The sequence below is a fragment of the Stenella coeruleoalba genome (assembly GCF_951394435.1).
Source record: "Stenella coeruleoalba genome assembly, chromosome: 3".
Classification (NCBI taxonomy): Eukaryota; Metazoa; Chordata; class Mammalia; order Artiodactyla; family Delphinidae; genus Stenella; species Stenella coeruleoalba.
The window spans coordinates 98,767,254-99,055,611 of NC_137148.1; the positions used below are offsets into that span (position 1 = coordinate 98,767,254).

Sequence of the window (288,358 nt, forward strand, 5' to 3'; positions counted from 1 at the left end):
GACAGTCTCCCAGGGGATTTTTGATGTGAGGACTTCCAATTAATAAATCCTCTATTAGCTCTGTGGAATCAGCAGGATTAAACTACCTCTTTCAAGAACACTGGTTAAATATCATGATTCCAGGGGGTGAGGGGTCGATTTTATCCACACCTCTTTTTATTTCTGCACAAGTAAGAACACCTCTGTTTAGCTCTTGGGTGAGTAGGAGAGTGATTGGAGGCCTTCGGGACACACTTTGGCCCTGGATGAACATTTAGGGTCGCTTTACTAGCCCTAAATTAAACTCTGACCCTACTGTGGTTCTTAGTCAATCGATCAGAAAGTGTGGTGGGGATCCGGGTCTCTACTGGTGGGTGAAACAGAAGGAGTCTAAGCTGGATGTGACAAGACATCCAGCAGGATATGATGATGAGGGCATTTCAGTATCAAGACGAGAGGGTGGGCAGGACACGAACTTATCTCTCGGCTCCCTGACGCCCAGGTGTTCTGGGAGAGATCCCGGAGGCACGTGCCGCGGGGACTGCAGCTGACAGCCAGGGACCGGCGGCCAGGCGCCCCTCTCCGCGGGCGGGGAGCGAGCGCCTGTGTGCGCGCGAGCGGCGGGCGGCGGCGGGAGGAGGCGCAGGCGCGCTGTTCGCCCGTCTGCAGCCCCGCGCCGAGCGCCGCGTCTCGGAGAGTTGATGGCAGCACCACAGTGCGGCCACCCGGCCGACCGCCGAGCGCAGCCACCCGCCGCTGCCCGGGGAGCGTCCAAGATGTGGGGGGACTGGGGCGGCAGCGGCCGCCGCGGCGCCAGGGACCGGGGCGCGCAGCAGCCTCCGCTCGCCCGCCTGTGCTGACCTGCCTCGCTTGCCCCCAAAGAATGTCAGCCAAGTCCAAGGGGACCCCCTCCTCGTCCTCTCCAGCCGAGGGACCGCCGGCAGCCTCCAAAACCAAGGTGAAGGAACAGATCAAGATCATCGTGGAGGATCTGGAATTAGTCCTGGGCGACCTGAAGGACGTGGCCAAGGAACTTAAGGAGGTGAGAGGTGCGGGGTGTGGGGAAGGAGTTCGTCGCCTTTCACCCGCTGGGGTTCCCGGTCCCGTTTTCACTGGGGACCGCCAGATTTCTTAACTCAAGGGAAACTATAGAAAGACGCCTGCAGACGGACTTTCTTTCCTCCGGCGACTCCTGAGAAGAGTTGTTGCACTTTCTTTTTTTTCTAATCAGGAAGAAATCAACTAGTGTTTTAATCGATGCACCTGGGATGGTGAGAGGGGTGAACACGCGTGTCTCTGTTTGTGTGTGTGTGTGTGTGTGTGTGTGTGTGTGTGTGTGTGTGTGTTGGGGAAGGGGATTCACTGGGGGTGTGTCGACAGAGGAAGAAACCAGCAACCGGCCGCAGAGTGCAAGATGCTTCTCTCCTGCCCTCTCGCTCCCCCAGAGTCCGCTGGCAAGTCTCTCCTTGCCTGGCAGCCTCCTCAGGCCGGGGCTGAAAGGGGGCCGGGTTCCGTGCCCTGGGCCAGGCCCGAGAGGGCAGCCTGGGAGAAGCTCGGCTCCGGCCCCCCTCCCCGGTTCCCGAGCCCAGCTGGAAGGAAGGCGACCCGGGGCTGCTGGCAGGAGAACCCAGACTTGGGGATGTAAAGGGGGTCTGGGACTTGCTCACTTTCGCAGTTCCTGAGGCATCCCCTGCTCTCCTCGGAATGTCCCTCCCAGTAACTCCGGGCCTTCTCGCCACCCCACCTCCTTTCTTCCTCCTATCTTGTCGCCGTTGGCATAGAACCTGGGGCGCAGGGCGCGTCGGTGAGTGCGTGCGTGCGTGATTGTGTGTGTGTGTGTGTGTGTGTGTGTGTTTGGTGTGCGTGCACCAGCGTCTTGCCACTTGAGTCCTGGCTTTTGGGAACCAGGACTGTTGTGTTTCTTTGTCGCTCCCCCCAACCCCCATTTTACTTCTGCCCTCCCATCCCCACCAGCGTTGATGCGGATAGAAAGAAGCGGAGGCAGTGTCAAGGCTGAGGATGCGTAACTCAGGCTGCAGCTCTAGGCGGGGGCGAGGGCAGGGTTGGGAGGGGTGGGGTCTCCCGCGAGCCCGCGGGTGGCGTCTCGGAGCTGGTGGCAGAGTCCCAGCCCAGTGTTCCGCTACTGACTGGGTGCCTGGTGCTGTTCTCCGCCAGGGAGTCCGCACCCCCAGTTGCAGGAAGCTGACACTGTAACTTCGAAGGTGGTGACCGCAGTGGGAAGGGAAGGGGTGGGGCGTAGTCTAGGTCCAAAATTATAATCCTGAAGGCCAGGAGGGAAGAGATTGAGGGTCGTTTGGATGGCTGGCCTCTAGAGACCTACCTCCTCTGTCCAATTTCCAATCCAAATGTGAGGATAGAGCCCTCCTCCTTTCTCCCCCTCTCCCCGTTACCTCTGTGAACTGAACTCCGCGTTTGTTACCAAGTACAAGTCTGTTAAAATGACCCATTCATCGGCAGGGTTTGGTTTGTAAATGGCAAATGCCATTCTTGTAGGCTGCTCCACTGGCAGAACATAATTACTACTGAGGTCCTGAGAGCGGAGATTGATACATATGATAGATGCGAGGAGGAAACTTGTTCGTGTTTCAGGGCTTCTCTAGGATCATTGTTTCACAACTGGTTGACAGATGGTGAGGTTATGCATAGAGATTCAAGTCTAAAGATGCTGTTTGTTTCTTTGTTATCCTTTTATTTGACATCTTTGGCAGGCTGTATTTTCATCCGAAACATGATGGCGTTTTAAAAAACGAACAAATTTGGGCAAGTTCCTTTTGGCAGAATTGTGCTTTACGGTTGTTGAGGTTTCTAAGATGGGGGATGTGGGAAACCTACATCAGCACAGAAACGTATTTACAGCTTCAGCAAGGAGGCTGAGATTAAGAGAAAGGTAGTCAATCAAAACTCCGCATCTATGGGCACATACTTCTTATATTACAATGTGTCACCCCACTCCTTATTTTAGACAGAATAAATGACAAGAAACTGCACATGGTCCTAGTTCTGCTTTGCATCATTATTCTGTAGATGTTTGGAGACCAGGTAGATCTATAGTGAAACTTTTAACCTCACTGTAGCTCTTGGATAGAATCACAAAGAAGTGTTTCAGGGAGTCTGTGGATCTCTCTCCCTTTCACTCTTTCTGTTTTCATTTCCTTGAGGATTTTTATTAGGGAAAAAACAAACAAACAGTTTATGAAAGTAATAGAAAAGCATAGGTAATGTAAAACCAAGTAAATGAAAAGATCTGTCTTCTAGACAGATCTATAGACAAAATTTTATCTTGATGCTCTGTAAGCTTTGATTGGGTGCCAGGCCCTGTCTGGCTAAAAATTTCACCCCTGAGAGTGGAATTTATGAATGATAAATGATTTGATGTGATTATTAATTACTTTTGTGAGGATATCATCATCCTAGGTTTGCACATGGAGTTGTGGATACTATGTCTGAATCTCGAAACACTGGCCATTTATGTAATAGGAGAGATAGTTATTTCAAGAACAAAATATTTATAGGGCATGTTTAACCTATGACATCTTGCAGTTGTCCAGCGTTTATCTTTTTAAGATAATATTGCACACATGACTGAACCTGTTTTTGATGTAATTTTGAATGGAGGAGTAACTGAAAACTTTGTAAATCACCAACCTGTTGGTGCCTACACCTATGACTTGTAAATATAAATGTCACTATTCATTAATTGTTACATTCACTATTCTGGCAGCTTATCATTGGTATATACTAAATATAAACGGTTATATTTTGAATTCTAATTCCTTTATTGGCAATGGTATGTGTTTATGCCATAATATATTTTAATATAAGTTAGCATAGAGCTGTTATTAATTTGGAACAGAAATTAGAAATAAGAAAGTGATTATGACTGCATCACTATATCATTCACCATATGGTATTTGTTTTTTCCCTGCCTTTTTTTTTTTAAATCTTTATTGGAGTATAATTGCTTTACAATGGTGTGTTAGTTTCTGCTTTATAACAAAGTGAATCAGTTATACATATGTCCCCATATCTGCCTTTTTCATGCTAACTAAAATGTGGTATTCTGAATATTTTGTCCTTTATTTTTGCATAAACTCTGCACCAACAATATTAGACTTTTTTTTTTTTTTTTTTTTTGTAGTACGCGGGCCTCTCACTGCTGTGGCCCCTCCCGTTGCGGAGCACAGGCTCCGGACGCGCAGGCTCAGCGGCCATGGCTCACGGGCCCAGCCGCTCCTCATCATGTGGGATCTTCCCAGACCGGGGCACGAACCCGTGTCCCCTGCATCGGCAGGCGGACTCTCAACCACTGCGCCACCAGGGAAGCCCCAATATTAGACTTTTGTTTGAGGTTATTTTGAAATTTATTTTCTCTTTAGAAGTTTTCTGGATTTCAGTCATCTGAAAATTCAGGTAGTGCGATAGATTCCAACATAATAGTAGCTGCTTGGAACTCTTTAACAATTAGTAACAGGGACTTCCCTGGTGGCACAGTGGTTAAGAATCCACCTGCCAATGCAGGAGACATGGGTTCGAGCCCCGGTCCAGGAAGATGCTGCAGAGTAATTAAGCCCGTGTGCCACAACTACTGATCCTGCTCTCTAGAGCTTGCGAGCCACAACTACTGAGCCCACGTGCCACAACTACTGAGCCCGCGCATCTAGAGCCCGTGCTCCGCAACAAGAGAAGCCACCGCAATGAGAAGCCCATGCACCACAACAGAGTAGACCCTGCTCGCCGCAACTAGAGAAAGCCTGCGCGCAGCAATGAAGACACAACGCAGCCAAAAATAAATAAGTAAATAAATAAATAAATTACTGATGAACAAAAAAATAAAGAAAAAACAATGAGTACCAAAATTCTATTATTGGTATCTTTTATGATTAATTATTATTGCTTAATTATAATTAGATTGTATATTAGAAGAAGAAGAACAGGATTTCTAGAAAGTCTAGGGGCAGATTTATTCTGCCCTCAGAATTTAGTAAAACCTCAAATTACTTGACTTTTCAGAAATAATATGGGTTTCTGGGTCTTCTGTACTATAATGGAAAAGCCTTAAGTATAATTCAACGTATTTATTCAGCATCTATTATGTGCCAAATACTATATTACCTTTTTATTGCTACCAAGATGAATAATTTGGAGTTTCTGGTCTCAGTGAACTCAAAGAATAGGTTGGGATATATTTATCCTGTCTTTGAACATCAATAGTGTAAAAAGGCATTACTACTTTTAGTGACCACCACTCTCACTGTGATCTAAGAAAACAGAATTGAGAATAAGAATGAGTATATATAGATTTGTAAACTGATACTTGGTATGTACTTAGTAGTAAGACTTTGGTGAAAAGGGTAGTAGAAACTTAAAAAAGATGGTAAGATATGAATTTTAAGAAACTTATGATTTATTCAGATTGTCATGATTAACACAAATGGGTCAGTGCCATATACAGGAGATCACATATCCAAGTGTTACGATTAAACAGTGGAGATTTTCATGAAGGCCACGTCCTTAGGGAGAATGAAAAGCCAAAAAGGAAAATTTGGGGTCTTTGAGATGTGGATAAGATTTGAAAAGGTAGAAAGGAGAAGCAATTAAGAGGAAATAGCATTGGAGTACAAGATTAATCCATGTTGCTTTTTTCTACATGTTGAAAAAAAAGAAAAAAAATAGTGGTTCAACTCTAGAGTTTTAGGGATAAAATTAGCCATTTCTGGGGCAATCCTTTTTCTTTGAAGTAAGGCAGAAAAAAAGAGCTGTTGCTTTTTAAAGAGAGTTCTCAAATAAGCTGACCTCTCTTGGCATCAGTTTGCCTGTTCTTTTGTGGAGATCTCACTGGTAAACTTGTTGTGCATCAAATGTTGGTGTTAATATAGGGTCATAGATCTTGTTGCTTAGGGAGCGATTGGAATATATAATAAATAGCCTTCTACTTGGAAACAAAATTCATTGCTGCTTTAGCTGGATTCTTGTTTAGTTTAGACTGTTTCATTTTACGATTTTAAGTAACAAGACTATTATATGAGTTAACTATATGTGTGTGTGTGTATGTGTATATATCCATATGTATGTGTGTATATATATATATATGTATTGCTAAGCCCTGTGAGTAGACATGACCATTATGGGGAAACCAGTAAAGATGAGTTGTTCTGTCTGCTCTGGGATCACTGACTGATTGGACGCCATGAGTAGGAAGGTTTTGTCAGCGTTGTGACTATGGATTGGAAAGCACTCAATGTTTCTCTTATAATGTCATAAACAGAAATAAATTAAAATTAAGTTTAATTTTGAAAAGTTTGAAAACCCATAGGAAATGATCCATTTGGGGGCTGATGAAAACAGAATTAATAGAACTAACAATTATCTGCAAAATATTTTTGTTTTAAAATGTTTTTTCTCTTTTTTAATGGCTTATCCACTTGAAGTGCTTTAGTTTATTGATCTAGGAAAGCCTACCAAATATTTTTTGGTTAATGAATCCATGCATATAAAATTCATTACTTGAACAAATTAGAATAATGTCTGGAGTATTTTCTAAATTCTAAAGTCATGAATGAGTGAGATTTCACAGATGATTAATTTGTAGCAATAGCTGTAGTTTTACTACTCTCTACAACAGTCTACCCTCTCAAACTGAAGTATATTACCAAATGCTAAAATGGTCTTTAGTTTTTCTTTTCTTAAGCATGATGGCTTAGCATGTTATTAAAAGAGCAGCATGGTTCTGAGAAAATAAAAATAGCCAATAACCATCCTTTACTGTCTCTCTATTTCCAATGCATTAAACCATTCAAGACTCAGAGAATTAACTGGTAAGAAATTCAAGCAGAATTAAAGTAATAAATAGACAGTGTGCTTCAGGCAATAGTGAAGTAATAGATAATAAAACCAATGTAATAGTTTCATTGTTACTTGGATTATGTTTTTTCCACCCTTACTGCTCTGAGGATCTCAGGTAATTAAATCAAAATGTAGGAAAAGAGATAGAAATGTAAGTTTCAGTAAAACATATTTTCCCACACAAATTAAACTACAGAGCTTCTGTAGAACTAGTTCATAAAAAATATCATGGACAATTTTTGAAAATTAGAGGGGAAAAATTCCAATAATATGCCAACCCATTTCTGATTAAAATGTGCATAACTGACATTAAGTTGAAAATAAAAGATTGGTAAACAATGAAGGGTACTCTTTTTTCCTTTAAAATTTATTTGTGTATTTTATTAAGATTTTATTTGGGGGGGGCAGTTTTAGGTTCACAGCAAAATCGAGGGAGAGGTACAGAGATTCCCTTATACGCCCTGTCCCCATACATGTGTAGCATCCCCCATTATCAACATCCCCCACCATATTGGTACATTTGGTACAACTGATGGATCTACATTGACACATCATTATCATCCAATGTCCATAGTTTATGTTGGGGTTTACACTTGATGTTGGACATTTTGTGACTTTGGACAAATATGTAATGATATATATCTATCATTATGGTGTCCTACAGAGTATTTTCATGCCCTAAAATTCCTCTGTGCTCCACGTATTCATCCTTCCTTCAAATCCTAAGGATACTAGTTTGTTAAAGAAGATATTTCATAAGTAATACAGTATATGAATAATATAAAAAGTTTGGAAAAATAAAAAAATTAGAAAGGAGAACATAAAAATTATCTTTAATGCCACACGTAAATAGATATATTGAGAATTTTGCTATATTTTCTTTCCATCTTTTTGTATGCATGTTTTTAACATAGACAAAGTCATGTAAAATTATGAAGTTATATACAGTGATGTTTTCTGCTTTCTGGAATACTATTAGATCATAACCATTATATAGATCTGTTATACGTTACTTTATCATGCCCCTAATGTTTGACATTCTATTTATTAACAAATTTTTGTGGTTGTTAAGTATCACTAAAAGAACAGCTTTGACAATAAAAATAGCTAAGACAGATAGATTTTTACTATCTGCCTGATACTATTCTAAGTTTATTTCTTAATATTAGGTCTTCTAATTCTCAAAACAGACATATGAGGAAGGTACTATTGTTACTCTATTTTACAGATAAGAAAATAGAGGCCAGAGATGTAAAGTCACTTGCCAACGTCCCTTACTTGTGAGTGAGGCTTCAGTGCTAGGCATTTTAGTGCTACAGCCTAGGCATTTAACCACTAAGTTCTATGGATCTTCCTATTTTTTCCCCCAATTGCTTAGAAATCAAGGGTGCGAAAGTTTTAAAGTTTTCAATTCAACTTGCCAAACTATCTTCCAGGGAGTTTTTCACAAGTTTTTTACTCCCAGCCTCTGTATATGTGTGGACCCATCTTCTTAAATTTCTAGTGAAGCTCATAAAACTTTTAAGTCTTATTGTGAGTATATTATTTCTTTGTGGTAACAGTTATTGTTTTTGTGGGTTGTACTCAGTTTTGGGCACCAGTATTGAGGCAAAATTAATAGTGAGTTCACTAGACATTGCAGTTTTCATCTTCTGAATAAATAGGTACTGCAGTGAATTACTTTTGACCTATTTATTCTTCAACAAAAACTTTAAGAAAAATATGACATTTCTTTTTTTATATTATGACTTAGAAAATAAAGGAACAACTAATATGGGTGCTTGCTGATGTCTAGCATTGTATATAGCAGTTTCAAATGAATTTAAAAGAATTTGGGAAACTTTTATTCTCTTTTGTTATCAAATTGCCTTGGAAGGGAGGTACTGTCCTTAAGTTTTCTGATATGTTTGGGGTTTGACAGTTGTTTCGCTTTCTGCTGTGAAGATGAATAGAGAAGCTTGTTGAATATTTACCAGGCCCCAAATTATTGAGCTGGCTAGCAATGCCAAATGTATCTTTATAGTTAGATTTCGCATGTTAATTTTAGTGCTACCAATTTCAAGCCACCCCCTCTTCCTCTCACATAAAAGGGAAAAAAGAAATGACCTTACTCTAAAATTCTATTGTTTTTATATAGTATAATATGAATAGAAGTGTTTTTATTATATTAAAAGTTAGTTCATTAGGAAGAACTGCTCGAAATTAAGATTTCTTAGACCTGGGAAACCAAAGTCAAAGCTACTTCAGCTCTAAATAAGAGCCAGAAAATAATATCAACTGAAACGAGAAAATAGGCATGTCTAGGTAATGTCCACATCAAAGTAGGTTCACAAGGTGGCCTGTCAACTTGGAACAGATGTTGCCTTATGTGGCACAAGCTATTTGTATTTTTGAGAATGGACGGACGTGAGGATTCCAAAGGAATTGAATTTCAGGCCTCACTTTAGTTAAGAAACATTAACATTGTTAGGACAGAACTTACATTTATGATCATTGTTTTTCCTCCTTCTGCTTTGCAAATGTTACTTCAGGTTGATGTTTGAGATAAATGTTTACTTGTACAATAATTGAAGTCAGTCAAATTATATACCTATGCCCAATGAGTCAGTTATTATGTTGTTTGACTCATTATAAATAGAGTTTCAGCTACAGATAGCATGTACCATACTTGTCTGGAGAAAGCAAATTTGACAATTTCTAACAGGTTCTCTTTTGTAGTACTGTCCAAAAGCTAACAGATTTACTGTCGTTTGTTGGCTTCTTTCATAATATCATATCTTGTCCTAAGATTTTGAACTATGTTCATGTGACAAAAAAATGCCATGTTAAAAAATATGTATCGGTCAAATTAGCTGTCTTCTAGAGGCAGTAGTTCTTAATTTTTTCCCCCATGTCACAGAGCACTTCGAAAGTATGACAGAATTGTGGGTATTTCCCGTGGAACAAAAGCTCATAAAGACATAAGTTTTTGCAGATGTTTAGGGAATCTTGAGTGGGTGAGAATAATTCAGGTGAAGAGACAAAACAAGTGATTGATTTTTTAAAAAAATCAGCTAGTTGTTTGAGACCCATCTCCATAATTTTCAAGATCATAAGGTCCTGACCCTACAAAAAAGGAAAAAAGAAATACTGATGTCTATAAATTGATGGTTTTTATTCCAGGAGCAAATGGGCAGTTTATCAACAATTTACTTCTCTTAGAGAAGTATATATACATACACACACACATTTCACTAATCTGAAACTGTAGAATGCTCTTGTGTCTGAAGGTTAACTCTCACTTTTTTTTTAATGATATGTGCCAGAGAACATCACCACATGGAAAGATAGAATGTTTGTTTCCAGAGCTTATTGTAAATTAAGCGTGTTCTCTTATTAAAACTGGTCCCAGAACAGCATTTTTCTTTATTTTATTATTTTTTTGTGTGACACTAGTTCATGAATGAAGAAAGATTTATTGAATTCTTGATATGTGTAAGATACTGTGCAAAAGAACATAAAGGATGCCAACACGAATAAGCTTAAGGACCTGCCCTTGAAGAAAGTCACCTGTAGTAGGATGAACTTCACCTCTAGTAGAGTGCAAGAAGTAACTCTAAGGCAATGTAAAATGTGTAAGGAGACATGTCTAACAATTTTAACTCTTACTCAGAGTAAAATGAGGACTTTGCAATTTTGAGCTGTAAGAGTGACCAGATCTGAACTACTTCCATCGCTTCCTCTTTACCTTTAATTTCTGTCTAGTTCAGGGTTTCTCAAAAATGGCTCTATTGACATTTTGGGCAGATAATTCTTTGTTGTTGATGGCTGTCCTATACACTGTAGGATATTTAGAGCATCCCTGGCATGTACTAACTAGATGCCAACAGCAACTAAAAATGTCAGTGTGACAACTAAGAATGTTTCTAGACATTGACAAATGTGCCCTGGGGGTGGTGGTGAGGGGAATCACCCTAGTTGAGAATGACTGCTCTAGCTTTTCCCTCTTATTCCATGTCACTTACATATTTCTTAATATTGCTTTCTTCACCCACCTTTTTTATTTATTTAAGCTTTTATTGGTATTTATCCGTCAAGCACCGGGGCTTTATGTTCCTTTCATATCTTGTATTCTTTTCTTTTGTTTAAAATAAAACATTATTTGTGCCTTTTCTTACATTTACCTGATTCTTTTCTTTTTCCCTTCACTAAAACTACTTTTAAAATATATCTTCTCACTTTCACTCACCACTTACCTTATCTTATTTTCTATTTTTCACAATCAAATAAAGATTAAATTGAAAAATTTCAAGGAAATTGTATACATGTGTGTATTTTAAGATTTGGGGAAAAAAAGGGAAACTCAGAAGGGACGATGGGCTGAGGCTGAGCTCCTTGTCTTCTTGCCACCATTAGTTCCTGAGTGAGGTCAGTGGCAATCTTTACTGGAAAGAAGTCCTCTTCATCTCATCTATCAAACTGTCTTATGCTTCTCCTGCCTCTTCCATTTCTGTAGAGATAGGGGAGGTTTGAATGGTGTCACTGCTTTGTGGTGTGGCACAAGTTATAGAAGAAATACAGTGATGGTCATGATGATGATGATGATGATGGTGACAATGATGATGATGATGAACGTGAATGTGACTAAGATCTGTTCAGTACTCACGTGTACCATGAGCTGTTCTGTGTTAACTTGCTTAATCCTCTCAGTCACCCTTTGAGGTCGTTATAATTGTCCTACTTACGAGGGAGCTGAGACAGAGGGGGTAGCTAATATAGAGAGCAAATGGTGGAATTGGACTCCCGATATTTCTCCCTTTAAACTGTTGTCCAGAACCAGCTCCCCAGTTCCCAGCAGCAACATAGTTACTCTGCTGTTTTCATGCTTTTAACTTCAGTACAATCTCTTTTCCTCTCCTTCCTCCGCTATGTCATCTGTCATACTTCCTTTTCTTGTTCCTCCCTTCTCCTCTGTCTTCTTCATTGTTTGTTCTTTTCCTTCTTCTCTTTTCCTTCTTCTCCTTCCTCATAAGCTTCTTTGATAGACGTTAATATATTATACACTTATTCAAAACTTTAAAAAAATGTCTACTATATGCAAGGCAATGTGCTAGGGAATTAAAAAAAAATATTGAGCAACACACACATGGCCCATGACATCTAGAACTTACATGCTAGTGGGAGGACATTATTCAAATAATAACAGAAATAATATTTATTATGGAGCGTTAAAGGCTATGAAAGAAAAGTACATGGTACAACAAGAGCATAAAATCATTAAGTCTTCTTCTAAATAGGGCGTTTCAGATTGGCTGTCTTCCTTCCCACTGCCACCTCTCTAATCCCTATGCTATCAGTTTCATGAAGATGTTTTAGAGCTATCCAGTCTCTTGTTCTCCTCTGCCAATTCATTCTTTAAACACTACCAGATTAATCTTAATGCACTGCTTTCTTCAGGCCTCCCCTGCTTAAAAGATCACACACTATTCTCCTGATGCTTAAAATGTCAAATGAACAAACCCAGCCTTACAGCCCGATATCCAGCAGTCCCATTGTTTCAGTTTGGTCTTATCTCTTTCCTTCCTTCAGGGAGTAACACAGAGACCATCCCAGACAATCTTGACACCCTCACAATTTTTACCCAACTTGAATTCTGTATTCCTCATGTTTATGGTCACTATGCCACTCAGTTGTATTTACTTATGTTCCTTAACAATTGGTCCCTGTTTGTGCCTTAAAAAAAAAAAAAATAGTTGCCTTTCTCTTTTAGTTACCATGTAATCTTTAGTACAACATTTTTAAAGTCTTACTCTTGTTATCTGATGAGGAACTTAAACTTGAAGATCCAATTCTGAGTAATACTTATTAAAGCTGTTAAGGAATAAAAGCCAATAATTACACTTGTGTGTGAGAGCCTGTTCTTTCTCATCTACTCAAGAAAATCACTAACAATTCTCACCTGTCTCTGCTATACCATCTTTTGTTCATTCTCCCCCAGATGATTCCCATCAGCATAAAAGTGAAAATAAATAGTAAAATCTTTCCTTGATCTCACTTCTCCTGAAAATTACCATCCCACTTCTTAGCTCTCCTTTACCAAAAATCTTACGTTTTATACTTGACATCACCTATTTCCTCTTATTCTTTCCTAAACCCACTCCGATCAGACCTACACTCTAACCACAACACTGCCTCTGTCAAGATTGTCAGTGACTCTATATTATTTAATCAAATGGTCAATTTTTAGTCCTAACCTTATTTAATTTATCAGCATTTGACAGTCTCTTTAATAATCTTTCTTCACTTGGCTTGAAGAATACCATGTTTTCTCACCCCACTGATTTTTTTTTCTCAGTTACCTTTGCTTATTTCTCCTCTAAGATGTCTGAGCTCAAATTTGATCCTTTTTTTAAAAACAAATTATTTACACTCCCCTTATTGGTATTTGTATTCAGTCTGGAGGTTAAATTCCATTTATAGGTTCATGACTTCCAAATTTGTGTCTCCAGCCCAGACATTTCTTCTAAACTTATATGGTCAGTGGTCTTTTCTGTATCTCTACTTGGATGTCTAAGAGACATCTTCACCTTTCCATGTCCAAACTGGAATGTTGATTTTTTTCTTCCCTCAAAACTTAGCCTTTTCAGTCTTTGCCAAGTCAATGGATGGTGTTAGAGTCATTATCAACTCCTTTTCCTCATGCATGATACACAATTCACCGGACTGTCTGGTTGGCTCTACCTTCAAAATATTTGTAGAATTTAACCAATTCTTGTCTCCTCCACAGCTACCACACTGGTTCAAGCCAACATCCTCTCATTTTGGTTGCTACAGTAACCTCCTGACCGTTCTCTCTTGCTTCCTTAAGCCCCCTTTTTATAGCTCAGTGATCTGGGTAAATCTCGATCACATTATTGTTCTCAAATCTCTGTAATGACTTGCCATTTTACTTAACGTGCTCACAGTGGTTATGAGGTCCCAGATTTCCCTTTGCCCGTTTTCACGCTCACTTCCTTTCTCTTTGGCTGTCTTGGCTTCAGCCTCACTAATCTTGCTATTTCAAGAATGAATGTGCCATGCACATTTTTATGGCTAACTCCACTCTACTGCCCTGTTACCTCATTAAAGTTTCACTCACATGTTACCCCCCCACAGCTAATTCTGTCAACTCCACATGTTGTTATACACTCTGGCATTCTCCATCTTTCTTTTCCTATTTCACCTTTTGTCTTTTCCTTAATTCTTATTAGCTCCTGATATACTAGACAATTTATTCCTAGTATTCATTATTTATTTGTTTGTTTCCCACATTTAGAATGTCAACTCCCGGAGGTCAGTGACCTTTGTTTTATTCCCTTATGTATCTCAAGTGACTAGAGCAGTGCAGTGGCTGTCATGTGATAGTTACCCGTTAAATGAATTTGTGAATAACTGGATCTCTTCCAACTTCTGTTCCATTAAAATTCTCAAAGATCAAACTATTACCTTTCACTTTCCACTGCCCATCTACCAGTTACAGAGAAGGAACATGTAGTAGATGCTTTTTCAATACTTTTTGCATGGATTCCTTATCTTCCCGCCTTTACATATGGTAGTAGTTTGTAGGTTGGCTAGAGGGAGCTCTTTTTCCCCTGCTTTGATTTTTGAAATCTGCTAACCTCACTAAACCCATTCCACTAAACCCAATCCATATTCTTATTCTTTGAAATGGACAAAGGATCTCTCCATAACAGCTAACACATTGAATGCTTACTATGTGTCAGGCAGAGTTCTAAATGTTAAAAAAAAATTAACTCATCAAGTCCTGACCCTTCTTGACTCCCAACCAGTGGCTCCCATATTATCCCTCCCATATGGAAATTCTAGGGACATCCTGTTTATATAAAACCTAAATGTGGTGTAACTTCAGGCCTTAATCTTCAGACAAGTCTGGCTCTGATTTCAGAGTGCCCATTGTTCCCTAAGGTTCGGGGATGTCATTTTAAACTCTTTGAAGCACATCAGATATAATTCTACTTTCTTCCAATCAAGTGTGTAAACTACAGTGAGGAGAAAGTATGTCTTTTTTTTTTTTATAGCATTCACTCTATTTTTCTGCTTTTTGAACATTGTGTACCTTTCTTGTCATTAGTCATTATAAATTTTAAATTAACTGGAAAATGACATACAAAAGTGATAATTGGATACTGTTTAAATACATTTTAATCATCCTACTATGTCCATAAGAAACAAGCAAGCAGTTTGTTGCAAAGATCCAATATTATGGGAAACACTCAAAAACTAGGTAATATTTGTATTTGGCTTCTTTTTCTTCTTTTTCTTTTGTGTACTCCCTCTAGTGTTCAAAAATATGAGTACTTATAATTAACCTATTCAGTTACTAAAGAACACACATTAATATAAAAGTAAGCCCTTCTTAACCTGATATATATATATATATATATATATATATATATATATATACACATATATATATATATATATATGTTTTTCCCCCCTCTGGAGTTTATATTGTCCAGTTACTGAATTTTCAATGTATTGTATGGAAAACATTCTTTCTCCCCTTTCCTATGGGAATTTGATTATGTCTGTTTTTCATATGTATATTTTCAACCTGTCCACTTCAGTCAGGGGAAATATTGGACTTCTTGAACTTCTGTCTTTGAAGACCAAAATTTTCCCCAGTTTTTAAATCTGAGGTCTAGGCTTTAGTTGGGCATTTGGATATGAACAAGAATCTTCCCACATGCTAGAAATGAAAAAAAAAAAAAACTATATTAACCTGAGGAGTGTCTTTGAACATAGAAATTAAAATACTTAAATAATTGACATCATTTTATTTTAATATATTGAAACATTATCTAAATACATTGGTTTCAAGGTACCTTAAGAAATAACAAAGGTATCCCTAAGAATAACAAATAAGTAAAAATAAATAACATGTATAAACAATTGTCATTTAATATAGAATATTAATAATTGCTAGCATATATAGAAGAGAAAATAATTTTAAATTGTAAGGTTAAATAATTATTACTGTTTGGAAAGTTTTAAAAATCAGAGGCTAGTGTTTGAAGTCAATTTTTCTAAACTGACATGTAATAATGTTACTTATATTTCATTAATGCCCTTCAGTTTTTAAACTACTTTGATGCCTGCTATTTCAATTCCTCATAGTCAGATGAAATTAAAAAAGGAATAGAAAGAATAAATTATTTTGAGTGACTTTCAGAGACATTGTTTTTTAAGCTCCATCAACTCCCTGGAAGTATTTTGATATTATAATGATTCGTACATTTTAGATGGAATTTAATACTCAACATTCACCCTATATATTTTTTAGGGAGGTATATTCAATACTTTAACCTTTTTCGTAACAGACGGCATTGTATGCCCTTGGGGGAAGTTACATTTTTAAAACACACAGAATAACATGGTATGGAATGCCTATTTGGGGTTGTTTCATTACAGGCAGTATGCACCAAAATGCTCGAGAACCTAACATCTGCTTCCTGAATTTGTTAATACTAATAAATATAATGTCTAATGAATTCCATTACTCACCAACAAGCTTTTAGGTTACCTGGGTTCTGTTATACTGTGCATTGAATACTGAGTTGGCCAGTAACGCTTCTTGGATTTTTTTTTTTTTTTTTTTGCTGGCGGGGTGGGGATAGTTATTGAAACACTAACTAAATTCCTATTCATAATGCTTTTCTTTTTGTCACTCTACTGATTTAGTATTATTTAATAGAGTTAACTCCTATATTATAACTTAGCTCTTTCTTAGATATGAAATGTTTCTAACCATATTATATTCTTATTGGTTCCTGATCATGTGTCTTCTTTCCTCAGGAAAATTGATGAAGAAAAAGAGATTTAATAAAAAAGCACTGACACCTGAACAGAGTTTCAGAGAGAAAAAAAAAGCAAAAAACAAAAAACAGAGCAAGGGCTATCATTTAATAAAGAAATATAGTAATAAGCTTGCTTTATATAGAGTTAGGACACATAATATTTACTGAAGGTAGGACACTATTTACTAAGTTGATACAAGATGACGATTGTCTTAAATTGTGAGGAAATCTAAACCAATTAAGTACTTTTTAGTCAGAAAGTTTGATCTTCTATGAAATTATATAAAATTGTCTTATTTCACTCTACACCAATAGAAAATGTATGAGGACTGATTGAATTCATGTCTTCATAAGTCCTCCTCTAAGCCATCCTATATAGTACTTCTCAACTTGGCAATGAATAAAGTACTTTTTGACTATAAAGTACATGGCAGACAGCACTTTGGCTGATTTATTTATCTTTGATGTTTGTTAATTTTCAAAAATAACACAGATACTTAACCAGCATCTTAAGAGATATCACTACAGATATTGGTTCCATTTTTATTATAGGAGAAGTACATGTGTGTATTATAAAATTCTGAATCTCTGTAGGAGATCTGTGTTTTGGAAGTAGAGATCAAAATAAAATACATTATATTAATGTATTTCTTATAAATGATAGGAAGCATATTACTTTTCTCAGTACAGGTGGAAAATGATGCATCAACATGGCTAGGAGTACAGCTTTAAAAACATGTTTTTGTGAATTTAAGAAAATCTTAATACAAGTGTTGCATCAATACACAGAATTTGGTTAGTGATAAAGAAAATGTTAGATTGTAGTGTTTTTATAGAATTAGGTAAAATTTGTTTCTATTTGCCTTGAATATTTTTTTTTCCAAAATAAATTTTGAAATAGTTTAATGATTATATTCAGATAGGTTTCCATTACTAAAGAGAACCAAGAATTATCCAAATTTGACTTAGTATCTGATCTGTCATTCTAATAAAAAATGATGATTAATGGCTCATTTTTTGTTGTTTTAATTGCCATAATGTCAGTATTTTTTAAATGAAATTTAGCAGGGGAACAGAAATTACAAATATAATTAATAGGAAAAGTGCCATCTTTTTTTTTTTAATGAGCATTTTACCCACTGGACATTTTCTTCCTTTACAGTCAGGGTGTATGTTCCATGAGAGTAAGGACCCTATATGTTTTACATCACTACACTCTCTTAGTTTAGAGCAGTGCCTGTCACACCATACCCTAGCAAACTATATTTAATGAAGACCTATAAAAGAGTGAATAAGGAATTCTGAATATCTGAGTATCTATAATTTAAGTCTTATATATACTCCCTTTTTGTTTCTTTCATTATTTCCGAATTCAGCTGTTGTATTGTTTAAGGTAGATTAGATGATACTGCAGTAATAAATTAACCCTAATGCTAGTAAACATTAACAAATGATTCTTTGTCTAATACACTATACTCTCCAATGCAAGTTGGTGGGGAGCTCTGTTCCAAGGAGTTGCTTAGGGACCCAGTCTCTCGTGATAATGCTATCTAAACACAGCATTTCCAGGGAAAAAAGAATGCAGGAATTTATACCCACATTCCTCTCTTTTAGTCTGCAAAGCAACACAGTTTGCCTGTGTATACAGAACGGTAGCCCCAACCTAGATGCAAGGGAAATGAAGTCTTATAAACCCATGATGAACAAAATCACTTGGGATTTGGTGAACCCAGTATTGTGTTGACCACAACTTTACTGTTTCCAGATTCTTGTTTTTCAAAGTTAGGTTTATAGGATATTCACTTCATCAAATAGGTTTCACACACACACGTGCACACACATGTTTCTTACATGCACAGAGGATTTGTGAAACTCAATAAATTTGACATTATTTTCTAAACTTATTGGATTAAGGAGTCTGCTTTTTGGAGACCATCTGTCAGGACTAGTATTCTGTGGAACAATTTTAGAAAACACTCTTGATCAAATAGGTTAAATAAATGTCAGAATTTGTCATAAAAAGAAGAAACTCACATTTGGTGGAGCCTTTAGCCTATAATAAATCCGTGGATGTATCCCTTTTGATTGTGCTTGTCAATAAAACTTAAGTAGAATAACAGTATATTGTTTAGCTTATCATGAAGACAAATTTCTGACCACCTCAGATGTCAGAGCATAGCCAATGCCCTGAAATTAAGAGAAAAAAGAATTTCCTATAATTGACCTAAGTGATTCTTAACTAATTTTTTCAAAGATCATTCACTAAAGCAAGTTTACTTTATTTTAGTCAATTCCAACTTGGTCTTAGTTGGCAAAAATATTAACAATATTGGTTTTAAGTACATAGCAAGTTACAGATACCAAATTAGAATGGGTTGTGAGTTTTCTTTTCCCCCTAGACGCTTGTATACTGGCACTGGTGTGGAACAAAAGCATATAGCCCAACTGTAAGGGAAAACCCAGAATGACTATTAAAAAATAAGCAAATGCACAGTAACAACTAACCATATTTGTTAATAGAAGAAAATATCTCTATTCCTCAATTATTTACATTGTCTAAACAAAGTTAAATTACCAGTAATATACTCTGTTTTAAAAAGTCTGGCAGATACATAAAAATTTGAAATGATTGTCAATCCAAGTACTGAAAGTAAAAAAAAAAAAAAAATTATATTTCATTCCTTAAAACAATAAGTTCAGAAAAGAGTGATTTTCGGAATATATCCTCCTCTCTGTATAAATTAGAAGACAATGGTATAATGCTGTTTTGAATTTATAGGATATAATATGTCATATAGATTTTTATTTCTCATTTTCTCTATTAATAAGGTGGTGAAATAATTAGGAAGTCGGGGCTTAGTATTGTAAGTAGTTGCTCTAAATTGCATGATACATATATATTTCATATTATTATATAGTACAAATAATATGTCATATAATTTAAATTTAATTCTTTGATCTTAAAATTATATACATATATATTTCTTGGCAGAAATATGTTTGCTTCTAGGGGAGAAAGGAAGAAAGGATATATACATTTTTCCTTCCAGGGAAGGAAATTTCAGGGAAATAATTTTTATGTTGATTGAAATAACATAAATGATTGTCTGACTTGTATACAATCATAGATATATTTTTGTTAGCGTTTAAAATAAGCAATTATGCACTTACATTAAGTACTATTACAATGGAATCTTAACTTGCTAAATTGTTACAATTTAGGATAACTCTTATCCCATTTAGAAGAGCAGATTTAAAAGTATTACCCTATATCTTGTATAATAATTGAGCTTTTGTAACAATTTGTGTCACATTTTTCTTTATTTTTCATAGTTCCAGAAAAAGTATTAAGATAAATACTGGTTACCCTCAGTTTAAGGCATTTTATTAGTGAAAAATTATAAAAGGACAACACATGTAATTGGGTATACTTTTCATCCTATGTTTGTTTGGAGATGCATTTTGGATGATGGGAAATTCTAACCTTAAGCAGGTACTAACAGGAATATTTATGTGCTTATAACATCTGATGTTTGTACCTGCTGTGAATTTTCTGAAGTTCTCTTAAATGAAAGCAATGATGTATTGTACAAAGTATAGACCAACTGCAATGAAGTTGTTCATCATGAGTTACTAGTGAGCCTTTTGCAGATGTTGGTGTAAATTATGTCTAGATTTAGTTTTTAATGTTTACTGTCACATTGAGTATAGCATGAGAAGTCACTTGAAAAGAGTGGAAAATGACTAGGCCCCATGATTAATTTTCTTGGAAATCTGTTAGCCTGAAAATACATTAGAAATACTATGTCATAATCATTTTCTCTTCCTGTATATTCTGTATTCACTTAAATACAAGACGTAAGCATGCACACTGTCTCTTTATTTTTATTTATTTCCTTTTAAAAGCTATCTACCAGTTTAAGGGAATGAGGTAACTCCCAAGATCATAAAGCCTTGATAACAAAATCCATTAGAAACGTCTGATTAATCAGTGAATTGGAATGAAGCAATTACCAGTATACATATTACAGAAAATGGAAATGGGGTTTATAAATTATAGTGGTCAATCTCTTTGTTCACCTTGCTTTTTAATAGTGTTCAGTTTTCTGAGGTTAATTTTTGGAACTATTATTGGTTTTTGTTGCATTTTTAGTTAAAACAAAACAAAAAAGCATTATCGATTGTATTATAGACTGCTTTATACATAAACTGTTGTACTTTTTCTTATACCTTGTTTTACCAGTCTTCAGTAAGTTGGTACCACTTTTATTTATTTAAGCTTTCCATTTTGAGAGATTTACAGATTCATATACAACATATAATACATGGAGGTCCCTTGTACATTTTCCCAGTTTGCTCTAGTGATAATATCCTGCAAAACTATAGTACAGTATCACAACCAGGAGATTGACATAGATACAGTCAGGATACAGAATAGTTCCATCACCACGAGAATAGCTCATGTTGCCTTTTGTATAGCTCCACCCACATTCCTACTATCTTCACTCCCTCCCTAACTCCTGCCAATCACTAATGTGTTCTCCATTTCAACAATTGATCATTTCAAGATTGTTATATAAATGGACTCATATAATATGTAACCTTTTAAGATTACCTTTTTTTCACTCATCATAATTCCTGGAAATTCATCCAGGTTTTTTGTTTTGTAATAAATACTTTGTTTCTTTTTATTGCTGACTAGTATTCCATGGTATAGATTTACCATACCTTGTTTAACCACTCGCCCATTGAAGGAGGGTCATCTGGGTTGTTTCCAGTTTGGGGCTTTTATTTTAAAAGTTGCTATAAACATTTATGTGTAAATTTTTGTATGAACATAAATTTTTATTACTCTTAGATAAATGCCCAAGGATACAATTGCTGGATTATATGGCAGTTCTATGTTTAGTTTTGTAAGAACTGTCAAATGGTTTGCCAGAGTTGCTTTACCATTTTGGTCCCACCAGCAGTGTATGAGTGATTCCGTTTTTCAGTTTCTCTGCATTCTCAGCAGAATTTGATGTTGTCATTGTTTCTGTCTTAGCCTTCTCATAGGTGTTTAGTGATACTTTATCATGGTTTTAGTCTGCATTTCCCTGATGGCTAACGATGTTGAGCATCTTTTCATTTGCTTACTTGCTAGGTGTATATCATCTTTGGTGAAATGTATATCTCATTTTTCAATGAGATTGTTTATTTTTTAACTGTTGAGTTTTGAGAGTTGTTTATATATTTTAGATACTAGTCCTTTGTCAGATATATGGTTTTCTAATATATTCTCCCAGTCTGTAGCTTGTCTTTGCATCACAAAGCTTGTCTTAGCTTGTCTTTGCATCACAGGGTCTTTTTTTAGAACAAATGTTTTAAAATTTGATGAAGTTCAATTTATCAGTTTTTCACTTTATGCATTATACTATTTGTGTCAAGTAGAACTCTTTGCATAGCACTAAATCCTGAAGGTTTTCTCTTATTTTTTTCTAAAATTTTATGTTTTTCCATTTGAGTTTATGATCCATGTTGAGTTAACTTTTGTATAAGATTTGAGACTTAAGTTGAAGTTCATTGTTTTGCATATGAATAACCACTTGCTCCAAGTGGTTGAAACCGTTGTTTTTTAAACCATTTGTTGAAAAGGCTAACTTTCTTCCATTAAATTGCTTTTTCACCTTTGTGAACATCATTTGGGCTTATTTCTGTGGGACTGTTTCTAGGTTCTCCATTCTGTTACATTGGTCTGTGTGTCTATCCCTCCACACAGTGTTGATTATTGTAGCTATATAATGTCTTTACGTTGGGTAGACTGATTCTTCCCACTTTCTTCTTTTACAAAATTATTTTAGGTATTCTAATTTCTTGGATTTTCATGTAAATTTTAGAATACTCTTGTCAATCTTTATGAAAAAAACCTTGCTGTGATTAAACCTGAATATCAATTTGGGAAGGATTAACAACTTCACAATGTTGAGTTTTTCAATCAATGAACACAATATGTCTCTATTTATTTATACCTTACTTGATTTCTTTTATGAATATTTGATGTTTTTTTATGGTATGTACATGTTTTGTTAGATTTCTACCTATTTTTGTATGATTGTAAATGATTTTTGAGTTATTTATAAATTTCAGTGTCCATCTGCCCATTGATAGTAAATAAAATTATAATTTATTTTTGTTTGTATATCTTATATATGTGACCTTGCTGAACACATTTATTATTTTTAGGAGATTTTTTGTTTGTTTGTTTTCTTAGATTTCTTGGGATTTTCTATCGATAATCATGATATTTGCAAATAAAGACAGTTTTATTTCTGCCTTTTTTAGATGTATATTTTTATTTCCTTTTCTACACTTGATATGATCCTGTAATTTTTCTTCTTTAGCCTTTTAATATGGTAGATTAAACTAGCCTTGCATATCTGAAATAAACTCTATTTGGTCATGCTGTATAATTAACTTTATGTATAGCTGAATTCTGTTTGCTAATAAATTGTTAAGGATTTTTGTTTCTGAAGTCATGAGGGATATTTATATATAGTTTTGTTGTTGTTGTTCTGTGCTTGACAGATGTTGGCATTAGGGTGGTACTAGCTTTAAAAAATGAATTGTGAAGTGTTCATTCATCTTCTATTTTTTGGAAGCAATTGTGTTAAATTTTATTAATTCCCTTTTGAATGTTTGATAGAGTCTTCCATCTGGGCTTGGAGATTTTCCTTTTAATTTCCTTAATGGTTATAAAATTATTCAAATTATCTGTTTTGTATTGGCTAAGGGTGGTAGTTTGTGTTTTTCAAGGAATTAATCAATTTCATCTAACTTGACAAATTTATATGTGTAGAGCTTTGTATAGTGTTCCTTTATGATTGTTTTGAAGGACATGTGGTGATATCCCTAGTTTTATTCCTGACTTTGGTAATTTACGTTGTCTCTCTTGTTTTCCTTGTCACTAGTTAGTTTTGTGAATTTTATTGATCTTTTTGAAGAACCAGCTCATTATTCCATTGATTTCTTATATTGTTTTCTGTTTTTAATTTCATTGATATCTATCTGTTCTTATATTTATTGTTTTTATTCTTCCTGTTCTTATTTTTTTAGGTTCTTAAGATAGGGGCTTGAAGTATTGAACTTAGATTTTTCATCTTTTCTGTTGTAAGCATATATTGCTGTACATTGCATACTTCCCTCTCAGCTTCTGCTTTAGCTTTGTCCCACATATATTGATATTTTGTATTTTTATTTTCATTCAGTTCAGCTTATTTTTAAATTTCCCTTGAGACCTCCTTTTTGAACTATGGGCTGTTTAAAAGTATGTTGTTTAGTTTCTAAGTATTTGGAGATTTTCATGTTTTTTTTTTAAATTATTTATTTATTTTTGGTTTTGTTGGGTCTTCGTTGCTGTGCACGGGCTTTCTCTAATTGTGACGAGTGGGGGCTACTCTTTGTTGAGGTGCGTGGGCTTCTCACTGCAGTGGCTTCTCTTCCTTGCTGAGCATGGGCTCTAAGCATGTGGGCTCAGTAGTTGTGGCTCTTGGGCTCTAGAGTGCAGGCTCAGTAGTTGTGGCACATGGACTTAGTTGCTCTGCCACATGTGGAATCTTCCTGGACCAGGGCTCGAACCTGTGTCCCCTGCATTGGCAGATGGATTCTTAACCACTGCACCACCAGGGAAGTCCTCATGTTTTCTTTTTATTATTGATTTCTAGTTTGATTCCATTGAGGTCAGAGAACACACTCTGCATAATTTAAATTCTCCTAATTAGTTGAGACTTTTTTGTGGCCCAGAATGTGGTATATTTTGGTAAATGTTTCATAGACACTTGAAAAGAATGTGCATTCTGCTGTTGGGTGGAGTGTTCCATAAACATCGATTAGATCTTGTTGGTTAATGATATTGTTGACTTCTATATCCTTTCTGATTTTCCGTCTAGTTATTCTGTCAGTTTTAAGAGAAGGGCGTTAAAGTCTCCAACAATAACTACTGTATGGTTTTGTCTGTTTTTCCTTTCAGTTATATCAGTTTTTGTTTCGGTTGTAGAATAGTACTTGTATGTCTTCTTGGTTGATTGATCCATTTATTATTATATAATGTTCCTCTCTATCGCTGTGAGATATATATATATATGTCTAGTTGATCTACCATTAATACAGACACTTTGTTTTCTTTGATTAAGATCTGTATATCTTTTTCTATCATTATATTTGAAGAGTTTCTTATAGATAGTATATAGCTGAATCAGTCACATTATTAATCTCTTTCTTCTGTTGAACTGTTTAGACCATTTACATTTAATATGGTTACTGACATGTTAACTCTTTAGTCTGTCATTTTGTTTTTGTCTTCTCTTTGTTTTCTTTACTTTTTCTGTTTTCTTTTTCCTGACTTCTTGTGTGTTACTTGAACAACTTTAGAATTCCATTTTGATATGTCTACAGTGTTATGTTACTCTCATTTTTTTTTTTTTTTTTTTTGCGGTACACGGACCTCTCACTGTTGTGACCTCTCCCGTTGTGGAGCAAGAGGCTCCAGACGCGCAGGCTCAACGACCATGGCTCACAGGCGCAGCTGCTCCGCGGCACGTGGGATCTTCCCAGACTGGGGCACGAACCCGTGTCCCCTGCATCAGCAGGACTCTCAACCACTGCGCCACCAGGGAAGCCCATGTTACTCTCTTATATAGCTTTTTTTGGTGGTAGTTCTAGGTATTACATTATATATGCATAGCTTATGACAGTCTACTGTTGTCATTTTACCAGTTTGAGTGCAATGTAGAAACCTTACCTTCCTTTATGTCCCTTTGCACTCCCTTACTTATAGTATATTTACTGTAAATATTTTCTCTGTATGCATTGAAAACCACATCTGACAGTTAAACTTTTTTATTCCACTATCAAAACTAATTAAGAAAACTCAAGAGGAAAGGAATATCTATTGTATTTACCTATTTTATTGTTTACCTTGTTCTATCTTCTTTCTAGGTGTTTTAAGCTTCCTTTTTTTTATCATTTCCTTTTTGTTTAGAGAACTTCCTTGGTCATCTTTTTAGGGAGGGTCGTTTAGTGAATAATTCTCATAGCTTTCCTTCATTCTGAGAATATCTTGATTTTCCCTTCATTTTTCTTTTCTTTTCTTTTTCAACATCTTTATTGGAGTATAATTGCTTTACAATGGTGTGTTAGTTTCTGCTTTATAACAAAGTGAATCAACTATACATATATCCCCATATCTCCTCCCTCTTGTGTCTCCCTCCCACACTCTCTATCCCACCCCTCTAGCTGGTCACAAAGCAAAAAGCTGCTCTCCCAGTGCTATGCGGCTGCTTCCCACTTGTTATCTGTTTTACATTTTGTAGTGTATATATGTCCATGCCACTCTCTCACTTTGACCCAGCTTACCCTTCTCCCTCCCCATGTCCTCAAGTCCATTCTCTATGTTTGCGTCTTTATTCCTGTCCTGCCCCCAGGTTCTTCAGAACCATTTTTTTTTTCTTTTCAGATTCCATATATATATATATATATATATATATATATATATATATATATATATATATATATGTTAGCATAACGGTATTTGTTTTTCTCTTTCTGACTTACTTCACTGTGTATGACAGAGGCTAGGTCCATCCACCTCACTACAAATAACTCAGTTTCGTTTCTTTTTATGGCTGAGTAATATTCCATTGTATATATGTGCCACATCTTCTTTATCCATTCTTCCGTAGATGGACACTTAGGTTGCTTCCATGTCCTGGCTATTATAAATAGAGCTGCAATGAACATTTTGGTACATGACTCTTTTTGAGTTATGGTTTTCTCAGGGTATATGCCCAGTAGGGGGATTGCCAGGTTGTATGGCAATTTTATTTTTAGTTTTTTAAGGAACCTCCATACTGTTCTCCATAGTGGCTGTATCAATTTACATTCCTACCAACAGTGCAAGAGGGTTCCATTTTCTCCACACCCTCTCCAGCATTTATTGTTTGTAGATTTTTTAATGATGGTCATTCTGACTGGTGAAAGGTGATACCTCATTGTAGATTAGATTTGCATTTCTCTAATGATTAGTGATGTTGAACATCCTTTCATGTGTTTGTTGGGAATCTGTATATCTTCTTTGGAGAAATGTCTATTTAGGTCTTCTGCCCATTCTTGGATTGGGTTGTTTGTTTTTTTTGATACTGAGCTGCATGAGCTGCTTGTAAATTTTACAGATTAGTCCTTTGTCATTTGCAAATATTTTCTCCCATTCTGAGGGTTGTCTTTTGGTCTTCTTTATGTTTTCCTTTGGTGTGCAAAAGCATTTAAGTTTTATTAGGTCCCACTTGTTTATTTTTGTTTTTTTTTTCCATTTCTCTAGGAGGTGGGTCAAAAAGGATCTTGCTGTGATTTATGTCATAGAGTGTTCTGCCTATGTTTTCCTCTAAGAGTTTGATAGTGTCTGGCCTTACATTTAGGTCTTTAATCCATTTTGAGTTGATTTTTGTGTATGGTGTTAGAGAGTGTTCTAATTTCATTCTTTTGCATGTAGCTGTCCAGTTTTCCCAGCATCACTTATTGAAGAGGCTGTCTTTTCTCCACTGTATATTCTTTCCTCCTTTATCAAAGATAAGGTGACCTTATGTGAGTGGGTTTATCTCTGGGCTTTCTATTCTGTTCCATTGATCTATATTTCTGTTTTTGTTCCAGTACCACACTGTCTTGATTACTGTAACTTTGTAGTATAGTCTGAAATCCAGAAGCCTGATTCCTCCAGCTCCATTTTTCTTTCTCAAGATTGCTTAGGCTATTCGGGATCTTTTGTGTTTCCATACAAATTGTGAAATTTTTTGTTCTACTTCTGTTAAAAATGCCATTGGTAGTTTGATAGGGATTGCATTCAATCTGTAGATTGCTTTGGGTAGTAGTCATTTTCACAATCTTAATTCTTCCAATCCAAGAACATGGTATATCTCTCCAACTGTTTGTATCATCTTTAATTTCTTTCATGAGTGTCTTATCGTTTTCTGCATACAGGTCTTTGGTCTCCTTAGGTAGGTTTATTCCTAGGTATTTTATTCTTTTTGTTGGAATGGTAAATTGGACTGTTTCCTTAATTTCTCTTTCAGATTTTTCATCATTAGTGTATAAGAATGCAAGAGATTTCTGTGCATTAATTTTGTAGCCTGCTACTTTACCAAATTCATTGATTAGCTCTAGTAATTTTCTGGTAGCATCTTTAGGATTCTCTATGTATAGTATCATGTCATCTGCAAACAGTGAGAGCTTTACTTCTTCTTTTCTGATTTGGATTCATTTTATTTCTTTTTCTTCTCTGATTGCTGTGTCTTAAACTTCCCAAAATGTGTTGAATAATAGTGATGAAAGTGGACAACCTTGTCTTGATCATAGAGGAAATGGTTTCAGTTTTTTACTATTGAGAATGATGTTGGCTGTGGGTTTGTCATACATGGCCTTTATTATGTTGAGGTAAGTTCCCTCTATGCTTACTTTCTAGAGGGTTTTTATCATAAATGGGTGTTGAATTTTTTCAAAAGCTTATTGGGCATCTATGGAGATGATCATATGGTTTTTCTCCCTCAGTTTGTTAACATGGTGAGTAACATTGATTGATTTGCATGTATTGAAGAATCTTTGCATTCCTGGGAGGAACCTCACTTGATCAGGATGTATGATCCTTTTTATGTGCTGTTGGATTCCGTTTGCTAGTATTTTATTTAGGTTTTTTGCGTCTATGTGCATCAGTGATATTGACCTGTAGTTTTCTTTCTTTGTGACATTTTTGTCTGCTTTTGGTGTCAGGGTGATGGTGGCCTTGTAGAGTGAGTTTTGGAGTGTTCCTCCCTCTGCTATATTTTGGAAGAGCTTGAGAAAGATAGGTGTTAGCTCTTCTCTAAATGTTTGGTAGAATTTACCTGTGAAGGCATCTGGTCCTGGGCTTTCGTTTGTTGGAAGATTTTTACTCACAGTTTCAATTTCAGTGCTTGTGATTGGTCTGTTCATATTTTCTGTTTCTTCCTGGTTCAGTTTCGGAAGGTTGTGCTTTTCTAAGAATTTGTCCATTTCTTCCAGGTTGTCCATTTTATTGGCATATAATTGCTTGTAGGAATCTCTCATGATCCTTTGTATTTCTGCAGTGTCTGTTGTTACTTCTCCTTTTTCATTTCTAATTCTATTGATTTGAGTCTTCTCCCTTCTTTTCTTGATGAGTCTGGGTAATGGTTTATCAATTTTGTTTATCTTCTCAAAGAACCTGCTTTTAGTTTTATTGATCTTTGCCATTGTTTCCTCAATTTCTTTTTCATTTATTTCTGATCTGATCTTTATGATTTCTTTCCTTCTGCTTACTTTGGGGTTTTTTGTTCTTCTTTCTCTAATTGCTTTAGGTGTAATGTTAGGTTGTTTATTTGAGATGTTTCTTGTTTCTTGAGGTAGGATTATATTGCTCTAAACTTCCCTCTTACAGTTGCTTTTGCTGCATCCCATAGGTTTTGGGTCATCGTGTTTTCATTGTCATTTGTTTCTAGGTATTTTTTTATTTTCTTTTAGATTTCTTGAGTGATCTCTTGGTTATATAGTATTATATTGTTTAGCCTCCATGTGTTTGTATTTTTTACTGACTTTTTCCTGTAATTGATATCTAATCTCATAGTGTTGTGGTTGGAAAAGACACTTGATATGATTTCAATTTTCTTCAATATACTGAGGCATGATTTGTGACCCAAGATATGATCTATCCTGGAGAATGTTCCATGAACACTTGAGGAGAAAGTGTGTCCTGTTTTTTTTGGTTGAATGTCCTATAAATATCAATTAAGTCTATCTTCTTTAATGTATCATTTAAAGCTTGTGTTTCCTTCATTATTTTCATTTTTGATGGTCTGTCCATTGGTGAAAGTGGAGTGTTAAAGTCCCCTACTGTGATTGTGTTACTGTCGATTTTCCCTTTTATGGCTGTTAAAATTTGCCTTATGTATTAAGGTGCTCCTATGTTGGGTGCATAAATATTTACAATTGTTATATCTTTTTCTTGGATTGATCCCTTGATCATTATGTAGAGTCCCTCTTTGTCTCTTGTAATTGTCTTTCTTTTAAAGTCTATTTTGTCAGATATGAGAATTGCTACTGCAACTTTCTTTTGATTTCCATTTGCATGGAATATCTTTTTCCATCCCCTCACTTTCAGTCTGTATGTGTCCCTAGGTCTGAAGTGGGTCTATTGTAGACAGCATGTATACAGGTCTTGTTTTTGTATCCATTCAGCCAGTCTATGTATTTGGGTTGGAGCATTGAATCCATTTACATTTAAGGTAGTTATCAATATGTATTCTCCTATTACCATTTTCTTAATTGTTTTGTGTTTGTTATTGTAGGTCTTTTCCTTCTCTTGTGTTTCCTGCCTAGAGACGTTCCTTTAGCATTTGTTGTAGAGCTGGTTTGGTGGTGCTGAAATCTCTTAGCTTTTCCTTGTCTGTAAAGGTTTTAATTTCTCCTTCAAATCTGAATGAGATCCTTGCTGGGTAGAGTAATCTTGGTTGTAGGTTTTCACCTGTCATCACTTTAAATATATCCTGACACTCCCTTCTGGCTTGCAGAGTGTCTGCTGAAATATCAGCTGTTATCCTTATGGGGATTCCCTTGTATGTTACTTGTTGTTTTCCCTTGCTGCTTTTAATATTTTTTCTTTGTATTTAATTTTTAATAGTTTGATTAATATGTGTCTTGGCATCTTTCTCCTTGGATTTATCCTGTATGGGACTCTCTGTGCTTCCTGGACTTGATTGACTATTTCCTTTCCCATATTAGGGAAGTTTTCAACTATAATCTCTTCAAATATTTTCTCTGTCCCTCTCTTTTTCTCTTCTTCTGGGACCCCTATAATTCGAATGTTGATGCGTTTAATGTTGTCCCAGTGGTCTCTGAGACTGTCCTCAATGCTTTTCATTCTTTTTTCTTTATTCTGCTCTGTGGTAGTTATTTCCACTGGTTTATCTTCCAGGTCACTTATCCGTTCTTCTGCCTCAGTTATTCTGCTATTAATTCCTTCTAGATAATTTTTAATTTCATTTATTGTGTTGTTCATCATTGTTTGTTTGCTCTTACTTCTTCTATGTCCTTGTTAAGTGTTTCTTGTATTTTCTCTATTCTATTTCCAAGATTTTGGATCATGTTTACTATCATTATTTTGATTTCTTTTTCAGGTAGACTGCCTATTTCATCTTCATTTTTTAGGTCTGGTGTGTTTTTACCTTGCTCCTTCTTCTGCTCTTTTTTTCTCTGTCTTCTCATTTTGCTCAACTTACTGTGTTTGGGGTCTCCTTTTCTCAGGGTGCAATGTTGTAATTCCCGTTGTTTTTGGTGTCTGCCCTCAATGGGTAAGGTTGGTTCGGTACGTTGTGTAAGCTTTCTGGTGGAGCGGACTAGTGCCTGTGTTTTGGTGGATGAGACTGGTCTTGTCTTTGTACTGGGCAGGACTGTTTCTGGTGGTGTGTTTTGGGGTGCCTGTGACCTTACTATGATTTTAGGTAGCCTCTGTGCTAATGGGTGGGTTTGTGTTCCCGTCTTGTTCCCTGTTTGGCATAGGGTGTCCATCACTGGAGTTTGCTGGTCATTGAGTGGAGCTGGATGTTAGCTCTGAGATGGTGATCTCTGTGAGAACGTTTGCTGTTTCATATTACATGGAGCTGGGAGGTCTCTGGTGGACCAATGTCCTGAACTCGGCTCTCCCACGTCAGAGTCACAAGCCTGATGCCTGGCCAGAGCACCAAGACCCTGTCAGCCACATGGCTCAGAAGAAAAGGGAGGGAGAAAGAAAGAAAGAAAGAAAGAAGGAAAGAAGGAAGGAAGGAAGGAAGGAAGGAAGGAAGGAAAAATAAAATAAAGTTATTAAAATAAAAATAAAAAAGTTAAAAAGAAAAAAAAATTAAAAAGTTATTAAAGAAAGAATGGAAAAAAAAATGGACAGACAGAACACTAGAACAAATGGTAAAAGTAAAGCTATACAGACAAAATCACACAAAGAAGCATACACATACACACTCAAAAAAGGAAAAAGGAAAAAAATATATATATATCTATATATAAAAAGAAAAGAAAAGAGCAACCAAATCAATAAACAAATCTACCAATGATATTTAGCTCTAAATACTAAACTAAGATAAACATAAAACCAGAAACAAATTAGATGCAGAAACCAAACCCCAAGTCTACAGTTGCTCCCAAAGTTCACTGCCTCAATTTTGGGATGATTCATTGTCTATTCAGGTATTCCAGAGATGCAGCATACATCAAGTTGATTGTGGAGACTTAATATACTGCTCCTGAGGCTGCAGGCACAAATATCCCTTTCTCTTTGTTTGCACAGCTCCTGGGGTTCCACTTTGGATTTGGCCTCGCCTCTGCATGTAGGTCACCTGAGGGCATCTGTTGTTCGTTCAGACAGGACAGGGTTAAAGTAGCAGCTGATTAGGGAGCTCTGGCTCACTCAGACGCGGGGGGGGGGGGGGGGGGGGGGGGGCGGGGAGGGAGGGGTATGGAATGCGGGCTGAGCCTGCGGTGGCAGAGGCCAGCGTGACGTTGCAACAACCTGAGGCGTGCCGTGTGTTCTCCCGGGGAAGCTGTCACTGGACCACGGGACCCTGGCTGTGGCAGTCTGCACAGGGTCCCGGGAGGGGAGGTGTGGATAGTGACCTGTGCTTGAACACCGGCTTCTTAGTGGCTGTAGCAGCAGCCTTAGCGTTTCATGCCCGTCTCGGTGTCCGCGCTGATAACTGCGACTTGCGCCCGTCTCTGGAGCTTGTTTCAGCGGTGCTCTGAATCCCGTCTCCTCGCATACCCTAAAACAATGAATGGTCTCTTACCCCTTAGGCAGGTCCAGACTTTTTCCTGGACTCCCTCCCAGCTAGCTGTGGCGCACTAGCCCCCTTCAGGCTGTGATCACACAGCCAACCCCAGTCCTGTCCCTGGGATCTGACCTTCAAAGCCCGAGCCTCAGCTCCCAGCCCCCACCCGCCCTGGTGGGTGAGCAGACAAGCCTCTCGGGTTGGTGAGTGCTGGTCGGCACTGATCCTCTGCTGGAGGGAATCTCTCCGCTTTGCCCTCTGCACCCCTGTTGCTGGGCTCTCCTCCATGGCTCCAAAGCTTCACCCCTGCCCACCCCCCATCTTCCCCAGTGAAGGGGCTTCCTAGTTTGTGGAAACTTTTCCTCCTTCACAGCTCCCTCCCAGAGATGCAGGTCCTGTCCCTATTCCTTTGTCTCTGTTTTTTCTTTTGCCCTACCCAGCTACGTGGGGAGTTTCTTGACTTTTGGGAAGTCTGAGGTCTTCTGCCAGCATTCAGTAGGTATTCTGTAGGATTTGTTCCACATGTAGATGTATTTCTGATGTTATTGTTGGGAGGAAGGTGATCTCCACGTCTTAACTCCTCCACCATCTTGAAGGTTTCCCCTTCCCTTCATTCTTTAAGGATATTTTCACTGGTTATAGGATCCTGGGTAAATAGTTCTTTTCTTTAAGCACTTGAAAATTGTTTTTCTACTTCCTTCTTATCTCCATGGTTTCTGATTAGAAATTTGCTGTACTTCAAAATAATTTTCCCTTGTAGATAAGTTTTTATTTCTCTCTCACTACTTTCATTGTTTTTCTTTGTACTTAGTTTTCAGAAAGTTGACTATGATGTATCTTGGTTTGGATTTCTTTGGATTTATCCTGTTTGGAGTTTGCTCATTTTCTTGAATCTTTAGGTGTATGTCTTAAAATGTTTTTCTTCCAGTTTTATTGAGATATAACTGACATATAGCACTGTGTAAGTTTAGGGTGTATAGCATAATGATTTGACATACATACATCGTGAAATGATTGCCACAATAAGTTTAGTTTAGTGAACATCCATAATCTCATATAGATACAAAATTAAATAGAAAAAAATTTTTCCTTGTAATCATAGTTCTTAGGATTTACTCTCTTCACAGTTTTCATATATAACATACAGTAGTGTTATTATATTTATCATATTGTATATTACATCTCTAGTACTTATTTATCTTATACCTGGAAGTTTGTACCTTTTGACCACCTTCATCCAATTCTCCCTCCCTCCCCCACCTATGGTAACCACCTATCTGAATCTTTTCTATGAGTTGTTTGTTTATTTTTGAAGTATAGTTGACCTACAACAGTATATTAGTTCCTGGTTCACAACATAGTGATTCAGTATTTCTATACAATGCGAAATGATCAACATGATAAGTCTACTTACCATCGGTCACCATTCAAAGATATTTTATAATTATTAACTATATTCTCCACACTATATATTTAGTACCCATATGTATTTTGACAAATATGGGACATTTTCAGTCATAACTTTTTGAGAAATTTTTTGTAGTCTTGCCATCTTTCTCCTCTCCTGTGTGACTTCATTGAAATGAATGTTAGATCTCTGGTTATGGCCCCATGGATCCTTGAGGCTCTTTTGTTGTTGTTGTTGTTATTTTCAGTCTATTTTCTTTCTGTTGTTCAGATTGAATAATTTTGATTGTTATGTCCAATCTGTAGTGTCCAATTAAATTCAGTGATTTTTATGTCCCCTCCATTCTTTTGTTGAATCCATTCAGTGAGTTTGCAATTTTGATTAGATTTTTCACTACTGAAATTTACATTTGGCTCTTCTTTATGTCTTTGCTTTCTTTGCTGAGTCTTTCCATTTGTCTTACTTTTTCATTTGTTTCAAGCATGTTCATAATCTTTATCAGAGCTTTTTTTGTGATGGCTGCTTTAAAATCTTTGCTGTCATCACTGTGTTCACATCTATTGGTTGTCTCTTTTACCTTTTTTCATCCAGTTTGGAAACTTCTTGGTTTTTCGTATGATTAGTGATTCTAACTGAAACCTGGACATTTTGGGTATTATGTTATGAAAGTCTTGGAAATGAATACAACACACCATTACTGCTGGTACGTATAGAAATCTAGTTCCCTACTCTCCTCTATTGATGTCCAAGAAAGGGAAGGTAGGGTGCAGGAGGGAGGACTGTTCTTTCCTATTCTTTGAATATGAAAGTGCAGATTCCCCCCTTACTCAGCCTTTTCTGTTACTACCTCAGGAAGGTATTGGGGTGATTCTTTATAGCCTCTTAAGGGTGGAAGTCTAGGTTCCCACTTGGCCTTCATTGGTGCCAGTGAGATTGGGGACCACAGTTTTTCTGTGGTGTTTGATTGGAGAGCAACTATCTAAATTTTTCTGTCTTGCTAGGCTGTTCTTTTCCTGATGATTTGGCTGGAGAGAGGAGGCTTTTGTTGCATCTTTTTTTTCTACTCCCCTTAATATTGCCAGCTTGATGGCTTCTTCAGCAACAAGTCTGGGATATATAAAGCAAATGAAAATCCAGAAACTCACCACCTTCTTTCCCTTTAGATCTGGAGGTCCCTAGCTGTTCTTCCTTCATTTATTCCTCTGTTAGAGTCCTCTTATGTTCATTTTATATATAATGTCCAGGGGTTTTAGTTGTACGTAGTGGGAGTCATAGAGAAAAGTACATTAAATTCATCTTTTTTGGAAGTAAAATCCATTTGTTTTTAAACTGGAACATTAAACTAATTCTGTATTTGATAATTCAGATATGCTGTAAAATTAAACGTTTTTGGCCCAAATGTTAAATTTTATTTATTTATTTTTATTCTTTTCTTTTCTTTATTTTTTTAAACAATTTAAAAAGTTTATTTATTTATTTTTGGCTGTGTTGGGTCTTCGTTGCTGCGTGCAGGCTTTCTCTAGTTGCGGCGAGCGGGGACTACTCTTCATTGTGATGCCCGGGCTTCTCCTTGCGATGGCTTATCCTGTTGCAGAGTGCGGGCTCTAGGTCCAAGGGCTTCAGTAGTTGTGGCACACTGGTTTAATTGCTCTGTGGCATGTGGGATCTTCCCAGACCAGGGCTCAAACCCATGTCCCCTGCATTGGCAGGCAGATTCTTAACCGCTGTGCCACCAGAGAAGTCCGTATTTATTTTTACTTAAAAATAATTTTTGGCTGCGCCGTGAGGTTTGTGGGATCTTAGTTCCCTGACCAGGGATTGAACCTGCGCCCTTGCAGTGAAAGTGCAAAGTCCTAACCATTAGACTGCTGGGGAATTCCTTAAAATGTTAAATTTTAAATCATGAATTTCAAAAATATGGCAGTCACCAAAGAGAAGCATTTATTCTTGATTTCTTGCCTATTTTTAGTTAGATAATGGTACCACATGGAAAACTGATTCCCCCTTAAGAAATTGATATTTTCTGTCAATCTCATTAAATAAATTTGAATAGAGAAATTACACTGAAGGCCATACCTTATTGTTATTTTTTGTTATTAAAAGAAGGGATCTTGCAGCATGCCAATTAAAGTCAATCTGTGAGAAAAGAATCAGAATTATTTAAGTTCATGCTAAGCTGTATAATTTTATATACTTTTCTTTGTTTATCTTGTACATTAATAGAATTTAGTGCTTGGATAAAACTTTCTTGCTTTTATTTTATGATCTTATTCTTACATAATTTCTAAGAAGCCTTAAAAAACAAAGTGAGTGACTATGATATGAAATACATTAGAAATGCAAGATGAAAAGATTGAGGGGCTTCCCTGGTGGCGCAGTGGTTGAGAGTCCGCCTGCTGATGCAGGGGACACAGGTTCATGCCCCAGTCCGGGAAGATCCCACATTGCCACGGAGCGGCTGGGCCCGTGAGCCATGGCCACTGAGCCTGCGCGTCCAGAGCCTGTGCTCCACAACGGGAGAGGCCACAACAGTGAGAGGCCCGCGTGCCACAAAAAAAATAAATAAATAAATAAGTCTAGTTTATGATGGTATGGTGAAAAAATAGTTATTTGCCATTCTTTTAACCCTTTTTTAAGTGGACATCTTTAATAAACAATATCTTCTCTATAGTTCAAAGGGCATTTACTTTAAAATGATATTTCTATATGTTGGTTTAGGTCTCATTTATAGAAATGAATGGAACTATACAAATTAAAAGATGTCAAGAGAATGTGGTCCAATGGTTCATAAAGGAAGAAAAAGAAATGGCTGGTGTACATTTAAAAAATCACTGTGAAGCGGAGGAGGGAATCAAGCATTTTCAAAATAAAGCTAATGAAAGTGTAAATTGGAACAATATTTCTGAAGAACGTTTTGTCAGTGTTCATCAGAAGCCATGCAAACTCTTTGTCCCAGTAAACCACTTTATGGAATCTGTTAAAAGGAAATAGAGAAGCACAGAAAATTTTAAATAAAAGAGTATGCATCAAAATATCTATCAGTTTTCTGTTATGTGCTTTCTTTGTTTATTCTTAATTTTCTTTGTAGTTCTGCTCTTATTTATTCTTTACATTGAATAAATGAAAGTGTTCCATTCCTAATTAGTAAAGAAATCATATATATATATATATATATATATATATTATATATTATAGGAAACTGATAGAACTGGGAAATGACTTTGAGGACTAAACCACTGAAAAGATGTGTCCTATTCAAATATATATACACAAGATGTATATGGTTTTCCCAAGGAAGAACTGTTAGAAAACACCTTCAAAATGCTTTGAATAAAAGTCCCTGACCTAATACCTATTCATTACTTTTAATGCCCTATTGGTATTAAGGAGCTTTATAAAAAATTCTTGCCAAACCCCTGCATATCACAGATAAGAAAATTGAGACCTAAAGAGGTGAGGTGATCTGACACTCATTTATTAGTGCAAGAATTAGAACTAAGATGTCCTAATATCTCCAAATAGTATAAAATATGGAGGAGAAAAAGAAAGTGTGGCATCTTCCCTTTTTCTCCAGCTACATAGAGCTGGAAAATTTTTAAGTTAAATAATATTGGGTACAGGTTAAGATCAGTCTACCCTCTATGCATGACAAAAAGAATATATTAATGAAAGCTGGAAACCGTTCAATACAGAGTCAAATTGTCAAGAGAAGATGTTTGCAGAGCCAGATTTTAAAGAAAAAAAAAATAGAGAGAGACATTTATTTTCTAGTTTCTTCTAATTTTCTTGGAGTTACTTTAAAAAGGTGCATTAATGAAAGATAAGAGCACAAAGATGGGTTCCTTTGCATGCTAATCCAATAAATATTATTTTTAAAAGCATGTATTAAAATTGTAATATTTAACCCATTTAAACCCCATATAGTAGCCAGTCAAGTCTTAAATATTCTTCTTCTTATCTTTGTTACTTCCTCAGGCAGAAAATCTTTTTAATTCTTCCTTGTATCTGTGACAGGAGTGTTTTAAGTGGTAGAAAACAGAAACTGTAATAAAATGACAACTAATATGTGGAGTCTCTGTGTGCTTAAAATGCAAGGCCACCTGGTGTGGCAATCCAGAGGTCTTGGTTTAGATTCCAGCTCTGTTACTGACCTTGGGCAAGTCTGTTAATCCCTCTGGGAGGCAGTTATTTTTATTAGTTGAAGCATATGATGTTGCCATTTTTCTTGGTCAAAACACCTCCTTACTGGGAATTTCTGGTTCACCCTAATACAATGAATAATAATTTTTTTTTCCTAGCACCAATGATCTATGAGTTTATTGTAGAGTTAATGAAGACTTATCTAAAAAATAATAAGTGGTTTCTTCTTAGGCAAAAAATCTCCTTTTAAGAGGCAAAGGAGGCTTTCTGTCCATTTAAGAACCTTCTATTAACTAGTGAAATGTTTAGCTCAAGTAACCTATAATTTATCCTTTCATGTAAGAAATATTTTCCTGGTTCACATTCCCATGTTATGTTGAAGTACATAAATAAAACTCTGCGGGGCAAGTAGGTTAAAAAAAAATTAATTGTTACACATTCAATTAATCTTAAAGACAACAAAGTCCACCAACAAATCTAAGACAGTTTAAGAATAAATTAGAAAATTAAGTATTGAAGATTTTTGTAAATGTCATAAAAAATCTGAAAAAAAAAGTTCACACTCTAGGCACTAAAGTATTTCATGTTTAATGAAATGAAGAAAAAGAGAAAATGCTGATTTAGAAAAATATTTACTTAAAATGATGCAAATTATAAGGATTTAAAGTTTTTTTTTAAATAGTTCATTCATTACAATTTCTATGAAGTGACATAATTTTACATGATTTTGTTTTAGGGGTAGGCAAAATGAATTTATTGATACAGTGTGAATGCCCTAATAGAAATAATAATAGACACAGAGTCGTTGCAGGGAAAATGTGGAATCCAGTTGTGCTACACCTAAGGTATGGTGAGAGAACAGGGCAGAAACATTTATTGTCACTCAAGTAAGACTTCTACTTCCTTGGAAAAACTGTAAAATAGTCCAGCTGTTGGTGCCACAGTGGTTTATAGAAGAGACTGAGGCCCTTCACCCACACCCTCTGCCCTGGCCTTGGTGCTGATTCTGCCGGAAGTAAACAACCAGCCATGTTCCGTCATCTCAAGTTGGAAAAGTCATTGGCAATACATCAGAAGCAGCAGGAATTTGGAGTCTTAAGGCATATCCTATCCTAGTGGAGACAAATCAAGAGGGATGACAAGAATTTCTTTGAATTTCTACCAGGTGTTTCTTATACATGAAGCTAAGTTACTAAAAACATCGTGGGGATATTTCTAAAGTCTTTTTCTCCTACCACCTTGAGACTGCCTGCTGTGAAGTACTGGGTTGACATGTTGAAAAGAAACTCTTTTACTCCAGTCTTTGAGAAGTACTTCCAGTGAACAAAGAGAGCAGTGAGTCACCCTTCATAGGGCTGATGTGGGCAATGAATATTTGGTCCAAGAAGAGCAGAGTCTCCAGAAGAAAATGATGATGTGGTCAGTAGAGAGGAGCTCATGCAGGAACTCAGAAAAGGGCACGGAGCCAGTTCCGTGCTGCATAGCCATGCAGGGCCCTTGAGCCACAGAGAACCCCTCTGAAGCCAAAACTCTGAAGGTGAATGGCAACACCTTTTCATGCTGCTTCTTGGGCTTATTAAATGTGAGTTCCAGAGACTCATGCGCTCTGGGATTACCTGCACTGTCAATTCAATCCTACAGGGCCCACAGTCACAAATCTGTAGCAAAAAAATAATCTGCATTTTCAAGGATTTGATCCCACTGACTCATGGGTACAGAAGGAAGTAGTTGATTTTAGAAGGCAGGAGCACTTGTGCCTGATATTGGCATCTTTTACTGTAGCAACTCTCCAGGTTCCTAGGAATTCTCTCAATTTAGTATTTCTTTTTTCCTAAACATTTGGGATATAATCTGGAGAATCAAGCTGTGTTTCAATACTTTCAAGAATAATGTTAAAAAGAATTCCACCTGATTAATTTAATCCTCTCTACCTTCTCTTCTCCTGCTCTTTCTTCTCCCCTTCCAAACACTTTTCTGACTCCTGGAAATGAGTTTTAGGATAATATAAACTGAATGAGGCTTCTCATAAGTATTTGAATTGAAAACTCTAATGTCTAAAGAAATACTGATGGGGTTCTTAATAAAGAGACAATTTCCCATCCATTTTTAAGTGTTCCTGAGCAAATAAAACCAATCCAAGTCCTGGGCAAGAACTTTTAACAGGAAGTTGGTTACTTTAAACATGTGTGAATGTGGTTGTTGCCTCCTGCTTGGGCAGGTATCCAGTCATAAATGGATTTCCCAAATGGGCTCCTTTGCACCCCACTTACCAGATGGAGAGTGCTTGAGTAGCTGAAGCTGGAATTTCCAAAATTTGGTTCTCAAAATTTACTTTGAGATTGTTCGTCATAAGAATTATCAGACTATCCATCACTGGAGGACAAAGGTACATAGATTTGGCAGTTGTACAATTGCCAATTATTTTAATGGAAAAAGCGGCATGGAATTTTCCATTTTTCTGTTACGACAGATCGCTACAGAGTACAATTTTAAACAGGTTGAAACTTGTAGTCTTTTCTCTATGAGTAATCTCAAAAGCTGTATAACATAAAAATTGTTCATGAATTATTTGCCATTTCTGCTTTAAACTGATATAGTATCTACTTTTCAAACTTATTACTCCTCTTCTGAAAGTATGTGTATGTATTTATATAATATGTATATATATATATATATATATATATATATATCTCAATAGTACATATTTGCCCTTTTTGGCATAAAATGTGTCTTTTGTCACATTTACTTATAAACTCATATCATGTGACAAAGTTCATGAGAACTTAAAAATACTGATTTCTCAGCAATGATACTTTAAAAACAAATGAGGAAACAGACAGACAGACATGCACATTGTACAGAGGCTGTAGGGTATTTTCATATGAATTACTTTCCAGTCACTACCTGTGTGTCCTTGTTTTAACCTGGAATTTTGATGGTAATTAGCTTTCAGATTTTATTTATAACTCCTTCCATCTTTATTCCACCTTATAAGGAAAGGACAAAGTTAATCATATTTTAGAAGAAATTCCTGCAAACCAAAAATAAAACACATTAGACTATATTTGGATTAGCTATTTCTAAAAATAAGTTTAAAAATTTCATTAAGAGATATGGCCTAATGTTCAATGAATATAGGGTATGAGGGTAAATCCAGTGCTTTCATAATCTTTATTTCAGATTGGTGAGGTGAGGATAGGAGAAGGGAAAGGCACATTAGTTAACTATTAGTGTATCAAAGTCATTCTGAAGTGTTAAATATGGCAGTTTGAGCTTGGACATCTTTGGAGCAGCAATCACTGCCTGATAAAGGAATCAGTATAAACTGATTCTCTTTTTCTGAGACTTTCAGAACTATGTCCTACTGGGTTTGTACACAGAAATACCTGGACAACAAAGCAGTGCATTCATAACAGGGGCAGCTACTGCTTGTTGCCTACCCACTGCATGTGCCTCTTTCACCCTACATGTCAGAACCCCACTTTGGATTGAGGCACTAACATGCCCACTAAATAACTACACTCTTCCACTTCTCTTACTAAAAAGTGACACACTCAGGTCAGTCATTTCAAAATATAAGTCATTGGTAACACTTACAGGAAAGCTTTTAAAAGAGGGCAGACACAGCTGTACGTACCTTTTCTCCTTTTCCTTCCTTTCCTCCCCTTCCTGCTGCCTGGAATAGAGATGTAATGCCCAGAGACACAAGTTGCCCTTTTGAGACCATGAGGTTGAAAGCCACGCACTGAGATGGGTGATGTCTGGAGTATTCATTCCAGACTTCTTGTAGTTGTTGCCTAATCCTAGACTACTTAAATTTGGACTTTCTGTTATGTAAACCCCTATGTACTGAAAGCAGTGTTTTTTTTTGTTTGTTTTGTTTTCTTTTTAATGTGCAATTGAACACAATTTTCAATTGTTATAGTAACATAAAGGAGCATATGTGGAGACTAATGACACTTTGCCCTCGTCAGTAGCGGTCTGCTGCAATATGATAAAACCAGCTTCCTGTAGATAGATGATAATCCTGGACGCTTCAGCTGCTTTAGAAATTACAGTAAAAAGGAAAGGCTTTAGAACGATGGTATTATCCCTCTCTATATCATGAAATTCCTATATTTAGAGGCTTAGGCTTTTCCAATATATGAAGAATATGCTTATAAAATCTGTCTTTACTTAACAGTGCCTTACGTGGGTAATCTGCACACACTTTACTTTTGCATTTTGAATGTTTTTCCCATATACAGGGATCATCATGGGTTTTAAGTAAGACATTAGTTTGGGGAGAAAGCTATTTCATGACTATGGTTTGCTTTATCAAACAGTGAATATGTTAAATGTATAAAGGCTGCCCCTGGATAAGTTAAACCATGATGTCATGAGCCTTACTAGGGTTATCATCGTCTGAATTTAAATATTCATTACTATGTGCTTTTTTTCTGTATCACCTGTAACTTCATTGGGGTGGGCTTGGATGGTGATAATTTGTTTTGATTAGTCAAATAAAATTTGTAAAGTTGAAAGTATATACTGATGTAACTGGCTTTCTCAAAAATAGGTTGTCGTTGATTTAGATTACATAGCCCTATCTTATGTTCTAGACCCATGAATCTAGGTAACAAATTTCCAATTAGCTGGCAAAATGCAGCAGCGCAGTAAATCCTCGTCTTTTACGTTCACGTGTGCTCTGTGTTTCTTATATTCATCTTGTAAATACTTTAACTCACATGGTTTATGACCAGCACAGGCCCACTGGTGTAATCATACATCTGTAGGCCAGATTATCCCCTGGGCTTCTGTTGAGTTCTCTGTATCCATCTGCAGGACTGTTTACGACCATATGCTTTAGTATGATGTGAGAGCGGAAGGCCCGGCTGAGACCACCAGAAGAGAGATGGCAAGTCAGTCATCTTGGGCAACTGAAATCTTTCAGTTAGATGCAGTCACATGCTGGAGAGTATGCTAGGTTGATGAGGCTCTGTTTTCTTCTCAGGGTGGAGTATAGGAAATAATAGCTTGGAAGGGCTTCCCCACTGAGGATTTCTCTATGGTTTCTTTTGTCATTCTTCGTAGTTAAATGTACTAGCATCTAGATGTTCCTGGGAGTAGGGAATTTAAATTTGAGGAGAGGAGGTTATCAGTTTTATGCTACTGAAGGCTGTTGAGTTTGTTTTCTTTCAATGTTAAAGGCACCGGAGTTTTGCCTTATGGTATTTGAGCTAGAGCAGGAGGAAATTAACCTGTCAGGTGAATATCAAGACAGTGCAGTTTTAATTTTATCTGTATAATGAGAAACATTCACTAACAATGAGTGAATAACCTCCTAAGTTGGAATTTTGTGTCATCACTGAGTAATATGTAATCCTTAATGGCCTATCAGGGCTTCAAGTCCTTTTATCGGGGTTTTTTTTTCCAGCTTGACATGCTGGGCTTCTGGCATGACAGAGCTACTGATTCTCTATTCATTATACTGCCTTCCATGTACATATTTGGACTAGTGCATCAGTAAGGTTTCTACTAGCCCAAAAGAAAATTTCAAAAAGAGCTAGTCCATGAAGGGTTAAAAGATTCTCATGAGAGAATGGCCCAAACTGGGTAAATACATGTTTTATTCTAGCTGGGCTTATTATTTAAACTATTTTGTCATTAACTTGATCCAACTTAGTGTTAGTTTTTCAGCTGTTACAGAGAATAATTTATGCCTGCCTCCAAAGAGATGGTATTAGAAGCAAGGTATGCATGACTGGCAGAACACTTTAATTGACCTATAGCTGGTTTACAATGTTGTGTCAACTGCTGCTGTACAGAAAAATGATTCAGATATATATATATATATATATACATTTTTAATATTCTTTTCCATTATGGTTTATCATAGGATATTTTTTTAATAACTTTATTGGAGTATAATTGCTTTACAATAGTGTTTTAGTTTCTGCTTTATAACAAAGTGAATCAACTATACATATACATATATCCCCATATCTCCTCCCTCTTGCGTCTCCCTCCCACCCTCCCTATCCCACCCCTCTAGGTGGTCACAAAGCACCGACCTGATCTCCCTGTGCTATGCGGCTGCTTCTCACTAGCTATCTATTTTACATTTGGTAGTGTATATACGTCCATGCCACTCTCTCACTTTGTCACAGCTTACCCTTCCTCCTCCCCGTATCCTCAAGTCCATTCTCTAGTACATCTGTGTCTTTATTCCCATCTTACCCCTAGGTTCTTCATGACATTTTATTTTTTCTTAGATTCCATATATATGTGTTAGCATACGGTATTTGTCTTTCTCTTTCTGACTTACTTCACTCTGTATGACAGACTCTAGGTCCATCCACCTCACTACAAATAACTCAATTTTATTTCTTTTTATGGCTGAGTAATATTCCATTGTATATCTGTGCCACATCTTCTTTATCCATTCTTCTGTCGATGGACACTTAGGTTGCTTCCACGTCCTGGCTATTGTAAGTAGAGCTGCAATGAACATTGTGGTACATGACTCATTTTGAATTATGGTTTTCTCAGGGTATATGCCCAGTAGTAGTGGGATTGCTGGGTAGTTCTATTTTTAGTTTTTTAAGGAACCTCCATACTGTTTTCCATAGTGGCTGTATCAATTTACATTCCCACCAACAGTGCAGGAGGGTTCTCTTTTCTCCACACCCTCTTCAGCATTTATTGTTTATAGATTTTTTTATGATAGCCATTCAGAAATCTTCTTAAATACTAAACAGTAACATTCAGTGTTAGGAGCTTGTTAATGTATGTTAGAATATAGTTCATAATGGAAACATGAGAAGTAGATAGGTCTTGACAGTTGAAAGGGCTCCTCAGTTGAAATTGCTAAAATGAAAAATTACTCTCTGGCATGTTACCATTGTGCAACAGAGCCTGCCATCTTTGAGGGATTATTTTGCACTTCCTATCATTTGTAGAAAAGGATCATGCCACACGAAATGCCATCTGTACCCACATATTGGGTGTTAGACGTGGTATGATGCTACTATTTTTTTAAACTTTCAGAAGCAGCTTTATACATGGCAGATGAAGAAGGAGGTAGGATGCATTGGGTGATGGTGAGGGGGAGTTTGAAAATCACTTAATTAGATGAGTGAATTCAACTTAGCAGTGTCCCCAAATTGGAATGCCTAGAGGATTCTTGTTTATCCCACACTCTGGAATTTAGATAGAGAGTCAGTAGATAATTCCTGTGTCACATACATCCCTGATCCAAGATGGACAAGGAATCAGGAGAGCCAGCTTCCAGTCCTGGTTCTGCCGCATAGGAGCCATGTGCCTTTGGTTATCTCATCTGTGGAGTGTATGGGTTGTCTTTCTCTACTTGTTTGGAAACACTAATATCCTGTGGATCAGAGTGCAGGATGATGTTACTTGATATGATTTTCAGCTTTACAGTCTCAGAAACCTGACTTATTGGCATTCTGAATGTGAGTCTGTCTTTTAGCATCCCACATGCAAGCTTCCAGAAATTAATGAAAACAAGCAGAATGCTGGCATGTTAATGTATAATGAGAAAAAGCACTACCAAAGGGACCATCATCTTTTGGCTAGCTGATTTCTCCCTTAAGTCAAACTACTTGGGAGACCAGAATATAATTAAAAGCCTGTATAGGTAGCACAAAATCAGTTTAGGTTGAATAGCATCAATGTAAGGTAACTTAATTCATGCAAATGCGATTTTATTTGTCCCTGGGACCAGAGGGAACTCATCCTTGGGCAAAAACATTCCTTCCCTTGCACCAGGACTCTGAGAATGTTCGTCTTCTACATTTTTCTCAAATTCCACTGCTGACTCTCCTTTGACTGATATGTTATTATTGACTTTAGTTGCATTATAACCAGGTTTCCAAGTCAGGGAGCCACTTCTGACTCTTCAAAATGACTTCCCTTGTTTCTCTCTGACTTATTATGTGGTGTGAACCTTAAATTTTAATTTAATGTTCAGACGGAAACCTTCTCTCTCTTATTTCTAAGTTCTTGGTGGGATTTCTCACTGTAGCCCCTCCCCTACCATCTCTGCCTATGTTAGGTTAATTCAGTATTTAGAGAACTCAGACCTAGTGCAGCTTTCCACTCAATGTATTTATTTGGGTAGTTCTTGGCAATTTGACTTTTTCAGATTTTCCTCTCATCCTATAGAAAATAATTAAATTCCTTTGAAACACTAACTAGGCAACAGTGGAGAAATAGCATTACCTTTTTGACATAGTTTAGTGTCAGCAAGGCACAGACACACACACAGAAACCAAGGAAACTGCTCTAGGTTGTGTCATTCCCATCAATTTGGATTATCTTAGAAAAGTAAGGAAACTTGCCCCTTCTGGAGGTCTTCCAAGAAAATAAACAACTGATGTTTTTAAAAGCTTTGGTGAAAGAGACCTCTGTTTGAAGCCCTGCACCCCACAATTAAATTATTTAGTTTTAGTCATCACAGTTATTTGGTGATGCTCTATTATTGTGGTTAAGGAACTCTGAGAAGAAAGATTAACACTTTTGGAGTTTCAAAAACTTTCCCCACTACAGTTATGCTGAGTTTCAGCACTGCCCTAGATCCAGTTTTTTTTGATTTGACAAAACTTTCCATTTCTCTGCAGCTTTGTGAGCATCAGGGGTGTGAAAGTTCTAAGGGGTCAAATCCATAGAAGATCACAATTGTCTGGCTGGGGTTCTGCAATTAGCTAAAAAAGTTAGCAACCATGAGAATGAGGTGGAAAACTTCCCATCAGGCTGGGGTACCTCTGGTAGAACTTGGTATATGGAAATCCTTTCCTCTAGGACGCCTGCTTTTTGGCCATTCTTCCCAGGCATTTGGAAGGGATGGATGAATTTCAACTTGCAGGAGGTTGGTTTCTGGCAGCAGAGAAACATCTTAGGAAGATGCTGAGGTCATATTTCCTACAAGCATTCTCTAAACAGTCAGATCAAGTCATTCTGCTTGTATCCTTTCAGTGACTTCATGATGAACATAAAATACCTCTCATGATGATGATCTCTTGTTGCCTGCCTTTCAGCCTTTTCTCAGATCTTACTCTCCTTTGCTTCTTATGCTCTAGCCACACCGATCCATTCTAGTTCTCACATGCTTCAAACTCTTGAGGCTCAAGCCCTTCACGCACGTTTCCTTTGCCTGGAGTTCTGTCCGTCCTCCTCTTTACCTGATTCCTTCTCATCCTCAGACACTGATTGCTGCCCCTGCCCTCCTCATCCCAGTATTCTCTAAAATATCACTGTGTTCTCCTTTTTCATAGAACTTATCTCAGTTTGGACTTAACATATTTGTGTTTTTACCTAATTCACAGTGAGTCTTAAAAGGTTAGAGATAACATGTGTTTCATTCATCATTATGTGTCCAGCATTTAGCACCATGTCTGGCATATACTAGGTATTCAATAAGTATTTTATAAATGAATGATGAATGGATGAACCTAAGATTCCATTTTCAGCCTAATGATTTATTGATTCTCTGTGCCACTATGTCAAGTGGCATTTAGAATGCTTGGACAGTCAGTAAATTCAAGAGTTTAATTCAGTTTTGTATGAGATTGAAGACGTTTTTCAAATTTGTGATAAAAGAATATTAATGCATTTTCTTTAACTGTCAGAGGTGTATATATAGAGTGTATCTACTGTTCTAAAATATCCTCTAAGGACTCCTTGATATTCATATGTTAACCTTCTCCTTGTTTTAAGTAGAGAACATGCTAAATTGAGTGCATTTCTAAAATAAAGACACTCAATTGTCTTGTGTAAATCAATGAAAAAGTAATATGTGATTGTTAATGCTCATTATATAATACAGATGATGACATGGATGGCAAGAACTTTGTATAACATAGCTGAACATGGCACCTTTCTATGGAAATTTCTTGGGATAAACAGCATCAGGAATACCCTTCCCTACAGTTTTCTTTTTTTTTTTTTTAAATCTTTATCCACCTACTCCAAAAAACTAGGTTAATAGTATATTGTACCAGTCTTTGACACAACGTACACACATGTACATATTAATTTATACAATAAATACCATGTATTCTCACGATCAGTTTTAAACGATGTGTTATAGAAAGTTCACCCATGGAATGAGAAACTGTGCGATGTGTGGACTGTGTTTATGTAAAGATCCCACATCCGTTGCCTTTATCGCATTTATGTGTTCTGAGATTACTTCAGTTTTATTCAGTTGGAAGGTATTTCTATACAAATTATGTTGATATAATTTCTTTCTTCAAGGATCTCTTGTTCAAGAGAGCCTGACCTAAGACATTTTTTAAACTTCAATTGTTGTTTTTCTCCTTACTGTGGATTTTTCTGGTGGGTGATTTTCACTCTTCTGTTAAGTCCCTCTTATTAGTGTAGTTGCTTCCCTGTATTGACCCGCTACAGTTCAAGTCTGAGAAGTTTTATGTTAGAGAGAAGAGAAGATCCCTTGACATTATCTCTCAGGGGGGAAGTACATACACACATTGGCAGTTAAAGGGAATTTACATTGCACTTTAAAACCATCCTATCACAATATTAGTGTCTAAAGAATATTAATTCTGCTGAGCAAAGTATGGCCTGCATGGATGTTTTACCTTGTACATTTTCTTATTTCAAAATGTAGTTATTTCAGCACCAATCAAAGAGGTGAAAAGGTAATCAGCAGAATATATTGAAATACTATTTGGTATATCACCATGGATTGGTGATATTCCGTGCATATTGGACATTTCAAAGGCAGGAATGCTTTGCATCATAGACTGATGCTAATTCTGCCATGTCAAGGGAAGCTGGTGGCTTCAGAACCTGCTGCTTTATTTCCTATTTTAAAAATGTCCATATGGCTCATATGGTACCTACCAGCAGGCTTTGCCAGGCAGGACCACTGACTGGCCGGTGACATTTTGAACATCCTGGTGGGACTGGGCACTATCATAACCAAGAACGATTTCTATTGTTAGCAAATTCTGTGAGAAATCCTCCTGAGGTGAATACAACCCAAAGAGAAAACTTCCTTGGGATTTCCCTGAGTCAGAGTAAAATACTGGTAGAAAGTTATCTTTGGCAATGGTTACTTTTACACTACTGTGCTCGAAAAGTCTGGAGGAAAACCGTTACGGCAGAGAACATACCGAGGCTGGTTTTCTTGACTTGAATCCTTTTGGGTAGCCTACTTTTTCTCATTTTAAAACATTAATTTTGATGTTTATTTTATTAGAGTTACACAAGCAATAACATGAATTCATTTCATTGCCCTTTAAGAGAAATTAGGACATTACAATTGAAGCAGAAACCTGCTCTGACAGCTACCGGTGTGGTTCTCCCCCTTCCTGCTCTCTCTCTGCCCACTCCCCACTCCCGCAAACCCTCAAAAACTCAAGACTTAAGACTCTTAAGGGTTTCGGGTATATTCTTTCAGACACTTAAAAACACTTTTCACATGCATAAGTGGGTTCCCATGAAAATATATGATTTTCTTTTTTTATATTTAAAATATAAATGGAGAGAAAAAATCTTTTCTATGAAAAAAAGCATATCCTGGGAAATGTCCAGAATTTTAAAACAAGTAGCAACTTCGTATTTTGGCTTTCATTTCAAAAGTGGCTAAATTTTTGAGAGATTGTTCTCATTTTAGAGAAGTACTCCAGAATACTCATGGCTAATACTTTGTAGGTAATAGAAGAGTGTTCCTAGGTGGACTTGGCTTTGTATCTTTCTCAGTCATTCTTTACTCCATTTCCAAAGAGAAGGGGCAGCTTGAGGTCGTGGCTGAGCTCTCTTCTGAGAACCAGAAGACTGGATTCCAGTGTCTTATCTGCCACTGCTCTCTGTGTGACCTTCTAGGTATTACCTCTATGAGATCTACAAAGACTTACTTAACTCTAAAATTTTGAGATTCTCTGTGATACATCAGTTTACTTGCAAGTGGACTAGAGTAACCTAGCTGGAGAAAAAGTTGTGTGTCCATACAGTGAAGGATGGGTAGCCCTATTGAGCTACAGAATCTGGAGTCAAATTGCCTGAGTTTGAATCTTTCTTGTTTATTCTTGGGTGTGTATGACCCAGTATTATTAAAAAGCTTTGTTGTCTTTTCTGATATTAACTACAGTAAAAGTTAATTATGATTGTTTTATTTATGAACTTAAATCTCTTAGGAAACTATTTGTATCTCTCACCTAAACCATCTCTTGTACCAACAGTGAAATAACAGCTGTTTTTTTTTTGTTGTTGTTGTCTCATTATTTTAAAAACTGTGCCAGCTATTTCCTTTAAGGTAGGAAAAAAGCTGGATACAGTGAAATAAGAGGATATGCTGATTGAGAGAGGAATACCAGGGCAAATTTCTCAGAGGAACTGACATGGGAGCTGTTTTAGGGATGGGCTGGCTGAGGCAAGACTTTCTAAGAAGAGGACAGGATGCATGTAAAAACTTTGAGATAGGAAGAGCTCTACATAGTTGAAGACCTAGAAAAAAAGGCACCTGCAACAACATGGTGGTATTGGGAAAGAATTGTACACAGTGAAGCTGGAAAGGGTGTACAGGACCCTATGAGAGCAGGAGCTGCATCTGGTATTGCTCACTATTGTGTCTCCAGACTCCATTTTGCCAAATGAATGAATGAGTGAACAAACACATGTATGAGTGAGGTGACCAAAAACAAAAGGAGCTGCCAGCAGGTAAAAAAAAAAAAAACCAAAAAACTCACGAGAGCTTAATGTCACAGAAGACAAAAGCAGAACACTTTTAAAGAAGGAAGGGATGTTTGGTTGCTGGTGAGAAGCGAAGTAAGGCGAGAATGAAAGTACCCAGTGGTTTTAGTAGCATTGTGGTCCCTAATACCCATAGCAGGAACAATTCCATTGGGCAGTGGAGTTGGCAGTCAGATTGGAGTAGGTTGTTAGGAATAGTAGTGGAGAACATAGATACAGGATGTAATTACAACTCTTTTTTAGAGGTCGAAGGGAGTCTTTTAAGATTGAAGATATGGGATACACGAGGCTTTGAATATTATAGGGTATAATCCAATGAAAAAAGAGCACAGATGTAAGAGGGAGGTGACATGTTAGGGGATTTGGTATGCCGAGGAATTGCTGAAAATTAATAAATTTTACATTTTTATTCTTTTTTTTAACACTTTATTATCTCATTTTCAGCTTTCCTTGTCTATGCTGAAGGTACCTAATCTTTTTAGTTTGCTTTTCTATAGATAACTCCCTAAACTAATCCTTCCTGTTGTTCTTCTCTGAATCTTTTCTAGATACTGTCAATCCTGAACATTATTATTAAAAAGCATTACAGGTATGGAAACCCCATAAACTTATGAAAGAATGGAATCAAAATTTTGTACTTTCATATGATGATAGTTGAACTGTGCTGAATGGGCTCAGCCAATTCCAGCAGAAGCTCTGCAGTTAATATGGCCCTCCAGAGATGTCTGATTGGAGGCAAGAGTCTTTGTACCTCCATACCAACCAGACTTTGGGTAGGTGATACCCATGAGGGAGGTTAGCTTTGGGTGAGACAACTCCCTTGGGCTCAAGATGCCTCCTAGATAGGACTCAGCTGTAATCTGTCAGCAGGCAACACTCCTGGCATCTGAGGATATGAGGCCTCTGTTCTGAAGGGAGCATGCAGGCAGCATCCAAAAATAAATTTATAACATTTTTAATGAGGCAAAGGAGAAAAAAATGCAGTAAATAAAAAATGAGTTTAAGGACAGAGGAAACAGAAAAAATAGGTTCTCAAAATAAGTCTTCATTTTCTGTCTTCAAAGTATGTTAAGGCCTTATCTAAAATGTATCTTAACTGAGATTATTCACTGTTATTAGAATAATCATAAAGAACATACCTTTAGTACTATAGGTATCCTATAGATTTCTGGAATTATTATTGCTATTGTTATTGCCATCTACTGAAATATATGCACTTTGTTTCTAATATATATACACCAGCCCAGAATCACAGGCTGTCTGCCTATCTTTACGGGACTCATTTTTTGTGGTAAAACTTTGAACCTGTTATCTACCTTTGGACTTAATTCAGAGTCATAGAGTTTAAATCCCAGGCTATCTTATTCTAAATTACCTTCAAAAGGGTGACTAAAATGATTTTAAGTTTTTCATTGATTTGTTTCTATCTTATAAAGGTAGAATTCATAGTTTGAGCATTTCAAGAAAATAATACTTCATTACATTTATATATGGTTTCAATCTAATTATTAGTTCTAGGTCAGTGTCATAAAATTATATGAAATGTTTTTTAGGTTTAATTGCCTCTAGAAGTGGTAATTTCAATGGCATCAGTTACAGCATATAGTATTAAGTGTGTTATTTAATAGTCAATATTATTATTAATGTGCTTTTACTAATGGGGCAAATGCTATTTTGAATTGTATTTATGAACTTGACCATAGCACAAACAAGTACAATAAATCCATTTGTATTCGCAAATATTGTAGTTAAACACCATTTAGTATTGATGTCAGTGAACACAGATTTTTCCCTTTATACTGTTTAATTTCTTTTTAACTTTAACTTGTAGCAACATTTATTGAACACAAAACTCAATAATTAATGTTTTATGATTTAATATTTATTTTCAGTTGAAATCTGTTTTTTTTCTGAGGGCTTTATAATTTACTGCATTTATTACTCCCTACAGTCAGTGCTTTATCACTCTTCAATTTATAGGCATTCTTAATTTAACATGACATATATTTTCTAGCAGAAACCACCCTTAGTCAACATTTCAGAGTAAGTGTGCATTATTTATGTATTCAGTTATTGATTTTTTTAAACCCAACTTCTACCATAAAAGATTTGAGTTAATATCAAAAATACTTTATCTCATAAAAGTGAAATAAAGAAGAAATAGATAATTATAAGCAAAGGAAAATTTAAAGAAGTGATCACTGAAAACTAGGGGAAAGAATATTAATATGTAGACCATAAGGGTGAAAGTGATTCCTTGAAGCTAAGTTTCCAACTTGGCTCCAACTTGGCGAAGTTTTCCAGACACAGTAGAAAGAGATAACGGCTCAGTTATGTAGCATTCGTTGTTAGGGAAAGTGATAGCTTCATTTTCAACTTACAGATGATGAAACTGAGACACATATTAATGTAACCTGCCCAGGGTCACCGAACCAGTTTGAATGGGGATTTCAGCACAGTTAAGCTGACTTGTGTTCTGAACTCTCTCCTCTATGAAATAGTTTTCAATATACACACCATAAAAATCCTTACAGAAAGCACAGTACCAGAATCCATAGATTGTTGTTACTGAGTTACTGTTCTGAAAAAGGATCTTAGTGTATTTAAGGATAATTGTGTGTCTTTGTTTATACTTTTTGCTTAATAAAGATATAACATGTCTAACGTACAAGCTAGAAAATGAACAAATGTTGATGCTTCAGAAGATCCAGATCACATTTTGTTTTCTATATCTAAACCATCTCTATCTAAACATGATATCTAAACCATGAGGGTGAACATTTGAAATGGCTGATATTTAACCATTTTTGACCTGCAAGATGGCAATTCTGTATGGTTCAGCCTAGTATTTAAAGTGATATCTTAAAACTATAATAATACAGAAATGCCCCATTTGTTAGTAGGGTCATATGGAGATTTCCTATAACAGGTCCTCTAATTCTGCTTCTCAAGTCTATAAGTCTTCTTAAAAATATTTGGTGTTATAGTCTATAGAAAGCAACTTTTCATGATAAGTCACTCTTTCTGATGAGACTTAGTTTCCTTATCTCTAATGCAGAATTACTGAAATAAGGAAATACATATATTTGGCATTTTTATGTATACTGCAAAGTGATATGTAAATGTGAGCCCTCTTATTATATGTTTAAATATACTAAATCAGGTTGACTTCGAATTTACCAAGCTGTCCTCTCTTTGCAAGCTTAATCATTCAAGCTACCCTGCATGGCCCTATTATAGCTCCTTATTTCTGCCAGTTCTTCCATACCCAGACTTAGATGCAATAAATTAATGCAAATTGTACTTTTACCATTGTTTTCTTTTTTCTTCTCCCCTCCTTTAAATTTATGTTCTCTTGTTACATTTTAAGAATCTTTATTAGCCATCTTAAATTTTTTCTGAAACACGGTTCATTATAGATAAATACATTTACTAAGCGGATGTTCCACTTCAAACTGTTCAGTTCCATGGGCCACTGTGAATATGCAACCATGACCTAATTTAAGAACATATGATTTTCCTTTAGCACTGACATCAATATAGCATTTTTTTAGTAACCACTGGGTAAAAAATTCTGCTGTGTATCATGAGGGACTTGTCTTGCCAAATCTGTACCCATAAGCAACTATTGTAGACAAAATGGATGCAAACGAAGCAGTTACAAAACATGTCAGCATTTATGTCATTAGTGCCCTTTGAAAAATAAGCCTTGACAGGGACTCACTGTGCAGTTCAAATGGTCAAGTTGGTGCAATAGATGTTGAGCATAACATTTATTTTTTTAATGAGGCAATGGACGAAGTATTATGTAATGATAAGCTTTGCTCCCTGTTTGAAGAATTTCAAGTGTTTAAAAAGAAGCAATAGCATTTTTGGACAAGCGTTTCGCCATGCAATAGCAACAGATTAAGCTAGATCTGAAGAGCAATCTGATGTAATTCATTCTTGTCAGGAAAAGGGGCTGGGGGACAGTCAGGTCCACAATTCCAGATCTAGTCTTTCTTTCTGAGGGAGAAGGTCATTCATGGCATGAGCTGCGAAGAAAGTATAGTATAGCTCCCAGAGACTTTCTGTGCCTGGATAATAAAGGTCTCATCCTGTGATCACCTTCTTGTCATTAATGTGAGCCTGGCAAACTGTTCCCCTTTCATGCACCAGGTCCCACCCAGACCCACCCTTCCCAATGGGAACACAGATCAGGCCACCTCAATCCCTTGTTATTTCTAAATCCATTTATACACCTACTTTCAGATCTGTATATCTTCCAAAAGCATTTATGTTATTTAATTATAATTATGTACCACTTATTTCCCTTTTTGACTTTCAGAGTACATTTCTGTGCCTTATATATTTTCTCCTGAGGCAACAAATTCAGGAAGTATCATGAATTATTGCCCTACTTCACTTATTCATCTTACAGTGTACTTACTGAGCTCCAGTGTGTGTCAAGCCTTGGGTTGGGCCCATCTTTGGTAATAGAGCCACTGCAACCTGTACCACCTCTGCCATCTACCAGAGATCGGAAAATAATATAATCTGTAAGGTCAACAGTTGGTTTAATCACATTCTTAAAAATTTGGAACAATCTGATCATAGTAACATCAAAATCAAGTAACAGATGAAATAATATATAGTAACTATTTTCCAAGAAGTTTATAGACTATATCTCTAAGTTTTCAATGACATCATTATAGCAGAACCATCATAACTCTTCCAGATGAGCCTTTGAAGAGAATCAGTGATGTGTGATCTCATTAGACAGTATCAGAATAATTTCCTCATACTGAGCCACTACTCAGAGAGCATTCTTCTCTGGATTACGTTACTGTATAGGCAGACTTTAGAGCCCAAGGGTCATGGGAAATAGAGTTTGATGATATAGTAATCTTCAAAGTAAAAATAGTAAGTGAATCAAAAACTCCTGGTTATATGAAATGAAGCCAGGGTCACACAGTGAGTTAATGGTTGAAGTGGATTTACCTACTGCTAAAGCGTTGACTTCAGTGATCAATTTGTGTTTCCGTAACTCTGTATAGGTTTTCACCTTGATAGATGACGTCTCCCTATTTAAGTTAGTACCCAAGTGGAAGATACAATAAATCAGCTCCCTTGCCCAAAGCTCCTAATTTCAGGGTGGTGAGTCAAGCCTGTTGGATCTCACAGCCACAGCTCCTCCTCTTTGGGTCTTGGGTCTTGGCCTTTGTCCAAAATTCCATGCTGGACTTTGTGATTTAAACAAGGTCAGGCTACCAGAAGTTCAAATTAGCATTGAGACATAGCTGTTGCTACACTTCTAAATCTCCATGCCAGCGTGGCTGCTTCTGAGTGGAGGGTTGGAGGGCAGCGTGAACAGCAGTGAAGAATTGTTATCTTTAGGACAAATAGAAGCTGGAATTAGTTAATTAGCTTTTTTTATTAATTAATTAATTAGTTAATTAGCTGGAAAGTGCTAGAAGGACAGGGTAAACAACAGTGGAGATACTACCTTATTGTGATTAGGAATAGGAGCTCAGGAGTCAAAGTAAGCTGTGCCTCTTATAGCTCTGTGCCTTAGGTAAGCTGGTTAGCCTTTCTGAGCCTCCATTTCATCAATTATCTTTAAACAGAAACAGTGCCAACCTAAGGGGTTTGAAGTTCATAAAGCCCAATACTTAGTAAGCAGTCAATCAATGCTAGTAATGAATACCAATTTGAAAATAGTGATACCTGTTTGAGTAAGAAAATGAAGACAGAGTAGTTGTCACTTAGGACATTTAGTCAATATGCATTATAACCAGCAGAAAAACTATATGTAGATCTATCTATCTCTAGTTTAATCTGTAAAAAATACAAGATGAATCTCCTAGAAGTCTTAATAAAACTGCCTTAATTAAGCTGCTATGGAGGTTTTTCTTTGCATTTCATGGAATATCTCCAGCTGTGTTCCAATAGAGCAGGGGTCAGCAAACCTTTTCTGTCAAGGGCTTTGAGGGCTGAGAGTCAAAATCAAGGATCTAATGTAAATACTTATATAACCAATACTTTTCCACATAGTTTTATTCATGAAATTCAAAATATAATAATAATAATTGAGTACAAATATTTGTAATGCAAGTCTACTGGTAAGTCTAATTGAATTCTTTTTGAGGGAGAATAATATTTTCCTTAACTGTGGTTCAAAGTAATTGTTCCCTATCAACAAATTGATTGCTAGTGTTCATCTATAAAATCTGTTCTTAGCTTATGGGCTGTACACAGACAGCTGGCAGACTGGATTTGGCTCATGTGCTGTGCTTTGCTGACCTTGGTCTTAAAGGATTAAGGAAGCAAAGAGCCTTGAGAGACTCTGATCAAATTAACGTGTTAGCAAATGACAGTTGGAGTAGCCTCTGGCTAATTTTAAGTCATGAGGTGAGAAGTATAGCTAAAATAGTGTCTGAACATATTTAAATGTAGAGTGCAAATGGAAACAAAGCTTGGGACTATGCCATGGGTCCCTGGTCTCTGGAAGAAGGCTCTAGAATCTGAAATTGAGCTTCCTTTCTCCCTTCACATTTGCCTGAACTTTCTGCTCAGAGAGTAGACAGGGTTGACAGATACCTTATTATGTGCATGTTCCGAGATGTTGGGACCATTTTAGCAGAAGGGAGAAAGAGCACGTTAACTGCAGTGCTGAGGGATGCGCGTTTCACTTCCTCTCCTAGAAGAACAAGGTAGTCTGGAAATGGAAACAGAGAAGAATGGAAATTACCTTTCCCCTTTCTATGTGCCCAATGTGGAAACAACATGAAGAAGTGAAAGAAAATCAGCAGAACCCTTTTTTAAATGATAAAAAAAAATCCAGATTAAGTTACTTAGTATTATTTTAAATAAACGTCAGGCAGAAAAAATGGGTACAAACCATGATAGTGACGGGATGTCTGGCTCCTCCTGCCTGGCGATAATGAGCTTCTGGTAGAGAGAATGCTGCTGCTGTGGGAAATTCTAGAATGTAGGTATAATGGAGAGATGAGGTGAGAACAGGAAATCCAAGTGTGACACCAAAGGAACAAAAATATTTTGAGCTTTTGGCACTTCACACTATGGAGAACCAAAAGGATAAGAACAGAGAGCGGTGGTTGAGGAGACCCACTGGAGGGTGGTAGAGTTGATGTTGTCCTAAAACAGCTTTCGTCTGAGTGCAGTTGAATGGCGATTGCTATACTACACAGTATTTTGTAGGAATCAAGATACTGACCATCTGTGTCAACGTTGCCATATTCTGGGGGTAGGGTAGAGGAAGGAGCTTGGTGTGGCAGGGAACCCACGGAAAAGGAGAAAATGGGAAAACTGGTGCCTCAGAGGAAGTATGAAGAGTCCCTACATCAGTTGGAAATTCGGGCTCTGAAAGCATCTGAGTTTCCAGCTGAGTCTTAGGGACCCAGTACAGAATGGGGAGGACAAGGCCCTCGGTTTTAAGAATACAAAGAGGATATGGTAGAAACACCAGGTCCAGAGGTGACTTATATAGAGTTCATTCGGAGCAGGACGTGGGACCAAGTTCTTTCCTCAGAAGTGTGAGTGGCAAGAAAGTCTTGGAGGAGGGCTGAGGCAGCCGCCTGGAGCCTGTTGGCTGACAGGTCTTCTTCCCTCTGACCTCCCCCTGCTGGATGATGATAGGCTTACTCTTGAGGAGGATAGGAGTCTGAATAGTATGGAATTCCCAAATATCCTGAACGGTTTTGATGTTTTTCAGAGACCCCTGGGGCCTTGTGAAAAGAGATAAGGTTGACACTGATTTACCTGGATGATAATATAGCTTGAATAGAAAATCATATCGTTTACAATTTTACTAAACAAGCATTTTTTATTACATATCTAAATGTTCTCTCCTCCCTGATATAGAAACTTAATCTCAATCCAGCAGACATTACTTTTCTTTTTAAAATTTATTTTATTGAAGTATAGTTGATTTACAATGTTGTGTTAATATCTACTGTACAGCAAAGTGATTCAGTTATACACCTATAAACATTCTTTTTCATAATGGTTTATCATAGGATATGAATATAGTTCCCTGTGCTATATAGTAGGACTTTGTTGTTTATCCATTCTTTATATAATAGTTTGCATCTGCTAATCCCAAACTTCCGATCCATCTCTCCCCCACTCCCCCTCCCACTTGGCAACCACTTGTCTGTTCTCTATGTCTGTGAGTCTGTTTCTGTTTCATAGATAAGTTCATTTGTGTCACATTTTAGGTTCCACATATCAGTGATATCATATGATATTTGCAGCAGACATTGGTTCTTAATGTATATTAGAGTAGTATATTCCACTGATGAAGAACAAGCCAATCACTGTAACTGTTTTTCTCATTACAGCGTTTATTGAGAGCCTACTAAGTGCCAGGTACTGTGCAAGGATTATAAAGATGAATTTTGTATTATTTTTGGAGAAAATAGCTTTAATAATTATGTTAATGATGACATTATGGTCACTACTAATGAAAAGATAATAAAATTGCTACAAAAACACAGAGGAGGTGTTAACTTACTTTTAAAATTTCTGACACTGTTTGCTTTTAACGAGGACTTACTGACAACCCAAATCATCTCTGAGGTTATATATGCATTGAAATAATGTATAGTAAGGCTTTGTTAAATACTGTCTTATTTAAAAAAAAAATACCTGTCTCTAAGACAAAAATCTGATTTTTTCTCTGTAAAACAGCAAGCACAGTAAATAACCTTCTGGATTATATTTTAAAAACTGTGATATTTATCCATTTCAATTAAGTGCAAAAATTCCTGCTGGGAGTTCACTATCACCAGGTACATCAGTTTTCATGGTTTGAGAACTGCTCCTGTTCAAATCAGCTTGATGAAGGGTGAAATAAGAATGTTGAATTCTTAAACATCCCCTTGAAAATGGCAAGGGAGGAAAGGATAAACTTTAAGAGTGAAAAAGAATCTCAGGATTCAAGAACAGGGTATTTTTTAAACACTTTGTATTGGTTTGCACTAAAATAGAATAATTGTCAAAGGATCTAGTTACCATGGTGATACATCTTTTAAGAGCATATAAGTAGATAAAGTCACTCAATTATAATACCAGAAAATATTGAACACAATGTTACAGTCTTCCTTTCTTTTTAATATTAACCTCTTTAATGGAATAAAAATAATACAAAATTGAGTTTTGTATGCTGGAATAAAATGAGAAGAAAAGAATATATTATATATTATGACTATGAATATATTATACAATATTTGTTTCAATTTTTTCAGAAGCTTACATTTCTTATAATATGTATATATTTTTTCCTGTCATATATCAAGTTAACACAAACTGACCATTTGGGAACCAAGTACAGGCAATTTGCAACAGAGAATATTATCCCTGTAAATGTGCTACGTACACTTTTTTTTAACTTAAGCACTGCATTTAAAGCAGTTAACACAATACCTGCCCCAGAGTAAGCCCTCATTATTTGTAATGATAAATCTCTTTTTTTTTTAAACAGATCTTTATTGGAGTATAATTGCTTCACAATACTGTGTTAGTTTCTGTTGTACACCAAAGTGAATCAGCCATATGCATACATGTGTCCCCATATCCCCTCCCTCTTGAGCCTCCCTCCCATCCACCCTATCCCACCCGTCTAGGTCATTGCAGAGCACCTAGCTGATCTCCTTGTGCTATGCTGCTGCTTTGGACTTCTCCTGTCTTTTGTCCTTCTTTCATTGTGTCTCCCTGAACTTTCTGTTTTGTTGTTCCCTCTATTGTCTCTTAATTCTTTTCTCTTTTGCTCGCCTGTTTTCCTTTTCCTTCCATTTTTCTTAACTAATTAAAAAAAAAAGATTAAATAGGAGAGAAATAGCATAAAACTAGTGCTAGGATAACCCCAGGTTAGTGAAACAGCATATTATTGCAAGGTTGTGTAACATTTGATTTTAGATGAGGTGAGATGCAGGGCATCTGGGGGAAGTGAGTTCGATAAAGGGATGGCAGGGTGGAATTTGATAGGAGGAGAAAGAAACAACCTTAGTAGAAGAGGGATTTGAATAATGAGGATGTTTCCCTGACAGCTCTCAAGATGGAAGTTTCTGTTTTCCCATCTCGGCCAGGGAGCTTCATACAATCTTGATGACTAAAACAGTAAAAGGCTTTAGCAAACATTTTGCAGGAGGCTTTAGTAGAGCACATTGGAATCTTAGAATTTTACCTACATCACTGAATGCAGTGCATAGCTAGTGCAGAAGATAGAAACAGAAATAGAAATACAGTTGGTGAAAAATAATTGAAATATAAAAGAAATGCACTGACAGCCCCTCCTTCTACCAGATCAAACATTCTCTTTGCTCAGATCCATTTTCTGTGCTTTCCAATTACACTGGCTAGAATAAGTAAGAAGGTTAAAAACCCAGAGTTCAAGTTTTTTTTTTTCTTGTTTAAAGGAAGGAAAACTATCAAGTAAGAACCTTTCTTGAATATAAGAATCTTCTTTCCATCTTTAGTGATGGTAGTTTGATGGCAACTTATAGGTTGACATATTTGATCCTAGTTTTACCATGGAAATCATTGTTTGGTGGGAGTGGTTCAGATGTTTCAGAGACTATTGCTCCCTGGTTTCTTCCACTCTCTGGGAAGCCCTAGTTAGCTTGGGGTCTTTATGACCAGAATGCAGTGAGTGAGATAGAGTTATAAGATAGCTGGTAGAGGTCTAAAAGAACCCATCCATAACCAGTCACTCCCAAATACAGTAAAGGGATCAGTGGACATAGGCACCCTCTAGCAGGTCATTCTCATAAAAGCTTCATTTTGGGTGAAGTAATTTGGATCTTTTGATTTCTGTCCTCTTGTTTGTAGTTTCAGTTATTTAGGCTGCTTGTTTTGTGACGTGCTGCCACTGTCTAAATGATGCTTCAGCACTCTCTAAATTGGCACTCATTTCGGAGAGAAGAACCCAAGAGAAAACAGAAAAAAAAAGGAGTAGTATCTCCTATGCATAATGTTAAATTATAAATATTTAATTTATGCATATATCTTTAAATATGTAAATATGCTACAAAGCATAATTAATTTATTGATGTGACTCTGCTGAGCCATTATACAGTAAGTTGACAAGACAGTGATGAGTTGTTAATTGACATCTAATGAGTTGAAGACATCTACAGTCAACTTGTTATAGTGAATTAATTGGAAAGTTAATTATAAAAAAACTCCATTAGAAATTTCGTTTTTGAATATGCTTGGGGTTTCCTTTCTTGTATTTTGAAAACATAAGCGTGGATTGAGTTTTATATTAACAAAGAAGATGAGAATGGAATTTATATGATTATTATGTATTATGGTCTCAAAATCATAAGATCCTATTGGTTGGGACCCAGAGATGCCATCTTGCCAAATCCCCTCATTCTGGACAAACCTACACATCAATCTCATTATGATTATCCAGCCATGCCATTATTGGTGAGGATAATACACTGCAGTTTGGAAACATTTTCCATATTTCTTTCTTATATATAAGTTCTTCAAAAAAATCTATTTTAAGTTCCTTTGGAACACTTTTCTGGCTTCTTTATAGACAAACAATTAGGAAATTATTTGTCAAATTTCATATGACGTCAGACTTTATAGGAACGGTTGATAATTCCATTTTTTTCTTGTTTTGATGGTTTTTATAACTTCATTGGCCAAGTCGTGCCTCAGGAGAGAGTGCTTGAAACCTTACAGTGTCCAGTATTACATTCAAGGAAATTAGAAGAGATTTTAAATATTCAATTTTCTCTTTTAAGTGTATTAAGTCTTATCTTTTATAAGGAAATGTATATAGGCTTTTAGAAGAACTTTTATTTTCTATAAGAATTCACTTTCAATTTTATAGAATTATTTTGAAAAAAATCCACATACTAGAGAAATGACAAAAAAGCAAAACCCACTCCAAAGCACATTCTCCAGGAAAAAAGTCATTATTAACATTTGGCAAATGTCATTCCAGAAACTTTTCTGTATAAAAATAGAATGAGTGGGCTGGGGTAGTGTCTACCTTATGTTTTCAGTGTTCCCAGGTCATTCTGACTTAGAGCAGGGTCCCTTAAGCCACAGGTTGAATATTGTTTTCCCTGCTGTTTCTCTTCCCTTTCATCTCTGGCTGTCTACCTCAGGGGTCTGCTGCAACTGGAACTTAGGGGCTTGGAAAGCAGTCTCTTCTTGCCCTTTTGGAGTAAACTTCTAGATTTTTGTGCAGAAATCATTACATATATTCACCTCATCCACCTGAATACAACTTCAAGGCATCAAATTTAGTAGTTCCATAACTAACCTAATCATCCACACTTCTAAGGTTTTTTTTTTTTTAAATTTTGAATTTAACTCAACAAATATTTATTGAGTGCCTGTTATGTGCTAGGCGTTGTTGTTGGGATTTGGGTATGTATCAGTAAATGAAGCAGACCAAGATTCTTGCTCTGTTGGAGCTTAATTTTTGAAGAGGAGATGGACAGAAAACAATAGACATAATAAACTAGTAAGTTATATAGTATTTTAGAAAGTGCTAAGTTCTGTGGAAAAAGAAAATGTAGACTGGTGTAAGGGAGATCTGGAGTTCCAGGATGCACGTGGGGATAAGTTCCTATTTGGAGCAGGATGGTTATTGCAAAGGTGTCATTTGAGCAAAGAATTCAAGGGACTAAGGAGTTGGCCATGTGAGCATCTGTGGAAAAAAAAGATTTCAGCTGATATAGGCAGCCAGGGAAAACTTTCCAAGGCAGGGCTATGCCAAGTGTATTCAAGGAAGCATTTGTGACTGGAATAGAGGAAGGAGAGAAGGGCAGTAGGAGATGAAGTCAAAAAGACATTAGCGCCTAGCCATTGAGTACTGTAAGCCTCGTAACAACTTCAGCTTTTCTCTGAGTAAAATGAGGGACCAATGTGGACTGTTGAGCAGAGGAGTGAATGATCTAAATTATGTTTTTAAAGGATAATTCTATTTTTTGTGTTGATAATAGCCTGTAGGATGTCACAGTCAGAAAAGAGCAAATTAGGAGGCTATTACAATAGTCTGGGTGACAAATGATGATATGATGGCTTGGATCAGAAAGGTAGCAGTGGCTGGATGCTGGTATGTTTTTAAAGTAACTAACAAGGTTTCCTGACAGATTGGATGTATGTTATAACAGCAAGAGAGGAGTCAAGGTGAATTCATTCTTTTTTGCCCAATTATTTGGAGTTGTCTCCACTGAGCTGAGGGAGTCTTCAGTGGGACGGGTAGGAGAGAGATCGGGAGCTCCATTTTTTGACAGATGAAGCTCAAGGTGCTTATTAGAAATACAGACAGAGATGTTTAATAAGCAATTGTGTAAATCACCTAAAAGTTTGTGCGAGAGGTCTGGAGATTTAAATTTGGTTGCTGTTGGAAAACAGGTGGTATTTAAAGCCATGAAACTGATGAAATCACTAAGTGAGAGAGAGGAGAAGGGTAAGGGACTGAGTTTGGAGGCATTCAGCATCAGGAGAATGATGCCCCATTCTCCTGAGGTCTGTTGGTCTTGTGGTTTTGAATAGCTTTTAAAAAATATTGTAGGGCTTCCCTGGTGGCGCAGTGGTGGAGAGTCTGCCTGCCGATGCAGGGGACGTGGGTTCATGCCCCGGTCCGGGAGGATCCCACATGCCGCGGAGCGGCTGGGCCCGTGAGCCATGGCCGCTGAGCCTGCGCGTCCAGAGTCTGTGCTCCGCAACGGGAGAGGCCACAGCAGTGAGAGGCCCGCGTACTGAAAAAAAAAAAAAAAAAATATATATATATATATATATATATATATATAGTATTTTTACTCTTATCCATTAAACTCAAATATTCGCTCTCTGAGAATATATACAAATAAGACATATAAATGTGCTATCCATAACACCTAATAGAAATGGTTAAGGTAAACTCAAGTCCAACTGTCCTTGACTATAGTGCACTTAAAATATTCGATTTTATCTTTTTTGTATGTATCATTTTATAGATGGAGTTATGTATCTGACTCTCTGTACTTAAAAAATATATTATTTCTCACCTCTTCCAGTTTTTCACTTCTTCTCCTCTCCCTACACACTCAATACAAGTGGGTCTATCATTCTGTTTTCCGTGTATTTCCAAAGATTATCTCAAAATAGATATTTTTAAAGTGAAATCCTTGCATGTTTGTCACCTTTATGTATTTAGGTATGAGCCCTAACTGGTCAAATTAAAAAAAAAGACAAATGCAATTCCTTAAACAAGTCACATCAGTAGGTATAGTATGAAAAATTCTTGTGTGAAAAATTTTGATTTTGTTGGTAAATTAAACTTTTGTATAGTTTTAGAATAATTTTGTAAATGAACCAAAAATTTTATCAGAACTTTGTAGGGTAGGGCATAATTATTTTTAAAGATGTATATATATATATATATATATATATATATATATATATATATATATATATGGTGATGAGTAACAGATGTGTACCTAAATAATGTAATGAATCAGATTGTGATGAATTTTGAATTCAAAGTGATTTTGTTTTTTTTACTTGTTCATGTGTGTATATACATATATGTATAATGTACATACGTAAAAGCTCCATTAGGATACCATGTCTAGTGCTTTGTTCCTCTCCTCAAAATTAAAAATAGTGTTGCAGATCGCTGCAGTAAGTTACTGTTATTGAGTATCATCATGAAGAAAAAAACAAACTTTGTAAGATAATTTCTAAAACTTCTCATTTTGAAAGAATTTCCATCACAGAATTTGTACAGCTAGTACTCAGAATTCTTGATTACATACATTCTTGAATCCAGATTACATAGCTATCAGTATTTTACCATACTTACTTTATTATTCTTTTTCTCACTCTCTAATTGTTTTTCTGAAATCACTGAGAGTAATTTACATATATAGTGCCCCCTTATTTCTAAATATTTTGTATTTCCTATAAAACAAGGGCATTCACTTACATAACTGTAATACAGTTATCAAGATCAAGAAATTAATACTTAGTGCTGCTGTCTACAGATCTTTGTCAAATTTTATTAGTTGTCCCGTGTTTAGTTACTAACCATAGTTCATTTATTTTTATTAAGTGATATACTTTGTTGAAAACTATGACATCAACCACTGCTGGTGTTTAGTTATAGAGTTGTGATAGTTGAAGTAGTCAAATGACTGTGTCTGTGATCTTCCTGTGATCAGGAGAGAGTTCTAGCTGCTTAAATCTCCTTCGGAATCTATTGGTTTAAATGTCAGTGTTCACTGATTCCTACAATACTGGTTACCCTCACTCCTTTTCCCACCCCTTTTCCAGTGTTATAATACTGCACATATTTATATTATACAATATACTTTATAAAGTTACTTTGCTTTTTCAGTTAAATATCTAACATTATCCCATTTAAGGGGTTCTATAAATAAAATGTTCTCTCATTGTTTAAAAAAATGCCTAGAAATAAGTATACGTATACACTGTTTCGATTAAACAAAACAGACGTGAATGAATGGAAAGAAATATGTTTATGTGAAAAATGGCAATTTTTTATGTATGATAAGAGGCACTGTAATGTTTACATTTTAGTGGATCTACCTCTGCTTTATTGGTCACTGATGATTTAAGTCATAATACTAGAATTATCTGTTGTCTGCCTCCTATTAACCAAGATATTTTCCTTATCTTTTAAAGTTTTAGATTATTGGTTTTCAAACTGCATTCCTTAGCATCACAGTATGCTTCAGGGGGGAATCATTATTTGATTCAAGTTCAATTTTAAGAAGTAATCACTTAAAAGCCCTGAAAGGACACACATTTACTAATTGATGAATTTGAATACATTGAAGATCATTGATGTCTTTAATTTGTTTTACCAAATTGATTCTCAAAATAAAAATTTTTCCTACAATCTCTGGGCATATATTTGGCACTTCTGGAAAATGTGTTATTGACTAAACGGGGTATAGTGTTGTATTTGCTTCATTTGTAATCATATGTGATTTCTCAGTTCCTTAAGGATACTTGTTGGATACAAGGTAAAGCTCAGTGGATGCTCTAGCAAGTATTATACACATATTACTCATCCCATCATAAATGTATCATTTTATCCATGGTACTAGTGGTTATTGTTAAATCGGAAGGTCCTCCCACCCACCACTGTTATTAGAATGAGATGAATTTGGCCAAGCAAGATAACATTTCAGTTCCATTACTGGCTATATAACCACAGTTACCTGCAAGTAACTGCAGTTAAAGAGCCGGTAATGGAACTGAAATAAAATGTGGAGTCAGCCTGAAATAAGTTGTTTTGAACTTTTGAATGATTTTTAACCATAAATAATTACCCATATATCTTGGATTTTTTAAATGATATTTTTTTAGCATATATAATGTTAAAAGATACTTTGAAGCATACTTCCTGCTAAACAAAGGAGATTAACAGTTGTCTATTCATTGATTTCACCACCTTAAATATTTACTACTTAGAAAATGTAAGCTATTATTGATGTTACCATTTCTAATTTGAACAAGAAGATTTCTAGCACCCTTCTTTCAAGTTACTGAATTAGTTTAATTGCTGAATATTCTATGATTTGGGAAGGCACTCGAGGCAAATTCAGCTGTATTTCTCTGTGATTTAGGATTTTTGTCACTGTTCTGTAACCAAAATGAAATCCATGAGTAATTCATCTGTGAAAGCAGCAGTCATCTGTCAACCTCAGCTGCAAAATTTTATGTTGGTAAAGTACACATCAATTCAGTTTATTGGGTATACATGTTACAATTTTGAATTTGTAAACATTAATATATACTATTAAAATGCCACTTTGAGGGGAGATTTAGTAGATTAAATAAAGGCTTCCACCGCTAACAGTTTGGTCACCGCTTGGTGGTTTGAATTCCCGCAGAGGGGGAAGAAAAAGTACAGATCCGTAGGGTGCTTTTGCAAACTGGAAGGATCTTCAGCATTTATACTAATGTGTTGCAATTTTAGGTAAAAAGGAAAGTTGCCCTTGCTTTCCAGACTTTTCTAAGTGCTCCCAAATAATGTGGTTCCTTGGAGATATCAATCTTCTGAAATACCTCGTTGCTCCCTTTTTTCCAGTGATTCTAGCCGGGTTTGGAGCTGGTAGAGTTTAGGGCCACTCTCCTGGGAGAAAGTGTTGGCTGCTGACTAGTAGTTGTATTGTGAATTTGTTCCCTGGAAGAAGATTGTAGAAAAGTAGGAGAAGTGAAATAGAGAGAAAGAAAATTGGTATGAAGGAAAATGGCTAAATCAGGAGCAGATAACCCCAAGGGCAGGAAAGCCTTTTTTTTTTTTTAATACCTGGACTCCTGAGAAAACAGGAAAGAACAGCTCAGCATGGTTTTTAGCATTATGTGAAATTTCTGACAGGCAGCTTCAAGGCTATTTCTATAGCATGAAGTAAACAGATGCAGGCTCTCCTGCACATTTCCTGTTGAAGAACACAAGATTTCAAAAAATCATGATATTGATAACACACGGCAGCTATATTTGTTTTAACATGGTATTTTTCTTTAACATCTTTATTGGAGTATAATTGCTTTACAATTGTGTGTTAGTTTCTGCTTTATAACAAAGTGAATCAGTTATACATATACATATGTCCCCATATCTCTTCCCTCTTGCATCTCCCTCCCTCTCACCCTCCCTATCCCACCCCTCTAGGTGGTCACAAAGCATAACATGGTATTTTTTTTTCCTGGAAGTTTCAAACTATTTTAAATCAGGACCAGATACTTAAAATAACAATAACAAAGAAACTAAGGAATAAGAAACAATTACTATACATTATTCATAATGATTTTAAAATAGACTTTATTCCAAAATTTAGAAGATTGATACTCATTAACTTTGTGAATAACCATCTTAGACTCCTATTGATTTCAGTCTTCTTATCCAGCAAAAATTTAGCTATACTTGTTGGCAGAAAGCATGTAGAACAGCATTATGAGGCATGAGGTTCTTGTATTATTCATTGATTAATCTTTGTATTATCAGTTCGGTATAATATAATTGAATGCTTATCTTTTTTAACAATAATTATTATATCAGCCTGATGCAAATAAAGTGTGTAGAGTGTTTTATCTTTGCTATTTCTTGCAGGGATGATTGTGAAAAAATTGTAAGAGTATTAAGCTTTCTTTAATTTTTTGGTTTTTTGATGAGTGGTTTATGAGTAGTGGGAGAGATGACTGAGTCATTTTTAGATTTTATTGTATTTTAGATTTTGGAATCTTTGTCGTTTCAAAATGTCTGGTTGACATTCATGCACGTCGCTCCTAAAACTTAGAATATAGCTGCTTCTGCAGAGACCCCTGTCTGTGGAGAGCTGCCCTTGTTCTTATTTTACTTTGAAACCAATTTCTATTTTGGTGAACCTAAAAATGTTTCATATAGTGATGGATCATTAGACAAAGAAGACAGTAATGGAAGTGTTGTTTTCTTGAATGAGCCAAGCACGTTTGTACAGTGTATTTTTTTAACATCTTTATTGGAGTATAATTGCTTTACAATGGTGTGTTATTTTCTGCTTTATAACAAAGTGAATCAGTTTTACACATACATATGTTCCCATATCTCTTCTCTCTTGCATATCCCTCCCTCCCACCCTCCCAATGCCACCCCTCTAGGTGGTCACAAAGCACTGAGCAGATCTCCCTGTGCTATGCAGCTGCTTCCCACCAGCTATCTATTTTACGTTTGGTAGTGTATATATGTCCATGCTACTCTCACACTTTGCCACAGCTTACCATTCACCCTCCCCATATCCTCAAGTACATTCTCTAGTAGGTCTGTGTCTTTATTCCCATCTTACTCCTAGGTTCTTCATGACCTTATTTTTTTTTTTTCTTAGATTCCATATATATGTGTTAGCATACGGTATTTGTTTTTCTCTTTCTGACGTACTTCACTCTGTATGACAGATTCTAGGTCCATCCACCTCACCACAAAAAACTCAATTTCATGTCTTTTTATGGCTGAGTAATATTACATTGTATATATGTGCCACATCTTCTTTATGCATTAATCTGTTGATGGACACTTAGATTGCTTCCATGTCCTGGCTATTGTAAATAGAGCTGCAATGAACATTTTGGTACATGACTCTTTTTGAATTATGGTTTTCTCAGGGTATATACCCAGTAGTGGGATTGCTGAGTCATATGGTAATTCTATTTTTAGTTTTTTAAGGAACCTCCATACTGTTCTCCATAGTGGCTGTATCAATTGACACTCCCACCAACAGTGCAAGAGTGTTCCTTTTCTTCACACCCTCTCCAGCATTTATTGTTTCTAGATTTTTTGATCATGGCCATTCTGACAGGTGTGAGATGATATCTCATTGTAGTTTTGATTTGCATTTCTGTAATGATTAATGATGTTGAGCATTCTTTCATGTGTTTGTTGGCAATCGGTATATCTTCTTTGGAGAAATGTCTATTTAGGTCTTCTGCCCATTTTTGGATTGGGTTGTTTGTTTTTTTTGTTATTGAGCTGCATGAGCTGCTTGTAAATTTTGGAGATTAACCCTTTGTCAGTTGCTTCATTTGCAAATATTTTCTCCCATTCTGAGGGTTGTCTTTTGGTCTTGTTTATGGTTTCCTTTGCTGTGCAAAGGCTTTTAAGTTTTATTAGGTCCCATTTGTTTATTTTTGTTTATATTTCCATTTCTCTAGGAGGTGGGTCAAAAAGGATCTTGCTGTGATTTATGTCATAGAGTGTTCTGCCTATGTTTTCCTCTAAGAGTTGGATAGTGTCTGGCCTTACATTTAGGTCTTTAATCCATTTTGAGTTTATTTTTGTGTATGGTGTTAGGGAGTGTTCTAATTTCATACTTTTACATGTACCTGTCCAGTTTTCCCAGCACCACTTATTGAAGAGGCTGTCTTTTCTCCACTGTATATTCTTGCCTCCTTTATCAAAGATAAGGTGACCATATGTGCGTGGGTTTATCTCTGGGCTTTCTATCCTTTCCCATTGACCTATATTTCTGTTTTTGTGCCAGTACCATACTGTCTGGATTACTGTAGCTTTGTAGTATAGTCTGAAGTCAGGGAGCCTGATTCCTCCAGCTCCATTTTTCTTTCTCAAGATTGCTTTGGCTATTCGGGGTCTTTTGTGTTTCCATAAAAATTGTGAAATATTTTGTTCTAGTTCTGTGAAAAATGCCAGTGGTAGTTTGATATGGATTGCATTGAACCTGTAGATTGCTTTGGGTAGTAGAGTCATTTTCACAATGTTGATTATTCCAATCCAAGAACATGGCATATTCTCCATCTATTTGTATCATTAACTTCTTTCATCAGTGTCTTATAATTTTCTGCATACAGGTTGTTTGTCTCCTTAGGTAGGTTTATTCCTAGGTATCTTGTTCTTTTTGTTGCAATGGTAAATGAGAGTGTTTTGTTAATTTCACTTTCAGATTTTTCAACGAATACCAAAGATTTCTGTGCATTAATTTTGTATCCTGCTACTTTACCAAATTCATTGATTAGCTCTAGGAGTTTTCTGGTAGCATCTTTAGTATTCTCTATGTATAGTATCATGTCATCTGCAAACAGTGACAACTTTACTTCTTCTTTTCCAATTTGGATTCCTTTCATTTCTTTATCTTCTCTGATTGCTGTGGCTAAAACTTCCAAAACTATGTTGAATAAGAGTGGTGAGAGTGGGCAACCTTGTCTTGTTCCTGATCTTAGTGGAAATGCTTTCAGTTTTTCACCATTAAGGACGATGTTGGCTGTGGGTTTATCATATATGGCCTTTATTATGTTGAGGAAAGTTCCCTCTATGTCTACTTTCTGCACTATTTTTGTCATAAATGGGTGTTAAATTTTGTTGAAAGCTTTCTCTTTGTCTATTGAGATTATCTTATGGGTTTTCTCCTTCAATTTGTTAATATGGTATATCATGTTGATTGATTTGTGTATATTGAAGAATAGTTGCATTCCTGGAATAAACTCCACTTGATCATGGTGTATGATCCTTTAATGTGCTGTTGGATTCTGTTTCCTAGTATTTTGTTGAGGAGTTTTGCATCTATGTTCATCAGTGATATTGTACAGTGTATTTTCTTTTATTTGAGGGCCTCTCGTCAGGCCGGGACATGGATTTTCAGCAGGGCCACTACTGAGGCCCCACTGGAGCCTTTCTCACCTGCTTGCACACAGCAGCAAGTTGATCTTTCTTGAATACAAATATGAAAATGCCTCTTCCCTCTTTAACCTGTTTTACAGGCTTGGGCTTACTTTTACCAGAAAATTCAGGGCTCATAGGATATGGACAGGATTCTTTCTTAGTCCTCTAAGACCCCCTGTGAGTTGGCCTGGCCTCTCTCACCAGGTGCCCTGTGTACCATGTGTCCTTGGGCAGCCAGATTTCTGGTCACGTGGGCCTGTTTTCTGCCCCTTGAAAATGTCATACTCCTTCCTGCCTCAGATCTTAGACATCCTGCATCCCACGCCCCGCTCCTCTCTCCTTTGGTCTTCGCTAACCAACTCTTTTCCATCCTTCAGAACTCAGACTAAAGAGCTTAGCCTTCTACTGACCCCAGAATAAATTAATACCCCCTTTTTGCTATTGTCCAGTACCTTGTACTATTCCTTGGTAGCATATATCTTATTACAGCCATAATTAAGCTATTAATTTTGTTATTGGTACTTCAGTATCTGCCAGCCCTGATCCAATGTATGTTCTGTTTAGGCATGCAGAACAGTGCCATGAACATAGAGGATATGCAGTAAATATTATTCAAACAAATGTATTCAGATCTGTAAATATGGACAATATATAATATATAACATATCATATATATAATTTATAAAATGATTCTTTTGAGGTCTTATACGTGATTGCTTTAGATCTTGATGTAGGGCAGAAGTAGCACAGTCTAGACATATAGCAATAACAAACTTTTTTGAAAGCCTGAATGTTTTTCAGTACTTCCCAACTCTGCATCATTTCTAGTCACAAGCATAGGATTTTGATGAGCAGTGTAGACCAAAATGCCCATTAGACCATGCATTATACTCCTAAAAACTACTGATGATCAATTAAATAGCATCTTCTGCCCCAGCAGGTACGAGACTTTAAAAGAACTACTTAAGGACATTTTGAAGAATTGCCTGTTTCCTAGGATTCAGGTGCTGAGATACCCTCATATACAAAATCATTTTTTATAACAAACATTAGTGTTTGGTAATAATTTTGGATCTAGACATAGGAGTGTTCCCACTGGGATAATTGGGGTTGCACAACTTTCACGGCTGGCCCAGATGGACTGTTTTGGAAATAGACATGATCATCAACTGAAAAGGAGTTTCTGCCAGAATGTCTTGGCCTCTTCATATTCTCCTGATCTTTTTCTGAATCAATATGTAGGCTTCCCCCCACCTTTTGTTTTTTTTTTTATCATACTCTGAAGTATTCATTGAAACCACAGATTAAAAATAAGTAATATGTCTTCTTGGGACTAAAACCAAATCATTGGCATTTCTTCCATCTAGGATATTAAAAAGAACCTCTGAAAAGGTTAGAATTAATTTTTGTGTTATATGTCTTTGTTGGGGGGGGCACTGTATTTCAATATCGGAGCAACCTTTGGGCTTTGTTTTAGCCATGACCTTGTTATAAGCCTTGAACCATCTTGTTGCAAGTTTTTGAGTGGTGATAGTTACGCCGGTGTAGCTTTTTGATAAAGGAATATTTTCCTCAAGATACATTTATCCTTTTCTGTTTTTACTGATAACGAATATGGCATTCTCATAACATCTTTATCAGTGGTTTCTAATGATTTGTAATAAACCTTTTAATTTTAGGTTTTTACAAAACAGTTACAAAGATAGTACAGAAAGTTCCTATGTACTTTTCACCTAGTTTCCCCTAATGTTAGCATTTTTCATTACCAAGATATAATTGTCAAAATTAGGAAATTAATGTGGGTTCTTCATATTTAGAATGTACACTATATAGTAATTGATTTACACCAATCTACACTCATTCAACTTATATATACTTGGTTAATGGAGATAAGGAAGGAAACTAATGTGAACAAAAGATGAGGTTGGTGAGAACAGTGTAGTTATTGCTAATACTTTATTTCTATCAGCAGTATCCATATTACTCATAGATCATTTACACATAACACATCACATTGGCTTCAGTTTATACTGCCTTTCATTTGTACTGCCTTTCATTTCTGAAAATTATTTAACTAATGGCAGCCATGTGTAATTGAAAGGGCATCAGGATAGGAGTGAGAACTTATTTCTAATCATGGAATTATTAACTCTTTGACCTTCGACATTTTACTTGCTCTCTTTGTATCTCAGTCTCCTCATCTGTGAAATGAAAAGTTTAAACTGAGGACCTCTAAGGCATGTGTTGGCTTTACAGATGATTTGGTAATCATTTCTTTCATGATCATGTACAGTCACTATTCAGTGTCTGTCAGGCCGTGGAAAACTCCAGGCCAAATCATGAGTTTCTGTAACAATCCTTGGACCTCTGTGATCATTATGGAAGCAAAAGTCTAGACCAGAGGTAACAAATTCAAATGGCTGATGTTGTGTACCAGATACAGAACTGAGTGAAAAGCGGGGAGGTAGGGACCCTGATGACTTGGAGAGCCCATGCCCTTCCTAATGGTATAGCGTCTACTCAGCTTCCAAGGACTATGCCTCAGAGGAACGTCACATTTTCTGCCCTTTCAAAGGAAGCCACGTAAACAGCCTTTCATGTGAACTCTCAGGGTTCTTTATTAGCAACTAATTCATTTTAAAGAAACCAACTCTTAAATTAAATATTCAGTAGTCTGGAATTATCCATTGGATGCCAGTTTGTGATTTCTGTTCTTATTTCTGTGGCTTTCCAGCATTTTTGCCCATTTCAACGTAAAAAAAATGTCTGTTTCTTCACCATCTAGTACACACCTATGTGTGTGTGTATGTATTACATGCATGTTTGTGTGTATATGTGAAACTAAAATAAAAAATAGAATAATAATTGTAATATGATTGTTTTCTATTTTATTCTGTATATCATGTTTTCTATTCTACAGCTTTATATTTTATTTCTTAAAAAAAGTATTCACACTCACACTCATTGTCACTTCATGACCCACCAACTGGTTGATTTGCTAGTCATTGCTCCTTTCAGAAATCTAGAGGGCAGTACTCTTGATGCCTGTATGTGAATTTCCCACCCAGAGATCTGAGATATGAAATATCTCAGAGGTGTTTCCTCAGCTTGATATCTTAAGGACCATTCCATAACCAACATGAATGTATTGCTTGCTGGGAATTTGATGTCTCCACATGTACCAAGTAATCAGTCCACTGGGAAATAATAGTGTCCCCAGGAAGAAGGCAGTGCTGAGCAGAGAGGATAGGAGAGAAGGAACAGAGATAGGTTTATTTAGGAACCTTAAATTAAACATTGCATCTCTTTCTGGTAGAAGAGATAATTTTCTTCCTTTTAATTGCCTACAGGTGGCATGTCTTCATGTTTGTTCATATGCACATAGGTGTGTCTGTAAGAATCTTTGTCTCTTCCAAATGTTTTAGTTATTTTCTGGCAAATAAAAATTAATTTCATTAGATAATCAGCATATGTGACATTATATATTGGATTCTGTCCATGAGGTTCATATTTTGATTATACACTTTATTCGGAATGAATCAGTGTTCTCCACCTAACATGAAATTCATTGGTAGGGTTTCTTTCAACCGTAACATCTTATAATTTTATAGTTGACAACTCATATGTGGCATGGCTTTCATAATGTCATAAAGCAGGGTGAAAAATCTTACCTTACACTTTTTTATTTTTCAAGTCAATGAGGTTTCTTTTTTTAAATTTTTATTTATTTATTTATTTATTTTTGGCTGTGTTGGCTCTTTGTTGCTGTGTGCTGGCTTTCTCTAGTTGCGGCAAGTGGGGGCCACTCTTCGTTGTCGTGCGCAGGCTTCTCATCGTGGTGGCCTCTCTTGTTGCAGAGCACGGGCTCTAGGCGCACGGGTTTCAGTAGTTGTGGTGTGTGGGCTCAGTAGTTATGGCTCACGGGCTCTAAAGCGCAGGCTCAGTAGCTGTGGTGCATGGGCTTAGCTGCTCCATGGCATGTGGGATCCTCCCTGACCAGGGCTCGAACCCGTGCCCCTGCCTGGCAGGCAGATTCCCAACCACTGCACCACCAGGGAAGCCCCAATGAGGCTTATTTTCAGGAGAAAATATTGGCCAAAGAAAATCATTAAACATATATAAACATAAGATGTCATATAGTTCTTTCCAAATTACATTCTTTTAAAAATTGCTGCATGATATATTTATAGTAATTGATATCTGTGGAGAAATATCCTAAAAGCATACATTTTGTCAGTGAATTATTGAATATCAAGACTGTGTTACACTACTCATAATGAATAATTTGCCTCATTAAAAAGAAAATGAAAAGGCATTGGGGACTACAGATTTGATTGTTTTCTTTTAGATCTTACATATCCATTTGTTCCTCAATTTCCAAATGTAATGTGAAGGAATACATCATTCTTCAACAGTTTGAAAAGTGAGATGTGTTCTTGCCAGTTTCTTTTTCGGTAACTTAATATACACTGGAAGTTCTGTTTTCTGTTGATTTTGACATTGTAGTTCAATGAAGATATGGGTTTCTACTGCTGAGGCAGACAGGTACCAGCATCGCTCGGCTACTGCTTTTCATATACTACTCTCAGAACACTACAAGGAGGTTTTTTTTTTTTTTTTCTTTTAGATGTTGGGAGTAGGAGTTTTTATTAATTAATTTATTTTTATTTTTTGCTGTGTTGGGTCTTCGTTTCTGTGTGAGGGCTTTCTGTAGTTGTGGCAAGCAGGGGCCACTCTTCATCACGGTGCGCGGGCCTCTCACTATCGCGGCCTCTCTTGTTGCGGAGCACAGGCTCCAGACGCGCAGGCTCAGTAGTCATGGATCACGGGCCCAGTTGCTCCGCGGCATGTGGGATCCTCCCAGACCAGGGCTCGAACCCGTGTCCCCTGCATTAGCAGGCAGATTCTCAACCACTGCGCCACCAGGGAAGCCCACAAGGAGTAGTTTTATCATTTCCATTTTATGAGCGCAAAAGCTGAATGAATAACATTGTTACAGAGTTAGTTCTAGAGCCCATGTTCTTCACCACTTTGGTACACGTTCTTCATATTTAGCACAAAAAAAGGTTTATTTGCAAGGCTGCCAATAATTGTCATCTCGCTCCGTAGAATATAGAGATGCTTAATCATATAACCATGGCTAATATTCAGTCAGTACACAGTGAGAAAGATGTACCTGTTGGACTGTGAAAAATACTGAAATGTTTTAGTATAGGTTGAGAGATAATTATTGACCTGACCTAGCCTGCCTTCCCCTTCCCCCCTACACCTGGAGTTTCCCCAGTGTATGAACAGGTCCTCCATGATTCAGAAAACAAAGATTATTGCTTGACACAGCAGGGACCAGCAGAGGCCTGTCCCAGTACACAGGCTCAGGCTGTTTCTTATTGGTTGTTTTGGTCTACTGATTGTTAAATATTTTGGAATCATCCCTACATATCAGTATTTAACTTGTGGAAACAGATGCTATTTTTGGTCAACTATAATTTCCTGATTTGCTGAATTGAAAGCACACGGTGGGGAGGTGACCAAGGATTTGACCAGAGAGGTCTTCTCTGCTCTTGGGAGTCTTAAGAGTGAACATTGAAATCCAATCATCTCAATGAAGGGGTCTTAGAAGTTTCTAAAGAGCTTAAACCATTATCATTTTCCAAGGCTGGTAAAAAAAAAAAAAACAACTCCCAGATCACGGAATCCTTCATTCCTTCTTCTTTTTTTTTTTTTTTTTTTGTGGTGGGGAGCTAATATGGAAATTCATGGGATATAATCTTAGTTGCCAGGTGAGGCAGAAAACAGGACATCTCACCAAATCCCATCCATCATGACCTGCCTAAGCGGGGTGGCAGAGCCTCCCTCTAAACTCAGAGGGTCTATCAACCTGTCCTGAGAGGAAAAATGTAAGATCTGATGACTCTCCTCTCTGTGATCCTTCTCCTTCAAACCTTGACTGGTATTCTTAGACCTGTGCCTCTCTGGGAAGGCAGGTCATCCTCATTATGACGCAATTTTCATTTTTACAATATTAATAATCTTTTGGCATTATCTACAAGAACATAATTGATCAAAACAAAATTGGCCTCTTGCTTTCTGGCACAGGCTGTTTAAAGAGCAAACTGTCAATCACTGAAGTGAGCAAAGTACTCACTTATTTGAAATGATTAAAAATGTCTGCAATAAGTATTAATTTCCTTCATGCTGTGAGACTTGCAAACACTCAAAAAAAGGTAAAGATCTGAATGTCTATATAGATTTAATAATTTATTCAGTTTCTTCAAAAATTGATTAAAATGCACAAGAATTGAATCTACCAGTTTTTACAAAAGCAGACACCCACACAGGCAATGGGTGAGAAATCTTATTTCTTTTAATTTTCATAGGACCTTACTTCAGTAATATAGAAAAACAAAAAAGAAACCCTGAATAATGAAAGTAAAAACACCAAGGTATTTGATGAATGAATATGATAAATTGTAGATTTAGGATGAGTCTCCTCTGCTTCTATGTGCTGATAATGACAGGGCTAAGTCTAAAGAGATATTGAGGAAGATGAGGGTGTTTTTCAAGTTGAGAATCTTGTTTTCAGAAAGGAAACCAGGATGGTATGACCCTGTCTCCAAATATTGTAAATAGACATGCATGATTGATGTTATTATTATTCACTTTGTTTCCTAACCTGCACCTGCTTTGAAGTAACCAGCCATAAATATATTAACTTTCTTAATATTCAACAACTTACGTGAGCCACAAGTAGCCATTAGTTTTAGCTATAGACGCATCAGTGTTTTTTAGTCACTTGTTTACATTATGTTACTGTTCTTTCATAATCTTCTCCTTAAAGCTCAGCCAGCTGTCAATTACAGCTTTTTAAGCAAACCATCTCAATTAAGGGGCCTTGGATATTTAAACAGTTAATAAACAATATATATAGTTCTTTAAAATAGTCAATAATAAAGAGGAAATATTTAAAAGTATGGTATATTTTTCATTGCTGTTCAAAAGAAAATGCTTCACTTTAGTGGAATCAGAGATGTTTTAAAAGAAATGTTAGGAGGTTTATTTTAAAAAAATAACAGGTCAAACAAAAAGAAAAGAAACTAACAGCTCAGTCATTTCAGGCTATTCATGCTCTGGCTGGTTGACAGAGTAATTTCAATTTAAAGGGTCAAATGTTATCATTGACCCTCAAGTCTTATGCCTTTTCTCTTGTTGTTGTCCTGGAGTTATCTTTTATCAGTAGAGCTGGAAATAAGGTAGGCCTTGACGCATGTTATCTTTTCATGGATTGATTGCAACATTGTGATGGCATCTGACTTGCCATTGGCCAAGAGGTGACTAAAGACTTAAGGAACAAACAGTGATATAAACAGCTGTATGACTGCCATGCTGTTTGCTTTTGGGTAAATTATACAAATTAGCTTTTGATGCACTGAACCAAGTTTAAATGCACTGATATCTGAGTGCTGAAAAGGTTGAGACTTGGTGTTTAAAAAACAAAACAAAAACAACCAAAAAACTAGGTTCTCTTCTACCTCTCCACACACACACACACACACACACACACACACACACACACACGGATGTACACACTTCTATACATTTGTTTCTTTTTAATAATCAAAGCCAAGTTACCATTCTAGAGGAGTGTATCGACCTATTTTCCTCATATATCCACATTGCCTAAACTTGCATGTTTTTCTACTTTTATTCTTTAAAAGATAAACTTGTTGGAAGAATCCTCCTAAAACATAAATTTCAACATGTCCTTCCACTGTTGAGAATTGGAAGTGGCTCTCTGTGGTCTACCTCATAATGTGAAATCTCAGTCTGAGTTTTAAGACAATTCTTAATCTCTGATCTCCCTGCTTATAGAAACAGTCCCACTATTTCTTAATCTGCAAGCATCAAGAAGACTTCTTTCCCTTCCTTCACAGTAGCTAGTGTTTTCCCTGGTTCTGTGGTCTGAAACTACCTCCTTTTCTGTTTTAATCCACATCCATTGCATTTCTTGCTGAGCACTGGGTCCTATACCCCTAGTCCACCCTGAGACCTTGTCTATGTCACCTTCAGTGAGCTCTCTTCCTATTACCCTTGTGTTAGTGCTGCCTCTTTTCACTTCCTCAAATTGCTCTGAGTTTATTAGTCAATCAACTAGATTGTGAACTTTTTGAGAGGAGTGACCACAATCTGTATGTCTTTGTACTTCTGTAGCATCTCGTGTATGAAGATTCTAAATACACACTTAGTGATTCTTCAAAATATATCTTTGTATATTTATAAAGGGCATTTATTGGTAATGGATTAGGGGCCAAGGCAGTTCATGGCTAAGGTAGCTAGGGTGGAACATTGTCCCAATTAATTGTTTCAAATCCGGTAAACTTTATTCTGTTCCATGGCTACACATTTGTCTAGTCCTAACTCTAGGTGGTTCATTTGCAAATTAATTAAACAAATGTTTATGGAGCACCTACTATGCATAGGAATGTTGTTAGGCACTTAGGGATACAATGTTGAATAAAAAGAGACAAGTCCCTGCCCTCCTTGAGTTTATAGTCTCCCCTGAGTGACTAGAATTATATAACTTCTCACAGGCAAGGACAGTTGCAACACTCTTCAGCCCTGGAAAGGATACATAAGGGGATTTGGCAAAAATGAGAGCAAGCTTTCCTAGGAGAAGAAAGTGAAGAATGAATGCACATTACCTAAGTGATGAGAGGAGATATGCCTGTGCTGGGCAGAGGGCATGCCATTCATAAAAACGTTCTCAGGAACATGAGGTATTACATGGCATGTTCCATGGTATCTATTTGTCCTCATCCCTGGTAAAGCATCTTCAAACATACAGTCCTCTATCACCGCTTATTAACAAATCTAACTATGAAGTTCAAGACATTATAAAATTTGTTGAGAAATTATAGATGTAGTAATTAGGTTTGAATTTTTCATATTTTAGTTTTTCCAAGAGGTTCAGTAGAACAGAAGTTATTTACATTGAAAATGAAAAGGAACAGAGAAGTAAGTGATAAATTGTGGGTTTATTTTGCAGACACAAGATATAGGAAGTTTCTGGATTTGGTGATGAATCACTAAAGATGAAATAAAGAGGTTTTTTTTTTTTGTCTGCGTTGGGTCTTCATTGCTGCACGTGGGCTTTCTCTGGTTGCGGCCAGTGGGGCTACTCTTCGTTGCAGTGCCCTGGCTTCTCACTGCAGTGGCTTCTCTTGTGGAGCGCGGGCTCTAGGTGCGTGGGCTTCAGCTGTTGCAGCACACGGGCTCCGTAGTTGCCTCACGTGGGCCCTGGAGTGCGAGGGCTTCAGTAGTTGTGGCGTGCAGGCTTCAATAGTTGTGGTGCGTGGGCTCAGTAGTCGTGGCTTGTGGGCTCTAGAGTGCAGGCTCAGTAGTTGTGGTGCAGGGGCTTAGTTGCTGTGTGGTATTTAGGGTCTTCCTGGGCCAAGGATTGAACCCATGTCCCCTGCATTGGCAGGCAGATTCTTAACCATTGCACCACCAGGGAAGTCCGAAATAAAGAGGTTTTAGAAAGCAGCTATGATCCTGTTCCATTCTAATGATAAGAAGTGTTCCAGTGCCCCTTGTATTAGGACTGATAGGAGTGAGTGGACCTCGATATATGTAGCAAACAAAGGTGTTTGCATTGTTTCTGACTCAAACAGGCATGGATTTAAATCCTGGTGCTGCTATTCAGGGGGTGATTTCTCCATCAGTGAAAATAGAAACAATAGATTAATTGGGTTAATATTTGTGTAAGTACCCAGCATGATAGATGAACATAGATGTTTCCTTCATTATTATCCCTCTTTCTATTCTTATCCTCATTCTTTTTTTTCTTCACTGTTAATATATTTTTAAAATGCAATGCAGCCTAAAGGAGGGAAGGACAAAACTTGGCAGATGCCCTGATTGTTTCAGATCTTCATTGCCTTTCATCAGCCCTCAATACTGTGTTTATTCAGGGAAGCTGAATTAAAATTTGACTTTTAGAATCAGATGAACTTGGGTTAAAATTCTGGTGCTCAGGCTAACCAGCTGTTTGACTGTTGGCCAGTTGTTTAATTTCACTTTAGATTCAGATTCAGATTCATCATCTATTAAATGTGGATAATAGGCACTTCCTCATCAAGTTGGTGTTCTCTTAGCATAATCTGCCGTATCATCAATGCATGACAATGCATGTTAGCTTCCTCTGTCGAACTGAAAGTTAAGCTATATCAATGTTACTGTGTGGTAAATCCAAGAATCTTCTACCAACAGCCAGTGCTTCCTTTGGTCAAGCGTAAGACCTGTGCGTTCATGTGAGGGTAGGATATGATAAATACGTAACAGAAATTGCTGTTGATGTGGAGCCGATGTTGGTGCAGGAGTATTGAGGAGAAACATTAGCCACACTGGAAACGTTGCTTGACTCACCAGAGGGAAGATACTAGTGAATTCTCTGACTTGTTCTCATATGCCAGCATCATGCCTTATTTAGCAAATATTCACTGTCTGGTTGGATGGATGAATGAATATGTCCACCAAGAGCTCAGTGCAGGATGTCCAGAGCATCTCACGGATTTAGCCCCTCATGCAGGACCAGAGGAGAACTTTTCTGCTGATGGAGCCACAAAAAAAATGTCTCAGACATCCTCTCAGATCCCAATTCACAATCCCTGTGGCATTTGTCTACTAAAAGTGACATGTGGCCTTTGCAGTAGTGGCAGGCTCTATAAGAGGTACACTGTTTTGATAAAAGCATGTGAATTATACTGATTTGAAGTTCAATTTGTGTCTTCCAAAAATCTCCAAAGGCTCGTTTCATTGCCACGGCTGCGGAATTTGTCAGCGGGAACTAATGGTATACACTTTTCTCAGTCTCATTATATTGCTTCAGGTGATTGCACTGGGAACTAGATGCTTTATTCTTTCTTATTGATAGTCATTGGATATGACATTAATATGACCTACAAAATACAGAAGAATTATAACCAAAACAATAGGTGTATATATTCTTTTGGGCAATCATGTTGACATTTGTAATATGGCTGAAGTCAAGAGGAAGTTGTAAGGCATATAGTGAAACACAATATTTATCACTTTACCATTCAGAATCCATGTCATTATATCACTTAAACTTGAAAGTGAGAAATGTATTTCCTGATTGCATGTGGATTATTCCTGTCTTGTCCTACAGAATTGATTCAGTTCCTTTTTTAAGTTAGAAATAGTTTTAGGAAATTCTTGTCATTCAGAAACTAATATTTTTTATATGTAAAATGAAACCCTTTTTCTTGACCTTGGACCATACTTGTGGAAATAAATCATGTGCAAATTTCTTCTGCAACTTTTTAAGCTTAGGCAAATTTTATCTTATAGTAATGGAAATTTCGCAGAAGAATCTTTAAGAAATTATCATCAGGACTATAGTTTTATTTCTATAGCATGTCATGCCTTAAGAAGTTCTTTAGCACTCATTTCCTATTGATTTTTATAGTCCTCCACTGCATATTGATGATGAAAGAATGATTAGAATTTAAATGAGGAGATCTAACTACTGAGCCTGCCTCCTTAACTAACCAGCCTCATGATCTTAACTAAATATATTCAGCCCTCTGAGGTCACACAGTTCAAAGAATGGACCAGATAACTCTGAACTCAGCTACTTCTCTCATTTTATAAATAGTCCAAAGATTTTAACTGGTTTGTCCATGACAAATTTGGCTAGGTGATATATGTAAAAATATAATCCAGCTTTTCTGCCTTAGTTTTAGTGCACAACATTTAGATGACAGTGGTAAATCATTTTCTTCCCTTTAGTGAAAAATAAATCATGCAAGGTACGTACAGAGATCATTATTCTTGCAAAACTCTACATAGACTTGTTATTAAACCATGGTCTGGGGAAATTAAAAAGAGCATGATGACCAGAATATAGTGTATATTCCCTAAGAACAAGTATCATCACACTCATTTAATGTTTTCATAATACTACTAAATAATATATTAGATACTACTTTCTCTGTATCATAACTTGATTTTAGTAAGTCATTCTGCAAGGGTGTCTCATGATGTCTTTACTATGTAGGAGAGACCCTCCCCAAAATCGGGAAGAAGAGATGCTTTGGGTTATAATTCAGTTTTTCAAACACAGAATCACTATGAATAGTGATTCATACAGGCCTGAGGTTTTTTTGTTTTGTTGTGGAGATGCTTTCTCTTTTTCTTTTCTTTTCTTTTTTTTAATCACTTGGTCTCTTGATTTTTAAGATGAATATCACGCTCCACTGTCTTCACAAGGTATTTGTAAGATCATCAGATCATCATAATCTTCTTTCTTTACATTCCTTTAGAGAATTTATTTTTAAGGTCACACTTATTATCTTTCCAGGCAGTTAGTAACCATTTACTAACGTTTACAGATATAATCATTGTCCTTCATTCCTCTGATGTTTCTGATTAGTGTGTTTTATTTTTCTCAATTCTCTATACCACAATCAATAATCATGCTTGAATAATACCTTCAATGACATTATAACATGCAATATGACATGTGATAATAACCAATGAAACAATCACAGTCAGGTCATATTAATTAATAGCAGTCTTTTAATAAATAATGTAGACGTTTCTAACAAATCAGACAGTAGGAATTCAATAAATGGTCTGTTGAATACTTGTCTACTTGTTGAGTCTAACAAGCAAGGGTCTTCTCTGGCAACATTTCAATAAATTTTCTGTTTTGCTTTGTCCCTTTCAGTATCTTTTCCTTAGATTAGTTAAATCCATAGAAGAAATACTAACTAAATTTGCAGATGACCCACAGTTGAGAGAGGGTGTAAAACATATTGATGTTTAAAATCAAATTTTCAAAATCAAGTTTCTTTAATGCTGATTTTGGAAGGAGCCAGGTGTGTAGGCAGGACTGCCAGATAGGATTTTGTAGGTTTTCTTTGGAAATTCCCACTTTGGGAGGCTTCATGTCAATAATGTCTGTGCATTCTTTCAAGAGTATATGTATAAATGTACAGTATGTGTTTGTTGGTTTATTTATTCATTCATTCATTTGTTTGTGCCAAATTCAGCATCCATAAGATCTTGATAGGCTGGGACTGTGGGGAGAAATTATTACCAAATTTAACATAGGAGGATTTCAAATATTCAATTAATATTTTAAAAATTCATTTGTACACATATGGAATGGGCAGGGTTTTTTTTAAACAAAACTGAGTATTAAAGAACTGGATGGCTTCATTAATATTAGCTCAATGAAAACATGATCCAGTGGAATAGCAACATAGGAATTCAGGTATTAGGGGAAAAGTGATAATACAGTTCACATTGCATCTTGGCTCTAATCTGGGAGGTAACTCTGTTTCCTGAATGGAGACAAGATTGGATGGGTGTAAATAAAAGAGCTAACATTTGAGTAAGGACTATGTTTTAGATCCTCTGTTAGTTGTTTTGTGTATATTATTTCACGTAAGCCTCACAACAGCCTAGATTTCAGCCTTCCCAGATCACCTCATCCAGAGCAGCTTTACTGTTACTAGTTTAGTAACTTGAAGAGTTGTGAGTTAGGTTGGGATTAGAAGGAAGGGACGTAATAAAAGTATACAACGTAATTTCCTCACGAATTTAGCTAAAATTTCAATATTAACACAAAAAAGTTGGTCAAACACAGCAGAAGCAGATGATGCCCGTCTTTTCTTACTTCAGAGTTCCACTAAGGGGAACTCATGGCAGTGACACTCCATGTAGGGAGGATCATGCCAGCAGAGAGGATGAAGCCCAATTCTTGCAGAGTCGCTGCCCTTTTCTTACGCAAGTTTGTATTGCCAGTTTGCGAGGCTTGATGCTAATAAGCTCTGTGATTTCTTTCAAAGGGATCTTTGTAAATATGTAGCATTTATTCATTCGTTCATTCACTTGTAGTAAATTCAGCATTCACGATGTGATAGCCTCATTCATGGTAAAGTAGCATTGATCCCCTCACTCCAAATAATATCTCTGCTCCAGATTTTCCATATTCTGACAAGCCCTTTTATCTCATCATATGAGAGGCATCATATAAGATTTGTTTGAAAGGAGTTGTTCACTGTTACAAATAAATCAGTTTTGGGAAGCACTGTGTTTGGCCTGTATTAATCAGCTCCAACTGCCATTAACAGAATACCGTAGACTGAATATCTTAAAACTACAAGAATTTATTTTTCATAGTTCTGGAGGCTGGGAAGTCCCAGATCAAGGTGTTGGCAGATTTCGTTCTTGATGAGGACTTTCTTCTTGGCTTGCAAATGGTCACCTTCTTGCTGAGCCTTCACATAGGGAAGATGGAGAGCTTTGTTCTCCCTTTTCATATAAGGACACTAATCCCATCCTGGGGGACCTACCCTCATCACCTCATCTAAACCTGATTACTTCCCAAAGGCTTCATCTCTAAATAGCAAAACACTGGAGAGTTAAGTCTTCAACATATGAATTTTGAAGAGACAAAGAACTTCAGCCCGAAAATATTCATAACAGGGCCTATATTTTTTAAATTAGTAACTTCTTGTTTTTTTCCAAATTATAGATTTAATCTGTTAGATAAGCTTGTAATGTTTTATTGGTTTGAGTTTCTCAATCACTTTTTTTTCCTACGTGGTACAAGATTTTAGTTTACAAAATATTATTCTGACCATTGTCACAATTGTTTTTCCATCTGGAAAAATTGATTTTTGTAAATGATGAACTCTTGTTTCTATGGGCAGGAATTCTACGTCAGCCAAGTCTTATTCTTTGAATATAATCTCCAAACTTCTACCAATATCATTGTATGACTCAAGAGTGTTATGATATGGAAAATTCACAGTTTAAATGGCATAAAATAGAACTGTGTTTTAACTCTCATTTTTTCTGTCTTCTCTCATAGCGTACAGAAAAGCCTGTGTTTGGAAGGCCAAAAAGAAACTTCAGAAAACAGCTCTTAGAGTCCCTGTAGTTCTGGATCTAGATATATAATGCTTATATCTATATAATACATAAATACTTTTACTTCCTCTTTATATTTTTATTCTGCTTACATGCTATTTGATTTGATTGTATCTGTGCTCTTTTTATAAATTGCTTCAGGTTATCATTATTAATGCAATTAATTGAACATGTACTGATATGATGAAAAGAGATTTGGGCTTCAGGAGACTTGGGTTCAAATAATTGACCCTGTCATTTGTTAACTGTTTTACCCGCAGCTTTATTGAGGTATTTTTGATAAACAAAAATTGTATATATTTAAGGTATATAATGTGATGTTTTGATATATATATATACACATTGTGAAATGATTACCACAATTAAGCTAATTAACATATCCATCACCTCACATATTTACTCCTGTCTGTGTGTGGTGAGAACACTTGAGATCTACTCCCTTAGCAGATTTCAAGTACACAGTACATTATTATTAACTATGCTGTACGTTAGGTCTCCAGAACTTCTTTAACTTATAACTAGGATTTTGTACCGTCTGACCGACATCTACCCTTTTGCTCAATCCCCAACTCTTGTTAAACATTCTACTCTCGTGTACTGTGAGTTTGACTGGTCTTTTGTTTTGTTGTGTTTTTTAGGTTTTACATAAACGTAAGATCATGCAGTGTTGTGTCTGGTTTATTTCACTTAGCATAATGTCCTCCAGGTTTATCCATGTTGTTGTGAATGGCAAAAGAGAATTTCCTTCTTTTGTAATGCTGAATTATACACACACACACGTGCACGCGCGTGCACATGTGTGTGCACACAGAAATGGGATTTATGGATCAAATGGCAGTTTTATTTTTCTGAGGAATCTCTATACTGTCTTCCCTAATGTCTATACCAATTTACATTCTTACCAATGTGTACAAGGGCCCCCTTTTCTCCACATCCTCACCAACACTGGCTATTTTTTGACTTTTTGATAATAGCCTTCCTAACATGTGAGGTGATTAGTTTTGATTTACTTTTCCCTGATGATTAGTGATGTTGAACATCTTTTCATATACCTTTTGGCCATTTATGTGTCTTTGAAGAGCTGTCTATCTAGGTCCTTTGCCCATTTTTTAATCAATTTATTTATTTTCTTGCTATTGAGTTGTATTAGTTCCTTATATAGTTTGGATATTAACCCCTTGTCAGATATATGTTTTGCAAATATTTTCTCATGTTCCCTAGTGCTTCTACATTGTGTTGATTGTTTTCTTTGCTATGCAGAAACTTTTTAGTTTGACATAAACCCTCTTGTTTATTTTTTATTTTGTTGCCTGTGCTTTTTTTTTTTTTTTTTTTGCGGTACGCGGGCCTCTCACTGTTGTGGCCTCTCCCGTTGCGGAGCACAGGCTCCGGACGCGCAGGCTCAGCGGCCATGGCTCACCGGCCCAGCCGCTCCACGGCATGTGGGATCTTCCCGAACCGGGGCACGAACCCGTGTCCCCTGCATCGGCAGGCAGACTCCTAACCACTGCGCCACCAGGGAAACCCTGTTGCCTGTGCTTTTGATCCAAAAGTCAGATCCAAAACACTCAATGCCAAGACCAATACTTTGGGCAAATCTCTGGCAGTTCTAGATATTCATTTTCTCATGCAAATAAGGGGCTTGAATATATATAATTATAATTCCTATGGTTTCTTTTACATTCTTAAATAGGGGTTGTAATATATAATTACATTTAAATTCATGAAATACTTAGAAGAAATATGAACCATATCTGATAATTAAGTTATTGACAATTAGAAATTGTTTAGCATTCCTTGAAATAACATGTTTTTCAAAGTTAGAATTCTTGTACTGTACATGGGTATTTCCGAAGAGTCATTTTGGATCTCATGCTACTTGAAACCTTGTTAATATTAAAGAATGTTTCAAATTCAGTCAGGGCAGAGTATAATTTTTGGTTAGAGGATTAGAATTTCTATTATGAAGTGCAGGAGCTTTTCATTAGAAATGAAAAAATTACCATATTCAGGTAGTTTTTTTTAAACTTTAAGATTATTTAAGCATTTCCATGTTTGTTTGTTTTTTTTAATTTAAAAACCAGAAGTCTGAAGAACTATTGTTGAAAATAATCCATTCTCTGTTAATTAACTTGATTGTGGGAATCTTTTTACAGTGTATACGTTTATCAAATCATCATGTTGTATACTCTAAATACATTCCAATTTTGTTTGTTAATTATACCTCAATAAAGCTGAAAATATAATAAGATAACAAAATCCATTCTTCCACAATACAGAATAAAGGCACTGAGATCTCCACTTAAAGACCATTAAGAAGTAAATTGGTATAATGACTTGGAGGTAAATTCTTTTTTATATAAACAATATGTAGTTATGGAAAGATAAAAACATTTGGAAGGATTAGAAAGAGGATAGGCCTTCTACTTCTGTGTTTTTGACGTAGGAAATTTTGAAACCAAATAGGTGTCTTGTCACTAGACTCTAATGTTAGTTCCATATGTAACTTTGAATATGATTTTGCATGTCTATTATTTTAAGTAGAAATTTTTCATATCCTTCTGGGAGATAATGGGGTAATCATTTTTTTGAAACCCTTTTCTAAATCCTTTTATTAAATGATGCTAAATGTCAATGTCTTCCAATTTTTCTTATATAATTTTTATAAGGAACTTGACTTCTTGCTTAATACTAATGAAATAAGCTCAGTTACAACATCAACAAAATATACAGGCTTAATTTGATGCTTGGATAATTTCGGGTTTGGGTTATTTTTGGTTAACAGCACCCTGCAGTACAAATTAACTTAAAAAGTTTTAGTGACTTGTGTTACTAATCCATAATTGAAAGTTAGGTCCAGACAGATGCAGGTGGCATACAGGGTTATAACAGTTTGGGGGAAGCTAATGTACTGATGATCCATTTATATGCCTATGTTTATACTTGTGCTAAAATCCTACTGAGCTTGAGCTTTTCAATTTCTTCATGTGTGATATAACGGATGTTAACTTTAAAAAAAAAAGAAGGAGTTTTAAATATATTAAAGCCACGTATAACCTTGAAAAACCCAGTGGTAAATTGGTGTAATTACACATGTCATTGAGATGAAATGACATTTTAAGGTTCTGTACTCTTCATATGTTTCATATGTGGAAATAGCCCACTCAGATTAATCTTATTAACTTGGCCTAAATGTGGAGATTCATTTCAAAACTAGTAATTGCAAAAAGAAATTGTTCTTCTCTGTTTTATTATATTTCCAGTTCACCAAAATGTGATCTGGTAAGATCATAGGTGTTTGAAATAAAGCGGAGCTCTGATTCCTTTCTCTACTACTTCTTATGAGTGAGATCTCTAGCAAATCTCTAGACTTGTACATACAGTGAAAATAAAATAATACTCTCTACTTAAGGATTTGTGGGATGGAGAAAGGAAGAGTGTTTCCTGTGAAAAAGGCTTGTTAATTCTAAAGTGCATTACAAGCCTTAATAGTTAGCTTCTCAAAACCCAATACTTCTAAAATATCATTCTTCATTGTTTTGAATACTGGGCTTTTTATAAGTGCAATTAACTTTACAATTGCACCACACATGGTTTTCTTTCACAGTATTTTTACATTTCAGTATATTCTGAATAGCTTCTGCCCCTGAATCTTGACAGGACCAATTTAGCCTGTTCACACATGGATTGTGGCATATTCTGTGTTAAATGTATACACATAGCATGGTTGACCGAGGTGTGTGACTTTCTATCCCATTCCAGTGGATGTTACCAGAACAATAGCTTGACTGACATGTACTTTTGTATCCTGCTGAGTTTTACAATTTTCTTTTGGTGTTTGTTTTCACCAACAGTCTAGAATTTCTTGACCTCACAACCATTTAGAATAATGTCTTTTGCAAGATATGTTATTGGCTGATGGATATATTTTTGATCACTGATTTCAGAATATAGTTATATCCGTGTATAAAAAACAAAGTGAGAAATTCAAGCACTCACCTCTTGTTTTGAAACTGATTAATTTTAAGTAGTTTATAGATGTAAATTCTGTAAAAGTTTTAAAAGGTCATTCACTTTATAGTAAGGCTCTTCTGTCTCTATCTCCCTGCCTCTCACCCCTCCTGGGAAACAATTACTAACAATTTCTTGAATTGCTTTCCATACATATTCTAGAAGCAATGCTCTGTGAATTCAGTCAGAAAAGAGTTTATACCCTAACTTAGTATCATGCCTAGATATAGTATTCTTAAATTGGTAAAAATGTGATTTTCTTGTATGGTTCACAAAGTTCTTTCAGTTGTTTTCTCCTTTCTGTTCTTAAGGCGTGCTCAACTCCTGCATAATTTCTAAGTAAACAGCTTTCAGCAGTTTGTGTTTGGTCTTTCATGCTTATCAGATCAGTGAGTCTTATGCTTTCATGCTCACCATATCTTGTAAATTGCTGTAGAAGAATAAATCTGTTGTCCTAAGTTGGATATCTCATGCATGCCTTGTAAGCCTGTAATGACACTCTTGTGTCTACACATTGGCAGTATTGGCTCTTAACCTAAAAACTTACACTCAGTCTGTGTTGCTGGCTTTCTGGTCTAATTTGTTTTTTTCTGAAGTACAATCTACTTGCCTAGGGCCCTGTTATGGGCTAAATGTTTGTGTACTACCCCCAATTCTTCTTTTTTTTACTTTTATTTATTTTTTTATATAGCAGATATACCCCCAATTCTTATGCTGAAGCCCTAACCCTCAATGTTAGGGTATTAGGAGGTGGGGCCTTTGAGAGACAGTTAGGTTTAGATGAGGTCATGTGAGTGGTTCTTGTGATGAGATTAGTGCTCTTATAAGGAGGGACCAGAGAGCTTATTCTTTCTCTTCATGTGAGATTGTAATAAGAAGGTAGCCAGATATCTGCAAACCAGAAAGAGAGCCCTCACCAGACACTGAATCTGCTGGCACCTTGATCTTGGACTTCTCAGCCTCCAGAACTGTGAGAAATAAATGTTTTTTAATTGTTTAAGTCACAGGGTATATGGTATTTTATTAGAGCGGCCCATACTGTCTAAGACAGCCCCTAACAACATGTCTAGACCTCCTAGAGCCTTTTACCTGAGGGACTGGACCTTGCTGTGGTTTTTCAGTTAACCTTTGTACCACTGTGATTTTTCCATCACATTTGCCTGGCACAGACAGGGTTCACAGAGCCTGGTGGGATGTTATCATTAGGACAACTTACTAACTTCTAGGAGAAAACCCTGTGTAAGAAATCATCTGTCGCTTTGGACCAGGCCCTATCTTGTGCAGGTCCATTCTCCTTTTCACCCATTTCCACTCAGGTTCCACATGTCTGTTGGATGAGGCTGCAGAATGTGTGACAGTCATAGGAGTTTCGTATGGTTGCAAGGTATACTTCTAATATGATGTGATACAAGTTTTAGTTTAAATGAATATACTGGGATCCTCCATTGTTTCTGTGGTTGTTAATGCATCACCAACACCAGTGGGACAAGTGATTACAAGCTTTGTGCTTTGAGGTAATTTCTTCTTTGCATATCAGTCATCTTTTAGGAGACCTGGAGAATCCAGAAAAACAGATGCAGATGGAACCAGGCACTATGCAGCAAGAGCACAGACCGCAGATGCCAATACATGACGCTAATAAGCTGGCTTTCGAAAAATATATGTCTCTGGGCACTGCCCAGGGAGAGTCTAGATCAATAGGGCTGGGATGGAGCCCAAAGAATCAGTACTTTTAAAAGCTCCCTACGTGATCAGGTTGTGCTTCTGGTGGGAAATTACTCTTCCAAAGAGCAGTCATCACAGATGAACTGTCATTGGTTATGATCAGGGATATGAAATAGTTACGGGAAAGATCTTTCTTGAAAGAAACCAAATAAAATCATTTGAGGAAAAAATGACTTTTAGTGTTCTATATAAAAAAAAGAATGTAAAGTATCAACTCCTGTCCCTCAGTCTCCCTACTTTCTCCACCACCTAATCAAGGGAACCAATTCTAAATAGAAAATACTGCTCAATATTTGTTGATTTGTCGTCTCTGTTGTATAGCATAGCATATAGGCTGTAGTGCTTTTTATTTTTGTATTGAACAGAGTGCTATGAAAGTGAGAATTACACATTCTTTGGTAATGATAGATTATACAACACCATAAACATTTAAAAAAGTGATTTTGATGCTTTTTTGGCATACAAGATTTATACGTTAACTGTCTGATATACTAGGTTAACTTCTCAGAACCATCTGAGTAGAAGTTTTCTGCAACAAATTTAGCTAATTTTAGAAAAATTGTGAAATGTTTTTGGAATGCTGTCATCACTGGTTCCTGACAAACACAGTAGAGTCAGCAGCCACTTCTCAGACCTCTGATGTTAGGTCTCCTTTCTGATGCCTCATTCTGTGAATTTTTAATTTCTTACTCTGGGTCATACAAAATTCATTCAATTTACTCTTGTTTTGACACCCCCATTCTATATCTCTCTCTCATCACTATCCTGCTTTTAGGAGTTATTTGTTTTCCTTACTGTTTTTAAATATTTATAAATAGTTAAGATGTGCTAAGTTTTCCTGTTTTATACTCATAAAACACTATTTTCAAACATTGGTTTACTTTATCTTCCACAAGCATTAAGGTGCTTTTTTTTTAATGAACTCTCTTGTAAACTTGCAAATCTTTTACCTGTAAAAACTCCCAAGAGTGGTGCACAGACTTTTAGGGCATCCAGAGTAATATGCTGAGAAGAGACCCATGTTAGGCAAATGTTCAGGCAACTTCATTGTCTTAGTTATAACAGTGATGGGGTTATGGAGTTTTCTGTTCAACACAGAATCTTGCATTTTGGGAACTGAGAAACTGGAGTAAGAATTTGGCTACCAGACAGCAGAGAAAGCATGGACATGCTTTGCATAATGTGTTTATTTAATAAGGATTTACTGTCTTGGGAGAGATAGTGAAATAAAACACATGATCTATGAACTCAGTTGGACAAGGGGACAAGCATACTACAGCCCAGCAAAATATTGGAACATAAGACTCTAAAAGAGATGACAAAAACAGAACATTACCCTCCAAAGGAGAAACAGAAAAGTACTATGGTGTCATATTATGTCCCAGCATGATCAGGAAAGCGTTCATAAAAGAAAAGGGAATGAGTTGGGCTTTACAATGTGGGTGAGAATTTGCTAGAGAAAAGGTGGAAAATAATAAATGCCAGGGGAGTCTTTGGAAACAAGGGACCTGGTTGGGCACAGCTGGGTAAAGGGTTAATGTAAAGGAACAATTGGAAATAAAGTTAAGGATATATTATGACTTTTATGATACAAGTAACAGAAACTCTGGTTAAATAAAAAAATTAAATGATAGGGATTATCATACCACGACAGCTTAAAATTCCAGGAATACAATTCAGTTTAGATATGACTTATGAGGACCTGAAAGTGTGACCAAGATCTGGTTTCTCTGTTGTTGTTTCTTGACTAGATATCCCCAGGATTTGCTCCATTTCCAACTTATAAGCTTTATATCTTTATCAAGGAGATGAGAGCTTCTCTTTGGTAAGTTCTGTAAAAGAGAAATAAAACATTTTGTCCCAGAAGCTCCAGCAAACATCTCCAAATGCCATCTCTGCCTATTCTTGAACCAATCGCTGTAGATCAAGAGGATAGGATATATTGAATGGCTTTTCCCAGTCAGTTTCATTTCTAGAGCCTGCATTGTGACACACCCACCTGAACTGCCAAAAATGGGAAAGAAGTGAACTTACTGAGGGAAATTTAGGGTGCTGTTGGTGGAAAAAAGGGAGCATAGTTGGTGAAAAGTCAACCACCAGAAGTCCTGCATAGGAAAGTAACTTGGACCAGATGTATAATATAGGGACTAAGGAAGCTTAGATGGTTTTCAGTAGAAACATGACCTCATGCAAAGGATAATCCAAAATCATAACATTAAATAACCTATGACCTAAGAATTATACTGTTAGGTATTTTACCAAGTGGAACTCTTGAACATAGACAGTGGAAGACATGTACGATGATATTCATAGTAACATTTTATAGTAGAAAATCTGAAAACCAACTAAATGTCAATCAAGACTAGAGTAGATGAGTAATTTGTATATTCACAAAATAATACCACAGGCAAAATGAACATATATATATAGCAATATGTAGTGACATGGATAAATCTTAGTAATAAATTATTAAATGAAAAGTAGATTCCCAAAGAGTGTAAACATGGCAGTATTTTTGTAAATTTAAAAATAAATGTTTTTAAAATATATAGCTTTAAAGAACATATTGCTTTTAAGAATGCAATAAAATTACACAAAAGTGATGAGACAGAAAATAAAGTGAATAGGTAATATACATGACTATGTTACATAGTTTATGAAAAAAGAATAAAACAATAATAGATGATAGAGTATGCTGGAGTGGGATGTTATTTTACATATCATGGTCATTGAAGTCTTCTTAGAAGGTGCCGTCTAAGCAGAGAATTGATGGAAATGAAGGAGTGAGCCAAGTGGGTGGCAAAGGAGGAAATCTGTTCTGGGCAAAGGGGCAGTAAATGCAAATGCAGTAGGAAATGCAGTGGGAGTGCGCTTGGTGTGTTCCAGGAATTTCAGTGAAGCCTGTACGGCTGAAGGAGTGGGTATCAGGAAGAATGGTGAGATATAAAGTCAAAGCAGTAGAGGAGGTTCAGATCAGATGGGCTGTCAGAGCCATTGTAAGGACCTGGCTGTTAACCTTCATGAGATAGGAATTAACCACCATGAGATAGGAGTCCATTGGAAGCCTTTGAGGAAAAAAGTGATATATTGTTTAAAGGATTACTCTGGCTGGTTTGTGGAGGAAAGGATGGAAACATCAAGCAGGGAATCAGGGAGATCAAAGATCAGTTAGAAGGGTTTAAAGTCATTCCAGAGAGGGATGATGGTACCTCGGGAGATGATGATTGTTCTGGATATCTATTACTTTGGAACAAGTACACCCAACTTTAGTGGCTTATACAAGAACCATTTTATTATATGTCACATTTTTGTGGATCAAGGGTATGGGCAGGGCCTCCCGCTGGGCAATTCTGCTTTATGAAGACCAAACAAGTATCATTTGGAGGTATTCAGTGGGTAGCTTATTTGAAGCATCCAAGAAAGCTTCACACACCTGCCTGGTGCCTTGGAAGGGGCATCAAGAAATCTGGGCTTAGTTGAGTTCCTCTCTTCTTCCATGTAATCTCAGTGCCTCTCTACATGGTCTTTCCAGTGTAGTATTCAGACTACTTACATAGCAGTTTACAACTGTAAGAGTAAGTATCCCAGGAGACCAAAACTGGTAGTTGCCAGTGTCTTAAAGCCTGGATCTAGAAAGTGACACAACATCGCTTCTGTCACATTCTATTTGTCAAAGCAGTCACAGAGCCCACCCAAATTCCAGGGTAGGGGATTTAAACTTTACCTTTTAGATAGGAGGGCTCTCAAAGAATTTGTGGCCGTATATAACCTGCCGTAGTACAAAAGGTACAGGCTTCGAGAAGACGTTAAATTCTAGATAACTTTAAATGTTTAGGTTTGGACAATGGATTAGGTATGCATTTGAGAGAAAAAGATTTTTGATCCAGACAACTGGAGAAACAGAGTAGTCGTTTACTGAGACAGGGAAAACTATGGGAAGGAAAATCAGAAGTTCCATTTTGTGCATGATAAGTTTGAGTTGCCTGTGGACATATCAAATAGGCTGTCAGATATATGATTCTGGAGTTCACTAGAAAGGTCTGGGCAGAGGCTATATGTATATAGATGGTATATAAATTAATGGGCCTGGATGAATTTCATTTAAGGAGGAGAGTAGGTGGAGAAGAGGAGAAATCTAACTACTGAGCCTAAGGGAAGTTCAAATATTAGCAAGTATTAGAAATGAGGAGAAACTAGCAAAGAAACCAAGAAAGAGTAGGTCATGAAGTAGAAGTACTAAGGGAAAATGTTGTCTAAGAAGCCTAGAGAAATAATTAGACCGAGTAGGGAGTAATCAAATTGGTTACACACTGCTGATTACATAAATGAGGACTGAAACTTGAATATTGTCTTGGAGCCTAGACTCTTGATGACCCTTATAGGAGCTATTTTGTTTGAGTCATAGGAACAAAAGCCTATGTGAGTGGCTGTAAGGAAAAAACATGAGAGCAAGAAGAGAAAGCTTGCATGGACAAAACCATAATACCCTTTCTAGTATGCCTCTTGTCTGCCAGAGAGAAACACCCCTGTTCTCTGTCTGGCCTCTATATCTGAACAGGGGCAAATGGAGGGCCCTGGGCATTTGTATCAACTTAAGGGCAATTGCTGAAGCTAATGTCTGTGACTTTAAATCTGTGATTTCAAGAATGTCGACTACAGTTGTTTCTGGCCATTGAATATGTTTCTATTTGTCTCCCTCTGATGCTGTTAAATATACAGAAGGTTTCATCACTTGGAATTTAAATGCTTGTTTGGAAATGTTTTCTTACTATTCTGTCAAATGACAAGAGGAAAAAATTCCAATTTCAAACCCATGAGGAAAAAACTGAATTTGAAAGCCTCTGGGCTTCTACTTCCCAGCTGGTCATTGTTCACACCATTATCTGCTGTCTTATTAATATTTCCTGCCTTGTCTATGAAAACATTTGTGTTTGAGCTGTTGATATCCTTGTGGCAAGGCTGCAACTTTTTCTCTTGCACTAAACTTAGTAAAACTTGAGAAGTAGCACAGTGAGTGTGGAGGACATTGACAGGTAGGACACCCAAGTTTCAGACTTGGAACTCCCTAGAGTAAAGAACTCACTGCTACTCATTGGCTGATATTGATGACAATGATGTTAACGGTAGTAATATCACCTCTGCAACATGACAGCAGAAAAAGAGGTGCCATGCTAATTATGTTACACATACTATCTCGTAGAAGCCTTCCTATAAATTGAGGAAGGAATTAATGCCAGGACAAATAACTCAATAGGAATTACTATTGTTGCCATTTTACAGATGAGAAATAGAGGCTTAATGAGGTTAAATAACGTGTCTAGTGTCATCTAATCTGTGCAGTCAACTTGGGAAAGTAGGCGGAATCCAGAGCTTGTAAGGCTTGAATGCTGTCTTCCCTTTGCTAACTTTAATTTATTTAATGAAGTAAGGATAGCAACTGATATACTTATTGCTCATTGTGAGAAACAACATATATATATATATATATATATACACACACTATATATATATATACACACACACACACACTATATATATATATATATATACACACACACACACACACATATATATATACACTCTTTAAAACTATAAAATACATATAATTTTGAGATAATTTCTACAATGAAGGTTGGAACATATTAGTTTAACCCATCTGACTGACCCATTTTTTAAGGTTGCTGATTTCTAGCACTTTTACCTTGGTCTTTTATTTAAGGTTCCTGGATTTCTAATTTCAGTAAAACGGAGTGCCAAATTAAGTGACTTGCCTTTCAGTTTTCACACCTGAAGTCAAATGATATATATGTTCCCTTTTCTATAAAAATGTCACATGTTAATAATTAGTAAATATAAATTTTATAACAGTATTTAAATAGTATCAACTTGTCTAGTTTCTGAAGTGGTTGTTCTCAATTCATATGTATTCTATGGTTTTTAAGCTAAAAACAGTAAAGCGTAGAGAAGCATATACAGGATTCAAGAGATAAAAAGTGTTACTTCATTTTCAAAACATGTTTATGTTCATGGTAAACTTATAGACAAATAATAGGGAGAAAAATCCTCAACACTATTTTTAACAAAATTTTAGGTTCTCTCTCTTTTATGTGTTAAGTTAGCTAAGATCACTTTCATTTAATTTATTCTTATTCTGAAATTATTTCACCCAGAGGAGTACAAATAAGAGGACTTTAGGTCATTTACACCATGTATCTACCAGTTTATGAATTCTGTGAAACTAATTCATACATCAAAAGGTATTGTGAAATCACACTGCAAAGCATGTGATCTAGTTTCTTTTTCAAATCATCATAAACATAGGCTTAACATTGCAAGTTCGTTGTTTAGTTTGAAAAATTTAGAAAGGACTGTTTGAGTTTAAAGGTAGTTGTTTAGTAATCTAGAGAACAGTGTAAACATGACACAGAATTTGACTTAGGTGATCTTTTTTCTTGTTGTTTTACATTTATTTATTTATTTATTTATGGCTGTGTTGGGTCTTCGTTTCTGTGCATGGGCTATCTCTAGTTGTGGCAAGCGGGGGCCACCCTTCATCACGGTGCACAGGCCTCTCACTATCGCGGCCTCTGTTGTTGCGGAGCACAGGCTCCAGATGCGCAGGCTCAGTAATTGTGGCTCACGGGCCCAGTTGCTCCGCAGCATGTGGGATCCTCCCAGACCAGGGCTCGAACCCTTGTCCCCTGCACCGGCAGGCAGACTCTGAACCACTGCGCCACCAGGGAAGCCCCAACTTAGGTGATCTTGAAGTGTTCTACAATCAGGATTTAGTCTATCCTGGAATCTCTCCAAAGCTGTTAAAGGTCCCAGTGTTCTTTAGAGCAGGATATAACATATGATCCTCTCCGTCACTGTGTGTACTCAATGGTGCTGCGGTTGTACTGGCACCACAAATATTAATGGAATACATTTACTTTTCTGGACAAATGGCTATAGTCACACAAAATTAAGAGCATTTATGTAAGAAATGAATTTGAGAGGAGTTTTTTGTTTTACTACTTTTTCTAATTCTGAGAACTTTTTTTAAATTTATTTTTTATTGAGGTATAGTTGAATTACAATGTTGTGTTAGTTTCTGATGTACAGCAAAGTGATTCAGTCGTACGTATATATGTATTCTTTTTCATATTCTTTTCCATTATGCTTTATTATAAGATATTGACTATAGTTCTCTGTGCTATACTGTAGGACTTTGTTATTTAACCATTCTATGTATAATAGTTTGCATCTGCTAATCCCAAATTCCAAATCCATTCCTCCCCCACCCCCTTACCCCTTGGCAACCACAAGTCTGTTCTCTGTGTCTGTGAGTCTGTTTCTGTTTCATAAATAAGTTCCTTTGTGTTATATTTTAGATTCCACGTATAAGTGATATCGTATGGCATTTACTTTTCTCTTTCTGACTTATTTCATTTAGTATGATAATCTCTGGGTCCATCCATGTTGCTGCAAATGGCATTATTTCATTTTTTATGGCTGAGTAATAGTCCATTGTGTGGTGTGTGTGTGTGTGTGTGTGTGTGTGTGTGTGTGTGTGTGTGTATGTGTGTGTACATACCACATCTTTATTCATTCATCTGTCTATGGACATTTAGATTGTTTCCAGGTCTTGACTATAGTAAATAGTGCTGCTGTGAACATTCTGGTGCATATATCATTTCGAATGAGAGTTTTCTCCAGATATATACCCAGGAGTGGGATTGCTGGATCATATAGCAACTCTATTTTTAGTTTTTTTTAGGAATGTCCATACTGTTTTCCATAGTGACTGCATCAATTTACATTCCCACCAACAGTGTAGGAGGGTTCTCTTTTCTACACACCCTCTCCAGCATTTGTTATTTGTAGACTTTTTTAAAATTTATTTTTTTAACATCTTTATTGGAGTATAATTGCTTTACAATGGTGTGTTAGTTTCTGCTTTATAACAGAATGAATCAGCTATACATATACATATATCCCCATATCTCTTCCCGCTTGCGTCTCCCTCTGTCCCACCCTCCCTATCCCACCCCTCTAGGTGGTCACAAAGCACGGAGCTGATCTCCCTGTGCTATGTGGCTGCTTCCCACTAGCTATCGGTTTTACATTTGGTAGTGTAGACTTTTTAATGATGGCCATTCTGACCTGTGTGAGGTGGTACCTCATTGTAGGTTTGATTTTCATTTCTCTAATAATAAGTGATGTTGAGCATCTTTTTATGTGCCTACTGGTCATCTGTATATCTTCTTTGGAGAAACATCTATTTAGGTCTTCTGCCTATTTTTGGTTGGGTTGTTTGTTTTTTTGTTGTTATTGAGTTGTCTGAGCTGTTTGTATATTTTGGAAATTAAGCCCTTGTTGGTCACATCATTTACAAATATTTCTTCCCAGTCCATAGGTTGTGTTTTTGATTTGTTTATGGTTTCCTTTGCTGTGCAAAAGCTTGTAAGTTTGATTAGGTCCCATTTGTTTATTTTTGCTTTTATTTCTATTGCCTTGGGAGACTGACCTAGGAAAACATCGCTATGATTTATATCAGAGAACATTTTGCCTATGTTCTCTTCTAGGAGTTTTATGGTGTCATGTCTTATATTTAAGTCTTTAAGCTATTTTGAGTTTATTTTTGTGTATGGTGTGAGGGTGTGTCCTAACTTCACTGCTTTTCATGCAGCTGTCTAGCTTTCCCAACACCACTTGCTGAAGAGACTGTCTTTTACCCATTGTATTGATATATTCTTGCATCGTTTGTTGAAGTTTAATTGATTGTAGGTATGTGGGTTTATTTCTGAAGTCTGGGAGGGTTTTGCCTCCTGCTTTGTTCTTTTTCCTCAGGATTGCTTTGGCAATTCTGGGTCTTTTATAGTTCCCTATAAATTTTAGGATTATTTGTTCTAGTTCTGTGAAAAATGTCATGGGTAATTTGATAGGGATTAAATCTGTAGATTGCTTTCAGTAGTATGGCCATTTCAATGATATTAATCCTTCCAATCTAAGAGCATAGTGTATCTTTCCATTTCTTTGAATTAACTTCAACTTGCTTTATCAGTATTATATAGTTCTCAGCATGTAAGTCTTTCACCTCCTTGGTCAGATTTATTCCTAAGTATTTTGTTTCTTTGATGAGATTTTAAAAGGGATTGCTTTTTTACTTTCCCTTTCTGATATTTCATTGTTAGTGTAAAGAAATGCAATTGATTTCTGTATGTTAATCTTGTATCTTGCTATCTTGCTGAATTTGTTTATTAGTTCTAGTAGTTTTGTGTGGAGTCTTTAGGGTTTTCTATATATAGTATCATGTCATCTGCATATAATGACAATTTTACCTCTTCTCTTCCAATTTGGATACCTACCTTTTATTTCTTTTTCTTGTCTGATTCCTGCAACTAGGATTTCTAATACTTTGTTGAATAGAAGTGGTGAGAGTAGGCATCCTTGTCTTGTTCCAGATTTTAGCAGGAAGGCTTTCAGTATTTTACCATTGAATATTATGTTGATTGTGGGTTTGTCATAAATAGATTTTATTATATTGAGATTTGTTCCCTCTATACCCACTTTGGTAAGAGATTTTTATCATGAATGGACGTTGAATTTTATCAAATGCTTTTTCTGTATCTATTGAGATGATCTTGTGTTTTTTATCTCTTCTTTTGTTGATGTGGTGTATCATATTGATTGATTTGCATATATTGAACCATTCTTGTGAGCCTGGGATGAATCCAGCTTGGTCATGGTGTATGATCTTTTTTATGTGTTGTTGGGTTTGATTTGCTAATACTGTGTTGCAGCTAATATAATGCCCAGAATTGACTCCTCCGAGACAAAAAGCGTAACATTTTTATAAAAACGTCTTTTCTGATAGTAAGAAAATGCCCACTCTTATACACTATCCTTTTCCAGTTATTATCCTAAATTGAGCTATAATTACTTAATTATGCTGCTACTTTGTTCTTGTATTGTTGCCTGGAGAAATTGGAAAATTGTTACTACATTTTAAAATTAGTGACTGTTTAAGCTGAGACATTGTTTTTTTCCTGCCTTTGAACTTGAACTGAACCATTGGCTTTACTTACATCTTGAGTCTGTTGGCTTTTGGAATGGAGCCTACACTATTGGCTCTCCTGGTTCCCAGGCCTTCAGGCTGGCAATGGAAGTACACTATTGGCTTTCCACCATTTCCAGCTTGCTGGCTGCAGGGCTTGGGACTTCTTGGTTTCCATAATCACCTAAGCCAATTCCTTATAATCCCTCTTTATTTCTCTTTGTATGCATCCAATTTGTTATGTTTCTCTGACTTAATACAGACACTGTTTTTAAAAGATTTGGTTTACTTATGCTGACAGATATTTTTTTAAGCATGGGTGAATTCCAGGAAATGGTTCAAAATGGGTGAATGATGGCATATTCTTGTGAGTTTCGTGCTAATATGATTCACATATAACTATATATAGCTATGTGTACAGACAGAAGCATTGTGTGTTCCAAGGATGTGCTTTGAAATTTTAACAAAGAAATCCAAGCCAAAAGGTGTTGTATTTTCATCTCAAGTGTCCTTGTTTAAACTCCTGCAGCTTTCAGGAAGTCACTAGCATATATAATCTCAGTCAGCAAAGACTGCAAACTGAAAAATGCCAAAGCTCGAGAAACTGTTGTGTTGAGGTCTAGAGGATGACCTTGTCCCATCCATCCTCGCCATGGATGGTGACTTGATTAGCATATTAGTTCCGTTTTGAGAAAATAAAATAGGAACAAAGAAATAATCACACTGTTTTCTTCCAGATAACTTTTAGTTGTGTGAGTTTCTTCTATTTCGAAACACCGACCTCTGTTATTTTTGGGAAACACCATTTCATGATCACTGTTCCCTGGAACACTCTCAAATCTTTTTACACAAGTCAATGAAACATTAAAGAACACACAGATGTTTGCTTTGGTTAGTAATGTTTGATATGCCTTCTGCCTCCTTTAATACTGAACTTCTCATAAGGGAGGTAAAGAAGGATGCAGATGGAGGAATGACAGGCAGAAACTGCAGAGTAAGAGGTCTCATCTGTTGAGTGATGGCCATGTAGTAAGCACCATGCCAAGAGCTTTATTACTGTTGTCTCACTTAATTTTCCAGCAATTGGAGATGGAGATGCTATTGTTATGCTAATTTGTATAGATTTGGAAAACTAGGAAGTTGCCAACTTACATAAGTTCACACTGGCAGAAAGTGGCTAAGGTGTAATTTAAACCCAGTTTTTGTGGAATTCAGAAACCAAACTCTTAATTGGTACACCAACTTGTGAATGAAGAAAAGAGATAGAATGAAGAGAAAGGGGAAAGAGAGGATAAGAAGAAAAAAAAACTGAATAAAAAATATTTCATTGTAAAAGGTATATTTTTCATTATAAAATATTTGGTAAAATAACAGAAAATATGAAAAAAGTCAGCTGGACAGCCACAATCCAAGGATCCTCTTTTATATTTCCCCTCAGTTACTATGCTATGCATAAATTTGCTTCATTGTGTTCCTATTGTATATGTGCTTTCGTTATTTTATTCCTCACTAAACATTATACCATCAGTATTTTCTGAGTTACTATAAATCTTTGTGAACACTTTTATGTTGTATAATATTACAACATAAAATAATTATGTCTCTATTTGAAAACATTTAGTTGTTCTCTGTGATGCACACTACAAATATGAACACCAGTATCCATACCGCTTCTTCCCAGTTTTGGATTAGTCTCCTACCTCTGAATAACTATTTTATATGAAACTTCTAAAATGGTTGATTCTTGACAATTTTTATTTTAGGGATGGCATGTTAACTAGCCTCTCATATATAGTATTGCTACAAATGAAAATAAATTTTGAAAACCATTAACATCTAAACCTTTTCACTCTTACATAGTAATTTTTCTTGTGTGAAATTGTATGTCATTGATTTTTAAGATAAAGCACCTAGATGTTATTTTTCCTAGAATCTTAGAATACTGATGAGATCCTTTTCTACAACTATAATATCTGTTTTTTAAAACTTCTTCCTTAGCCTTTGCAAGTAAGTATTTTATCAATACAGATTAGGAATATTCAAATGGAGATTTACTCTTTCACAGAGTAGGCACTGTGTTCATAAGCTTTTTATTTTATGCCATTTCTTATTACCTTCAGATTACTTAGGCTTCCATTATCATATTACTCAAATGTAAATCCCAAACCTGACTTGGTTCTCAAAATCATCTATGGAGTTTTGAGTCCAGAGTAATTGCCAAAGCACACTATTTTTTTTTTTTTTTTTTTTTTTTTTTTTTTGCCTTGCATCTCTTCACCTCTTTACATTTGAGAGAAAGGGCTACAGTTTTCCTGGGAAAAAGATTGTTCACTGAACTTCTATCCTAGCAATGAAGTTCTAGTTTTTAAAATTGTGTTTCTTGTTCTGATTGTACCATCAATCATAACTTGGCTTCCTAAATTTCCATGTATTCTGTCAAAATTAATAAATTCTATATGGAATGTTGGAAGAGGCTTATTTTTCTAGTTTTATGGCTGCGTTTTAAATAGTAGGCATCCCTTGAATTTGAATATGTTTACTGTCAATAAATTATTTGATGGTTTAATGTCCTGGCCTTCTCTAACTGCAGATAATCACATATAATGAATATTAAGTAATTGGTTGGACACAATGATTCAGTGAGGAAAAAACCTGCTCAGTAAAAGCTTTAATACAAATGTGAAGCAAAGATGTAAATATAATAATTGTAGGTATACTCTGACCTATTAAGTGCTTATATTTTCAATTAATACAGCAACCTTAGGGGCTAGGTACAATTATCATCCCCAATTTATAGATGGGAAAACTGAATCATAAAAGAAAAGGCAAATAATTCAGGAAAAAATGGACTTATTTTGACTTCAGGAGTATGCAATTTAGCAGATAAGAGTGAGATCTCCCAGTTAGCAGTTTGTAGACTATTTGTAGATGTGTTTATTGGTGGGTGACTAGGCAAAGAGCCACAGGTTTCAGATGGCCATAGGTTTAAGAAGTGGTGAGGAGGGAATTCTAAGAGTGAAACTGAGTGAACAAAATATGTTTCAGAGGAGTATTTGGATGGAATCAGGGGTTTACAGTGTTGTGCATTTTCTGCCAAAAATATTCATATTTCATCAAAAATGAAAAGAAATTTAAAAAAAATAAACAATGAGAACAAAACTATGTTCTTCAAACCCTGTTGGAGAAATATAGTTGAAAACATAGATGGGGAAATATTGTGGAGGGCTTTAAAAAACAATCTGGAGTCTTTTATCAAACAGCTAAGATATTAAGTACAGTACATTCTGAATGATTTTCTTATTTCTTCCATAATGGTAATATTTGGTATGGGAATATGAAGTTCAGAATGGTTATTTCCAGATAGTCTCTCAATAAAAAAATGCCCAAAGAGTGTGAGAGATCTAAGATTGCCTTAAATCTAATTGTAAATTGACATTCCAAAGGCCAGGCATCCTGCCAAATCAATTTTCATTGTCTATTGCTGCATAACAAATCTTTCTAAAACTGGATGGCTTAAAACAGCCATCCTTATCCATGATCTCTTGCGGTTTCTATGGGTCTCAGCTGGAAGACTCACACATTGGAGGTTGGGATTATCTATAGTCTCATTCCCTCACAGAGCTGGTGCTGGGAGCCTGCTATAGTTATTGGTTGGTATGCCCACATAGGGCCTCTTCATTTAGGCCCCAGATTCCTTATGACAGGGTGGCTGGGTTCTAAGAGCAAGTGTCTCAAGTCAGAGGGTGAGACCATCTGAGGTCATTTTCCTTTTTATTACCTAGCCTCAGAAGTCATTGAGCACCTCTTCCGCTGCATGTTATTGATTGAGGCATTTACTAAGGTCCACCCAGGTTTAAGGAGGGGGAAACATAGACCTTACATTTCACCGGAGGATTGCCATCACATTTTAATAGACGTGTGCAGGAAGGGATGTGTGTTCGTCTGTGTGTGTATCACCATGCTTAGAAAATACAATCTGCCATTCCATCTGAGGGTTCTAAAAATTGCCAGGGCCTGGCACACCAGGTAGGAAGCCATGAGTCACACTTGTCTCCTGAAGATATTTTATTAAGCATTACAGGGACTGGCCAGCTGACACAAGGGGAGACTTTACTTTGTTTTTCTTTAGCCTGCACATTTTGGTGAGTGTTTGTTCTGAGAAAATGGGATTTTACTTTGTGGAACATGACTGGAATCAGGTCTAAAAATAAAATAACTGTCAAGGATGAAATAACTGTCAAGAATGGCATTACAGTTGTCTGTAAATCTTAGGAGATTTGGGCATGTTGAACTGCCAAGGCTAAAGATTAGTTGCCTGGCAGAAAGACAGCTCTGGAGGTTGGTGGTTGCTTTAGAATGAAGTTATTCGTTGTTCAAATGGAAACTACCTCTTAAGTGCTGGGCACCCTGTCTGGAGGCTATCCACTAGTTACCTAATATTAGGGAGGATTCTCAGACTCGTTGGCACAGCAGCTGTAATCAATTTAGGCATTTAACCCAGGCATTCCAGGGATTTGCTGGAAGTTTCAAAGGTTATCCTGACTTTGGTTATTGGTTTAACTGGATGCATTAAATATCTGTTATGGACCAAGCACTGTATGCCATGATGAAAGTACAGAAACGAAGAGTCCCCTCTGTCCTGTACTGTATCTACCAAAAGAAAAAGACATGCAAATAGGTCTTCACTACAGAATGGAGGTGCCCTGATAAAAAGTAAAAGAAAGGGAGGTCTGTGGGGCAGAGATCATTTCCATCATGATCCGGGCAGAGAGGGGGCTGAAACGTGTCCTGCTGGAATCCAAGCCCCTGGCCTTTCCACCCCACCAGATTGGCCTACTGTTGTCCTCAGTCTCTCAAAAATTGCTCTAAAATAAAACAATGATGCAGTTACCTTTTTGCCATGGAAAATGAAAGGTTAAATTGCTGAAACAGTTTAAAAATCAATGGACTCTGCAATGCTAAATAAGAACAAGACAGATAAGTCGATTTCACTTCTGCGCTTGATGGAAATATATTTTCTTATTGATAGGGGCCTAATTTTTTACTATTTAAATTTTAAGTCAATAGAATAGCAGCACACATCACTACACAACAGAATTAAGAACACTTTGCTAATTTAGGGAAATGAAGAACAGGGTGTTTCTCTTTGGTTAAAAATAAAGTTTAATTTTTGTTTGTCTTTCCGATGATCTACATTTCATTGAGAATTTCAGCTACAGTTCAGGTTAGTGTTGCAAGCTGAGCATATGTTTCAGCCTGAGCATAGTGTTTCAGGTACTTGTTAACACATTACCTTCAGTTCTGGGATTCTTGTCATTTTGAAGTTTACTCTCCAAGAGGAAACAAAATACAAAAATATATTTCAAATTGATTTGTACAAAATTATCTTGATTCTGAAATGTAATATGTAAAACAACTATGGTATTAAGATATTTATCTTCCGCTCTCCTTTACTTTGTTCTTTTAAAAACTATTTGGACGATCTAGTCCTTCTCTCTGTGTCTAACATAGGATCCTTATGTTATTTATATTAAAACCCAGTTCTAATAATGTTATTTTCTAAAGAGAAAAGTCCTAGTAAACACCCTGGATTAGAATCTCGGCTCTGCCATTTCCTAGCTAAATTATTTAGCCTCTCTGGGATTCAGTTTCAGCCTCTGTAAAATAGGGCTAATAGTAAAACCCACTTTATAGGGTTATTATAAGAATAAATAAGCTTTGTATTTTAAAAAAGAATTAAAATTAAGCTCATTACCCTGATTTTCAAGGCCTATTACTAATTTAAAGACACTTTCTGAAATGTATCTTCTGCCTTAAAAATGTATGCTCCAATTAACCTGGAACATGCCTAATTTTCTGACTGTTGGTTATTAGCTCCAACTTTCACACCTTTGCAGATGCTACTCTCTTTAATACCTCTATCTACTTTTGCCTTATCAGAATCTATTAATATTTGATGTAACATAGCCTATTCTAAGGATAATATCAACAAAATTTCAAAATATAGGAACGTCCAGGACCATACAAACTTTATTGTCACTACACAGGCTTAGTCTGAGGCTATGGATTTACAGCGGTGATCCTTAGACTAACTGGACAAAAGGCAATGAGCGTAACTGGATCTGGTTCTGAATTTGCCTACCGAAAGGTACCTTAAATCTGATAATAGTTTTCCCTTATCCATATGATAATAATTATGTCCTCTTTCTCTACTCAGAAGCATTTCTGTGATTCATAGTTGATTGATTTCTTATCTAGGATCATCAGCTAGTTCTTTTATAAACACTTTATTGAAATATGATTGACATGTACATATTTAATGTATACAACTTGACGATTTTGGAGATATGTGTATATGTGAAACTGTCACCACAATTAATGCCATAAACATATCCATCACCTCCAAAAGTTTCCTCCTGCCCTTTTTTATTTATTATTATTTTTTGTGTGATTAGAACCCTTAATATCTACCCTTTCAGCCCATTTTTAAGAGATACCTTTACTCTCATGTTCATTTCAGCTAGTGTTTTTGTTCCATATCTAAGATACGATTTTCAGAAAACACTTGACTGTAAGAATGTTTTCCTCTCAATAGAATATAAACAAATGATAAGTCTCAATATCAAATATTCTATTACCTTAACAAGGCCTTGTTTCCCAACCTCTCCCCAGCTGTATCCTTTGAGAGCCAGCACAGGTTCTTGATTCCTCCCCTTCACATTCTTCTCTTGCCTCTAAATGCCCATGGCAGCTTGTGCCTGTGTTCCTATACTCATCTGGTCTTTTCGTGTCCTGAACTTATTCATACACTTGACTTGTCTCACTAAGAAATTGTGAGTAGCTAGAGAGGGGTTTGCCTCATCTTCCTGTTTATCACAAGTATCTTGTCAGTAGGAGTTTTTAAATAAATATTTTATTTTATACTTATTCTGTAATTATTGATAATACTTTTATGTTCATTCTATAGTGACTGATTCAGTGTTCAAGTTTTAGAAAGTTTTACTTTTTTCAGAAAACTTCAGACTTTCGAGAGGTAGCCAATACACCTAGAATTCTTAGCAGTTAAAATTGAAGCTTGAACTGTTTTGGGGTGAGTTTGAAGTCAGACACATCTGTTTTCATATCAGTATGTAGCTGCTTCTAGATCTCTGACCCACCCCAAGTTCCAGTTTATGCAATCGTAAAATGGGGAAGAATGTAATTGTAAAATGGAAAAATTGTGAAATGGTTTGGTGAAGGCAGAACAAGACCTTACCTATAAATTCAAGTTACTGGCTCATAATGAACATTCAATAAAGATTAAGTAGGGACTTCCCTGGCGGTCCAGTGGTTAAGACTTCACGTTCCAATGCAGGGGGTGAGGGTTTGATCCCTGGTCGGGGAGCTAAGATCCTCCATGCCTCGAGGCCAAAAAACCAAAACATAAAACAGAAGCAATATTGTAACAAATTCAATAAAGACTTTAAAAATGGTCCACATCAAAAACAAATCTAAAAAAAAAAATTAGGTATTATTACTATGAATAAAAATGAGTATATATATGTATGTTCATAATTATTCATCACAGTTCTGGTATATAGTAGTGCACCATGAGGAAAGCTTCTCTGATCCCCATCTGTTGTATATATTTTGTATTCTTTAGATTTAATCTAATAGTATTCCAAACTATTCTAATACCAATCTAATAATAATATTGTATGTTTCCTTTTTATGGTAAGTCCTTGATTAGCAGAAAATATATATGTGTATCCATATATTTCTCTTCCCTCACCTGTGACATTCATTGTATTGAAGACTGTATAAATATTTTTATAAACGGATATAACCCTAGATCTGTTTTTAACAAATGGATAATATATCTCTGTTTCACAGTGTTTTCAGAACTCTCTATGCATTGTAAATTATCTACACATTATAAAGTGAAGTATAAATTGATTTTTATTTAGTTAATTTAACAAATGCAGTAATTGGTTTGGGGGGGTTGGGGGTAAAATCAAATCGTTTATTTGTTCATTTTTTTGTTTGTTTTCTGAATTATGTGTATTTATTTAATTTAATAATTTATTTAATTACTTCCTTTTGTACCATAATCACGTGCATAGTCTAAGTGTCTTGGGTATATAACTAATGTTGGTTGCTTCCAACTTTCATGATTATAGAAATTGCTATATAATATTAGAGTAAGAGTAATTTTAAAATAGTAAACTCTTAGAGATTAATAATGTTGCAAATAAAATTGCATAAAAAGGGTTTAAATTAATTATCTGGATTCTTTAAAAGAACAAAATAAAGTAAAAGTTTTAGAATGGTGTCTTCTTCAAGAGACATGTTAAAACATCCTTGCAAGAGTAGCTTATGTTTTCATTTGATGGGTTTAAGAGAAAAATCCTAGGATTGCTGTCATAGTCTTATTTCTTATGCAGTACAACAGCTTGAATCTTTATATGGTGTTCTGGATGTCTATCACTTTCATCATCAAAATGTCTGAGAAGATAAGCTGGCATACCCATAACCATAAAACTATGTTATAGTTTTAGCATACATAATGATGAATATGTCATACTACTCTTCTATAAATTTTGCTAACAAACTCACCTCGGTTGACATCTATATGCTGCTTCCAAAACACTCTCTTTCAAACATAAATTTCAGATCAAAATACTCTACTTATTAACGTGAAGAATATGCTTGTATGCCTGGGGAATGAAATGCAGAATAACTCTTGGAGCACAGTGGTTGCTTAGTAAATGTTCTTGACTAAATTGATGGTTGATACGACCAAATTGTAAAATGCTATATTCAGGACCAGCCAGTTTGTTTTTGTTTTGTTTTGTTTTGACATATATTGCATCAACCAATATATTATATTTATATGAAGTGTTGAAGTGTTTGAATCATAGTAAATAATAATTTTTTTATCTCGTGACTTTAGGAAGACAGGCTTTTGGTAAATGATGGAACCATAATCTTTTGCAGGGGTTTATTTCAAAAGTAATTTGATATACTACTGGTCTGCACATTATGTATACTTTTTTTTTTCTTTGCTGCCCACTCTCTCAGTAATTCACTCTTAGGAGGACCATAATTTATTGTTTAAATGAGACAATATATCTCTACATCTTAGTTAATATTTAACTTTGGATTTTCATGATAATGGTTATTATTTTATAGGGCATGTGGATATATTTTGTTATGTTATTAATATTTTATTACTATGTTTCCCACGTAATATTCCACAATCTCAATGAAAAATGCTAACTTCTAAAGATATATTACTCTGTTTTCTGGAATAACATGAGATAATTAAAGGTAACCTCTTGAACAGTTACGAAAACCTAAGATATCTACTTTATGATTTCCTTTTAAAATCACTAACTTGAGAAATCATTTTATTCTCAAAGAGTCTTAATGTGAATATGAGATTTCCCTTTAAGAAACTTATTCTTTCACCAATTAGTGTTTATCTTTCATATAAATACTTTAAAGAGTTCTAGGTATCTAATATTGCTTTATCTTGACAGCAGTCCTAATTCAAAGAATTTAGCTTTGCAACTTAACTCTTAATGTTTCCATCATTAAAAAAGTATTTCCTGTCAAACTGTAGTATTTTTAAGTACTTTTTTTAAGTGGAAATACTCACAGTAAGGTCAAAGATTGGCAGCTATTGTGAAAATTTAAGAGGTTCTCGTCAATGTTAAGGATGGCTTTGTTCTCAAGTGTCAGCAGTTACTTGGCTTTGCTGAACTGGCCATTGAAATATAGAAAAGTCTCGTGACTTGTACTTTTATCTGTCTATCTGTCTATTTACCTGTCACATAATAGACATAACAGATATCTCACTTTTTGATCTCTTGTCTTTGTTTTTAATCCATTGGCCACTGTGACTGTTTAAAGCTATAGTCTTGATCTATGCTCATGAGATGTGAGCAGGAACCTGCTGGAGCTTTTAGGAAAGTTTCTTCTCTCTTCCTACATATGGTACTTGAACTTTATCTGGACAGTGTAGTACAAGAGTGTGAGCTCTGTATACCTGCCTGAGGGTGAAGTAAAAGCACTTGAAGTGAAGATGCATGATTTTCATTAAACTAGAGCCTGATTATGCTGAAAAGCCTAGATATTTAGCCAAATTTGATTTAAAATTTTATAAAAGTTTTATAAATAAAATATCACAAATACCATTTATATCCCCTGGATAAACCTTCTTAATCCCACTTTCCTTTTTCTTGTTCTCTGTACCTAGATATAAATGAAATCCTGAATTTGGCATTTATTATTATAATGTAAATATTTTCTGTATTTTCTCCATATGTATAAATTTATACATAATATGCATAATTTTTTGAATTCTGTCTGATTTGCATCCTATGCACTTATTGTGCAAATAATTTTTCATATAGTGTTCGTTTCTTGAAACTTCTGGTTATAGTTTATATATTTTACTGCTGGAAATTATTCCATTATAGAATATAAAGGGCATTCCATTATAAAGATATATCACAGTTTATTTATATACTCACCCATTGATTGGTAGTTATAGTTTTTCAAGTTTTGTTATTAAGGATATGAAAATGTATTTAATTAATATTTTAATCACTATTTCCTCAATTACAAATATTCATTTGCCATTTGGGTTTTCTCATTTATTAAAATTTCTGTTTACATAATTTACATTTTTCTACTGGATTATTCATCTTTTTGGTATTGATTTATAGAAGATTTTTTTTACTATATTTGAGTACTAGTACTTTATAAGATACATGTTTTGAAAATACCTATTTCTATTCTTTTGGTTGTTTTGAACATTGTTTATAGTATCTCTTGTAATTTTTAGTCAAATTTATCACCATTTTACTTTACACTTTGTGCTTTTCGAGTCTTGGGTAAGAAATCCATTTATATTTCAAGGTCATAATTTTACTATTTTTTTCTAAAGTTGCTGAAGTTTTGCCTTTCATGTTTGAGAAATCAACATAGATAAATAGGTAGATAGATTAGATATAGATATAGATAGATACAGTAAGGCCCAAAGCAATGTATAGCTTATCAAATTATTCCCCTCTTCTCTCTAAGTGAAATCTGAATTACTCAAAATTTTAAAAAAATATTTTATTTGGAATTAGATACGGGTAACAGATGTGTATATACTACATTACTCATATGATTAAAAGAGTAGTACAAATATTCATTTTTATTATCTGAAAATCTTTACTCCATTTTCTTTCCTGTTTCCCTGGGCTATTTCTAGAATAATTGTTTAAACTAGAGGAAGCTTCCACAGTTTCAATTCTGTTACTGTGTTCTCAGTTACATTTTTGCACTGTACTTAGCTTTCCAAATCTCAGGCCCCACGAAGAGCTAGTCACTTTGGTATGGAGGCCTGTCCTCTCCTTTGCCCAAATTCCATAAATAAGGATGTTTAGCCTCAGATAATACTTCTACAGTCTAATCCCAGATGTGCATGGCATGTATCACAAGCCCATTTTAGAACCTTGAACGGCTATGCTGCAAAGATAGGTGGAAAAGCAGTTCCTCCCCATTTAATGTATAGATTTGTAGGGGAGTAGGTTTCCTCCATTGCTGTTCATCTGTTTGCCAGTGCCAGTTGGATAAACTCCCTTGCGCTACAAAGGTAACTGGTTCGAAATTCAACTGCCTTGAAATATTCTGTTTTAAAGCTGTACTCTCCCTTTATTTAAACCCTGAATGTTTGATGTGGCAACATGAGTTTTTAGTTTTGTGGTGATGTTAACTACAGTTTATACATACCTTAAAGTGAACAAAAAAGTTTCAATACATGCATATTATTTGATTTGATTCTTTTAAAAAATATGCTATTTTGTGTTCTAAAATGCTTATAGTAAATGCAATTCTTCTATTGCATTATTCAGTGAAATATGCATGTACCATTACTTCCACACAATCTTAAATTCTTTTTAGTATGAGTATGAATGCATGTATTTTTTTAATTGAACACTGAGGTGGCATGATCATAGTTTGAACCTGAAAGCTCACATTTTCATTTTATCGAAGTGATAGATTAGTTAAAAGATCCCTCTGTACTGTTTTCTGAAACTAAATTCTTATTGAAGAAAGATATATAAGCATTGTGTATACTTTGTGAAGATTATGGGAAAAGCATCCAGTTAGCATGTCAGCAGAGATTGAAGGGCATATAATGCTGTTATTTACCCATGAATTTACTCATGGGGCATGGATATAATACATCTTGCCCATGCCTAAATACAGCGAAGGAAATTAGTAATTAAGCATGAATTTTAAAACAAGGAACATATTTTGTTGTTTAATTGCTGGTTTTCTGAATAATCATAAAATGCACAATTAAAGTTAGTATTGGTATTTTCTAAATGAGAAATATTAGATCATATGGTTGGATTTTATCATTGTCTTTTTGGTAGCACTTAAGCTGAAATTGGTTTAAACTTGAAAGTTTATAAATTTATTTTTTTCTATTTTCTTCTTTCCCTTAAATCTTAGAATATCAATCTTAAATTGTCTTACGAAAATTCATGCTTTTTTTTTCAATTATTCTGTAAGCATACTACTAAACTTCATGATTTAAATCCCCAAAAGATATTTCCAAATTATTTACGTGAAAGCTATTTAGACCATGCATTTTACCTTCCATTTAGGACAAAATAAACAAACATAATCCAAAATTTGAATATTTTATTCAATTCATATGATTGCTTTATATGTATGATCTATTATTTAATTAAATTCAGCTTTTAAAATATATTTATATTGTAGGCTTTTCTGTGCAATTCCATTAAGTTCTTTGTGCAATTCCAACAGCATAGTGATATGCTGTACTTGATAAATAGTTTTTCTTTTAGGCAGTAATACGTCATTTAGGTGATGGCTATTAAAAATGAGACTGAACCCTGCATTTTAAGTCTTTATATCCAGACACATGATTCATTTGAGAAATCTGGACTGAGAGTCAATAACCCTCTGCCACTTAGCCTCAGAGGTGAGATTTAATTAAGTTTGTTCAGCAAATAAACAAATCTCCTTTAATTCTTAGATTCTGGTGGTAGGAAGATGAGTAAGAGTATATCACTTCCCTGGAGGAACTTTTAGTGCATCCAATTGCATACTGATTAGAATTTGAATGGAGCTTTCCTTAGCAAAGTACTCTCACACAGGGATTGAACTGATGGATATTTGTAGATAGTGGATTATGGGTGTATGTTTGATTCCTAGTTAGATCTGATGGTTTCATACAGAGATATCTTTTTCTTCTATAACCAGACTGTGACCCTCTACATGTGACACGTTATACAAATGTATGATGTTGATCACAAGGGAGACAAGACAATGTGACAAGCTCAGTGTAAAACCCATACTGATTCGTGAAAAACTTATTCAACATACAGTTCTTATACTGTGGGCATTTTTGCATCTTGCTGGAAGGATAAGCAAATACTCCAGGCAGAGTTATCAAAACAGATTGTGGATATTGATTAATTCTGTGAAGGCCAAAAATGTAAATGCACATTTGTCAAAAATTCAGGTTTCGTACTCTTTGCTCTAACAAATTCAGATCATCTTCTGTTATTTCCCAATAGCTGGATCCAAGTATAAAGTTTAGACATTTTCCTTCTAGAATGGGTAATGATACTCTGGATAATTGAAATACAACTTGATGATTTACTCCAATATTTACCAGATAATTTTCAAACCTTTTCCATTTTGCTCTTAGCCTAGTCTGAGACTGTGTCTGAAATGCATGAGGGGAATGAAGGAAGGACTTGTTCAGTTTGTATTTGGCAGAAGAGTTTTGTTGATGAATAAGGCCACAAGTTATGGCTGGAATGGTTTGGTAATAGATTTTTCCAGTGTGCAAAGCCAGACAGTCTCTGCCAAACAGCAAAACAGAATCTATACTGTCAAAATGGAAAAAGTGGTAGCAATTATGAAGCTGAGGAATTCTGGCAGCACACTTAGAATTTGGCACTTGTACTTCGCTGTGAGGAAGAGCGTATGGGCACCAACCATTGCAGCTTGGTCTGCTGCTGTATTGCCTGGAGAATATTTGACCCAGATTAATGACAAAGCTTAGGTGCTTGGTTCAGAATTCTTCTTCTTTTTTTAAAAAATTTGTATTGGGGTAAAGTTGATTTGCAATGATGTATTAGTTTCAGGTGTACAGCAAAGTGAATCAATTATACATATACATATATCCACTCTAACTGTAAGGTTATATGAATTTCTGACTACAAGGGGATGGATGCCCCGAACCTCCCAGTTGTTCCGGGATCAACTGTACTTTTTTTTACCTCCCTTTCAGGGATGAGAAAAAAGAGAAAGTAGGGGAGTTAAGTACCTTGCCTGGGACCACCATACTTCTACCACCATTCTCCAGTGTCCTGGTGTGAAGAATGAAACAGTAGTGTTTAACGGAAAAATCTCTATTCCTTTCTGTAGGTCCTTAAGGCTCTTCTTTTTTAGTGTTTCTTTGGGATAAATATTTCGGGATGCGGAGGTCAGAACAGAGATGCATAATTTCCATCAAAAGTGTTAATATAGAGAGGCTAATTTTTATCACTTCTTTGCTTTTCCTCTGCAGCATTATAACTTTATGAATCTGATTTTTGACAACATCATTAGGAGTATTCATGTAGATTTAACGTGAAATGTGGTTGGAACATTTGATTGTTCTCCTTATTTTTGACTGTTAACTTTGTTAAATGTTTGAACTGTAAAATTTTTCAATATTAAGTAACAAAAAGTGCTTGCATAATACTATTCATTAGGTTTTTTAAATTAGTGTTTTGCTTCCAAACTTTATAATTCATTATTAACCAAAATGTTTCCTATAATCCGTGTGTATGTAATAAAAATGTGGGTAGGGATTCTGGGTGGTTTTTTTTCCCCCAGCAACTAGAAGTACTCCTGGCATATAATTGGTGCTCAGTGAGTATTTCATAAATTGGCATTCATTATGAATGGATGAATGATGACGTTAAACGCCTTGAGCTTATTCATATGTATAATTTTGCTTTTTCTCTACTACATTATCAAGGTTCTTACTGATGAAGTAAATCAGTAGTAGCACAGGAAGCAGGAGGAAGCTGAGAAATGTGTGCCCTCATCTCAGCGTTCCTAGTACTGACCAAGCATAGGGCTCTATAAGTAGTGAGAGAATGAGTGAATGATTGTACAAACTGAATGACTGAAACTCCTGTCCTTTTAATTATGCCTAGTTTGAATATGTCTCAAGTACAGCAACTGCAGTGTTTGGGGAACATACTACCAAAGGCTTAAGGCAGGAATGAGGGACTGCACACTTGGAGACTGAGTGTGACTCTCATGGACATGGGCTCAGTACTTAGACGTCACAGGCCCGGGGCTCTGTACTCACTGTTCTCTACTTAGAGTCCTGACAGTGTCACTGCCAAGAGATCACTTTGCCTCTGCTGAAACCAACTCTGTGACTCAGATTTAGTGTAGTCTTTCGTTCCCATTACCTACTGTAGTTTCTCTGAGGTTGGTTCAGCCCACTGACACCTCACACAATAAGCCTATGTTTCCTGAGACAAGGCATCCCTTCACATATTTGAGGATAGCTCTCATTTCCAGAGGCTACTGTATACCACCACACTACTGGGGGGTATTTGTATCAGTTTTTGTGACATGGTTGACTGCCCCTTCTCTTCCTGATTACTGTTCCCAGAGGTGGTCCTTATTTGTCTATGTTAATGATACACTGGGTAGCAATACTAAAGCAGTATTTATTAATGAATAAGTGTTAATCTCAGGAAAGTTCCCACTGACTTGCTCTAGTATTCTGTACTCAGGAAGAATAGATGCTCAGGGACAGTTCTTGAAGACTTGATTGATTGACTTATCTATCCTGCAATTCTTATGTTTTCATTCACGTTATGTAGTCCTTCACGTGCATTTCCTCCATATACATGCTTTACATGTTAACTCCTCCTCTCTTCCATTCATGCGTCCATCTCCATCAGTACAGCCTATTCCTTCATACTGACTAATGCCCCACCCCCCTCTTCATCATATCCTGCACCTGTTCAGTTCAGTGTGTTTTAGAAAGTCTAAAGTAAATATACTATTTTTAAAAGTTCTCTAATTTTTTTAACAGAAGCTCCATAACCTACTCCCACCTCCCCACATGATGAAACAGGGAAACAGTGCTGCAGGCAGACAGTGACAACAGGACACCAGGAAATGCCCGAGAAGGTCAGCTCTACTTTGACATGATGTTTACAGGCATTTAGACAACACGTAATTGCATTTCTAAGACACATGCAAGTCCATTATATAATTTGTTATTTGGAATATACACAGAAGTTACAATTGATAATTATATCTCTTTGAATATTAAAATTTTTAAATAATGACCATAAATAAGATGATTAACAATCACATACTAGTTATCACCATATAAATTGTCATATTTCAGTCTGTGTTGTATGTTTAAATTCCATAAATGGAAATACGTATAATAATATGAAATTCAGCAATGTTTTCTTTGTTTGTAAGGCTTTAAAAATATTCTAAGGAACATTTATGGTGTTTTTAAATTGCAAAATTTAACTTCCAAGGTGTCAGAATTAACGAGTTTGTGTTAAAATATCCATGTTTTCTATGAACAAAACTAGTTGACATTTTGATAATTTATATTTATTAACTATAGGGAAGTAATGTTTCACCACTAAAAAAACAACAAAATTATATAAATGATATGATTATTAAGAATCAAATATTGAGTTAATGCTCATTTTTTTCTGAAAAGTTGATTTGTGGTACATAAAACTCATTCATAATTTAGGGATAGTCTTGCCTACACCATATGTGACCATAAGAAGGACCATTACTTTTAACAGATGTGTATTCCTAAAGTAAAAACATGTAAAATCAAGGCATTCTTTTGTTGCAGTTGTCTGTTTTCCCACCATAAAGGCTTCCAATAAAGGTTTCATTGGTCTCAGTGTTTTTCTATGTATGAAAGAGTATGGGTTTATTGCTCATTAGCCCCCTGATGCTTCTGAAGCAATAATTTAATTTCATTGATTCTATCTATATAGGACTCTATCATTTGTGTTAATATGAAACTAAATTTTTCCACATCTAGATAAATCTGAGAGATGCTGTGATCAGTCAACCATTTAATTTGAAGAGTGAATTTATTCTATCTAAAACCAAAAATAAAAGATATCTGGACACTCAAATATTGGGAATATTATTGACATGTTTACAATCACTGTTTTTCTTTAGACAGTTATATACTTTTCTCATTCATTTGGGAATACTCTATTTGAAGTGAACTCCTCTGAGTAGTATTGATCTTGTACTTGAGAGCTTATTAAATAAACTTGCTATATTAGTGTACAGTGAATTCAATAATGTACTTAGTAAACTATTTTCATTTGTGGAATTGTAGCAATCATACTGTTTTTAACAGTTAGGAGCTGTGCTGTGAATTAAGTCTTTATCTTTACATGCCCTAATTGGAAAATAAGAGGAAATGTTATTTGGAATTAAGCTACACTTGTCTTCTTAATCAAATTCTACTTTAGACGTAAGTAAATTAGAAAGTATAGAGCATGATGTAAATGTAAAAATATACTGAAAGGAAAGTAAGGATAAGTTGTTGACTAAATCAGGATAAAGAGATTAAAAAAATCTGTTTATGTCTATATTGATAGGCCTGAGCCATGGAGAAATACTTATAATTTCTTTTTCACTTTCCTTTCCTTCTTTATAAGTAATATGAATTCACCATTTAGCTATATGACTTATCTAAGATCAGATTATGTGGTGAAAATAATGTAAGACCAGAAATGAAGATTTCTCAAATTCAAATTCTATCTCTAATATTAATTTGCTTGTTAATATTTTGCAAGTCATTTATTTAATCTGAGTACCCAAGACCTTCAGCTGACTAAATGGACCATAGAATTAAGGATTTAGTTTCATGTATTCTGTTGACATGAGTTTTGCAGAAAAAACAGAGCACTGTAGGCTCAGCATTTTTTCATTGAAATAAAATCTCGATTACCTACATCCAAACAATATCTGTCTCTTTCCAGTGAAGCATTTGCAGCCTTTATACTTCTGGTGCACTTGTCAGACTGTGATAGAACCTCTCAAGCTCATAATGTTTCTAGAAAAAATATTCAGTTCTAATATTTAATTTCTTCAGCAGAGTTTAGTTAATTAAAAATGGTAAATTCACTGTTGACAAACACTATTGACAACAAATTCACTGTTGACAAACACTGTTGACAACAAAGTTGACAGTTGACTAGTAAAAATAGTAGTATAAGATTTGCAGTGTCTTTCCATAATAATTGCAGGTGCTTCAGATTTTAAAATATAAGAACTTTTGCTACGTTGAGCAAAAGAGAAAATCCAACATTTAATGTTGCTGTTGAGTTTAACCACACTCGTAGTTCCTGAGAATTAAAAAAATATATATATATATCATAGGTCAATTGAATAGCAGTTGTCACTCAAAATAACTTGTTATTATGTTAGCATACTAATGAAAATTACATATCCAAATAAAAGGGAGGTAGGAAAATTTGGGGGACTGGTGAATCTCAGCAATAGGAAAATTTCTCCTAAGGGTCTAATTTAAAATATAATAAAGCGGTCTTTTTATATCTTTATCATTTTTGTCAAACTAAAAAAAGAAAAATTTGAACTAATCTAGTAGATTATTTAATTAATTCATTCATTCAGCACTTAATTGCTCATGCATTTTGTACCGGGCACCATGCTAGAAATAAGAGATGTGAAGATTAGTAAGACACAGTTCTGCCCTTGATATGTTCAGAATGTAGCAGAAAAGTTAAAAAAATAAACAAGATAAGACAAGTGAGTTGGAGGTAAATCAGAGAGAGCATACAAAGTAATGAATTGAGTTTATGAAATAAGGATGAATAGTGACAGTAGAAAGAAGCTAAACTTAATGTGACTCAAAAACTGAAATAAGTATTAATAGTCATTGGAATTTCTGTAGAAGGAATGAACAGTGAATTGGCAAGCCATGGCAAAGTCTACTGATTTAGTTGGTGAAATGAAAAGAATAGGAGAAATACCTATGAGAACTTTTGCAAGATTGTGCAAATCCAGAAGAAAATACGGAATGAAATTTATCTTCAATTTATTTGTCCCAAAAATGACCTTGAATATGATAACCACGAAGAATTATGGAGCACAGTGACAGCAAGGCCAGCGGGCGCAATGGTGAAACAGGAAGGTCAGGTTCATGGTTCTGTTGCAGTTCTCCCCCAGATAAGTGCAGTAATTGATAACCTGAGGGGAAGTGTGCCTGTGAGATGGGCTTGCTTAATTTCGTTGTTAAATCAAAACACTGTGAAAATTATTCTAGGGAAGTATTGTTTACATCCAACCTTAACCGGCAAACAAGTAGTCCTATGATGTAGGTCAGCGAACTTGGTACAATAGCAGTGCTGTAGGTGAAAACTGCCAGAGAGCACTTTTTGGTTATGGTTGTTAGAATGTTATCTGTGAAGGTTCTGTTCATGCAACAGGTGAATTTACATTTCCCCTCTACCTCATTGACTACCTCTCCTTAGTGTTTTTTTGCTGAATGCTTCTTGCTTCCTCAGCATCTAGAAGTAGCCCAGATATTTAGTCTGAGTACTTGTACATACACCCATGCTCACTTGCTCTCTCTCTCTCTGTCTCCCTCCCACCCTCCCTTCCTTGTCCTATCCCTCCCCACCCCCGACTCCCATGCTGATTTCATCTAGTCCCATAGCTTTAAACACCAAGTATATGTGAGTGACTCCCAAGTTTTTGTCTCCTGCCCTAAACTTTTCCCTGAACCCACTCATCATCTTCATTGGATGTTTAATTGCCATTTCAGATATCAAAAGCAAAACTTAAGAATCAATACTCAGACCCAGAAATTTCTTGTTTAGTTTCTTCTATGTCATAACTTCCTCCATCATCTAACCAGTTGCCTGCGCCAAAACTCTTGGCATCATTTTTGTTTCCTCCCTTTCATTCACCCCTCACGTCCAGTCTTTCAGAAAGTTTTGTCAAAGATGCCTCCAAAATACATTTTAAATCCTTCTTTTCACCATCTCCACTGTGCCCATCTAAGCTACCCTCATCTTTTACTGTTTTAATTAATTTTTATTGGAGTAGAGTTGATTTACAGTGTTGTGTTAGTTTCTGCTGTACAGCGCAGTGAATCACTTATACATATACATATATCTGCTCTTTTTTTGGATTCTGTTCCCATATAGGCCATTACAGAGTATTGAGTAGAGTTCCCCACTTGTAGGTCCTTATTAGTTATCTATTTTATATATAGTAGTGTGTATATATCAATCCCAATCTCCTAATTTACCCCTCCTCCCCTCCCCCTTGGTAACCATAAGTTTGTTTTCTACATCCGTGATTCTATTTCTGTTTTGTAAATAAGTTCATTTGTACCATTTTTTTAGATTCCACATATAAGCGATATCATATGGTATTTGTCTTTGTCTGACTTAACTTCACTCAGTATGACAATCTCTAGGTCCATCCATGTTGCTGCAAATGGTATTATTATTTTTTTATGGCTGAGTAACATTCCATTGTGTATATCTACATCTTGTTTATCCATTCATCCATCGATGGATATTTAGGTTAATTAGACTGCCTTTACACAAATTTCTGACCAGATTCTGCTTCTTCCCTTGCCCTCCTATAATCCATTTTCCTCAGAGCAGCAAAAGTCAGATTTTTGAAATGTGAAAGGTTCAGTGTCATCTCACATGGAAAACTTTAGCAGCTCCTCATTGCTACTAGAGCTCCTTCAGTCTCTTTACCTTGTGATCCATTGCACTGTAATCTCTTCTAACCCCAGCACTCATCTCCTACTGGTCTCCAGTGCCCCTGCCTGGCACTCTCCCACGCAAGCTATTCTTTGGGTTCCTTGGGCTTCCCAAACACATTTCTTCTTCTGAGCCTTTGCAATTAGCATGTACGTAGCTGGCTCTTTCTCTTCTTTTTGGTGTCAGTTCCTGTGTTACCTTTTTCAGAAGTACTTTTGCTGACCACCCAGCCTGGGCTCTGGCTGTCCCTGTGTGTACCTCTAAATCCTTCTCATGCACTTACCCTCCTGACATACCACTGTCTTTCATAGTGCTGTCTGTAGTTTTCTTCACAGCACTCACCACTCTGTGATATCTTGCTTTCTTATTTGTTTACTGTTCCTGCCTGTCAAATGTAACTTCCTTAAGGGCAGTGGCCTCATCTGCCCTTTTCATTACTCAACATCTAGAAAAGTCATGGCACGATAAGTATTGATATGTAGTGAAAGAAAAAAAAATATCTCTGCAGATCCATTCATTCTTCTTTTTACATCCTCAGATGCTTTAAAGAGGTTACCAATAAATAAAGAAGCTACAGCGAGCTGAAGAAATGTCTTACTCACTACTTTGATACTGTCTTCTGAGAACAAAGCGTGAAAAATGTGCATTTCTTAGAAGGTGGCATTCCATATTTTAGCAACTTTTTGCAGTCTTTAAATCTAGTGCTTTTTTCATGATTTCCTTTTTGCCATTTAAAAGGCCATATGTTAAAATAGAATTTGATTTATAGAAGCTTAATGTTAGCACTTCGAAAAGTATGCAATAGGGAGAAAACAAACAAACAAAAAAAACCACGAACTGTTCACTCACAAGCACAACACATTTTATATGTTGGAATTAGTATTAATGTATGAATGGTCCTTCCAAAGAAAAAAGAAAGGTAATATAAAATAGAGCTTTGACTGCAGAGACATTTTATTATTTTCAACTATTTACAGAATATATCACTATTTGAAAATATGCTGTCACTGCAGTTGTTTTAGGACAGGGAAGAAGGAAAAAAGTTCTAAAAATTAGACTCCTTACTAAAGAGAAGAAGAGAGATACAAACGTGGAAAGGTTTTATAATAACAAAAGTATCAAGAGTCAACATAAACACATTGTGATGAATAAACCATACCTGCTGTTTCCTAGATTTTCCTTGGTAGTCTTATGTAATGTTTATTTCCTAGTTTATTCCTAGTAATAGGGATTCTACACGTGTAAGTGAAATGATTGCCTGGGACACAGTGGAAGGCAGTTAAGTGTAATTGTTGAAATATGAATTCTGAGTTTGGAATGCCTGAATTTGAAGCCCAGCTTCACCTCTTAATAAGTGTGTGCTCTGGCATGTTACTAAGTTCTTCTTTTGTAAAATGAGAATTAATGAATGAATACTCGCCTTTTGGAATTGTTTTGAGCATTAGGTGAGATGAAACATGTAGAACACAATGTCTGCAGTGTGATAAGCCCGTAATAATGTTAATGAATGTTACTCTATTTTTTATCATCTTTACACTTACTCATGCTATCATATATTATTGTCATCTTTCTCATAACTCAGACCTCAAAGACTGTATTGGAATAAGTTTTCATCAGAAGAATAAGAAATAATTACATTAATAGGTTATGAATTGCTTAGATGTCTAGAGCACTTTTTAGTGCTATTTTCCAATATAGGTAAAATGGTGTTATATAGGGGAAAAGTAGACTCCATTATTTTAATAGTTTGAGTGCTGCATTAAACAAATTTAGTCAGGTTTATATACATCAGAACTTTTCAAAGCCTTTAAAATATTAATGTAGAGCTGCATTTCACTTATATGAAGCTTTTATCCTTTATAAGTACGTACCTAATGTTTGAATAATTAAAAAGTTGAAGATATTGATATGGACTATGATCTTCTATGAACAATATAAATTACACAAAATTTTTTAAAAATTGAGAATGTTTTCCACAGAGGGTCTATTACTCTATCAATTCACAGATAGAGTGATTGATTACAGAGTACGTTCATATGGTTAGCTTAGGGATCCTTTCAGGCATTTAAAGAACCTCATGTATGAACTTGAAAAACTTGACTTTTTAGTGTTTTACATTTACATAAAATGGGCAAGGGAGTTTAAAATGAAACCGAAAGTGAGTTTTAATTTATACCTTCCTTGTTTTACACATCTTTGAAAGAAGCATTTCCCTGTGACTTAAAGTAAGTCAAATAATATGATTAAAGGAAATGGGTCTGTGTGCAGAACAAAACTGATTGTGCTTCTGGTTGTCTTTTCTGGGAACCTGTCCACTTTAGTCAGATGTTCTGTCTTCTACTAAGAGAGGTAACAAAGCATAGTGGCATGAACTAAACGCTGGAGCTAGGTTGCCTGGTTTGAAGCTCAGCTTTGTACTTTCTAGCTGTGTGACCTTGGTCGAACTACTCAACCTCTCTGTGCCTTGTTATCTCAACTGAAATTGAGGATAATTAATAGATTATTTCATAGGGTTGTTATGAAGATTAAATTCATTACTATTTTTAAATAGTTCAGAACTCTTCCTGGCCCATAATATGCACTATATATTGTTAAATAATTAAATTAAGCTATAGAAGCCATTTAATTGCTTTTCTATTTATTTTTTATTCCCTTTCTTCTCATGTGTCTATCATGTGTCACATTCAAGAGGATGTGATAGCATGAAGAATGGTTTTTCTATGGTAAAAATCTAATTCTGCCACTTTGAATCCAGTGATGTTCTCTATCTAGAAGCAAGAGGTTATTAGAGACTATTCCCCAGTCAATGACTATGTGGTTATGGCCAGACAGAAAAAGAGGTATTTTGCTACCCTCCATATAAAAACTCATGGTGTTTGATAATTAAACTATATTAAGCAAGAATAAGACTTGTACCTCTTAGTTGGAAAATAGATTCAGAAATCTTCTAAATATTTTATGTTAATAGCATTACTAATCTGTTAAAAAATTATTTAATGATGATTTGGTGCACAGTTAACATCTAGTAAGCACTTTGCTAAGTGTGTTTTGCATCCTCTTACCCTCACTTTAAACTTATAAAGGAGCCATTGTCATTATCCCCATTCTACAGTTACTAAAGGAAACCAAGGTTACTGAAGGAAACCAAGGAAGTTAGTGAATGACTTGCCTTACTTAGAATGTACGATTTCAAATTGGCTTGCAAACCCAAGGAACCCAACTCCAGAACTCCAGAATCTGTGCTCTTAAACGCTTTACAATTCTGTTCTCTCTTCATGTGGAAACTTTAGAACAACGGAGCACCTGGAAAGTCTAAATTTAAGGTTTGTGTATCTGCGTACCAATTTCCCCAAGGCTGAGTAAGCACTACATACTGAAACTGGACTATGGTGTCCACAGCAGCATTAGCCCAAAACTGGAAACAATTCAAATGTTCATCGACCGATTATTAGATAAAACATAAACTATTCATGTAATAGAATATTATTCAGCAATAAAAAGTAATCAACTACTGATACATACTACAACAAGCATGAACCTCAAAAACAGTATGCTAAATAAAGGAAGGCAGATAGGAAGGACCACACAGTGTATGACTTTATTTATATGAAATGTCCATAAAAAGCAAATTGACAAACTAACACAGCACTGTAAATCAACTTTATTCCAATAAAAATTAATTGAAAAAAGAAAAAGCAACTTGACAGAGCTGGAAAGTAGGGTGTTGGGGTCCTGTGACTAAAGATTATGATAGGGGTTGACTGCAAAGGAACATGAGAAGTCTTTTTGGGGTGATGGAAATGTTAAAGCTGGATTATGGCAATGATTGCACATATCTGTAAATTTACTAAAAATCATTTACTAAAAAAGAATTCTACACTTAAATGGGTGAATTTTATCTTATGCAAATTATTCCTTAGTAAAGCTGTTAATAAGAGACAAACTGGATCATGGCCCAGGGATTTAGTGTCTTGGACCGTAGTTTAGTGATGAAGGTAAAGCAGACTGAAAATCAAGTTCAAAAGTTTATAATCCATTGTAATTTTTACATTTATCTGCTCTCCCTCCATAATTTAATGAATGAAAGATAAAAATTCATTTTTTACCTTTAGCATAAAAATAAATTGGCAATAAAATAGGAAGTGTTTAGAATTCTGTACAGACATAATTTCCCTTTAATGTAGTAAACCGAGTGTCTGACTTTGGAAATAAATTAGGTTTCTATACTTCATTTAAAGCTTGTCTCTTCAAATGAAAATGCCTAAATGCAAGTTGCATCATGGTATTAGATTCATGTATAGAGGAATGTCAGCACAGGTAGAGGAAACTGGCTACCTGCATCCTGGACAGGTAATTAATATACTGCTTTATAGTCAACAGCCCAATTTCATTATTTTCTATCCTTAGATTTTTACTTATCTCTACTTTATGAGGTATACAAGTCATTCACTTATTATTTCCCCCATTTTGCAAATAAGGCAACAGAGACATAAAGGGATTAAGCCCAAGTCAGGTACCTTTTATGTGTCTGATATGGGCCTAGTACTCAGTTTTCCTGAGCACATGATCCCTATATGATTCTAATACTCTGCACTCCTTGTTTGCAATAGATATTTAATAAGTGTTGATTGATGAATTTTGTAGATCCATAGTAGATATCATAGCTGGGTTCCTAAGCAGTTTCATTACTATCATCTTGTAAGATTCTCTTAACATCATGTAGTAAGTTGGGACTGCAAATAATAACAGGTTTAAAATATGACTTGTAACTAATACATTATAGTAGTCTTTGGTGTGCATTATCAGGCATCTTATAATGAGCAGTTGGAGAAAGTATGATCACCCATCACAATACCCATTTAAAAATAATGTTCCTGAGAGCATCATTTTTCATTCCCAGACTTCAAGCTTTGTGGAAAAATTAGGGAAGTGTTAAAGATTATTTAACTGTTGTGCTGGCTTGTCATACATCGAAACAAAAGAAGAGAGACACACTGCTGCTTTTACAAAAGGTAGAATTGGGCTCTGATGTACCTCCAAGTTATTCCTCCCCAGGAATATTCTGACTGGCACATTTCCTGTTACTTAAAAGCCTTAGATCTCAGTCCATTTCTTATGGACTCAACAACTTATTGTTAAACATAGATTTGTCAGAAGCTCACAAATCTATTCTCTTCCTTTTTAGTCCCTCTCTTAAAAGAAATTAAAAAAAAAAACTGTTAGTGGTTTTTGTTGTTATTTGAAACAATATCTCTTGATCTATTCTTAGTAAAATTATATTTCTTAATTATATCACCTTTCTGTTGTCCTGATTCTGCTGGGTATATGTCCTCTTTTAACAGCAATGTGACATATAATCATTTCTTCAGTTGTTCTGTTATCTTCTTGTGTATTTATGTTCCTTACACATGAAGATGGATTGTTCCCTGGAAGGCTGAACGTGAAGCCTGGATGATTTGTTTTTTGTTTGCAGTCCTCCTGTTTTCACTTCATGTTTTTTCGCCTTCAGAAACTGATGTGCTGACATCAAGGGAACAAAGATGGGTATCTTTTTCAGAAAACGCTATGCATGGGAACCATGTAAACATTTCTCTGGTTACCTTTATTTTGCTTTTAAGATGGTTGTTTTTTAGATATAAGTGAGACTGAGTGTGGTGGACTTAATGTAAAGCACATGTATTGGCAAGTTTGCAGACACTTGTTAAAACTCTCTGCACATACGTTGAATAATGGATTCTGTTTCTGTTATGTGTTTTTGGCAAAGCCCAGCACTTATGCCTTTTAAAGTCTAGGAAACATGTAAGTTTATTGGAACTCTTTACCCGCCTAAGGCTGTAAGGGGGAAAGGACTTAAAATATAGGCAAAAGAGATTGTTTTTCTCTAGAATAAAACAGATTTTTATCCTTTCTTGTGTGAAATGGTATCTGTGTCTTTCCAACCAACAGTAAGCATCTTAAAGGAAGGAACGTCTGATTTTCATTGTTGAATTCCCTCAACTTGTTTGAAATGCACACTATTTTTCTTGCTCTTTAGAGACTGCATTTACTTTTTAACATGCATGCTTGATTTCTGCAAGTACGCATTTCTAAAATGCAAATTTAACATACCTAGAAGGCTTTCTACAACCTTCTTGACCAACAAAAGGGTCTTAGAATGTTTTAATTCTGCTCACTACTCTATTGTTCAATATTTTACATTCATCTTGGTTTATATGCCCTAAAGAGGTCATTAGTATAGCTATTCTGTTATACTTGCAACGCTTACTTAGATTTTCTGATGCTTCCCAATATCTTTGCTTACCATTTCTTCTCAATCCTTTCTGGGTCAGTTTCCATAGTCCTAAAACATGTCCTTTAGTTCTTTAGTTAAGAACAACTAGTAGAAGACGCTGGTTATTTTCATTTTGAAAAATATTTGTTTTTTCCTTCATGTTAGATCATTTACTGGCCATAGGATTCTAGGAAAATAGTTCTTTCCACTCAGTCTTTTAATAATATTAATCCATTATCTTCTTGTTTCTCCTGTTGCATTTGAAAAGTCTGAAATCAGCTGTCAGCATAACCTAGATTCTTTAGCAGTTAATCTATTTTTTCTCTCTGTTTGCTTTCAAGATCTTCTATGTTCTTTGGTCATTGGCCATTTCATTATGATGACCACAGATTTGCATTTTATTTTCAAATCACACTCACATCTCATTTTCCCCTTCTATCAGAGGATTCATGTTTTTTGTCAATTCTGGAAAATTCTCAGCCATTCTTTCTTTAAATACTAACTTATTCTCATTTTCCTTATTTTCATTCTTCCTGTCTCCTTCCCTCCCTCCCTCTCTGTCTCAGAACTTTTATTAAATGTTCCTTCTTATTCTGTCATCTACATCTCTTAACTTTTTAATATTTTAACAATGTTTACATTTTTCTGTTTTATTTCCTCATGTATTTTCTCTGGTTTTCCTCATTAACTGTTTAATTTGATGTTTAATTTGCTTATAAACTTATTTGCATTTATATACAGTATCTTATTCTATGTTTATTTTTTATGCTTTTAGTCACTTTAGACGTGCTTATTTCACAGTTTATCTTTTGTTATTATATTAACTGCTTGGGTTTCTAATCTTGCTGTCTGTTCTCTGTGTAACACTCAGTTATAGTGGTATGTTTCCTTACACATTTTGTCATATTTGATCATAAGTTCATCTAAATCTTTGAAATCTCCTAAGATCTTCTGGCCTCTATTTTTTCCAGATGCTTCTGTGCTATGACTAGCTCACTGCTAGATAGGCATTTATAATTCCCTGGACTGGGATGGTCATTTTGTGCAGATTCTATAAATTTGAATCCCAAACCCAGGTAAAGTTTTTTTAAAAGTTATCAAAGAAAACCACTTTGTTTCCCTTCACCAGTGGTTTGGGAAAATGTCCTTGTCTTCTAGTTTCAGTAGGTATGTTTGTTTTTTCTTGCCTGCCCCTTCACAGAGATACAGCTCTTCTAGCATCCTGCTTTGATGCAGGTGTTGCTACCCCATTATCTGTGGTCCATGAGAGTGCCAAGCCCCAAACCCCTTGGTTACGCAGGCAGTCACCTTGCGCAAGGTTTGTTTCTGTACCAGCTCATTGGCTTACATTTCTGTTTCTGGCAGCTGGTTGGTTCCTTTTCTTTTTGAGCAAGTCTAAATATGCGTTTTAGAGAAGTGTCAGGTTTTCTTTTTTTTTTTTAATTTAATTTAATTTTTTTATACAGCAGGTCCTTATTAGTCATCCATTTTATACATATTAGTGTATACATGTCAATCCAAATCTCCCAATTCATCCCACCACCACCCCCGCCCTCCCTCCCCAACCTTCCCCCGTTGGTGTCCATACGTTTGTTCTCTACATCTGTGTCTCTATTTCTGCCTTGCAAACCGGTTCATCTGTACCATTTTTCTAGATTCCACATGCATGCGTTAATATATGATATTTGTTTTTGTTTTTCTGACTTACTTCACCCTGTATGACAGTCTCTAGGTCCATCCATGTCTCTGCAAATGACCCAGTTTTGTTCCTTTTTATGACTGAGTAATATTCCATTATATATATGTACCACATGAGAAGTTTCAGATTTTCTAATCCATCTAGTCTGGTATATTGTGAGAAAGAGAAGTCTCCCATATCCCTCAGTTGTTTATGTTTTCAGTAATGTTAAGTGTTCACCCACAAATAAACAGCTTTTTAATGTTGGGACTTGACTCATCATAAAGGAGCAAATGATAATAGAATAAGGGATGATGAAGATTTATTTAAAATATAAACTTTCAGAGGGAATTTACTGGACTCCAAATAGACACAACCTCATCTTTATATATCACCATAGTAAAATAAGAGCTGATATTTTAAAATGGATGATTCTGGGGCAAACTTAAGAGCCCTAATTTTATATGTACATACATAATAGAAGTCTGGAATACTCCTTTTCTACAGAGCATGAAAAGAAATAGATTGAAAGGAAAGTAATTTACCATTTGAGTATTGCTTTTTTTCTGGCTTTTTTTTTCTTATTAGATGAATCTATTTCCTCTGTCTTTATGTCATCGTATATGTTTTACTGCTTTCAACTCTCTCCCACACACTTTTTAAAAAGATCTCTCTCAAAAGGAACCCTGATTTAGCAATTTTGTTGTTGGTTTGCTTTGAAATGCATGTAAAGTAACACATAAAAGCAAAAAAAAAAAAAAAAAAAAACCTGAGATTCCGTAATATGTCATCCTCTTTGTCATCAATATTATGTCATCCTCTTTGTTAGAAATTTTAGCCTGATTCATTAATTCTTCTTGAACTCCTCCTCCGATGTTGGCAGGCATCACAGTAACCCTTTTTAAAATATAGGAATGGCATCACAGACAGGTTATTTTACCAAAGTCATTCATGAAGTTATTAGCAATGTGATATTTTCAAACATATGTGTATGCAAAAGCTGTCTAAACAATGTATTTGACCCAATATTTTTTAGGAAAATTCATGACACATAGAGGTTAGAAGAATTTCAATAATGGTCATCCATAAGTAATAACACTGTGAACCAGGCACTGTTCCAAGACTTCCCATTTATTTACTCATTTAATTCTAACAAGTCCATGAAATTCTCTTAAAATCCCATTTAGAGGCAAGGCTTGCTGAGAGGTTAAGCTCCTTCTCAAAGTTATGTAGCTAGGAGGTAGTGAAGCTAGGATTAGCAACCAGGTCATCTGCAGCCTGACTCCGCAATCTAGCTGTGAACTACAATTCTGAACTGTCTCTTGCTTCCCATACACACGCACACACACACGCACACACACGTGCAACCTAGTATACACACACACCAACAGACACACACATTCTAATACACACATCCCAACACATAAACCCCAAAGTATACAGAGCCTATGGTGTAATAGTTAGAAATATCTCTACCTCTATCTGTCTATCATTCTATCTCTATCTGATTAGGAAGAAATGGGGCTAACTCTCTTGCTATTCAGTATATAATAAAGACCCCCATATAATGGACTACTTGATCAGTGGCAAATGCTTCAATCCTAATGAAAGATGTTATTTCAGAGGAGCTGAGGCATGTGTTTCATAGCATTGAAGCCAAGATCTTATTAATGCAGTTAAGTTCAAGGAGTTCTGAAATCATTATACCTCTTACTTTGTTATTATTGGAAAATAACAGATTTCATTTCAAACTTCGGTATCTAGTGAGTTAATTCAGCATTTGTGCTTTCCACTAACTAAGAACAAGCAAACAAATGACATTTACCATGAGTAAGTACCTTATTTTTTGGTGCTTAGCCATTTTATACATAATGATTACCTATTAACCAATGTAAGATATTTAATTGATTTTGGATTCAATTAATTTATTTTTATTATTTTAATATTACTTAAATTTTTTGGTTACTATAGTTATAGTACTTTGTTTCAATCATAGCATTGTTAGGAAAGAAACAAAGCTTAATTATAATCAGTTTTATATTAAGAAGATTATAAAAATGGAAATAAACTTCTAATGAATAGGAAGAACATTTTGCTTCCTATTATAACGTATCAATGTATATAATATTCTATTTTCTTCCGTAGGTTAACTGACTAGACTAAGATGAGTGAAAAATTATATAGAAATGCTTTCATATGCTCAAAATCCAAAGCCCCGAAATGATGGTAGCATTTCTTACCTTAAAATATTCTCATTATCATTTTAAATCAGTGACTGAATTAAACCTGTGACCTGTAAATACTCCAAGGATGTTTACATTGATGACATTAATGTATCTGATACCATATGGAAAGAAAAACATGAGACAGGCACACATAAAGGTTTCCTGAAGGTAGTCCTTCTAATGACTGTGTAGTGACTTTGTAATTCACCATCAGTGCAGTAGCAGTTATGAAGGCAGTATGACCTGAGGAAAGATTGCATTTTATTTATGCACTAACCATTTATATGTGGATAGAGAACAGGAATTACATCTAGAATGACAGCATGTGCCTATGAATGGAGTGCTAGGTGAGGCCAAAGGTAGAATGTGAATTGTCCTGCTGTTTTCTTCACACGATAACTTTTGGCCAACTCTCATCCGTATTAAAAAGTAGACAACGGGTATTGTCAAATGACCTCACTAATCTCAAAAAAAGCGAACAAGACAAAACAGAACAAAACACGACTCATCTCCTCTGCTCCTCTGCCTGAATCTTTCACCAGTAAAACCACTAGTAGGCTTTAACCCTTTAGGTGGAACGAGCTTACTAGATAAGCACTTTTCACTTTACCGTTCTGGGAATTGGCTGTCTATGAATTGGCTCTCAGTGATTTGGCTGACTTCCTGCAGAGCCTAGAGGCAACAAGTAAGAGAAATAGCCATTGCCTAAAATTTTAAAAAAGAGGCCATTGTAAGGCCAATGCCTTGGCAACCGGAGGAATAGAGTAGGGGTGGAGGTAGGAAGGGAGCAAGATGGTAGCAACAAACAAGCAAACAAAGACGGTCAGTGAGAGCGAGTAGCTAAACAAAACTTTCCTCTGGTTTAAAATTATGCTGAGGCTGAGCAGAATATGACCTGTCTTCTCTGTATGCAAAAAAACAAAAACAAAAAACAAAACAAAACCTTCTAAATGCATTCATTCAGCAAATGTTTATTGAGAACTGTGTGCTAGGTAGTGTGTAATGGCCAGAGACTCAACCGTTAAAAAGTTACAGTACCTGGTCTGGTGGAGCTAACAGATGAATGGCTGAGGCAAACAGAACAAATAACTATAATGCAGTTAGATAAGCAGCAACAGAAATATGTAAGTACTATGTAGCTCTTAAAAACTGTATGGGAAAGGGAAGGAAATGTTTTTTTCTCCTCCTTTAAGTTCTCCAGCTTTTCTGTGGTTGGAAGACGAGCACCCCACTTCCAGGTGGCATTGTCCCAGTGTCACACCGTCCTGCATGATGTGAGGAACGCCCCTCATACAGTGTTTCTGCATGAGAACACTATGCATGCCTCTAGAGTGGAAAACAACATCCTTCCATCTGCCTCTGGCCATGTAGGAACACTTTAAGCTTATTTCTGTTTTAGTTGACTTTCATCCCTTCAGATGAAAACAGCAAGTATAAGAAGGTGTCCCCGTTCTCTCTGGAAAACATGCCAGGGACAGACCATCCATGTGCAGCTTCACTCTCCATCACGGAACTGAGGAGAGCATTAACGCGAACCTACGGGGTAGTTTTCAATCCTCACCTCAGGGATGACGTCCTTTTGCATGTTGGTCATATTTATAGGGTTGTGCCCAGAGCCTCAAAGCCAGGATGTGAAATACTGAGTCCATATGGTTCTCCACGCTTCCTGCCCCCGGCCACCTCAATCCTTCCCTCTTAGGTAAGCCTCATATTGTCTCCCCATTTCCCCAGACAGAAATGCTGGTGCCTTCCCTAACTTTCCTTTCCTCCTCGCCCTCCTTATCTCATAGTTCAGCAAGTCTTGTCTGTGCTACCTCCCAAGCTTCTCTACTATTTATCCCTTCCTTTGTTCTTTTGTCCCTTCAGGCTGTCGCCATTTCTTACCTGGACACTTGGGACAGCACCTGCACTTAGCAGTCTTAGTCTTGTCAGCCACCAACTGGTCCTCTTGATCTTTTCACCTGCAAATCTGAACCTGTCGTTTCCCTGTTAAAAATTCCTCAACAGCTGCCTGGTTCCCATAACAGTGACTTTCATACCTGATTTTAATGGGCACTTTCAAATGATATTTTCCTCTTTCAAATGATATTTTGTGTAATCTCGATTACCTACAGTTGATTAGATGTGAGGTTCAATGTATGGGACGGGAATGTAAGAGAGCAGTGACCACAGAGAGATTCTTCCCTTCATGCGTCGCTGGGTGACATAAGGTACCGCGGTGTATCTCCAGTGCAGGACAGAGTGCAGCTTGAAAACCATTGATTATTGAAAAAATTATAAGCTCCCTTGGGTTATCCATAAACCCTTAATTATCCAACTGTCTAAGCTCATTTCCTGCAGTCGGCATCGTCACACGTCCTGCTGCATCCACATTGAACTGTTGCTACTTCACAGATAGGCTGAGTTCTGTCATGCCTCTCACTTTGAGCACTGGTCCATCTGTCCAGAATGTGACCCTCTGAAAAGAACTCCAAGCAACTGGGTACTCATCATCTGCTGCTCAGTGAGCATCACCTGTGCCTTGTCATCCTCCCACCTCTCACCTCTAGACACACTAAAAGTTTCCTTTTCTATATATACGTTCCCACTACATTTTACCTTCACCTCCATAGCATATCACTTTGTGACTTTTGTCTTCACATCTGTTTCTCTAAGATACTTGAGGTTGATTTTTCAGTACCTAGCATAAGACTGTAGTGGCCTATAGTGGATCAATAATAAATATTTGAAACCTGAATGAACAGATAACTTATTTTTTGAATTATTATAATTAGATTTGTTTTGTTTTGTTTTTGCGGTACGCGCGCCTCTCACTGTTGTGGCCTCTCCCGTTGCGGAGCACAGGCTCCGGACGCACAGGCTCAGCGGCCATGGCTCACGGGCCCAGCCGCTCCGCGGCATGTGGGATCTTCCCAGACCGGGGCACGAACCCGTGTCCCCTACATCGACAGGCAGACTCTCAACCACTGCGCCACCAGGGAAGCCCTATAATTAGAGTTAAATTAATTTCAAGGAGAAATATAATGTTAAATATTTGGTATAGTGATATGTTCCTTCCTTTTTAAAATAGAATAAGAATTCAAATGTAAGTTTGTTGATAGGAAAATGATTGAAAGCAAGAAGAGACATTTAGGTAAGAAAACAAAACAAGAAAAAAACCTTAAATTGACATATATTGGATGGGAAACTTTCTCCTTCGGCTTCTTTAGTTTATTACCTGTAAGTTTAAGGCATTTGAAAAGAGCCTGTCCAGTCTCCAGCCCATTTAAACCTTCTCTTCCCTACGTGGTTGTACTGTGAGCATGGATGGTTAAAACCACCACTTCTGATTGTGTTATGTTCAAGTTACATTCAGGTAACTGTTTAGACTTAGTAATGCTGGAAAATGGAATCATGGTTGGAAAAAAAAAAAAAAGAGATTCACTCACTCTTTTGTTTTGGTCAAAGTATTACAAAGCTTTAGTTAATTGTAAAGTATACCGGTAGTGACTTCGTTGTTTTTTTTTTTACCTTAAAATTATTAAAGTGTATTTTAAATATCTATACTAAGAACCTGATGAATATTACAGAATATGTCCCCAAAGTATAAAATGGACCAATGAGCCTTCAATGTAATCTCAGCAGATGATCTCTTTTCCAGGTAAGGCTTCAGTAAATCTGGATGAAGTAGGGGGTGGGGATGGCTTTGGAGCTAAAGCATCTTAGCTGAGGCTGTAGAACTCAGATACCTGGGTTCCAGACCTGTACATTCTCTTACTATCTGTGTGTGTTAACTATTAACTTCTCTAATCTCCAATTTCTACTTTTGGGGAATAGGGCTGATAAATAACTGTCTCATAATAGATATTCATTGAGATAATGTATATAAAGTGCTTGGCTTAATTCTGGGCACAGGGGAAACATTTAATAAATGCTGGCTATTATTTTTATTTGACTCCAATGTATGGAATATCGGTCCTATGAAGAGCTCTGATTTTTTTAGCAGGGCTGCTGTGGAAAAGAGGCAAAAGGCAATGTTCAAATATTCTAAGAAAAAGAAGCTTGGGAAATGTCAAATGCTGATATTATAACAAATGATGTTTAATTTTGTTCATGCTCTTAATAAAAGAGCCTGATGGGAGTTAAAGATGTATAAGGCAGATAGATAGTGCAGGTTAACACGCCCAGGGAGTGCAAGCAGGGCTTTCCAGAATAGTTGACAGCCAGCTATTGCATTTACACCTGAGTCAACAGAAAAACTGAATCACATTTATATTTTCATTTAATGTTGTCACTTGGGTCAAATATTTCATAAACTTTTGAGCCAAGGACCAGGCCTACCTCATTTTTTATGATGCATAGTCATATTCATTTGACCTGCCATTTGAAAAGTCATTCCTGTTCCTTTTTTTGAGTAATGGATGATGCCTATCTATTTCTCAGATAGAACATGGCCATTGAGGATATTTTATATAGTAAAATAATGTTACTGGTTTGTGTACGTCTATTGGTTTATACTTTGAATTTGTAAACCTTATAGTAATTTAAATTACTTGAAATGAGACCTTTGATAGAAAGCCTTCTTCCCTGACTTTCATTTATCATAAAAATATTCATCTCAGCAACCTATTCATCTAAAGCCAGCTGTTGACTAAAATCAAATATGTATCCCCATGGCTGTCTTCTTACTAAGGTGCCTTACCAACATTTGTATGTCTTGTCATCTCTGGAGAGTGTTCAATATTTTCAACTTCTCTAACACTTAGACGTTTTCTATTTTCTTTAAAAATTGCAGATAACCTGGCTGTGTTTATGGCCTGTTATGGAGACAAGACATGAATCCTTTATTTAGTGAAGGAAAGATGAACAAAATTGAGTACTTTTTCTCTTTGTCTTTTTTATAGCATCATAAGTGTTCAACCCGTGTGTTATAGCATCATAGGAAACACATTCTAATTGAGCTGACACTTTAAAGCTCGTACTGTGTAGTGCTTAACAACCTGGACATACACATACACAAACACACAGAAATGAGACACTATAAATGAAAAATATTTTAGTTGAAATCCAACTTTAATTTTCCCAGGTACTATTTTTGACCAGCTATTATGAGCAAAAGTTACACCAGATAGTAGAAATAATGGAGATGAAAAAGACATAGTCTCCATCCTCAGCATGTTTACAGTCTAGTAATGTAATATACCACTATTTGCTGCAAATTACTGGCTTAAACAGAAAGGGGAATTTGAAAGTCACTTAATAACAGGTTCTGGGATAGGTATGTCTGTGGGTACCCCCAGGATTGGTTCATTCAGCAGCCCAATAATATCATCAAGAGGCAAGCTTCCTTTATTGCGCCATTGTGTCATCCTTGGTTTTGGTATCATGCTCACTCTGATGACTAATTATCTGCAGTACTTCCAGGCATTGCATCTTGAATATCAATGACCAGAAGAAGAAAAAACATACCATGTAATCTTGTGGTTATCTTTCTTAAGACAGAGGAAATTTGTTCCTGGAATCAGCCCAGCAGTCTCCTCTTTTATGTCTTATTGTCCACTGTGGGGACCATGATTGATTTAGACTGATTATCTGAGAGGAATAGATGTTTCAGGAGTTGCTCACAGTCCCCCAAAGAGGAGGATAAGTTCAGATTGCAAGTAAGTGTAATACAGACCACAGTGTGATAAATATAGAACGATTATTAAAATATTATTGAAATAAAAGAACGATGTGGGGTTTAGAGACAGGAGGAAAAATTGACCACAATATCTTTGTGGTTGCAAGGGATAAAGAGCCAAAAAAGTTTCAGTCATGTTGTTTATAGATTTTTAGAAAATATTACCTCTAACTTTTCCATCTTGGCACCTCTCACAATTGCAGCCATTTGTTTTTAAATTATTTTTAAATTTTCCTTTGTTACCTCCATACTGGAACTTCATAAGGATAGGAAAAATGGCCATCTTATTCATCAGTGCGTGTCTCTTTGCTAAACGAATCAAAGAATGAATGCATAGCCTCAGAGAATTTGTAGAATTTTTAGCTTGCAAGAGGGGGACGATCCAGGTAAAAGAGACATCATTAGCAAATAAGTCAAGAAAGCTCAGACAACTGCCTGAAACTTTTGTATGAACCTCAAAATGAAGTTAAGATTAAGGAAAGAATTAGAATAAGCCCCTGACAGAAAAAGCATAGGATGAGAAGTTTTAAGAAGGAAATATTGCCTACATGGACAAGTTTTGCCCCTAGGTATTCAACTGCTGTCCCATACGTGTCATGGCATCAATCGTATATTTGTAGGATGCAAAAGAGCTTTGTGATGTCTTCCAATCTTCAAGTAGATGACAGTTAAAAGATTCCAGATATATGAAAATCTACTTAGTTTTCAAAGAGATTTTTTAAAAAATTCATACACAGAGTCACTTTATATTTGGGTGGTAAATATCAGCCTCTGCTAAGAAATTTTTCTGTATATAATTACACTTTGGTATAATTAACCACTTACCAAAATGTAAGCTCATTTCTTTTTGGTGTGTGGCTTGATAGACTGCATTTGACTGATTCCTTTGACTACTAGGCCTTAACTTATTGACATCCATTGTGATGTCACCCTTCAGGTTATTTCTTTAATAATTCAAGTCTCTAAAAGAGTTATCCATGGATAACTGTATAATCTGTAATTGCTTTTGGCTGACTTCTGAACTCTCTTTAAAAACTTATAATTCTTTTTAATTCTATACAGCCTAGAAGATGTTGCAGGCCTTTGTAAAAGTATCTGAGTGTCATGCTTCATCTTAATATCATTTCCTAAAAAACTTTACAAACAACTGGTATATATGGGTACTATGAGGAAATTACCAGGTTACATAATTTTGTTTGTTTGCAGAGGAGAAGTATTGAGATCCTGACTTAGGTACTACCAGAGAAATGAAAGAGCAGTAAATGCATATTTAGTCCCATTACAGAGGTAGAACTGAGAGGTCTCATTACACTATTAGATATAGCACTTAGGAGAGGAATGGGTTAGCAATTTACTGAAATTGGATAATGAAGAAAATATGAGAAGTTTTTAGGAACACTGCTAAATGTATATATGTATACATATATATATATATATACATATTCAGTATAAATATGCAAGCAGAATTTAGAAAAAGTTAATCTACTTTGCACTCATTAGATATTTTTGAACCATAGCTTCTATTTTCACAATGGTGATACGTTGCCAAACCTAGGTGTGCACTATAAAAAAATAGGTGATATTTACTGAGCATCTGTGGTAACTTCATGTTTATTATCTCACAGTAGTCATCACAAAAACTCTATAACATAGGGTATCGCCACATTTTTTGTTTTGTTTTGGTTTTTTTTAGTAAACAAGGATTCAAGCCTTAGATTAAAAACGCTACCAGTGGAGTAGGTAGTAAAATGGATTAAACCCATTTCTGTCTACCATCAGTAAGCTGTCCTACCTTTCTTTACATTAACAATTTGTTAAAATCACATAGAAGCTCTCTCCCTGAGAATAATTTTTTGGAATGGCATTGCTTTTCTACTTCTCTCTCAAAAGAATAAAAATATCTATTATTTTTAAATGAAGCAGTGTGAAGTGCAAAGCTGAAAGTTTACCCAAACAAATATCTCTAAAGAGAACCAACACTAAGAAATTTGAGGAGGTGGGTGCAGATCGAATCAGCAAGGGGGAGGGTTAAATATGGGCTTGGTTGATGGCGTGCTGATAAATGTTGAACCACTAGTTCTCTTGAGATGGGGAGGCAAAAAACCCTGGTTTATAACATTTGCTTCTTTTCTTATTTTCTTGGTGTAAATGTTCCCACCATGACTTATATGACTTATTTCAAACTACTAACCTGATGTCACTGAATGTGGAATTGGGAAGAGATGCATAGTAGTACACCATATGTAGAATTTCTACCACACACAAAATAGATATAAATGACCTCAAGAATATATATAATAGTACAGTTAGGATTGAAGAGTTTTGAATATTTATTACCTTTGTTTTTAATATGATTAATTGTAATTTTACATAATTTAATTTTTAATAATGTCTGTGTTTAACAATAGGCTCACAAATTCCAAAAAAATTAATGGTTCTTGCAAGCCAGTATGAACTGGCTCCAGCACACCCCTGGATTAGGAGAAGATCTAATTTAAGTCATGTAGAAAATAAACTTGGGAACATTTTAACTCTACCTCAGTATAGTTTTCTCCTATTCTTTTCAAGTTCAGTATGAATATCAGTTTTAAGGTGATTGAACTTTAATGGCATAAGTTTTTCTAGGAAGGTTTCAGTGTATTGCTTGCTGATTTAGATTGATCATTCAGATTTATGGTGTATGACAGTCAGGGCAGCCCACATAATTCAAAGCTAGCATGAAGATCAAGAGTCGTTTTGCCTCAGGGATGGATGAAGGCAGCAGAATCTTTTTTGAAGATCACTGCCATTTCTGTTACTACTGAGTGTACAGGAGATATGAGTTATCCAGTGTCTTACTTTTACTTCAGTTCAAAAAGGAGCATGAAAACTGAGTTTAAACATGAAAGGAAAAGATGTAACTTCAGCCACTGGCCATTTGGAAAATAATTTAAATTACCGAATGCCATTTAAGACTTGAGGGTATATTATATAATTTACAGTATAATATATAGAAAATATAGTATGTTGTTTTCTGGGTTGTTAGGATAATAGAATATTTTACACGTTAAACTAGAGAAAGAGTTAACACTACGTATTCTTCAGGCATATGTCCCACTGGACTTATAAATTTTGTCTTCTTATGAGATAAAATGATAGCAACAACTTATTTGTTAATTATGTCCTCAATAAGGTATTCCTTAATACATTAAATAATGTAATCTATTATAATCTTCTATGAATAAATTCCCTCAGCATTCTTCTGTATTTGTAATATCAACTCTTAATAGCATATGGTATGTATTTTTGAAAATTTTGTTTAGAAACTCTGTAACTATGTCTACACATGCAAAAAGAATAAAAAAAATTTTTAAAATCATCCAAAATTTGACTAACCCAGATCTTCAGATGACTTTTATATGAATTATGTGACTACTTTCTAGTTCTTTCACTTGGCTTTGTGTAAATGCAGTCTAAGACTATTTCTACAGATGCACACTGATCTAAAGATCAAGTTAATTAACTATTTTGACAATCAATTTAGATGATTCTGTGAGAAAAACACATTTACAATGGTATCTGTGTTTTCTGGACTTATATTCTACATAGATATCATACATTGGATCTGTGGTAAATGTCCTTGTCATGTAGGTTTCTATGTAGCCAGCAGTTAAGATGCTCTGCTTTGGAGTTATGTAAGCTTGTTATTTTCTTGTGTATATTACTTTCTCTGTAATATGAAAAGGGAGAAAAAAAAGAGTAACTTTACAGTGGGGAAACCTGACAAACACTATCTGAAGCCAAGTGATTCAGATGAACATCAACAGTGATAAGTCATATTGATCGTAAATACCCTCTGTATGATGTGATGACAGTGGCACTTTACTTCTGCAGTCTTCTTTCCGAAAACGCATTTCCTCAGTCTAACCATGAGAAAAACACCAGATGAATCCCAATTGAGTAACGTTCCATGAGATACTTGGCCAATAATCCTTAAAACTGTCAACGTCATGAAAAACAAGAAAAGTCTGAGTAACTGTAACAACCAAGAAAGCCTAAAGAGACCTCATGACTGTATGTGATGTGGTGTCTTAGATGGGACCCTGGAACAGAAAAAGGACATTAGGGAAAGACTGAGGAAATTTCAGTAAATATGAGCTTTAGTTAACAACAGTGTGTCAATATTGGTTCACATATTGTTTTTGATTCCTCTCTCTCCTCAAACTTTCTTCTCTCTTTCTGATAATTCCTAAGAGTTGATTATAGAATGTCCCAGGTTGATCCTACAATGTTTTTATCTTTTCTTTCCTATTTTCCATTTCAGTCATTTTATTCTACTTTCTGGAACTTTACCTTCTAATCTTTTTACTGGAGTTTTAAATGTGGTGATAAAATGTTTAATATATGGGAGCCCTTTCTTATTTTTCATTACATATTTTCATAGAATATACTGCCTCCACTAAAAAGGAATATTGTTCTCTCTTTCTGTAAAGATATTCATAAAGATATTTGAGGTTACTTTTTATCTCCATAGTATTTCTTCTAAATTCTTTCCGCCTGTTTCTCCCCTCCTAGACCAGTGAGAGTGGGCAATAGGTTAAGAAGATTTTCTTTAGCTCTAAGATTTTTCTGAACTTTTCGGAGGCAACTATTATCTGTCAAACATGTTATGTACTGTGGGTCCAGGGGAGAGACTATTTTTGTCTTCTGATGAGTACATTGTCTAGCTTCCCATGCAAAGGAGCAGAGGCTGAGTAGAGGAAGGAGTAGAACATTTCAGAAATAGGGACCAATTTATACTAATATATAGAAATAAGAAGCAAGATGGGAAGTGGTAGTTAGATATAGTTGCAACGTAGAGTGCAATTGTAGGAGTGATGAAAGATGAAGTTAGAAAGGTAGATAGAGATTGGGTCACAGAGGATGTTTTGTATTCTTTCTGATCAGACTTAACTCTGAGGGGCTAATTCTCAATCTAACTGGGGTTTAAATGAGTGAGAAATCAACTTTTCTCCCATAGAAGGTAGGTAGTCCTGTGCATCTTCAGTGTTCTTCTCCTACTTTGTGGTCCAGGATGGCCGCTTCAATGACTGTGTCAACATTTCAAGCAGCAGAAAGGAGGAAAGGGCAGCAGATCAAAAACTCCTCCCTTAAAGATATTTTCTGGAAGTTGAACACGCCACTTATCTTCCATTGGCTACGTGTCCACTGTGTGTCACATCTACTAGTCACACAAGAATCTGGGATATGTATACTTTTGGAAGAGAGTGGCTATGTGCCCAGTTAACATTCAAGTATTCTTTCACTGGGAGGAAGGGGAGCTTGTTAGGGGACAATTCACAGGCTTGTTTAAAAGTTTGGAATTTACCTAGACAGTGAGGAGGGGACACTGAAAAGGTTTAGGCCAAGGAATCTTTCACTTTAGAAAAATGTCACATGGCTGTGACCTGAAGGATAAAGTGATGTGAGATTAGAGGTGGTCTGAGCAGTCAGACAATCATGAGAAGCACCTAAGTACGAGAAATATAATTTGTTATGGCTGTCAGTAAGGGGCAGGAGAGAGCATCAGTGCTAGTGACATTAACAGACTGCATTGATTTTTGGCTTTTTATCTGTAGGGTTGTACGTTTGATTTATAATTATTTATAGAAGTACATTCACCATAAACCTAGGCCTAAGTCAAATAGATGGTGATCAGTGCTCTTGACTACAGATACCCCTTCCTAAATTTTTTTTTGCCCCTATTTCTAGATACCTTTGTTTCTCTAAGGATGTGTCTTGTGATTTTTTTAAATGACACATACACATGGTGAAAACTTAAATACAAAGATATATCAAAAATATATCTTTCTTTACATTCCAAGTATATTTTTCTTTACATTCCAAAATTCCAGAACATTAGCAGTCCTAATGTCTCAATACATATGGTTCACCCTTGTATAAAACCTTCATACACACACACACATTTCTTTTTCAAAAGTGTATTATTTTCAGAGGATTTCCAACATAAGCCCTTTGGCTTATGGAGTTTAGCTAGGTATGCAAACTCAGCATAGCAAAGGTTATTGGGAAGTAGATTTAAATATGTAATCTGTTCAGTGTCCATATGCTCAAGATTGAGCACATAAATATTCTGTGTCTAAATCTAGTCTCAGTGATCTCTACTCCCCTCCAGCATTCTATAATATTAGCACCACTTAAAATTGAATGTGATTCTATTATTTACATATGTGCATATTTACATTATTATTTTCACTATACATACAACATGGACTTTCAAAGTAAGCTAATTACTTCATCTAGTGCTTAATCAAATAGTAAATCTTTTCCAAGGCTGGAGGAAAAATGTGCTTGAATTATAAAACTTACTGTGTTAGGATTATGGAAAGAGGTTACATTAATCTCCAACTTAGAATCTTCCTAAGGGATTTTCACTGTAAGCTTGATCCCACCATATGCACTGTTATATTTCTGGTGTTGTTTAAAAATACAGCTTCTTAATCTTTCTTAGTCAGCCATAGCAGTACATGCAGACCTTTCTACATCAGTTTTTTCGGAGCTGCACTGTGTATACTTCAGTTCCCCATTGATGGACATTGCATATTTTTTTTTTGTATTTTTGTTTTGCTTTGTTTCTTTTAGTTTGTGAAAATTCATTTTTGTTCCTTTTCTTATCTCTTACAAGCAGTGCTTTAACAAATGATACTTAAATTAGCATGCTTATATACATGATGAGAGTATATCTATAGTTACACATATATACGTATATAACAAATAGTACTTTAGAGAACGTATATGTATAAATACATGCATACACACACAGATAGAATGAATTCCTAGAGGTAGAACTGAGGGCCAAATGGTATGTTTATTTTTCATTTTAATTCATTTAAAGTTACCCAACAAAATTGTTATGCCACGTGCTTCCGCACAAAGATTTCATAGTGCCCCAGGTTGGTAACATAAATGTAAGTTTCAGCTGCTTGTGCTGAGACCAAGCAACCTTTTTGTATTCTCTTTTCAAACATTGGCTACCAAACTACCTAAATAAAATACCCACTTTGGGTTACATGCTTGCCAAGATAATTATTATAAACGTTTTCACTTTTGCTATTCTGATTGGAAAATGGTATTTTAGTGATAAGGTTGAGTGTTTTTTGTTTTTTGTGTTTTTTTTGCGGTACGCGGGCCTCTCGCTGTTGTGGCCTCTCCCGTTGCGGAGCACAGGCTCCGGATGCACAGGCTCAGCGGCCATGGCTCACGGGCCTAGCCACTCCACGGCATGTGGGTTCTTCCCGGACCGGGGCACGAACCCGTGTCCTCTGCATCGGCAGGCAGACTCTCATCCACTGTGCCACCAGGGAAGCCCTGAGTGGTATTTTTTATTTATAAGAAATATGCCTTTCCTTATTTGTGAACTCTTCCATTTCCTTTGTGAATTATGACAGTGGAACATGATAAGGGAATAGGTATTGAAGATCCAATGCTAGAAAAAAAGAAAAGCATTGGGAAAAAAAGACCAAGATGGCTCCAATGAGCCATCAGTGGAGCCTGAGTGTAGGTAAAAAGCTGGTAGAAGAACAGAAAATTTCAGAAACTTTATAAGGCAAAAGAGATATCCTTCTCACTGTTCACATCTCCCCTAATTTTCCACTGATAGCACTTCAGCCTTCCCCCATAACTTTGGTCATTTATTGTTTCTGTTAACTCTGGCCTGTGGTAATGATGAATGCTTAATAATGTGATACTTAATAACATAAATGCTCAGTTTCTGTTGGTGATTGTGTATATTGGCTTGTTGACATTGTCTATCAAAATTACTTGTACAAATAATCAAAGGGATAGACATATATAATGTTGACAGGCATTTTCAATGGATAGGTTTTCTTCAATTCAATAACTGACTTTTTACAGAAGAGATTTTTATGGTACTTAATAGTTTAGTGTGTAAAGGAAAGAATAGAAGGAGGTGAAGCTATTTATTCCAGATATATATAGAAGCTTTTGTATAAATAAATTTAGAAAAGGAGAGGAGAAAACAGGAGAAGTGGTAGATTAGTAATAATTGAGGAACCAATTTCGTGTTTATTTTTTCCTCTAACATTTCTTCATTTAATTTATGATCTACAAACTCAGGAATATGGTGTGTTGGATTGTGTATTAAAATCCTCTAGTGTTGAAGAACATAATACAATAAAACCATGCATTATGCGTCCCATGATAATGCAAATTTGCATGACAGTGATTGAAGATTGGTTTTCATTCTCAACCCGGCCCACATTTTTAAAGGAAGGTGGTCTAATGAGGAGGCTGGATACAGAGAGAAGAGTGAGACCCCTTCTGGAGGAGCCAGGCAAATTGAGGAACATTCTCATATTCTTCGTATTCATCCTTCCCAGCGCTCTCCATAGGGGAGATGAGGCAGATGACAGCTAATCAGGAGATGCCTGAATTACTGTCACTATACAGAAAATCCCAAATAATCTTGGAACTAAGTATTTTTCCCTCTTCTACATTTAAGACTGGGTAGTGGTGCCAAATTCCAGCTTGAGATCGATAGATTTGGAACACACAGCCAGACCCATAGAATTACAAACCCTCTAGTTGTTTAGACTTGTCTGGTTCTTTTCATTGTCCTTGTAATATCATCACCACCTTTACATGAGTGATTCTCTCGGACCCTACTTACCACGTTATGACAGAGTTTTGTTGTACTTTAATTTCTGCTGACTGAAAATCTGTAATTATGCTCTCATTGGGCATCATGGAGGAAGAAGTCAACTGACTAGTTAAACTGTGTGGCTGACTTAAAGTTATATATTTGCTTGTCTTTGGCTCAGTTGTCCGTTCACCTCTTATGACACCTCTTTTCTTAATAGATGAGAGGTTGAAGGGTGGTTGGTAGCTATTATGTGGAAAAAATATTTTTTATCATAATCTCTTGTCACATTAAACTCCAAAGAAAATAGAAAGTTTTTCTCATGGTAGTAATTACTCTTTGAAAAAAAAAGTTTAATTACTTATCAAACATATCAGAATAGGGAAAAATAGCTGTGAATATAAATGTCAGTATCTAAAATTCAGTGTAATTGTAACTGCAAATAAACTCTAAAAGGGGCATATTTAAGCTAACATTTATATACAACTTGCCAAAGTAGCTTTTTACCAATTTTTAACATAGCCACTTATGTCATATTTTTGTCTGTTAAAACAAATGTAAGCAATTTAAATAGTCACTCAATTGTGATGCCTTCCTTGCATCTCAAGCTGAACAAGTGTGTACTCTGTAGATACCTTGAGTACTTACAAGAAGAAGGGACTTTATATCATACATATGCAATATTATATTTTGTTTGTTTGTTTGCGGTACACCGGCCTCTCACTATTGTGGCCTCTCCCGTTGGGGAGCACAGGCTCCGGATGCGCAGGCTCAGTGGCCATGGCTCACGGGCCTAGCCGCTCTGCGGGATGTGGAATCCTCCCGGACCGGGGCACGAACCCGTGTCCCTTGCATTGGCAGGGGGACTCTCAACCACTGCGCCACCAGGGAAGCCCATACATATGCAATATTTTGTGCTTAGTGTTTCAGTATTAAACTGTTTGGAAATGTATTTCATACAATCTACATATATTATGAGATTACCATGTGTGTGGTGAAGAAAACAGATCCAAATGCTTTCAGTAGAAATACTTGAGGTTAATAATAAAAGACCTTACTATTTTTCTCAGGGCTTTAGCATGAGAAATGTCTTCATTTACCTTAGTATAGTGAAATGATTTTTTAACAGAAAAGCCTACATTATTTGAATGAAGGTTGCACGTCATGCTATTTTATATATATATATATATATATATACACACACACACACACATATATATGGAAATATCCCTATAACATTACAAAATCAAATTTCTGTATTCGTTTGTATTTGCTAAGTGCCTAGTATGGTCGACTTACTACATTGCTTATAGAGCTATAAAGGTAAATTGGAAATGGCCCATGTATTGGACCTCTATATATTTTGGTGTTTGAGGGGAACAAATAATTAGCACTTCTCTTGCCAACCCTGGTTCTAAACCAATTAAGAAATTAAACTTCACCATAATCAGATTGAAGGGAAAATATGACCTACGTTACTGATAAAAGGTAGCTTCCAGAATGACACTGTGCAGTGTGTGTGGAGTCAGCTCACAGGGCTATGAGAGCCCCGCTGGTCACACGCCTTCCCTGTTTAGTGACATCGTGTCGGTAGCTTGAAATCAGTCTTGTTGGGAGTACTTACACCACTGAAATTGGTAAATAACACAAATCAGGGGCTCCCCCCTCACCCCGAGAGCTGCTTGTTAAACACTTAATGATGTACTGCTGTTGGTTGCTGATTTAGCCCCACACAGTGGAGGCTGGAAGATACCTTCGTTGCACCTAGAGTGGAACATGAATGAACTCTGGAGATAGCTCACCCATGAGAAGAAGGGAAAAGAAGGACTTAACTAGACATGAGTGCTTCATTACTAAACTCATCCTGATGTAATGAAGCTAGCGTAAGGACAGTGTAAATACATTTATCCTTGCAGGCAAAACAAGAATTTTATAATAAACTTATGAACTTTCTATCATCTGGTCCCCAAATATATATTGGCTTGGCCAAAAATTTCATTCAGGCTTTTTGGTAAGATGGTGCAGAAAAATGCGAACGAACTTTTTGGCCAGCCCAATGTCTTATAGTTATTTTTAAATTTGAGATCATATTTCTTATGAACAATTTTTATTGTTATCCACATATTTTCAGTCATCTGATATTCGTGGAAATATATTTTGTGACTAATTTCTTTTCATTGAGAGACATCACTGCAAAGGAAGCTTGCCATAGGGCTCTTCCTGTTTGTTTTCTTAATGGAAACTCTGCATTTTGATAACATCACAAGCAATATAATTAAAATGTTCAAAACTTCTGCATGGTAAAGCAAGCTAATACATTTTGCAGGCTTTGCAGTTTTAAATATTTTTAATTATTAACATTTTAAGCGTGTAGAAAAGTACAGAAAATAAAATAATAAGCACATGGTACCAATGATTCAGATTTACTCTTGTTTGTCACATTTGCTTAGGCACTTTTTTTTCCTGTTTAAACCACACAGATGCAGCAAAACTTCTGAGTCCTTTGCTCCTAATCCAATCTCCTCCTTCCCCTTGAAGTTGTTGCTCATCCTCCCTATGCATGCTTTTGAACTTTTACTACATAGGTACTCATGACAATATGTAGTCTAAATGTGTGTTTTTAGAATTTGCATAAATGGCACAATTTATGAATTTATTTTAAATTATAATTTTACTGTTTAATGACTATGAAATATAAAAAGCAAAACTGGACTTGAAATCCTTTTCCCTGTTTGATATGACCCCATGCTGTCAAGTATAGAGTCAAGTAAGTTTTTGTTTTTTTATTCGTGTGTTTGCTTTTATTTGTTTTATTTTTATTTGTTTTTTTTTGTTTTTTTTTGCGGTACGTGGACCTCTCACTGCCGTGGCCTCTCGCATTGCGGAGCACAGACTCCGGACACGCAGGCTCAGCGGCCATGGCTCACGGGTCCAGCCGCTCTGTGGGATGTGGGATCCTCCCGGACCGGGGCACGAACCCGTGTCCCTTGCATTGGCAGGGGGACTCTCAACCACTGCGCCACCAGGGAAGCCCTATTTTATTCTCTTTAAGATTTAATTTTATTTATTTTTGGCTGCGTTTGGCCCGTTGCTGCGCGCGGGCTTTCTCTAGTTGCGGCAAGTGGGGGCTACTCTTCATTGTGGTAAGCAGGCTTCTCCTTGCAGTGGCTTCTCTTGTTGCAGAGCACGGGCTCTAGGTGTGTGGGCTTCAGTAGTTGTGGCACGAAAGCTCAGTAGTTGTGGCTCCCGGGCTCTAAAGCACAGGCTCAGTAGTTGTGGTGCATGGGCTTAGTTGCTCTGTGGCATGTGGGATCTTCCCGGACCAGGGCTCGAACCCGTGTCCCCTGCATTGGCAGGAGGATTCTCATCCACTGTACCACCAGGGAAGTCCCTGTGTATTTGTTTTTAATGATGTATTCGAGAGATCTTGTATTCTGTGTGTTCTTACATGCTTGAGAATTTCTGTCAGTTGTCTCTATATTAAAGGGGAATTGTTTAAATGTTCTGGTAATGTACTTTGCCCTTCAAAGTATGTGGACCTGGCCATGGAATATTGATCTAATCCTTTCATCACAGCCTTCCCTGCCATCTTGTGGAATGGTGAATTTTGGTGTTTGGTATCTTTCGCGGGTACTCGAGGTTTGAGATGGTTAGATCTGTTGTCTTTATACTTGCATAGTAACTTGGCTGGGAATGACATTCTTGGCTCACACTTCCTTTCCCTCAGAACTTTGTACACATTGCTGTTCCCTCCTCTGTCATTTGATGTTGCACTGGGAAAGTTTGGTACCAGCTTGATTTTTCTTCCTTGATTTTAACTTGCAACTTCTGCTTCGATATCTGTCCTTGAAGTGCTGGATACTTCTTAGTGGCAGTTGTTCACCAACAGATTTTACTGGAGCACATTGCACAGTTTAACAGCCAAATTCAGTAATTTCTTCCCTTCAGAGAAATTAAGCCTTTTGAGTGTGTTATTCTTTCTGTTCCATTATGATGAAGTTTATTTACTGGGAAAACCAATGTTCTCTATGCTGTATATCAACTTCGTATTTCCTCCACAACTATTATTTTCTCTCTCTGCAATCAACACTGCCTTTAGATCTAAGCAAGAGAGAACCTTGCCAGGAACACTGGGCGTTAGAGTGACCCACCGCCACCCTCCTCTAGCTGCTGTGGGAGACCAGGCAGCCATGTCCAGTCAGAGTCTGTATTTTCTGTGTACACCATCCTCCAGTACCCTAGATACTGGAATTCCTCTACCATCGGCTCCAAACACATTTCAAGGATGTGTAGTAGCTTCCTGTCATGAGCTTTCTGAGTGTAGACCAAACCACTGGTATATTTATCTTTAGATTTATTTTATTTTATTTATTTATTTTTTTTTGCGGTACGCGGGCCTCTCACTGTTGTGGCCTCTCCCGTTGCGGAGCACAGGCTCTGGACGCGCAGGCTCAGCGGCCATGGCTCACGGGCGCAGCCGCCCCGCGGCATGTGGGATCTTCCCGGACCGGGGTACGAACCCATGTCCCCTGCATCGGCAGGCGGACTCTCAACCACTGCGCCACCAGGGAAGCCCATCTTTAGATTTATTGATCAAAGGTTGGCTATTTGTAGAGGCTGTGAACAGAGCTTGGATGTATGAGCCGGAGTACCTACACATATGCATTTGAGGTGCCTCATGGTGTAAGGAAGACTAGGGTGGGAAAAGGAGGGTGATGGGCCAAGGGCAGGGCTCGGGGGCTGGAACTTGTCCATCTTCACTGCCACTCTCTAACGTGGAATGCTGAGGAGTTGTCCAAAAATTCTGTAAATGTTTTTAAATAGTTTATTAGCTTGAAATTACCATTATTTAATTTCAGTGTATGGTATTTTCCTCTTACCTCAGACCCTGAAAATATTTCCAACAGGCCTGTCTGAAATCTCCATATTTTCCTTTCTGCAGTCACAGTGAATATGTCAAGCTTTCCCTTTCTGTCAATAATTGCATTGCAATCATGTCTGTTCTCTAGCCTGCTGTCTGCATTTTGTGAGTTTGATAATGGTCGTGTTTTAAAACTCAGGTGTTTCTTTGGGTCTTCAATTCCTCTTCTATATTATTCTTTTGTTGTTGTTTGTCTGTTTGTTTTATTTGACTGTTTCTATAGCACAAAAAGCACTCAAGGGCAGATTTTCTTCCATTTCTTCCAAAATGAGTCTGTCTTTGGCATAATGTGCTCCTTTGCTTCTTTTCTTTTCTTTTCTTTTCTTGCCACAGTAGCGTTTACAGAGTCACCATGCCAGTTCTTTTTGTCTTGCTTAACTTGAACAGCTCTGCTTCGCACTTCCATTGGGCCTCAAGTAGTGTAGATGACTTTTCCTAACCATGTCCCTAGCATGTCTAAGTATGACTTATCCTCCCAGGCAAGCCCCAGTGTGATGGCTAACTTATTTTATGTTCTCCCTTTGTAGAATAGGTAAATGTTGTGTTCTAGTTCATTCTACTACTGCAATCAGGGGTTTTCCATTGGCCCTTTTTGTGTCATATTATTCCTACAGTTCAGCCCCTTGCTCACTTTTAATTGTTTCACTGTCCTCTCTTCTGCAGGCCTGCCCAAAGTCCACAACTTCTTTTCATATTTGACACTATTTGTGAAAACTGGAAGACTTTTATTATTTCATTGGTACCATCCTGAGGCACTAAGACCAGTTTAAAGATCTGTATTGAATCAAGTTAAAACTATATCTCTTTTTCTTTTGGTGGTAGTATTTCAGACAGTGAGTTGTGCCTCTTTAGTTTTTTGGTTTCTGCGATTAAGTGTTTTTGCTATTTTTAAATTTTATTTGTTACTGAGGGGGAGGTTCTACTTTACTAAACTTTTTACTATGACCTCACTTTCTGTAAGTAAAAGTGATGCATGCATGCTGCTGAAAAGGTTGAAAACATTAGACAGAGCACAGAAAGTAAGAAAATAAAATAAAAAGTCATTTCGTTTTCATTTTTATTCAGTGCACACCTCCTACCATTGTTTGCTCTTATAACCTAGGAACTTTTCCTTTGTCATTGTTTCCTAGAGATTCTATTTCTTATCATGATGTCTCAAGGAAGTAGGTTTTGTTCTTTAACTAGTACATGCCAAAACACTTGAAGTTAAGGAAAATGAGCCTAGAAAAAAAAGCATTAATTAGAAAATCATTTATTATGACTTTTCAATGTTAAAACTTCACTTTTCTCCTACTTAAAAAACTCTTATCTCTCTGATATACACATTAATATCCCTGTAGAGTACTCTCCTTATATTTTGGAGAATTGGATTATTACTCTGTTGCTTTTGACAGTTGAATCTAAATGAACTATCTGCATATTGGCACTATTTGCTGAGCAATTTTTTGAAACCGCTTGTAATAAAAAGCCCTTCAGTAACATGCTATGATACCCTCATGTTGCAACCTATTCTGAGGTGGTCTGAAATTAAATTTTGTTTACTAATATAAACATTGAAGTTGGGGACTTGATTTACTTTTTAAAAACTAACTCTAATCAGTGGTATATCTGTTAAAATAGCAAATGTATCAAGAACTAGGCAAATCATCCTCTGCCATAAGATCCTCATGGCACAGGCCTGGGAAGAATGACCCTACATGCACATCTTTCTACACGTAATGGGGCAATGAAAAGGTTGAGAGAAAATGTTTTAAGAGTTAAAATGACCCTGCAGCAAGTAAGATGCCCTAATTTATTGCTTAAGACTAATTCAAGTATTTTAATTTTGAGAACGGTTTGTCCAAATTTTTTTTCAAAGGTGCAAAAAGAGACTCATTCTATGTTGGACTCATGTAATGGCATAGAGTCTGTTATGCCAGGGATCTCAAGATGGTGAGATGTGAGCTGGATAACACCTGTGTACAGATTCGGTTTGACCTGCGTGATCGTTTTTGTGTGTGAGTTTGAAAAATCTGTAAATTTCACATAAAAATCAGTCTTTCTCTCCTCTCTTGAACTCTTTCGAAAGGGGCAAGACAGTGCCCTCTTTGTGTTACCTTTAGGCAATCATGTCTTCTACTGTCCACTGTTAAGTCCCTTCTTTATTGCCGTGTATTCACATACCTTCCCCAGTTAGATTTGACGACTCTGTTTCTGTGGTAATCTGAAAATGCTGTATTACTTTATAAACATTCCTCATATAGTTATATGTAAATGGTTAACACTAGCCTTCTGGAAAAAAGTCTAAATGGCTATATATTACAAATTACCCAGATTATTTAGTCATCATCCTCTAATTCTTGGATTATACATGTGAAAATCATGTGTTACAAATCTATATGCATAATACTCCACAAATTAAATTTTGAAATTTCAGCACATTTTGTTCACACTATCTCATAATTTTGTATTATATGGCATATATATATATATATATATATAGTGTGTGTGTGTGTGTGTGATACGTGGGCCTCTCACTGTTGTGGCCTCTCCCGTTGCGGAGCACAGGCTCCAGACGTGCAGGCTCAGTGGCCATGGCTCACGGGCCCAGTCGCTCCGCGGCATGTGGGATCTTCCCGGACCGGGGCACGAACGCGTGTCCCTTGCATCGGCAAGCAGACTCTCAACCACTGCGCCACCAGGGAAGCCCGTATATGGCATATTTAAAAAAATTCTTTTCTTAATGATGTTAAATAGCAGAATTTTTCCACCTTTTCATTAAATTAGAACTCAGTAAAAAAGAAAGTGTCATTTTGAAAGAAGAAACACTATTCCTGGGTTTTATATTAACAATGTAATATGCTAGTTATTTTAAAAATAACAATAGAGAATTTGGCCAAGTACAATAGAATTGGATACAATTGTGGCCACTAGAGGGCTTTGTTTTTTTTTTTTTTTTTTTAACCAGTGCAAGCATAACTGTGAAGATAAACAGTGAAGTTTATATGTCAACCAAAGATTAACTGGTTAGTGCCAAAGTTTTAAATGTGGTTATAATATATAAAGTATGCAAGAATCTTATCCAGACTATACATAAAATATATAATTTTTGACATTGTATATCCGTGAAGCACTGTTTCATAATTTAATAAGTGAAAAGTAGTCAATAGTACAAACTCACAGATGGGATAAGTTTTCATACATTCATTGCCTTAACATTTTTAAGGTGTTAGAAAAATATTCTACATTTTGCTTCTTTTAATACCATATATAGAACATGTGTATCTATAGTACCTTTGCATATCTTTTTGTTAGAACTAAACAGTAGAACTACCTTTTGTTATGAATACTCCATTCTTGTTTGAGAAAAATCATGCTGAAGTCTTTCAGGGACTTTTCAACAAAATGACAGCTGTGAAAGATCAATTTTCAAGTACTAGCAGATTTAAATGGCTGTTGGCTCTCTGTGGTGAAGATTTTCGTTGTTTTTCAAATTATGTGTAAATTATCTTTCATAAAATATCTCTGGAACCCTATGACAATGAAGACAGATGCTTGAGAAGCCTATTTTAAAAGAATTCCAATTTTTAAATCTCCCCTCACTCTTTCATCTCATATATTCTGGCTCATTAAATCAGACATGAAGGTCTTATATTTTAAAATGCACCTCCCTTTACTCCATTAAAAATGGAGTAGAACTCAGGCACAGTGGGGAATATTATAATGCTTGCATACCTTTATTAAACCAAGAATAATGTCCCACATGCAGTTGCAATAAGCACACTTCCACCATAATTGAGTTAGACTAGGTATTTTCAAGTTAGGAAAGATATTCCAAAGATGGGCTTTAGAGATTTTCAAATGTTTCCACTAATGCAAAAATATTGTAATGTAACCTTCTCATTTGCATCATTTTCCATAATTTTCCCTATGTTTGCTTATGACAATAATAATCCTTTTTAATGACTTGGTTTATGGCAATGTCTTTCCACTCCTTCAAGTCTCTATAAAATCACAGATGCTCACGTCACTTTTCTGTTTGAATTTTGCCTATTACTTTCAGGTAAAGGCCAAACTTTTGGTATTTAGCACGGTATTGAAGACCCTTCGGTGTTATAGCACTTCCTCACCTGCATCTCTTTTTCTTTCTGTCTCTATACACTTTCTTCTTTTCCTAGCTTGCCCCTTCATCTATTAAACATCCCCTCAGAAGTGCATGCATACACACACACACACACACACACACACACACACACACACACACACATAAACAAACCATACCCCTTTCAGTCTGCCACATTGGATGGCTTTCTGCTGGAAATCTCAATGGATCTTTCAAACCTCCTTTCCTTTCCTTTGCATTTTATTGTGCCTGGAATTATCTTCGAGCTTTTTCTACCTGATCCTTCCAAAGTCCATTAAATACGTTCTATTTCTGACGTTATTCCTCCCTCCCTGGCAGAATTAATTGTTCTTTCCTCTCTCCTCTTAAAACATTTTATATATAGTCATACTCTAGCATGTATCACAGATACTACAGACAATTACTCTCTCTTTCCTCTTTTTTTTTTAAAATTAATTAACAATGTGGGCAACTAATACCAGGAAGGAAGACCCAGTTTCACCATCACACAACTAACGAGAGCCCAAATTATAATTACATCCAAATGCCATACCTTCATATTCAGTTGTGTTATCAATATCAGCATTTCTGGTAATATTACTTTGAAGGTTTGAGAAATGCTATTATTTCTATAATTATATGTTTGAGATATCAAGAAAGGAGTAATAGAGTTTTTCTGATGTTTTTATCAAGTAATTTAATGTTCACATAGATTCTAAGATAACTTAGACAAATAATAGTCTAATTTACTAAATTCCTCTTCCTTTACGTTATATAATAAACATTTAACTCACTATCTGAGAAAAAGTAAAAACATATGTCAAAATGTCATTTTAATGTTTAAATATTTAAATATTTCATTAGTGATATTGATAAATGAAATGCTTTACAATTGTATTTTAATATATCATTTCAATGTCTTCCCTCTAACAGAGGGAAGTGTATATGTGTGTATATATATATACACACACAGAGAGATTAGAAATCTCATGAACATAGTTTATTTACAACCGAAATTCATCACCTCAAAAGTTCACAAACAAGCACCAAACCGTAAGCAATAGGGACCTAATGTAAAAATATTTTGTTATTGTTCCTTTTACTTATTTATGTTGATTTATTCATTTAATATATATTTCTGTTTCAGATGTAATGGAACAGGATACCCTGCCCTCTGGGCGCTTACATTTTCACCAACGAGTCTGACATTAAAGAGCTAATTACACGATCAGTCACTAGTGCAGTTCATGCTGTGAAGCACAGGTGCAGGAGCTCTAGGGCTGTGTTGCAGGACTTCAGGGCAATCTGGAAGCTTTCCTTGAAGAGGAGAAATGTGGGTGAATTTTTGAAGAATAGGTCAATGTGTGTGTGTGTGTTTTGTGGGAACAGTAAGGAGTAACCAGGACTAGGTAGAAGATGACTTATACAAAGACCCAGAGACGGGAGCTTAGCATCTTCTAAGCACAGGAAGAAATGAAAAGAGCAGAGTGAGGGGAAGTGGCACAAGGGCAAGCTGATGTACAAAGCAGGACCTGGATCTTAGGAGGATTGTGATTTTATAAATATTTGGTCTTTATCTTAAGAGCAATAGGAAACCACTTAAGGTTTAATAATTTATGTTATACGTACAGATTTAAGGAAAGCTCTGTCTGGCTGCAATGCAAAGACTGGATTAAATGGAAGAGAGAGTGGGTTGAATAGAGAGGTTGTTCTTACAACCTTACTCATGATGCTTACAGAATATTTTTTATTGAGCTAGTTTACCATCAGTAGGGAAGGTTATACACAACCTGAGGTTTATTTATCTACACTTTTTTTGTTTTTGTTTGTTTGTTTGTTTGCGGTATGCGGGCCTCTCACTGCTGTGGCCTCTCCCATTGCGGGGCACAGGCTCCGGACGCGCAGGCTCAGCGGCCATGGCTCACAGGCCCAGCCGCTCAGCAGCATGTGGAATCTTCCCAGACCGGGGCCCAAACCCATGTCCCCTGCATCGGCAGGGGGACTCTCAACCACTGTGCCACCAGGGAAGCCCCTCATCTACACTTTTTAACATGCAGAAAGTTATTAGAGTTTGAGAGCTATAAGCTTGTGTTAAAGTTTACAGGTCCATTATTGTGAGTTACAGTCTCCTCCTGGACATTGTTAACATAATGGAATCATTTTGATGTGCATACTCACAAATTGCAAGTGAATGAGTCTTTTAAATCTGTTAAGCTGCTTATAGCAATTGTGATGAGGGAGGTTTCCTTTTCCACACTTTACAGGAAGCCTTAGTATAAGCATGTTTGTTATGAAGACAGAAATTAAAGTTAGCAATGGCATTTTAACCACTATAATGTGTGGGGAAAGAAAAGTCATAAGTACTCACTTACTAAAACTGACATGCAAGTAAAAGTGGGACTTACATGAAGTGATCATCACTTGTAATACTGATACATTTTACCTCTATGGAGCTGAGCTGTGCAATAGCACTTTATCCCTTAGTACTCAATTGTCTTATGTTTATTTTATACAGTAAGCATTTGGGCATATGACATTAGAAACGGTGTGTGAAAATTTGGGGGATTTCTACTTCCTCCAAGAGTACCTCAAAAATGCTTACAGTTCGATGAGGAACTGATTTAAATGAAACCAGTTACTTTTGTTTTATAAGTTAAAAAAATTAAACACCTTGATTTTGCAAATTGTAGAGTTACAAATTTTGGATCATTTAGTGCTGTAAATAACATAAACTGTTGATACTTGTATAATTTTCCAAGGTTGCCAAGGCCCATGAACCTTTTTGGACAAATCATATCTATAATTTTATATTTAGACCTGGTCTTCCTAAATACTATTCATTCCATGGCTATAAAACAATTTAACTTAAAAAGAAATTACCTACTAAAGCATGTATGTCCATCTTCATTCTCTATCAAAGCACTAACTTTATGCATTTTTTTGGTTGGTGCCACAAATCCAAACCTTTTGGGAACCAATCTTCAAAAGTGCAACTGGTGCAGAAACTCCTAAACATGCCCTGCAGGGCTCCCCACAACCTGGCCTCTGTCTGCCTTTTCAGCCCTGTCTCTTATTCATGTGCCTTATGCTACTTTATCCTTTACCAACATATAAAAAATTATATTTCATACCTTTATGCCACTTCACATGCTATTCCTTCTGCCAAGAAATGCCTTTTCCTCCAGGTTTCATTTTATCATTCAAGACATCTCTCATTTTCACCTGATTTGAAACTATCTCTGGCCAATGCTACCAACTGACCTGCTTGGAAAGAATAAATCACCCCTTTCTCTGCTCTCCTATGCTTGTCAATCCTTTTACCACTACACATGGTACACTGTGTGGTAATTATTAGTTTGCATGGGGAAGGACTGTATCTAGTTCATGTTTTTTTTCTTTGATTTTTTTGGGAGAGTATCATTTCAACTATTATCAGGCAGGTATTTGCACATTCACCTCTATCTCCAAATCAAATTCTACATAAGGATGTATAAAATTCACCTTCTATATCATCTCCATCCTATGTCTAGGCCTATTCCCTGGCGATAACCCCTTTTAACATTTGCTTTTGTTTTTCAGGTAGTCAGCTGTCTAAACAATATGCTCAAACACTTTTTTTAAACTGCAAACCATGTCATTTGACTCATCTTTATGGAAGATGAAGAATTAGTCTTTTTTGCTTTTGCCATATGTTGAGAAGAAAAATCAGTAACCAGCATCTAAAAGTAGAATGAAACACTGATAATGAACTCATAAAGAAATAAATTTAAACCTATATTTCTAAATTTGAACCTTTCAAAAGAGAATTCAAGATTCAAATGGTTTCTCTTTTTACACACATTATACTCATCACCCACAGTTCAATAGTTCACTTCTTTTCCCTATCCCTAATGTGTGACAACTTTCCAGTTGTATGATCTATTGAATGTAATTCGTTATTTTTTCTTGGAGAATTCTGATTTCCTGTTTTAGCTTAGAATAATTGCTTTGGGGACTCAAGTAAGTTGTCATTCTTAAATTCTTTTGTTTTCATACTTCTGTGTTAATTACAACGGTTTTTGCTTTCTGTGCCTTCCTTCTTTCTTGGATTCCATTTTACTGAGCTACAGAATATCCTTAACTTTCAAAGAACAGATACAGGAGAAGTAAATTATCTTTGTCCTTAATATCTACAAATATTTTAATTTTTCATTACAATAAATTGTTAAATTAGTCAGGTATAGAATTGGGGTTAAAATTACTTTGCCAGAGAACTTTTGAAGTTACTGGTAAAATGACTTTCATCATCCATTCATACATAAGATGCTGTGATGATTATTTAATTTTCACTTCTTTCTGAGTTTTCTGTGTTTGTTTGGTAAATGATTGACTTTGTTTTCATTTTCATTCATCCTGATTAGCACTCAGTTGACTCTTTCCCTCTGAAGCTCCATTTGTATTGTCAACTGTGGAATTTTCTCTCTATTTTTTTTTGATTATTGGAATCCCACATTTTTATCTTTTTTCCCCATTTTTTTCTGGAACTTCTCAGTCAGTCATTAAAGCTCCAGGATTGATTTTCTTGCTTTCCCTGCCTTTAAATTTTTTCTTGTATTTTCCTTTTTATTTTATTATTTTTTAATTATTTTATTTATTTATTTTTGGCTGTGTTGGGTCTTCGTTGCTGCACGCGGGCTTCCTCTAGTTGTGGCGAGCGTGGGCTACTCTTTGTTGTGGTACGTGGGCTACTCATTGTAGTGGCTTCTCTTGTTGTGGAACACAGGCTCTAGGTGGGTGGGCTTCAGTAGTTGTGGCACGTGGACTGAGTAGTTGTGGCTCACAGGCTCAGTAGTTGTGGTGCACAGGCTTAGTTGCTCCACAGCATGTGGGATCTTCCCGGACCAGGGCTTGAACCCATGTCCCCTGCATTGGCAGGAGGATTCTTAACCACTGAGCCACCAGGGAAGTCCCTATTTTCCTTCTTAAAGAAAATAATTTTGCTTTATGATTAGGAATATTTCTTAGACTTTTTTTCTTTTCTTTAAAAATAATCTTTTTAAATTTAGTATTTATGTTTTATACTTCAAATATTTTTCTTTCTTGATGTCTGTTCTTTTATAACAGTGCATTATTTTATAGCTGCAATACATTCTGAAACTTCTCCAAGTACATTAATTGGAATTACTACAAAGTTCTCTTACTTTACTAATAATGACAGCTTTGCCTTCAATATTGATCTTTTCATTTATCTTGGTCCTTCTATTTTGTGATGTTGTTTACCCTCAAATATCTCTTGATCTTCAAACATATTCATATTATAAAGATGTTTTAACAACCTCTTCTCATATAGGGAAAAGGAGGATGCTGATTGAAAATTCTGAATGTGTCAGATGGGCATGAAGTACTTCAGAAGACAAGCTAGCTGCTCTTGCCCCATTTCTACCACCTTCCCAATGGAAAAACATAATAATAATGAGGGAGGAGAGCTTTGTTTTGAGATCCTACCAACCGCACTCAGTGCCGCCTTCTTATCCAGAGACATGTTCAGATTCTTTACAGCAAGAATTTCAGTGTACCTTAAGGGTGTGAGCTCATAGCATGTTGCCAGTCTTGTTGCACCATTTGACACAATTTTTTTCCATTGTGAAACATAGTCACTCAACAACTTCACACCCTAATTTTGCATTACCTCTCACTTCCACTCTCTCTCTATTCCACTTTCAAGTTTGGAATCCTTCTGGGACTCCATCAGTACTTTGACCACCTTTTCATTAATTCATCCATGTATTTATAAAACTCTCTGGGTCAGCTTATACCACACTTTGAGAAGATATTCTGAATTTATTACTGTATTTATTTCTTTACTCTCATTTAGATATGATTTGGGGAGGAAGGCACTAAATACACATGATCAGTCTCTATTAAACTGGAAGCCTTATTTTTTTAATCCTCAGTGTCTCATACAATAACAGGCTAATAATATTTGCACAATAAATATTTGTCAAACCCAATTGAACACACAGAAAAATAAGAAAAATTACATTGTAGTTTTAGCTTATTTTCTACTGATCAGGCTTGGCTATGAATTATGGTTATTGTTTATTTTTAAATCTAGTTTACTTTCAGAGAACAGGGTATAAATTGCCACTTAAATGAATATTACAAAAGCAAACAACAAAACACCTTCAAAACATATACTGTATTCTGTTTCAAAAAATGTTTCAAATAATTTTTCAGTAAGAATTTTTAAGCAAGTTTATAACCTATTTATTTCCCAACAAGGATGATTAAAGGTATACCAGTGTGTTTGTGTGTGTGTGTGTGTGTGTGTGTGTGTGTGTGTGTGTTTTCTGTATGTGTGTTTTAGTCTCTATTTCAGAGGATGCTAATTGCCTTGGAATGTCCTTTCTCCCTTCTTATTTTGAGGAATAACCATAGCTTTTCACTGAGCACGTTGGACCCCAGATAAAAGCGTACATTTCCCAGTCTCCTCCACTTAAGCAACTTACTATTGGCTGGTCAAACATAAGCAAATAAAATGTATTACTCCTGAAACATCTCTTTAAAAAGGAGTAGGTGTGCGTTCCCCACTGTTCTTCATCCTTTCCCTTGAAATACATATGCGAAGGCCGGCCCTCCAGCTATGAACTTGGACTTAAAAATAGACACCAAACCCTAGGGATAGCAGAACAGAAAGTTGGAGAGAGCCTGGGTCTCTGGCAGCTTCAAGATAGTGCCTTATTTATCGTGGATTGCTTCCACTATCTATGTTATATACTCTATCAAATACACCAAGGACAAGGAGAATAAATAAACATTAGATAATACAACTCTGTTATTATCGTGTCTGGGATATTGTGATTGGTCAGGTCTCTAAGAAACAATAATATTGTTAAGGAAGTGGCAGTTGCTGTAGAAACCCAAAGACAACTTTGGGAACTCAAGGCAATTCTAGTCATTCCTTGGAAAGCAAGCATTTAGCGCTCACCACCTGAGCAACTCTTTCATATTGGTCACTGGACCTTTTCAAAAAAAAAAAAATTTTTTTTTTTAAACAAATGTCAAAGCAGAATTAACCAAATTGTGGAATAGTTTAAATGTTTTCCACTTATTACATTGTTTTTAGCACAAGTTTAATTAAATATAGTTCTCCCATTCACAAAATAATTACAAGAGTTATTTATACATATTAATTCATATTTAGTACATCACTAGTACTGTGGTCTAGCAGTGGAATACAGAGTTGTATAGTACATAATGAACAACTTATTTCCTGTCAATAGATCAACCAGGTGATAGATAGATAAAATATATATAGATAAATACAAGTATAGATTTTAAAATTTTTATATTATGTCAAAAATGGAGGGCTTCCCTGGTGGCGCAGTGGTTAAGAATCCTCCTGCCAATGTAGAGGACATGGGTTCGATCCCTGGTCCGGGAAGATCCCACATGCTACAGAGCGACTAAGCCCATGCACCACAACTACTGAGCCTGAGCTCTAGAGCCCTCGGCCACAACTACTGAGCCTGCGTGCTATAACTACTGAAACCCACACACCTAGAGCCCTTGCTCTGCAACAAGAGAAGCCACTGCAATGAGAAGCCCGTGCACCACACGAAGAGTAGCCCCCACTCACCACAACTAGAGGAAGCCCGCACACGGCAATGAAGACCCAACACAGCCACAAATAAAAACAAATAAATAAATAAATTTATTAAAAAAAAAAAAAGTAGAAGTGAAGCTCTTGGGTCAGCCTGTATTCGGCCATGGACCATGGTCTGACAGCTAGTTCAACCGTTGCTCTCATTCATTTCCCTTTCTTTTTACTGCTGATGCCACACATTTAAATTGTGGTTGTTTTTATGAATAAATATTAAATATAGAAGAACTCATAATTTGGCGCATATTTAAGTTGGAGTTAAATTCCTCCTTTCCTTTCATTAAGTTTGTAATTCTTAATGAAATTCTTGAAGTTGTGATTTGTTACTGAGAAGGCCCTAGAGAAAGATTCACTCAAATTGAAAAAGGGTTTTGTTTTTAAGGCCATTGAGCTATACATTTTGTGGCTTTTAATTGAAATATGTAGGATTTAGGAAAGATCTCAATACATTTAGGGCTATGCTGATGAATATTTAAAGATAAATATGTAATTCAACCATCTTAGTTGTTTTGGAGAGTGACTGAAATGTTCCCTGTGCCAAGCTGTGGAGCTAGGCTTTCAGAGTCAGATAACATAGGCAGAGAGTTCACTAAGCCTCACCAACTCTTTATGGCTGCCTTCCTTTTTTTCTACTTCATTCTTTCCTGTGTGCCTTTCTGGACAGCCCAGAATTGGTGACATTGAAGACCTTGAAAATCAGACCCAAGATGGGAAAGCTGGGGAGAGATGGAAGTGAGGGCAAGAAATGACTTTTCTCAGAGGTTCTACCTTTATCCAGTTTATTTACTCAGCATTTTATTATTGAATATCCACTGTGTACAATCACTGTACTCTCTGCCAGGAATACAAAGATGGAAATATGTGCTTACACGGTCTGAGGGAAACACACAGGTATAGACAATTCTGATATATAGAAGCAACTGTAATAATAAAATGGCAAAATCCAGTGAGAGCATAAGAAAAGGAGCTCCTAATGTTTTTATTTATTTATTTTTTAATTTTAGGTAAATCCGTTCATCCTAAATTTCACTCTAATGCCAACCCTGAAACCTTGAAGTATCTTTATTTTTATTCTTTGCAGTTTAACATTTACAGAAGTAGTATAAGCTGAATTTTGTATTCCCACAAATAACTTAGATCATTTAGTCAGTTAATTTCTTCCAAATCTGCTTCCTTTTTATGAAAATATTTAGGGATATTTTCCAATACGAAAACCTTAAGCTCATGTGATCCCTGAGCCACAATTATCAGTATTCCTAATTATTCCATAATCGAACCATAGCTTCCTTGTATGTGAGGCTAAGGAAAACCTCCTGGAATCACTGAACGCATTATCCTTTCTTTACATATCCCTTTGTTTCACTCCCATTGGCACATTCCTCCGTAGATCTGAGTAGCCACAATTACTTAGAAAGATGACTAAATTTCAAGTTTGAGATACACAGTTCTACTTTGCTCCTGATGTTAGGTGTGGATGTTCTTAGACTTTTGATTGATGTCATGCTGTCCTCTTACCTCCAAATATGTGCAAACAATGTGTCCCTCTAGTCCTACTTTCTTTCATTTTGCTTTCCCCTTAATTCCATCATGCCTGTGGTCATAATTCCTTTAGTTGCAATATGATACTGTGAAATCGTTTCAGCAAAACATAGAAGTGTAATTTCAAGGAATACAGTGTATTCCTTGTATGGTTAATTTACTCATCTCTCACTTGGCTGCAATATCCTCCAACTCAACAAGCAAATAAACTGCAGCAGCTTTCAATGTGTTCTCCACATGGCAGCTGTTAAGAAATTCTCCTTTTATTTCTTTCTAACTTTATTTAAGTAGTGATATTTATTTTATTTTCAAATTATAAAAGATTTTACACATGACATAAAATAAATACTGTATCAAATATAACCCGAACTTAACAAATGTTAACACTTTATCATAATTACTTTATATCAAGTTTTAAAAGAAATAAAATATTTCATCTATATAGCTGATGCCTTCTGACAGTCTTTCCCCTTCCTCCTTGCCTAAACTTAATGTCTATCATTTATTTTCATGTTGTATAAACTAAAACATCTGTGCTTCTACATATAAACAATACATACATATTGGATACATATAGAGATATATATTTTTAAACTTTTATGTTCAACTGAAGATTTTTGAGATTTATCCCTGTTGATAAATATAGCTGTAGTTACTTCATTTGAACTAGTTTGTATTTACATACATGACTTACTAATAGATATCTAGGTTGTTTTTTGCTATGGCAAAACAAACAACACCAAAAAAAAAAAAAACCTAAAAGAAACATCCTTTTGCTGTTTCAACCCTGTGCACATCTCTTAGAATTTCTCCAGAACAGTCTAGGCTTTGTGCCTAAAATACCTGTACGGTAGGGTAGGGTAAGCACCTTATACAATTTATAAGATATTGTCAAAAAATTTCCCAACACACTGAATTTACATTTGCACTGGCAAGGTACAGAGTTCCCATTTACCCACCTCATCACCAACAAGTAGAACTATCAGACTGGTTCGTTTTTCCTAAACTACTCAGAATGAAATACTTTCTCACTTTTCTTCAGTTTGCACTATGTTGATTACTAGTGAGATTGAGTAGATGATTTTTGGAAATTCGGAGCATCCCTTATGTGAATTACTTCTTTATAACTTTTATCCCATTGTTTGAGCGTGTGTGTGTGTGTGTGTGTGTGTGTGTGTGTGTGTGTACATGAACTTTCAATTTTTGTTTCATTCATTTTTTTTCACCTGTTTGTATTGATACAATACTATTTGATTAAAACAGATTTCAGGGTTTTTTGCTCAGTATTAGTATAGCTGCATCAGTTTTCATTTGGTTATTTGCCTGCTATATCTTATTTCTTTCACTCTGTATTCAATCCTTCTGTGTCCCTTCTTGAATAAATTATTTTAATCTATTTATACTTGTTATGATTATTAATATTATTATTTTTTAAGTTTGGTTTTTTAAACTATCATGTGGGTTTGTTTCTATTTAGTATGCTTTTTTGGTTGTTTTCTTATTTTCTGCCATTTTTAGATTTGCCAAAATTCCCTTACTCACTTTTTAATCCTTATTTCGAAAGTTGTAAGTTTGTCTATTACTTCAGTAGTTGCCGTACAATTTTTCCCATGCATTCTTAACTTAATGAAGCCTAAAGCTAACCAGTGTCAGATAGATATGATATGATTCCTTACACACACACACACACACACAAATTCAGTGACCTTTACATGAAAAATTAGTATGTGCAAATGTCCTGGGACAGGAAGCTGACTGGCAATTATGAGGGTCTGAAAGAAGACTGGAGAGGTTTGAGAACAGAAAGGAAAAGGGAATCTTAATAGATTTGAATATGGAGGGTCACTTAGGAGTGCTGTCTTGTACTGGCTAAAAAGGGCCAATTGTTTTATTTTCAGAAATCCTGTGAGCCAATTGTGAAATAACTATTATTGAAAACAAAAGTATATAAACCTATATTAAGTGGATTACATTAAAAAGAAAGATGTTTTTCTAATTATTCCTAGTCATTCCTAATTATTTTACTACATTTTAATATTTATCTGTACTCCTGAGTTTATGTCTATTCTACTGGTATGGTAGAAATACTTTATAATGATGCACCCCTGCAGGTTTCTTCCCAATTTCACATTTAGTGATGTTGCCTTTACTCACTTGAAGTCAACCATGGCAGGAGTTTACGCCATGGAAACTGGCAAACTCTTCAAATCAGGACTCACTCACACCTCTAAGAACCCGTTATTAAACACTTATCAGAACAACACTGAGTGAGACTGTACAGGACCTTAGAGACCATGTTAAGAATTGATATATATCACAGGAGAAATGAGCAGGCATTGAAAGGTTTTAAGCAAGGAATGACAAGAGCACAATTCTGTTTTTAGAAAGACCACTGAGATTACAGAAGTGAGAAGCAAGGCAGGGTGACTGGGTGGCTCCCATGGTAAGTAATAGTGCCTCAGGCTAGAATCAAAGAAAGGAAGATGGAGAGAAATGAATGGATTTAGGAGCTAAAACTGAAGACCTAGCTCTCATGGTATTAGTGTGAACCAATCACATAAGACACTCATGTAGAAGAAGTAAAATCTCTGAGTCCTCTCTAACTTCTTGTTGGTAATGATATTTTCATTTTGAGCCCAATTGTGCCACCATGTGTCAAAGAGCCAACTTCACAGTTGAACAAACTTAGGCCTGAATAAGAGAGGAGGGAAAAGTCTACGTATGGAAACGTGAGATGAGGGGACTCATTCCATTGAAAAATAAATTACTTTTAAAGTAATCCATAACTTTTCTTTCCTCCTGTAGGCATACTAGTACATGTATGGTAGCCATGAGAATAGCCTCTAAGGTCTCTGACTGCAGGGAGTGTAAATGATAGAGGGTCAACTTCTGGGTTCTGAAATTGAGCATTTGCCCTGAGGCCATGCTTCCCACAAGTTGCCCCAGACAATGACTTAACAGGGCAGAGACACTACCTGTTATAAGAGTTGCCAGATTCAACCAGAAGTTAGAGAGGACTCAGAGATGTTACTTCCTCCACATGAGTGTCTTATGTGATTGATTGGTTCACACTAGTACCATGAGAGCTAGGTCTTCAGTTTTAGCTCCTAAATCCATTCATTTCTCTCCATCTTCCTTTCTTTGATCCTAGTCTGAGCCACTATTACTTACCATGGGAGCCACCCAGAGTCACCCTGCCTTGCCTAAATTTATTGAATGAAAACATTAAGAACAATGGAATACACCACTCAGTATTAGTCAAGGTTCCCATAACAGATTATAGCGAGACAGGAAGATATTGTTTGTAGTATACTTTGCTTCGGGTCGTTCTTCAACACAATTACCTTGTCCTTTCCACCAGGTGGTTGACCAGATTGATACCCTGACTTCTGACCTACAGCTGGAGGATGAGATGACCGACAGCTCCAAAACGGACACCCTGAATAGTAGCTCAAGTGGGACAACAGCCTCCAGCATAGAGAAGATCAAAGTGCAGGCCAACGCCCCCCTCATTAAACCCCCAGCCCACCCATCTGCTATCCTCACCGTCCTGAGAAAGCCAAACCCTCCCCCTCCCCCTCCACGGTTGACACCTGTGAAGTGTGAAGACCCGCAAAGAGTGGTGTCCACTGTCAATCCGGTAAAGACCAATGGCACCCTTCTGCGAAACAGAGGCTTCCCAGGGGCACCCAACAAAATTCCAAACGGAGACGTTTGCTGCAAACCCAGCAGTAACTTGGACAAGGCTCCAGTGCAGCCTCTGATGCACAGACCTGAAAAAGACAGGTGCCCCCAAGCAGGGCCTCGGGAGCGAGTTCGGTTTAATGAAAAAGTCCAGTACCATGGCTATTGTCCTGACTGTGACACCCGGCATCACATAAAAAATAGGGAGGTCCACTCACACAGCGAACCTGTCCACCCACCAGGAAAGCTTCCTCCCCATGGCCCTGCCCAGCCTCCTCCCCCTCACCTCCCTCCTTTTCCACTAGAAAATGGGGGGCTGGGAATAAGCCACAGTAACAGCTTCCCCCCACTCAGACCTGCACCTGTGCCTCCTCCCACTGCACCAAAACCACAGAAGACGATCTTGAGGAAATCAACCACTACAACAGTGTGATGTATGCCATTTAAAAAAACTTTTTTGTTTTTTTTAACTCTTATATTATAAACATAAAATAATACGTAATGAGCACTTTCTACTCAAGCAATAAAAAGCCCAAATATATTTATCCTGCATTCCGCAGAGTGGCATAAAAAATCACCGGGTAAGTATGCAGTATGTTGTTTATGTCCTGGCTATACATTGTTTAAAAGTTACATCATGAAACCACAGAATAACGGAATAGCTGAATATATTGTTTTTTCAATTGACCTGTGTCAAACTGTGACCTGTAGATTTCAAATATGTTGATTTACCCTAAGAGATGGGATTAGATTCATTTTATTCATGCCTAACTCATCTATGCATTAAGAACATGCCGTACTCTGACCTAATGCTTTTTAATAAGAAATTTTAATACTGAAAGACTATTTTATTATTTTTTCTAAAGATGTTTGTCACTAGTTTTGCATTATTAAATGCTGAGGATAATACCAGAACATTTATTTTCTATACTATACAATTATGACTATATGTTCACCTATATATGTAATGAAAGATTTTGGTCTGTGGAAATATCATATGTCAATAAACAATGGTAAATAATGGCAAAACCAAATGTTCCTCAGAATTAAAATGAAGCAGTGGTTCATTTAGTTCCACGTTAGTTTACATCAAAATGGAGAGCAGCTCTGACAGAGTTTGGAGATCACAGTGAGTATATGTCAGAATTTTTCAAATTAAATATCATAATCCAGATTCTCAATAGAACTGTAAATATTTTCATATGATTTGCCTCCATTTTGGTACCTCAGGGATGACCTGTTGCAGGCCAACCCCTTTAGGTCCTCCCCACTCTCAGCATGCCTCCAGGTCAATGCATAAACCAGCTCATTGAAGCTGTAGGATGACTTTGCTCCTGCATCAGCAAGCTCTCTGCCTTCCTGAGGGATTCCCCCATTTACAGGAGAATCCTAGAGGAAAATAAAGATGTTTATGGAACAGGATATTTTTATCATTAGCCTTAAGCTGATCCTCCCTCAGAGCTGAAATATGCCAGGGTTTTTGTTATTCTATAGAAGGAAGAGAGGAAATCCTTTCCTCCTAACATCCAATAAATGTGCTTCTCTTTAGTCTAATTTGCCAACTAAAGTCACACTTACCCATGGACAAAAGTTCACTTCCTAACTACCATGATTTGGACTGATCCTATGATTTGCCCTGGAGTTAGAAATGAGTTTACTCCCTTAGATTCATGATGACAGGTAAATGCCTGAGCAAAATGTGGTCATTAAGTGGCAGGAGTAGAAGGAGTCATCTTTGGTGGAGATTTGATTATTATGCAACTTAAAAAAGAATACTGTAATACTTTTGAATATTTGGCTTTTGATCGTAAAACTTGAACTTTTGCTACTACAGGAAAGTAGTCTTCAATCATATTTCTTTGTTGCCTTTTTCATGTTATAGCATCATAATTTGGAGTACTGTTTTTGAACAGCTTCCTATTTAAAATGCTAATATATTTTAGGCATAATTCCCTAAAGAAAATAGGTTTATTTTTTAAAGGAACAATCAAATGAGTAAAAATAGTGACGTCACGTTGAAAATGTACTCAACATGATTTTTGTTCTGTGTGTGTTGGACATGAAGATAATGCAAGCAGAATAAATCCAACTTTTCAGAAAGTTACAAAAGGCAAGACTAATAATCAAAGGCCAGAATCTAAAGTTTATTAACTATATGATCAGTATGTTTGATAGATGTGAGCCAGGTAAATAAATAATTGACATTGAATACCAAAATAACACATATATTCTTAACATTGTAATATGTTCATTTAGTCTTGATATAAATAAACCCAGGATTTTATCACCTTTCTAGATTTAAATATTTACATCCTTTCAAATATCCATCCAGTGTGAGGCCTTTTGATATTATAAAGTCTTTGAAGACATGAAGTTTTTTCCCTTCAGCCCATCTTTCTTTCACAGCCAATTACTGTGACCTAATAATTACATTATAGTGTGAGACTTTGACCTTGTTGATGTCTGGGAACCAACCTGGACCTCAAAGTAGAGCTTACTAACAGCCACATATCATCCACTGAGCAGATAACTCATTTGCAATAAAGCAAGTTGAATAAGTTGGATGATTTAAGCTGGTTGATTAAGGATATTTGAGCCAGATGCCTACACACAACCTCTGAGGTTCAAATCCATTTCTCTTCCTCAAATTATAGATGGAGTTACCCCATGAAAGACCATCTTTTTATGTTTGATTAGTGACATATGCCAAAACCACAACACCTGTTTTTATTTAACACATTTATAAGTAACTGTTGGCCTATAAAGCTGAGTTAAATCTCAACATAAAGAAGTTATAGTTATTGACCTTCTTCTCTTATTACAGTTTATTTATTACATAGTCAACATTAAATGTTAGATTACAGCAGTGTTGGGACATTCCTTTTAGTTTATTTGCTCCATATGTTCCTTTTTTTTTTTTTTTTTTTACTAATGTATAGAATATATTGGGCCAATAGGTTTTTTTGCCCGATAATTCTGCAACATTCATTGGTAGTCATGTCTCTAAATATATATAAACTTGTAAAACATGGAAACCAGTTAACATAGAGTGTCATAATATTTGCCTGGAAACTTGTAATTAAAGTGTCATAAGTGGCAGTGCGGTTTTTGTAATCAGCCAACATTGCTTTCAAAATTTAAATTCTGAAATGCAAGCTCTGCACATCATGCATTAAATCATCATAAAACATGGTCTATATTTTCTCTTCATGAAGATACCAAAGCAGAAATGCTTTTTTCAAATCTTTAAGGGCAGGTTCTTTTTTCACAACATGGCTTTAACTCTTTTATTCACACATAGAGTAGTGTACCAAAAAGCTGGCCTCAATACTCCTTTGAAGGTGATGTTTCTACAAAATGTAAAATGGTAGTACTGCTATGAAAACATCTATTCCTAGTGAAAGGTAGAATATAGTTCAAAAAACTGTATCCATTAATTAAATTGAAATAAGAAAAATTTTCTCTTGTTATTTTATTTTTTTATTGTTTTTAATTTTTATTATTTTTTTAAATATCTTTATTGAAGTATAATTGCTTTACAATGGTGTGTTAGTTTCTGCTTTATAACAAAGTGAATCAGTTATACGTAGACATATGTTCCCATATCTCTTCCCTCTTGCGTCTCCCTCCCTCCCACCCTCCCTATCCCACCCCTCTAGGTGGTCACAAAGCACCGAGCTGATCTCCCTGTGCTATGTGGCTGCTTCCCACTAGCTATCTATTTTATGTTTGGTCAGTGTATATATGTTTGGTAGGTCTCACTTTGTCCCAGCTTACCCTTCCCCCTCCCCATATCCTCAAGTCCATTCTCTAGTAGGTCTGTGTCTTTATTCCCGTCTTGCCCCTAGGTTCTTCATGACCTTTTTTTTTAGTTTCCATATATATGTGTTAGCATACGGTATTTGTTTTTCTCTTTCTGACTTACTTCACTCTGTATGACAGACTCTAGGTCCATCCACCTCACTACAAATAACTCAGTTTCATTTCTTTTTATGGCTGAGTAATATTCCATTTTATATACGTGCCACATCTTCTTTATCCATTCATCTGTTGATGAACACTTAGGTTGCTTCCCATTTTTGTGATGGGAGGTTATTGTATCTCCACTGATGAAAGGCAAAAAGAAAATAAAATTGACCAAAGTTCTCTTCCATCTCTCAGTGGTTTTAGGAGTCATAAAGGGAAATAAAACTGATATATTTTTTAGGCCATGCTGAAGCTAAATATAAAATATCTGCTCAAAAATACAGGGCATGCGAGAAGAGACATTCCCCACTCTTCAATTTGATAATATATTCATACCTCTTCTCATTAGTTTAATAGTAGTCTGTGAAAAAAATGTCTGCTATTAACTGAAGTGATTTAATTAACCTAAAAATTCTTGTTTGAATTATGCCCACATCTAACTATTTAATGAATAAAGGAATAAGGCACTGTATTATATGGCTTTCTTTGGGCAGATCAGTAGTTCCTTTTAACATGACCAAGAACAGCAGCTACACAGTCTCTGAAACTATGCAAGGCCTTTTATCTACAGGTTCTAATTATAGCTCTTTTTGGATGTTCTGTGAAGAAAAGGCTGAGTAGTTCCACATGTAATTGCACTGGGAATGGTGTAATCAAGTCATGAATCACTGCCTTGACTGAATTTTTTCCCATGGGATATATGCAATAATGCAATGTTTTTGTGATTGTCCTGATTCAGTTTTTTCTGCAGTTTCTCTGTTGGTAGCACATTTTGCTGTAATGTACACTCAAATTTGTAGCAAAATATTGCATTGTTGTGCATTGGTACATACAGATGATTTCTAAGTGAGGAAATGATTTATGAACAATAAAATTCTGTATCACATATTTAAGTGCACAGAATCTGACAATTACTAGATAGCAAAATCACATGACATTTTCTAGGAACTGTGACACTGTATTCAGATTTTTAGACTAAACATTTTTGAATTTTAGAGTTGTGTAAATTGCCTGATTCTGAAATAATGACAGATGTGAGACTACCGTTAGGGCAGGCAGCAGTGTTGAACATAAAACTGCATTAGCCGTATTTTAGTGGAACATCAGTTATGTAGGGTGTCATTTCATTGAAAGCACTTGGATTTATCCATCTGGTCTTTTTCGAAAAACCTGAAGAAGGTCTGCAAATAACCCTCTCTTTAAAATGTAGTTAAATCAACAATGGATATAGAATTATGTGAAGGTCAAGCGAAAATACGTAGGAAATATTGCTTATGATTTATGACTTCTAGACTGATCAACGATAGGTAAACTAATATGTTAACTGCTTTCTGAAATTTTACATACATTATTTTTTTCTAAGTCTCATATGAATGTATAAAATAGATATTATTATCCTTATTTACAAGTGAAGAAATCCAGGACCTCAGTTTCAGTGTTTTGCCAAAACTGACCCCTTAGTAAGTGGCTGGCATTTTAGTGCCAGCAGGACTTCCCATACTTTTTTTCCCCACAGCATCACCATTTAATTGTGTTCTTCATAGCTCTGAACTTTGCAATTTTTTCCCCTTTGTTCTGAGGAGTTATTTTGACACTCAGAAGGGGTTACCTAATGTTATTTTGACATTCTCAATATGTTTGATCTTTGCAGAATGTGAGAGGGATTTCAGGCAATTTCACTACCATCAGAAATGAATGAGCTATTGAATAATGCAAGCCTCATTTTGTCATGTATTATACCAGAGGCTTTACCTTTCCGGTAAAACCTTTTCTCTTAAGTTCAAAGGCTGTCTATTATTTTGGATTTTTTTCCCTGAGAAGTTCTGATTCCACAGTATTAATGCCACTTGAAACTAACTGTGTCATTTGTATTACTGGTATTTCATTTGTGAGTTTCATGTGTCTAAGGTTGACCCCTACAGCTAAAAATAGCAATAGATCCACTCTGTGGAACCACCAAAGAACCAGTGCATTAGAGCTCTAATAAAAGCATTTCCATCCTTTTGTTATTAGACTATAGATATGATTTTTCCACTATTTGATAATGTAGTTGTCAATTCTCCTCACCACCAAAGGGAATTTGGACCAGCTAAATAAAACAATGTGTGCCCTTGGGTAGGTTAGAGTTGATGTTGACAATATATTATATCTAACACTTATTAAGGGCTTGCATTGTGTCCTTCTTCTATGTGTTTTGTATGTGTTATTTTTCCCTCATAACATTTTTCCCTCCTAACAACACAATGTCTTAGACCCTATTATTATCCATATCTTACAAATGAGGAAACTATCTCACTGCTGTTCAAGGTCATAGAGCCAGGAAGTGGTCAAGCCAGGATTTTAAGGCAGGCAGTCAGCCTCCACAGCCCACGTTCTCCACCACCTTTCAGAACTGCCCAAAGCACGGCCCCTGCATTGTGCACAGGTCATCTGTAGAGCTTACAGTCATTTCACTGAAACTTGCTTGAAAGTTGTTGGAAGATATAAGAACATAAGTCAAGATAGACTAGTTCATAAGACTAGTTCATGCTGTGGTAGCAAACAACTCTAGTATCTCAGAGGCATCCGAGTTATTTCTCATTCATTCAAAGTTCACCCTGAGTCCAGGAGATTCTCTAGGGCAGGTGTACCTCAGGCAGTCATTCATCGATCCAGGCTGTGTTGAATGTGTGGCTCCACCACCTGGTCATGCATCCTCTTCCAAAACCACCACAACAGAAGAAGGGAGACTGGAGAATCTTAGCTGTGCTTTTTTCTCAGTCCTTGTTCGTGTCATTGGCCAACACTAGTGATGTGGCCCTTCTTGTTGTCCCCATGTGCTCAAGAAAGGGAAGGAGATCCACATATAGGTGAGGACCGATCATGCCAACCATGGTTTCCAAAGGAGTAATTTTTTGGCATGTGTATAATTTGAATATATTATAGACCTCATTTTCTTTCCTTTTCATATTATTTGATGTTTGTTTAATCTAACCATAAATTGTGATCATCTTAGTTTAAACAAAGATGGAGAGATAAGAAGTGAAACTAACAACAGCCTTGCTTAAAACTTTATTGGAGGGAATTGACAGCATTTACGAAGATGAGGGATGAATTTTATCACAGTCATTAGCTACCATATTTGAATTCTGTCTGAGATTACTCGCCAACCTACATTTTTTAGTTAAGCATTTGAGAATTGCATACTAAATTTTCTTTAGTTAAATTTTTGAATAAAGACTTTTTCAGTAAATTAAGCTATTATATAAATAATTATTCCCATAAGGATAGATAAACCTTATTTGATACTTATTTATCCCAAATAATCAAAATATATGAAACTCTACTACAGAAATTTGTCATTGATAATGTAAATTATAACATGTGTTTATAATATTAATTATAGGGCAGTATATTAGGATAAAAGTGTAGGTTTGAAACCAGAAGGCCTGGATTTGAGTTTCAGTTTTCCCATCTCCCATGTGTTCTTGGTCAAGTTGCTTAACCAGGTCTGAGGCTTGCTTTCAAATGACGATAATGGTGCCACTCTTTTCTACCTAATAGAGTTCTTGAGTCATTAATTTCGTCCCTGTGTGTATTCTGGGCTCACCCAATCCTCCTTTACAAAGTAAGGGGCGAGAAGATTAAGACCAGCAGAAGGATGCTGCAATTTCACAAACCCCAAGTGAATGTCTACAGCATCAGGATCATAAGCTTCCGCTCTTCTTCGGCAGCAGTGCTGAAAGGTAAAATGGATGAGGCAACGCCAATAGGCAGTTTTAGGATTCAAGAAGTCTGTAACCTTCAGCACAATTGAATAGGCAAAATCACCAAATCATTCCACCTTATTCTTTGCATAGGTCAGAAACACCTCCCAAACTCTTCCTCTAGGTTGGAACTAAGTAAATTATGTATGGCAGCATAGCTAATTACTATTTACTCTATGTCTTGTTTTAAATTCCATTATGTTATTTGTATGGGATGAAAGCTCTGCTGACACAGAATGAGTTACACACAAAGTTCAGTCATAGCTTCTGCTTTATTTGCTCAAACTCCCACTATTTTTCAGCTCATGTCTCTCTTCTGGACACAAAAATATAAGTGATGTGCATTTCCCCTGCCTTATTTTGTCTAAACCTTCATGAGGCACTCACTCCCCAAACTGCCTGGTTTCGCACATTTTATTTCTCCTAGAGTAACATTAACATTGATACACTAGCCATACCCCAATAGCACCCAATTTCCTAACATTTTTTTCTCTGTGTTTCTCCTCTAAAGGATACCACCTTCCAAAATGTTGTTATAAGGCCCTAATGATTTAATGAACGTGAAAATACTTTGCTGACAGTAAAACCTCACACAAATGCAGGCACTGTTATCAATTTATAGTACTTCTTACCAAATTACCATGTTCCTTTTTAATCTGGTGGGTTGATTTGTCTTTGCCTAGGTTGATGCTAATGATATTTTATTCATCTCATTTATAAAGTAATTATTTTACATCAATTTTTATAGTTACTATTATCAAGTAAGCCTAATGATTTTCTTAGAACCTTGTCAGTTCACATGTAGAACTCTCATTGTTGATTTATTAGATTTTGTGAATTAGTAAGCCAGAAAATGAACATGATAGATATTCAAGGTGACTACAACAGAGAACACAGTTTATTAAACTGTTTTGACAAGTATAGCTTAATTTTAATTATTTATAGTAATATGTAATAACACATGAGTAAATTCATGTAGAATATAATTTGTCAAACTAAAGTCTAATACCACTGAGCTTTTATAACTCCTAAAAATGGTCAAATAAGAGATTAAATCATCATTTGTTTGAAAGAGGAATGTCTGTGTTTGTGATTAAAAATATAATTTGTCAGTGATATTAGTAAAATTTGACAAAGCGTTAACTCTTATTTTGCTTTAAACAGTCTATGATATACCTGAGGACATGTTTCAGTGAGGTACCTTCCAAAAGGACCAAGAACTAAAAGTTCTTTGATCACAGTGATTTATGGCTTAAGTATAAGTAAATAAATATCGCTAATAGTCCAAAATTATCATCTGAAACTATTACTTTCTAACAATTCAAACTGCTCTTTAGGACAAAAATGGAATATTTGGATTTATTTTACCTATTTTTTCCAAAACTTCATAGTTGTATCAAGTAATGACTGCATTTTGCTTGATATTTGAAGTACACTACTGATGTTCTGGGGTTTTTTTAATAGATTTTTTTTTTCTGAGTGGATTTATTATCAGTATTACAGAAAATATTAAAAAGAGCTCCTCTATACGACTTCCCAATAGACCTTCTGATCATCAAAGCTCCCATTTTCAACCGGATTTAACTTCTGCTTCTCCCTTGTTCCTTTTATTTTATTTTTTTTAAATGTTGAGCCTTCTTTTAATTAATTTATTTTTATTTTTGGCTGTGTTGGGTCTTTGTTTCTGTGCAAGGGCTTTCTCTATTTGTGGCAAGCGGGGGCCACTCTTCATCGCGGTGCGCGGGCCTCTCACTGTCGTGGCCTCTCTTGTTGAGAAGCACAGGCTTCAGAGGTGCAGGCTCAGTAGTTGTGGCTCACGGGCCTAGTTGCTCCGCGGCATGTGGGATCTTCCCAGACCAGGGCTCGAACCCGTGTCCCCTGCATTAGCAGGCAGGTTCTCAACCACTGCGCCACCAGGGAAGCCCTCCTTTGTTCCTTTTATCCAAGTAATTTGAATTTTTTGCCACGTCTTGTGTGTGTGTGTGTGTGTGTGTGTGTGTGTGTGTGTGTGTGTGTGTGTGGTAATGCCATTCCCACTCCCACTCTCCTCAGAGAGGCTTTTATCCCTTACATCCTGACATTACATTGCCTCCTGCTTGTCACTCATACTCTTGCCTCAGCTGCTAGTCCATTCTGCAGATATCCAACAGAGAAATTTTCCTTTCATCATTTCATCTCAATCCAGAAAATTTTGAAGCCTCAGGATCATCTACTATTTAAAATTCTTAACTGTGGGCTTGGCAGTTCTAGCAAAAACCTTTCCAAGGCTGCTTTTACGAGTGCCCAATCTAGGAAGCTCAACACTGAGAAGGCTGCTTCGGCCAAGTAGTCAAAATGACTAACCTCCCGGCAGTCCTTACTCAGTTCCTGTTGCTGCACCATCTCCTGGCCCCAGCCTGAAATAATTTCTCCTGTTTCAAGAGGGGAGCTTTTGTAAATCTTGTGCTGTAGACTTCCACTATTTATTTGAATCCTTTCATAACAAATAAAATAAATTTATAAAAAAACTGGTAAAATGGGTACAACACAGGTAAAAATTCAAAAGTATAAAACTTAAAAATGCCTTTGGAAAAAATAGCCAACTGTTAATTAAACAAATATGAAGTTAAATGTATATCACCTCTCAAATTAACAATATGGTGGAAAGGCAATTATTTACCATCTACTCTCACTGGCAAAAAAACCCCATAGGATATTAGGGTAGAAGAAACTCAATATGGTTAAATCCAGTCCCTTCACTTAATACGTTATAAAATTGACCTCTTAGTAGGACAAATAAACTCATGCAAATTCATGAACAGAAATGGAAGTTTCCTCACTTGATATGAAATTTATTCCTGGGAACTTAAAACAAGCAGTACCCAGTAGAAGACAGATTGCTGCATATTGGTGTGTGAGAAATGGAATCTTGGCAGAGAAGAAGAAATAAGTAAGAAAATTTGAGCTAGTAATGTAAAGTGTTATCACATATGCAGAAAGTGCTAGGCAAAGAGAAGGAAGGGAAGCAAAAAGAAAATTGAAAGAAGGTAAGCAATTAAAATCTTGTACCTAAAAAGTGAGCTGAATACAATGGAATAAAATGAAGGCTATGCACTTAAATTAATACGTGAAAGTTTAGTTGTATTTTTTACTGCTTAGACTAAGGTTATATAGTATGCCACTATTTTATTTGACTTTTTTTTTTTTTTAATTTGAAGATACACTCTGACAACAATGTGGGAGAAAGCCCTTTATCCTCCCAGGGATGTAGCCAGCTGATAAGAGTGATTAGTGAGAGTCAGGTGTGTCCTATAAATGTACTCATGAGAATGAGGCTTTTAGTTAGGTTTATATTCAGTCTTTCAACTGTATTCCTTCAGGATCCATTTTATCCTCAGCTTTATCCAGATCACTACGATGATGTAGTTGGGGACAACTGAGTACTCTCAGCTGACAAGGACCACAGTGCCACATTCAAAGATAAAAGAGGTAAATATGATTTGCAACTGGAGTCTTATAGATGGCATTAGATTCTCCTTAAGCCATCCTAAACCTGGCTCCAGTTACTGGAATAAATATACAAGTTGTATGAGTTTTCTTCCCAGTGAGAAGATTCTAATTATTTTCCCGTGGTTCTGTTCAGCACTTGCATCAAATTTATTTCCTAAGCCTAGAGAACTGAAGCCCCATGTTGTTTTGTTTTCCGTAGAGCGCCTATCCTGTGAACTGAGTCCGGAGCATACTATTGTGCTTGATAAAATCACTTTGATAAAGATCAGCAGCGCTCTCAATATATATTTGTTGACGGAATTCATAGAATGAACAATCAGTTGTGAAGTGTTTTATTGATTACCATTTTCTATAGCTTTTGCCATGGCTCTTATTTAATGTATTGTTCCTTGCAATGTTTGGGGAGATTGGAATGAAATTTGAAAAGGCTATTTTTATATCTTTGGTTCAGTGTGTTTGAGTTTCCTTACTGATAGTTAAAAAGTGTGACATTTACTTAGCTTAAAGCTATAAAGGTTAGCTCTCATAAACTTCCTAATCCATGAAATGAGGGAAGCTATTCTGGATTTCTTGTAACCTGTGGGCTGATATAAATAGTAGCTGATACACAGTAGTCCTTTAAACAACAGAGGAATGGAACTGCATCTGGCAGTATGTACTATCTTAAGGTATCTAGGTAATTTTCCATATTGAATTAGATACTAAGGATGCATCTGGGCTTATATAAGCAAACAGAATTGTGGGAGGTTTTTTTTTCAGTGTCAAAATTCAAACACAGAAGCTAATATAAGAACACAGGTACTTACACTCCTTTCTGAACTTCCTAGGAAAACAGCTTCTTTATAAAAGGTGGGAGAGGAAACAAACACCAGTGAAGGTGGTAGAGAAGGATAAAAGATGCCTGTAGATTCTGAGCGGACAGTGCTGTGAAAAACAGAGTTTCCATCTGATCTTGCATCTTGGAAATGAGCCGGGATGGGGACAGGGTTTCCACGAGTGGGAAACTGACTCCATTGGCTTGAGGCTCTCTTTAATCTCCTTTCCTGGCCTACGGATGTGTTGCAAATCCGAAAGAATGCAGCGTTCCTATAAAAGAGTAGTGCTAATTGTACCAAAGGAAAACTGATGTTTTCCAGATGGAGAGATGAGAAATCTGAGAATATATGTTCTAAAAATTCTTAGAACTGGATGGTATAGAAACTAGAGCACCACTGTGCTGAGGAATATTTCAGATCTTGTGAGTCTATTCCTTTGCTTTCCAGATATACCAACGTGGCTCTCAGTGCTGGCTAAACATCAGAATCACCTGGGAAGATTTACACCCTGAGCCCTATCCTGAGCCAATTAAATCAGAGTCTCTTCATGCTCGGCCCAAACATTAGATTGTTTTAAAATTACCCAGGTGATTCTAGGATATCAGCATGTTAACCACTAAATAATAATATACAGAGAATGAGACATCTGATATTAATTATTTCATCCTAATTGCAGCAGCATGAAATGAGTATTAATGGAGTCTGTTTACATTTTCCTTTTCCCATGTAAGCAAGAGACAGGAATGTACTTAGAAATCTATATTTTAAAGAGTTTATATGAAGCACTAAACTCTTATTTTGGTTAATGCAGCCTTAAAACAGTAATTTCTGAGCTAGAGATCCATTTAAGGTAAATTTAAAGTGAGGAATGTATGTCTTTATGTATTACCTTACCACTCAAAGTTTCTGTGATTTACTGCATCAATGGCTGTTTTAAAAAGTGAAAAGTAAAATTTGATATTAAATTGTGACAAAGACCAAAAGTTGAATTGCATGCATTTTAAGAATATTGCTTGAGAATCAGTAATGTACAAGGAATCAGTAGTTCTGATTATGAATATAGAATATTCTCATTTTATGACAGTAATTCATTGTTATGTGTTATTCAGATTTGCTGATGGTACAAGGAATCAGTAATTCTAAGCTGATTGTGAATATAGAATATTCTAATTTTATGACAGTAATTCATTGTTATATGTTATTCAGATTTGCTCATGGTGCATTTAAACTAAAGTATCAAATATAATATTCTGACATGCTAGAAATCTTATATTATTCATGGCCTCTCTGAAATTCTACTTTCTACAAGTCATGCTGATTAATTATAACAAATTCATATGTATTTTGGTATTTTCCACATGTGATTTAAACAAACTTAAATGTCTGTATATTTCTTTCATTTTTACACAAAGGAAGTAGAAATCAATTTTCAATTTGTTTAGAATTGTTTAGAAAAACATTCTTCATAACCTCTTCAAGATTATGTTTTCTATTATGTTTATTTTTTATAGTCAACTTATTGTTCACACTAGCTTTAACAAACTTTAAATTTTTCTTTATTCCTTTGTTTTTATGCTCCTTGGCTAAGGAAATAAAAGTTATTTTTGACATTCAGGACATAAGCTAGCAATAAGAACATAATCATTAAAAGTATTCAAATATATTAAAGATAACAATACTTATAATTTGTAGTGCTCTTTTCTGATCCTATGGTAATTACACTTAGAAATAAATATTGCCAGTTAATAAATTGAACTGGAGCCTGTCATAGGATGATGTGGATAGAAAAAAGTTGTAAAACATTTCATTTTAAAAATTTATCAAGTATTCCAATAGATCTTGATATGTCATTGACTGCTTATTTCTATAACAGAAAAGTCACCTCTGAAAAAGCACTTTTATTCAAAAATTCGCATATCTTTTATCATTCCCCTTTAAGGGCCATGTAGCAAAGTTTAGAGAAATGGAATCTAATTAAAATGGATGTAAAAATGGCTCCAAATAGTCTTAGGAGTGATCCTACTACAGAATAGAAAGCCATTTTCATATTCATGAAAATCAAACTGATAGTGACTTGTGTTTTATTTTTAACTCAGAGAGCAGCTTGGAAGGATTTCTTTGGGTTAACTCTGGAGCACATTTAGACCCACTTGGTCTCTGAGATTTTACATTTAGTATTAATGAACATGCCATCCCCTTGCCTCCTGATGTAATGACACTGATATTCCTGCTCCATGATTGTATCAGTTCCTAAAGAGAAAACTTTGTAGTTTGGCTTAGGGAGCATAATATTTGCCCTCTTTGCTGGGAATCTGGTGTGCTTAGCACTGTATCCTCTGGCCAGGATGCAGCTGTCAAAAAGCTCCATCATTGTTATAGGCACTAATGTGCAGACCATTCCGCTGGCCCAGCAGATGCTGGACATAGAACTTGCTGTTAGATTCCTTGAATCTGTTCTTACATAAAAAACACTGGATTTTTTTAAAGTTGTTTAACTACTATATCATACCAGTATACCTGATCTTTGAAAAAAAGACATTTGGGATTTTCAGGGATCGGTATTCAGAGAAGAATTATGTTCTTTGAAAGAGAGGGAGATAGAGATAAAAGCAACATTTACTAAGCAACCGTTATTTGCGATGTTAGGTACTTTGTTTTTATTTCTGTAACATTTTGTTTCATGAGAGAGATGGGTGGAATTAAAGCATCTATGGTAATACCAACTCCAATAAATCTGATTGGTTCTTAAATTGTTTTCTATAATCGTATGTTTGACCCTTTCTTTTAATTAAAAAGAAAAAAATGATTCAAAGTAATTTAAAAATAATGTTGGGTATCTTTTATATACTATTTTATTTAATCCTTATAACAACACTTGTCAAGAAAAATAGCTCTGACAGGTTAAACAGGCAAGAATGACTATTCAAGACTATTGCAACAAGGGACAAAGACTGAGCTTAGCTCAGCTGAAACAAGACAGGAGCATTTTTAGCTGTGATAAGCTGGTGGGAAGAACCTTCACTGGGTGAGGTTGGCCCACGTGATGAGCCACCTTTGTTTGCTAATCGCCTCCCACCCTTTCTCAGAGATTGGGAGATAAGGGCAGGGATGCTATCTTTCTTGATGGTTACACTTCAGAAATGGTGGCTCCATGTGGAGAAAGACATTCCTGGGTTTTAAAACTGCCAAGAGGCTGAGAGAAGATCTACATCTCAAAGGGCAGAGTGAGAACTTACTACTAAAAATTTTCTAAAGTAAATTTCTAAGAAAAGGGAGGTCAGAGGAAGAACCTTGCCTAAAATTGAGTCAAGCTGAGCGGAATATGAAGGCTGTCTTGATTACCTTTAAGAGAGACGTTTATTCCCTTGTTACTAAGACCCTGAGGCTTGGAGAGGTTAAGTTTACTTATCCTAGGTCTCCCAGCTATCAAGTGACAGAGTTGTGACTAGACCATAATTTTGATCTGCTCCAAAACCTGTGAACGTTCCAGTACACTGCAGCCTTGTGAAAATACCAGACGAGAAGTCAACACTGGCCACGTAAGAATTTTCAAAGAGTAAGTTCTTAATTATTTTCCTAAAGCTCTCCAGCTCCTTTAAGGAAAGGATTATCTCTGACAAAGTTTTGTTCATTTGAAACTATTGTATGCTACGTGTTCTATAGTTTTCAACAATCTGAATATTTTATTGACTCAAAGTAGATGCATCTGTAGGGCAAGAGCCATTTAATCTGCTTGCCTGTCATGTTCCTTATTTCTAATAAAGGCTTCTTACAGGCAGCAGATGATTCTCTTAGGATATTTGTGAAACAGCTGTAGGAAATTTCCATTTTTCTGTCAAATGAAAATCATTTGTTCATAGTACTTATGAGTTAAGACACCATTTTTGATAAAGGGAAGAAGAAAAAAGGAAAGTTAAGGGAAATAACTTCAACTATTAATAAATGGAGTTTCTTTCATTAAAATCTTAAGAGAAACAAGGTGTGAAAACGTTGTTAGGGGCTCTGAAGGATAAGGGACAATTCTGTTGCATATCAGAATTAGGCGTGGCAGCTGGGGAGGCATCACCAGGCTCAGATTCTTATGGTAGGGTATAAACTGATGACCCAGGGAGGCTGAAGTAACCAACTGGTTACTGATTAGTTTTTAGCTTCTAAGAATGGAAGGAAGCATATAAGTTTCTCTGCACAGAATCAGCAACTATGAATATGTTTAATGTTTTTCACTTTAATAAATTTAGTCTTTTTTCAGGGTTTCTGATGACAGTAAAGATACCTTTTACCCTCAGCAAAATCTCGAATTTAGTAACTGCCAGGATTAATCCTTCACCTTTCCCAGCGATTCATTTACTGTAAGAAACATGGTCAATGTTGTTCATTCCTTGCTTTTAATCTTAGGATGTTTGAAAGACAAGAGGCTTTTTTTTTTTTTTTGGATAATGAGTGTATCAAAAGCTAGAAAATTCCAACCAATGTTTTAATCATGCCTATCATTTATTTATTTCAACTTTTCAATAGAATGGTGATTACTCATTTTTCTTCTATCAAAAGGGTCATTTTTTTTCACAATAGTGCTAATGAGCTCCTGGTTGGATTTTAACTGTCAGGAAATGATTTCCTTAGGATACCTTAAATGAAATTATCTTAAAACATCTTTACTTGAATATGCCAATGTTCTAGTAAATCTAAGACAGGGAAAAGCTAAAGATGCTGTTATTATTGTGGAGGAAATAAAGTGGGTAGGGTAAAGAAGACACTCATGATTTTATGAGGTACAAGGAGCCATTATCAAGTACTGTAAACACTAGGAGAAAGATTATTATGGGTTGTATTAAGCATATCGATTTCAGAAGGAGATCAGAATTAAACTAAATGTACATGCATAGCTTCAGATTTTTAAGAGTTTGGGAAAAGCAAGCAGAATTAAAGAAGGTGCATGGGCATTATCAAACACATTTAGTTTAAATTAGCATTTAGTTATAATGCTATCTTCAGGACATTTTTGACTAATTACCTGCAAATGATGCCAACACTTATAGTGAGATTTTTTCAGGGAAGAATTTTATCATTGTCTGTTCAAAATATCTTCTGCATTAATTTTCAGTCTTTAGCATTCTCTTCAAAAATCTTTATAATTACATCTAATCGTGTGTATGATAGTCTCTACCTGGCAAAATTTATACTGAAAATAAACAATTTTTTATTAACTCTATGATCTTAGTTTGATATTTCAAAACCAGGACAATGGCCTGATTTAAACAGTATGAGTTTTGGTGATGGTTTATTATCACATTCACAGTGGTTTGTTACATGTTGATATACTTAAGTGTTTTGAATTTATAAAATGTTTGTCCTTCTAGAAACAAATACTGATTTAGTAATATCACAGCTGTCTTGAAACAAGGATATTCTTTCTCTCTCACGATACTGGAATTTTTTCAATCTATATTTTGGAAGGAAGACTTACAATTTGCATTTCTTTGTACAGCTTTATTCTTTCAGGCATTTGCCCCAAATGGAATATAGAATTTCTAAGTTTTCAGGAAGATTAAATTTTACAAAAGTAAACAGACTACAACTTGATGACTTGTAGAGGGAATGGGGCACTGGATGGGACACTTAATTGGGTACATATCTCAGTTTAATCCTTGCTAGCCCATCTGCCTCCAAATTCCAAGTAGTGTTGATCTATCCTGGAGAAGTTGGGGCTATAGGAAGTCCTAAAGGTGAGAATTTCTTTTAGCCCACAATTGTTAAGCAAGACACAGTGTTATTGTGACTCTAGAAGGCATAGAAATAGATGTTTTAGAATTTAGAGATTATTTGGGCCAAATTCTCCATTAAACATGAAGAACTGAACCCAGGACTCAACTTCCTATTAAGTATGCTTTTCTTCATTATTCCAAAAGTGGAAAGTAAGTCATAAATGGAATTTGACGTGACATGTGTTGGAGAGCCAACATCAGGGCAACTGTAGAAGTAGTTCATGTGCACTCACTGATGCCTCAATGCAAAGTGAAGGCAAGTCAAATTCCCTTTTTTATTTCCAAGCTTGTCTGTGGGTAACTGGACAGGGAGTCACAAACTCAGTAGTAATCAGGGAACAGACTGACAATGTAAAAGAAGTTGGATGTTTGTCTATGAGAAAGGCAATAGGGAGTGGTGAGTAGAGACCTTTGAAGACTCTCATGGACCAGAGACACCCTTACATTCAAAGATCCTTCCAGCATGACATCACATACATTAAAATACTCCCACGTCGTACATTAAATAGAACTTGCTGTTAAAAGTTTGGATGGATATTTAGAATTTCTTTTCGAAATTATTTGTCTACAATTAGGTATTTTGATTGACAGTTGTCTATAATGTCTTCATAATCATATTAACTACATAATCAGAAATACATATGAATTTTTGCCAAGAGAGAATATTGTTTTCAAATGTAATAAATTTTACCTATATGCTAAATTAAGATGACTGAATTTAGCATAATGTTACATTTTATAAGCATGTAATTAAATTCATTGACTTTATATTATGAAGGGTCTTTTTTTTAATTTATCATTTTGGGGGCATTAAAGGAGTCTCAGAATTATTTTCAGTTACTGAAAATCCCATAGGCCCTAGTTACTCTGCCCATATATCCAATGGAAAAAAAAAAAAAAAAAAACTTATTAATGGGGGCAGGTGACCAGCACGTGCATTAACATTAGAAGTATTTTAAAATACTCAGCCAAGTAGTCTGGACTACCATGTACATAGTAGCTCACTCACCTTACCCCAGGTACACTCATCTCATTTTGAATAGAGATGTATTCTTAGCATGTATTACTACTATATTAGTTTTCCATTGCTGCTGTAACACTTTATCACAAACAATGATTTAAAATCACCCAAATATATTATCTTATCGTTCTAGAGGTCAGAAATCTGAAATGGTTTTCACTGGACTAAAATCAAGGAGTTGGCAGGGGTATGTTTCTTTCTGGAGACTCTAGAGAAGAATTCTCCGGACTTTTTCGACTTCTCGAGGCAGCCTGCATTCCTTGGCTCATGGCCCTTTCTCCATCTTTAAAGCCAGCAATGACCTGCTGAGTTTTCTTACATGGTACTATTTTGGCACTGGCTCTTCTGTCTCCTTCTTCCACATTTCATGGACTCTTGTGATTATATTGGGCCCACCTGGATAATCTAGAATGATTTCCCATATCAAGGTCAGTTGGTCAGCAACTTTTATTTCATCTGCAACCTTAATTTCCCTTTTCCATGTAACCTAACATATTCATTGATTCCTGAGATGAGGATGTAGGCGTCTTTGGTGAACCATTATTCTGCCTACCACAACTACAATAATTGTACTTGTTTTCATCTGTTTCTTTCCATTGGAATGTAAACTCAGTGATAATATATAAATAGAAAACGGGAATTCAGAATCAGAAAATCTTTGAATTTAAAACATATAATTAAACCATTGATATTACAGATTAAAAATCTGAGTCCAAAAGTCATTAAGTGAGTTGCTCAGTTTCCTTCAGCTCCATAGTGGGTCAGACTCTGGGACTTCTAGTCAGTAGTTTTCTCTCTGTTACAAAACTGTCTGTCTATAATGCATCCCCTTTTTTCTGCATGCAAAATAATTGAGTTTAATAGTTGGTTAAATTCATAGAATGTAGGTACAATGAAAGTTATTCGTAGGATTTAAGTATATAATACTGCAATTAATAAATATGAATGTAATTAGAATGATATAAAAGCCTTTGAATCTACCTTAACTTTAGTAAGTAATCTTTTCCTAGGCTGTTCTCCTATATCACAGCCCAAGTTATATCAGAAAGCCAAAATTTTGATACATTTCCAAGATCCATGAATCTTACTAGTGCCCCAAGGGTTTGGTTTATGTAATTGGTATATTATAATTAGAAAACAATTAAAAAGGACAGTTCTCTGACTTAATGTCTTATTTTGTTCAGGTAATCAATTTCTTCTTTGTGCTAAATATGTCTATAATATTATATTAAATAGCAATATTAAGTTCATGAACAGAAGTGTCCACAGAAGTAAATGGCATATGTTATTATTATAGTCAGTGATTAATGTTGAGCAAACTGTTAGAATTTTTATTAAAATCAAATATAGAGGTACAGAATGTAAAATATGTAATTGGAACTAATTTAGTTCTGAAAAAGTGTTAAGATAAAAATAACTTTTTACCAGAAGTAACTTGGAGTACGGGGTATAGAAATTAAATTGGTTTCCTAAGTCTGATCTTCAATAAGCAGCAACTTTGTTAAACTTTGAATCCTACATGCTCTGCCTTTAAAATAAATTACAGCACTTTATTATGAGAGGCACAAGCCACTGTGGAAGCTGTTTTGATTTCAGTGTTTCATGTTTACATCCTCTGCAAGTCAATGAAAAATATATAAACATCCACACACATATATTTAATTTATGACAAAATTGAGTAATAAGCAAACTGTAAGTGAATGTGTCCCAGATGCATTCAGAAGTTAAAAAAAAGTGAAAATATTCTTATTTATGCCAATACTTCATATACTGTTTAATATGATTTCCATTTAGGAATATTAAATAGTAACCAACCCTTTATCACTATGAGATAAAGTTTTCTTTATGAGATAATACCATGTCATTTTGCATTATCATGTTCTTCTTACCATGTTAAGAAACAAAGCAAAAGCAGGTGAAAGCAGTGGTGGTGTGTATGAAAAGCAAAATAAATTGCTTGATATTTTTCCTTGTGTTATTCTGTGGCTATTCCAGAAAATGCACTATTTTTGAAGTTTGCACCAATATCTCTCATAAGCCTATCACAAATTTTAAACAGAAAAAGTGGGAGAGCCTGGTAAAAAAAAGCATCTCCAGAAATATTCCAACATGGAGAAATGTCAATCACAAATGGGAAAGTCTAGAAGCCTTTTCTCAGTCACCATCTTCTCCCACACCCTTGTGCTACATTCATTCAACATATTTTTGTCAGGCTCCTTCTTTGTCCAACTGCTTTCCAAATCCCTCCCCTTCCGTGACTCTGTGGCCAGCAGAGATCTGTCTTCCCACCTACATGACTGGTTCTCGCAGGAAGCATCACCAACTTCCTGTTGTTCTTTGAATCTAAGTGAATTCCACCATTTTTTTTCTTTAACTCTTATTAAATTTTTATATATTTCCATTGGCAAAAAACCCTCCATGGTTTCAACTATCTACTCCATAAACGCCACCAGTCATGTGCAGAACATTAGCACTTCATCACAGTATTTATGTTTTGTTCTTCCTTCCTTCCCTAACTGCATTACCAGCTACACCCCTTGAAGACAAAACTGCATCTGTTCTGCCTTGTAACACCAGTGCTGGCATAATTCCTGAGATGAATATAAGGCTTAATACCTAGTTGTTGGATGAATACATAGAATGAATGAGTGAGTGAATGAATCATGATTCCTGAGAATTTTCTCTGCACCAGGAAGTGTGCTGAGAGCAGAAGGTGAGGGAGATGGACATTTCATTTTATCACTGAACTTACAGTCTAACAATAATTTCTATCATTGTTTTACCCTTGCTTGACAATTATCTTGATCTTAAAGTATTTTATTATAATTCAGTGATGAGCATCTTACTAAAGAAAGTTCCTCTTCACTAATACTTTCAAACAAATATACTGTTGTAGTCATTCAGGTCAAAAGGTATGAACACTTTAAGCTGTAACTATTCCTTAACTCCTTCACTTTTTATGTAAAATAAGCGAGTTCTAACTATTGACTTGTTTATATTTTTAGCCAGAGGAAAAATGTTTGAGGGGACTATTGTAGTTGTGTATAGTTTACTTCTAGTTAAATCATTCTTCCCGAGTTTATCTTCTAGTTATCTTTGATAATTTACTTTTGAAAACTTCTGAGGGAACTCATGGGTAACCTGACAAAAATAATGTTTTGATTAATAAAGTCATATGGGATAGATTTGCATAGAAATCACAAAGCTGTTTCTTACACCTGTGTATTTTCAACTTTCTACTCAGTCACTGGCGGCAAACAAGATTGCAATGCTTCCTGTCACATATACAGTCTCTTTCTTCTTGCTTAGTAGTGATCTAGGAAGATGATGGCATTTGATTTAAAAAGAAAAGGGCCTGATATGAGCAGTGTGTAATATTTCCTCTGTGAAGAACTTGGTGTATTATCCCCCTCATCTGAAGCTCTCCAAGAATCTGAGCTTTTTATTTGAAAAATGAACTATACCATTTAGAGTCAAGAAAGTATTCATTAAAGTTGAATGTCAGAAAGGAAACTTTACCAACAACTTTTAATGTTTTATCCTTTAATATACATATCGAGATAGAAATTCTAAGTGAGATTTGCTTTTTACATTTAATTTGTAGCTTACATTCAGTACTACAATTTGAAGTGATAGAAATTGAATATTCTGCTTTTTTTTCCTTCTACACTCTAGAAATGAATTGTTAATAGACAAAAGATAAATGCCTTGTGGATTCAACCCATCATCTTTGTAATATATGATACTGCCAGAACTTTGATTATTGGAAGTTCATATTGCAGATGCTATTTCAGAAATCCTATAAAGTACTTCTCTGATGCAAAAGATAAAGTTTTTGCTAAATTTTCTAGAAATAGTCTGATTTTACATTCTACATTAAAACTAGAGTTTATTATTCATTTAACATATTTGAGGGCTTACTCAGTAAAGTGGAAAAACTGACGTTGCATAGGAGACATTGGCCACAAATATCAGAAAACTCCAACCCATCAGGCTTAATTAAAAATTTTTTTTTAATAAATTAAATTTCATACCAAGAAGACACACGACTCCAGGGATGGTGGTTCAGCAGCTAAATGATATAAGCAAGAAGCCAGTTTTTTTCTATCCTTAGTGTCTCTGGCAAACCACCTTCATAATTGCTAAATGATTTCTGCAGCTACAGACATCACATGAGGACTTATAAATCTCCAAAGAAGGAGAGCAGTCAGCTCCTTCTTGATTTTTTTAAAGACTTAAAAAATCTTTTCCAGAAGCCACTTAAAAGTCTTCCCTTCGCTTCTCATTGGGCAACATTGTGTCTAACAACTATGCCTAAACCAATCACTGGAAATAGAAGAGAATTGCAGTGTTAAGCTACTATGCATGGTTTACCCTGGACCAGGAAAGATAATGCCCTTTCCAGGACTACATAGTATATAGGGGTGCACCTAGAATATAATCAGGACTCTGCTATCAAGGAACTATGTACAGGGATTCAGGCTTTGTTAGGCAACAAATATTACCTCCACAAGTATTACAAATTAAACTAGGTCCTTGCCCTGAAGAATTTTACAGTCTAGTGTGGGAAACAAACAGGACAATAAAGGATTGTAAACAGTATCCCAAGGTATACCACTAATAGGAGTATGTACCAGATGTTACAGGGGTTATGAAGAGAAGCACTGAGGAGGGGCATATGATTTTAGATTGAGAGGAGAAAATGGAGATAATGAGGGTAAGACCAGAGGACAAATGTTAATGCTGTGTGTTTATGACTGCAGTTCAGGAAATATGTGATGGTTTTCAATTTTTCAGTGCATTGTTTTAACAAATTGTGAAAGGTGTCTTAAAGATTTTTGTTGTTGCTTCAGTCACATTATAGTTTTAATTTTCAAATAAGATATGCTCTTCTTAGAAGATGTATGTACAAAGTGATATCTAAAGCTTCATTATAGCTTTAGAGTTTGTTATTTCATACCAGGTGAGTATGATTTATCAGAGTCATAAGGACAGTGATGATAGATGATCATGATGTTATAGTCATGTTGGCTCCATTAGTTTGACGGTATGTGATGGCATATGGAATGTAGGAAATATTTTATTCTGAGCTTTTGTTTTGGTATATTAAACATCATTAAACATTACACAATAAATTAACTCCATTAAGGTAATTGCCAATTACACTGTCACATAAATAGCAGAAAATGTGTTGCCTTTTTCAGTTTTCCTGTTGTAATTATAATCATAAAAGGAGAGACAGAGTAGAAATGATGACATTTTGGGTTGTAGCTGATGGGAACATTTTTATGCTCATTAAATCCATTTACAAGCAGTACTATGATTTCAGACATGTTGTACAACAACAACCAGAAAAGCCAGTATTTTCTCATGAAATGCATGTTCCCAATTCTAGGTGAGACTAGGAAAACAGCATGATAGTTATAAGAGAAATAATTTAAATAGTCTCAACTTTCTATTTGTGGAAATGTTCTAATAACAGAAACTAATGACACAGATTAAGTCAAGTTCCTTTAAAAAATTATTTTATCTTGATCTCCCATGTGAATTGATGTTAGGTGAGAATGACATACTAACTTTCTAACTGATTTGAAATCCCTAAAGATTGTAAAAAGTTTGTGTAAAATAAAATAACTACCTAGGATCGTCTTAATTTGGAGGAAGTTGTGACATATTCCAACTAAAAAGTGAAAAACCCTGTACAAAGCTCTGTATATGGTAGAGGGTTTTATTGATTAATTGCTGAGATATGGGCACAGAAATGGGGACAGTTGTTATACTTTTTATTTTGTTGATATTTCATTTTGCCAACTGGGGACAAAATAATTATTTATAGCCTTAAGAAGATGACTTTTGCCTCTTGTCTCCTAGTCTACCAAATGGTACCTCCATCTGCGTGAATGCCTCACACCAGACTCAGGACTCTAGCTTTCTGTCCCTACTTGCTTTACATTTCCATGCCTCTTTTTAGTTTCCACCATTCTTCTTATCTTCATCTTTATTTGGCCATTTTCCTACCCCAAATTACAGTTTATTAGGTTACCTTTTGATCTATTCCCATTTTCTTTATCTCTTCCAAATGCAAAAAACAATAATGCATCTTTCTTCTACACATATAAGAAATTCTCCCAAGACTCTCATGTGCTTTAGTTCACAAAAATTCAAAGAACTGTCACTCCCTACCATATTTTTTTCTGGTTTTATCATCTTGCAGTAGAAATAGTTTTTTGAAAAAAGGAAGATAATCTATTCTCACTTCTCTTTTCCACTTTTTGGTCAAGGAGCTATCAAACAATGGAAATTTGGAAAATTAGAAATAATTCTAATTGTAGAATAATTGTAAGTGATAGAAATTTCTGCATTATGCACAATTTTACTGTATTTTTATGTTTGTTCTATATTTAGGGCAAATGTTTTCCCAAAGTGTGTCTTGAACAGTTTTGTGATGGATTTTTTAAATTTTTTTTCTTTATGTATGTATACATGTATCCCCTCTTTTTTTGGATTTCCTTCCCATTTAGGTCACCACAGAGCATTGAGTAGAGTTCCCTGAGCTATACAGTAGGTTCTCATTAGTTATCTATTTTATATATAGTATCAATAGTGTATATATGTCAATTCCAATCTCCCAATTCACCCCACCACACCCCCTTTCCCCTCTTGGTGTCCATATGTTTGTTCTCTACGTCTGTGTCTCTATATCTGCTTTGCAAATAGGATCAGCTATACCATTTTTCTAGATTCCACATATATGTGTTAATATACGATAATTGTTTTTCTCTTTATGACTTACTTCACTCTGTATGGCAGTCTCTACGTCCATCCATGTCTCTACAAATGACCCAATTTCGTTCCTTTTTTATGTGTGAGTAATATTCCATTGTATATATGTACCACATCTTCTTTATCCATTCCTCTATTTATGGACATTTAGGTTGCTTCCATGTCCTGGCTATTATAAATGGTGCTGCAATGAACATTGGGGTGTAAGTGTCTTTTTGAAATATGGTTTTCTCTGGGTATATGCCCAGGAGTGGGATTGCTGGGTCATATGGTAGTTCTATTTTTAGTTTTTTAAGGAACCTCCATACTGTTCTCCATAGTGGCTGTATCAATTTACATTCCCACCAGATCATCCTTTAACCTTGAAAAAGATTATTAGAGCAGACCGCTGTGAGTAGATATTTGAACAGAGAACCAAATAAGATAAGGGAAGTAAACATGGCACTACCTGGGGGAAGAATATTGCAAACAAAAGGAAATATGTAAAGGGCTTGAAGTGTGAGCCAACTTGAGTTGTTTGGTCAACAAGTTGGTCAGAAGGCTGAAGCAGAGTGAGGAATTAGGAGGGGGCAGGAACTGAGGTCATGAAAGGATCATGACTATCTGATTAATTTTACTCTTGGCTTCACTGTGATCTCCTTGAGGGCTGCACGTTTAAATGATTTGTTTTTTATGCTCAAGATTTAGTCCAGCGTCTGAATCTGGTACATACTAGGTCTTTCAGTAAATATTTGTTGAAAAAAAATTGAGATACAGGGGTTAAGGCCATTCAGATGTTTGGTCAATCAGAGCAGAATGAACAAAACAGAGCAGAATATTCAGGGACCTCCAGCCATGATGCAGCTGAACGATACTAGGTACCAGGAGGAACTGCAAGAAAGAAGCAAGAGAAGTGAGTGGTTGCCAGACCTTAGAGGACTCTCGGTACTACCAGGAAAAGCTAGGATTTTATTTTCTAGCTAAGTGCAGAGTTGATGGTAGGCTATAATGGGATCAGGCTTTAATTTGGGAGGAAAATCAGTCTGCTGGTAATATGAAAGATGAAATAAGAAGGAGGGGTCAGTTATAAAAGATATATTAATGTGGCAGAATCTATGGGATTTCAAATATATTATATATTTGGGGTTAAGGAGAGAAGGTAGTCTTTGAGGTACCCAGTTACCTGCTTAGGGACCTGATGACAGTGATGCCACTCACTGGCATTGGCATCAGAGCATGAGATCAGATTCTGGGGACAGGGAACAATATTACCATTTGTTGTTTGAATTGTTACTTGTAGGTCTGGTTGACTGGATTTAAGCAAGTAGGGAAAGGACTGTGTGTTATATCACTTTGTCATGCATTTCTTCTGGTATGATGACTTACATATGCATTCTTCATAAAATATTTATTAAGAATTTTACATATCAGCATCTTCTATTAGGTTCACATTATAAGCTTGGAGAAAGGGGGAAACAAAGAACTGTATATTTGAAGTGGTATATAATTTCCTCTCATTTTTCCATGGGAGTAAATAGATTACAGTGAAGAGTCTTAGCACAGAGCATTGAAAGGAGTTATCTGTTATCTTTGCCATATTGTCCATGAAACAAGATGATACAAAAATTCCCAAATTCATTCAAGGATTTATGTCACCAACAGTTGCAAAAATCTTGAAAAAAGGATTTAGACACATTGCATTAATTATGATAAATAAAATCAAAACCCCAATGTACTGTTCTCAATTTTTCAAGGTATGTAAAAAGGATCAAATATTTTTATTTCCCTAAAGAAGGTAATTTTCACCAACAAACTCTATTAAAACATCAATTGATTCCCTAGGCTAGTCTAATATCAAATAATGAGTGTTTAGTTGCAATTCTTCTGACTGGTTTGTTAAATAAGTTCCTTTTACTCATGCCAAATATCTCCCTTCTGGGGAATTTGTCTTAATGTCTAGTTCATCTCTCCAAAATTATGATGTTACTGTGCTCTATTTCACATAGCTGTGAAATGAAAACAAGGAGTCATAAAATTAAAATGGCTAATATGCTTTTTTAATATCATTATGTGACTAATGAGTAGCTATAACATCTCGTGTACCTAAAGCAATATATTTGTCTTTCATCCTGTAATTAAGGAGAATATATAATACCCTGGAAATGTATCATATATACAAAATATTGGACATTTAGTTGCCTGAGATGTCTACTGGTTCCAGCAATTTCACAACTTTTCAACGAATTTAGTCTGACCTATAGTATATCAGGCACTGTGCAGGCAGTGGAGAAACAAAAACAAATTATGTCATGTTTGCTGCCCTTCAGAGACTATGTTTTAAAATATATCATTTTAATATTTAACACTTATGTACTTATATTTCAAAATTGTTAATATTTTTAAAAACTAGGGATGGTTATGGCCACTTTAAATTTACATTAATTGAGAGTTTTTCCTCTGGTTAAAGAAAAAGAACTTACATTTATAACATTTTTACTAATATTTCTTAGGATCAATTTAATTTATAACATCATTGATTTTCTATGCAGAGATGTAAGTCTAGATATAGACATATGGGTTATTTCTCCTCACCAATATGTGTGGGATATTTCTTAATGCCTTTTATAGCTTTGAGGGGAAATATTCCTTTTTAAATTTTCTCCTTTGACCAGACTTGTGTCTTGATGGCAGAAAGTTATATTTAATAATTTTATAATCAAAAATCTCTTCACTGTCTACAGCCAACTGTAGCCCCAGTCTCACATCAGGCCTTCTGGGAGCCCCCTCTAACACTCCCACGCACCCACCACCAGCATTCTGGGTAGCAAGCAACTTCTGTCCTTCCTGTGGAATTCTCCTGTTGGATTATGAGCTCCTGTTCACTCTTCTGAGTGCTCAAGGTCCTTAAACAAAAATTGAACAAAAGTTATGTTCAATTATTTTTTCCTTGAATGAATAATATAGTGAGGAAACAGAGGAACACCTGTCATCGAAGGGAGGGACTCAGCTCCACCTGCGGCATATCTATAATCCAGTCTCCAGTCTCTTTGAGATTTTAGAGTTTGGATAAGCTCTGATAATAACAACATTTGAGGATGTCTTGGGAAAGAGCGGAGGCTTATTATGCTAAAGGTATGTCTTTGTACTTGGCACTAAACTTGTTCATTTTATGTAATTAAAAGTATCTTTTAGCCAGTCAGTGTTGAGTATAGTGAATAAGAGAATGCGGTGGGCTTCATGAGATATCCGTTGTTCTGATAGTGCTTTGAATGTAACACATAAGGAAAGTTGAGATGTAAATAGTTCTTTTTTGCTAAACAAAAGAAGAGCAGAACAGAGAATTATCTCCTTTAGATTCAAACAGTATAGTAATTATCTGTGGATATCAAGAAATCACAGTTGCACTTTTCCTCTGTGAGCCTTCTGTTGGCAGCGCAGCTGGAGGTGAAGGTTAGGGCTGAGCTGTTTAAAGGTCATGCGACAGGGGGCGGGGAGTGGGGGAATAGTAATGTTTCCACAGTGCCCTACAATTTACTGATTTTTGTTTTTTAAAGATATATAAAAAGTATGTAAGTTAACAAAACTAGAATCTTGCCATTCTCTCCTGGCTCTTGGCAAACAGAAATGGCCTGCCAATGGGATAAGGCAGCTGTCACCATCATAACTTACTATTTTGATTCTTATATATCTTAATATTTCCTAGTTTAATATGTTTAATGGTTTGTAGTTTAATATTTTTAATAGTTAACAATGGCTTAGACAGAGTAAATTATAAAGGAGTACTTGCCATTGGTTTTAGTCATTTGGGACATAGACTAATGGAGAGGTCATATCTGTTGATCTTTCTGACTGACATGTCCACTTTTTATGGGAAGGAAACATTATATGCCAGGTTTCCATAAACAGGGCTGAATTCAGGGCTTTCCATGCTCAGAGGACCCCTTTGAGAGTCTCCATGGCAGCTGACTCGTCCTTCTACCCACTCAGCAGGAGCTTTGTTACCATGGTTTATAGGTGTCTCAGTTTTCACTTTTGTTCTCTAAAACAATTCTTCCTATTAAGTAGGTTAGCTGCTCATCAACCCACTAAAATTCCTCTTTAGCTCCAGAGCACCACTGAAACTTAACCCTAACCAAGATCACCAATGGTGGCTTTATTGCTGACTGATCAGTGTCCTGTCCTTGAAATTGTCTCTTCCCTTGATTTATAAGACTTTACCCACTATTCCTTCTTTTTTTCTTTTCCTTCTTTTTTTTCTTGGGTTTCCTTTCTTCTTGCCAAATGTATCTGCTCCTCCAAGATTCCGTACTTGCCTCCCTTTGCCTCACATGTTACCTACTTTACCATGATAATCCCTTTCTGTTCCATGGCTTGAAATTCATTTATAAGCTAAATTGGTGTCTTCAGAGAAATACTGTCTTCAAAGTTCCAAATGTGTGTTCACCTTCCTACTATATAACTGCATTTGGGCATCCTATAGGCAATGGAAACCCAAGGTGTCCAAGACAAAATTCCATCTCCTCTCCACAAACCTGTACTGTTAGTTTCTTTTGATACTTATCACCCACACTGCTATGCAGACACCCCTTGTAACAAGCCGTGAGAACATTGCTTAAACACTTTGAACAGTTTATCTGTAACATGAGAATAATATTTGCCTTGCAGAATTGCTGTGAAGAATATGTAGTGGATCTGACAAATATAGTTGTTTTAAAAATAATATGTTTTATGTATCTAAACAAAACTAAGACTTCAGATGCCAATCCTTGTTAAAATATGGAGACATAGAAAAGAATAAGTTGACTAGTATAGAGTTTTCCATAGTTTATTTTCATAATCATTAAGAAAACTTTTAATATTTAAAATTCATGAAGTCAGAGATCAGGCAAATTAGTAATAATACAGGAAAAACATCTGAAAATTATCTAAATGTTCACAAACAAGATTGATTAAGTAAACTATAGAATATTTATTTGATGGAATATTCTATTCAATATTCTATTGACAGTGGTGGGTCAGTGTTTATAATTTAACATCATATGAAGAAATTATGATATAGAATAACATGTATTATTTGGTCAAATTATGCATAAAAAGGGCACTACATGAGAATAAATTTCAAAATATATATTATAACTATATATGGAAGCTGCACTAATTTTTTAAGCACTATTTATTGTAATTTGCTTTTATAATTTAGAAAATTAAAACTAGCAAAGCAGCGGTCTCTGATCTAAAAATAAAGTAATATAACTATTTAAACAGGCCACAATATTTTGAGATAGCAGCAATAAAAACCCTATCTTTTTCAAAATGACTTTTTTACAGAGGAGCCTAGAAGCATTTTGCATAGAAAAAATGAGACACAAAAACAGCAAATTATTTTTTCCTCTCTGGTCTAGTAAGGAGGCAATTTTTAAGTTATTAAGTTTTAATGAAACAATTAGGAAGTTAAGGAGATATTTTTACACTGATGGCAAATCATACCTGTCCAGATTATACTAAATTCCCATATGGTCTCCCTATTTAAGCAATAAATGGAAGGGGATAATTTGGAATCAACTATGAACTTGAGATTTGCCGGTTTTGTTTTCTCTTGGGAATTCATGCTGACAGATTCAAGAAGAGCATTTATTCAGACTCTACAGGAAAACGCTTTATCTGTCTGTAAAAATGGAGTGTTTTTCATCTGGGCAGCAGTAACCTGCAGTCCAGGCTCTCACGTGCCTTATTTTTAACATTGTTTATTCTCACTATGTTCTTGTAACAACCATTTATTTCTATTAAATCATTTGTTAGTGATTATGATTGAAGCTCACATCTATTATTTGAGAATCTTATTGCGAAGCTTATAAGCATTTTCAGAATGAATAACTGAAGCTTTAATTTGGTTCTTATATAGCAAAGAATGCCTCAAGTACCAGGTGTTCAGTACACCATTTATGCTTTTCCTCTACTGCCTGTAAGCCATTTCATTCTAACAGATGCTGCAGGAGGCTGTTCTCTCCTATTGCTGAAATCAGTGGGGCTCCCAGAGCATATTTTGCAGATTCACTGCTCATGATTAAGTTCTTTTGAATTCTAAAGTTCTACAATGTAAAACTTGCTTTAAGCTTCCTAGAATTTATAGAAATCGCTCTGGGATGGAGAGATTTAAGCATGTGAATTGATTTCAGATAAGGATGGAGCCTTTATTTTTTTATAGCCCCCGAAAGCCAGTATTATCATGAACATGGATGGTTTCTGAAACTGGACATTTCTGGATTTGTATTCAGATTCTGACACTCTCCAGCTATGTGGCCATAGGTGAATTTGTAAATCTTTCTGAGCCCCTTGTCTCCTCATCTACCAAAGTGGCGGAATAATTCATTTCTTAACATAATTTTGAGAATTAAAATGAATTGACATATGAAAGCATCTAGCACTGTGCATGATAATCATAAGATGCTCATTCATGGTTACTTGAGTGTCTAGTACGTGGCCAGCATGACACTAATCATAGGTGATTCAAGCAGTTCACTCTTTGCTGGGGTTTGCATATTTGTTTGCTTATCGTCTGTCTAGGCTTCATCACAAAGTTAGAAACTCTGTGAGAGCAAGGATCTTCTTTTGCTGACACATGGTTGTTTGACTGAATAATTGAATGAATGAAATATTATCTGATTTAAATCCTAAAGCTGCATAGTAAATGGCTACATGATAGGAGTGAAGAGGCTCAATGGGTATTTCTGTCAAGGGATAACATAAGCAAATTGGGAAATGAGAAACAGCCTGACATCTGGGGAAACTGTCATCAGCTGGGATGTGAAGGGTGAGGTGGGGAGCAGCATTTTGTCATGGAGGGCTTTGCGTGCTGTTCCAAGAAAGGAACTTTATTCTGTTATCCAGAGGCTTTCAGCCTTTGCTATGGGGACCCAACTTGGCTCTCAGAGTATCTCAGAACTGCCACAGGAATGAAGGGGAAGCCATGTGGGTGGGATTTAGCCTACAACTCCCATTTTTCTCCCCTAACTCCAGTATAATTTGTCAACCAGAATTATTTTTATTTCCGTAACCTATGTTGAGTAATACCTTTAGGGTTTTGAGTACTGGCTTATTTTTAGAAATGATTTTACTCCTCTTCAATAGATAGAAATGTACTATTTTCATGGTGACAATGGAATATTTCGTGCAATAGAATGGTATGGAAACCATTGCATGCTTGATAGATCTCCTAAGCAGCTCTCTAAAGGATGCATTTCCAGGATTCTAAGGTAGGTAACAGAATTAATCATGGTACAACCAAGGTGGAAAATACAAAAGGCACAAATAGATATGCAACATTGAAGGTTATACAGACCATGCAGGGCTTGTGGAATACTCAGCAGTAGTTGTCTACCTGAAAATATAGATAGATGAATCTGAATCTTGGGAAACTTTCTGGGCTGAACGCATAGATTTGAGTGTCATTTACATAAAGGCCAAATTATAAGAATAGATAAAAAATCAACCTGTGAAGATGTACAAACAGAAGAGCAGTAGGCCAAGGATGGACCTTTGGGAATGATTGGCTTTTCATAGAGCAGGGTAGGACAGGGAGCAAAGAGATGAAGAAGAAATTGTAATTTTATGTGCAAAGAAAACTAGGACAGTTTGGTAACAGTGGAAGCCATGAGCATGTTAAGCTTAAGAAGGGGTGAGTGAGTATGGAATGTAAGATGTCTGGTGGATTTATCAAATAGGGAGTCAAAATTATAATTCATACATATTTAAAATAAAATTATTATTTACCCTGAGATGCTTTTTCTAGTACTACTATATCATCTAAAGTTGACTTCTCATCTGCTTAGCAGAGAATTCTCTGCTCTTTTTATTGCCTTCAGATTCACTTATCCATATCCTTACACAGACTGAAAACTGTTCATATGGAGATTAGAGTTAATCCTTTTATCTTCTTTAGGGTGGAGATATCATTAAAACTTAAATTATACACGAATACAGCTTAGCATTAAATGTAAACTCTTCAGCCGATTTTTAAAGTGTGGCATTTAGGTTTCACATTTGTGGGAAAGTCAAAAGAAAAGATATACTTTATAATTCAACAGGTCTCAGAACCCAGCAAAATTCCTATGCATGTATCTGATAGAATATTTCCCTTGAAAATTTAGAAATCTAGGTGGATAGTAGATACTTGTATTTAAAAGTGTACAGTAGAGTAAAACGTGTTATAGATTCTGAATATAGAGACCAAGAATGGTGGATCAGGCATCTTCATAAATGCCCTTTAAATGCTCTTAAGCTATACAAGAAGCCTGGACATAATGATTTGGGACTGCTGTTCTTATGATATTTGGGGGATGCTGCTGTCACAGTGGGGTGCTATATCTGGCTCACACCCACTTGTAAAAGCCAATTGTGCACATCTTTTCTCAACTCTGCATCCAATCATGTCATTTGGTAGCTTGAAATTGGGTGTGAAGGGAGTATTGACCCCATGGCTTTGTTTTGTTTTTTTCTTTCTGAAGAGCTAATTGTTAAAATGTTAAGAGCATATCCCTGGAGATGAATGTGTCACTGACAGAAGAGACAGGTAAATGCAATTGCTATTTATCTGCTCCTTTAGTAGGGCTCTTCTTATGCCCTGGTATGCTGAAACACAATTGCATAGGGCATATATGTCCACTCTGAATTTCCACAGCGAGGTCAATCTAGAAATGAAAACACATTATGTTATTAGTAGTTAGACCCAATTCTGTTTTGCTGTGCATTCAAAATACTGCACCATATTAACATGTACAAGTTCACAATCACCTTTGATCCTACCATTCCACTAAACTGTTATTTTCATTATAGAACTTGTACTAAATTTCTGCCTGTATTACTGAAAATTATTGAAATTTCTCATGCAGTATTCAAGAAGGTCTATAATCATGAACAGCATTAGACCTATGCTCAGCTCTCTCACAAATTATTTCCTCAGTAAATTTGTTATTATGCAACCAGGAAGCATCTATAGCTTTCAGACTGTAATTGGCACAGAACTTTTAGCATCCAGCCTGATTACCCAGACTTCCCACAGTTTTCCTGAACTGGTTAAAAGGGCTCTATCAGGTCCTTTTATCAATTATTTTCTTTCTTTCTCTCTTTTTATTTTGCAGTGTTTTCAATGTTTCCTTCGGTTTGGAAAAAAAAATACGGAGCCCTTTACCAAATAAAGTGTTTTTACTATAGTTCAAATACATTCAAAGTTACTTTTATTTTATTTCAACTTATATAATTCCTTATTTAAAACTATGTGTGTGTGGGGAGGGTGGATAGATTCTACTAATTCATTAATTAAACTGTCTGATTCCCTTTTATTTTCCAATCTCCTCTTGATCTACTTAATTTTGAAATTGTTTCTTTATATTTAGAGCTCTTTTTGCGAACCTCTGAGTAATGTATAGCCACTAAATAACTTTACTCTTGCATTTTCACTTCAAAAAGATTTTGTTTTCCTTTTTAATTATCTGTGCCTCGGTTTCCCCATTTATACATGTACTATCCTTTAGAAATTGTTAAATGTTTGCATATCCCAAACACATGTATACTGATTCTTAGAATGTGAATAGAGAACTTATTAAGAAATAACTTATTAGGAAAAAAATTATTTTTAAAAAACTAATTATCAGTATTTGAGAAAATTAAGACTATATTCTCACAGAAGCTATTTCTTGATAGTTTTTGTCACTCAATCATAGAAATCTAAAAAAACATAATGTTATAAATTTCATAAAAGTAATTATTTAGGGGTTAAGGCTTGGGTTTATAACCCTTCCTTTTCTCTAATATTTCAAATCTACTAGTTCCTTAAGAATTGTGTGTTTGTTTATATTTTGAGAGACATGCAAGGGAAAAAATTTTAAAAACCCACCTTCTACACTTTGAAGATAGAATAACATGCACTGAATTTCAATATTGATCTGCTTTTTCTGCTTTAAAATCCTTTTGTGTTTCAAGCTATCTATGCCTGCTTTAACTTAGCTATATAGGGCATAATGCAGAGCTTCATGACTTAAAGTAGCTTAGATAAAGGAGAGGCAGTATAACGACAGGTAGAAACACTGGTTGTGTTTTGTTTTATTTCTCTTGAAAGCCAGAATTTTTAAATGATTAAAATACATTCAACCAAATGTCTGATTCAAATTGTTTGGGGAGATATGAGTAAGTGAGTGCTGAATGGTCATGTTTTTGTCTAGCTTCTAACGGTTACATGCATACATCTCAAGAGGTAAATCTTACTTTAGAAAGTATTTGGTTCAGTTAAGCACTTTTGAATACCCAGGATAAATACAAGTGTGTTTTTAGAGGTTTGAACTTCAGAATATCCAGGCAAATAATGATATTATATACATGTATACTAACTGAATACTGATCTTGGGCAATGTATTGTAAAATTTTTTATAAGAACTCAGAAAAATTGATACAGGAATTAGGGAATACGTGAACGAAACCAAGCCTATGAAAATGCTTCTTGGGGCAAAATTTGTACAAACTAGATATTAAGAAAGTATAGAGAATCACAGAGAAGAAGAAATGACCAGAAAAAAAAAACAAACAAAATTGTACTTATAGAAAATACAATCTTTCATAAAAAGTATAATGAAGAATTATTGACATTCTTGTTTAAAACACTGGGCATATCAGTAATACACCATGCAAGCTCCTAAGTATAGCTGTGTGCTGATCTTCTCTTTGATTTAATAGACGAAAGTTAACTCTGCCGTTAAGGTAGAGGGTGAGGATAAAATGAGGGGGAACCGGCCAGCCTCATCCCTAGGTTTTCCAACCTAGGTATGATATCTTCACCATATTAAAAAATATTATATTTAGAAATTAATTGATTTAATATTATTACTTCACAACATTCTACTTTAATCCTCAGAACTTTGCTTTAGACTTTTCAAGTCATACTATTGATGAGTGCTTCTCAACTTTTGTCTAACTAATAAGTTGGATATCATCGTTATGACTGAAAGCAAGGGAATACTTTGTTTTTCTTACGATGCTTATAGTTTTATTTTATATAATGTTTTAATTTGTAAATCGTGCCAAAAAATTTCAGAGGGAAATGAAGACAGTTCAGTAGCATGGCATAGAAAGTTAGGATTTTTATCGTTTTTATTAAAGTATAGTGTATTTACAATATTATATTAGTTTCAAGTGTACAACCTAGTGATTCAATATTTTTGTAGCTTATACTCCATTTAAAGTTATTACCAAAAAATCTATATTTTCCTGTGCTGTACAATATGGTCTTGTTTCTTACTTATTTTATACATTGTAGTTTGTGTCTCTAAATCCCATACCCCATCTTCTCCTCTCCCCCTTCCTTCACTCCACTAGTAACCACTAGTTTGTTCTCTAAATATGTGTCTGTTTTGTTACATACAGTTGTTTGTTTTATTTTTTAGATTCCACATATAAGTGATAACATAGATCTATCTGATGTATTTCACTAAGCATAATACTCTCTAGGTTCATCCATGTTGTTGCAAATGGCAGAATTTCATTCCTTTTTATGACTGAGTAGTATTCTATTATATATATAAATATATATGTGTATATATATATATATATATATATAAATAATGTCTTCTTTATGTATCTGTTGATGGACACTTGGGTCACTTTAATATCTTACTTATTATAAATAATGCTGCTATGAACATTGGGGTGCATATATGTTTTCATATTAGTGTTTTCATGTTTTTTGGATATATACCCAGCAGTGGAATTGCTAGATCATATGGCAGTTCTATGTTTAGTTATCTGAGGAAACTCCATAATGTTTTCCATAGTGTGTGCACCAATGTACAATACCACTAACAGTGTACTAGGGTTCCCTTTTCTCCACATCCCGGCCAACATTTGTTATTTGTAGATATTTTGATAACAGCCATTTTGATGGGTATGAGGTGATATCTCATTGTGGTTTTTGCTTTACGAATTTGCATGTCATCCTTGGGCAGGGGCCATGCTAATCTTCTCTGTATTGTTTCAATTATAGTGTATGTGCTGCCAAAGTGAGCACTCTCATTGTGATTTTGATTTGCATTTCTCTCATGATTAGTGACGTTGAGCATTTTTTCATGTGCCTGTTGCCCATCTGTATATCTTCTTTGTAATAATGTCTATTCAGGCCTTCTGCCCTTTTTTTTTTAATTGAGTCGTATGAGCTGTTTATATGTTTTGGATATTAACCAATTATCAGTCATATCATTTGCAAATATATTCTCCCGTTCAGTAGGTTGTCTTTTTTGTGTTGTCAATGGTTTCCTTTGCTATGCAAAAACTTTTAAGTTTAATTAGGTCCCATTTGTTTATTTTTGCTTTTATTTCTTTTGCCTTAGGAGACAGATCCAGAAAAATATTGCTACGATTTATGTCAAAGAGTGTCCTGCCTACATTCTCCTATAGGAATTTTATGTTTTAAGGTCTTACATTTAGGTCTTGACTCCATCTCGAGTTTATTTTTGTATATGGTGTGAGGAAATGTTCTAATCTCATTCTTTTACATGTAGCTGCCCAGTTTTCCCAGAACCACTTATTGTCTTTCCTCCATTGTATATTCTTACCTCCTTTGTCATAGATTAATTGGGAATAAGTGTGTGGGTATTTTCCTGTGTTCTCTATTCTGTTCCATTGAGCTATATGTCTGTTTTTGTGCTAGTACCATGCTGTTTTTGTTACTATTGTTTTGTAGTATAATCTGAAGTAAGGGAACATGATACCTCCAGCTTTGTTCCTTTTTCTCAGTATTGCTTTAGTAATTCAGGGTCTTTAGTGGTTTCATATAACTTTTCAGATTATTTTTTTCTACTTCTGTGGAAAATGCCTTGGGTATTTTAATAGGGATTGCATTAAATCTATAGATTGCTTGGGTAGTATGGACATTTTAACAATATCAATTCTTCCAGTCTGAGAACATGAGATATCTTCCCATTTCTTCATATCATTTTCAGATTTCTTCATCAAAGTTTTATAATTTTCAGGGTATAGGTCTTTCACCTCCTTGGTTATGTTTTTTCCTAAGTATTTTCTTCTTTTGATGTGATTGTAAATGGGATTGTTTCCTTAATTTTTCTTTCTGGCAGTTCATTATTAGTGTAGAGAAAAGCATCAGATTTCTGTATATTAATCTTGTATCTTGCAACTTTACTGAATGTATTTATTAGTTTTAATAACTTTTTTGGTGACTTCAGAGTTTTCTATATAAAGTTTCATGTCATCTGCAAATAGTGACAATTTTACTTCCTCTCTTCCAATTTGGATGCCTTTCATTTCTTTTTCTTGTCTGATTGCTGTGCTAAGCCTTCCAATACTATGTTAAATAGAAGTGGTGAGGGTGGACATCCTTGTCTTGCTCCTGTTTTTAGAGGAAATGCTTTCAGCTTTTCAGCACTAAGTATGATGTTAGCTGTGGGTTTTTCATAAACGGCCTTTATTGTGTTGAGATGTGTTCCCTCTATACCAACTTCGTTGAGACCTTTTATCATAAATGGGTGTTCAATTTTGGCAAATGCTTTTTCTGTATCTATTGAGATGATTATGCGATTTCTATCCTTCCTTTTGTTAACGTGGTGTATCACATTGATTGATTTGCAAATATTGAACCATTGGAATAAATAAATCCCACTTGATCATGGTGTATGATCTTTTTTTATAGTTTTGAATTAGATTTGCTAATATTCTTTTGAGAATTTTTGCATCTATATTCATTGTTGAGATATTGGCCTGTAATTTTCTTTTCTCCTAATGTCTTTGTCTGGTTTTGGTATTAGGGTAATGTTGGCCTCATAGAATGAATTTGGGAGTGTTCAACTCTCTTCAGTTTTTTGGAAGGTTTTGAGATGGATAGGTATGCTCTTCTTTATGTGTTTGGTAGAATTCCCTAGTGAAGCTATCCAGTTCTGTGCTTTCGTTTGCTGGGAGTTTTTTAATTACAAATTCAATTTCATTACTAGGGGTAGGTCTGTTCAGATTGGCTATTTCTTCTTGATTCAGTCTTGGAAAGTTGGATATTTCTAGAAATTTGTCCATTTCTTATATGTTTTCCAATTTGTTTATGATTTTTTTTTATCCCTGTGGTATCTTATTTGTCCTCTTTCATTTCTTATATTGTTTATTTGAGCCTTCTCTATTTTTTCTTGGTGAACTTGTCCAAATGTTTATCTATTTGTTTTTTCTTTTCAAAGAACCAGCTCTTGGTTTCATTTATCTTTTCTTTTTTTTTTTTTTGGTCTCTATTTTATTTATTTCTTCTCTGATCATTATTATTTCATTCCTTCTGCTGACTTTTGGGCTTGTTTGTTCTTTTTCAAGTTCCTTTATATACTAATAGGCCAGGATTTTTATTTGAGAGTTTCCTTGTTTCTTGATGTAGGCTGTATCATTATAAACTTCCCTCTTATAACTGCTTTTGCGCATCCCACAGATTTTGGACAGTTCTGTTCCTATTTTCGTTTGTCTTGAGGTATTTTCTGATTTCCTCTTTGACTCAAATTTTTTCCAGTAGCATGTTTTTTAGCCTCCATGTGTTTGTGCTTTTACTATTTTTCTTTGTGTAAAAGATTTCTATTGTTGTGATCAGAAATAATGCTTGATATAATTTCTATCCTTTTAAACTTGTTGAGACCTTTCATGGCCTTGCATGTGATCACTCCTGGAGAATGTTCCATGTGAGTTTGAAAAGAAAGTGTACTCTGGTGTCTTTAGATGGAGTGTCCTTTAGATATCTATTAACCTGACTAGTCTGTTGTATCATTTAAGACCACTCCTGACTTATTGGCTTTCTGTCTTTGATGTAAGACATTGATGTAAGTGGGGTGTTGAAGTACCCTGCTACTATTTATTATTGTCAACTTATCTCTTTATGTCTTTATTATTTGCTTTATATATTTAGGTGCTCCTGTGTTGGGTGTATATATATTGATGAGTATAATATCTTCTTCTTGTATTGATCACTTTATCATTATATAATGTCCTTCTTTGTCTCTTGTTATAGATTTTGTTTTTAAAGTCTATTCTGTATCATGTGAGTATTGCTACCCCCACTTGTCATTGCCATTTGTATGAGAAATATCTTTTTCCAGCTTCTCACTTTTGTCTGTGTGTGTCTTTAGTTCTGAAGTGAGTATCTCATAGGCACCATATAGATGAGTCTTCTTTTTTACCCAATCAGCCACCCTGTTTCTTTTGATTAGAGCATTTAGTCCATTGACATTTAAAGTAATGATTCATAGTTATGTACTTATTGCTATTTTATTTCTTGTTTTCTGTTGTTTTTGTAGTTCTTCACTGTTCTTTTCTTCTTTTAGTTTCCTCCCTTGTGGTTTGATGCTTTTCTTTAGTGGTATGTTTGTATTCATTTCAGCCTTGTTTTTCTGTATCTATTGTAGGTTTTTGATTTGTGGTTACCATGGGGTTTGTACATGTTGACCTATAACTATATCTATTTGTTTTAAACTGGTACTCCTTAAAGTTCAAACACTTTCTAAAAGATCTACATTTTTTACTCCCTGCTCCCACATTTTGTGCTTTTGATGTCAGACTTTACATCTTCATGTTTATTCCTTTACTCATTATGTAGTTATACTTGATTTTACAGTTTATGTCTTTTAATTTTTGTACTAAGTCATTGATCCTCATTCTTTATTATATATTTGCCTTTACTAGTGGCATTTTTCCCCTTTCCTACTTACTTCTTGTTCTTGCTTCTTTCTTATTTCTTGTTATAGGCTTTTCTTTTCCACCCTGAGAAGACCTTTTAACATTTTTTTTCAGGTCAGTTTAGTATTGATGAACTTTTTCATTTTTGTTTGTCTGAAAAGCTTTTAACTCTCCTTCTATTCTAAATTATACTCTTGCTAGGTAGAGTATCCTAGGTTGCAGGTTTCTCCCTTTTAGCACTTTGAATATATCATGCCACTCCCTTCTGGTCTTCAAACTTTCTGCAGCAAAATCAGCTGTTAGCCTCATGGGGTGTTGCTTGTATATGCCTCTGTTTTTCTCTTGCTGCCTTTAGAATTCTTTCTTTATCTTTAACTTTTCCATTTTAATTATAGGTCTTGATGTGGGTCTATTTGGGCTCATCTTTTTGGGGACCTTCTGTGCTTTTTGTCTAGATATCTGTTTTCTTCTTCAGGCTTATGAAGTTCCAGCCATAATTTCATCAAATACATTTTTTTTATCCCCTTCACTTTCTCTTTTCCTTCTGGGACCCATAAAATGTGAATGTTTGTGTACTCAATGTTATCCCAAAGATCCCTTAAACTGTTCTAATTTTTTAAGTTTGTCTTTCTTTTTGCTGTTCTGACTAAATGATTTCCATTATTCTATCTTCCAGATCACTTATGCATTCTTCTGTTTCACCTAGTCTGCTTTTCATTCCTTGTAGTGTGTTTTTCATTTCAGTTATTCTTCAGTTATAACTAGTTCTTTTTATATTTTTTAGTTCCTTGTTAAACTTCTCACTGTGCTCATCTACTCTTTTCCCTAATTCAGTTAGCATTCTGCTTTGAATTCTTTACTGGTAAACTGTTTATTTCTGTTTCATTATTTGCTTTTCCAGGGGTTTTCTCTTGCACTTTCAATTGAGACAAATTCTTCTCCTCATTTTTCTTATCTTTCTCTGTCTCTGAAATTAAGTGAAACAGTTATCTATGGTGGTCTTGAAGGGCGTCTTTATGTTGGAGCATCCCTACATAGTTTACATGTGTCCAGTGGCTTTGGTGGGAGAGCTGGATTTGACGAGAACACAAGTCACGTCTTTCCTCATGGTGTGCTGGCAGCTATCACCTTGGTAGGAGGTGGGGCTGGAGATGGAGGCATACTGCCAGACTCAGGTGTGAAGTGGCACTTTCCCTCTGCTCAGTGGCCTTCACAACACTATCAGGGGTAGGCTCGGGTCTCAAGTTGCTGAGGGTTGGGTCCAAGCTAGCTCAGTTCCCTTTTAGTGTGTGCTCTTCTCTCCCAGCACTGGCACCCTCATCCCAGAAGGAAGCAGTGCTGGAGCAAGAGGGGCTGGTATTTATGTGAAAACTCAGTCTCTGTGCACTGATGCTGAATTGAATCTTAGAGTTTTGGGTGAAGTAGAAAAGAGTAGCTTTATTGCTTTGCCAGGCAAACGGGGACACAGAGGGCTTGTGCCCTCAAAAACTGTCCCCACCCAGGGGGATTTGGTGAGGGGTTATATGGCAATGGCTCAAGGGTGGGTTTGCTGATAAGGATCAGTGTGTGTGCAGGGTCTGCATTCCTTTAATTTGGCCTCAGGCACTCCCAATCAGCCTCTGTGGTTCTTGATGTTATCAAACTGTGACCTTCTCTCTGGAATGAAGAATGCTTCATCAAGTAGTTAACATCTTCCATTTGTTGGGGGTTTTAGTTCTGTAGAAAAGCTCAAACATATTAGTATGTGTATCCATTGAGGTAGAACCAGGATTCTCTCCCAAGGCTCCACTGTTGTTTCTTGGCTGCTGCTACCTTGTCTCTGCATCCCCTCCCTTCCCTGATTAGCAACTGTTTGAACCTGGCCTTTGGAATTCAGGGAAGGTCATGGAGGCTGAAGTCTCTTTGCTACAAAGAAGAAACGGGGGACACAAAAAGGCTTCCATGCCCAGGAGCCCAACAAGGTCCTGCTCAGTTTCACTACTGGGTATTTGGTGAGGGTTGGGGTGCAGGCTGTACTGGTTGGGATGCCATCAGAGATCCACACTGCCTCTGGTATGCCTCCTGTGCAATTGACAGTAGTGACTGTCCCCTCCCTGCTCAGAACTGCTTACAGTTTGAGCTGCCTCTGCATCTCATGGCTGAGCTTTCTCCTCAATTGTCACAGCATTCATTTCACTGTGGGGCTGCAACGCAAGGTCAGCAGGGCTGGAGTGTTTGTCAGCCCAGGCTGGGGTACACACTGGGTCCATCACAGGAAATCAGTGATTCACTCACAGGGTTTCAATCCACACTCTCCACCCTGTTTCAGGAGCAAGAAAGCCTTCACGCACTCCTCACAAATGGAATCTAGGCTTCTCACAGTACTCCTGTTAGTCCACCAGCCCTCCAGTCAGTCAAGGGGGATCGTCTTCCCCTTGTCAGACCCCAGGGCTGTGACACCCAATATGTGGCTTGAACCATTCACTCCCCAGGAATGTTCTCTGCCCATGTAATCTCCTTTTTCTTCTGAGTCCCATCCCAGGGGCACAGATTGTGACCTGATTGGTTTTCTTCCCTTCTGATCCAATTCCATGTGGATCTTTCTTATAGCCTAGGTTGCGCAGGAATCTTTCTGCCAGACTCCACTTAGTTTTCAATGAGAATTGTTCCACATGTAGATAAATTTTTGATGTGTTCCTGGGAGGAGGTGAGTTTTATGTCCTCCTACTCTGTCATCTTAATTTGACACTGGGAATGATTTTTCATATGCTAGTAAGCCCTTTTAAACTATTAGTGACTTCTTATATTTGAACCTAGGCCAAACCACGGTAAAAATTCATGGGCTCACAATATATCTTAGATATCACATCTTAAGCTCAGAGATCAGAACTTGGCCTATAATCTTGGTAGCCACATCTGTGTACCAAGTTGATTTTACCTCATCAGAGAGAGTTAGTGAACTGTGTTCAGTACTGTAATTACAGCTTTGAGCAGGCATGTCCTACCTGTACAAGGCTATTTAGCAAAATGCACTGAGCAGAGAGACAGGGCCACCTATTGAGATAAGCAAAGATCAAGTAAAATGCACTGACTGGATCAAATGCTAATCTTTGCAGAGATCTTGTTTCTTGAATATTAGTGCAACTTCATTAATTCCTGCATAAAAGATGTTATTTATATACTACGAGAACACTCTTCTGGGTACTGGTAAAGAATAAAAAAGACTAATAAGACATGGTTCATGTCCCTAGGGAACATAAATAGAAATAAATAGAGGTAAGCATTAGCGAATTGTGTAATTAGACAGGTATAATTTTGGTAAACCGTCTTTACAGAAGAAATTAGAAAAAGACATTAAAACTAAACGTTCTATGCTAAGTGTTACGCTAATTATGTATCAAGAACAATACTCCAGAAGGGAGTGGTAGGGCATATTTAAAGTGATAAAAGGGAAATACCTGCAACCAAGATTACCCAGCAAGGATCTCATTCAGATTCGACGGAGAAATTAAAACCTTACAGACAAGCAAAAGTTAAGAGAGTTCACCACCACCAGCTTTACAACAAATGCTAAAGGAACTTCTCTAGGCAAGAAACTCAACAGAAGGAAAAGACTTACAATAACAAACCCAAAACAATTATGAAAATGGTAATAGGACCATACATATCAATAATGACCTTAAATGTGAATGGATTAAATGCTCCCACCAAAAGACACAGACTGGCTAAATGGATACAAAAACAAGACCCGTATATATGCTGTCTACAAGAGACCCACTTCAGACCTAGGGACACATACAGACTGAAAGTGAGGGGATGGAAAAAGATATTCCATGCAAATGGAAATCAAAAGAAAGCTGAGGTAGCAATTCTCATATCAGACAAAATAGACTTTAAAACAAAGACTATTACAAGACATAAAGAAGGACACTACATAATGATCAAGGGATCAATCCAAGAAGAAGATATAACAGTTGTAAATATTTATGCACCCAACATAGGAGCACCTCAATGCATAAGGCAAATACTAACAGCCATAAAAGGGGAAATCAACAGTAACACAATCATAGTAGGGGACTTTAACACCCCACTTTCACCAATGAACAGATCATCCAAAATGAAAATAAATATGGAAACACAAGCTTTAAAAGACACATAGACCAGATAGACTTAATTGATATTTATAGGACATTCCATCGAAAAACAACAGAATACACTCTTTTCTCAAGTGCTCATGGAACATTCTCCAGGATAGATCATATCTTGGGTCATAAATCAAGCCTTGGTAAATTTAAGAAAATTGAAATCATATCAAGTATATTTTCCAACCACAAAACTATGAGACTAGATATCAGTTACAGTAGAAAAACTATAAAAAATACAAACACATGGAGGCTAAACAATATGCTACTAAATAACCAAGAGATCACTCAAGAAATCAAAAAGGAAATCAAAAAATACGTAGAAACAAATGACAGTGAAAACACAATGACCCAAAACCTATGGGATGCAGCAGAAGCAGTTCTAAAAAGGAAGTTTATAGCAATACAATCCTACCTCAAGAAACAAGAAAAATCTCAAACAACATAACCTTCTGCCTAATGCAATTAGAGAAATAAGAACATAAAAAAACAAAAGTTAGCAGAAGGAAAGAAATCATAAAGTTCAGATCAGAAATAAATGAAAAAGAAATGAAGGAAACAATAGCAAAGATCAATAAAGCTAAAAGGTGTTTCTTTGAGAAGGTAAACAAAATTCATAAACCATTAGCCAGACTCAACAGGAAAAAAAGGGAGAAGACTCAAATCAACAGAATTAGAAATGAAAAATGAGAAGTAACAACTGTCAATGCAGAAATACAAAGGCTCACGTGAGACTACTACAAGCAACTATATGCCAACAAAATGGACAACCTGGAAGAAATGGACAAATTCTTAGAAAAGTACAAACTTCCAAGACTGAGCCAGGAAGAAATAGAAATATGAACAAACCAATCACAAGCACTGACATTGAAACTGTGATTAAAAATCTTCCAACAAACAAAAGCCCAGGACCAGATGGCTTCACAGGCGAATTCTATGAAATATTTAGAGAAGAGCTAACACCTATCCTTCTCAAATTCTTCGAAAATATAGCAGTGGGAGGAATACTCCCAAACTCATTCTATGAGGCCACCATCACCCTGATAACAGAACTACACAAAGATGTCACAAAACAAGAAAACTACAGACCAATATCACTGATGAATGTAGATGCAAAAATTCTCAACAGAATACTAGCAAACAGAATCTGGCAAAACATTAAAAGGATCATACACCATGATCAAGTGGAGTTTATCCCAGGAATACAAGGATTCTTCAATATACGCAAATCAATCAATGTGATACACCATATTAACAAACTGAAGGATAAAAACCATGTGATTATCTCAATAGATGCAAAAATGGCTTTTGACAAAATTCAACACCAATTTATGATAAAAACTCTCCAGAAAGTGGGCATAGAGGGAACCTACCACAACATAATAAAGCTCATATATGACAAACCTGGAGACAACATTGTTCTCAAAGGTGAAAAACTGAAAGCATTTCCTGTAAGACCAGGAGCAAGACAAGGTTACCCACTCTCACTGCTATGATTCAACATAGTTTTGGAAGTTTTAGCCACAGCAGTCAGAGAAGAAAAAGAAATAAAAGAAATCCAAATCAGAAAAGAAGTAAAACTGTCACTGTACTATACATAGAGAATCCTAAAGATGCTGCTAGAAAACTACTAGAGATAGTCAATGAATTTGGTAAAGTAGCAGGATACAAAATTAATGCACAGAAATCTCCTGCATTCCTATACACTAAGGATGAAAAATCTGAAAGAGAAATTAAGGAAACACTCCCATTTACCATTACAACAAAAGAAATAAAATACCTAGGAATAAACCTTCCTATGGAGACAAAAGACCTGTATTCAGAAAACTATAAGACACTGATGAAAGTAATTAAACATGATACAAACAGAGAGATATACCATATTCTTGGATTAGAAGAATCAACATTGTGAAAATAACTATACTACCCAAAGCAATCTGTAGATTCTATGCAATGCCTATCAAGCTACCAATGGCATTTTTCACAGAACTAGAACACAAAATTTCACAATGTGTATGGAAACACAAAAGACCCTGAATAGCCAAAGCAATCTTGAGATAGAAAAACAGAGCTGGAGGAATCGGACGCCCTGACTCCAGACTATACTACAAAGCTACAGTAACCAAGACAGTATGGTAATGGCACAAAAACAGAAATATAGATCAATGGAACAGGGTTGAAAGCCCAGAGATAAACCCACGCACATATGGTCACCTTATCTTTGATAAAGGAGGCAAGAATATACAGTGGAGAAAGGACAGCCTCTTTAGTAAGTGCTGCTGGGTAAACTGGACAGCTACATGTAAAAGAATGAAATTAGAACACTCCCTAACACCATACAGAAAAATAAACTCAAAATGGATTAAAGACCTAAATGTAAGGCCAGACACTATCCAACTCTTAGAGGAAAACATAGGCAGAACGCTCTATGACATAAATCACAGCAAGATCCTTTTTTATCCACCTCCTAGAGAAATAGAAATAAAAACAAAAATAAACAAATGGGACCTAAAGAAACTTCAAAGCTTTTGCACAGCAAAGGAAACCATAAATAAGACCAAAAGGCAGCCCTCAGAATGGGAGAAAATATTTGCAAATGAAGCAACTTACAAAGGATTAATCTCCAAAATATACAAGCAGCTCATGCAGCTCAATATCACAAAAACAAACAATCCAATCCAAAAATGGGCAGAAGACCTAAATGGACATTTCTCCAAAGAAGATATACAGATTGGCAACAAACACATGAAAGGATGCTCAACATCACTAATCATTAGAGAAATGCAAATCAAAACCACAATGAGGTATCACACCACACTGGTCAGAATGGCTGTCATTAAAATATCTACAAACAATAAATGCTGCAGAGGGTGTAGAGAAAAGGGAACCCTCTTGCACTATTGATGGGAATGTAAATTGATACAGCCACTGTGGAGAACAGTGTGGAGGTTCCTTAAAAAACTAAAGATAGAACTACCATATGACCCAGCAATCCCACTACTGGGCATATACCCTGAGAAAACTGTAATTCAAAAAGAGTCATGTACCACAGTGTTCTTTGCAGCACTATTTACAATAGCCAAGACGTGGAAGCAACCTAAGTGTCCATCAACAGATGAATGGATAAAGAAGATGTGGCACATATATACAATGGAATATTACTCAGCCATAAAAAAAATGAAATTGAGTTATTAGTAGTGAGGTGGACGGACCTAGAGTATGTCATACAGAGTGAGGTAAGTCAAAAAGAGAAAAATACATATGTTAATACATAATATGGAATCTAAAAAAAAAATTGTTCTGATGAACTTATGGACAGGACAGGAAAAAATACACAGCGAGTAGAGAATGGACTTGAGGACATGGTGTGGGGGAAGGGTAGACTGGGACAAAGTGAAAGAGTAGAATTGACATAAATACACTACCAAATATAAAATAGCTAGCTAATGGGAAGCAGCTGCATAGCACAGGGAGATCACCTTGGTGCTTTGTCACCACCTAGAGGGTGGAATAGGGAGGGTGGAAGGGAAGCACAAGAGGGAGGGGATATGGGGATATATGTATGCATATAACTGATTCACTTTGTTATACAGCAGAAACAAACACAATATTATAAAGCAATTATACTCCAATAAAGATGTTAAAAATTTTTTTTTAATTCTTTATTGGAATTGACAACACTTTTTCCACTGTATTTCCCTGCCACCCTTATCTTGAATCTATTGACTCTGTAGTTCTGTTTCTGGCCTGTCTATTCTGCTCTTTTGATCTATTTTATGTGCATATACCAATAACAAACTGTCTTAATCACAACAGCTCTGGTCCTGATATATGGTAATTTTAAGTCCTTAGCTTCTGTTGTTATCTTGCCTTGGCTATTCTTAACTTTTCTTATTTCTACATAAATTTTAGAATCAATTTTCCCATATTCCCAAAAAAGACTCCTGGGACTTTTGGGCAATTTCATTCACTATATAGATCAGTTTGAGGAAAATTGACATTTTTGATATGCAATATTCATTTCAAAACATAATGATTCCTCCATTTATTTGTTTTTTAATTTCTTTCATCATATTGTGTAGTATTCTCTATAGGAGCCTTGAAGGTGTTTCCTTAGATATATACTCCACATGTGATGTATTAAGCTGCTAGTATAAATGGCATGTTTTGTTTGTTAATTTTATTTATTTGTTTTTCAATATAGAAATACATCATTTTATGTTAATAAATTCAATGATTTTGCTAGATTCACTTACTGATTTTCATAATTTTTATATTGATTATTTCATATTTTTTATATATGCAATCAGATCATCCATGAATAATGAAAGTTTTATTTCTTCCTTCCCCACACTTATAACTTTTATTTCTTCAGTTATTTCAAAAGTTTGGTCCTTAAGGACAATGTTGAACAGCAGTGGTGCTGGGAAGTATATCTGTCTTCTTCCAGATCTCAGAGGGAAATTATTCAGTATTTTACCGTTAAGTTTGATGTTTTCTCTGGGGTTTTTATAGATACTTATCAGACTGAGAAAGTTCTCTTCTCTTCTCTCTCTCTGTCTCTCTTTTTTTTTTTTTTGCTAAGTTTTTTTTCCCTAAGTAATCATTAAAGAGTGTTACATTTTTCCAGGTGTACTTTCTGTCCTTATTGAGATGATATTTTCCTCCCCTCATATTAACATTTGTCTATTATGTCTTCATTTATTCTTTTACATTTAGGCTTTCTCAATCATAGTGCTTTAACATGTTTCTTTCAAACAACATATAAAGATTTTTTTGATATATGAATTTTTTTCTTTTACCATTGAATTAATTTATATTTATTGATGTGACATATATATTAGTTTGTGATTCTGTTATGTTGTCTGCTCTGTTTTTAATGCTTCTGTTTTCAATATTTTATTATTTTTGTTTTATCTTCCTCATATCTGTTTGTTTATAGTTTTTTTGTTTTTTTTTTTTGCGGTACGCGGGCCTCTCACTGTTGTGGCCTCTCCCGTTGGCGGAGCACAGGCTCCGGACGCGCAGGCTCAGTGGCCATGGCTCACGGGTCCAGCCGCTCCGCAGCATGTGGGATCCTCCCGGACCGGGCCACGAACCCGTGCCCCCTGCATCGACAGGTGGACTCTCAACCACTGCGCCACCAGGGAAGCCCTGTTTATAGTTTTGATTTGTGTGTTTGTGTGTGCGAGCACTTGCACGCATATACGTGTCTGTGTGTGCCTGCTTTCCCTCAGCTAATTTAGAAAGTTTATAATGGGTTTTTTAAAATTAGCTGTTATATCAAAGACATTTAGTAGTATACATAATATTCTCAGTTAAGATCCTTTGTTTTTCAATGCCAGCTACCACTTGACCACTGTATTGGTTAGTGTTTTCTTATCTTTAATTTTTGGTAGTTTCCTCTTACAATGTGATGAAATAGATTTAAAGAATTACTTCTTGATTTATTTATATACTTAACGCCTATTGGTTTTCCTTAAGGAAAGTTTAAAAAATGAATGCACCTAAACGCTTTCTATCTGTATTAGTTTCCTATTGCTGCTTTAATAAATTACCACAAACTTAGCAGTTTAAAACACTGCAAATTTTTCTTATAACTCTGGATTCTAGAAATCCAAAGTCAGTCTCACTGAGCTAAAGTCAAGATGTCAGCAGGGCTGGTTCCTCCTGGGATCTAGGAGAGATTCCATTTCCTTGCCTTTTTCAGGTTCTAGAGGCTGTCCACATTCTTTCCATCCAGCAATTGTATCACTCCAAATTTGCTTCCATCATTCCATCTCCTTCTTTGTCATTACCTTCCTCTTATAAGACCCTTGTGACTACATTGAACCTACCTGGATAATCCAGGAAAATCTCCCCATCTCAAGATCCTTAATTTGATCACATCTGTAAATCCCCCGTTCTACCTTTTGTCATGTAATATGACACATTGACAGGTTCCTACATCTTTGGAGGGGAGAGTCATTATTCTAGGTACCATACAATCTTTCCTTTTTTTTTTTCCCCTTAATGTTTTCTTTTCAAGTATTTTTATATGGTTTATCAAACATTTACCTCTGTTGGGGGGAAGTCATTGAGAGAACATGACTGCTATTTACCTGGGCAATCAGTGGCTCCTCTCTCCCTCCCCGGTCCTTGGAATTTACATTCTACTCACCATTTCCACAGTGGGAGCCATTTTCAAGGTCACAGCTCTCAGAGAGCAATATATTGTTGAGACCATCTGGACAGTAAACATGACTAAACCCAGTTAAGGCCTAGACATAAACTTTTAACATTCTGGTGGGCAGATGCGGAGATCTACTTGTTTTACGACTGCCCAAGACAAACCACATATGGAAATTCCCTTGCTTATTAAAGCGGCCACGTACAAATTCAAAGTGGTCTGCCTCTCTTATTTGGTCTCTCCTTGCCCTCCATGTATGGAAGCTAGTTTCAGATTTTACCCAGGAAACTCATGAGGTTGGGAACTAACAACATCTTGTAATCCTATTTTTCCAGTTGTTCCGTCTTACATTTTATGTAAATTCAGTGTGTTTTTTAATATCTTAATTAGTAAAATTCAATTTCAGAAGTTTATGTTTGTTTCCTCCAAGAAGGTCTCACTAGTGCTATATTTTCTTGGTGATTTTTTTTGTGTTTGAGGATGCAGGCTATAGCTTTTATTATGAATGTCAATGTGGTTGGTACAATACTGTTGGGTCAAATTTTCTTCAAAATTTCAGTTATTGCTCTAATGTATTCTGCATTTGAATTAGTAGAGAAGTCTGAAGATACCCTGATCTTTTTCCAATTGTAAATGACTTTGCAAAATTTCTTCATCCTTGAATTTCAATTACTTAATCAAGATATATTTCATTATTGATAGTTTTATATCAAATTTTTCTCCTAGAAAATGTTATGTGCTTTCATCTTAATTTCCAATGCTTCCTGTATTTCAGGAAAGTTTTCCTCTCTCTCTGAAAACATGTACATTTTATTAATGAATTTGCTCCTACAGGGAAACCAGTTATCCTTGGGTTGATCATCTTTGCCTTCCGCACCCATAGTGTTTTCATTATTTGATTTAATCACTGTTTTATCCTTTGCCTTTATTCTGAATATATTTTTTCCTGTTTGTCAGACATTTTCACCTGTCTATTCTTCTCCTTTCTGCATTTAATATATTTGCTAATTCAGTAATAGCGTAATATTGGTCCTATATTTGTCTACTCCCTCTTCAATCTCCCTTTTCATGTCTTCTCTTGTTTTATTATTTTATCTCTTAGGTGTTGATTTATTAGAACCATGTTTTCTATTAGAAATTTTAATGTAAATTATCCATTCATTTTCTTCTGAAATAGAGCTTCCATTATTTTTCACCTGGCTCATTTTTAACATGGAGATTTGGCCCACACTTCCTATTTGCACTAATACTGTTTGTATAATTTCATGATGAGTGCTTACTTTATCCCCTTATCTGACTCCTATTTATCTTTTCTCAAAGCTGCAGCAAGCCTCTGTGTGTGTTCTGTGTATATTTGAGAGAGGTGTTTGAAAAAATAGGGGTGGAATTGGAATCAGCTGGGACTAGGCATAAACCTAATCAGAAAAATTAAACTGTACCTTGTTTATCACTGTCTTATACCCTAGTTAACTTTGCAGAAGACGTATCGTAATCCATGCCAGAATTTCTTCAGGCTTCAAATAGCACCTGTGAATTTGGTGCAAATTCTAAAACTCTGCATTTATCAAAAAGCAGCTGCCTAAGTAGTTTTTAACCCTATTTGATCCTGGATTCCTCCAAAGTCTTTTTCTAACCCTCTAAAAGCATAATAGGATGAGATTCACAATTTGATTTTAGGCCCCTGTGTTGAGTTTAGAGTGGATTGAAGATACTTTCACAGGTTCTTCTACTTTATACCACCCTAGAAATGTCTTTTCTCTTTTTTTGTGTTTAACTAAATTCTTGTTAATCCATGGGATCTTACCTCTGGGTGTCTGAAATGTTTCTACTTTTTCTCTCTGCTTTTCTCCCAGCAGGAGAACCAAAACCATAATGGTCAACCATGTTTCCTTTCCTGAGGCTTTTGGTCCTCTTTGAGTTGCTTCCATGTATTCTCATTATGCTCTTTCCAACCATGGATTTTTAGTACAAATTTTTCAGGATGTGAAATCACCTCTTCCTTCCTATACCTTTCATTGGGCTTTTGGGAATGACATAGAGCTAAACCAAGTCATGCCTTGTAGAATATTTTTAAAAGCCTTCTCTTTCTCTGACTACCAGCTCTTGTTTTGATGACCTCTGCTGTATTTGTGGAAGTTTGTTGTTTGTTCGTTGGTAGGTTTCATTTTGTCTTTAGCCTATTTGCACCCATATTTTTAGGTTTGGAGGCAGTGAAATTTTAAGATTTAATATAATTCTATTATCTTTGGAAGTTTGTATTTAGATTCGTTAAGTCTTTTCTAAAAGTAATTTTTCTTCTATTCAATTATATTACGTTTTGATTCTTTTGGGTCATTTCCATTAGTGTTCGGAATGGAAATATGTTGGTGAATGTGATTTCCATGGCGCAGGCAACCCTAACTATGACTGACTTTGGCATGAGTTATGTTATTGAGGCAAACAAGATCTGCTTCCAAGCCCTGGCCCTATTCTACTTAAGCATGATTTGAACCTGGGAAAACAACTCTCCTCTTAAGTTATAATTGATTTTTTGAACTGTACCCTCCAGTCTCTGAGGAAAATAAGAAATTTGGAGCTACAATGGGAATTCATATGCACTGTTTGGTGAAGCATATCTTAATAGGACTTCTTTAACCAAGCGAGCTAAATCTTGAAACTCCGAGTTTGGTTGACTGTTTTTCCTTAACTTCTTAGGATTTACCTTTGACTAATTTCTTTCAGATGAAACACTGGATTAAGGGGTTGCAACCATCATTGTGCATTAGAATCACCTGGGAAGTTTAAAGAACAATAGCTGCCCAGGTTCTAGTGCTAGAAATTTTATCTAAATTTATCTGGGGCTGGACTCTGATAGTGGTGCTTTTAAAAAGCTCCTAGAGGTGTCGAAAGTGTAGCCAGAGTTGAGAGCCATTGTAACAGAAAATGAATCAGGAGGAAGATCCATCTTCAGGAGTGACAGTAAGGGAACACTGGCTTAACACCACTGCGATTCAGGATAAATGAAAGTAAATTGTTTTCCCTTCCCTTGGAGCCCAAGAGAAATTATTTTAATTTGAATTATTTTGCAACATCATTATTGAAAAAGAGCACTTTTCTTCTGGGGAATAAAAACAAGCTTTCCTTTGAAATTTGGATGAAAATATTAAAATCTTATTTTTACAGTCAGGTCTATTTGAGGTAAATTACTCTGAGTTGGTGAAAAATTAATTTCTTCATGGACTATTGAAGAGAAAGCTTGATTTCAGGTTTACTTGAAACTTGCTATCATTAGGAGAAAAAGAAGTTAAATGTATATTGAAAAATCCAAAGTTTTTTAAAAAAGAAACCAAACAACCTATAGATTTTTCCTCAGAGACTGGCCATATGTGTGGGGCTAGGGAGATGTCTGTAGTTTACATTTACCTGTTAACCTACTGTGCTACTAGAAGATCTTAGTCATTCTCTGTATATTCAAGTTTTTTTTAAAAAATTGATCTCATCAGTAAATTAAGCATTCCAACTTTTTCTCTGCTGAGAACAAGTGCCATTTATCCAGCTAGAGTAAATAATGTAGGCTGAATTTTTAGCCAGGTTCTATCTCATGTGGATAGCTTCATCTTTTAGAAAATGCTTCCAGTCTTGGTAGACCAGATCATATCAGTGATTCTCAAAATGTTGTAAGACTGTCAGAGGGAGCTGTCCCTGTTGTAAAAGAACAGCATCACATGTTAAGAAAACTAATCTAGTGGCCACCTAAAAAGCCACAATGGATGTCTGTAGATACACAATCTGATATTAAGTTGTTAGGTATGACTTAGCTAAGAAATACATCAAATTGTACATATAGAATCAGGTGCTTCTTGGAACCTAGGAATTTACAAAAAGGAAGAAAGGAAGGGAGGAAGGGAAGAATGAAAGAAAGAAACAAAGAGAAAGAAAGAAATCATTTAGTTTATCAAACATTTCCTAAAGTGATATTTGTAATTCATGTTATTCCATGGATGATTCGGTTTACAAAAATATAGCTATTATAGGTATATTTACTTTCAAGAGATGAAAAAAATTACATTTGGTGCAATCTATTCCCCACATTTAAAAAATTATGCTTTTTAAGAATCATACAAAGTTAATTGATTTATCATAAATTGCCATCACGTACTTTCTACTTATTATTCAATAATTCAAAAATGTAAATGATCCCACACTGTCAAATCTCTATGTGGGATACCATTGGTAAATATATGATTGAATGATTACACTTTTAGGATAGATGGAATTATCAAGTACCAATCAATAATGTTTGCCTTATGAGAGCAATATGTTGAAATAGGAAAAAAGGTTTCTTCAGCATATTTTTAATCAATCAGGTAAGTTTCACCATATGTTTAGATTGGAGTGAAGCTGACACTTTCAAAACAGCCAAGATTGAATAATACTAACCTCCTTGAGCCAAATACTGGTGATTCTCGCCAAGGAAGATATTTGTTTTTGTTCAGCATTCGTTCTCCAAAACTATCACGTTTCTCTTAGGGCATTTTTCCTTCCGTGTAAAATTCATTCTTTAGTGCATTCATTCATTCTCCCAACGTTTTATATGTGTCTAGTATATGCCAGAGACAGTAGCAGTGAGCTAACAATGTATATGTCAACATGGAGAATATGGAATCGTGAGAGAAATAGGCCTTAAGCAAATATTTCATCTAAAACGTTAATAATGCTATGAGAGGAGAATACAAGTTCTTATGAAACTTTTGGAAGATATTATCTAAGATAGAAGTTTGGGAAAGCTTATATGAGGAAATGATATTTGAGCTCAGATCTGAGAATAAAAGTCGTTCATTTAGTAAGAAAATGTCAGACAGATAAATGAAATGTGATTAAATCCTTGATGTAGAAGATAACATGCATAGGTACTTAAAGGAACTGAAAGAAGGCTCATGTGTATGGTGGGCTAAGAGCAAGGGAAAGAAGTACTAGGGACTATGAGAGACTATGTAGCAATCTAGAAATGCCAGAATTAAAATTTACTTTTATTTAAGGGAAGTGAGAGAAATGGAATGAGGGAATGATGTTTTGTTGTCAACATTGCTTAAATTTAATTTTACAGCTTAAATAATTTTTATTTACCTCTATTAAAAAAAAAAAGTCTAGTATTTCTGTTGTGTATGCCAGTACCAAGTGACAACAGTGTGCTAAAGATTTAGCCACAGAGGGCAAATAGTCAGATTTAACTATGGATATATTTAGAACATGTTTCCTCTTTAAAAACATTATGGAATACGTATATCTATGCATTAGAGCTAAATCAATGTTTTCTGTTTCATAGAAAACAGAAAAATTCTTAAGGATTTAAATTTGAAGATTTCATGTGATATCCTTTATATAATTGTCATAAACACAATCTAATTTACCTTTAAAACATACATTGATTTAAATATTATTTGAGTAATCTTGCTTCTAGTCATTTGAAGACAAATGTTTTAGAAGTTTGTATTGGCTGTCTGTTTAGCTGTCAAAATCTCTCCCTATAATCCCTCATCATAACACTAAAACTGAAAACATCTCCTATTGATATGTATCTTATGTAATTTATAGTCTCCAGGATAAACAATTTTTCAACCAATTATTGAAATTTCTGAAGAAAATCTAATGTTTAGAAATTAAAATATTGTAGTCCTCAGTGTAAGGTTTAGGAAACAAAATCCTAAGTTGTTTTCTTTTTAATTGTAATAGTATTTTACTATAAAGTTCATTGAATGGTGTACTCTCCTGCAGAAGGTAATTTGGGGGTTAGGTCTTATAAGTACACATGAAGAACTGATGCACGTATATTCACTAGGTACTTACTTTTGGTCCAGTATGATGTTAGGTGTTGGAAAAGAAGTGTATCATGATTCCTGCCCTCAATTAACTTGCAATCTAAGTAGGAAAGTACACTCACATATTTTTAGGATCAGAGATAATTAAAGGCTAACTGAAATGGAGATATGAAAACAGTGGGTTGGTCTAGATGAGAGCAAGATGTGTTTATTAGGAAATATTCATAGATTTTTTTATACTTGAGGTAGGACTAGAGAGTTGGGTAGGACTTGGCTGGCAGTGAGAAAGGGCAAGAACACACCAGAAATATGATTGAAGTATCAGGGTACAGAGTTGAGAATCAGAAAGGAGCTTGTGGGTCTTGGGGAGGGAAGCAGTGGAAACACTGCCCTGACTAAAGGAAGATGTATATTGAAAGTAACAGATAATAAGCTTGACTAAGGGAAGGGTCAGATTATAAGAAGTGGCGATGCTACTAGCAGACTTGCAGAGTGTGGTGTTATGCACATTAGAGATTTTTGGACAAGGCTGACAGGAAAGTGGGATAGGAGGAGTGTCAGTTTGAAAAATGAAGTTGTGAAGTCAGTGTTAACATTTCCAGAGCTAAGGAGTGTGTATGTATGTATATGTATATGTGTATATGTGTATATATATAAAAATATGGTAGCCCATTATATACTTGCAGTGGCTGAGTGACATACAGCTGAGCATTGAGAGGCACAATTTTGTAGTATTTATGAATTTAACATCTAAATCAGCTGGGTTTAAATTCTGGCTCTGACACATACTAGCTGTGTGTTAACAGGCAAGCAAACTCTGTGTTTCCTGTTGTGAGCATTAATGAGTTATTATGAGTCAACAGTTAACAACAATGCCTAGAACATAATAAAGGCTATATATATATATATATATATATATATATATATATATATATATAACCTATTAGTATTATTATTAAGCTAGCAGCAGAGTCTTAAGTAAATAGGTTTAAATATATTTAAGAAAGGAAAAAGCATTTGTAATGGTACAAGCAAGAAAAAGTAACCATCCAATGCAGTTTGAAATATTGTGGGTGGAAGAAATAACATGATTTGACAACCAAATTTTGCTCCAAATTAGTAAGTAACATAGACAAATGACATTTTTTATCCACTTCACCTACAAAAGATGTGGAACCAGTTTCTAAGGTTTCTTCCAGTTTTGACTTTTGTGCTTTGTTGCTGTTGAGAGCTTATAAGAAAGTGCTTATTTCCTAGGCTTAAAAAATTCCATTCTTGGGCTTCCCTGGTGGCGCAGTGGTTGAGAGTCTGCCTGCCAATGCAGGGGACGCGGGTTTGAGCCCTGGTCCGGGAAGGTCCCACATGCCCCAGACTGGCTGGGCCCGTGAGCCATGGCCGCTGAGCCTGCGCGTCCAGAGCCTGTGCTCCGCAATGGGAGAGGTCACAACAGTGAGAGGCCCGCATACCGCAAAAAAAAAAAAAAAAAAAAAAAAAAAAAAAAAAAAAAATTCCATTCTTAGAATACTGAGGAAACAACTCAGTAACAGATTCTGTGGAATGGGCAAGATTTTGGAAGCTTTATGATGCACAAACGTTATAATCTAAATGGAAGATAGAATCCACAAACTCATCATCAGTATGCTTGTTGTCACTTGCATCAAAGATCTAGGAAATATTAAATTGATGATTTATAGAAACAAAAAAAGTAGTAGAGGAAGCAGTGAGCACTAGAGCCTAGAAACAATTCTCTAAAACTCGTGTCCATTTTAGCTCCTTTCTTTGTCACTATCAGGGAAATACAGATTCAAGGCTTTTTACAGAGTTTCCCCAATTCCCCAGACAAGGTAGAGATTCATGCATTGGATGTATGAACTTCTATGTGGATCAGTAACTTGTTGAAATTGTTTGAAATTGCTTTCAAATGTTTGCTGTGGAAGAGGGAGAATTATTGATTGAAGAGCTTTGTGAGGTAGAATTCAAAGTGAAAGATGAAAACTGTAAATAAAGAACATTCTGTTGAATTTAAGAAAAACACGTATAACAGAGCTGTCTAAACATGAAATATGCTACCTTGGGAGGTCATGGGTTCCCACTGCTGACTGTTTTTAAACAGAATAGATAGCCCTGTATCAAGAAATCATAGAGAATGTGGCATGAATGTTTGTTTTTCCTGCCCGCCCTACATTTCCCCATATATTTGTGCAGCAATGAATTTTGCTTAGAGGAACTAACCTACCTCCATTGGGTAAGGTCTAAGAGGGGCTCTGGTAAGAGGGGCTGTTGATAGAATGTCCTTTCCTCTCCTAGCCAAGTTAGCAACTTGATACAAGTTAGTCAGAGTCTCTGCAGAATCTGAGCTGCAGAAGGTGGGAGCTTATTCCTCTCTTGAGATGGACGCAATAGAAACTGTCCATTAGTTCCCCCAGCTGGGTATTCAGAGTTGCTCTAATGTCTGTACTTCTCCAGATATAGCTTTTCAGTGTTTATTCTAAGAGATACTTCACACTTTTCTAATCAGTTCATAATATTTCAGAACTATCCAGATTTGCTGGCTGTTGTCTTAAAGCAAAGAATCCTAATTAATACACAGGTGTCAAGCTGCACATTAGTGATTGAACTGAATCACTGTTCGAATATCTTTAAGTCCAGACCGCCTGAGATTTTCTGATTTAGAAAAATCTTTACCTCTTTTAATAGAAGATGAATAATAGAGGAATTGAGACACAAGAAAAAAATTGGCAGGTTGAAAAATCCCACCTACATTTTCTTCTGAATGTGATATTGTGTGGAATTAGCCATAATTTACCTGTTGTACAGGCTTTTGAAATTTTGATTTATCTGAAGCTTTCTCTTTGGTTCCAATGTCCTGCAGTTGTTCTGGGCTGGATCTGGGACACCCTGATCTGTAGAAATGATCGAAGGACCTAACAGAGTAATTTCATGAAATCTGGCATTATAAATGTCAGCTTCAACAAACGAGCAGTCACATTTAAACTGCAGGCCAGCTGGGGACTTCCCTGGTGGTCCAGTGGTTAAGAATCCATCTTGCAGTGCTGGGGAAACTGGTTTGATCCCTGGCTGGGGAACTAAGATCCCACATGCCATGGGGTAACTAAGCCCTCGCGCCACAACAGAGAGAAGCCAGTGCACCACAACGAAGCGAAGAGCCCGGGCACCACAACTAAGAACCGACGCAGCCAAAAACATAAATAAATAAATATTTAAACAACAACAAAAAACCACTGCAGGCCAGGGGACCCTGTCAGTCAGGAAAATAAGTGGAATTTACTGCTTTTAGGAGACTGAATTGATTCCCTGGGCCAAATAGTGAAGAATTCCCTGAATTGGAGGCTCTCATCTCTCCTGCTGTCAGATCCATAAGATGTTATCTTCATGTATTTAAATATGCCATCTGGGTGATTGTTGGACATATGCAAATGCAATGTACTGCAGATAAGAAATCGGAAACAGGGCTTCCCTGGTGGCGCAGTGGTTGAGAGTCCGCTTGCCAATGCAGGGGACATGGGTTTGTGCCCGGGTCCGGGAAGATCCCACATGCCGCGGAGTGGCTGGGCCCGTGAGCCATGGCCGCTAAGTCTGCGCGTCCGGAGCCCCGCAATGGGAGAGGCCACAACAGTGAGAGGCCTGCGTACCGGAAAAAAAAAAAAAAAAGAAATCGGAAACAATCCACTCTCGTTTGCCTCTTTAGGGAATATGCCCTCAGTATCTTCTCTTTCTGTCCTCTACTTGTCTAAGCCACACTTACTCCCTTAGAGAAACACTGCACTACAGACCATTGCTGGAAGTTTACATGTTCCGTTATATGACCTCCCTCATCTGTATCTCTCCTGTTGAGCTGAATTGTCTTGGCTTCTGCCAATTCTCTCCTCAATCTTCTCTCTATTTTGGTGCTCTTTAGTGATAGAGCTTTATCACTGTAATCATCTTTCTAATTTTTTCTGTTAATTGGACCAGTCAAATTTTCTAATTTGGGGAAATTGTATATGTATGTATATGCATATATATATAAATATATTAAAATATTTATTTAAATATTCTATTAAACATAAAATGTTCCATTTCCTCAGAAGTTTTATTTATTTGCCACAGAATTCTATGTTTTATTCTCCTAGTCTTGTAATCTCTCTTAAATCTTCAATTAATTTTCCTTTCTTATTCTAAATATGAACTATTTTATAAACTTAAACTTCTAGATGTCTTTTTTGGCCTTTAAAAAAAAGCAGTCTGGATTTAGACATTCTGTTTGTGTGCATGTACAAGCAAGCGTACATATGGTTTTCCATTTTATTTTTTCCTTCATTCTTATTTAAGTTACTTATGGTTTATTTAGTTGCTATTTTCTCCAATTAGTATTTTATTCATTTATTATTTCTTCTTTGTAATTAAAGGTTTTCATGGCCATAAATTGTTTGCTGAGTACAGATTTTACTGTGCTTTATTACTATTGTCATGGATTATTCTGATTTTCCGAGTCTGTACTTTTTATTCTAATTTCATAATTTTGTAAGCATATTTCTTTTCTAAAAAGTTTATCTTTGTCACAGTTTATTTCTAAATTCTTACTTTAAAATTTTCCACTTTTCAGAGAATATGAGATATAATTTTCTATTTCAAATTTTATAAACTTCTTGTGGTAAATTACAGTGACATATTTTGGAAGTCTTTTATGGACATAAGAGCAATGTACTTTTTCTATTTGAGATAGACTTCTCCCTCTTTCTTTCTTTCCACACCTTTGTTGTTCATATTAAACACTTCCTACATGCAATTTATTTTTCCTACTCTGTCCAATTCTGAAAGAGGTGTATTGAAGTCTCCCACACTGGAGCTTATCTTTTTATTCTCTTAATAGTGTCTTCAAAGAGCAGAAATTTTTAATATTTATTAAGTCCTATTCATCAGTCTCTCTTATGAATATGGTTTTGGTGTATATCTAAGAATTCTTTGTTTAACCCAAGGCCACAAAACTTTTATCCTATCCTTTCTTCTAGAATCTACAATCCATTTTGAATTATTTCTGTATGTGATGCTTTGTATGAATTGAAGTTCCTTTTTCATTTTTTTGATATCCAAATGTCAAACACTATTAATGGAAAAAGATATTGTCTGCACCTTCATGGAAATTCAGTTGTCCATGCGTGGGCGTATTTCTGTACTATTTTTTGTTGTTGTTCCATTGATCTATTTCTCTGTTTTTACACAAATACTACGGTGCTTTGATTACCGTAACTTTATAGTAAGTCTTGAAATAAGGTAGAGTTAGTCCTCCAACTTTGTACTTTTTTTCAAAGTTGTTTTGGATACTCTAGACCTGTATGAATTTTAGAAAAAGTCTTTAAGTTTCTCCACAAAAGCCTGCTTTGTTTTTGATTAGGATTGCATTGAATTTACAGGTCAATTTGGGCAGAATTGACTTCTAAACAACTTGAGTCTTCCATCTCATGAAAATGGTATATTACTCTATTTATTTAGGTCCCTTAAAATTTCTCTTAGGAATATTTTACATTTTCAGTCTATAAATCCTGCACATATTTTGTAAGATTTCTACCTAAGCACTTACTTTTTTATGGGTGCCTTTGTAAATGGATTTTTGTTAAGATTTTATTCTTTCAGAGCAATTCTAGGTTCACAGTAAAATTAAAAGAAAGGTACAGGGATTTCCCATGTGCCCCACCCCCATACACACATAGCTACCCCACTATCAACACCCTCACCAGAGTGGTACATTTGTTGCAACTGGTGAACCTACATTTACATCGTAATCACCCAAAGTCCATAGCTTACCTTAGAGTTTACTCTTGGTGTTGTACATTCCATACGAACCTTATGGTATCATATCGAATATTATCACTGCACTCAAAATCCTATTCATCCCTCCTCCTCCTCAACCCCTGGCAACCACTGACCTTTTTACTGTCTCCATAGTTTTCCATCCCTTTTCTAGAATATTATATGGTTGGAATCATACAATATGTAGCCTGTTCAGATTGATCTCTTTACTTGGTAATATGCATTTAAGGTTCCTCAATGTCTTTTCATGCTCATGAGCAATGTATGAGACTTCCTGTTGCTCCACATCCTCACCAACATTTGGTATCAGTGTTCTGGATTTTGTATTTTGTATTTTGGACATTCTGATAGTTGTGTAAGGGTATCTTGTTGTTGTTTTAAATTGCATTTCCCTGGTGACATATGATGTGGAGCATCCTTTCATATACTTATTTTCCATCTGCATGTCTTCTTTGGTGAAGTGTTTGTTAAGGTCTTTGGCACATTTTTAAATTGGGTTGTTGGTTTTCTTATTGTTGAGTTTTAAGAGGTTTTTTTTTTTTTTTTTTTGTATAGTTTAGAAGAGTCCTTTAGCAGATAAGTGTTTTGTAAGTATTTTCTCCCAGTCTGTGGCTTGTCTTATTCTCTTAACATTGTCTTTCATAGAGCAAAAGTTTTTAATTTTAATGAAATCTAACTTATCAATTATTTCTTTGATGTATCTTGCTATAGTGTTATAGTCCAGAAGTCATCTCCAAAATGGTATTTTTATTTCACATTCCAACTGTTCAGTGCTGATATCTAGGAAAATGATTGATTACAATTGACTGACTTTGTATCCTGAAAACATGTTAAACTATGACTTAATTCTAACAACTTCTATGTAGATTCTTTGAATTTTCTACAAACTTTTGTTTCATCTTTAAATAGAGGCAAGTTTATGTCTTCCTTTCCAATCGTACCTTTTTAATTACTTTTTACGGCAGTATCTAGGCCTTCCAATGTAATGTTGAATTGAAACAGTTAAAAAAGACCATTAAGTATGATGTTAGCTGTAGATTTTTGTTTGTCCTTTTTGTTTGTTTGCTTGTTCATGTTGATTATTAGGTTAAGAAAGACTTTCTACTTTGTTAGGATTTTTAAATATCATAACAGATGTTTAATTTTGTCAAGTACTTTCTTGCATCTATTGAGATACTCATATAGCTTTTCTTATTTAGTGTGTAAATATAGTAACTACTAATTGATTTTTGAACGTTGCTTTTGCCTTAGATTCCTGGGGTGAACCTCAGTTGTTCATGATTTATTATCATTGTTACATAATGTTGGATATGGTTTGAGACTATTTTGTTGAGAATTTCTGTGTCTCTATTTGTAAGAGGCCTATAATCAAAGACATTTATTTGGTTTTATTATTAAGGTAGAGCTGACGTCATGAAATGGGTTTAGAAGTGTTCCTATTTCTTCTATTTTTTTTTTTTTTTGAGATGATTGTGTTGAATTAGTATTATTGTTTTCCTTTAATGTTTGCTCTAATTCATCAGTGAAACCATCTGGGCCTGGAGTTCTCTTTGTAAACTTAGCCTTTTGCTACTGCTCCCCTCCTGCAGCCAATGCCATGGGTAAATCTCCTACAGACCTTCCTTATCTTCCCTGGTGACTTTCCATAGGAAAAGCCTGTTAGAGGGTTGAAACTCCCTATGTCTGCAGCCCCAGGGACTTCATACTCTCATACCAGCCCACATTCAGTTTTCAGCAACTTGTTAAAAAATATTAGCTCAATCTTATAACTGTCTCATGTGCTTGTTTGGCGGTATCTGTTCCAGCTAGGAAAGGCCCTGTTTCTTCCTGCAGGTACCCATCTCCCTCTAGATTTCAGGATAGTTAAATGACCTGTGGTTTCAATTCTCTGATGATTTAAAGACAAGAATTTCTTTTTCAGCTTGTCAGTTTTTCTCTTGTGATGGGAGCCATGTTCTTCCAGCTCTTAAGTGAATTTTTTTTGACATCTCTGAGCTGAAACTGGAAACCCAATACTATGAATTGTTGATTTTACTTAATTGAGAAATCATCAGAACATCAAAATATTTGAATCACATAACTACAAAATATATTTTATTTGGAGCAAGTATCCATTAGTACAAAATATTTTTAGAGGCATTATTTATTTTCTGAACTAAGAAACTCATATCTATATTTATGTTCGCTTAATTCAAACTTTTCAAAATTGCATAGTGGCTAATCAATGGATACTTATATGTATACTTTATACCTAAATACAGAAAATTAAGGTTTTACAGGGTTAATTAGAGAATTCAGATGAAGAAAAGCACAAAATTTAACTGGAAATTAAATAAACTAGAACAAAATTTTTATATTAGGAGATTGAATAATCTGGCTGTGTCACACAAATTATTTTCTAACTGTGCATGGGGAAAATTGTTGATGTTACTTAAGCTTTGAAATATGTGTTATGCAGTAGTTCTAGAATATTATAGAAAAGCCAAATGCAAGTCTTTTTAATTTTTTGTTTTTGGATCGTTGATTGTTATTTATAATAAGGTACTCTCACACTTTTTTTTTTGTCTGACATTTGAAACAATGGAAATACAGAAGGCATAGATTTCTTATGCAATGGCAGAGTTATTTGTTATGTTCTTATTCTGAATAGTTTGAAGATATAACATTTTGCTATTAATGTTCAAATCACACTGTAGTCTTAACTTTTTTATATTAAAAGAAAACTGTTTTCAATCAGTTCTGACCCAAGATTTGCACTTGAACTTGAAATATTATAGATGATATGTAGAAAGTTAAGGAAACAACGAAACTACTTAGGAATTTATAGTCAGCGTAATCAAGTGTTTACTTTAGATTGTCCACCTATGTGCTAAAATTCTCATTAAAAATTTCCTATCTTTGCACTGAAAGCTGATAAGCATACCACTAATTTCATCTATAATACAAAATAATACCAAAGAACATATTTATGTTTTTAAGTTATGAAATTTATGTTCAGATAGTAAGAATATGTAGAAGGAGTTCTGTATGGTATCATCAAAAAGTGTTTACAGAAAGGAAGTTCCATATGCAGTATTTGTCTTCTGAATATTCTTTGTTGTTGGAAAGAAATAGTGGAAAAGTATCAGAGATCATTTTTATGCTGAAATTTTCCAAGATTAAATTTCAAATCAAATTTTCTTCTGTTTATAGAGCTATTTTTGAGAAAAGATCACTGAGAAATTTTCCTACCTAACCACTTCCCCCCAACCCATGTTATAATGAAGATTAGAACATGTTTGAATCTAGACAAAATGCACCTGAATCAATATGGTTCATAGTCTGAGTCTTTTTAAAATTCATTTTGTTTTAAAAGATCTGGTAGCTTTATACAGCAAATCATCCAGCAGCATGGTTTTGTTTCGATAAATATTTTTGTGGGAATTTGAAACAAATTAACTGTTAACTAAGTGGTAAAAGAGCTTCTTGGAAAAATACACCCAGCATCAACCATTTGATTTTTTAAAAAACTTAATAAAGATAAATAAGGTAAATTATTGACTCACTGTGATATACTATAAACCTAGTTACAAACTCTGTAGGATTCAAGGCTACCCATACTTTAAACTTCTCACCATATTTGATTGCACTTTGTTTACTTTAATTTTGCAGTTTAAAATTCCTTTTAGGAATGCCCTCGTGGTCCAGTGGTTAGGACTCCGTGCTCTCATTGCCAAGGGCCCCGGTTCAATCCCTGGTCAGGGAACTAATAAAAATCCCACAAGCTGAGTGGGGCAGCCAAAAAAAAAGTTTTCCTTTTCATACTGGTATATTTTCAGAAGGCTTGCCTCTCAGAATCCATAACAGCAAGAAAATAAGGTAAAACATTCTTGATTTGAAATACCCCAAATATGAACATACCCTCTCTCTCTCTGTCCTCATAAGTTTGTGACAGCATTAAAAAAAAAAAAGGATCAAGTGAACAATCACAAGGAATTACTAATCTCATTTAGCTGCCAGGACATCCTCTTTTTAGGGGCTGGTGGGTGGAAATGCTTTCGTATCCTACATTAATATAGACTAAACAAATGAGTATTTATTTACTTATTCGTTGAGTATACTTGTGTAATAATCATTTACATTTGCTTCCTCAGAATTTTCTGGTGTTTAACTCTAGTTATATCTTTATTTAGGTGGCTCAAGGATTTCTCCTTTACCTTTAAAATTGTTCAGTACTAGATTAGGAAGGACTGAATTTTCCTGAAGAAGCTTAGAATATTTTAATGGATTTAGAGAAATTAATGCTAATTTTTTAAGACTGTTCTGATTATCACAATCATATATCATTTAGGATTTTGTTATTATATGAAGATGTTAGAGAAACTCAATTCCAACTTGGGAGTGTATCATTTTTTAAGAAGAATGTCTTACTCTGGGAAAATATTAGACAAGATAAGACCCATGTGATATAAATTAAAAATATCTTCCAGTATAGATCCTGAAAGCAATGATAGAATACAGATGCATAGATAAAAGTGGAAATAATGTGAGACTGATCAAAGAATGGAAATAAGAGAAAAATCTTGCTTCATTACCTGTGCTTTCTTTTTGATTGAAATGTTAGGAAGGACAGTAAGGTTATACATTTGTGCATTAGAAATATTTTCCCATCTTGCACTATCTTTGCTCTGACTAGACTCGCTTTTTGCTTAGATCAAACTAACTTAGTGAGATTCAGAACAAAAAACTATAAAATTTCCTATAAAAATTTATTTTGGGAAGTGATAGCAGTTTATGAGATGAACATTTAACAATTTCTACATTTCTAGATTATGTTACAGATAGGATGGAACTGAGCTGTCCAAAGTCATGAATATGTGATTTCTCTTATATCTAGTTCAGAAGTTTGAAGAACAGTATTTGGTTACAAACTTCTGCTTATTTGTGGTTTTTATGGATCAGCTCAGTTGAGGTAGCAAAAATGCTCATTACACAAATACTTAGTTCAGCTCAGAGTAGTCGGTGGAAAGCAGCAGGTAGAAAACAACAGAAAAGGGAAGGAAGGATTCTCTAATGGGTAATTATGTATTTTCTCAGAGAGAGAACTGGCAAAATGCTGCTTAAAAAAATAAATCATATTGCAAAGTAAGACTTTTCATCTCTTTCATTCAGAGAATGTTATAAAGATAAATGAAGATAAGATTGTGGAGAATGAAGGATGAAATGCTAAGGACCTTTTTCTTTTCCCACAAGAAAACAAGAAAACGTTAATGGTTTTCAGATGAGTGATGTGATAAAAGAGCATTTGTTAAGAGATTTGTAAGAGGTCAGTCTCTGGTGTGCAGGGTGGACTTGGAAGTGGTTAAACGTAGGAGGTTCTAGAAAAATGTCAAATGAATCAAATGCTTTAAAAGAAGTCCAGGAGCATAGAAAATAAGAAATTACCTTTGAATCTGACAATTAATCAGTCACTTACCTGTGAAAGTATAATTTCAGTATAGTAATGTAGTTGGAAAAAGGCCATAGGAGGTTAAAATTTCTCTTACATTCTGCAAGTAATATGTTAATATCAAATTAGGAAAAAGAACAGGTACATAACTGAGCCAAAACAATAAGAAAATGGCCCTAGTTGTTGAGGCTTGCCAGAAAGGCATCAGCTTTGTTGGGATAAACTTAGAATTTTTTAATTAAATAATGGAGTCTTAGAAGTTTGACAAGATAAAGAGTGATGTTGTATCACTGTGGTGATACATTGTTTTTAAATATAATATAAAAAATTACACTTGGAACTTTGGGTCAGAGTTCAGACTAGCATGATGCTGGTGATAATGATGGTGGTGATGATGAAGATCTAGGAAACATTTATGTGATGCTACTATATGCCAATCATTGTGCCAAATGTTTTCAGATGCATTACCTCATTTAATTCTCATAACTACAATATGAGACATTGCAGGAGAATCGGGTAAGAGAGGATGGTCATGTCTCAGGTCTAGGGCAAGTTCCTGGGACTGGTGCCAAGTGAGGATCCTTGGCTTTGCACAGGAAAGAATTCAAGAGTGAGCCATAGTAAAGTGAAAGTGAGTTTATTTAGAGAGATACACATTCCATAGGCAGAAAGTGGGTCCATCTCAGAAGGTGAGACTGACCCCAGGCTGTGCTTGCTGGTGACTAGTTTTTATGGGCTGGGTAATTTCATAGGCTAATGAGTGGGAGGAATATTTTAACTATCTTGGAGAAGGGGTGGGAATTTCCAGGAATTGGGCTGCCGCCCACTTTTTGGCCTTTTATGGTAGGCCTCAGAACTGTCATGACGCCTGTGGTTGCATCACTTAGCATATGCTAATGTATTGCAATGAGCATACAATGAGGCTCAAGGTCCACTGGAAGTTGAGTCTTCTGCCATCTTAGGCCTAATAGGTTCTAACCAGTTTTTGTTGTATCTTTAGTGGCTGTGTCATTCTTTTAACGACTGTGTCCTGCCCCTTTCCGTCCTGTCTCAGAGGTATATATGATTATTATTCCCATTTAAGGAGAAAAGTTATTTAGTTACTTAATGATATGTACTCTGATATACCTTGAGGTTTACATTTATTAACCAGAATATTTTTAGAAATGATCTTATATTTCAGTATTCCTGACATAAGTAAATCTTAAGCAAAAGACAAAAGAGTTGTCTTTCTCAGCAGAGGAATACCAGATCTTTAATCTTATTTATTACTAACTCTATACCACTGGTGATAAAAAGACTAAGGGCAGGATAAAAATATACAAGTCAAAACATCTTGCTTCAGTAATCAGAAGCCATGAGGTATAGAGTAGAACTATTTTAGATGGTAATGCTGTAGAAAATTGAGAACAGAATAGCACAGAGAGTACATTTTGAAGATAAACTGTTGGATTGAAATCCTGGGTCTGGAAATTCTTAGCTATGTTAATCTGGCAAGTTTCTGTATTTCTTTAACTCTTGGTTTTCTCGTCTTCAAAATGAAGTTGTTGGGCTTGCTCTAAGATAGCATAGCATTTGTGTTCAATAAATATTAGTTATTGAATCTGTATTACTATAATCATTGTTTTTATATTAAAACAGGTAGAAAGAAACAAAAAGAGAGGTCTTTAGTCTTCATGAAAATAGGCTATTGAGGCTACTTCTGTTTCTGTTGAATTAATTTCCTGTTTTTTATTTCCTTTTACAATTTACAATTAACCTCTTTCAAGTAAAGCATTCTAAGTGTGTGTTTCTTTCTTACAACTAGAAAAACTGAAGGCAAGTTGTTAATATCAGAAATTAATTAGCCAGTTTTAGGTAAAATCAGTTGAATTTTAATTTACTCACAGTTTATCACAATTAAAAAATATCTCAGGTGGGGAAAGTTGTCCGTGGGCAAAAATTGGACCCATTAGCTCTTCTCTTTTGCTGTATAGATCAAGATAAATAATAGTGCTTGAAAATAAGAACTTAATCATTTTCATTATTTTGTTGGTTATCATCATATGAATGATCATAAAAACTGCTTTGACATGAATATTTTTGAACTATAAGGTCATGATATTTCTCATTTAAGATTAAATAATAAAGTAATAATTGTAGAATGATAACAGATAAATTGAGATCATAGGCTTGGAGAGTTGATGGTGTCTAACTAATGCAAATATAAGCCTCTCACAGTTGTGAGTTTGAGGAATTTTAATGAATCATATACATAAAACAAAAATGACATTTCTCGCCTCTGGATTTAAATAGGAAAAACACCTATGATATTCATATTTCTAATCATTCTATGAAGCTTTTGACAACTGCATTAGAGTAAAAATTTATCATTCACCTAAGATGTACTACATAAATAGAGGAGTAATTACATATAAACTTAGAATGTAAAAGTATGTTTTAATATACTACTTTGTTGGTAACTATTGTTAACTTCATTAGCATGTTACTCTAGTAGTTTTTTAAACTGTGGATATTTGTAGTTATATACTGAGCTCTTACTTGGAATCAAATTTGTTGCAAAAATAATGGAAATGGTTTCCGTTTATTAAGAAGTGTGTTCAACAGGAATTCCCTGGCGGCCCAGTGGTTGGGACTCAGGGCTTTCACTGCCGAGGGCCGGGGTTGGATCCCTGGTTGGGGAACTAAGGTCCTATGGGCCACACTGCGTGACCAAAAAATTAAAAAAAAGAAATGTGTTAAGCAAATTTTTCTATATTTTCAAATTGTGGTATTTTTATATGAATATTGATTTCATAATGAGTGAAAATAATAATAAGAGCAAATGTGAACCAGGCTTACTATTACTAGACACTCTGTCTACAGGCCTCACGTGCATTAGCTCTTTGATTTTAATATTTATCAGCTTTAATCTATCTCTGCAAGGAATTAAACTATTTTATCTGTTGTAGAGTGTGAAAAATGATACAGAAAAATGGTAACTTTGTTTTTTCTAGTCTAAAAATATTTTTTATAATGATGTAACTTTCTTATATTATTTTTTAGTATATTTCCTTTCAAACATCCTTACTGATACAAACAGAAAATGCAGTGAATAGAGTTGTCCATTGATTTTTAAGCATTATTCCTTAAATTTCCTTTCTAACATATTATAATTCATAGCACCCCAATAATTTTAGAGCTCCTTCACTGTATTACAAAACACTTATCTCATAGAGGATCTGTATCCAAAATATAAAAAGAACTCTTAAAACTTAATAATAAGAAAACAAAAAAATCTGAAAAAGACACATACTATATGATTCCAATTATATACATCTCAAAAATATAAAATATAGATAGCATAAAATTTCAGTGTTTCATAGGCGTTCAGAGGGAAGGATGGAGGGTTGAATAGGTGAAACATAATGTGTTTTTTTTCCTTTTTAGATACATATCATAATAGTCAATACATGACATGCATTTGTCAAAATCCATAAAATTTTATAGCACAAAAGTGAACCTTAATATATGCAAATTCAGAAAATTATGTAAGAGATTGGAAATCCCAGAAAAATGCAGAATATGTGAGAACCTAAATGTATTACAAATGTGTGAAACAATCTTTCTTAAGGGGTTAGTTGTAAAAGGTGCTGACCAAGTAACTTTGGATATGAGTGGAGTTCTCAAGACTAAAGTCAAAAGGAACTGCATATACACACTGAATGCTAGTTAATAAAGCTGTTTCTCCCTGAAGTACAAGTTAATTCTGATGCTAATATACATGTATAATGGAATTGAACAGTTAATTAAATGAATGGTGGATGATAGGAGCCAGGTTTCTCAGTGTTGCAATGAATTTACATATTAACAATGGGTGTAGGCCAGAATGATCCATGTAGCAATGGATTGCAGTTGGAGACATCGATAAGAGCTCATATTTAGCTATTATACACATACACATACACACACACACACACACACAGATGATTATGTATAGGAATAATTATAGATATGTGTGTATGCAAATGCACACATGTATTTCTTTGTGCTGTCATCCAAAGTAGCCTAAAAGCAATGACACTTCAGTATTAATGAACACACATAGTGTGCAGATCTTGATTTTTAATAAAAGGAACTAGGAATCCTTGGAGAATGGCTGATTCTAAGTCTGGGACTGGAAATACACAACATGATCTTGGAGCATCTTTTAGTACCAGAAAGTAAGGACGTGTTAAAACACACACACCACATTGATACAGATCTGTCAAAGGAACAGGAAGAACTCCAACTGCCAAAGGTAGAACAATTTGGGTCACAAAAAAAGTAGTATTGAATTATAAATCAAAGTATAAAATAAACTTCCATGAGTCTATACAGTTACAAATAAATGTTTAAATACATAAGTGGAGGAGAAGAGGCATATCTCCTATGCAGGATAATTCTAAATAATTGATGTAAATACGACACCTTCAAGGAGAGGGAGCATAACTTACAACTTCTGAAGTGTAAGTAATGCACAGTGACTTCCTTCCCAAAGAGCAAGAAGATTTTCTTTCTTTCTTTCTTTTTTTTAATTGAAGTATAGTTGATTTACAATGTTGTGTTAATTTCTGCTGTAGAGCAAAGTGATTCAGATATATATATATATATATATATACACATTCTTTTAAAAGTTCTTTTCCATTATGGTTTGTCACAGGATATTCAGTATAGTTCCTTGTGCTATAAGTCGGACCTTGTTGTTTATGCATTCTATATATAATAATTTACATCTAATTCTAAACTCTCAATCCATCCTTCCCCCACCCCCACCCCCTTTGCAACTACAAGTCTGTTCTTTATGTCTGTGAGTCCTTTTTTGTTTTGTAGATAAGTTCATTTGTGTTTATGATTCCACATATCAGTGACATCATATGGTGTTTGTCTTTTGCTTTCTGACTTCTCTTAGTATGATAATCTTTAGTTGCATTCATGTTGCTGCAAATGGCATTATTTTGTTCTTTTTTATGGCTAAGAAGTATTCCATTGTATATATGTACCACAGCTTTATCCATTCATCTGTCAATGGACATTTAGGTTGTTTCCATGTCTTGGCTATTGTAAATAGTGCTGCAATGAACACTGGGGTGCACGCATCTTTATGAATTGTAGTTTTGTCCAGATATATGCCCAGGAGTTGGATTGCTGCATCATATGGCAACTCTATTTTTAGTTTTGTAAGGAACCTCCATACTGTTCTCCATAGTGGTTGTACCAATTTACATTCCCACCAACAGTGTAGGAGAGTTCCTTTTTCTTCACACCCTCTCCAGCATTTGTTATTTGTAGACTTTTTAAAGACAGCTGTTCTGACCAGTGTGAGGTGATACCTCATTGTAGTTTTGATTTGCATTTCTCTAATAATTAGTGATGTTGAGCATCTTTTCATGTGCCTGTTGGCCATCTGTATGTCTTCTTTGCAGAAATGTCTATTTAGGTCTTCTGCCCATTTTTCAATTGAGTTGCTTGTTTTTTGTTGAGGAAGATTTCATCCTAATGTAAAGGGGGTAAAAAAGTGACATTACAATGGAGACATCTGAGAAGACAGCTTCAGCCAGGTGATCAAGTCAACATCAACATTGATAAATCATGTGGATAGTATGTAAAACTCACGTTGCTATGATGCGATGAAAATGGCACTTTACTTCTGTGGTCTTTCTCCCAAAAGTCCATAACCACAGTCTAGTCATGTGAAAAATACCACACAAATGCAAATAGTGAAGTATCCTATAAAATATCTATTATTTCCCAAAATTATCAAGGTCATCCAAAAATAAGGAAAGTCTAAAACTGTCACAGCCAAAAGCAGCCTAAGGAGACATAATGACTAGATGTAATTATGTGGGATCCTGGAACAGAAAAGGGAAATTATGTAAAACTATGGAAACCTGAATAAAGTATGGTACAATAATATGCTAGGACTACTGTAACAAAGTACACAAACTGGGTGGCTTAAATAACAAAAACTTATTTTCTCACAGTTCTGGAGGCTAGAAGTCTAAGATCAGAGTGCTGGCTGGCTTGGTTCCTTCTGTGGGCTGTGAGAGAGAATCTGTTCCATGACTCTCCTAGCTTCTAGTGGTTTGCTGGCAATCTTTAGTGTTCCTTGGCTTAAAGAAGCATCAACCCAATCTCTGCCTCCATCGTCACGTTTTTTCCTTGTGTACATGTCTGTCTCCAAATTTCCCCTTTTAATAAGGACACTGGTCATATATAAAATTAGTTTTAACTTGATTGTTAAATGTTTGGAGAGATAGAGACCAAAAAAAAGAAAGAAAACAACAATAAAACCCCAACAATACCCTGGTTTCCAAGGATTTATCTAATACCCAATTTAATTTAGAGATGTGGTGATATATTGAAATTCCAAGTGTTCAAATTTCTTCCATGTGTTCAATTTAATTTTTGCCTTTTCCTTATGGCATGGCTGTGTAAACAGAATATGCATATAGTGCTGAACATTTCACCAGTATGGTAGACTGTACATCACCTCTCTGATGAATGGGGTCCCTTAGTAAGGAAAAGTTCAGAGGCATCATTTACATGACTAGTGGTTTAGTAATATAACAGAAGAAGAAAATTTAAGCAAAATGTTTTATGCTTTTTCTTTAGATGAAAAATATATACCCTCATGTGTTCCTTTCCTGGGGCCAGGACTAATTACTGCCTAATTTTGAAACTACTTTCTAGAACAAAATGTAATTATTCCTCCTGGGGTTTCAGGTAATAAAGGCTTTATTGTATCGTGTCTACTTTCCAGAGTAATGTGAGCAGGATTTAGTGTGTACAAATTCTTGCTAATTGAATATACCTATCATTTTTTTTTACAAATGTTGTGTTGTAGGCCATTTACTGCAAGACCTCAGTCAAAACACTTGAATAATCTAAACCCTAATTTTGTTTTCTATACTTTTCATTTTTATTTGTTGTCCATGGGGTGTAAAGTAAAAAAAACTGTAGGAAGCAACAAAATTAAGAACCATTAAAAGATACTGCCTTTGGGCAACTTGTGTGTCAACATATGCTAGTGGGTATTTTTTATGTGCATGCTCTTAGTTTGCTCTGTGGAACCTCTTTGTACTTATGCTTTTACTTATCAGTTCCATAGGAAAGAGAAAAGCTGGAATAGAAATTCAAAACTGTAAGAAAATCATACATGGGTTGCTTTGTCTGTTAGTGCATAGACTCACTTTGGTTTGAGGACCATTTTGACATTGATTCTAGAAAAGATTACCAAAGAGAACTTTAACAATGCACTTAATATTTGAAATGTCTACAGCACATAGCTCATTGTATTTACTTTTTCTGATTTTGACTATCCTGGTTTAATAAAACTATTAGGATACTGGTTCATTTATGTTAGTTCATTAGCTATAACTTAACATTTGCAAACTAAATGTTTGCATTTCTATTAACCTCAGAAATTAGAATTTTAGACTTGATGTGATTCAGTATTAATGTTTCTTAATTTTTGTTGAGAAAAGGAAGTGCTTATCTATAGACAATGTTGAAAGATTTGTGATTTTCCTGTCATATTATATGTTTTATTTTTGCTATTTCCTGATTATCTTTTTCAATGTTTCTAGTTTTATTTTGTTGTGAAACATATCATGGGAGAAGGCATAGGTTTCCACCAAAATTTGTTTCCAAAAACTTGATTTTTATCAATGAAACATTTTTTAAAACTTTTATTTCAGTCGTTTTTGCTTTTTGTTTGTTTGTTTTGTTTCACTTTTCCTTTGTTGAAAAACACTATAATTTTATATGCACTAACAAGTAATTTCAACAATGACTCTCTGTATAGTTTGACAACTTTTCTGATTTAAAGAGAAGAGCTATGATGGTGTGACTTTGGAAGGTCACAAATAAATGTGGGTAAGTTCAGACACAAATATATTCCAAATACCTTCTCTCAGAGGAGCATTACTTTTTCAACCTCTACTCCCCAGGAAGCTCCTTAATATGTTACAGGAGTGATGCTGGCCTCTTAAGTCCAATAGATTTTAGCTCAGATAGTGGCTCTGATGCCCATATTAGGGTTATTGCAGGAACATGTTTCTTTGTTATAGGCATAGGGTATGTTAATAATTTATTTGGTTGGGTGGTGGGATATAAACAGAAAAACCGACATGGCTTCTATATGCAATTTCTTTTCTTTTGGAGAGATAGTATAGAGTAAATATTAACACTTCAAATGAGACAGATGTTTTACTTTTCACTAATTCCATTATTCCCACAAATTGTTTCACTTCCCTGAACTTAAGTTTCCTACTTAAGATATGTGGGAAAGGTAAACACTGAATACTCTGGCTGTAATATTGTTTCTGACACATCAGATTTCCTAGTCAAATATGAATTGCATTCAACAAATAGATGATAGTATTTGTTAGGCAGGTTTTACAACAGTACTGAGGAGTAACAAATCTAACATTTGTTTTAAATTTTATATCAGGAAGTTTTAATATAGCCACTGTGAAAAACAGTATGGAGGTTCCTCAAGTAATTAAAAATAGAACTGCCATATGATTCAGCAATTCCACTTCTGGGTGTATATCCAAAGAGAACAAAATCATTATGTTGAAGATACAGCTGCACTGTCATAGTCATTGCAGCATTATTCCATAGTCAAGACATGGAAACAACCTAAGTGTTGACAGATAAATGGATAAACAAATTGTGATACACACACACACACACACAAGAGAATATTATTCAGCCATGAATAATTGAACTTTGATTTTATGAATATTTCATGAATACTTGAACTTCTTTCCATTGATATGTCTGTGAGTTTCATTCATATTGTTGTACGTAGCTTTTGATTTTTATTCTCATTGTTATATACTACTATTATGGACATATACCACAGTTTATTCCAGTGTTGATAGGCATCATTAATAGTGAATTTTGGAGTTTGGCCTATTATAAATGCTATAAACATTCTAGTTCTTATACTTTTGTAAACACATCTAAGTATTAGGTGTACACCTAAGAAGGAAGGAAGAAAATAGAGAAAAAATTATACAGTTTTAAAATGAAATGTCTTTAAATTATAAATAATAGACCATAGACTCGCACATGACCATCTAATTAAGCAAATAATCTGAAATATTTTCCATTAGATATCACACATGGCTCTACTCATGTTCAAAGAGTGAAGATTTAACCAATTGGACTTTAATAAAATTAAACACATCTTTGTCTGTCTTTGATGATTCAAATGTACCCTGGAAGGACCTTACAAATATAAATAAAAGTTGTTGATTTTGGCCTGTCACAGTGGTGAAAGACTGTTTAAAATAGATCAGCTTAAGCAGATTGTATTATATAAACTGAAAAAACCCAAGTCTGGGGAAATTTTTTAGAGTAAAGTTTTGTCTTTCCATCTTTATTTTCACTTAACAAAATTTTTTTCGGAAAATAATTGGCTGTGAAAACTATCTTTTAATAAAGAATTCTTTTTACTTTTTTTCTAAACCTCTAACTTTTACCCATTAAAAAACTCTTTGAATTACAATATGCCTGCATTAATGTCCATCTGTCATTAGTTTACAACTCAATGGATTTTCTCAAACTAAACACACTGAGTAATCAGAGCTGAGATCCAGAAAAAGATCATTATGAGCCTTTCCGAAGCCGCTGTAGGCTCCTTTTCAGTCAGTATCTCTCAAAGTCACTGCTTTTTTTATTTTCAATGTCACAGATTAGTTTCAACTGATCTGTACTTTATGTACAAGGGAAGATAAGTACATATGCTTTTATAACTTCTTTCAATTGACATTATGTCTGTGAGATTTATCTATATCGTTGTAGGTAGCTTTTGATTGTTATTTTCATTGTTATATATGGCATTAAAGAAATATGCCACAATTTATATATCCATACAATGTTGATAAACATCATTAATAGAGAAGTTTGCAGTTTTTGGCTGTTATTAACAGTGATACTATAAACATTTTAGACCTGTGTTTTTATAAACCTGTTTATTAGGTCTACACCTAAGAATGGAGTTGATGAGTTTTATGTATCCATTTGTTCAGCTTTAGTAGATACTTCAAATAGTTTTTACAAAGTATTTAAGTGTACTTACATCATCAGTACATGAGAACTCTGGTTGTATCACATCCTTCCCAAAACTTGGCATTGCCTCTCTTTTGTTTTATCTGTTCTAATAGATATGTACCGGTGTCATTTTATTTGCATTTTTCTGCTGCTTAATGAGGCTGAACATTTTAAAGAAAGTATGCCTTTTGGTCGTTTGGGTTTCCTCTTTTGTGAAGGGTATATTCATCTCTTTTCCTAATTTTCTATTGTGTTATCTCTTTTGTTTTTTTTCATTGATACATAGAAGTTTTAATATATTCTAAATGAGTCCTTTGTATGGTATATGCATTGAAAATGTCTTATACCTGTATGGGTTACATTGTCTCTGTAGTATCTTTTATTTACATACCTTTTTAATACCCAGCTTAATTCCCTCCTTTTTTATAATATTTCACTTAATCAGCTCAGACTGATCTTTCATTTCACTGATTTCCTAGAAAGTATAATCCTCAGTATAGCACAAAAATCTTCTTTCCCCACAAGACAATAAGCAGCTCAATTCTAGAGATGGGTATATAGTAGATGTTATTTAAATGTTTGATGAAATGAATGAATTTTGAAGATATTGCTGTTAGTGACAGTTTCCCAAATGGTGCTCTATTTTTTATACTAGTAAATTAAACAAATAAGTTTAATATAATTTATATTAATAGTAAATTCTGACAAGTAGAATGTTTGATTTAAATGTACCATTTCAAAACATTGAAGTTTTATTTTTCCCCTAAATGGTGAGTATATGAAGACATAATATCAGTGACTGCTTTTTTCCAGAGGTTGAAATACCAAGAGAAAGTTAAAATATGATATGAAACCCACTTATGAAACAAGAATGTCTATGTACCCATTCTTTAATTTAATCAGCTCACGTTTGCCCAAATTTGGGGAATAGGTAATCAAGCTTAGAGAACATTTTGATGTGATCATGGCAAAAATTAACAGCAAATTATTTAAAAGGGTCAAAACCTAGAATTCATTTATTTATGTTAGATTTCAGGAACCACCTACCGTTAGGAGCCATGACACTCTGTTATTACCAAGCAACACATCTCAGTCCAAATTGCAGTGTCTTGGGAGATTAGGTTGACTTGGTGATGTCTCATGGCATCGTGGGAGCAAGCAGCATGTTTTCCCATGCCCAGCTCATAGAGGAAACTCTCACAAAGTTCTATGCTGATTTTACTCTGCAATAAAATAGTGTATTTCACAACTTCTTCAAGCAAAACTCTTTACATTCATCAAAACCATGCATATCCCATCATTGGGGAATAGTAATATCAGACAAGACACAAGAATAAGGATTGCAAATGCAGCATTATCTATCCTCCTTCACTTGAATTTGAAAATTTGAAGATGTTTGTCATCTGAGTTCTAAATTCAGCAGTCTTACCTCCCTAAATATCCAGAAATTGTTTTGATATTATAGAATCTAGAAGTATTATTTCACTATAGCCAAATCACAAAGGGATGTTGAAAACAGCCTAGCAAACTTATGTCACCAGATAGAATTAGTCATCAAAAAGGCACTATTTAAAGGAAAATAAGTTTAAAAAGGAATAGTAAATATGGCATCTTGAACATAGACTTGAAAACAGGTTCTCACTGTAGCTCATTCCATTTGTCTCATCCCTGCTATATATATCCTTTGCATTAAAAAAATTCCCAACTTAGAGTGAATGAGTTCTTGCCAGGCTACTTTAAAAAAAAAAAAAAAAACAGCTTTCTTGAGATACAATTCACATACAATAAAAACCATTTTGAAGTGTACAATTAATGGTTTTTAGTATATTCACCAAATTATGTAACCATTACCACAATCTAATTTTAGAACATTTTATCACCCCCAAAAGAAACCCCATACTTATTAAATGTCACTTCGTATACCCATTCCTAGCCCTAACCAACCACTGTGTATTTTTGGTCTTTATGGATTTGTCATATTTAGACATATGTAAGTGAAATCATACAATGTGGTCTCTTCTCAATACAATTAATTTCACCATATTTTTGTTTCTAGTCAATATAGATGAGTCTTTTCAGAATAGTAAAAACCCACAATACCATTCTATAAAAGGTTTTAAAGAACAAGGGCTAGATATTGTAATTTATTGGTTCTTTCCTTAATATTAATTATTACTCATTTTACTATCTCATACTCTCCTCATCCTGAGATTTCTCTATAGTATATTTATCTAGTGATATAATGCAATATTTGGTCCCTGGTTTCTTCTAGTCTCACTCCTTGGAAATTATCAGTTATTTTGATATAAAATAAATTGAATATGGTGACCTTCTGATTCTGCCTCTAATTGTACATTTGGAAAAGCTGAAGTGAAAACATAACCCCCAAGAACTCATTATCCTGGTTTAATACTCAACAGGCATGGAGAAAAGAATAAACTTCATTCAGAATAACTACCTGAGTTTTTATGAGCAGGAAATTACAAGAAAAAAATGATTACAAAATTATTTGAAAGAAATTAAAGATTTGCAGTAAGAGTTACATTTCTTATGACTTCTATTAAATTCAAAGAATGTTGGAAAGGGACACATAATTGGCAAATTTAACTTAAGAATAACAGAATAATTCAAGAACATGTTTGACCAGTTCCTTCCCCTGCTCAGACATTTTGCCTACCACTGTGGTCTTGAGTGAATATACCTAAGTTATTGATATATTGCAGTGAAGCTAATTAAATAATGGAATGGAACTCCTTTCATATTATGGCATCTGAGAACAAAACTAGCTTAAGACATAATAGAATTGCTCTGTATGGGTGGCTATGCTTGAGAGGACAGAGTTCAAGTTGTGATGACAAAAGATGCCTTAGACTGAAACTCTGCAGTATTAGCAAAGTACATCTAGTGCTTGAAAAAGACTTGCTATGTAAAGTGAGCCTTGCATCTCCTATTTCATTAGAATCTCTAAACTAAGTCATCCATCATCCCCTATTAATTTCTCTATGGTAAAATTCAATGTGCTTAACAATCTTGCCCCAAGCTTACATATCCAAACCCACTCCTCTCCTTCCTGCATGTACCCACTCTTCCAGAAACAAAATGCCACTCACTGTCCTCAAACAAATGAAGATGTCTTATGTCTTCATGCCTTTCTTTGCAGACACTGTTTTCTAGTAACTACTTCTCCCTGTCCACACCTCTGCCTGGTAAATTCCTATTAATATTTTAAGCCACAATTCAGATATCATCTTCTCTTTGCAGTGATATACAACTCATTTGCTCCCTCCTCTGAGTTCCTATAACCCTATTGTTGTATTTGTGCCACAGAACACACACACACACACACACACACACACACACTGCATCTTGTCTGCTTATTTACTGTACTGGATTTGTAAACTCTTTGATCATAAGATAACAACTCATTTCTGTATTTCTGGTAGCTTGCATAGTTCATGGTCCAGATTGAGTACACTACATATGTTTGTTGACTGAGTTAAAAATAAGCAAATAGACACAAATTCTTTATGCCAATACCCAAACTATCCTTGCATACACCTTAAATAAATATACCTGCGATATTTTAAAGATTATAAGCATGGAATCAGTTTTCTGGTTATGGATGACAGAACAAAGGAATTTTTTAACCTGTTTTCCTTCTTCAAAATCTATTGAGAGCCAGTACTACTAATAATGCAAGCATCAGCAACAATCTGAACACACTGCCAGTAGCTCTGACCACTACCTGGTGTGAGCCAGAGAATAGCCTGAGAGATAAAACAGCACAACACATACCTAAAGGCAAGTGTCGCAGTGATGGCAGTTTATCTCATCACCCTTAGATATGAATGAGATCTGAGCTCTAAGACAGGCCACTACAGAATCAGGAGACATCTGTGTGGAAACCTAATTCATTCTTACAACATGGCAGTGAGTATGATGCTGGAGGAGAAAGCATGCTAAAGTCATTTTTATTGTCCATAACTGAACCTTCAATGCAAAGGAGAATCCTGGATGTCAAGAGGGGTGAAGGAAGGAAAGGAAGCAGCAATTATCAGATCAATGAGCTACACCAACCTACCACTGCTTAAATGCTGATGCTTGGGGGAGTGAAGGTGGGGGTGGGCTTGTGCCCAAAGGAAACAGCCAACTTAGGAAGAGGGCACTCAAAACAATATAAATCAGAGTTGGAGCTCATTCCCTTTCTTGTTCCATTATCTGTCCATTTGACAGTATGCAGTGTACAGGCTGTCATGGTTTGAAGATAACTCATAAGCAGGGACATAAAATACATGACCTTAAGAATGGAAACTACAAAAGGAGAGAAAGATACTGAAAGAACATACACTATGGAAGAATTACTTGTAGGGGGGAAACAAGATTTCAGACAAATAATTCTTCAAGTTCAAAGAAATTGCAAAGAAATGTGACCTCTCTTTTAAAAAGAGAGTGACACAATAAAGATTTTATAAAAAATATAATAAAAACTATTGACACCCAACCAGAGATGTATGGTATAGGCTTTAAAAAAAAAATCACTTAAAAGAAAGAGAAAGTAATAAAGATAAAAATGACTCTATGTGGAAAGAGTCAAAGTAAAATGAAGCATGACTGGAGTTTTGAAGAATATGCAGAACAAAAAGTATTCAAAGATGTAAGAGGAAAACATCCCTGAACTAAAGATTATAATCCACACACTGAAAGACCATACTGGGTCTTAAGAAAAACTTATTCCAACTCTTTTGATTCTACTGGAAGTAGAACCAAGTCTAAGCGAGCTACTTTCTTCATCCTGTATTGCTAGAAGTACAAGTATATTGTCTGAAGTAGTTTAAATTATATAGTTTAAAAATGATGTGAAACTCACTATTTATCAAAAATTTACCTGACTTTTACAGGGATTATTTATAAAATAATATTTTGTCTGTTAAAGAAAAATTTACTTGCATCTTACCGGTATTTTCAGGGCACCCAAGTTTATATTGCTTCTGTTAAATATAAATTAATTTTATTAAAATAGCTCTTAAATATAGAATACACCATAATGTAAAATTTAAATGTCATTTACTTATCTATCAGTCTATCCACTAATATTTATTTAATTTACCTACTTACATGTATTTCCTTCTATCTACATATGTGATTTGAGAAATGCCTAGAATAGTGTTCATCCCATGTTAGTGACGGTGATTTCTTATGATAGAATTTAGAGTCTGTTGGGGAAATGTTTTTGATTGCTTCTTTGTGTTGTTTGCATTTGTTAATATTAGCATTAGGGGCTTCCCTGGTGGTGCAGTGGTTGAGAGTCCGCCTGCCGATGCAGGGGACACGGGTTCATGCCCCAGCCCGGGAGGATCCCACATGCCGCAGAGTGGCTGGGCCCGTGGGCCATGGCCGCTGGGCCTGCGCGTCCAGAGCCTGTGCTGTGCAACGGGAGAGGCCACAACAGTGGGAGACCCGTGTACTGCAAAAAAAAAAAAAAAAAAAAAAAAAAATATATATATATATATATATATATAAACATTAATTATTTCTAAAAACATTTTAAGAAGTATAGGTTAGATAATTTTATTGGGATATTTAAAATCTGAGCAATTTTGGCCTCACTCTAACATGTTTTTTTGTTTTTTTTTTTTTTGTTTTTTTTTTTGTGGTACGTGGGCCTCTCACTGCTGTGGCCTCTCCCGTTGCGGAGCACGGGCTCCGGACGCGCAGGCTCAGCGGCCATGGCTCACGGGCCTAGCCGCTCCGCGGCATGTGGGATCTTCCCGGACCGGGGCATGAACCCATGTCCCCTGCATCGGCAGGCGGACTCTCAACCACTGTGCCACCAGGGAAGCCCTCTAACATGTTTTTTAAAAAATTATTTATTATAGTATTTCCCAGAGTGTAACACTTATATAAATTAGTAATATGCAAAAACTCTTTTGTCATAAAATAATTTGGGGAAATGCAAAGAAAAACCAAATAGTTTTCTTTAAAGCAGGGTTATTGAAATATCAATGCTATTGTTTTTTAGGATGCTACAATAAGGAAAAAATTGTATGCAGTATTTCACAAACATATTTGTTTGTAGAAGATTTCTTATTTTATTCTTTCAAAACTTGTCCTTGAACTAATGTCAAGGGAGCACACTTTGTAAAGTCTCTATTAATGTTTACTTTGGTTTGAAATCCTATGTCCAAGATATTTATTAGTACTTTTTTTAACTGAATAAAATATTTAAAAAAATTCTACAGTGCTTTATAATTTTCAAATTTTCACACACATGATTTCATACAATCCCTTAATAATTTCTTTTTTCTTCCCCCTATCCCTATACTGTCCCTTCCCCCTTCCCTCTCCCCACTGGTACCACTAGTTTATTCTTTGTATCTGTGAGTCTGCTGCTTTTTTTTTTATTCACTAGTTTGTTGTATTTTTTAGATTACACATATAAGTGATATCATACAGTATTTGTCTTTCTCTGTCTGACGTATTTCAGTTAGCATAATGCCCTCCAAGTCCATCCATGTTTCTGAAAATGGCAAAATTTCATTCATTTTTATAGCTGAGTAGTATTCTGTTGTATGTATATACCATATCTTCTTCATCCATTCGTCTGTTGAGGGACACTTAGGTTGCTTCCATATCTTAGCAATCATAAATAATGCTGCTATGAACATTGGGGTGTGTGTATCATTTTGAATTAGTGTTTTTCTTTTTTTCAAATATATACCGAGGAGTGGAATTGTGGGGTCACATAGTAGTTCAATTTTTAGTTTTTTGAGAAACCTCCATACCGTTTTCCACCGTGACTATACCAATTTACATTTCCACCAGCAGTGTACGAGGCTTCCCTTTTCTCTTCATCCTCTTCAACAATTGTTATTTGTGTTCTTTTTGATGATAGCCACTCTGACAGGTGCAAGATGATATCTCATTGTGGTCTTGATTTGCATTTTCCTGATGATTAGTGATGTTGAGCATCTTTTCATGTGCCTATTGGCCATCTGCATGTCCTCTTTGGAAAACTGTCTTTTCAGTTCTTTTGTCCTCTTTAAAATCAGGTTGTTTATTTTTTTGATGTCGAGTTGTATGAGCTGTTTACATATATTGGATATTAACCACTTATCAGTCATGTCATTTGCAAATATCTTCTCCCATTCAACAGGCTGTGTTTTGGTTTTGTCGATGGTTTTCTTTGCTGTACAAAAGCTTTTAAGTTTAATTAGGTCCCATTTGTTTATTTTTGCTTTTGTTTTCTTTGCTTTAGGAGATAGATGCAAAGAAATATTGTTGCAATTTATGTCAAAGAGATATCTGCCTATGATTTCCTTTAGGAGTTTTATAGTATCCAGTCTTATATTTAGGTCTGTAATCCATTTTGAGTTTATTTTAGTATTAGTACTTTTTATATGAAGGAATTACATACCCTAATTTAAAAATAATGGGGAACATAGCTTTACCTTAAATAGCCATTAAATAATGTTACAAAGATTTTTGATACCATGTTACAAAAATATTTTACACTGGAAATTGGTTCAACTAAGAAAAAAAATTAAAAACTGGAATAAAATATGCCAGAGCTATAATATCAGATGCCTTTGAGTGTCAGAAAGAGTGATATTTTACCCCTTCTTTATATTGTTCATACTTTCCAAGGATTTTCAATTTTCATGCATTATTTCAAAATGAAAGAAAATGTTAGCATTGAAAAACAAGCATAAGAACATCTTATATGTGCCACATCTTCTCTCTGAGATTTAGCAAGTGGACAAATCTTTTCAGATTTAAATAAGATGGGAAAACTCACACTGTGGTCTGCTTTCTGCTTCTTGTGCTCAGTTAATTATATGAAACACACTATTAAGACAAGGCCTATGCACTTTAAGTAGTATTTCAAGCGCTGAATTAATTCTATGTGAATTGCATTTAATGATTGAGAATTGATGATTGCTATTAATGAACCCAATATTTCCTGGTATTATTTGTAATTTTTATTTTGTCATAATAAGCTACAAACTTTTTTATTCCCTTTCTCACAAACTGGTCAGAGACTTTGTGTTTCTGGTATTTGTGCAATGGACCCAGGAGGACTGGCTGAAATGATTGGGTAAAGATTGTTTAGCTGGTGCATAATGCTTCATCACAAAATGCAATTCCAAGAATATGTTAAACTCACACCAGACTATCCTAATTATAGCCTTTAATTCCTATAAAAAATTTCCATGGTTCCCTACATTTTTGTTTTAATTGTGTAACTGTGAGATCATTCATTGCCATCCTGGAAATCATATGCAGTCATCTCATGAAGGTTTTACTATGCCCCAAGCTCTTATGGATTTTGATATTTTAATGAGAATATACTTAGAGGTTTTATGAGAATGACAGCATCTTTATAGTTTATTCATCAAAATTTTTCCGGCTAAGTTAGGGTTTGAGATATCTATAAGTATGCCTTTTTACACAAGATATTAATATAGTGAATATCTCCCTCTGAAACAGAGAAATGTGATCAGCTTTTTTACTTAGACTTAGATCACATGCTCCATTCAGAGTGGATTCTCACCCATATCAGTTAAGATTAGATTCCTATGTGAAAAACAGGGTCCCCAAATCACAATGGCTTTAAAAACATAAAATTCAACTTTGTTTCTTACATACAAGTCTTGAGGCAGATCAGGGCTGACTTGGCACCTCATGTCTACAAAGCCCTTAAGGACTGAGTTTTCTTTCCTTTCAGTATTCCTTTTGACCAACTCTGACATAGCATGTTCATACTAATTGTATAAACTGGCAGCTAGAGCTCCAGCCATCAAATCTACATTCCAGGCAAAAGGTTTGAGGAAAGGGATAAACATTTATAAGAGTATGGGGCAACTTTTCTTTTAAAAAGTTTTCCAGAAGCTGCCACTCAATATTTTCACTTCCATCCTTTTCCAATTTTGTTAGATGATCACACATACCATCAAGATAGTATTTATTCTTCATGACTAACTGCTTAGCTAAAAAATTATATGTTCTATTTTTAAGGGGAAAATGCTGTTTGTATCAGACTACCTGAAAGAGGTTGGCTAAGAGTTAGGCAGGGAGTGGCCCCGAGAATGAAATGGAGACTATATCAGGAAACAAGGAAATAAATACACAGAGTAAATACAGATGTCTAGTATACTGAAAATAAGAATAAGAAGAAAGATGAATGATAACAAAGAGACGAAATGCATGGTTTTACAGAGCAAGACTGGGGAAAAAGGAATGGCAGAGAAGGGTAAGTTAGGCTTTATATTAAATTTTCAGTATCTGTATTATATCGGTATTAGCAGATTTTTGTATCTGATGCCAATATATTCCATACCGTGCCCATAAGTTACAGATTTCCCATTACAGTACTAAATCAAGTTAACAGTTTCCATAAGAGCACAGACTTGTTCATATTGCAGATGGAACTATATTCAATTACTAACTAGGTTCTACAGTGTTTCACTTATTTTTTAGTTGATGCATTTCCTCTTGCTCTGCAAATATCAGTTTCTTCCTTACTCAAGTTTGAGTATTTGATTTCTTAAAGAGAAAGTTAATTTTGTAAAAAGGAAGAGGAAAACAAATAGATAAAAAGGAGCTGCTATGATATAATAACTTTATTGTCTAATTCTCAGCCATCTATGAAGAGTAGATAATTTTCACTCTTACACTAAGAGTAGGGATGTAGGAGAAAAGATTGAATTATCCCCCCCAAAATAGGAGATGTAAACACCTGCCTTAGTTGCTGGCTTTGTGATTCTGTTCTAGAAAATTTTCCCATGAAAATATTTTTCTTCAGAGAGATAATCCAGTCATCCCTTAGTGTCTGTGCAGGAGATTGGTTCCAGGACACCTGTCCCCCCCCACCAAGGATACCAAAATTCAAGGAGGTCCACGACCCTCACAGAAAATGGCAGAGTATTTGCATATAACCTAGGCATGTCTTCCATATACTCTAGATTACTTAGAATACCTAATACATCTCTAGATTACTTAGAATACCTAATACAATGTAAATGCTATGTAAGTAGTTGCATGTGTGGCAAATTCAAGGTTTGGAGTTTTCTTGAATTTTTTTTTTTTTTTTTTCCAATCTGAGGTTAGTTGAATCAGAGAATGCAGAACCTGCCGATACAGAGGGCAGACTGCACCGAACTTTATTTCTTAGGTGGGAGTTTTATAAAAGTCATTATCTATTTCTATGGTTCTCAAATGGAGAAAATGTGCCTCCCAGTAGACATTTGACAATGTCTGAAGTCATTTGTGGTTGTCAGAACTAGCGGTTGCTAATGGCACTTAGTCGGTAGAGGCCAAGGTGATGTTAACCATTCTACAATGCACCTGCCAGTTTCCCCTTCCCTGTCCCCAACAAAGAATTATCCAGCCCAAATGTCAATAGTACTGAGTTGTACAACCCTGAACTATATGAGTTTATTTAGAATGAAGAATACTCCCTATTAGTGCCAATGATATACCTCAAAATATATATTTGATTTTTCAAAAAATAACACCTACTATAATTAAATTTGTACAACTCTAATTCAAGAGCTCTTAAGCTGAATTCCATGCAATGCAAGAGTGTCTATGAATCTTGAAATCATAAGCAAAATATTATGTAGGTGTACATCTGCATATTTTGAAGGGGTAAGCCCATACCATTTATCTAATTGTCTAAGGGATTTATGACCTGACAAAGCCAGCCACTAAATTTATTTAGAATGCCAAAGAATTCTAGTGTATTAATCAGCAGTGTTCTTCCCTCCAGTGAGCCAAGCTGCTCTTTCAAGCACTGTTTCTCAGCACATTCTCTAACCTTACTGTATTAAGACATGACATTCATGGAAATGAAATTTAAAGATTCCCAATTGAATCCTCTTTAATTAATAGAAATAGTATCGACAAAGCAAAGTTTCTTTTGGAGAGCTTGTGATTTAAGAAACCAGATTTCCCACTTTAACCAACATTTCTATAATTTACACTTGAATATGTTAAATATCCTTTGTGATACACATTGCTTTGGTGTTTAGGATGATAGTATACCCTCTACAGTTAATAATGTATTTCCTTAAGATCTGTTCCTTGTCTCTTGTCCTGTCTCAGGAAATGATATTACTATCCATCCAAGTCACCACACCAGAAACAATAAAGGAAAATCTCCCTCATCTCTTCCCTTTCAACTCCAATTATTTTGCAGTTCTATTCATTCTACATCCTAAATTTTGTTTGAGTCCCTTCCCTTTTCTCAATCCCTCATGCTATTTTTTTCAGCTCAATATCTCACTCTCTTTCAATTAAATATTGCCTTTATAGACTGCTAACTGCTATCCCTGATTTCAGGTCCTCTCTACTCCATTTCATTCTTCATACAGCTGCAGAGCCATCTTTCTAAGCCATCTTTCTAAACTGTGAATCTGACCAGGTCACATTTCAGTTAAAAACATTGAAGGTCTCCCTGTTACCTCCATGCTAACGCCCCCCTTTCTGGCCTTGTCTCCTGCTACTGCTACCCTCTCTGGAGGCTAGGCTCTAACTGCATTGATTTCTCACCATCCCTGGATATATGCTTTTCTGACTCTGCTCCGCTTTGCTTGAATAATGTTCCCTCTCTTGTTGAAATCTTATTCATCTTTCATAAGGAAGCTGGCTTCAAAGTCTTTTCCAGTTCTCTCAGGCAGAGGTTATTTTCTCTAATTTCTGTTCAAAAATCATTTGGCACTTCATTTAATATCTTATCACCTTTGTTTTCCAAGCACCTTGAGCAGTTCATGTACCTATGAACATTTCCAGTAAATGTTTCTGTAATGAGATTGACAACACTATGTAAATTTAAGACTTTGCTCAGTACTGGACCATCACGGGCAAACATTGTCTTTGTTGGCCAAGCTAAATAATAGAGAGATGATGAATTCATGCAGCGAATGAAATGAAAATTTTGCTATCAGTTCTTAAAAATTGTAACCTGCACTTTAGCTTTCTAAAATACTATTATTAGGAGTATAGAACATTGTTCTTGCATAGAACAAGTGTTACTCTCTCTATTTCTTTAACCACAATTCTTATTGCTGTTATTGAAGGAATATACAGTAGCTGAATTGCAGATAATTGCAGAAGGGTAGGAGTTCACAAGTTTTAAGGCGAATGAATGAACAAAGTAACACCATTCAACTTTTCATTTAAGACACTGAATGACCCTGAGTCCAGGGATGTTGCTGAATAGCTTACAATGCACAGCACAGTCCCTGGCCCGTTAAGAAATAATTATCTGGACCAGAATGTTACTTCTGCCAAGCATATGAAACATTGCATATATTTTAATAGAGATGAACCTGGAGGCTCTTGAAATATACATGGCTGTTTTTATTCACACTAAATGGCCCCAAGCCTCTAGGTTTTTATTGTACATACCATGATGCCTTTTTAAGATTATACCCCCCTGAATCCAGTTTATCCAGAAGCACACTGGCTTTTGGGGCTCTATTAAAGTTAGAAGTCCACTGATAATGCAGAATTGAAAATGTAGAAATCATACATATTGTTCGTACATTTTTCCTGAAGTAAAAGAGGGAATATTAAAGTAGAATATATTAGATATCACCTGAACAAAAAGTGCCTTGAGAGCCAAACACTGAGACTATCTTTGGTTTAGCCATTATTGAAGGAGTTACTGAATTCTGAATATAATACAATAGTGGTACTTTTATAGTATAGTTTACTTCTTTTGGAGTTGAAGGACTATGTCATTGAATTGCATTTGCGAAGTATCATGGCAAATATTGTTAGGGTACCTGGGACCTCTTTCCGATTAATTCCAAGTTTAACAGCAGTGAAGACTGCTTATTATTCAGTTACTTGTCTAATTTACAAAGAATCATCTCTTTTCTCTTGGTAATGTGGGTGTATACATACAGATACTCATATTTTCTAGTTCACAATTGTGGCAAGATTGAAGTAAAGGTGATAGGAAATTGACCCTTTCTCAGGTTAAGTAAGAAATATCCTAGACACCTGCCAATTAAATTTGTAACATTGTGTTACTCCTTTCAAGTTAAACAGAACAATTTTAGGAGACCATCCATATGCTGCATTTTACAAAGACTTTCCAGAAATAGCATTTTATTGTAATTGATGCAAGACGTTTTTCCCATCCTTGAGCTTATATTATTCAGTCATGTGTGCCTAAAAAGCAAAGCATTTTGGAAGAAGAAAAATAACATTTAAGTAGAATATATTTTATTTTGCTTTACTTCTAATTCCTTTTGAGTACCAAGTTTTAAAAAAGGAAATGGAAACTAGAAATAATCCGTGGGCATGGGCAACTAGAGGTTTTTCATAGTCTAGTAACTTCAGAGATGTTAATAACTCAAGAGACTTCTGATTTCCTTTTCAGACTTAAAAGAACTATAAAATTGCTTTATTCAGCAGATTTGTAATGTCTAACCTCCCTGTCCTTGACTTCTAACCCTACCTTTGCTTGGGGAAAGAAGACTAGTTAACTGATTATATTAGGTTAATAAAAATGCAACCCATAAACTCCCACTTGCTGTTTCACAGAAGGCATCCTATCATTTATTTAAAAGCCAGAAGAAAGAAATGTCATTCCATAAAGATAAGAGCAGCATTTTATTACTTGTCTAGACAATTTAATTGTTGAAAATCATCAGTGGATATTAGAGAGGGAAGTATTGGCATCACTTGTTTCATGTAATAAATTAAAAACCTAAAATGAATGTGATTTGACAGAATGTTTAAGCAAGGAGGAGGGAGCAATGTTAGCATTTTAATTTTGTTTTGATTGAAGATAGTTTCGTTCCACCATGAAAAAATCATGCCATTTTTCCAGCATACCTCATTTCCAGTGGAACTCAGTAAAATGTGCACGTGTTAACATTAGATTCGGCAGGCTTTAATGCAGTTACAAAAAGGAGTTTTGCCAAAAAGAGGGATAAATATCACAGCCATTCATTTCACAGTGCTCTCCAATCTGGCTGCAACTGTTTCCCCAAGCAGCATGTCAGTGAATAAAAAAGGAAATTCAAAGGAGGGGCAGGAGAAAAGGGATTTAGGAAGAAGGGGGTTTTAAAACACTTTTGGCTTTAGAGAAAACAATTCACAATCATTAGCATGAGTAAAATTGCTGTTTAGCCTAGGCTAATGAAAACATTATGAAAGCAGAGATTTTTCAGAAACAAAATAAAACAAAAACACAAAAACAAAACTATCCTCTGAACACCATTACTGAAGATTAAGGGGAGCCAGGGTAAGTAAACATCCACGTTTCATAGTTGAATCCCCCCCGCCACTTCCTCAGATTATGAAGTGAATATCCTCATTTAGTGTGCTTTTCTATGTTCATAGAAAAAGACTGTATCCTGCTGACTTTTTCTAAATTGGTTCTTTTAGCATTTGTTTACACTTCTGTATTTTTTACCATGCAATTTGTTGTCCTAAAGTAATTACATATTAGAAAGTATAACCCTTTGGTTACCAAAATGGCCAATGCTGATATTGTTAATAAAGGAAGAGAGCAAGGAACTTATTTTGACTCTGGTTTTATTTCCTGATGAATCCACTACTGTGGCGTCCTCCGCCAGTGGGAGATGGGGCACATAATGATGGCAGTTCTCCTGTGGAATTATCTATTCCAAAAATGTGTTGGTTCAATGACTCTCTTTGTAAAAAGGAAACATGTAAACATTGTAAAATCATTTTTAACTATGTTCTCATTTATTTTCTTCATCAATTCTAGGAGGTACATACTAATGTCTATTCCATTTTTAAAAAAATTTTACTGGAGTATGGTTGATTTAAAATATTGTGTTAGTTTCAGGTGTACAGCAAAGTGATTCACTTATACATATACATATATTCATTCTTTTTCAGATTCTTTTCTCATATAGGTTATCACAGAATATTCAGTAGAGTTCCCTGTGCTATACAGTAGGTCATTGTTAGTTATCTATTCTTATATACAGTAGTGTGTGTATGTTAATCTCAAGTTCCTGATTTATACCTCCCCTCAACGTTTCCCCTTTTGTAACAAGTTTGTTTTTGATATCTGTAAATCTGTTTCTGCTTTGTAAATAAGTTCATTTGTATCATTTTTTTTGGTTCTACTAAATTTTTTTTTCAATTTTTTAATGTCTTTATTGGGGTATAATGGCTTTACAAAGTTGTGTTAGTTTCTGCTTTATAACAAAGTGAATCAGTTATACGTATACATATGTCCCCATATCTCTTCCCTCTTGTGTCTCCCTCCTACCCTCCTTATCCCACCCCTCTAGGTGGTCGCAAAGCACCAAGCGGCTCTCCCTGTGCTATGCAGCTGCTTCACACTAGCTTTCTATTTTACATTTGGTAGTGTATATATGTACATGCCACTCTCTTACTTTGTAACAGCTTACACTAACTCCACCCCATATCCTCAAGTCCATTATCTAGTAGGTCTGCATCTTTATTCCCGTCTGGCCCCTAGGTTCTTCATGGCCATTTTCTTCTTTTTAGATTCCATATATATGTGTTAGCATACGGTATTTGTTTTTCTCTTTCTGACATACTTCACTCTGTATGACAAACTCTAGGTCCATCCACCTCACTACAAATAACTCAGTTTCGTTTCTTTTTATGGCTGAGTAATATTACATTGTGTATATGTGCCATATCTTCTTTATCCATTCATCTGTTGATGGACACTTAGGTTGCTTCCATGTCCTGGCTATTGTAAATAGTGCTGCAAAGAACACTGTGGTACATGACTCTTTTTGAATTACGGTTTTCTCAGGGTATATGCCCAGTAGTGGGATTGCTGGGTCATATGGTACTTCTATTTGTAGTTTTTTAACGAAGCTCCATACTGTTCTCCATAGTGGCTGTATCAATTTATATTCCCACCAACGGGGCAAGAGGGTTCCCTTTTCTCCACACCATCTCCAGCATTTATTGTTTGTAGATTTTTTATAATGGCCATTCTGACTGGTGTGAGATGATATCTCATTGTAGTTTTGATTTGCATTTCTGTAATGATTAATGATGCTGAGCATTCTTTCATGTGTTTGTTGGCAATCGGTATATCTTCTTTGGAAAAATGTCTATTTAGGTCTTCTGCCCATTTTTAGATTGTGCTGTTTGGTTTTTTTGATATTGAGCTGCATGAGCTGCTTGTAAATTTTGGAGATTAATCCTTTGTCAGTTGCTTCATTTGCAAATGTTTTCTCCCATTCTGAGGGTTGTGATTTTGTCTTGTTTATGGTTTCATTTGCTGTGCAAAAGCTTTGAAGTTTCATTAGGTCCCATTTGTTTATTTTTGTTTTTATTTCCATTTCTCTAGGAGGTGGGTCAAAAAGGATCTTGCTGTGATTTATGTCATAGAGTGTTCTGCCTATGTTTTCCTCTAAGAGTTTGATAGTGTCTGGCCTTACATTTAGGTCTTTAATCCATTTTGAGTTTATTTTTGTGTATGGTGTTAGGGAGTGTTCTAATTTTATTCTCTTACATGTAGCTGTCCAGTTTTCCCAGCACCACTTACTGAAGAGGCTGTCTTTTCTCCACTGTATATTCTTGCCTCCTTTATCAAAGAAAAGGTGACCATATGTGTGTGGGTTTATTTCTGGGCTTTCTATCCTGTTCCATTGATCTATCTTTCTGTTTTTATGCCAGAACCATACTGTCTTGATTACTGTAGTTTTGTAATATAGTCTGAAGTCAGGGAGCCTGATTCCTCCAGCTCCGTTTCTCTTTCTCAGAATTGCTTTGGCTAGTTGAGGTCTTTTCTGTTTTCACACAAATTATGAAATTTTTTGTTCTAGTTCTGTGAAAAATGCCAGTGGTAAGTTGATAGGGATTTCATTGAATCTGTAGATTGCTATGGGTAGCAGAGTCATTTTCACAATGTTGATTCTTCCAGTCCAAGAACATGGTATATCTCTCCATCTATTTGTATCATCTTTAATTTCTTTCATCAGTGTCTTACAATTTTCTGCATACAGTTCTTTTGTCTCCTTAGGTAGGTTTATTCCTAGATATTTTATTCTTTTTGTTGCAATGGTAAATGGGAGTGTTTTATTAATTTCACTTTCAGATTTTTCATCATAAGTTTATATGAATGCAAGAGGTTTCTGGGCATTAATTTTGTATCCTGTTACTTTACCAAATTCATTGATTAGCTCTAGTAGTTTTCTGGTAACATCTTTAGGATTCTCTATGTATACTATCATGTCATCTGCAAACAGTAAGTTATACTTCTTTTCTGATTTGGATTCCTTTTATTTCTTTTTCTTCTCTGATTGCTGTGGCTAAAACTTCCAAAACTGTGTTGAATAATAGTGGTGAGAGTGGGCAACCTTGTCTTTTTCCTGATCTTAGTGGAAATGTTTTCAGTTTTTCACCATTGAGGACGATGTTGGCTCTGGGCTTGTCATATGTGGCCTTTATTGTGTTGAGGAAAGTTCCCTCTATGCGTACTTTCTGGAGGGTTTTTATCATAAATGGGTGTTGAATTTTGTCAAAATATTTCTCTGCATCGATTGAGATGATCATATGTTTTTTTTCCTTCAATTTGTTAATATGGTGTATCACCTTGATTGATTTGCGTATGTTGAAGAGTCCTTGCTTTCCTGGGATAAACCCCACTTGATCAAAATGTATGATCCTTTTAATGTGATGTTGAATTCTGTTTGCTAGTATTTTGTTGAGGAGTTTTGCATCTATGTTCATCAGTGATATTGGCCTATAGTTTTCTTTCTTTGTGACATCTTTTTCTGGTTTTGGTATCAGGGTGATGGTGGCCTCATAGAATGAGTTTGGGAGTGTTCCTCTCTCTGCTATATTATGGAAGAGTTTGAAAAGGATGGGTGTTAACTCTTCTCTAAATGTTTGATAGAATTCGCCTGTGAAGCCATCTGGTCCTGGGCTTTTGTTTCTTGGAAGATTTTTAATCACACTTTCAATTTCAGTGCTTGTGATCGGTCTGTTCATTTTTAAAACTTCTTCCTGGTTCAGTCTTGGAAGGTTGTGCATTTCTAAGAATTTATCCATATTTTCCAGGTTGTCCATTTTATTGGCATGTAGTTGCTTCTGGTAATCTCTCATGATCCTTTGTATTTCTGCAGTGTCATTTGTTACTTCTCCTTTTTCATTTCTAATTCTATTGATTTGAGACTTCTCCCTATTTTTCCTGATATGTCTGGCTAATGGTTTGTCAATTTTGTTTATCTTCTCAAAGAACCAGCTTTTAGTTTAATTCATCTTTGCTATCATTTATTTCATATCTTTTTCATTTATTTCTGACCTGATCTTTATGATTTCTTTTCTTCTGCTAACTTTGGGTTTTTTTGTTCTTCTTTCTCTAATTGCTTTAGGTGTAAGGTTAGGTTGTTTATTTGAGATGTTTCTTGTTTCTTAAGGTAGGATTGTATTGCTATAAACCTCCCTCTTTTAACTGCTTTTGCTGCATCCCATAGGTTTTGGATCATCATGTTTTCATTGTCATCTGTCTCTAGGTTTTTTTGATTTCCTCTTTGATTTCTTCAGTTATTTCTTGGTTATTTAGTAATGTATTGTTTAGCCTCCATGTGTTTGTGTTCTTTACGTTTTTTTCCCTGTAATTCATTTCTAATCTCATAGCGTTATGGTCAGAAAAGATGCTTGATATGATTTCAGTTTTCTTAAATTTACTGAGGCTTGATTTCTGACCCAAGATGTGATCTATCCTGGAGAATGTTCCATGCTCACTTGAGAAGAAAGTGTAATCTGCTCTTTTTGGATGGAATGTCCAATAAATATCAATTAAATCTATCTGGTCTGTTGTGTCATTTAAAGCTTGTGTTTCCTTATTTATTTTCATTTTGGATGATCTGTCCATTGGTGTAAGTGAGGTGTTAATGTCCCCCACTATTATTGTGTTACTGTCGATTTCCTCTTTTATAGCTGTTAGCAGTTACCTTATGTATTGAGGTGCTCCTATGTTGGGTGCATATATATTTATAATTGTTTTATCTTCTTCTTGGACTGACCCCTTGATCATTATGTAGTGTCCTTCCTTGTCTCTTGTAACATTCTTTTTTTAATAGTCTATTTTATCTAATCTGAGTATTGCTACTCCAGCTTTCTTTTGATTTCCATTGGCATAGAATATCTTTTTCCATCCCCTGACTTTCAGTCTGTATGTGTCCCTAGGTCTGAAGTGGGTCTCTTGTAGACAGCATATATATGGGTCTTGTTCTTATATCCATTCAGCAAGCCTGTATATTTTGGTTGGAGCATTTAATCCATTCATGTTTAAGGTAATTATCGATATGTGTGTTCCTATGACCATTTTCTTAATTGTTTTGGGTTTGTTTTTGTAGGTCCTTTTCTTCTCTTGTGTCTTCCTATAGCATTTGTTGTAGAGCTGGTTTGGTGGTGCTGAATTCTCTTAGCTTTTGCTTGTCTGTAAAGCTTTTGATTTCTCTGTCAAATCTGAATGAGATCCTTGCAGGGTAGAGTAATCTTGGTTGTAGATTCTTCCCTTTCATCTCTTTAAGTATACCATGCCACTCCTTTCTGGCTTGTAGGGTTTCTGCTGAGAAATCAGCTGTTATCCTTATGGGAGTTCCCTTGTATGTTATTTGTCATTTTTCCCTTGTTGCTTTCAATAATTTTTCTTTGTCTTTAATTTTTGCCAATTTGATTACTGTGTGTCTGGGTGTGTTTCTCCTTGTGTTTATCCTGTATGGGACTCTCTGTGCTTCCTGGACTTGGGTGGCTATTTCCTTTCCCATGTTAGGGAAGTTTTCAAGTATAATCTCCTAAAATATTTTCTCTCGTCCTTTCTCTCTCTCTTCTCCTTCTGGGATCCCTATAATGTGGATGTTGTTGCATTTAATGTTGTCCCAGAGGTCTCTTAGGCTGTCTTCATTTTTTCTCATTCTTTTTTCTTTAGTCTGTTCCACAGCAGTGAATTCCACCATTCTGTCTTCCAGGTCACTTATCCATCCGTCCTTCTGCCTCAGTTATTCTGCTATTGATTCCTTCTAGTGTAGTTTTCATTTCAGTTATTGTATTGTTCATCTCTCTTTGTATGTTCTTTAATTCTTCTAGGTCTTTGTTAAACATTTCTTGCATCTTCTCAATCTTTGCCTCCATTGTTTTTCCGAGGTCCTGGATCATCTTTACTGTCATTATTCTGAATTCTTTTTCTGAAAGGTCACCTATCTCCACTTCATTTAGTTGTTTTTCTGTGGTTTTATCTTGTTTCTTCATCTGGTACATAGCCCTCTGCCTTTTCATCTTGTCTATCTTTCTGTGAATGTGGTTTTTGTTCCACAGGCTGCAGGATTGTAGTTCTTCTTGCTTCTGCTGTCTGCCCTCTGGTGGATGAGGCTATCTAAGAGGCTTGTGTAAGTTTCTGATGGGAGGGACTGGTGGTGGATAGAGCTGACTTGTGCTAAGCATGTTTGATGTCAGGTGGGCAGAGTGAAAATTATGGCTAGGTTTCATTTCCTATTGTTTTCAGAAAAATGTATTCATTAATTACAAATGTGGATATAAGTTATTTTAAGGTGCTAATTTGAAAGTACTGCAGATAAGTATAAAGTAAAAGAAGACTAATTCTCGGGCACTTTTGCTGCATCATGGAAAATGGTGTCTTTTTGGCAATTTGATAATACATTTAGACTATATAAATTGCAATGAAACATTACATTAGGTAAAATGTTTTGAAAATACTTTTCCTTTGTTTTTAAAATGAAGGTTCTACCTTAAAAATTATGATTTCTTGATAACTTTTTTGAGGGTGATAAATATTTAAAAGTTTATAGTCAAAATTTATGAAATAGTTTGAAAACTTGGCATATTTATAAATGGAAAAATTTATCTGAAGTTTTAAAAACTGTCAGAGATAAGAGAAGATCTTTCATTTGAAATATAAGCATGCTACTACTAAATTTTGATGACTAAGTTATCAAAGTTTTTTTATATATAAAATTTAAATGGAATATATGTTCAAAATATGTTTATACATTTAAAGTAAAGTTGTTGATAATTCACAGAATTTTAAATTATGCATACTATTAACAAATGATTTCTTCATTCTTAGTTTTTATGTGTTTTTGTTAAACTATACTTGCTGTTTAAACTGATCTTTTGTCTTTTGTTTTCTTTTTTCTAACAGCTCCTTCAGGTTGGAAGGAATACCTTTATTTGGAGGCATGTCAGTTCATTTTTGTCACTTCAGATTCATCATTATGACTTCTTGAGGCCAGATCTAATTTTGAAGTAACCAGAAACCTGTCCATCTTGGAGCAGCAAACCCCTCAACTTGGAGCACAAATGATCACTGATATGGTCTACATAAAACCATCTGCCTCTAGTCTGACAGCCATGAGCAGAGCCCTGGGGGCAAAAAAAGCCACAGCCTTAAATCTCTTTACTCAGATATTACCAAGAAGATTAAAAAAAAAAAAAAAAAAGATGAAAAGGACTGAAGAAGCAAACCTACAAAAAACCAAAAAGCAAACAAAAAAATCCATCTTATTTTACCATTGAAATTAGTCCCAGATGTGAACACCAAAAAATTTATATTCAGTAATTCAGCCAGTAAATTATAATTTATCATTTGGGAAGGTGGAAGTATAGAAATAGGTATCTGTAGCCACAACTACTCAGCATTTCAAAATATGTAGACAAAAACAAAACAAATAAACAAAACTGAACAAATGAAGGAACACTGCAGCAATGAACAGTATTAGAACAGAATGTTGCTGTTTGCAAAGAGGACGTTTGCCATCTTCTGTACACATTCAAAGCCATAACGGAATAAGAGTATTGTCAATTGCTTGAAAATTTTCTGCATTCAATCCTTCACCCCATATTGGTTGAGAGAGGAGGGGTCAGTTCTTGCTGATTACTTCTCAATGAACTTCTACTATTTGCACTGTCACTTCCATTCAGGGTAATGATGTGTGCTGTTATTTGCACAGATGGTCCCATGAGTTTTGAGACCACAACAAAGTTTCTTGCAGGAGTCCAAAAAGGAAACATTTAAGAATTCTCCAGACATTGATTTCTCTTTCTTCTATTAAAAATCAGTTATCTAATAAAAAATGGACTTGTCTCAGATTAAAGAAAAACTACAAAATAATAATGAAAAAAAATCAGTGTGGTCAAATGAATGAAAAAGGGTTCAAAAGGTTTTTTTAGTGAGGATCATTTTATATCATTAACAGCCAAGAAGTCAAATACAGTGAACTGTACACTAAACATCTGTGTTGAACATCTATTTGTTCTCTTAATTAACAAAACCATTTGTAATTTGTATTTGACATAAGAGATTTTTATAGCCATTTATCTATGCTTCATGGGAAAATGTACTAGACAAACAGCATTTTCAGTTTATTTTTCTAAATAAATGTGTTGTTTGTATTATTTGTAGTTGCTTATTTGATTTGGTTTTCATTATCTGGAAGACATTTTCTTTGGTCATTGGCAAGCTTTTATCATACTAATTCAGAACTAATGGAAGACTGAATTTCAAATATTTTTGTGGTATAAAATTGTGCTTTCTATTCCTTAAACTCTGAAGAAGTGATATATTTTTCACTAGAACCTTCTTGTCAAGAGTTATTTTAATATTCTAGTTATGCTAAGTATCTGCAGTTAGTTTTAATATATTGGGGACATTCAAAACAGAAAATTTGAGTATTATATCAATAAGAATTTCCTCTAAGTTTCCTTCTTGGAAATCTGCTCTAAAAGATAAAAATTAGATTTTTTTTTTTTTTTAGGCCATTAATCATACCTAATGAGTCCTCAGTCTCACCCAGAGATCTGCTGGGAACTTCCATCAGTGTATATAAAAAAGACTAGGCAATCCTACTGGAGCAAAAACAGAATTCTCAGTCAACAAGGGCTTATTGAGTGCCCACAAAGTTCTCACCCTTACTTGAGACTCATCGGCTGGAGCCTGTATTTATGGTCATTGCTACCACCAGTAAGTAGTGCCCAGCTCCAACAAATTATGCTTTTCTTAACTGGGGTATAATTGACACCATTATGTTAATTTCAGATGTACAAATGTAATGACTTGATATTTGTATATATTGCAAAATAATTACCACGATAAGTCCAGGTAACATTTGTCAGCAAACACAGTTACACATTTTTTTTCTTGTGATGAGAACTTTCAATACCCCTTCTCCTAGCAACTTTCAAATATGCAATAGAGTATTATTAACTATAGTTATGTTTGTGATGCTCTGGCGTGTGGCCAGGGGAGAGCAGGAAGATAGTGCCAGCCCTCTGAGGTCTTTGAAAAAGATGCACTCAGCGTTTTGATGAGTGTTTTAATTAGAGACCCTCAGGCTGCAGCTATGCTAATCAGTTAACAGGTTTCTTTCATAGAAAGACTGATCTCCTGGGTCTGTTTCCTCTTGCTGTGCAGGGGTTGGAGGGGGGGAGTAGCCCTTTAAGGACTTGTTCTCCCTTGGTTCAAGTCTTGTGGGACCCATAAGCACAAGCCCTACTGGCCACCAGAGCCAGGCAATGTAGAAGTGTTCCCTGGCAGCAGCCGCAAACATTGGGTTGTCAGAGAAGGAGACAATAAACTCCTTTCTGGGACACACCAGTGAGATGGAGTGAGGGGGAAGGAAAGAGAAAAGACTGCAAGTACCAGCCTCTATACCCACCCACCTACCCCCAGGCCCTTCCTAGACCCCTAAACTGTGTGCCGGACCAGAAGCCTGCGCCTCAAGCCGAAGCTCCAGGACAAGTAAGTAGGCCCCTTTCTCAGAAAGACTGGGGGTGTGTTTCAGTCTGGTCTTTGTGCAGTGCCCTGGGGGTGAGGTCTGACAAGAAATGACTCTCTGATTGTTACAATCCCATAGGGCCCAGGATCACAAGTCCCCCAGCCTCCAGAGCCAGGCAATTAAGGGGCGTTCCCTGAGCAGCAGCCCCCCCAAACCTAGGGCACTAGACGTGTAAAACCTCTCCTCAGAGAGATACTGGTGCTCTGGAGGGAGGCAGAGGCGCAGTGTATAGACGGCGCCCACAGGCAGAAAAGAAAGGGAAAAAAAGGCTTAGAATTGGGGAGAAAAAAAAAAAGATGGAGTCTGCCGGTTAAAAGGAGCCAGGGGCGGAGCATATAAGTGGCTCCTGCTGGGGGAAAAAAACAACACAGATGGAGCCTGCCAGCGAGCCGGGATGTGAATTTAGATGCCTGCCCCCTAGGCCGATGCTTTAAGCCTCATTCACTTAAAAGTCTCCGAGCTTCTGGATCGGCTGCCTCTGCGTTGGGCGCCCTGGGGCAGGTGAGTCAGAGAGCCCTTTAAGAGCGTTCCTCAGTTTGTGGGTCTCGCGGTCATCGTTTTCAAAGCTAGATGTTTTGGGGCCTCGTTTCTCAGGCACAAGTCTTAAAAGTTGAGGTGCTCAATGTGGGGTTCAAACCCTTTGCTCCTCAGGGAGCTCATGGTTGAGTTGCCTCCAGACTGTGGGTCTCTGCACTGCATGTGGGGTTTATGGTGGACACTGTGTTCCCTCCTCTCCCACCCGCTTCACTGTGGGCTTCCTCTCATTAGCCTGGTGCAAATGAGTTGCTCGGTTTTTAGGTTTTCTTCAGAGGAAATTTTTCAATATGTAGCTACAGATTCGGTGTGTTTGTGGAAAGAGATGAGTCCAAGATCCTCCTAAGTCACCATCTTATACTGGAAACCCCACAAACAAATTATGTTCAACAAATTAAAATAGGTCTTTAGGTTTATTCCCAAACTATGATCTGAAACCAAATTCCCATTATATTGTTCTTCACACTTAAACTGATTTACTCTCTGCAATCTCTCTTGGTAGTACTTAGAGTATCCTGTAACGTGATGAAGAAAATTAGTTTGTTACGCATGATTTGAACCCATTAAAATTAAGACATTGTACATGAAAATAACTCAGCTAGGAATCAACTTGCAGGTTCCGGTGGGATGTGAGGCATTGAAGTATGGATACCTGGACTCATTTAGATTCTTTTAAAACCCATGCTGATTGCTTCAAGCTGTGAATTATTTAAGTTCATAAACAGGAAAGTCAACTGTTCTCCAAACATCTAACAACAAAATCCATCAAGAATAAATAATAAAAAAATTACAGTTCTTCATTTTATGAGTATTCTTAGCAATAAGCAGTGCTATATCTACTGTAGTTTGTGGAGCGTGTCCAAAAGATTTTGCAAAGTTGTGACATTATCAGGCCTGCTATTCAGCAGGGTAACTCATAGTAATTTATAAAGGGAGTTGGAGTGAGGCTAGGGAAGGTGGGGCACAGACCAGAAAAAAAGTCTAAAATTTTCCTTGGATTTAGTTTATTTATTCTCTTCCACTTTAACTACATTTACTTTTCGAGTAATTTCACTTGTCCATCACTGGATCTTCTTTCATCCTCTTTAAGAGGATAGCTTTGCTATCTTCATAATTCAGTATTACTTTTGCAAAATCTATTAAACAATATTCAGTTCCCATTGAGAAGTACTATTATACTTATACATATTTTTAGAACTTAGAATGCCAGTGAAGTTAATCTCTGCTTTCTTACATTTGATTTTAGAATACAGTTGTGTTATTTACATGCACCTCTCTCCTTGCTGGCCCCAATTCACGAAATTATCAGGTTTATTGACATGGGTAAGATAATTCTCTTTATTTACTGAGTGCCCACTCTGGAACATGAACTGTCTTGGGCAGTAGGAAGAAACAGGTTACAGATCCTATTCTGATGGACTTTATAATCTAGTTGGAGAGAAATACATTAAACATGTAATTTCACCAGTTAACAAAAAATACAACTGTACTAAATTCTATGAAGAAAGTTATATGGTATGCCCAGACCCTATATCCAGTGGATCTCAGTGAGGGAAGTAAACTTTGGCTGAGATCTGAAAGGTAACTAGTTGATAAACGGGGCAAAATCATGTGAAAAGCAGTGCAAAAAGGAAAGAAAATAGGATGTCAGACCACCTGAAAACAAACCTAATTAGCTTGAAACAATGAGAGTAAAAAGCATACCACATAGAAAACTGGTGAGATGGAAGCCAGATCTTACCTAGTAAAACAGAGAACAAGCATCCATGAAAGGTAAAAGTAGTAAGTATACAGAAATAACAGAGGTAATAGCAAGTCTATCTGATATAACAAATGTGGGTTTAACTTCTGAAAAGACCCAGGCTGATCCCACTCCTTCCCTGCCACACAAAGGTTTTACTTCTACTTCCAAACAAAATAATGCAGACAGTTACATAATAAAACAATGGGTTAAAGTATATCTGATTGAATGCAAACCATAAGAAAAAGGGGTTCAAGATGAATATCAAAGAGAGCGGAATTACAAATAAAAAATTAAGAATGACACTGGGAACATTTTTTGTTTATATAAGGTATACTTCTCAATGAAGGTATAAAAAAATGCTTAACTAGACACCTGTGAATTCATAAAGACTTGAGCAACTACAGGTAGACTAACAACAGACATTTAGAAATATGTTGACACCAATTTCTATAAAACTAGGTTTGCCTATATGTGTCAGACCTGACAACTCTCTAAAATCAAAAGGGATCCAGGCTTTTTAAAATTCGCTGCTCTGACATCCTTAGAATATGACCTTTGTCCTTGTGCTGCAAAACAGTTACCAGAACTCCAGGCATTACATTCATATTCCAGGCCACATGATTAAGAAACAGCTCACTTCCTCCTTTTTAAGGAAACTTGCTAAAACATGTTCACACGATATTTTAGTATATTTGTTGTTCAAACTGACCACACCAGCATAAGGAGGACTAAGGAATATAGTGCCTGGGCTGGGTACATTGCCACCTTAAATAAACTTGGTATTCTGACACTACAGAGGCTAGGGAGAATGAATGATGTTGTACAAAACTATCTAATTCTGCCACAAGACTTGAAAAATGTAGCACCGATTCATCGTGCCATGAGTTTTTTGTTGGAGATTTTAGACACTAAATTATGTGCAAACCTTAGGGAATAAGATTTTCAACTCATATCTTTGGGAGCAAAATAACACAGTGGAGTCATATCCTGTCAACATTTAATTTTTATGGATTCTACTATACTCATGTCTATCCCTTTCCATGAACATATACCCAACATTAGTAATGACATGGAAAACCTCTATGTGTCTCCTGTTGTGAACATCTCATCACACTGACTGTGATTCTGGTCCAGAAGGCACTGTGCATGTATAGATGATATAAGAGATTTTCACAGGACATTTTGACCCTTGGGCTTTCACACTTCATCGCTGTGATATTCTAATGTGTTGGTAAATACAATATTTCAGTAACTCATTTGTGCACACCTTAATGGAGTATTTTATCAGTTGTTTTGGGGGAAAAAGGAGTATTGGAATTGTCTAACATCTTTTTACTTAATAGGTACCTAAGTTTGGGAGCTCATTTTATGTTCATTCTAAGAAAACATTTCTTACTTCTTTTTTTTTTTTTTTGGTTTGATCATAGCTAAAAAGATGTTTGTTCACTGGTTGTGGTGACAAAATCCAGGTATTTCAGAGGCTTTGATAGAGGAAACCAATACACCATAAAATTAAAAAGGAAATATGTAAGCAAGTAGATTTATGGGTTCCCATAGAAAATGCAGGTCCCCACAGATGTGTGCATTTGCCTAACCAGTCAGAGACGTTCTTTGGCCCTGTGCCAATTCAAATACGTACAGTAACAGCTAAATGTGTTTGAGATTATTTAAAATTTAGAGGTGAAAAATAGAGCATATTGTGGCATGCAGTGTCATCTATCAGAGAAAAGGTAGTCCACACTTTTCAAGTTACTTCAGTCTTTTTAATCATAAAATAAAACTAATCCATGAATTTAACCAAGCACAGCATGGAGACATATGTTCTGTAAGCTCCCTTCAGTTTTTCTAGGGAAGTATTTAAATATTTCAAAAGTGTTTATTCTTTATTACCTAATGTACAGATTGAATCAGCAATTTGCTAACCTGATATATTTTTCTGAATAATTTTTTGTTTCTGTATTGAATGACAATAAAATATAGAGTAATTTTTTAATGAAACATGAAGATGAGACTACAAAAGTGAATAATATTTAGTGCGTTAACAATTCCTTTGCAAGATTATCAAGAAGGAAATATGCAATATTTTACCATAATCTAAAGAAACACTCTATTTTTAAACTGAAGTCGAGTTGATTTACCATGCTGTGCCAATCTCTGCTGTACAGCACAGTGACTAAGTTATACATACATATTCTTTTTCAATATTCTTTTCTGTTATGGTTTATCCAAAGAGATCGGATATAGTTCCCTGTGCTATACAATAGGCCCTCGTTGTTTATCCATTCTAAATGTAGTAGTTTGCATCTACCAACCCCAAATTCCTAGTCCATCCCTCTCCTTCTCCCCTCCCCCCTCTCCCTTGGCAAACACAATTCTGCTTTCTGTGTTTGTGAGTCTGTTTCTGTTTTGTAGAGAGGTTCATTTGTGCCATATTTTACATTCCACATATAAATGGTATCATATGGTATTTGTCTTTCTCTTTCTGACTGACTTCACTCAGTATGATAATCTCCAGTTGCATCCATGTTGCTGCAAATGGCATTATTTTGTTCTTTTTTATGGCTGAGTAGTATTCCATTGTATATATGTACCACATCTCCTTTATCCGTTCTTCTGTCGATGGACATTTAGGTTGTTTCTGTGTCTTGGCTGTTGTGAATAGTGCTGCTATGAACATTGGGGTGCATGTATCCTTTTGAATTATAGTTTTGTCCTGGTATATGCGCAGGATTGGTATTGCTGGATCATATGGTAATTGTATTTTTAGTTTTCTGAGGAACCTCCATACTGTTTTCCATAGTGGCTGTACCAACTTACGTTTCCAGTAGCAGTGTAGGAGGGTTCCATTTTCTCCACACCCTCTCCAGCATTTGTTTTTTGTAGACTTTTTGATGATAGCCTTTCTGACTGGTGTGAGGTGGTAGCTTATTGTGGTTTTGATTTGCCTTAAAGAAACACTCTTAACACTTTAATTTTGAATACTTAGAAACTGAGGGAAAGGAACTCAGGCATGAAATGAGGAAGTACACAGTTTTCACTTTATTTTAAAATATATGTTTAATTCACTATCATAAAAATAAAAATAATATGTATAAGAAAAACTCCCCATTTGCCCGTCCCACCCCATCTCCAAAGGAAACCACTGTAACCTTTGGCATGATACCTATACCAATAGAAAAATATTGTGTTGATATGCATATTGGTATGTGTGTGATTTCTATGAATGACATAATAATTTATATAATGTTCTACAACCTGAATTTGTTCTATTCAAGAATAAATCTTGAAGATCTTTACACATTGCTACTTGTATCTCCTGGTAATTCCCTATACAATTTAACTATTCACTTCTTTGTGTCTGCATGTTTAGGTTACTTATTTTTTGCTCTGATAATCAATTCTGTATGCAGCACCTGTTGTTGGTCATTTCCTGTGCACATGTGCACACTCTAAAGTGGAAATTGAGATTCATTTTTTCTTTATGAAGACACACAGTCAATGTTACACCATTTAGAAATGCTACAGGTTTTTAAATTTTATTATTATTATTTGATATTAGTAGTAGTGGTATGTGGAAAGGCTCTTTTTCATATCAGGAAATTCTACTCAATTATTTGGGAGGTAATAGTATATTTCACTGGAAATGTGCCATTCGTGTAGTAATTATTATTTTCCAAAAGTACAGATGTCAGCATTAGTTTAGGAAACATGAGGATAGAACATAAATATATTTCAATCAGCAAAACATGATACTTAATTATGCTTACAAAACATTGAAAACTACTGTGTTAACTGGTACTTGCTGTGTGGTTTCAGTTAATGTTGAGGCTTCCTTTTCAAGATGCGATTAAAATCTTCTGGAATGAAATCATGCTTTTGAGATAAAACAGTGGTTTGGTTATAGTATAAAATGGGAGGCGTGTTCTTCTGCATGACAACTTATGATCACCGTTTTAGTCACAAAATTGCCTCCCTTAGAAATCATCATTTTCAACAGGAGAATATACATAATAATTAATGAAGAACAAACAATTGACCTGAAACAAATAGACTGCCAGTTATTCCTCCAGCAAAGATGGGTTTATTTGGGTTCAGCAGAGAATTGCAGTTAGGGGTCTGCAACCTTGGTGAGCCATGTACAGGTCCCTCCATGGCAAGGGAAGAAGAATGCTTGCTTGGAGAGGAAAGGGAAGTTGGGAGGGCTGTAGTAAACAAAGAGTCCATGGCTTTTTTTTCCATAGTTACTATTATTTTATTTTTTAATTACTATTATTTTATTTTATTTTTTTAATTATTATTTTTTTAACATCTTTATTGGAGTACAACTGCTTTACAATGGTGCATTACTTTCTGCTTTATAACAAAGTGAATCAGTTATACATATACATATGTTCCCATCTCTCTTCCCTCTTGCATCTCCCTCCCTCCCACCCTCCCTATCCCACCCCTCTAGGTGGTCACAAACCACCTAGCTGATATCCTTGTTCCATGCGGCTGCTTCCCACTAGCTATCCACCCTACATTTGGTAGTGTATATATGTCCATGCCACTCTCTCACTTCGTCACAGCTTACCCTTCCCCATCCCCATATCCTCAAGTCCGTGCTCTAGTAGGTCTGTGTCTTTATTCCCATCCTACCCCTAGGCTCTTCATGACATTTTTTTTTTCTTAGATTCATATATATGTGTTAGCATATGGTATTTGTTTTTCTCCTTCTGACTTACTTCACTCTGTATGACAGACTCGAGGTCCATCCACCTCACTACATATAACTCAATTTCGTTTCTTTTTATGGCTGAGTAATATTCCATTGTATATATGTGCCACATCTTCTTTTTTTTTTTTTACATCTTTATTGGAGTATAATTGCTTTACAATGGTGTGTTAGTTTCTGCTTTATAACAAAGTGAATCAGTTATACATATACGTATGTTCCCATATCTCTTCCCTCTTGTGTCTCCCTCCCTCCCACCCTCCCTATCCCACCCCTCTAGGTGGTCACAAAGCACTGAGCTGATCTCCCTGTGCTATGTGGCTGCTTCCCACTAGCTATCTATTTTACGTTTGGTAGTGTATATATGTCCATGCCACTCTCTCGCTTTGTCACAGCTTACCCTTCCCCCTCCCCATATCAAGTCCATTCTCTAGTAGGTCTGTGTCTTTATTCCTGTCTTACGCGTAGGTTCTTCATGACATTTTTTTTTCTTAAATTCCATATATATGTGTTAGCATACGGTATTTGTCTTTCTCTTTCTGACTTACTTCACTCTGTATGACAGACTCTAGGTCCATCCACCTCATTACAAATAGCTCAGTTTCGTTTCTTTTTATGGCTGAGTAATATTCCATTGTATATGTATGCCACATCTTCTTTATTCATTCATCCGATGATGAACACTTAGGTTGTTTCCATCTCCAGGCTATTGTAAATAGAGCTGTAGTGAACATTTTGGTACATGACTCTTTTTGAATTATGGTTTTCTCAGGGTATATACCCAGTAGTGGGATTACTGGGTCATATGGTAGTTCTATTTGTAGTTTTTAAAGGAAGCTCCATACTGTTCTCCAGAGTGGTTGTATCAATTGACACTCCCACCAACAGTGCAAGAGTGTTCCCTTTTCTCCACACCCTCTCCAGCATTTATTGTTTCTAGATTTTTTGATGATGGTCATTCTGACCAGTGTGAGATGATATCTCATTGTAGTTTTGATTTGCATTTCTCTAATGATTAATGATGTTGATCATTCTTTCATGTGTTTGTTGGCAAACTGTATATCTTCTTTGGAGAAATGTCTATTTAGGTCTTCTGCCCATTTTTGGACTGGGTTGTTTGTTTTTTTGTTATTGAGCTGCATGAGCTGCTTGTAAATTTTGGAGATTAATCTTTTGTCAGTTGCTTCATTTGCAAATATTTTCTCCCATTCTGAGGGTTGTCTTTTGGTCTTGTTTATGGTTTCCTTTGCTGTGCAAAAGCTTTGAAGTTTTATTAGGTCCCATTTGCTTATTTTTGTTTTTATTTCCATTTCTCTAGGAGGTGGGTCCAAAAGGATCTTGCTGTGATTTATGTCATAGAGTGTTCTGCCTATGTTTTCCTCTAAGAGTTTGATAGTGTCTGGCCTTACATTTAGGCCTTTAATCCGTTTTGAGTTTATTTTTCTGTATGGTGTTAGAGAGTGTTCTAATTTCATACTTTTAAATGTACCTGTCCAGTTTTCCCAGCACCACTTATTGAAGAGGCTGTCTTTTCTCCACTGTATATTCTTGCCTCCTTTATCAAAGATAAGGTGACCATATGTGCGTGGGTTTATTTCTGGGCTTTCTATCCTGTTCCATTGATCTATATTTCTGTTTTTGTGCCAGTTCCATACTATCTTGATTATTGTAGCTTTGTAGTATAGTCTGAAGTCAGAGAGGCTGATTCCTGAGTCCATGGCTTTTTATTGGTTAAGTTCTTGCCAGGAAAGAAGAGGAGACTTTCTTCTCCCTGTTGGGCTCTGCTATCCTTGTCGGGCATGAGAGGTTCCCCTTCTGGTCTCCCAAATCTGAGGCCTCTCTATTTAATTGAGGTTTTTGTTTGTTTTTTATTTGTCTTTTACAAAACTAACATATCCACTTAGGTAGCCTAACACTTCTTTTAAATGAAAATATATAATGTATTTGAACTTCAAATGCCAGAAGATTTTATTTGTACATTTAAATTATTAATGTTCTATATTAATGATCTCCCAAATAATGACTACCTAGGTAGGTATTAAAATTATCATGGACAACAGATGGTTGAATAATTAAAACCATCTAATTTTGTCAGATAAAAATCCACCCTCACTACCCTTTCCCACCAAAAAGAGAAAGAAAATTTCCTTTCTAAACTCCTCAACTCCTCCATCAAAGCAGGCCATTTGAGAGGAGACCAAGAGGCATGCTGAAGTAGAAATGGCCTTTGCCAATAGATTTTCCTTTGCACATCTATTTTCTCCAGCATCTGTGATATAAACTGGACACTCAAATGCTTTCTTGAGTAAAATAATGCAATTTTACTGAGAAAATTAGAATAACTGGAGCTAAGCAAAAAGCAAAAGAAAGAAGCAGAAAAAGTGTTGCTTTCAACAAAGCTTTGAAAAGCAGCCTCCTTTTTTGTGAGGAAGCTCTTTTATATTTAAATCTTTCACAGCAGGAAAGATCTGTCAACATTACCTGCTGGAGATACTGGCTGAGATAACCTAGATATTTAATTACCGGAAGATGCCCTCAGGTATTCCCTCTCAGTCTCTTCTGGGGGCAATTATCCCAACTTGAGGGAAATGACTTCCCTGAGTCTTCATATAATCCAAAACTTGCAGGCCATCAGTACTTTTCCCTGCAAAACCATAATCCTCGAATTTAGGATAGATCCAGTTTAATGTCTTGCTATTAACTATTCTCCTTTACTCATTCAACAAATATTGAGTGGCTGTTATGTCTCACATTTTCATTGCTTCAGCCTAAAATTTAACTTGGCACTTCCTGGAAGTTCAGGCAAAGCTGAAAAGGAGAGCTGCATAATTTGTAGAAAGAGGAAGACAGAGTGTCAAGAAATTAAATAAAAGCCAGGCACTTAACAAGGAAGTACTGTGCATTTCAGTAAAAGGAGTTTTGTGGTTAGTAAGCTGATGCAGTCTGTTTGTTGTTTCTTATTTTTCCAAGACTGAACCTTGGAATAACTGGAGGACTAGATGTGTGAGCCTGTCTTCTGTATAAGCCAAACTTCTGTTTTGTCACCCTAAATAACCTCACTCTTGCCTCCTACACGCTGTGGGATAAACCAGCTTCTTCTCAGAGTCTCTGTGGATTGTGTGTTTCTCCCCATTCCTAGGTGCTCCCCTTGCCCACTTCCACTGATATGTTAATTCTGCATCTTGTCCCCTGTACCTGATGTTCTTCTTCACAGCATTTCTCCTCTGGCTGAACACTGCACCTATTCTCTTCTTGCCAAAGCAGAAGCAACACAAGACTTTTCCAAGTCTAGAATGTTTTACTAAAACTAAGGAGGGATTATGGTCTAGTTCAAGTGTCAGCACTCATTTTAATTTGTACATTAGATAATACTAACCTAAAATTTCACATATGGTAATGCACAAGGGGAGATTTCTCTTTGATTATATCCCACACCTCTTCTGCCTTCCTTAGCCAAATAACCGCCATCTCCTCAGCCAGCCCTGCTTTAGGAACTTTATTCTCCCCTTCTAGCTGCCTTCAACCCCCAATTACTGTCACTTTATGACATAGAGTGGTTGACCTTTAAGACCTCTTTTTGAGATATTTTCTTCAATAAAGACCCATCTATACTAAGCTTCCTACTAAAACTTAGAAGTTAAGAGAGTGCTTGTTAACCCAAAGAGATTTTTAGGCAACTGGTAGGATTGCAGTAAAAATATTATCTTCTGGGCTTCCCTGGTGGCGCAGTGGTTGAGAGTCTGCCTGTCGATGCAGGGTACACGGGTTCGTGCCCTGGTCCGGGAAGATCCCACATGCCACGGAGCTGCTAGGCCCGTGAGCCATGGCCACTGAGCCTGCGCGTCCGGAGCCTGTGCTCCGCAACGGGAGAGGCCACAACAGTGAGAGGCCCGCGTACCGCAAAAAAAAAAAAAAAAAAAAAAAAAAAAAAGATATTATCTTCTATTTGCTCAGAATAACTCCTCAGAAGTTGTGGAACTGGGAGTGATGATTTTGTTGCTGATGTTCTGTTTCGTTTGTGTGTTTTCCTCCAATTACATTAGCACTCAGCTAAATACATTTTTATTAATGAATTTATGACCTCTTATGGTAAGATGATTAACCAGAACATTAACCTTACTTTTGTTTTTAATTCCTATGTTTTATTTGAGGAAAAAACATATTTGAATATCTATGTTCTGTTTATATTCATGGCTTAAATTACGATGTTTACTGGGAGTGACAAAAATACAATAACCAAATGTTCATACAATTCTATTAATTAGATGGGGCAGAAATCATCTGAGAGAATACAGTATGTTTGATTACTTTAGAAGTATATTAATTTTACAAGAAACGAATCTGTTAGCATTCCAAGAAGCCATGCTAGCATTCTTATAAAATTAATTAATGGATTCAACAAATATTTAATCAGTGTTTCTAGGCTAAATTACTATTCTAAGAACTGGGATACAAGAATACATAGAAAAAAACAGTGCTTGCATTCTAATGGGAGTAGGCAGATGACAAGTAAACACAAATTTAACATCAAATATAGAGTATATCTGATGTTAATAAAAAATTTGGGGAAAAATACAGCGATGTAAAGGGGAATAGGAAATGATGGAGGTTAGGAAAGTCAGGGTTGTAAAAGTGCTATTTTATTTAGAGCAGTTGGGCAAGGCTTTTTTGATAAGGTGACATTTGAACGTAGACCCAAAGGAACTTTGGGAGCCAACCTTGTGTGATCTGTGAGAAGAGGGTTTCAGGAAAGAAAAGAATATGAGTGAGGGCCCTGGGTCAAGAACATGCTTAGAGTGTCGGAGGAAAAGACATTTAGCTTAGAGTAGAGTGAGTGAGGGAAGAGCAGTGGAGATGAGGTAGAATGTTGTAAGGGTGGTGTCAGATTTTGTGGAATCTTGTAATGATTTTAGGACTTTGGATTTTACTATGAGTAAAATGAGAAGTTATTAAACGGATTATATCTGAGAAGTGGCAAGACCTAAGGAGTAAGATGATTTAATTTTAAAAAGTATTACTCTTATATGTAGATGAGACTTAGGACAGGGTTTGAGACAGTTTAGTAGAATACTGGAATAATCCTGAAGAGAGAATACATTGTCCTGGACCAAGGTGGATCATAGTGAAGGTGGTGAGAGGTATTCAGTGTTGGGATATATTTTGAAAGTTTAGCCATCCGCATTTGCTTATAGATTGCTAGATTATGGGTTATGAGAGAAATAGAGATGTCAAAATTAACTCCAAGTATTTTGGTTCTTTGGATTCTGAGCAAGTAGAATAATGAAATTGCTATTTATTCAGATGAGTAAGACTGAAGTGGAAGGAAAAGCAGGTTTGAGAGGGGGAATAAGGATTTGGTTTGGGAATACAGTAAGTCTAAGATGCATAATAGATGTCTATATGGACATGTCAAGAGGGGCAGCTAGAATTCCAAGTAAGATATAGGATAGGGATATACATTTGTGACTCATCACATCATAATGTAGATTATGTAAGTCCATGGGACTAGATGAGATCATTTAGGGAAGGAGTATAAATAGAGAAATTCAAAGATGGAGTTGTGCATGCTCCAGTATCAAGAGGATGAGGAGGAAACAACAAAGGAATATGTAAATATCGGGCTTGTAAAATAGAAGAAAACAAAGAGAAATTTAAAATGACACAGATATATATGTTAAGAGGTCAAATGGCAAATGACATGAAAATGACTCTACTCATTTTAGCAGAAAGCATAGTGGTCAATCTAAAGGCAATCTACTTGTATCCTTTATGCTCACTTATGTGTTAGGGAGACGCTAGACAGCTTCTCATTGGCAAGACCACAAGGGTAGACTACACGTGGTGATCACGATGGCCCATATTCAATCTGGCTATGGAATAATAATGCTGGTCTGAGACTATGATCTAGTAAATGATCACTTTCAAATTCCTCAGCCTCCCCAAACCCCAACCAATTCAATTTTTTTTTTTTTTTTTTTTGCGGTACGCGGGCCTCTCACCATTGTGGCCTCTCACCATTGTGGCCTCTCCCATTGTGGAGCGCAGGCTCAGCGGCCATGGCTCACGGGCCCAGCCGCTCCATGGCACGTGGGATCCTCCCGGACCGGGGCATGAACCCGTGTCTCCTGCATCGGCAGACGGACTCTCAACCACTGAGCCACCAGGGAAGCCCAACCAATTCAATTTTAAGTGATATTTATGAGTTACTCTATTATGATTCATATTGTACCAACATTGGAAGAGTAAAAAGGCATCCAGGTTGCCCATATTGCTGTTAAAAATGGAGCAGAGATTATATTTTTTAACTTAAAAGAAGCAACTAAACATGATTAATTATAAAAGGCAAAGTATGAAGGCACAGTAAGGAGCACACAGTAATTGGTAGTTGGGGTGATGTTACCCAGGGAATAAAATCCTCTTTGCAGGGCTAATGTTTGTGGTGCTTATCTACACAGTGGGAAGGCGGGAGAGAGGGTAATTGGTAAAATAAAAAGCAAAGGTGGTGTGTCAGGTCCAGAGTTTAGGGTTCCAAGTGAAAGGTTGTCTGATCAATTTGGGTAAAAATTTGGGGACAGTATGTTAATGGAGTGGATTGTAAGGATCCTTTCACCAGGGTGGATTGATAATGGATGATCAATCAAGATTCTTTGTTGGAACAACCTTGAACAACTCAACCATGTTGCTTGGGTGCTCATTCTTCCTCCAGCCCCGTAAATGGGATTGCCTTTCCTGAGCCTAACTTTCTGTCCTAGTTGGTCCCCTTTATTTCTTTGCAAAATGTCTAGGAGTCAGGCTGGCTAGGGCAGTGCTCAGCTCATTGAGGCATGGTCAGATCTTCCTCCAGCTTTGCTAGCCCTGAAGAGCTTGGAAGTGTTGAGTAAGGCTGCTGTTCTGGGTACCGCATAGGGCATTATCTAGGATATGAATAGCAGAAAGCCATGAGGTTACTGAGACAAAAAAAAGACACTTTAAAATGCAAGTGTCCATGGTCCCAGAGTTCCTTTCAGCTCTCCCAGCAACGCTTAGTATTGATCTCAAAAGAGACTGCAAGGAAATAAGTTTGTTTGGTAGAAATTTATCATCACTACTGGTAAACAGCAAGGAAATATTCTTAGTCCTGAGTACCAAGAATATTATATTCATATGGAAAGTTCATCTGGTATTGATTGTATTTTAAGAATTGGGAGACAGTCCTGGGACCATTGGCAGGATGACAGATAATGGAAGTAGTTAATGTATTTTCCACCTTCTATTTAGTTTTTTGAAATGTGGATTCTTCATATGTTGAAATCTCACTCTGAAGAATGTTGCAGATCTTGTTAATTATGTAGCAAGACATACAGAGATGATTAAAGGGTTAGATAATAAAACCAATACAAAAAGAATTGCACATGCTTTAAGTTGGAGAAGGAACAGGTTAAGGACAAATTGAAAAATAATTTTCAAATGTGTGAATAATCCTTACAAGAAAGACTATTAAGTAGTTAGTTTCCATGTGGACAAAGTAAAAAGAAATTGGTATAATTAAACTTTATTAAATAGATTTTTGAAAAAAGGAGAAATGTTCCCTGTGGTAGGTACTGCACTAAGCCTCCATTTATTGACTTCAGTCTTGTATTGATTTCTTTCTTTTTTTTTTTTTCTTCAGTGTGGTTTCTCCCATCCAGAAGCAGGAGAACAAATTGCAGACATTTATGAACAATTTCTTTTCATAGTTAATAATAAGCCATAGAAAGGAAAAATAAAATTTGATAAAATAGAATAATGTACATATGTGCCCCCTCAAAAAAAATCCATGAATTAACACATTCTAAATGTTCTAAATTGGAGATTTGTTTTATAATTAACTAAATTTGCAAAATAGTATTTAATTTATAGAAAATATTAATGCAAAACAATGATTCGGCTGGTTTAATGACCACTAGCTAGTTGTCAAATTGAACATTAAGGCATGTAAGAAATCTACCTATCCTGAAAATCTACCGGCCACCTACTTAGAGCCAAAGCATACAATTTGAGCGTCCATCTGGCTGCATCTTCAAATAATGATTGATCAAACACATCACCCTTGAATCCCAAATGCAGAGTTTTGGGCAAAAAAATAAAAACAGGCTCTTGTCTAATGGCTTTCCAAATAACTGACCTTTCTATCACCTTGTTCCTTGAGGAGTTATTCTCCGTTTTTTTCTAGTGATGCTTCCACTTCTGTGCTGCTTTCACAGCCCATGTGTGTATCTTTGCTGACTGAGCTCTAACCAAATACAAGGAATGTTCTTGGGAGCATTGTTGTCAAAAGTACTCCTTAAATTTCTATTTCTGAGGTGGAAAGTGTTTCTATTCTGTCTAATAGCTGTAATTAACAGGTGGAAATGAATGTTTTCAATAGTTCAATTGTTAAAATCTGCAAAGAGGAAATAATTGAATTCATTAAACACATCATTTTCATCCCCAAATGTAAAAGGTGATAAGTCCAGGTGTCCAGTTAAAGGCTAAGAATTAAAACAGAGCAGCATAATTTTCTCATTCTATGCACAGTTTTGGAACTTCTCTAGGTGAGCATTTCTTTCCTTTCTTTTTTTTTTTACTTCTAAAACTTTGGGGTTTTTTGTTTGTTTTTAATTTATTTTAGGTGAGCATTTAACATATGAAAATGAAACTCTTATTAAGACAGACCACACATACACACACACACAAACACTGTTGTCTCATTTATTGGCATTTAGGTAAATACAAGGTCTATAGAGCCAGATTCTCTGGGATGAAATCCTGGCTTTAAACACTTACCAGTTTTGTGATCTTAGGCAAGATGTTTAACCTTCTCTGTCAGTTTTGTCATCTGTAAAAGAGGGATGAAAATCACATTAACTTCATAATATTGTTTGAATTAATTGAGTTAAAACATGTATATACTTACACACTTACATTGCCTGGCATCTACAAAATGCTTAATATATATTAGCTAAAACTGTGTAACTTTTCTTTACAAATGATAGAAAAATCTAAGTTGGATTCAACTTGGTGCAAAATACCCCTTTGTTAATAGAAGTCAAGAGTAAACCCATGTAATGGTCAAGGCC

At 35.7% G+C, this 288,358-nt stretch overlaps 1 protein-coding gene across 1 annotated transcript; it reads left to right on the plus strand.

Moving 5' to 3' along the window:
- The first annotated feature begins 712 nt into the window (after positions 1-712).
- PRR16 (proline rich 16) lies at positions 713-170,719 on the plus strand. Its single transcript, XM_079918114.1, is given in 4 exon segments — positions 713-1,021; positions 118,773-118,835; positions 118,838-118,870; positions 169,526-170,719. Coding segments are annotated over 4 exon segments (1,011 nt in total). The 5' UTR covers positions 713-862; the 3' UTR covers positions 170,282-170,719.
- The last annotated feature ends 117,639 nt before the right edge of the window (positions 170,720-288,358 follow it).